This window comes from Mercenaria mercenaria, chromosome 11 (assembly GCF_021730395.1).
Source record: "Mercenaria mercenaria strain notata chromosome 11, MADL_Memer_1, whole genome shotgun sequence".
Taxonomy (NCBI): Eukaryota; Metazoa; Mollusca; class Bivalvia; order Venerida; family Veneridae; genus Mercenaria; species Mercenaria mercenaria.
Window position 1 is genome coordinate 6,763,449 of NC_069371.1, and position 288,358 is coordinate 7,051,806.

General features: G+C 36.4%; 6 protein-coding genes and 4 long non-coding RNA genes across 12 annotated transcripts; 7 read left to right on the top strand and 3 right to left on the bottom strand.

Moving 5' to 3' along the window:
• Positions 1 to 6,592: 6,592 nt before the first annotated feature.
• On the bottom strand, positions 6,593 to 7,690 carry LOC128546951 (E3 ubiquitin-protein ligase TRIM33-like). Its single transcript, XM_053518380.1, has one exon. It carries the CDS (start codon positions 7,688 to 7,690, stop codon positions 6,593 to 6,595), a length of 1,098 nt encoding a protein of 365 aa, XP_053374355.1.
• An 8,959-nt stretch (positions 7,691 to 16,649) lies between these two features.
• LOC128546995 (PAT complex subunit CCDC47-like) lies at positions 16,650 to 40,615 on the bottom strand. The gene is made up of 13 exons (XM_053518469.1): positions 40,526 to 40,615; positions 37,275 to 37,407; positions 36,260 to 36,387; positions 35,037 to 35,156; positions 30,407 to 30,581; positions 29,236 to 29,420; positions 28,462 to 28,560; positions 23,065 to 23,169; positions 21,444 to 21,529; positions 18,434 to 18,489; positions 18,068 to 18,177; positions 17,468 to 17,635; positions 16,650 to 17,041 (listed from the first exon to the last, which is right to left on the bottom strand). Exons 2-13 carry the CDS (start codon positions 37,396 to 37,398, stop codon positions 16,970 to 16,972), a joined length of 1,428 nt encoding a protein of 475 aa, XP_053374444.1. The 5' UTR covers positions 37,399 to 37,407; positions 40,526 to 40,615; the 3' UTR covers positions 16,650 to 16,969.
• On the top strand, positions 40,609 to 63,903 carry LOC128546997 (probable proline iminopeptidase). 2 transcript variants are annotated; one of them, XM_053518471.1, is made up of 8 exons: positions 40,609 to 40,712; positions 52,549 to 52,702; positions 54,817 to 54,940; positions 55,677 to 55,852; positions 58,270 to 58,354; positions 60,950 to 61,137; positions 62,410 to 62,554; positions 63,085 to 63,903. In XM_053518471.1, the coding sequence occupies exons 1-8, from the start codon at positions 40,661 to 40,663 to the stop codon at positions 63,193 to 63,195; spliced, it is 1,035 nt and encodes a 344-aa protein (XP_053374446.1). In that variant the 5' UTR covers positions 40,609 to 40,660; the 3' UTR covers positions 63,196 to 63,903. The 2 variants fall into 2 exon arrangements, with proteins under 2 accessions (XP_053374446.1, XP_053374445.1); XM_053518470.1 differs by lacking the exon at positions 58,270 to 58,354 and adding an exon at positions 60,113 to 60,197.
• An 8,715-nt stretch (positions 63,904 to 72,618) lies between these two features.
• LOC128546998 (uncharacterized) lies at positions 72,619 to 123,464 on the bottom strand. Of its 2 annotated transcripts, XR_008366251.1 has the most exons (9): positions 123,401 to 123,464; positions 118,469 to 118,633; positions 110,805 to 110,893; positions 100,334 to 100,516; positions 96,238 to 96,327; positions 93,263 to 93,420; positions 83,767 to 83,869; positions 82,284 to 82,390; positions 72,619 to 77,572 (listed from the first exon to the last, which is right to left on the bottom strand). It is a non-coding gene; the product is annotated as an uncharacterized LOC128546998 (long non-coding RNA). The 2 variants fall into 2 exon arrangements; XR_008366250.1 differs by lacking the exon at positions 96,238 to 96,327.
• A 17,432-nt stretch (positions 123,465 to 140,896) lies between these two features.
• On the top strand, positions 140,897 to 146,772 carry LOC128546999 (uncharacterized). The gene is made up of 3 exons (XR_008366252.1): positions 140,897 to 141,523; positions 144,362 to 144,490; positions 146,671 to 146,772. It is a non-coding gene; the product is annotated as an uncharacterized LOC128546999 (long non-coding RNA).
• A 1,961-nt stretch (positions 146,773 to 148,733) lies between these two features.
• Positions 148,734 to 156,605, top strand: LOC128547000 (uncharacterized). Its single transcript, XR_008366253.1, has 3 exons — positions 148,734 to 148,807; positions 151,667 to 151,811; positions 156,434 to 156,605. It is a non-coding gene; the product is annotated as an uncharacterized LOC128547000 (long non-coding RNA).
• Positions 156,606 to 161,626: 5,021 nt separating this feature from the next.
• LOC128547001 (cytoplasmic dynein 2 heavy chain 1-like) lies at positions 161,627 to 171,977 on the top strand. The gene is made up of 4 exons (XM_053518473.1): positions 161,627 to 161,761; positions 162,908 to 163,016; positions 165,788 to 165,936; positions 171,675 to 171,977. The coding sequence occupies exons 2-4, from the start codon at positions 162,941 to 162,943 to the stop codon at positions 171,852 to 171,854; spliced, it is 405 nt and encodes a 134-aa protein (XP_053374448.1). The 5' UTR covers positions 161,627 to 161,761; positions 162,908 to 162,940; the 3' UTR covers positions 171,855 to 171,977.
• A 4,988-nt stretch (positions 171,978 to 176,965) lies between these two features.
• Positions 176,966 to 194,983, top strand: LOC128547002 (cytoplasmic dynein 2 heavy chain 1-like). Its single transcript, XM_053518474.1, has 6 exons — positions 176,966 to 177,081; positions 179,478 to 179,740; positions 182,135 to 182,342; positions 183,008 to 183,137; positions 191,341 to 191,496; positions 194,780 to 194,983. Exons 2-6 carry the CDS (start codon positions 179,623 to 179,625, stop codon positions 194,792 to 194,794), a joined length of 627 nt encoding a protein of 208 aa, XP_053374449.1. The 5' UTR covers positions 176,966 to 177,081; positions 179,478 to 179,622; the 3' UTR covers positions 194,795 to 194,983.
• A 57,450-nt stretch (positions 194,984 to 252,433) lies between these two features.
• Positions 252,434 to 260,942, top strand: LOC128546952 (baculoviral IAP repeat-containing protein 6-like). The gene is made up of 6 exons (XM_053518381.1): positions 252,434 to 252,458; positions 256,877 to 257,077; positions 257,608 to 257,884; positions 258,474 to 258,719; positions 259,943 to 260,048; positions 260,723 to 260,942. Exons 1-4 carry the CDS (start codon positions 252,434 to 252,436, stop codon positions 258,682 to 258,684), a joined length of 714 nt encoding a protein of 237 aa, XP_053374356.1. The 3' UTR covers positions 258,685 to 258,719; positions 259,943 to 260,048; positions 260,723 to 260,942.
• A 3,127-nt stretch (positions 260,943 to 264,069) lies between these two features.
• Positions 264,070 to 265,766, top strand: LOC123531277 (uncharacterized). Its single transcript, XR_006682385.2, has 3 exons — positions 264,070 to 264,250; positions 264,727 to 264,874; positions 265,545 to 265,766. It is a non-coding gene; the product is annotated as an uncharacterized LOC123531277 (long non-coding RNA).
• The last annotated feature ends 22,592 nt before the right edge of the window (positions 265,767 to 288,358 follow it).

Here is a 288,358-nt window from a genome sequence, read left to right on the forward strand (position 1 = left end):
TATGCAATAAATCGAAATTGAATTGAACTGAATGTACGCACAGCTAATCTCAAGAAGGTATAGCACGCGCTAAAAGATATGAAAAATCTGTAATCCCCTGTTCATATAGTAAAAATATTCGTGATAGTTATTATGAATAACCTTTACACTACATTAGTGTCACTTTATCCTAAATCTTTTCTAAAAGACTTTTTCCTATGGCGTGCTTGTTTTATTCTTAGGTTTTCCACTTTTTATTTTAAAAATCTGACATTTATTAAATCAGCCAGTCAGTCCCTTTTGAGAAACCTTGAGAAGTCATAATTCGCACATACTTTATTACACAATGACTGGCTCGGGGGCAAATAGGTCACACTTCCAATTAACAGCCTCTGGTGTCATAAAAAGATACCTTTTACATTGTCAAGTATGTTTGCTAGTTTGTTTTTCTGTCCATTTTTCATCAGTGTGTGACAATATGTTTTTGAAATGTTCATTACATAGCAAAATTAATTTTAACAAGTTAAATAAGATTAATAATAATAATGAAAAACGCATTTTTACATCTATTTATAATAACTGAAAATGAAATTGTCAAGTTTGTAAGCACTTTTAAAAAATATATTTTTTTCCTGCTTTCTATTTTTTAAGATAATAGTAGTTTCATGTACATGTATGTTATGCTCGCCTAATATACATGATTTTGTGTATTTATATTTGTTTTTATGTCTCAGTTTCTTTAATGTAAAATATAAAGAAGATAATATAGTGTTGATCATATTTTCATATACTATGCCAAAGAAGTATAAAACACTTTTTTATAGCTCTTTGACTATGCAAAATAAAAGAATAAATAACGTAGTGTCTTCTTTTTTTCCGTTCCGTATTTTACATTATTGAAAAACAGAATTAAACCAAGTTGATGACTATATTTGCTGTTGTTGTTTTACTTAAAATTGGTGAAAAATAAATCACCCTTCCCACTACGTGTTTACAGGAGATCTCTAATCTATAATCCTTGTTTTTTTATGATCGGCACCTCCCGTGATACGATAAGCGGAGATAGCCGAATCATAACGATCTAAAAATATCCGATAGTGATCGATATTTAGCTAGACGGTCGAAGGGAGACAACAAGGTATAGCGTTGATCTCAATAAACAAGGAAAGATAATAGAATCGATTTTTGCCCAATTCTTCAGTATGGATAAATGTAATAATAACTTAAACGGTTTATTTTATAATTTTAAGAATTTGCATAAGAATTCTTTGATTGTTAACAGCCAACTTTTTTATGACAACGTAATATTTGAATCTATTCAGAACAGATTCGTTCTGTTTCTTGTTATGAATTAAAGTTACATACAAACTTATTTATGTACATATTTAGAGCTATCAGTAACGCTCCTGATTTTTGTTTGTTTGTTTCCTTATACACAATATCCAAGTGTGTTTGTTGAAACTGAATAGAATGTTTTAATTTTATTCATAAAAAGTAATTCACGTACATACTTTGTGTAACACAGTTATAAGAATTGAGCTCCTGCATGTATCTCTTACATATGGTCTTAGGTACATGTGTACTATACTGGACTTCTTGGGAACCAGACACTGGTCATACATGATTACTTAGGAGGTGCTTGATTGGAAATTGAAAGATGATAAACATAGAACTTTTATCGAGTGTATATTACTATTCCATCAAAACAGAAGGTGTGAACGAAATCTTAATACATCGAGCTTAAGAAAAGCAGGATTAAACATAGAACATGTACATGAATTTCAAGTTATCAACGTACAAAATGATAACGTACTCACCTAATTGTCACAAATCTTTAAAATTAATATAACCAAACTTTAAGATTACAATTATGAAAGAAGAAAAATGAATATATAAAATTAACCACAAAAAAAACAAAAAAAACAAAAATAAAACAAGATATCCGGGAATGTTTATAAATTGTATTTTGATACTTCGACAAACAAATGTTGAGTTTTTCTCAACTCGGAGCTAGAGGCCGTGGACGGTAGGGTCATGTTTTTCGTGTTGGGCAACCTTTGGAATTTCCACCTTTTCTATTTATAAGTACAAAAAGTGTCTTATTGCTGATAGAACTAAGATATTTGTTACTTACCTACTTACTTATCTAATAATAATTAGATGATGTCCTATATATCCGACAGTTTATCACGTGAATCGTAAGAAAATAATTTTCTGATATAGAAAGGGCCATAACTATAACAGAATGCTTGAAAGAGTTGTAGTTCAAAACTTCTTACTCACATCATGAAGGTAAATATTTAAGGTTTAAACGAAACGCTGTTGATGTTATAATAATCAAGAAATGTTGACCTAAGATAACTGTAGCCAAGAAATGCTAATTGTTTATGTACAAAAATACCATGCATTGCATGTTTTCGTTTAGAATTGTTGATACAACAGGGAGTTTGTTTGTTTGTATTGAGTTTAACGCCGTTTTTCAACAATATTTCAGTTATGTAACGGCGGGCAGTTAACCTAACCAGTGTTCCTGGATTCTGTATCAGTACAAACCTGTTCTCTGCAAGTAACTGCCAACTTCCCCACATGAATCAGAGGTGGAGGACGAATGATTTCAGACTCGATGTCTTTTATCAAATCGTCACGGAGAACATACGCCTCGCCCAGGGCTCGAACTCACGACTCCGTGATCCGTAGATCTGCGCTCTCCCACAACAGGGATTGAACAGATTAAAACAGTCAAATTTAACATGTCCAAACATATCATTCAAAAAGCTTTAAAAGTACCAAAAGTGCACGCCTTCTAATCTGGAATCCTTTATCAGCCATTGGCATCTACACCATACATGGAAATTTAGCTTGCAAATAAACCATTGTATCTTGAAAATCGAATTTTTATGAATAGTTGTTCAACTTTGGTGTCTGCTTTTTGTTAACAAACCGGTTTCTGTTTATTATCATTGGGAATTAAGTTAAAAAACGAATACCTATCTATCTATTAGGTCTGTCTGTCTGTCTGTCTGTCTGTCTGTCTATATGCCTTGTAGAAACATTACTATGTTCAGTTGTTTTTTCATTGCTTTTTGTTGTAGTATGTGGAGACGGGGAGGGAGAAATGGTCGTGTATCGAGAAAATAGTGATTTCCTGAACATATAAAGAAAAACCTCTAAAACAGATTTTAAAATAATCTGCAAAGAAAACATCAGAGAAAAATTTCTGTGTTTTTCATATTCGAGAAGCAAGAGCTAATTGCTTAAAGCTTGTCAGATAGACATATAGATCTGGAGTCATATATCTGTATATCAAATTGTTCTGATTTATGAACAAATATAGACTTATGATCACATGCTTTTTGCGACATGGAAACCTGATGACGGTGAATAGTAAAGCATTAGGTAGTACTAGTATTATTATTGATCAATGCAATTGAAACTGCACGTTGACCATTTAGAATGTGTTTTGCCTTCAATTAAGATTGTTTACTAACATATCACAAATACTGTTATACTTGCCTGTGAATCCTGTTTATAGGCACAACTTGAAATATTGTAATTGCAATGATTACAAATTGCTTGCAAAACTTAATTAATCTTTTAAGTAAAAAAGAGCCGTAATTTGAATATATTTCATGCAAGGTATCTCTAAGTAAGAAGGATGCATTGTATGAATAAAATCTGTGAGAAGATCCTTCCGAAGCATAGAACGCAAATGAGCAACATATTAGCACAATCGGTTTGATTCAGTCTGTTCATGACAAGTAATGTGTGTGTGTGTGTGTGTGTGCGTGTGCGTGTGCGTGTGCGTATGCGTGTGCGTGTGCGTGAGCGTGAGCGTGTGCGTGTGCGTGTGCGTGTGCGTGTTCGGGTTTAACGTCTTTTTCAACAATTTTTCAGTCATATAAACGACGGTGTCTACTTGCAGCAGTGAGCACAATGCCCAACTTTATAGTGCTGCCTCACTGATATTTCACGCCGTAGACACGTGGCATGATACCCCACCTAGTCACATTATACTGACACCGGGCTGACAAGTCCTAGCACTATCCTCTTAATGCTGAGCGCCAAGCGAGGAAGGTACTAGTACCATTTTTTACGTCTTTGGTATGACGCGGCCGGGGATTGAACCCACGACCTACCGCACTCAAAGCGGACGCTCTACCACTAGGCTACCGAAGCGGTAAAGAAATGTGCAACACGCCCCCTAACAACGACCAAAGTAGGATTCTATTACATAGATATTGAATGCACGCCACAATTTCAAAGGACCAGAAAAATATCACAACACTGAGTCCAAGTATGGGGATACATTTTACAGCCGTCACACGGTACTATACTGATGTTGTGATAATTGATAAAGTCTGTAAAAAGTTTCTTTGCCAGCATAGAACGCAACCAAACAACATAATGGCAGACTTGGTTTGAATGAGTCTGTGTTAATGAGAGGTCATGACCCCTTAGCACCGGCCCATGTGGAAGTTTCAATATTTACAGAGATGGAGCTTGATAGTTAGTTGCAAGCAAAACTTTTACTAAATTTTCTAAGTCTAAAAAGGGTGATATTTTACATTATACCCAAGCAAAAGTTATCTGACCTGAATGCTTCAGCAGCTTTGATGACCGTAAAGCATTGTGTGAAGTTCCAATCCAGTATATATAGTGGTTACTGAGATACAGCTTCATAGGTAGTTGAACGCACAGCTTTAACCGAATTTTCCAAGTTAACAAATTGGTCATAATTTGCATTAAATTCAACCAAGAGTTATCTTACTTGGTTATCTGAGTAGGTTTAATGACTGGGAAGCACTTAAGTCTATCTTAAGCTCATAGAAATATGTCCTAATATTGGTAAAATAAAAAAAATAAAAAAAATAAAAAAACACCCAAGGTATGCGTTCAATTCTAAAGAAAAAAGTAATATCACACACATTTTTTTCAAATATTAACTATTAAAAATGCGCCACAGAATAACTGCATTCTTTTCTATTATTAAACATGATTTGCATGAAACAGTGAGAATTATGCGTATCTACTAACAAACTGACTGTGATGTATAATATGCAAAGACAATATGTTTAAAGTCTAAATATTTTATTGAATGAATGCAGTATTATGAGTTTTCACCAGACTTCTTTCTATAGGGTACGATAGTTATATATAGATTCTATGTTTTTAAACCTACACTAAAAACAACTGACAGAATAAGTTTGCAGATGAAGTTATAAAAGCACACATTATTTCAGGAAGGGCTTCAATTGTCCACCTGCCATCATGCAAAATAGCTGTCTATCTTAACCTCAGCGAAATATGTTTTCATATTTCTAAAATGAAAAAATAACTAAGGTATGCGTACGTATGAATTCAATTCTAAAGAAAAAAGTAATGTCACACACATTTCTTCAAATATCTATTAAAAACGCGCCACAGAAGAGCTGTATTCTTTTGTATTTCTATGAAGGTAATTAAACATGATTTTGCATAAAAAATTGAGAAATATGCATATCTACTAATAAATTGACTGTGATGTATAATATGCCAAGACAATGTGTTTAAAGCCTAAAAAGGTCAGAATACTAAGTAACTGATAACACAAAATATGAAATGTATTTGATTCGCCTTTTATTTTAAGATATTTACACTGTCAGATATGACATTCAAATATGTATGGTATCAGTCATAAAACTATTTTGCCATCACCGAATGTTTTGATCTTGACACATTTTCTCTCCTGAGTTTAGATTTAAACATTTATCATTGTTGATTTTCTATTACAATTGCTGACATTGTTTCTTTTTGCTTAAAATATAGTCTGTGTTTTGTTATAAGAAAAGAAGAACAGGCAATATATTCAAAACAAGAATAACATCCTGTGATAAATTATAATCAATATTATATGATAGATGACTTTACTATTACAACTGTGATCTGGGAAATACTGTGATAATTTATTATGCTAAGTAACTTGTATTGACATGAAGTGCACAAATAAAATTATTATCATTATTATAATGTTTTAGCATCTGCTGCACAAAAAACCCAGGCAGTCTTAAACTATTGTGCTAACTTGGAATAAACTGATACATATGCAAGCAAATGACTTATTCATTATTTTAAGTCAAATATTTTTACGAAACTAGCTCCATTTGTGTCTTTACGTTCACTAATATACATTTTACTTTGTTCTTCACAAATAAGAACACTCATTGTTAAGTTTTCCTGCATGAGAGGCAGCATTTCACTTGTACCAGGTACGATCATGTTCACCCTCTCTTTACCACAAACAACAACAGTTCCGGTTGTTGTCACTGCTAGTCCTGATGGATATGTCAAGCTCTCGCCTTTTATTTTAGCTTTAAGTTCCCCGTCTATTCCGAGTTCATACACTGCATGGTTATCAATGTCTGACACAAACATACTCCTATCATCACTCAGGGAGATATATTGTGGACACTTAAACATGCTTGTATCACTGACTTCATGAAGAATATGCCCTTCCATGTCTAGTACCTGAACAGCAGGAGGCTTATAGAATGACACTGCGATTTTACTACTATGATAATCAATTCCAATGCACCCTTTCCGGACTTTCAGACTGTGACTCTCAGACAGCCCATTGTTAAGTGTTCACAAACAGGATTTTCCCTTCCTTTGGTAAAGTTGTAGCAGCCTTTTCAGAATTGATTACAGTTACATCATATGGTTTTCCTGGCGGTTTAAACCTTGACGTGACCTTACCATTGCTCACATTTAGAATTTTCAGAGAACTGTTCTCGCAATCTGCAAGCAAAATGTCGTCACATGAAACCATTGCCATTCCCGTAATCCAACATTTTCCTTCCTTTGCAGCTTGAACGTTCGTCTTCCCAACCAAGTTTGCTTCCATTTCAACGATACTCCTCCTACTCCGACCAGGAAATTTCTTGATAATTGTACCAATGTTTCCCAGAGGAGAGTGGTTCGTTTTAAGAGCCATCATTTCTTTGGATGGTTCAAATCTGCAAATATTTATTTGACTTCCAGAAGCAATATTTTGATTTACTTCCAGCCAGTGTTTCAACCTTTTCTGTATACGTTTAGATGTAGCAAACAACTGATTAACCTTCTCTGAATATTGATCTAGTTTACTTTGAAACTGTCCTAATTCATTTTCTAAGGATTCACATTCTTCTTGAAGTTTTTTTTGTAGCGAAACATCTTTAGCAGTGAGTTCTTCAACCTCTTCTATAAGGTCAGTCTCCACTTGGTCCAGGTAAATGTTCATCTCTTTGCGGAAGATTTTAATTTCCTTAATTACTTTGGCCTTCATTTCATCTACGGCTTCAAGACTGCACTTTATTTCATGTTTGCAAGAAGCAAGGTTTTTCTTCAGATGATCAATTTTATGTCTAATTCTAATTAGCTCTTCACTCTTGCCATAGTTACTGGATACATTAGCAATCAACTGAACCTTGCAGGATTTATGTTCCAGAACCATGCAGTCTCCACAGCCTACACAATCATGTTCCTCACAATAAAACTTCACTATTTCAGTCTTATGATCAGCACATATTTCGATACATGGGTCGCTTCGAGTCAGAACTGTCGGCATTTCATCCTTGGATTTGATAACATGATTCTTCGTCACGGCCAACTTCCGGTGAGCTTTAATGCAGGAAGCTAGTACAAATAAATTCATTTCAAGTCTCACAGTAACCCTCTGCTGGTACCGTGTCATCGTCGCCCTGGCATGGCTGGCATAAAATAAAAGCTTGATTAGTCCCATTTTTGGAAGATTCTGTACGTCCAGGAACTTCCATTATTAAGAGTGTTTAGTTTAGATTGTGTCATTAATTTTAAACAATAATTTAAACAGTTAGGTATTTAATCCGTAACAGTTAATATGTATTCTTTAATTGTACGTAACACTGTCTCATGTTTCCGCAGATAATGAGTGGCATCCATATAAACTGTAAAATATTTTTGTTTGTATTTTCAGAAAACTTATCACCGGGAAGTTATAGGTCATAAAATGATACGTGACCAAAGGGAGGTAATACATTTAATAATTTAATAGACTGGTGCCCGTGTTTTACTCTCTACGTTTCATCGTACAGCCGTAGTTTCACAACCAGTCGGGAACCAGGCAAATCATTTAATATCATAAAGGATTCAATGACTGTTATGATAAAATGTTATGATTAAAATGGTTTATTTCATACAAGAATTTGCATTCGAATTTTATGATTTTTGTGACCTGACTTTTCTATCACGGCATAATACTTGAATTAAAAAAAAAATACATACTCATTTTTTTCGGAAATACCTGTGTATATAGCCCCTTATTTTAATCTAACACTAATAGGACAGACTTGTTCAATTTCTTGGTTTGAATTAAACTAAGTTACACACAAACCAATTTCTGTACAAATGTAAAACTATTGATAATGCTTCTTACGTTTTGTTGCAGCGGAGTTGAATATTTTGGTTCTATTTGTTTTATAAAAAGCAAATTTACGTACACTACACTTAGGTGTGCTCGACAGGTAGGACAGAGAGACCTCTTATTGAGTGTCTGTAACTGTTCTGACCGTTCCATCAAAACAGGTCTTAGTGTTCGTTTATGGAGCGAGGACTAAACATAGAAAATGTTCACGAAATACAAATTTTCAACGAACAAAATTGCCAAAAATAAATATGCTAACGTACTCGCCTAATTATTATATAACTTAAAAACCAAGTTTCTAGATTACAGCTATGATAAAAGAAAAATGAACTTAAAAAAAATTAACCAAGAAAACATCTGTGGATGTCTCTAAATTGTATGATTATTATATGTTTATTCACATGTCTGTATGCGCGGAATTGCTCAACACACAGGGACCGCGGATCATATTTTTTTTTTGGGGGGGGGGGGGGGGGGGCTTTAATATACATTGTATTATAGAATATATAGGTCATTCCCCACCCATCCTAAAAACGAGAAAATGTTGGTAAAACTGATGGATGCTCTCCGAGGTATGATCATTGCATGTTAAAAGCACAGAAGCGTAATTCATCGACTGAGTACATTCCTATCTTAGTAGTGAAGCTTCTAAAGAAGTTTCTTAGAACTCAGCAATTAGGTGGTGAATAAACTCAGTTGAACACGGTGAATAAAACATCGGACTGGAACAGAAAGATAATACGCGCATCTCCTATTAGGAGTGAAACGTCCTATGAAGTTTCTCTGAATTCCAGCGATTGGTTGCTGAGGAACACTCGGGACAAGAAATGGCTGGCGCTATACTGTTATTAAATAATCAAAATGCAAAAACTCAGTAAACAAGCCAATGCTCGACTATTCAAATTGTTGTCCCAGAAGCAGCATTATTACCCTAAATGTTAATATATATAGAGTTTAAATCCAGTATCTGCATTAGTTTTGGAGGCAAAGCTTTAACCAGGATTTTCTATGTCCAAAAGGGGGCATTATTTGGCCAAAATAAGTGTCAGAGTTATGGGACTTGATGTTATTACCTAGTGTTATGACCCCGAAGACACATGTGAAGTTTCAAATGAATATCTGCATCCTTATTTTTTGGAGATAGTAACTTGCATGCAAAGCTTTAACCAGGATTTTCTAAGTCTAAAAGGGGGCATAATTTGGCCAAAATGCATGTCAGAGTTATGGCACTTGACCCAGTGAGGTTGGCAATTGGCCTAGAAAAAGGAAACATAAGTTTCAAAGATATATGCGTTTAAATGATCCGTACTTGCATGCAAACAGTAGCCATAGTATGACGCCGATGCCAGGGTGAGTAAAACAGCTCGGACAATTCTTCGAATAGTCGAGCTAAAAATCATCCGACCGGAACCACGGCCTGTAAACACTGGCTCCATCTCTTTATGGAGTTGAGTTAAAAAAAGAATCAATGATACGTCCACTGTCTGTTTGAACCGGTCCTTTTTCACAACTTTCAATCCCCACATCAAGAAATGCTTTCGCGCGGCAAATCCACCTGCATACATAACAAGAGGGCCAAGATGGCCCTAGGTCGCTCACCTGAGTAGCACACAATAACAGTGTAAGCATGTTTGACCTAGTGACCCAGTTTTTGACGCCACATGAACCAGTTTCAAACTCGACCGAGTTTTCAAGGAGATAAACATTCTGACTAAGTTTCATGAAGATTGGAGCAAAAAATGTGGCCTCTACAAAGTGTAAACAAGAATTTTCTTCGATTTGGCCTAGTGACCTAGTTTTTACCCCAACCTGACCCAATTCTTAACCCGTCTGAGATTTAATGGAGACAAATATTCTGACCAATATTCATTAAGACTGGACCAAAAATGTGGCCTCTTGAGTGTAAACAAGCATTTTCTTTGATTTGACCTAGTGACCTAGTTTTTGACCCAGATTAGAACTCGTCCAAGATTTCATGGAGACAAACATTTCATGAGGATCCGGTGAAAAATGCAGCCCCTATTGCATACATAAGATTTTTCTTTGATATGACCAGGTGACCTAGCTTTTGATGCCAGATGATCCATATTCAACCTTGACCTAGATTTCATCAAATCAAACATTCTGATCAAATTTCATGAAGATCCATTGTAAAATGCAGCCCCTATTGCATATACAATGTTTTTCTTTGATCTGACCGGGTGACCTAGTTTTTGACCCCACATGACCCAGATTCTAACTTGACCTAGAGGTCAAGACAAACATTCCGACCAATTCTCATGAGTTTCAAACTTAAAACTGTGGACTCTTAGAGTATTAACAAGATTTTTCTTTGACCTGGCCTACTGACCTAGTTTTTTACCCCACATGACTCAGTTTTCAAACTTGACCTAGAGATCAAGACAAACATTCTGTCCAAGTTTCATAAAGATTGGGTCAAAACTGTGGCCTCTAGAGTGTTAACAAGGCAAATGTTGACAGACGCCGCAGGACAATGACCGATCACAATAGCTCACCTTGAGCACAAAAAAGTATAACCATTTCTGAGTGGAACTACATTGCTCGTTGTTTGAAATAAGGTTCTAAATTTCTTACAGAAAGCAAAAAAATCAATTACCCTCTTTCTTTGTTAACATTTCTCTAGTTCCGGTCATTAGCGCCATCCCGTAAGTATCATTGGCTCTTTTTTCAACTTATCTCCATGTGCACACCCTCTTCGGAATGAAGCTTCCTATGCAGTTTCGCTGAATTTCAGCGAGTGTTTGCTGAGGATTACTCTAAATAAAGATGGCGCTATAGTATATTAAAGTTGAATAATGAAAGGGTAATAACGCGGTGAAAAAACACCCAACCAGAACAAGAAGATAATATGCGCATCTCCTCTTGGAAGTGAAGCTTCGTATGAAGTTTCATTGAATTTCACCGAGAGGTTGCTGCAGAACACTCCGGACCAGAAATAGTGAAAATGATCTGACTGGAATAGAACGAAAATATGCACATCTCCTCTTGGGTGTGAAGCTTCCTATGAAGTTTTGCCGAGTTCCAGCCAGTGGTTGCTGAGAAATACTCTGAACAAGAATTGCAGGAAGAACGGATGAAGCAGCGGCTATATGCTTCCCCATTTGGGAAGCTTAGAGTTTATTACCAGCCCTGTGGCTCAACAGGCATTTCCATGAGGGCATTTCCGGACGATGTAATTTTTCAAAACAAGACTATTCTTCATATTATGCTACATAACATCTCAATAGTTAGTCTATTTTTTGGGATAAGCAGATGTGTTAGTTAAAGGTAAAACTGAAAAATAGATAAAGACAAGCTTTACTTTATGTTACATATAAAATCAACAGACAGCACGACAGCAACCAACAAGGTATCCATACTTTCTCGGTTAGTTAATATGTACAAATGCTATATAGAACTGAAAATGATCTCTGGAGATATATTTATATAAAACATAGTATAATATATATACTAATTCATTTCCTACATATATATAGAAGAAAAGAAAGCCCTGCGGTCTAAGGTTATTTTTCGTTAGTTTTAACACAAAGCTTGTTTCCCATGATTAACTGGAACAAAATTCCAGACAATAGGAATTCCATTTAAAAATATGCTGATTTTTGTACACCCATTTTGAAAGTATCCTCTTTCAGCCTTTTGTTTATTGCAGTTTCTATGTTTCAGTTTTTTATTCTCCTCCTCCCCAACAAGTAATTGCAGGCAACTCGTTTTCAATGCCCCCTTTTACTGCTTGTCCGATTCTGCTTGCGAACAGGAATATTATGCCCTGTTAGGCGGAGCTCTTAAGAAAATAAATTGAAAAGAATGTGTACTGTTTTTCTTCAGCCCAGCTGAGCAGACAAGTTAACATTATTTTCAATGGTATTTCAACCCTTTAGTTCGTAGTCAAGAGTTCTATCTTTTAAGCTAACAAGGCTTCAAGTAAATAATTATTCAAATGTGTACAAAGCTTGCAAATAAACAAAAAATGTCTTTTTTCAAAACTTTATTACAATACAAAGGAATTAACATGTGCATGTTATAAAAAAGTAATAAGGTTGATTGAAATGTACATGATAAAATCAAATCTGGACAATAAAAGCCCAATCCTGGGTAATATACAATTCTATTGCATGATTATATAAACTCGCTCACAATGCAAACACTGCCCTGGCATTCTAAAATTCATTAATGTCATCTCTCTGACAAATGAAACTATGTTACATGTATAATATTATGATAGGTGTTTAGATGAATTATTTTATAGTCTCTCAATATATTTTTGGCATCTTGAGTTTATCCTTTAAACAGTGATTGCAAATATTTAACATGTATTATATAATATATAAATAATTTCACTTAGGACAACATTCCAAATCACTAAGAATTACATGTATCATTTGAACATGTTGCCCTTTACATTCAATTTGTATCAATAAACTAAACTTACTGTTCTATCTTTGTACAGTACAGGATATTGATGTAATGTAAGCAATGCTTACATCTAGATCAACAGAAACAATAGTTATGACCATAAATATTGTGACCAGGTCTGGTGAACATTTGGTCTACTTCTAGACTATTGAATAATTTGATTCATTATAAATAGCTTCCAGAATAACTATTCAGCTACATACCAAGATAAATCTATCCTAACTAGAAAATAATTAACTACAATCTAAAAATACTCTGACCACTGTCAGAAATACCGATGTATGGAAACACTAGTATCTGAAATAGAAACTAATTCAATACTATCCAAAAACACTTGGAATATGCTCAAAATACAGACATAGTATTGATTTAGATAAAAAGCACCTGCTAAATATGTTACTGTAAATCATTGTTAAAACTTTCACCTAAAAGTGGAAGTTCAGCCCATTTTTCTTTTGTTATCTGTAAATAACTGGAGTAAATTAATATTCATAATTTCACAGGTATGTCAGATGTGTACATATATCTATAAAAACAATGACAAGCCAACAGTGGTGTCTATTTATCCAAATTATGTCTAAACTTTGAAAGTAGTATTCAGGCATCAGTGATCACCTACATATAATGATTTATTTTATCTATTTTGTTGGGTTTAACGTTGCACCAACACAATTATAGGTCATATGGCAACTTTCCAGCTTTGGTGGTGGGAGAAGACCCCAAGTGCCCCTCCGTACATTATTTCATTACGAGCGGTAGAACCACCGACATTCCGTGAGCCAGCTAGATGGCTTTCTCACATGAAGAATTCAATGCATATAAAATTTCATGATGTGATATAGTAAAAACTGACATATATTACATATTATATACATGCAATAAAAACAAGTTTAGAGGAAGCAAATAACAAAAACTTTACATGACAAGGAATAATGGAAAAATGGAATGGGTGGTAAATCAAAGTTTCTTCATACAAACTTCAAACAAATTTGGACATTCAAACAATACTACTTTAATCATTAACTTGACAGTGAAACATAAAAATATTATTAGTACATTTGTATTACTATATTATGCTTTCAAATGGCATTTTGATTCCTTAATAACTGTTGAGTATAGTTTTTTATGCATATTAATGAATACTAAGTTGCAATATGTTTCTAATTGGACCAAACTTCTTAAAAGTTGACATTTTCATATAAAAACTTTAAATCATAAAGATAAGATCTATTGCTACCTTATAAAGAGACAAATTTTGCTAAGATCTCCAAAAAATACAAAAATAATTAATGAAGCAAAGCGAGTTGAATATTACAAGTATAACACACTGAATCATGGAAGGCAATAACTGTTTACTAGAAAAAGCATAACACAGAGCAAGTGCCCTAATTTGAAAAAAAAGCTGAGATTTAATGAATATCTGCCAGAAAAATTCATTTAAAGATATTTAAAGATATTTTCATTTTTACCTCTAATGGCCTCGTGAAGTGACCAAGTCCCCCTATCTGAAGAAATTTAACGGGACTTTCTAAGACTGATACAAAACAAGCATAATTTTTCTTCAATTCAGAGTAAAGCTTGGCCTTCAATACTTCCAAAGTTTCTTAATTATTTGTAACTTGGGAATCTAATTATTAACATGATACATAACGGTAGGTAAAGTTTTTATTCAGCTATTTAAAATGATTTACTTACCCTTCTATATACCTTACTATAAATGTATATGATAAAAGGTCAATAAACAGCTAGGGGTGCCTTCTGCCTTGTTTTACCTATCCCCTGAACCTTCCCTATCAAAGAGGATAGGTAAATGGATAAATATGAACAGACTCTTGCATACCATTTAACATTTCCAAATAAACAGGTCCTGATTAATACATCTGACTACTGAATTAACCACATCTTCCATCCGTCTTCCTAACTACCTCAACATTTTCAACAGTAACATCAAGTCTTTTCTAAACTACCAGGTAAACTACACCAATTTACAATTGATTTCAAACAACTGAAAATGTAGTCCTTTTGTATTTAAAATTTCTTAGAATTTCTATAAACACACACAAATTTCAAAACTTTACAAAACAAAACTGACATGATAGAAAGAAAATGAAACTTGAGCTGCCATGTTGAAAACAATTAAATACATACAAGGACTCCATTTTAAACTGTTTACTGGCGGTTTCAGAATGTAAAAGATGCGCAAAAAGTTATAATAATTTGCTAAAACAAAATTCATTATTACACATGCGCAGAAAGTTATAATAATTTGCTAAAACAAAATTCATTATTACACAAACAATATACACTTTATACTACAATATGACAAGTAGAGGAAATATGACATTTAATCAATAAATCTTAAATAAATATTTCATAGTATATTCTGGGTAGAAATAGAAGCAAAATATAATTTACAAAAACTAAACAACTAAAATATAAAAAGAGAAACTATTTAAGCCTTGTATCTAAAGTCAAACCTGTATTAATCAGCCAGCCAAGGGAGTGACATAATGTGGAAATGTGTTGAACAACTGCTTAAATGCCTAGTTACTACAGGTGACTTCTAAGGCATCTCAACCTTATACATGTGTCAATAGTAATAATGAGTGGAAAATCCTCGTCAAACATTTACATCTATTGTTAGAGGACTTCTTATTTTCCATTATTCAGTTGTGTGTAACATTTTCTGCAGGTTGCGACTAGATTTTGATATAATGAGAAACAAGTCAAAAAGTTACAACATGAAATGAGCCGTGCCATGAGAAAACCATGCTGTTCGCTTTCAAAGCCTATTGCAATTATAGAAACCGTTAGTGAACAGCATGGATCCTGACCAGATTGCGCGGATGCGCAGGCTGGTCTGGATCAATGCTGGTCGCAAACCCACTATGTTGGTTTTCTCATGGCGCAGCTCAAATAATTAACAACTAAAGCAGGGCTTGAACACACAAAGGTGATTAGTAAGTGATTTAAAAGTACTAACCTTAATTACTAGGTCACTAAATTGAAGGTCAGTTTTTTTTCATTTGTACGTAATTAGAAGCAAAAAGTAAAAACAAAATGGTTCAGTGAGTTTTACAGAGTATTATCTATTGATAAAAACATATCTGTTGTATAAAATGCAATCTGTATCAAGCAGTCAAAGGGAGTAACACAATGTGACTGCTTAAGACAGGATGAAACAAAAAAAGTAAAGTTGGGAAGACAGCTGACTGGCTGCATAGGACAAGTGGCTGTTTAATACAGGTGGTCACTAAAACAGGTTTAACTGTATGTAGAAAAGCTGTCAGAAGTTTTGAGACAAATGGCAAAATATGACATAGCAAAAATTCAGTTGTGTAATAAAATATTTTCTTGCATACCAGACGGGGATTTCTGCTATTTTTACCGGTGCTGGAAAAAATCCATCTTACACCAGGGTGTAAGATGGCTCTCGTGCTGTAATGACGTATTACGAACTACATATATGTAGTAATTTACATTTTATTTCATAAAACGGAATAAAAATCCAATACCTAGACAGTTCCTCTTTGTTCCTGATAGTATATTTCTCGATTCAAAAAAACGTTATTTTATCAAAAAATCATAAAGTTACGCTGCAAATAATATTGATTCATAATGTTTCATTCTCTACAAACTTATTTCAAGTTTTCAAAATACTGATATCTGATGTTAATTTAGAGGCTTGGAAGACAGGGACATAATCAACCTGTACAAGGAAAAGGCAAACTATTAAAAGTGAACATTTCTGCTAAATTCCAATGACATAACTATTTATCACATGTAATGAAGATACTTTCCCTTTTTAAAAAAAAATAATATAATTTTTAACAGATTTCTTTTTCTTTGCCCAACATTGCCATAAATAATATCAACATAAAACATTTCTCAATCAAAGTCAAGGCAACTAAATAAAATGTAAGGTCCTTCCATAAACATGTATTCCATCAACAAGCTATCTCTCATACAAGCTTTGTAAAAAAGACTAAAGTTTTACCTAGCATTCTTAAACACAATTTCACTCATTCTCACTGAAAATTAAATCTAGCTTGGTGTAATTCCATTATTGTTTGGTTTTCTGTATACTGTAGTCATAAAACAGGGGAGATGATCCACTAATGCATCAATTTCTCCAAATTACATGCCCTTGACCTTCATCATTTTTGTTTTCGGTTGCTTCCTCTTCATATCTTGCTTGTTCTGTCTCTCCTGAAAACCAAACAAAAAAATACAACTTAGAATTGCTTAATTTACAAAATATTCATAAATTGCAGATTTATTAATAGCGAGACCCAGAAATGTTGTACAACATTACATAAATCCCCAGTAGGATCTTTTTGCATTATAAAGATGTACTGGTCATCTACAGGTCCTACTTCATCATCAAGTCATAGACCATTCAGTTATCTAGATATTGATCAGAAACTGTTTGCAGTCTAAAAGTCATTGCAACTATAACTTTTTACCCTAAGACCCCTAAAACATTAATAGAGGTTATCTGCAACCATCCTATGACCTACAGGTCCAACCATCCTGTTGATACTGATCAGAAATGAAATGGTCTGCCCTACCAACAGAGAACAGAAGTAAAGAAAGCAAACAGTAGAGAATTTACTGAATGACGAAATGAACTACCTCCCATTTCCTGGCTTTATCTGGGTCCTCCTCATTCATGATCCTCTCTTTCTCTGCTCTACGTTTCTCCTCACGTCTCAGTTGGGCAGCCTCCTGACGCTGAGCATGCGCTGACTTCAGGAACACCTCCTCCGCCTTCTGACGATTCTTCTCTGCCTTCTGCTTACCCTGTCAATGACAACAATAATACCTTAAATGTAACAATTATCTAAAAATATTTCCAGCATGTTCGACAAACAAACCTTATAAGCCTACCAGAGAGCAATAAGCAACTGTTTAACTTATGACTTAAATACAATATCAAATATTTGCTTTTCACACTAGTAGATGGTTAAGGCTGCAATTCATCACTGGTAAAAGCCTAGTTTTTGTTGGGTCACACTAACACAACCTTGACTAATACATCAGAGCAGACCATCAACCTTCCATAAGCCAGTTTGATAGTTTCCTCACATCAAAAAATTTACTTCCAAAGCATGGATTCAAACAGACAGAGGTGAGGAGCAAGTGATAAAAAGTTTAACAAAACAACCCCAAGGCTATAGACCCCTCTCTTCTATAATAAAGAATCAAACCTATATAAAGACCCAGATTACAAACCTCTTTACTGAGTGAGATCCTGGCCACTTTATCAATACAGTAGAAGACAAGCTGCATCAATGGTTTCATGTTCTCCATATCAGATGTCTTTGTCTTCCCCTTACCAGCAACTGAAAACAGCAAAGCATAATGTAAACATTCATTTTCCTTAAAAACATTTGAGTCATAGGACCCTTAGGCATGGCCAAACACTGAGTCATAGGACCCTTAGGCATTAAGTTTAATGACAACTACCTGACTCGAGACAATCACAAAAGCTCATCTCTGAGCCTTAAGATCAGGTAAGCTAAGAACAGAAGGTCTTCTACAACTTCAGTGCAGTATCCTTTCTCTATCAAATTTCAAAATAATATCAGAAAATCTTACCATTAAAACAGAAGACAATAGTTGGTTTCACTTCTGGCATCTTCGTCTGGCTGTCACTGCAATTTAAATTGATTGAGTTATTTGGAGGTCACTGGCAATTGTGTACAACCTCTCTTAAAGAAAACTTAGAAAAACAAATAACTTCTTAACGACACATATTTTCTTTTTCATTAGATAAAATTCTCATCAAATCAACTTCTTAAGGCAACAGCCTGTGCAAAACAAACTCATCCTAGCCTTTTCAGCAGTGATGATCCAGAGATGTTGCACGGGTGTTGGGAAAACAGTTAAAGAACTGTTTTCTGGAGGTAGCTAGGGTAACCTTTAAGCTGTTTCCAACAGCAGAATAGCCGAAGACTTTAGTTCTTAATATTGTATACTGAGAGTTAATAATTTTGACTGATCACCCAATAAAACAAGAGCTGTACATAAGACAGCACGCTTGACTTTTCACAGTGCTTAGTATATACAGTACATTCGCGATCCTACGAAAAGCCAAGGGACCGTCCGATTTTTTCGTAATATCGCATTTTCGTTCAAGCGTAGCATAGGAAATTTCGCTATATAGCACCTTAATATCTATATACGTAACCCGTGATATTTAAACATGTGATTTTCGTATCGAAGTACATGTATACCAATTTTATATGTACATCTGGGTTTACTACAAATCTTATTTGAATCTGAACTCAGATCGCATGTAGAATGTAGAACGGGTTGTTTTTTTCTTCACTTTTTATTCACTGTATATAAAACATATACAGGGTACATTGTTGCACGAGGAAACATCGCAACTGCATATTCCGATACCCTCAGCTACCCTTTACCAATTGTTTGGTATAATAAAACGACAATATACAGACAATATACAGACAATCAGGACTTAAATATTGTTTTAGTTTCTTTATGCAGTGATTGTTTGAGACGTATAGATATCGAAGCAAGTGTGACTTGTATGCCATCCGATCAGATAGTTATAGGAGAAAAAAATTTAATTACTAATTTCTTACGTTTTAATCACTGTTTACGCCCAGCTAAATGATAGTGACACTTTTCTTTCTAAAGCATTTTCACGCCGTTATGGAAGGTGTGTAAACTTAGACGATACATTCGTAAAATCGCAACTAAAACAAATTGAAAACAGGCTTTAAGGGCATAACAATACATTCGTAGGAGCGCATTTTTCGTAAAATCGCATTTTCGTAAAACCGCGACTTTGTTACATAGAAATAAGAAGGAAAGCAGCCGGGACCACAATATCTTTTCGTAGTATACCGGTATTTCTTTAAATTGCGATTCGTAGCATCGCGAATGCACTGTACTAATTTTGTTTTAGCTCGATTGTGATGAAAGCTTCAAGCTTATTGGAAACAATCTCAAGTCCACTTCCTGGAAAAACCAGTACTGGTGTCATATGAGAAGTCACGATCGTGACCTAAGTGGGGCTCGAACCCATGACCCCTGGATTGAGCGGCCAATGCCTTTTCCACTGTAAGTCATTGTTACTTAAGGACTTAAATGACTTTGAATATTCATGATTTTTACTGGTTACCACAGTCAAACTTTTCTAACTCTGAATCTATTAATTGTACATAAACTGTAGTGAAAGTTCACTTAGATGTTTTTAAATATATTAGATTAAAACATCATCAACAAAACATCACTATTTCTATATCTTCACTTCTAACAAATTCAATGACATATAAGTATTCTTAAAACTGTATGAAAAAATTGTAGTAAACAAGAGCTGTCACTAATGGTGACAAATGCCCCCGCAGCACCTTGACCTTTGACCTGGTGACCCAAAAGTCAGTAGGAGTGGTGTACTCAATAAGTATTATCAGCATGTGAAGTTTGAAGGTCCTTGGTGAAGTGGTTTGCATGTAAAGTGCCTTCATGCAAAAAGTTAACGTTGGCCCCTGTGACCTTGACCTTTGACCTGGTGACCCCAAAGTCAGTAGGGTTGGTGTACTCATAAAGTAATATCAGCATGTAAAGTTTGAAGGTCCTGGGTGAAGTGGTTCGCGAGTAAAGTGCCTTCATGCAAAAAGTTAACGTTGGCCCCTGTGACCTTGACCTTTGACCTGGTGACCCCAAAGTCAGTAGGAGTGGTGTACTCAATAAGTACTATCAGCATGTGAAGTCTGAAGGTCCTTGGTGAAGTGGTTCGCATGTAAAGTGCCTTCATGCAAAAAGTTAACGTTGGCCCCTGTGACCTGGTGACCCCAAAGTCAGCAGGGGTGGTGTACTCTATAAGTACTATCAGCATGTGAAGTTTGAAGGTCCTGGGTGCAGTGGTTCGCGAGTAAAGTGCCTTCATGCAAAAAGTTAACGTTGGCCTCTGTGACCTTGACCTTTGACCTGGTGACCACAAAGTCAGTAGGGGTGGTGTACTCAATAAGTACTATCAGCATGTGAAGTTTGAAGGTCCTGGGTGCAGTGGTTCGCGAGTAAAGTGCCTTCATGCAAAAAGTTAAGGTTGGCCCCTGTGACCTTGACCTTTGACCTGGTGACCCCAAAGTCAGTAGGGGTGGTGTACTCAATAAGTACTATCAGCAAGTGAAGTTTGAAAGTCCTGGGTGCAGTGGTTCGCAAGTAAAAGGCCTTTATGCAAAAAGTTAACGTTGGCCTCTGTGACCTTGACCTTTGACCTGGTGATCCCAAAGTGAGTAGGGGTGGTTTACTCAATAAGTACTATCAGCACGTACTATCAGCATGTGGAGTTTGAAGGTCCTGGGTGCAGTGGTTTGCGAGTAAAGTGCCTTCATGCAAAAAGTTAACGTTGTGACGAACGAACTAACAAACGAATGAATGAACACACGAACGAACAGACGGACAGTTGAAAACTAATATGCCTCCCTTCGGGGGCATAAAAATATTGCAATGCAGGTAGCAAAATTTCCACCTTTTTAATTTTTAAAAGTTATGAGAAGACATTTTTGGTTTAGATCATATTATATCTAAAAGTATCTTTAATATAGATCTTATATATAAATCCATTTCTACTTACTCATACTGGTTCTTGGCTCCGGAGTACTGGTCTGAGATGTGAATGTACTCAATCTGGTTCTCGTAACGATCAAACGCTTGACAAACCTAGTAAATATGATGACAGGATTCAATGGCAAGTTCAGTAAGACAATAATTCAGTTATATACAGAAGACATTTAATTTAATCAGTATTGCTGAATTCTTAACCAGTATTAATTGACAACTCCCCCCCCCCTACAACGTATTAATCAGAAAGGGACAATGAATGACTTTAGACAAATTATCTAGAGACCGTACCATAGCTCTTCGCATTCTTCGATTTTTCAAAAAAAGTGGTTTTTACAAGAGCACCGGTTACGATTAAAAATGTAAACAACGGACTCTATCTATAAATTATTTGAATGAATGAATGATGATCGATCTTAGTCATAATACTGATTGACAGTGAATGCTAATGACTCCATGTGTTGCAGAAAGGTACTTAGTTTGTTACTGTAATTTCATATCAATTGATATCCTCTTGAAACTGGTAAAGTAATTGCTTATATTTGGACAAAGCCCACTGTCTTTGCCATTCGCCAGCTGCTAAAAAGGCAAATATATAAAATTCAGTGTAAGTAATATTTCACTGGTACTACCAGTTAGTAAGTTCGTACTCTAAAAAACATGTCAGAGAAATTTGGGTAGTTTTGACCGATTAAAATGTTTGCAGCATTAGATTATATTTTTTCTTTACACGAAAATTGCCGTTACGCAACAAAGCGAATACGCCGATAATCCGGAGTAGGCTGATTATGTGTTATTGCCACAAAACTGTTCCAGTTCACATAATGTAATCGGTGCACTTAAACTGCCTAGCTATAGCTACTGTTATAGGGAAGTGGTAGAGTGTCTGCCTTAGGTGTGAGAGGTCCTGGGTTCGAGTCCCAGTTAGAGCTTAACAATTTTTAATCTGCTACAGTATCTTTTTGCAGTTAAAGGACTGTTCCAGTTGTTCTATATTTTTAGCACAAGTATTATGGATCATTATTTAGAAATCCAGATCACAGTTGAATGTTAAATCAAATGCATCAAAGTAGAAAATATTTGCTATATTATGTCCCTTTGATGTTTCTGCTCTCCAGGTCCAAGAAGAGTTACATTTCCTTGATCACAAAATTTTCTTTTACATGAAAATATTAAATGCTCAAAACTCTACGCTTCTGGTTAAAATATTGTTAATATATCTATTTTTGAGAAATATATATACATTTGTCTTCATTTCAAAGCTTTTTAACTTCATACCTATGATTTGAAAAACTTAGGTACTATCTCTAAATTATCAGTAAGAACATATGCCTCACTCAGGACCACATTTTGTTTCTACACGGTAAGGTAGTTATTTATCTATGTTTTTAAAACTAAAATACAAAGAGATTGACTGAACAAGTTTGCACAGATGAAGTTGTGAAAACAAGTTAATTCAGGAAGGGCCTAAATGGTCCACCTGTCATCATGTAGAACTGCTTTACAATTTTCGAATTATCTGAATGATTTTCACAAAGTTCACTGGGGAGGAAAAAATAGGTTATGGTGGGTCTTTAAAATATTTCTCCATCAAACCACTAGTAATGCCATCAAGGGAAAAAAATATGATTCACCTTTTTATCTAGCACCATTGCAGTTGCCTCCCCTATCTCACTGAGCAGCTGGAAGCTTGATGGGATGCTGTATTTATCTAAGTTTTTCTTCTCAGTAAACTGGCTCTGTAACAAAAATTACCTTTTGCATGATAGTTATCAAAATTTTCAATGGGATACTGTCCGCCTTCAAGACAAAGTACTTATGTATGAAACCAGTGCTACATGTATAAATGTGGTACAGGGCAGCAATACTTGCAGGAGCATCAGTGACTCAGGACTAGGGCTAACTAGGGTAATTCATGCAATCCTGCAGTCATCTTCCTTATTTAATCTATGTTTGGATTGTTCAAAACCTTGGATAACTGAAGAATTTTGCTCATCTGCTTGCAACTTTGAGAAAACATTGTTTTACTTTATAATGATATTAAAAGACAATACTGTCACAAATAGCTTTCCTCTTCTTGTAAACAGTAGTTAAGTGTGTACATTAATACACAATATGTATACATGGGGGGTATGGGAGTCACCCCAGAAAATTTTGTGTTACTACAACTCATTTTGGTGCATTCTGGTGCATTTCAGAGTGAAAAACATAGTGGTATTTTCAGTGATTAATAAGCATCATTTACATGTACAACAAGAAAAGATATTAGGTCATAAAAATCCTATGGAGTTATTTGCTGAATGACAATTAAAAGTTCATCAATTTTAAGTTGCTAAAAATGTTCATTTACTATTTATTGTACATAAAACAACACAATTTTAGCACTGCACACAGATCTATTTGTATTTTAAAGTTTATGTCTTCTATTTCTGCGGAGTTTATTTGCTGAAAACTTATCCATTTTAAGTTTTTGAAAATGTCAACTGTTTGTTGTACATACATGTAAAACACACAATCTGAGACTGTCATCCAGGGAAACGCTGGTTTCCATTTTGGATCAATGCCCGATTTCCTTTGGCCATTTGGCGTGGCTGGGAGGGATTCTGAAATTGTGACCGGGGCCTCTGTGGCCGAGTGGTTAAGGTCGCTGGCTTCTAATCACTTGCCCCTCATCGATGTGGGTTCGAGCCTCACTAGGGGCGTTGAATTCTTCATGTGAGGAAGCCATCCAGCTGGCTTACGGAAGGTCGGTGGTTCTACCAAAGTGTCCGTTCGTGATGAAATAATGCATGGAGGGTATTTCAAACTTTTCTCTACAAGTTTTATTTTGAAAGTGACGACAGAAAACATTAATTCTTGCATTTTCTTTTCGATATTCCGCCCGAGAAAACACATTTCATACATGTGAAAAACATTAATATTACGGCGATAATTGTTCAAAAGCATTTTACCGTGTTGAACAATTTTTGACTTAATTCCTTACATTGTCTTTCCTTGATTGCGAAAAACATTCGGACGATAATTGTTGAATCATCTGTCATTATATCTAATGACATGTTTAATCTTAAAACTTGCGAAAACAGTCACTTTCATGTACACATCACAAGATACCGCCTGTCAAAGGATTTAAAGGCGGAGCTAAGATGAAATTTACGTCACACGTTCCACATATAGGAAGCTGTCATTGGTTTATTGGTTATCTTAACTGGCATCGCTTTACCTAAACTATCGGGTAGCACGTGGAAGCTTTTCGAATACACTATCGAATTAATCGGGGTGTTTATTGGGATGATTTTATGACATGTCGCTTCGGCAATTGAGGGATGACGGGGGAAATAAGGGATGTCAAATATACAACTCAAAGTCAGAAGGCATGTCGCACGCGACAGGCGATAATAGCCTGGCGAGAACCCTGCAATGCAAAACACTTCAAATTCTGTTAACTTTTGATTAACAATAGCAATTCAACTCAGTCATTATAATTCTATAATTAACTTGAACTGTCAGCTTTTGTGTGAACTAAATAATACCGCTGTAACAGCACCTTCTTGTGAACTTTTATAAACAAAAACTGTCAAAAAGGGGCTTTAATTCCACCCAAAACTGCGGACATGTTCCACCAAAAACTGCAGACATGTTGAATATGTAGTCAAAACGGGGCCAAAACTGTGCCAAAAAATGGTGCATTGTAATTGAAATCCAACTTCACCTGCATTTTATAATATTGTACATGTCTACCAAAAATGAATTTAACCCATTCATCCTATCAAAAATTATACAAGTCGCTCACCTGAGTAACACACAATAACAGTGTAAACATGTTTTACCTAGTGATTTCATGGAGACAAATATTCTGACAAATTTTCATTAAGATTGGACCAAAACACATGGCCTCTTGAGTGTAAACAAGCTTATTCTTTGATTTGACCTGGTGACCTAGTTTTTGACCCTACATGACCCAGATAAAAATCCATGTGATATTTCATGCACACAAACATTCTGACCAAGTTTCATGCATATCAAATGAACAAGAGTGTTAACAAACTATTCCTTTGATTTGAACGGGTGACCTAGTTTTTGATCCTATATGACACAGTTTCGCACTTGGTCTAAGAATCATCAAGATAAACATTCTGACCAAGTTTCATGAAAATAGGGTCATAAATGTGGCCTCAAGAGTGTTAACAAGCTCTTCCTTTGATTAAACTGGTTGACCTAGTTTTTGACCCTAAATGACCCAGTTTAAAATTTGGCCTAGAAATCATCAAGATAAACATTCTGACCTAGTTTCATGAAGATAGGGTTTTAAATGTGGCCTATAGGTTGTTAACAAGCTTTTCCTTTGATTTGACCTGATGACCTAGTTTTCGACCCGACATGACTCAATTTCGATCCAGGCCTAGAAATCATCAAGATAATCATTCTGTGCAAGTCTGTATCAAATCAAATCATAAATGAAACTTCTGTATGGCTGAAAGGGCCAAAATAGAAAATTTGGGCAGTAACTCCAGAACCCATAATGGAATCTAGCCAGTTTTCGAAAGGAACTGAGATCTTATTGTGACTTAAGTTGTGTGTAAGTGTGGTTAAAATCAAATATAAAATGTCACTTCAGTCTACCGTGTTCACAAGGTAAAAATTAACAAATTTTGGCTCTTTCAGGGGCCAATCAGGGGCCGTAACTCCAGAACCTATGATTGGATTTGACAGATTCATCATGGAATCCAAGATTTATTGTTGTTGCAAGTTTGTATCAAATCAAACCATAAATGAAGTTTCTATATGGCTGCAAAAGCCAAAATAGCAAATTTTGGTCCTTTAAGGGGCCATAACTCTGGAACTTATGATGGGATCTGGCCAGTTTTTGAAAGGAACTGAGATATTATGCCAATACAAGTTGTGTGCAAGTTTGATTAAAGTTGACTGCAAAATGTGGTCTCTATCATGTTCACAAGCCAAAAATAGCAAATTTTGGCCCTTTAAGGGGCCATAACTCTGAAACCCATGACAGGATCTGGCCAGTTTCGAAAGGAACCAAGATCTTGTGCCAATACAAGTTGCGTGCAAGTTTGATTAAAGTTGATTGCAAAATGTGGTCTCTTTTGTGTTCACAAGCCAAAAATAGTAAATTTTGGCCCTTTAAGGGGCCATAACTCTGGAACACATGATGGGATCTGGCCAGTTTTCGAAAGGAACTGAGACATTATGCTAATACAAGTTGTGTGCAAGTTTGATTAAAGTTGATTGCAAAATGTGGTCTCTATCGTGTTCACAAGCCAAAAAGAGCAAATTCTGGCCCTTTATGGAACCCATGATGGGATCTGGCCAGTTTTCGAAAGGAATCGAGATCTTATGCCAATACAAGTTGTGTGCAAGTTTGATTAAAATTGATAGCAAAATGTGGTCTCTATCGTGTTCACAAGAAAATGTGAACGGACGACGGACAAAATGCGATCACAAAAGCTCACCCTGTCACTCTGTGACAGGTGAGTTAAAAATGGACAACGATCTTCTGCTGATTTTCAAGTTGAAAATGGGCCACAACTCAGCCAAACATTTGTGGATTTTAACTAAAATCAAACACTTTATTATCATTTTTGTACCTGTCTACCAAAAATAAATCAAATACATTCATCCTTTCAAGAGTTATCGAACAGATACCCAAATTTTGAGTTGAAAAGAGTCTTAACTCCACTAAAATTTGGTGGATTGCAACCAGGACTGACTTGGCCTGTATTTTATAATCATGTACCTGTCTAGAAAAAAAAATTCAAATCTATTCATTCTTTCAAGAATTATCATACAGGCATCCACACTTTGCTAAATCTTTTAAAAAGTAAAAAGGGGGCCATTACTATCACAATCAAAGCCTTGAAATGTCTGATGGTTGCGGGTTTTTGGTAGATTTATTTTCTGTTTAAATGCCAGTCTATGAAAATACATGAATGAGAAACAAATACAAATTTAATGTGTCTCATATCTAAGACGAACTCTGCCTGACCCAGCTTGTGATGTAACCATGGGCTGGAATACCTTATCATTGATAGATCTTATATAATCTAAATGGTCAGTGTGAGTGGATACAGGTTGAATAAGAACTGCTTGTTCATTGATAATTCATTCGCACTGTTCATGAATGGGACTATTTTGTGTAGCACATGAACATCCTTTGGATGTGATTTGGAATCAAATAAAGATGCTATGATTGTCAGAAATACACTTTAACTTTGGTAGTGGGATAAACCCGCAACCAAAAATTTGTGTACTGTAATGAAAATCACCCGATCTGGATCTTATAATTCTATACCAGTGTAGCAGAAATGAACTCAATCCACCCATCCTTTCAGGAGTTACCACAGATGCAGAGACACATGCATGCACAGAGTCACCAACATGGTGACTGTAATATACCACCTCCTAAACTTCATTTGTGTAGGTATAACAAGGTATCAAATATAAATCACAACTAGAAGATGCTTTTGTAGAAAAGCACATGTCTCCCCCAATGCATAGTAGTAATAGGCAAGAAGTCAATAGGGGACAGGAACGAAAGTCAAAGAGACACTGATGGTTGGCTGCAATAGGGCGTCATCTACTTAGCATGTCCAATCATCCCACTAAGTTTCAACATTCTGGGCCTATTGGTTCTTAAGTTATGAATTGGAAACAGTTTTCCATTATCTGGCCCCTGTGACCTTGACCTTTGATGAAGTGGCCCCTAAAACAATAGGGGTCCATAATAAATCTTTTGTTTTACTGGGTTTAAGGTCACACCAATAAAACTGATGCCAAAATATTTTTTCAGCCATGTAATAAATAAGACACATGCACCTGTATAAAACAAACTACCTCCACCAAGCCAGCTGTATGACTTCATCAAATGACCACACTAGCAAGGCTCAAGCCCATAGAACTGGTTCACAATCCTTAACCACTCAGCCAAAAAGGTCCCATATCAACTTGCTGGGATGATAATGTTTCAAATACCTCACAACCATTGACACTCTCCTTGAAACTATACTGGTACTTACAAGATCTTGATATTCCTTCTGCATTTTGGCTGCCACTTTCTTCTGAGCGATACAGAAACAGAATTTCTCCATTGCAGGGTCCATACTGACCTTCACAACCTGAAAAAAAACATACAAGATGAAATTGCAGTAAATTGGCCCTTTTACGATCTTTCTGTCTCAGGCACTATTTTCCTATAAAGAAAAGACAGAAAACTTTTAATCACAAGGACATACATATAAAGCAACGAAGAATCTATCTTGCTGGGTGCATTAAATGAAAATATCTCTCTGACTGAAGTCTTTAACTTTTCCTAAACATATTACAGAAATAGTGGATCTATACAATGAAGAACCGGTGTATTCTAGATATGTATTACTTGCGGAACTTTACTTCTTCGTTGGGATTAAATTTCGTGGATTGACTAATCCACGAAATCCACGAAAATTACTTTTAGTCCCCCACGAATATTAATAATTTTACAGTATATCAGTCACAGTGTGGCACATAAATTCAAACATTCCTGAATATTAAGCACTATTACCTCAAATAGAATAATCAGCTATGCAGCACAAATTCTTACAAAAAGAATAGGTCTGTTGTGTTTAAAAGTGCCATGTGAAAATACAATAATAGGTAAAACAATGATCACAAGGTTGAAAGACAATGAACAAAATGCTCCAGTTACCGTAATCCAGACTTTTGAGTGATTCACACATAAAAAAATATTGCTGGAGACAGAGCAGGTGATCCAGCCATCTATGTTTAAGTGATTTATGTTTCACAATACTTACAATCTGGTCAGCAGCTGGTTTAAGCATGGTAGACATGACATTGATGAGATCCTGTCGTTTGATCAGTTTAAGTTCTACGAGCATTCCTTCCACACACATTCTACCGCTGCACCATAAGGCATATACGTTTTCTGATTCCTTCATCAGTGTACCTGATGTGACCTCTTTAGATGTGCCATCATCACCTTGTAAAAAACAAACACCTGTTTGTTAGGTAATTGGACTAACTGACTAATCAGAAGTTATTTGGTGGACTTTTTAGTGATAGTGTCAGAGTGAATTATCAACTAGAATTTTTTTTTTTTTAAACTTTCTAAGAATTCCTAATCCAGACCAAACGAAATATTGAGGGCTTATTTTAAGGCATAGCTGTCAAGTTTTTTTTGTTTGTTTTATACATATTTAACAAAGAAATGCATTGGACAACATTAAGAAAGTTAGTTTGATATAAAAATGTCTACACATTTCTTTATAAGAATTGTTAAATATGCAGAATGGACAATATTCGCTCAATAAAAAAAGTTCTGTTAGTAACTTACTTATATTATGTTAAGACTAAATTTCAAAATGAGACTAAAAATGTTAGACATTTCTGAATACTCTGGTAGTTTTGCAAAGGTACAATTTTAGAGCATGCAATAAACTGAAAATAAATGTGGTGACAAATACCTTTTACTGGTTACTTTTAATTCATTTGTCAGAGTCAACAAAATGAGCAAAATTTCATAAAAGTCTGTGTATTAAAAGGAAACTGTTTGAAATGCCTTTGAAATTATTATAACAGTTAATATTAAAATATTTTCAAGATATTTGCTAAAAACACTTACTTTAAGAGAGTTCTTCATTTTCCCAAGTCTTGGGAAAAAAACTTTAAAAACCACACATGTTTTGAAACATGTTTTCCTAGCCATATGTTTGTTATAAAATTTAATATTAAAGTCTAGCTTTTTTCAGCAGTATAATGAGTTCTGTATAGTACTCACATGATAACAGCAATAACCCTTTTGAATTTCTAGTCCTTAGCTATCAAAGACAAAATAACAACGACTATACATTACAAGTCTACTAAAGTTCAAATTTCTTCATATAAATTTCTTCATATTGTTCAAAATAAATACAGACAACCAGGCAAATATATGTGAACATCTAAATGAAATAAAACGAGACTCACCAACAATAGTAAAGTTATCTTCCAGTAGTTGTTTGTGTGAAGTAAGCCACGCCTGAGCCAGTTTACTGTTCTTTGTTTTACCCGCCAGGAAGTTGAGGAAATAAACACCCAGGCCAGCCAGCATTAACATCTCCAGATAAAAACTGTCCCAGTTTGTTCTTAGATGAATTGGAACCTAATAAAATAGTTTGGGTGGTTATGTCTGTATGTCTGTACAGTATGATATTTAAAACATTCAGTCTAAAACAGGTCTCAGGTACATCAATATTCATTTTGTCTCTTTTTGTTGGATTAAACAACATTTTAACAATATCTCATTCATGTACACAATGTAGCATTGTTCCTAACAAGTGGTTCTAAATGTACATTTACTAACATGTTTTCTGCCAGCAAATGACACAGAAAATGGAAGTCTTGTGAAAAAAATATGTAGACTACTAGTCAGAAAATATTCCTTTACAAGAGCTGTCTGTAAGACAGCGCACTTGACTTTTCTCAGTGCTTGACTCTGAATTAGAGCTTTGCCAGTAAAAACATTCTAAGTTAAAAAGGGACATAACTCTGTCAAAATTCAATCAGAGTTATGGGAATTGTGTCTCCTGGTGTAGACTTTGATAGTAAATAACTATTTTGAGTTTCAAGTCAAAAGCTTTAACAGTAACAGAGATATTGGACTTTTAACAAAAAATTCTAAGTTAAAAAGGGGCATAATTCTGTCAAAATTCAAATCAGAGTTATGGATATTGTTTCTCCTGGTGTAGACTTTGATGGTAAATAAGTATTTTAAGTTTCAAGTCAAAAGCTTTGATAGTAACAGAGATATTTGACTTTATCAAAAACTTTAACCAAAAATTCTAAGTTAACAAGGGGCATAATTCTGACAAAATTCAAACCAGAGTTATGGGAATTGTGTCTCTTGGTGCAGACTTTGATTGTATATAACTATTTTGAGTTTCGAGTCAAAAGCTTTAATAGTAACGGAGATATTTGACTTCATCAAATTTTTTTTTAAAAATCTACGTTAAAAATGGGCATAATTCTGTCAAAATTCAAATCAGAGTAATGGGGATTGTTCCTTCTGGTGTAGACTTTGATGGTAAATAGCCATTTTAAGTTTCAAGTCAATAGCTTTGATAGTAACAGAGATATTTGACTTTATCAAAAACTTTAACCAACGGCGACGGCGACGCCGGGGCGAGTGCAATAGCTCTACTTTTTCTTCGAAAAGTCGAGCTAAAAATGAAAAGTTATATTCTGTACATACAAGTATGATACTTTTTTCATAACAAGAGCTGTCAGAGGACAGCAACGCTCGACTATTCAACAGCCTTGTCGATTGAATGAATAAGAAAGTCGAAAAAGGGGCATAATTTAGTAAAAAAAAAGCAAAATAGGGTTATGGAACCTGCATAGTGCTTATCAGCTCATGACAGTGGACAAGGTGTGAAGTTTCAATCCATTTCCATAAGTGGGTACTGAGATAACAGCTTACTTATAAGAATTTAACCAAAAACTCTTAAGTTGAAAAAGGGGCATAATTTTGTAAAATGCTAAGTTGAGTTATTGACCCTTTGCACTGCATGTCATATCATGACCAGGGTTCATACAGACAAGGCCATGTCAAATTCAAGGACTTTTCAAGCACTAGTCTTATAGTTTTCAAGGACTTATTTATAAATAATACTTACACAGATTTGTAACGAATTGACGCCATTTTAGTCAGGGGAGACAACGCTAAAAGAAAGTACGAAACATTCGTACCCAAACTTCGCTTTCGTCCCGAACACATTCGACCTTTTTTATTACGGCGTTTTCGTAGCTCTGCCCATTGCTCGAAACTTGCCGATTTTATTCTAAAAGATTTACTTTTGATTTTCAGGGAGATTTTAATTGTCTAGCATACGAGAAAATAAGAAATTCAAGTACTTTTCAAGGTCTTTGGGCAATTTTCAAGCACTTTTCAAGACAAATTTTGTTTTCAAGGACTTTTCAAGACTGCCCTTCATTTTCAAGTACTTTTCAAGCCTGTGCGAACCCTGATGACAGTGAACAAGTGTGTGAAGTTTCAATCCTTTCCCTTTAGTGGATACTGAGATACCAGCTTATATACAAAAACTTAACCAAAAATTTCTATGTTAAACAAGAGGGCCAAGATGGCCCTTGGTCGCTCACCTAAGAAACACACCATAACAGTGTAAAACATGTTTGACCTAGTGATTTCGTGGAAACAAATATTCTGACCAATTTTCATTAAGATTGGACCAAAAAATTGGTCTCCTGAGATTAAACAAGCATTTTCTTAGATATGACCTAGTGACCTAGTTTTTGAACCTAGATGACCCATGTTCAAATTCGACCTAGATTTTATCAAGGCAATCATTCTGACCAAAATTCATGAAGATCAATTGAAAAATACAGCCTCTATCACATACACAAGTTTTTTCTTTGATTTGACCAAGTGACCTAGTTTCTGACCCCAGATGACCCATATTCAAAGTCGACCTAGATTTCATTAAGGCAATCATCCTGACCATATTTCATAAAAATCAATTGAAAAATACAGTCTCTATCGCATACACAAGATTTTTCTTTAATTTGACCTAGTGACCTAGTTTTTGACCCTAGATGACCCACGTTCAAACTGGACCTAGATTTTATCAAGGCAATCATTCTGACCAAAACTAATGAAGATCAATTGAAAAATACAGTCTCTATCGCATACACAAGGTTTTTCTTTAATTTGACCTAGTGACCTAGTTTTTGATCCTAGATGACCCATTTTCAAACTTGGCCTAGATTTCATAAAGGCAATCATTTCGACCAAAATTCATGAAGATCAATTGAAAAATACAGCCTCTATCACATACACAAGTTTTTTCTTTGATTTGACCTAGTGACCTAGTTTTTGACCCCAGTTGACCCATATTCAAAACTGATGTAGATTTCATCAAGGCAAACATCCTGACCAAATTTCATAAAAATCAACTGAAAAACACAGCCTCTATCGCATACACAAGTTTTTTCTTTAATTTGACCTAGTGACCTAGTTTTTGATCTCAAATAAACCATATTCAAGCTCGACCTAGATTTCATCAAGGCAATCACTCTGGCCAAATTTCATGAAGATCAATTGAAAAATACAGCCTCTATTGCATACACAATATTTTTCTTCGATTTGACCTAGTGACCTAGTTTTTGAACCTAGATGACCAATTTTCGAACTCTGCCTACATTTTATCAATGTAATCATTCTGACTAAATTTCATGAAGATCAGTTCAAAAATACAGCCTCTTTCGCATACAAAAGGTTTCTCTTTGATTTGACCTAGTGACCTAGTTTTTGACCCCAGATGACCCATTTTCGAACTCGGCCTAGATTTCATCAAGGTAATCATTCTGACCAAAATTCATGAAGATCACTTGAAAAATACAGCCTCTATCGCATACACAAGGTATTTCCTTGATTTGACCTAGTGACCTAGGTTTTGACCCCAGATGACCCATATTCAAACTCGGCCTAGATTTCATCAAGGTTATCATTCTGACCAAAATTCATGAAGATCACTTGAAAAATACAGCCTCTATCGCATACACAAGGTTTTTCCTTGATTTGAACTAGTGACCTAGTTTTTGACCCCAGATGACCCATTTTCGAACTCGGCCTAGATTTCATCAAGGTAATCGTTCTGACAAAATTTCATGAAGATCAGTTGAAAAATACAGCCTCTAACGCACACACAAGGTTTTTCCTTGATTTGACCTAGTGACCTAGTTTTTGACCCCAGATGACCCATTTTCGAACTCGGCCTAGATTTCATCAAGGTAATCATTCTGACCAAAATTCATGAGGTTCAATTGAAAAATACAGCCTCTATCGCATACACAAGGTTTTTCCTTGATTTGACCTAGTGACCTAGTTTTTGACCCCAGATCACCCAATTTCGAACTCGGCCTAGATTTCATCAAGGTAATGATTCTGACCAAATTTCATGAAGATCAGTTGAAAAATACAGCCTCTATCGCATACACAAGCTAAATGTTGACGGACGACAGACGACAGACGCCGGACATCGAGCGATCAGAAAAACTCACCTGAGCATTGGTGAGCTAAAAAAAGGACATAATTTTGTAAAAAAGCAAAATTGACTTATGGGACCTACTTTGTGCATGTCAGATCATGACAGTGAACAAGTGTGTGAAGTTTCAATCCATTCCCATTAGTGAGAACTGAGATACCAGTTTACATACAAAACCTTAACCAAAAATTTCTAAGTCAAAAAAAGGGCATAATGCTGTAAAAAAGCAAATCAAGAGTTATGGAACCTGTGCAATGTAAGTCAGTTTATCACATTGAATAAGTGTGTGAAGTTTCAATCCATTCCCACAAGTGGTTACTGAGATACCAGCTTGCATACAAAAACTTAACCAAATCGGGATGCGGACGCCGACACCAACACATGGGCGAGTCCAATAGCTCTACTATTCTATGAATAGTCGAGCTAAAAATGGAAATGAACAGGAAATAAGTTCTAAATATAAGTGCTAAAATCATTTTATTTAAACACAAAATATTATTTCTCTTGACATTTTATACTTATATTAAAATTTTTTTATGAAAACTGTGGTTTACCTTGGCTATTTTCAGGTCAGGGACCTCGTTTGATTTCCCTTTACCAGGACGGATGTCTTTGTCAAAGCCTTCAAACTCATCTTCATCTGTGAAATGATCAAACTCATCATCCTCATCAGTCTGAAATACAAAACCAAGATCAGCTTGCATTTCTTTACTGCATGACACTTCTACACAAACTGAATTAAAGTATATGCATGGAGAGCTTTTATAAAATAGTACACCTCTGACTTAATAGATATACCCAAGAACATGTTATTAATTCAATATAAGGTTTAGAGTTAGAACTACTGACTGTTATTATTACCTTCATATAACAACTTTTTATTCAAAAGGACTAACAATGTACACAAACTCTTTACTCCATATAAATGAAGTTTAAGTTTTCTGACATGGAATTTATTACTTGTACATCATACATATAAATCCTGTTAATATATTATACATCTTATATATATACAACTCAGTAATACTTGAATATGAGGGCTGTATTCTTAATGTAGACCTATGTCATACTCTTTGCCAGATAATTATAAAATTATGCCCACTGTCATTTTCAGATACCAGAGCAGGGTTATCCCTCAGGAAAATTTTGATTAAGGGTCATTCTGACCACTTTGTGACTGACTTTGGTGTGTCATAATTGTTATTAACTGGCTAAATAGAGTACTGTAAAAGCTCAAAATTTTTCGCGAACATTTATCCTCGCTCCTAAATGTTTCAGCCACATTTGCAAAAATTGGTGTTTAGTGTTTCCATAATAACCTTAGGATAGTACAATTTTAAGAGGAATAGAACAAACCACAAAACTGTTTAATTTAGAGTGATATGATGACATTTGTGTTTGCAGTGTGTTTAATTAAAAAAACATGGACATAATCTGCTCCTGTATTTAGATTACATGTAAAGCAGTGTTTGTTACAGTAACTGTTATAGAGTTGTCAAGGTGTGCAGGTAATTAGAGGTGTTTAAACATCCATATAAAGTTATCTATCTTTACAGCAGACAGTCTAAGTCAGTCTTAAAGTATCTGTCCATCCGACTTACTAAAAAGCAAAAACAAGCAGATTAATGTTTTTTTACAATTTCGCAAAAATACAATAGCGAGCATACTCAATATTTCAAATCTGCGAAATTTTGAAACCAGCGAAAATATGTGCATTTACGTAAAAAGAAATAAATACAAATAAACAGGCATTTTAAAAGAGATTTTTTTCTTTAACCTCTACTGTTCCTTCATCATCATCTTCCTCATCTTGGGCATCTTGTGTGACTCGTTGCGACTGTTGCTGTGGGGTGTCATCTGATTCTGATGGAAAATCTGCATCATCTTCTACTACAACATCAGCATCTGTATATAACAAACATACGTGGTTAATTAATCATAAAATTACAAGTCTTTAAACCCGTTAAAGTCTACGATTTTAATTTATTTTTTGCAATTTTCTTCAAGAGAAAATTGCCTTCAAAATGCATTTATTAAAGGGGAATATTCAACAATTGACAATGAATGTGTCTTTAGAAAGTCTAATGAATAAATAGATATTGTGAAAAAATTATGAAAATTGGTCTACAAACAAAAAAGTCATTCTCATTGTTCTTTCCTTATTTAGGCATTACCAAATACTGTAAATTTAAACTATACACTTTTACACATACATTAAGGTTCATATTATATTATGACCCACAAAATATGATTCTCTTCGTTGTTATTCTCTGATTTTCCAAATATGGTAATGCCCATATAGTGGAAGAATGATGATGTCACTGTGCCCCAAATGGCTGCCGTTTAATTACATAGGTGACAACTTTTTTTTTTTGTTGTCCGATTTTGATACATTTTTCATCGGTGTTAATGTTCACCTAGTTCTTTCTAATAACAAAAAATGTTGCCAAATGTTGCATATTCTCCTTTAAAACACTTAAAAAGGCAACACTGCAAACTATATCTTGTTCTGTTTAAAGCTTAATGGTAGATAATCCTACCAGATTCTGACTCAAAATAAATCTATATGACAACAAGAAATATCATGAGCTAGCACACAAAACTCTTAATTGATGACATACAAGTTATTCAATAACAGCTATTGTCCAAAGTTTATTCTATCTCCAAGTCCTATTACATACATTCTGATTGATGATAAAAAACAGTTAATTTAACGTCTTTGCAAATTATGTGGTGAAAAATTTTTTCCATCTGATTGCAAACAATCTGTTTTTAATTTCATAAAAAATTACCATCATCATCTTCGAATTCAGCAAACTCATTATCATCAAAATCGACATCTCTTTGAGACCGTTTTCCTACTGACTGGTAACTCAACAGAAGCAGACCAAGAAGTGTAAGGTATATGAGCTTCATTTTCTGCACCTGAAATGTAAGTTATTGATATGTTTCAATGGTTTTTGCTCCAAATATAGCTGTGGGGCACACCTTCTTTCTATCACTTAAAGGACTTAAGTTGACAATTAACTTTTGAAGAAGCTGGAAAGCAGACCAATTTGATTGTGACAGACTTGAGTAAAGCCTATCTTATTACATAGTATAGACTGGTTTCCAGTGTATACTGACCCTGAAATGTACCCGATAATAAATCTTTGGCCGCAGTCCACATTACAAATTCATACTGATGCATGAACAGTGCTTACTTAACTAGACTCAGTCTGAACTTTTAACTAAAGTACCACTGATAAACACTGATAACACTGATTGTCTATATATACACACTACATAGACAATACCTAGTGTTTATGAAATCTGACCATGAGAATACTTTTCGTCTAAATTCATTCTTTACAATAAACCAGATTTGACGTTGCAAAAGTGAGTAGATGTAAATTTCACTTTCAAAGCGCGGACAGATCTTTGGTGCTTTCAGTTTTTAAAGACAATTATGTTCAATGGATGTGTAAATGAGTTTCTTTGTTTGTTGTTCCATAATAACTGTAGGATAGTTAAAAATGCAAACAAAATATGAATAACAAATTAAATAAATTGATTACAGAACAGCTAGAAAAACCCTAGCGGATAGGCCTAGTGTAAGATTACTGGACACTGTCACAGCTAGACATTTCGTTATTTACAGGACTACATTAAAGCTAGACGAAGGTCTTTGACGATGATCATGAGCATTACATTTCATCGTCAAAGCCAGTTGTTCTTTGAAAGTCAACAGGTTAGAGGTGCGCGGTATTACCGGTAACCGTGGTACCATCTTCCCGTGGTACGATACCGCGGTACCATCGGGGAATACCGGTATCTTATCAACATTATGCCTACTTCTGTTTATTTTTAATTTACATTGTCTATGTAGCCTACCGTAACAGCAATTGACACCATGCATGATTTTCCGATTTATATCTCTGGAATTCCCATGCTACTATTATTAGTTTCCAAAAATAACCACCCAATGGTTCAATTGAACATGTATGATCGGCCGCGTGATCCCCAATCAAAACCTACGAAAACCTCCAGATTATTCCATATATATGGATGACGTCATGGGCGCACTTGTTTTTACTTTGAGTCTGGTAAATTTGGCGAGTCCTGACTTCTTGTTTAAATCATGATAGTTTAAAATATCCCGGTATGTATTTGCATGCATTCAAAAAGAAATAAATAGTATGGAAAATGTTGAGTAGAAATTTATTATTTTTTGTTTGAAAATGATTTGATGAAGCCTTCATATTATTTGTAAACATTACTGGTTTATCAAACGGGTGCATGAATCGAATCTAACTTCAAACAAGCGCGACCTATATACTGTATACAGTGCTTCCCTAGAGACAATATGGCGTCTTCTGATGAATACACGCTGGTAAAAAATACTAAGGGTCATTAATCTAATTAGTCATTAGTCAAGTTAATATTCCAGCGTATTTTTTTCTTTAATTCTAGTGAAGTAACTAATCTTTGTTGTTGTTCATAATAAATTAAGTATTTCTGAGAGTTTTCATTATTTTTATGACCACTACCATATTTGTAAGTCTTACGATAAAAATGGTATATATACCGCGGTTATTAGGAAAAAAACCGTGGTATACCGCGGTATTTTTTTCAAGGCGGTACCCAGCGCTACAACAGGTGTCCAACACCAAAGTTACCGCGTTAGTTTTATTATTAAACGCAGGTTTTGAACAAATTAATTATTGGTATCCCATCAATTGGACCACATTCTATCAGCATACACTTACTGTACGTTCTCGCATATAAGGCACACTTGCTTATAAGACGCATCCCGACACGAGATGCAATCTGGGGTCTTTTCCACTAACCCTCGTATAAGACGCGGTCATTTTTAGATATCAACAATGTCAAATATTTGTAGAAATGCATTATTTTTCGAACATTCTGTGTTTTGGGAAAAATAAAAAGGTAGAAATCGCCAATTTTTTTGGGGGGAAAAAATGCAAACTTCAGTTATTAAATGTTAAAATATATAATCTGCTTATATACAATTATTTTTCTGTGATAAACACACTGAAATGAATTAGAAACCGAGAACTTGTGTCTACAAAACAGCCGAAATTTTGACGATATTTGCCGATGTTACAAAATGAAATAAAATAAAGTATTTTATATTTTTGTGTATAATAAAATGCATATGAAAAACCAAGATATGGCGAAAATACGTCTAGAAAAGACTGGCGTTATTCACCAAGATTATTCGATACTTTGCAGACTTGTTTAATAAAACGTAAATCATTTTTTGTATGTAATAAAATACATTTTCAGGTCTAGGAAAGTGGAGTATTTACAGATTATCTGTAAATTTGTAAATTTACAGATTTTTCAATCTGTAAATTTACTGATTGTGTGTATGAAAACTGATGAAATTACATTTATCCTCAAAACCGCAGCTTGGAATTAATTGGTTTATTTACAACATGCATAAATTAAGGTCATTTGTGGGTTTCAGCCATTTTTGTTGACTTTCAGTTTTTGGCATTTTAAGAAAAATCAAAGTCAACAAAAATGACTGAAACCCACAAATGACCTTTATTTATACATACCATAAGTAAATCAATTAATTTCAAGCTGCAATTTTGTGTCTAAATATAATTTTAGCAGTTTTCAAACACTTGATCTGTAAATTTACAGATTGAAAAATCTGTAAATTTATAGATTATCTGTAAATTTACAGATAATCTGTAAATACTCCACTTTCCTAGACCTGATTTTAGCTCCTAGGAAACGGCGAAATTCCGTCTACAAATCGACCGAAATTTTGACGATATTTGCCGATGTTACTCAATGAAATAAAATAAAGTATTTTAAAATGTATATTTATGTATGATAAAATGCATTTCAATAACCAAGGTTCGACGAAAATTTACTGTCCGTGTTTCTTTGTCCAAAATTTTACGTATCCGATTTATACGTAAATGTAGAGGTCGTATTATCGAACATTCGCCACCAAATGAGGTCAATTACGAAATGCAAATATTAAAATAAAACTTAGAAGTACAAGAAAACAAACAATATTTACCAAGAAAACATGTACTTTCTTTGAATTTTTTATTTAAAAGCCGGAAATTTCCACGTCTAGATTTTATCTAACGGTGTCCGTAATTTTGACACGTCGTAATTTTTTCTATTTTGAACTTTGGCATATGCCAAATTTATGATATTAAAACTCGTGAACAGAGCTCTTCAAAATTATAACGTACGAAAAGGTATACATGGTTCTTTGTACAAAACACTGTTAGTTAAGGCGGAAGGCCGGAAAAAGTTTTAGGCCAACTGCAAGGTTGTTAAAACCACTTGCCTGCTGGGCTATCTGTAAAAAAGATCCTTTGAAAGTATAGAATGGATCTCAATGCTTCATGATTTATATTTTTCAAGATTGAAAAATCAATTTCATAAAAATCTTAATTAGATAATTAAAAAGTGTGTTTGTCAATTCCATATATTTTATATATCGAGGGATAATAGTGTAGTAAAATACCACAGACTCTACCGGGGATCGAACCCCGGACCTCGTGATCTGAAGGCGGACACTCTAACCACGTCGCTAAAGGGTTAACCCAACAGCAAGGCTGTTGGAAGTGGCCTTATATACCTACAACCACTACACTCCTCTCCTCTCTAACATTGAAGGACCAGGCATCAACTGAACCGCCTATCAATTTCTAGCCTGAGGCATCAACAGAACCTCCTATCAGTTTCTAGCCTGAGGCATCAACTGAACCTCCTATCAGTTTCTAGCCTCATCCAAATGCATGAATCCGTCAAACATCCTCGTCGCCATTGTAGTAAAATACCACAGACTCTACCGGGGATCGAACCCCGGACCTCGTGATCTGAAGGCGGACACTCTAACCACGTCGCTAAAGGGTTAACCCAACAGCAAGGCTGTTGGAAGTGGCCTTATATACCTACAACCACTACAATAGTACAGTAAACTCGCCAATAGAGAATCACTGCCAATAGAGGGTCACTTGAAAATAAAATGTGAATCTCTCTTATACACATCAGAGTATACAATGTTTAAGTATCCAGTAATATAAACTTATCACTTAGCAATTGTTGCACAAAAGAAGATGGACCTAATCTAATATGTTTGAGTTCCATGAGTAGATAACTCTTGCAACCATGTTTTCTGACTTGGATTTTAGCAGTCTTGAATTCTTCAAAGAAGAATATTTTTGAGCATACCTCACAGTCTCTTACATAAAACCACACAAATTTGGTACCATTTTGAAGAGTGAAATACACACTTTCATAGGAATGATATGATTATGAATTTTACACTGACTTTGACGAAAAAAAGTGCCATCAAGCAGAGGCAGCCATATAGCCAATAAAGGGTCACCCATATCAGGGATAATCAAAAGATTGTTTATTCTGCTTAAAAATACAAATCAGTGATTGAAATGATGTAATAATGGTTTGAACTGGCAAATTTAGATGAATGAATAAGGTTCTGTGCATCAATATTTGTTTTAGTTTTAGATATAGTTGGTGCTAATTATGCTTAGAAATACAACTGTGAAAACTAGCGCTATATTCCTTTTACCTAGTATCTCCCTTTTGAAATGTAAACATACTGATACTCATTATATTCTGCCTTGAAATGTGTATTTCCAATACTACAGTCATGTTTTGTCAGACAAAAAGACTATTTTAATGGATAGAAAATATGATAAACTAGGTGACCCCCTATTGGCAAAAGTGACCCCCTATTGGTGAATCGGACAGGTTTAAATATTTCATCATAACTTCAGACATAAAAGACAGATTCAAATAAATCAAACATTTAAATGAATGTGAGAAATAGTTTTAAATGTTAGTAAGTTTAGATATCATGAAAGTCTAAACATTCTTCACCACATGCTAAAAGTGTTGATAGTGACCCGCTATTGGCGAGTTATCTGTATCAGGTGGCCTCGGTAGCTCAATTGGAAGAGGTCACTAGAGCATTTACACGGTATAGACAAGCTGGGATCCAGACATTTGTCCCCCAGGACATTTGCCCCCCAATGAAAAAGTGGACTGCTGGACATTTGCCCCCCAGTTGAAATGGTAGATAGGACATTTGCCCCCCAGTGCTTATTTCTGAAATGGACATTAATAATTTTGCCCCCCAATATTTTTGTCCCCCAGTGATTTTTTAGGATCTTGGTACAAGAGATTGATCATATTTTAGTTGGTTGGTTGTAATTTTTTTTATACTCGCTGCCGGGAGTCCCATATGAGCGAGAATATTCGCGCCTTCACTGTCCATCATAGAGCGTCAGCGGGCGTCTTGTCATGCTGTCCCTCGTAGTCCTTGCGGAGTACCAATCTCAGCGTTTGTGGAAGATGACAATACAAAGCTGAGGTGGTAGACGATCCTTCTTAGGGCCACAGTCCTCGCTCTTAGTTGTGACTCTACCGGCTGTCCTCAATATAATTATGATCACTTCAGGTAGAGCCGCATGCCTGCTCCGCGACGTGCACGCGGCGAGAGCTTGGAGCAGTCACATTTTAGGGGACAATATCTTTGTTTTATACAATTTTTTAGTAGATAATTGCCAAATTAACAAGTTTGAGTGTTAAAAACATTGCACTAATTAAGAAATTATAACGCTGTTATGAGCACTTTTATTACTCAATAATATGCTATTATTTACCTTAACACCTAAAAGTAATTAACAAAGGCCTATTCATCAAATTATTATCAATAAAACGTTGTTTTTTTTACTGAAAATTGCGTTTTAGAGTAATTTGGATAATAAAATAACAAAAAATACAGTTATATATTATAACTGGCATATAGGACAAAAATATTGGGGGGCAAATGTCCATTCCAAAAATAAGCCATGGGGGGCAAATGTACTATCTGCCATTTCAAATGGGGGACAAATGTCCAGCAGTTCATTTTTTCATTGCCAGGGGGCAAATGTCCTACAACCAGACAAGCTTACTGTTGCTGAGTGGCTGCTTTTTAATTTCTGACATTTGCAGCCATAAGGGAAAGGTGATGTTTTCTCAGTCTTGAGTTTTTCAGGATGCTGCAGTCTTTCCTATACCATTGTTTGTGTCCATAGTATCTGATGCAGGGAAGCGTTAGATTTGGTCTGGCAGCAAATGGGGATCAACAATGGTAAGTAACTGAATAATTGCTCCTTAACCATTACCCTGCTAAATTTCTAAAATGGACAAGTCCATCATTCAATATGTGCAGTACCATTTATTTTTTGAGGGGTGTTCACTGAAAATTTACCAACTGAATAGCGAGCAGTGCAGACTATGATCAGCCTGCATGGATGTTCAGGCTGATCTTGGTGCAGGCTGATCTTGGTCTGCACTGGTCGCAAAGGCAAAACCACTTGCCACCAGCAGGCTAAAGTTTAATTGCCCAATGAAGGTATCTTAGAACATATACATTGCTCATGGTTATCCAGTTGCAGCAGAACATTACCTTAGTACAACATTATTGTTTACAAGTTGATTTCCATCACACTTTGGTCAATTCAACTAACATGTTAGAAACTCTCACATACTGATTTTTTTGTATATATTTCTGTAAAGTTATGTTGTACGTGAGCTGATGATAGTGTTTCTGTGGTTGCTCTATAACTAAAAGGACTGGTGGAAAAAAGAAAAGAAAAATCACAGAAAGTCTTGAAAAAAAAGAAGAGGCAGTTCTGATATTATTAATTAAAGTTCTTTACAAGCTGAAAATCATTATCATAAAATGTTTGAAATTTATATACTCCTCACTGGTTAATATTAATGCAAAAAGAACAATTGTCAGAGTTCTTAAAAGAAGGTGTATATATGATAGTTTTACTTCCATAGTACTTTGAAAATATTTTATAAGTCTAAAAAGATATATTTTCAACTACTTACTCTAAAAATAAGACTCACACTCATTTTTATTTGTATATTTTTGACAAGTGTTCTTTTTGGGCAGATGAGTACAAATGTATATAATTCTAACATTTATGTTGATTACTAGTAGTTTTCAAGTCATATATATATCTTAAAGACATCAAATACATTCCAGAATTTCCAGTACATTCTGTATTAAAAAAATTTCAGATATGCTATGAATAGATACAAGATACAAATTTTATTTAAAGCCAGTGTTAATATACAGACAATATTAGCAATATATAGATTGTAATCCTATTACTGTTTTAAATGTTCTCTGGGCAAATGATTTATTATTGAAAGTTGAATGCACAGTTATGTGTAAGATCTACATTTATGACCCAGCTTGATTTGCTAGAATTAGCATTTTTAAAAAAATACTTGTGCTTATTGATTTTTCCATTCATTGTGTAATTAACAACATGTTTTTGTACTGGTAATAATTAAGAAATAATATATCTCATCCAGTGATTTGTCGTTGAATAAATCATTGTTTGGAGTTCAGATGCGAAGAAATTATAGCCCTCGTGATATAATAATACGCATCTGAACGACAAACAATGATTTATTCAAGAGCAAATCACTAAATGAGATATATTATTTCGATTCTAACACGTTACCAAGGACTTTAAAGTACATCCTTGATGGCATTTATTAAATATTTGCCCGTTTTCAGTTGGTTTCTTTTCCAGCGCGCCGCTATATGCCGTTTAACGCTATGACGTAATATTGTGACGTCAGAACAGTGAATTGTCTTATAATAATTCACTGTTTACAGTCTTCTTTGTTTAACAGGAAAATGAATCGGATCGTGTTAGAATGGTTCATATTTTGTCCTGTGAATTGTTAATCCCCCGCCACAAGTGGTGGGGGGTTATAGGAATGGTCTCCGTCCATCCTTCCGTCCTTCCGTAACATTTTGTGTCGGCTCTGTATCTCCTAAGTCAGTCATGTCGGTTCAAGGTCAAGGTCACAACTCAAGGTCAAAGGTTTGAGCCTTCCATTTAGTGTCCGCTCTGTATCTCTTAAACCCCTTGAAGGATAATCATGAAACTTGAATCAAATGATCACCTCATCAAGACGATGTGCAGAACCCATGAGTCAGCCATGTCGGTTCAAAGTCAAGGTCACAACTCAAAGTCAAAGGTTTGAGCCTACCATTTCGTGTCCACTCTGTATCTCTTAAACCTCTTGAAGGATAATTATGAAACTTGGATTAAATGATCACCTCATCAAGACGATATGCAGAACTCATGAGTCAGCCATGTCGGCACAAGGTCAAGGTGTCACAACTTAAGGTCAAAGGTTTGAGCCTTCCATTTCGTGTCCGCTCTATATCTCCTAAACCCCTTGAAGGATTTTCATCAAACTTGGGTCAAATGATCACCTCATCAAGAGAATGTGCAGAACCCATGAGTCAGCCACGCCGGCTCAAGGTCAAGGTCACAACTGAGGGTCAAAGGTTTGAGCCTTCCATTTTGTGTCCACTCTGTATCTCCTAAACCCCTTGAAGGATTTTCATCAAACATTGGTCAAATGATCACCTCATCAAGAGCTCATGAGTCAGCTATTTCAACTCAAGGTCAAGGTCACAACTCAAGTCAAAGGTTTTAGCTCTGTATCTCCTAAACCCCTTGAAGGATTTTCATGAAACTGGTGTCAAATGATCACCTCATCAAGACGTGCAGAATTTATGAGTCAGCCATATCAGTTCAAGGTCAAAGTCACAGCTAAAAGTCAAAAGTTTACCCTTTCACTATCCATAACAGTGGCGGGGGATTAGCTGTCTTGCAGACTGCCTTGTTTGTATTGAACACAGAATTGTATAACTGGCTCAGCATTTTTGTAAAAAATCCAATTTTGTAGATTGTCAGAAACAACATTTGTCAGATTTTATTCTACTATATGGGAAAAAAAAAAGAAATTCTGTGATTGTATGTCAAATTTTCTTCTTCACTGTCTGTAATATATTTTGTAAACAGATTCTAAAGGTGCTTTTTACTTTAACCCTTAGTCATCTAAGTCTGAGAAAAAAACTAAAACAAATAAAAATTTCAGGTGTTGGAGAGATGCAGCATTCCTGTGACTTGAGGCAATGTGACTCCTTAGTACAATAGAAGACAAAAGGGTTGGATTGTTTAGAAGATGCAAGTATTAAAGCAGCAGGGAAGAAGATAAGATACCCAGTATTTAATCTTTAGTTTTGCCCCAAATTGCCCAAGATAATCTTTATTTTTGTAAAAACAACTTTTAGAAGAAGAACTTTATTTTCATTATAACCTGCAGGGGTGCCTTTGTATATGTTACAGAGATGAGATGCTTTATAATTGATTAAAGTATCCTGTCTTGTATGTAACCTACCAAAATTAAAAAAAAAAAACGAGTATAAGAAAATGATATTTATGTTTCAGACTTCAGTATTAAAGTTTATTTTTTTTAGTTTTCATACTTATAAAATATAAAATGTCCATCTTTCACTAAAATACTTCATCTTTAGATATTTACTTTACATGTAGAAAATCCTCATCAAAAGTATTTAACTTTACTAAAGTATAAAGTATTTGTGTGTATTGAGCTACTTTCATAGGACGGATTACACCAAACCGGAAATGACTACTCAGTGTTACATGTGAAGTAGTCCAAAATGTAGTTCCATGCTATGGAAGAAATCTGGTATAATGAGTGACATGAGGAGGTGACAGTTAAATTTTTGGCTTATGTTTATTGCTTATAGTACTGAGAATAGATCTAGACCATTTTCATTGTAAATTTCTTGGAATAAGTTTTATTCTTTGCGAAAAATGTCTACCTACGCGTAACTGCTAAACGGCTGTTTTCATGGGGGCATTTTTAGAGGGTGATGTTTCTCAGAACAGATTATTTTTCTTATATTCAACATAACATGTCAATATTTTTCTATTTTTGATAAGAAGACATGTTATACTAAATGACCATATATGGTTTTCATATCATTGAAATGCTCTAAAGTGCTGAAAATGAGGTCTGAATGTTTTGTTATTAATATGAAATAAATAAGGACTTGAATTGGTAGAGTGTAACCTATAAGTTGTTCAGGGGTAAAAATTTAAACTTGTTTAGATGTGGCTGTAAACAGGCTAGTTTGGCCAGATTATGATAGAAGATGACAATTTCAGTGCAATTTAGCAGAGAAAAAGAAGAAAAACTAAAAATATTTCAAAATCACTGTTTTGGGTATATTTTTTTCAAAAAATGCATATTTATTGACTAAATATTGGTATGTTTTAGGTGTCAGTGGTGAGTTTGGGTATATTTTACAGTAACAGTGTGTGATTTGAGTGCAGTTTATGGTAAAACTTGATAAAATATGGCAAAAATAAGCTCATGCAAGGAAAAGTGGTCAAAAATGATGTCGCGACAGCTTTTTTCCAGGAAATTTGGCACGCTAGCATACGTTACTGAAAAAGCCATAAAACCTTGAAAATTGATTGTATCAAACTGAAACTGGTATTTTTTTCATGCATTTAGGTTACTGGTACAATTTAAGTGAAAATAACACATTTTGAGTATGAAAAATGTTTCTTTAATAAAGGACGGATTACACCAAACCGGAAATGACTATTCAGTGTTACATGTGAAGTAGTCCAAAATGTAGTTCCATGCTATGGAAGAAATCTGGTATAATGAGTGACATGAGGAGGTGACAGTTAAATTTTTGGCTTATGTTTATTGCTTATAGTACTGAGAATAGATCTAGACCATTTTCATTGTAAATTTCTTGGAATAAGTTTTATTCTTTGCGAAAAATGTCTACCTACGCGTAACTGCTAAACGGCTGTTTTCATGGGGGCATTTTTAGAGGGTGATGTTTCTCAGAACAGATTATTTTTCTTATATTCAACATAGCATGTCAATATTTTTCTATTTTTGATAAGAAGACATGTTATACTAAATGACCATATATGGTTTTCATATCATTGAAATGCTCTAAAGTGCTGAAAATGAGGTCTGAATGTTTTGTTATTAATATGAAATAAATAAGGACTTGAATTGGTAGAGTGTAACCTATAATAGTTAAATGTCATGCAGTAACAGTTGTTTATTAAAAATACTTCCAGTTGTTTAGCCGGTAGTACACATTTATGCTGTGTGTAGCTACAATCAAGTACATTGTATATACTATTCCTTTCTAAACAAAACTTAATACATGCTGCCATTAATGCATATTAACTTGTTTATTTTAATGTTTGCGGAAACTACATGTAGCAGTTGTGCATATTTCAGAATATGAAATTTGGTTCATGTTTACCTACTAATAACAATCAGAAATATTCATATGGTCTGCAAATACTTGTTATTAATTAAAACGTTCCAATTATTTGAACATTGATATTTTAATTCTGTGCATTTAGTTTAAATTACACAGTATTACACTGTTTAGGGTATGTGTATAGGATATTTATAGGAAGGCTTGTAATTCAGTGTGTAGCTTGTGGAAATAGCTATGGGGAATCAGAACAAGTCTGAAATACTTCAGATATACTTGAGGTTTGGTGAGAATGCATGCTCTGTTTATTCGTATACAATAAAAGTGTTATACAGTAAAATCAAAGGAATTAATATTCACTATCCTGGGATACTTTAGTGCTTTTCTTATTGCATGAAAATAATTCCTTGTAAAATCTTAGATTTAGTTTTATCTGATATTGCTGTGTCCAAGGATGTAGCTGACTTAAGTTGGCCAGTGCTTAATGACTCAGATATAATGTTATATGAAAGGAAAACCTTTTTATGCCCCCGGCATCTACTGATGCGGGAGGCATATAGTGATTGTCCTGTCCGTCCGTCCAAGGTTAACCAAATGGGACTGTTTCATATAGCATAAATACCCCTTACTAGAATGACTTGATACTAATGCAGATGTAACCTGTGACCATTCCTCATCGTCAGACATCACCTGACCTCAGTTTGACCTTGACCTCATTTTGGACTTAGGTTGTTTTATATGAGCCATCTCTTGGTTAACCAAATGGGACCGTTTCGTCTAGCATCAATACCGCTTACAAGAATGAATTGATACTAATACAGATGTTACCTGTGACCATTCCTCATCTTCAAACATCACCTGACCTCAGTTTGACCTTGACCTCATTTTGGACTTAGGTTGCTTTGTATCGACAAGGATGCCACCAGGGGCATCAAGCGTTTATTGAATGCAGCTCCTTGTTTTTGTCAGTAATGAGTTACTAAAGGCTACGAATATAGGCTATATTTAAAACTTTGTAAAAGGAATAACGCTTAATAGGGACACATGGGATATATGGTGAGTGAACCAGTTTCACTCATTCTCATTGATTGTTGAATTATCCATGATGACAATAAAATTGTTCACCTGTGTATTGCCATAAATATTTTGAATAACATAACAAGAAAAATTTGAAGAAACAATTTAAAAAAATAGTTTTCATCAAAATTTTAAAAGTAATGTATAGTTTGCTGAGTCATTTCTATGAAACATAGAGCAAGGTTTGTTTTTTTCAGGGAATTATAGCAAAGACCAGTTATAGTGTTCGAATTTTCAGTTATTTGAATTTTCTGTCATCAGATTAACAAGAGATATATTACATGGCAAATGTCAACAATATTGTACATTAATTGCCTTACAAGAGCTTACAAGATCAGTATCAGAATCCATTTACCTATGATAAGTGATATATAAATAGGAGTTAGCACAAGGTTGACATCACTTTGCCGGCGTCCACAGACTTTGTCCGGAGCATATCTTCTTTATGCATGGAGGGATTTTGATGAAACTTGGCACAGTTGTTCACCATCATGAGACGGAGTGTCATGCGCAAGAACCAGGTCCCTAAGTCAAAGGTCAAGGTCACACTTTGATGTCAAAGGTCAAATTCAAGAATGACTTTGTCCGGAGCATATCTTCTTCATGCATGGAGGGATTTTGATGAAACTTGGCACAATTGTTCACCATCATGAGACGGAGTGTCATGCGCAAGAACCAGGTCCCTAGGTCTAAGATCAAGGTCACACTTAGAGATCAAAGGTCAAATTCAAGAATGACTTTGTCCGGAGCATATCTTCTTCATGCATGGAGGGATTTTGATGAAACTTGGCACAGTAGTTCACCATCATGAGACGGAGTGTCATGCGCAAGAACCAGGTCCCTAGGTCTAATGTCAAGTTCACACTTAGAGATCAAAGGTCAAATTCAAGAATGACTTTGTCCAGAGCATATCTTCTTCATGCATGGAGGTATTTTGATGTAACTTGGCACAATTGTTCACCTTCATGGGACGGAGTGTCTTGAGCAAGAACCAGGTCCCTAGGTCTAAGGTCAAGGTCACACTTAGAGGTCAAAGTATACAAGAATGAAAACTTTGTCCGGAGCATTTCTTCTTCATGCATGGAGGGATTTTGATATAACTTGGCACAAATGTTCACCACCACGAGATGGAGTGTCTTACGCAAGAACCAGGTCCCTAGGTCTAAGGTCAAGGTCACAGAGGCCAAAGGTCAGATACAAGAATGACTTTGTCCGAAGCATTTCTTCTTCATGCATGGAAGGATTTTGATGTAACTTGGCACAATTGTACACCATCATGAGACAAAGTGTCATGCGCAAGTCCTTTAGAATTACTTCCCTTTGTTGTTACTATAAATAGCTTATATTGCAACTTTTTCATTACTAGTTGTAGGGAAAAATCAAGACCACTTTTCTGTAGTACAACATGCATATTACATCCAATGTTGAGGTGTATTTTGACCTATCTCTACAGGGTAAGGAGTTTTGTGTGGACTTAAAAAAAAATTTTGGATTTTTTTTTTTTAACTTCCCTTAGTTGTTACTATAAATAACCTATACTGTTACCTTTTTTTAATTGACTGTAGGAAAAAACCAAGGTCACTTTTCTGTGGTACAACATAGATGTTACTTTCAAATTTTAGGTGTATTTTAAGGTATCTCTACTTGGTAAGGAGTTTTTTTTGTGGACATAGAAAAACAAAAGAATTACAATAATTACTAAACAACCACAAAGTTAAGATTCCATTTGCAAACACAGCTGCTATTTGCTAATTTGCTGCGACGGGCATATATTGTGACATTCTTGCACTCTTGTTCATTTTGTTTTTATTATTCCATGGAAATGCTTGATTTTTTCTGTGCTAATTTTGCTTATTGTCTATCATGTGTATATGGAATATAAGGTTGGCTGATCCCTAACCTTTGGGACAATGCGTTTTACTGTAGCTCACCAAAATGTCATTATATGGCATATTAACATTTTGTAATAGATTATGTAATAAATAATTATTTGGTAATTTAAATTTGAATTAAAAGTACACCTGAAGAAATGAATATCTATCATGTTAGATTATCTTATTCATTAAAGGCAATCTGACTTCATACGTTTTTTGTCATGATAAGTTGAATACTCTCCAGTTAGTAGCATTTGTCCAAATAAGAATTATATTGTTTAGTGATGCCCCAATGATGGATTATAATCGAGAATTGGTCGAAAATGTCTAAAGTTGGCGACAACAGATCATAGTTTTGAGTAATCGATTGTCACTCGAACAAGTGTGCTACTAAGCAGAACACACATGCTTTTTCTGTTCTTTTTCTCTGTGACTTACTTTTTTGTTTGTACTGTTTCTCAAAAAAGAAAGACCTCCTGTCAAGACTTATCTTGATTTGCAGGTCATCACTGGTTTGCCAGTTATGTCGGGAAACCTACGTTAATAATGGTTCACCTTTTTCGTCTTTTCACAGACGAAATGGTATTTATTCATAAATATATGTAGCTGTCACATTAAGAAGCAGTAATTATTGCATAACTTTTAATTTCACGTTATAAAGAAATAGTTTGATTAATAATCGAAAATTGATTGACAACCTCTGTCCGATTATTTTCGATGATCGCTCATGACAGTGGACCAATTAAGCATCCCTAATATTGTTAGTTAAGGTAAACGTAGAATAAAGCCTGGATTCGGCATACGGAAGTAACTCCTAAGAGTGCATATGTAACAATGATTTGACTTCTGACTAAATCCCTCAAGTATTTGAGTTTAATCAGAATCATTCCAAAGTGGGAACTTAAAAGTGTAATTAAATAGCTTTGTATTTTAGATTATTTGTATATGTTGCAGTTATACTAAGAACAATGGCAGTAGAAACAAGTACAGCCAGGGCGATGTATCCAGAGATTGAACCTTATGACACAGGGATGCTGAAGGTTTCTGACATACATCAAGTCTATTATGAACAGTCTGGCAACAAAACTGGAAACCCTGTCATCTTCCTGTATGTGTACATTAAATATATATAAATTTAGAAAAATGTACCCCACCAATATTTTTTTTTGAGAAGGTGCACTTGGATTTACCCTTATCCATATATCTGCCCATACACTCAAATTTGTGTTGTGAATCTCTCAAAAAGTATCTGACCCAGGATCATCAAACATCATAGGATTGTTATCCAGCATGTGAAGTTGTGCATCTGGAGTGACAGTTTGGATTTCACATAGTAAGACCAGAGGTATGGCCCTTGACTAAGCCCAAAAGCCCATCCCTCCGTTTGAGCAAATTTGTGTGATGTATATCACAATTAGTTATCACCAAACATGATTTACATCTAAAGGTTGTTATCATGTACAGTTGTGCATCTGGTGTTTTTTGAGTTCAAATTTTACTCTGGAAAACCAGAGTTATGGCCCTTCATTCAGTCAAAAATGTAAAGTTAAAGAGTTTTATTTGGGATTTGCCCACCTTAATCCCACATTCTACAGCTAGTCTGTCCCCCACCACCCTCACCACCAGTTTTATTTACTCTTTCGAATTCTGTTACCTTGCATCGATTTTGTTTGAAGTATCCCTAGCCTCTAAAGGTAATATGGTAGTACTTATATATTTTTAGCAAGTATTTTATGACCATATAGTGACAGTAAAAAGGGGCTTCACTGTTCAATAGACACACATCTAGTGCTTCTGTGGTTGCAAACAAAAGATCCTTCGTCACACAGCTCTTGGTATTTTTCAGGCCTGCTTGTTAAAAGTTTATTAGTTTTTACCTCATACTTTCATTGTTTTTATCTGTTTTCCAACACTGAAGGAATTTCATAATTTAAGTTTTTATATAAAACAAAACAAATATCATATATCCTTTGGTCAATTTCAAGATTTTGCTCGGAAATTAGCAGGCAGACTCAGGGTTCAAAGTTGGAGATCCGTGTCGGAAATTAGCAGACAGATTCAGGGTCAAAGTTTGGAGATCAGTGTCGGAAATTAGCAGTCAGATTCAAGGTCCAAGGTTGGAGATCTGAGTCGGAAATTAGCAGACAGATTCAGGGTCCAAGGTTGAAGATCTGTGTCGGAAATTAGCAGACAGATTCATGGTCCAAGGTTGGAGATCAGTGTCGGTAATTAGCAGTCATATTCAGGGTCCAAAGTTTGAGATCAGTGTCGGAAATTAGCAGTCATATTCAGGGTCCAAAGTTTGAGATCAGTATCGGAAATTAGCAGTCATATTCAGGGTCCAAGTTTAGAGATCAGTGTCGGAAAGTAGCAGTCATATTCAGGGTCCAAGGTTGGAGATCTGTGTCGGAAAGTAGCAGTCATATTCAGGGTCCAAGGTTGGAGATCTGTGTCGGAAATTAGCAGTCATATTCAGGGTCCAAGGTTGGAGATCAGTGTCGGAAATTAGCAGTCATATTCAGGGTCCAGGGTTGGAGATCAGTGTCGGTAATTAGCAGTCATATTCAGGGTCCAAAGTTTGAGATCAGTGTCAGAAATTAGCAGTCATATTCAGGGTCCAAGTTTAGAGATCAGTGTTGGAAATTAGCAGTCATATTCAGGGTCCAAGGTTGGAGATATGTGTCGGAAATTAGCAGTCATATTCAGGGTCCAAGGTTGGAGATCAGTGTCAGAAATTAGCAGTCATATTCAGGGTCCAAGGTTGGAGATCAGTGTCGGAAATTAGCAGTCATATTCAGGGTCCAAGGTTGGAGATCTGTGTCGGAAATTAGCAGTCATATTCAGGGTCCAAGTTTGAGATCAGTGTCGGAAATTAGCAGTCATATTCAGGGTCCAAGGTTGGAGATCAGTGTCGGAAATTAGCAGTCATATTCAGGGTCCAAGTTTGAGATCAGTGTCAAAAATCTGACATCTGATTGGCTGTTTCTGAGCACATTTATGAAATTGGCCAATAGCAAAGCAGTGTTCTTAGACCGGTTTCCAATTTCAGTTTTATAACGTTGGATCTGGAGTTTCACGCTTGGTAGCATTCAGGTCATTTTATTGTCTGTATTATTAAGTTTATCTGTCGAAAGTTAAGTGACTTGAGTAAAAAGTATGTTTGTTTGAACTAGTGACCCTCACAGAATTTAGAGATTTTTACAATATGATTTATGATTTCAGACATGGTGGTCCAGGAGGAGGTACATCACCTAGAGACAGGACATTTTTTGACCCAGAGGCTTACAGAATTGTACTTATGGACCAGAGAGGGGCAGGAAAATCTACACCACCAGCAGAACTCAGGGTTTGACTTTTTATTCTATAAGAACTACAGCTTTGAAACTTTGCACATTTGTTTATCATCATTAGATGAGTAAGTAGACCAAGAACCACTACTCTAACCTGCATTTTGTCAGAATAATAGTCCTTTTTGTACTAAGAAAATCTGAACTATAACTCTTTTCTTACATACTGACCAGCACTTGCAGACGAGCAATGGCACCTGCAGACGGTGCTCTTGTTTTTTTGACATTCAGAAAGTTCTTTTTCCATTAGATTAATTGAAGTCAAGGTTATTTGGTGAGTTTTATATGATATTTTATGAAAATGTACCTGTAGACTAATATATAAGTATATTTGGAAGCTCTGAAGCAGTAGGCATGCAGTGAAAATGTAATGCAGCACATATGTTTAGTTTTAGTTATTCTTAATAGTATACTCATATAGTATCAACTTAGATATGAAAAAATCACTAATAGTGGGGACTAATTTTCATACATTTTATGGTTGAATATATCCACAAAAGTAAATCCCAATTAACAAGTAAAATACCCATTCTTTCTATTTTTTAAAGTTCATGTACCAAAGAAAGAGCTATTTTGGACAAAAAAACACTATAAAATTTCATGCCATCTAAATTAAATGATTTCACAGTAATTCTGATTCATGATTTTAAATCCTCTGCTTGGTTTGTATATGTTAAGCTAAAGAATAAACCATAAACTTTTCTAATCTAAAAACATAAGCATGCTATTTCACAGGAGAACACTACATGGGACTTGGTAGCTGATATAGAGAAGCTAAGAGAAAAGCTTGGTATAGAGAAGTGGGTGGTATTTGGAGGTAGCTGGGGCTCTACTCTTTCTCTGGCTTATGCTGAGACGCACCCTAAGAGAGTGAAAGCTCTTGTCTTACGCGGAATCTTTACACTCAGAAGGTAAACATGATAGTTAGTTATAATGAAATTCTCATATGTTTACCTTGAAGGCATTAGTACAGGTCTGTTGAAATCCAGCTGTAGTTTTTAGCTCGACTTTTCAAAGAAAATGTAGAGTTATTGCACTCGCCCCGGCGTCGGTGTCAGATATCTCTGTTACTATCAAAGCTATTGACTTGAAACTTAACATCGTTATTTACTATTACAGTCTACACCAGGAGAAACAATCCCCATAACTCTGTTTGAATTTTGACAGATTTATGCCCCTTTTTAACTTAGACTTTTTTTGGTTAAAGTTTTTGATAAAGTCAAATATCTCTGTTACTATCAAAGCTTTTGGCTTGAAACTTAAAGTAGTTATTTACTATCAAAGTCTGCACCAGGAGAAACAATCCCCATAACTCTGGTTTGAATTTTGACAGATTTATGCCCCTTTTTAACTTAGAATTTTTTGGTAAAAGTTTTTGATAAAGTCAAATATCTCAGTTATTATCAAAGCTATTGGCTTGAAACTTAAAACTCAAAGACTACCCCATAAGTAACAATCCCCATAACTCTAATTAGAATTTTGACAGATTTATGCCCCTTTTACTTGCAAAGCTCTAATTCAGAGTCAAGCACTGAGAAAAGTCAAGCGTGCTGACTTACGGACAGCTCTTGTTTTATACATGGTTTCTATATGTCTAGATGAAAATGAATTGCGTGTGTGAGAATTACGAGGTTTAACAACTGTTACAGTATTAAGCATATCTGAGGCCCACCAACAATGATACAGTACATCAAAAAGGGCCATTCATATCAATGATTATATTCAGTTTATAATGTTTCAATATATGCCTATAGGAAAATATGTCATTCTAGGGTCTTTAAATACTTGTAGGAACTTGTAATAACCTATAACTTGGTTTCTGACCCAAAGTTGTGAGGGGCTACCCCAATAAAGTTACATTGCAGGCTTTTGTATCTTTCCTTTTTAATTTTAAAAAGAAGAAATATTTCTGACAACACAAATCAGTATTCATGAAAGATACACATGAAAATCTACAGCAACATTGAAAACCTACAATAACATTGACAAATATTACATCAATACTAAGTTGATTTGACATCACTAAAACACCAAGTTATAGGTTATTACAAGTTCCTACAAGTATTTAAAGACCTTAGAATGACATATTTTCGTATTGTTTTTCTTTTCACTGATAAATAAATTGTCGGTCTGTCAGTTATTTCTTTCAGGAAGCATATCTTCATAACCTTTTAACAAATTTTCAAATAACAACACATAAATGTTCACCTTCATAATTTACAAAGAAATACACACAAAACCCAGATCATTAAATCTAAGGTCATAGTCACATTTGGAGGACAGGTAGCTTTTATTTCATGCTTGCCCAATAATTTCTAAACCTCTTCAAACTAGCATGAATTGTTTACCTCATTAAGCTTAGTTTAGTCAGTGTTTAGCTTAAAAATAGGTCCAAAGATATGATCATTTCCACTAATGAAATAACGTTACAGTGTAACCTGTGTTAATGACACCGCTATAGAGTGAACCCCTCTCTACAAAAAGATCTATTATCTTTGCTACCTCCGGAAATTCTCATTGAATTAACCGCCCAAGAGCATCAATCTCTATACAGGTAACACATTCTAAATCTTCACCGTGGTGTTCTCTCTAGAGAGGTTGAACTGCAAGCTAATCCAAATTGATAATTTCTGTTGTATCTCAGACTGTTACCACTATTTAATCGCCCGCCACGTGTGGTGGGGGGTTATAGGAATGGTCTCCTTCCACCCTTCCTTCCGTCCGTAACATTTTGTGTCCACTGTATCTCCTAAACCTCTTGAAGGATTTTCATGAAACTTGGGTCAAATGATCACCTCATCAAGACAATATGCAGAACTCATGAGTCAGCCATATCGGCTCAAGGTCAAGGTCACAACACAAAGTCAAAGGTTTGAGCTTTCAATTTTGTGTCCGCTCTGTATCTCCTAAACCCCTTCAAGGATTTTCATGAAACTTGAGTCAAATGATCACCTCATCAAGACAATGTGCAGAACTCATGAGTCAGCCATATTGGCTCAAGGTCAAGGTCACAGCTCAAGGTCAAAGGTTTGAGCTTTCAATTTTGTGTCCGCTCTGTATCTCCTAAACCCCTTGAAGGATTTTAATATGACTTGGCTGTAATATTCCCCTTATCAAGACGATGTGCAGAACTCAAAATTCACCCATGCCAGCTCAAGGTCAAGGTCACAACTCAAATATTTAATGCTTCCACCCAATACCATCTACCCTTTAACTATCCATAACAGCGGCGGGGGATATAGCTGTCTTTCAGACTGCCTTGTCATGCTTGTCCTGGCAGGTAGTCATAAATACATGCCCTTCTTTCCTTACCTATATGATTTTACAGAAGTGAAGTTTTATGGTTCAATCAAGAAGGGGCAAACTTCATTTTGCCAGATATTTTCGAAGAGTACATAAAACCAATTCCGCAGGTAGGATTGCTGCAGTAGAAAATGACATGTGATTTTGTCAGATCCTGTCAGAAACGGCTGGTCCCATTTTAATATAATTTCACACAAATGGTCCTTGTGTGACCTTCTGCCAACTTGAAAGTTGTTCAAATTATTTTGATTTGTCATAAAATATGGCAATGAGGGGTATTTTTCACGTTTTCTTTATATGTATATATTGGAAACTTTAAAAATGTTCTTGCCAGACATAGCAGGCCAAAGTTTAAAACAATTTTACACAGAAAGTTTATTGGAAAATATGATGCTAGGTTTGACTGTCTACTGTAATTGTTCAAATTATTGCCCTAGGTTCAAAAATGGCCATGCCCATGTGTGTGATATGTATATGATACAGGCTAATATAAAGGAAACTTTGAACATCTTCTCTGAATCCAGAATAGCTAGAGCCTTGATAATTATATACTTGTACCATTATGTTATACAAACACACTTGAAGCCTATTACAATCGTGAGCGATTTAGGGTCAATGACCCCCTTATCATATGTAAGATATTGACTTCAAACTTTGCATGCAGGTAGGCTGCGACAAGATGATATGCATAGCACATGAATCAGGTCTGTAGGTCAAGGGTCAAGGTCACAAATTGAGCTTAAAGGTCATATCTGTCCATCAAATTTCGTGTCCAGAGCATAACAATTTATTAACCATTCAAGGTATTGACTTTAAACTTGGCATGTAGGTAGGTGATGATGAGACGATGTGCAGAGAAGATGAGCTTGGTCTACAGGTTTTAAGCTCAGGGTGAGAAATTGAGTTCAAAGGTCAAATCTGTGCCTGATATTTAGTGTCCCGAGCATAACTTATTAACCATTCAAGGTTTTGACATAAAACTTTGGGTGTAGGTAAGTGGTGATAAGACAATGTGCAGAGTTCATGAACAAGGGTGGTAGGTCAAAGGTCAAGGTCACAGCTTTTATCTTGGATTTCTTGGTTGATTCAATCCACAAAATTAAATTCCAACACACAAAGAATATTCCCATTCATTTTATCATCAAAAGTTTAAATACATGAATTTCTATCCCCATCAAACACTAGTAGCTGTTTTTGGCAAAACCACAAAATTTTTGTTGAGGAAATTTAATGATTTTGCAATAATCCCAAACAAATACTTGCATCATTATACGAAATAGCAGAAGCAATGTTTAGAACCACAAGATCTGATGAAATGACATGCAACTAAAGCTAGTTTTGTATGTGTACTTATATGTGATATTTGCCTTTTCAGATGGTCTGATTTTTTAAAAAAAATATTAAGGTATTGAAACTGTTGGTTCACATTGATTAAAAAATTGATTAAGTGAGAGCATTACTATATACACTAAATTACTTCGCTTGCCTTTAATCAACAAATATTGCAGCAGCTGTTTATAGCTTATTAAATTCTACCTCAGACAAATATTTACCAGCATTTACTTTTTTTATACGCCCGTCTCACAAAAAGTTTTAACACCAGTCATAAACCGAGATAATTCTTAAAAAGCAAAAGAAATTTTATAAAACAACTATTGTCCATTTCTTATGCAAATTCTATGCACCCTTTTATACTAACATGTATTCCTAATCTTTTAGACTAAATTGTATATTAAGTGTACTCAGACTTTAATTGTCAGCTTTATATACTACCCTATACTTATAATGAGTTCACAGTGTATTGTATATGTTTCATTTATCTGGAAGTTGCCAGGAAATTACATTTTATTGTATTCCTGGTATTACAGAAGAGAACTATTATGGTTTTACCAAGACGGTGCCAGCTTCATTTTCCCAGATGCATTTGAAGATTACGTTAAACCTATTCCCAAGGTATAAGCTTCAAAACTTTTCCTGCTTGAATTATTATACCCACAGAGAAGCTGTATTGGAGTCATGAGCATCTGTCTGTCTGTCATTTCTTTCTGGAGGCATATCAGTAAAACTGTATAATGGGTTAACTGTTAGATACACCTGAATGCTCATTATCATAATGCAACAATATAGACACAAGACTCTGGTCACTAGGTTGAGGGTCAAGGTCACTCCTGGAGTCAAATAGCTGTGTTTTGTATCCACTTCATAACTTCAAAATACTTTTAGGGGCTTCCATAAAAGTGGCCTTACTTTTTTCCTCATCAAGACCAGGTGCAGAGTGCATGACCCATGTCACTAATGATAAAGTCTCAGTTGGAGGTTTAACTCTGTCTCAAGTCTGCTAGCACAGCTCTCAGCATCCCTGTACCTGATTCAGACTAACTATCTTTTAATGTTGATATATTTTTTGTGTTGTATTGTGTGTCCATATCATTCTGTGATATGTGGTTTGTATAGCGCTTTTGAACGTTTATTTTATAGATGAAAAGAGTGCTATAAAATTCGGGTAAATAATAATAATAATAAAGCAGCCTATAGTGGTATTCATAATTTTCAGTGATAGCTTTACTTATAATTTTTTTTTAATGTTTGATGCAACTAAATAAATGTCTTAAGTAATTTTACAATTTGGAAGAATACTTGTTATTTCAATAGTAAATTCATGTGTGTATTAAAATGATAAAGTGTTACACCATGTAAATCTGCAGGTAGAAAGATGTGATCTTATTGGAGCATTTTATCGGCGACTGACAAGTGGTGACGAGAAAGTTCAGCTAGAATGTGCGAAAGCTTGGAGTAAGTGGGAGATGGCTACATCAAGATTGTACCTAGACCCACAGTATATGGCCAGAGCTGAAGCTGATACCTGGGCCCTACAGTTTGCTAGAATTGAGTGGTAAGCTTGATCATTATACTAAAATTGAGTGATAAGTTTGATTAGTGTACTAGAATTGAGTGGTAAGTTTGATCAGTAGACTAAAATTGAGTGATAAGTTTGATTAGTGTACTAGAATTGAGTGGTAGGATTGATTAGTATACTAGAATTGAGTGGTAAGTTTGATCAGTAGACTAAAATTGAGTGGTAACATGGATCAATAAACTATAATTGAGTGGGAAGTTCTGTGAATATGCTTGCCCCGAGTGGTAAGAATGATCAGTAGACTACAATTGTGTGATTGTAAGTTTTATGAGGATGTTACAATTAAGTGGTAAGATTGATCATCACTATGCTAGAATTGAGTGGGAAGTTTTATCAGTATACTAGAACTGAGTAGTAAGGTTGATCGGTATGTGTGGTGAAATTGATCAGTATGATCAGTATGCCAGAATTGAGCATTAAGTTTTTATCAGTATACTAGAATTGAATGGTAAGTTTGATAAGTGTACTAAAATTGAATGGCAACTTTGATAAGCATGCTACAATTGAGTAGCATGTTTGTTCAGTATGCCAGGATTGAGTGGTTTTAATCAGTTTTGCTAGAATTGAGTGGTAAGTGTTATCAGTATAATAGAATTGAGTGGTAACATTGATCATTATGCTAGAATTAGTGGTAAGTGTATATCTGTATACTAGAATTTAGTGGTACATTTTATCTGTTTGATGGAATAGGGTGGAAAGTGTTATCAGTATGCCAGCATTGAATTGATAAGTATTATCAATATTCTTTAATTGAGTGGTAACTATTATCGATAAATTTAGATTGAGTGGTAAGTTTTATCAGTATGCTAGAACTAAGTGGTAAATGCATTGGTAAATTATGTCAATTTTTGTATTGCTAAAAGGTGAATTGTTTGTGTCTAATAGCTTTGGGTAAATGGGACACAGCTATATTAAAGTTGTAGATAAACTTATAGAATATTATCAAATCTGATACTGATATCTCAGCCCTGTAGTTTGCTAATCTTACTTCATGCTTTATCACTTTCCTTAAATTTGGTTACAAATTATGACGTTTGCTTGAACTGTATGCTAAGTTTTGACATTTTTATAGAAATTAGTGACTAGTTTGGTTGTATATAAGTCAAAATTTCATTTGATTTAACTTGGTTCTAAACCAGGTGAGGGTGGCGAGTGCCAATACTAATGTACACAAGTTTCGTGACTTTTTGCTCTTAGTGGTCTAGCATTGTGACAGATAATAATTACCATAATTTTTACAACTTCCAGTCATTATTTTGTGAACGGAGGGTTCTTTGAGGAGGATGACCAACTGTTAGCAAATGTAGATAAAATACGACACATTCCTACAACTATTGTCCAGGGAAGATATGATCTAGTTTGTCCCATGGATACAGCATGGAAACTGCATAAGGTAAATGTGGACAGTGTCTGTATAGAATAAAGCATTCTTGTTAAATACAATTCTGGGTGATATAACCTCTCCAGAGAATCATCTCATTCTCTTGTATAAGATACATCTGTAGCTCTAGCAAGTTTGCAGTGTGTAATTCTATTGTGCAATATCCTAGACAAATAGAACCAGCATTAGGCACCTTCACAAGACTGTTTTAAGGTTGGGAACTTTTCAGCACTGTTTTGTGAAAACCATCTTCAGGGAATTACTATACTACCTAGCGTATATCAAACAGGCAAAATGGGTTCAAGTCAAAATGCATTGTCTGGAAGAAATTGTCTCAGTCATCACTTTGTAAGGTCAAGCAAGTCAAATTCTAAGTAATTTCTGGTCATAATATATGGAAAAAATATATACTCTTTGATTCCTTTACATGCATATCAGTTGAAAAAAAAATTTTTTTCAAGCAATTTCTGAAGCTTATTTTTAGTTTGCCCTTTTTTGTCAAGTATTTCCAAGAGCTGACTTGATTTTGGTCTTTTTTTCAGGCATTTCCAGAAGCTGATTTTCATATTGTCCCAGATGCTGGACACAGTAACAAGGAGCCCGGCACACAGTCAAAACTTCTTGATGCCTGTGATAAATACAAAAATCTGTGATAACATTTTTGATAAATGTGCAGAAGTGAAATGGTACATTATGCTCATGTGCATCATTTACTATATGTTGTTTATTTAAACTTAAAATTAAGAAAAATATTTGTTTTAAAGTAAATTAGGTTTTGAAATTGCACACACTAAATACATGAATAGCTAAACACAGTATAGATGTGTACTACCACTAAAAAACTGGCAGTTTTATAAGCAGTCTATTTTTAGTGCATGACATTTAATTATAAGTGTAGCTGTGCAGGCACAATTAATTTATGTATTTAGTAAAGTTGAATACATTTTTTAAGGATTTTTAACATTTGAAATTAATACCTAAAGATGAAATATTTAAGTGAAAGATGGGTATTAGATATCTTTAAGTACTCATTACTTTTCGTTCATAGTTACACGTAAGTTCAGTGGAAATAGATTTTTTTCCTGTTTCAACATTTGGAAAAGATTAGTTTAAGGTGTCCTTTCACTTGCTGTTGATTAGCATATTGTCTGATATCACTCTGTTCAAAAAGCATACTCTTGTTTTTGATGCCTTATTTACTATACTGGTGTACACCAGTTATATTGCAAGGACCATAACATAATATACATGTATAAAACATTCACTAGTGTATTATTTATAGAGAAATGTATACATAGATATTTATATACTCAATATAATTTTAAAATACACTAGCCTAATAAATATTTTACATCATTATATCACTGTGTCAGTTGTTATTGGTATAATTTTTATGCCCCCCTTTGATGAAGGAGGGGTGTATTGTTTTGCAGATGTGGGTTTGTTGGTTGGTCTGTCTGTCTGTCTGTCTGTCCGTAGACCAATCGGTTTCCGGATGATAAATTGAGAAGGCATTGGCCTAGGATCATGAAAGTTGATAGGGAGATTGTTCATTACCAGCAGATGACATCTATTGATTTTGAGGTCAGTAGGTCAAAGGTCGAGGTCACAGTGACCCTGAACAGTTAAACGGTTTCCAGATGATAACTCAAGAATGCTTGGACCCAGAATAATGACAGTTGATAGGGAGGTTGGTCGTGACCAGCAGATGACCCCTATTGACTATGAGGTCAGTAGGTCAAAGGTCAAGGTCAGTGACCCAAAACAGTTAAACCGTTTCCGGAATGCTTTGGTCTAGAATCACGAAACTTAATAGCGGGGTTGATCATGACCAGCAGATGACCCCTTTTGTTTTTGAGGTTAGTAGGTCAAAGGCCAAGTTCACAATGACTTGGAATAGTTAAACTGTTTCCAGACGATAACTTGAGAATGATTGGGCCTAGGATCTCGAAACTTAATAGGGAGGTTGATCATGACCAGCAGATGACCCCTATTGAATTTGAGGTCAATAGGTCAAAGATCAAGGTCACATTGACCCAGAACAGTAGAACTTTTTTTGCCAAATAACTAGAGAATGCTTTGGTCTAAGATCACATTTTATATGGAGGTCATTTATGACTGGTAAGTGATCCATAATTATTGATTTTAGGTCAGAACATCAAATGTCCAGTGCACAGTGACCAAATAATTTATGTTTCTTGTGCAGTTACTGAATGATGCATCAAAGGGGACATTTCGTGTTCTACGAGCTCTTGTTTTCTGATATTTGATATGATGGTAAGTTTAAATTCACTAGAAAATGAGATACAAATTAAACCATTTCTGTTAAGGAATGATTTCAATGTACTGTGAATAAACAAAAGTCTAAGAGAAAAAGGAATGTCAGTCTTAATACTTACTTCTGGATTTGGCGTTTGAAAAAAATGTTTGAAATATACTTTTTGCCATACTTTATTATATCTTCACTTACATAAATGTAGACAAGATGTGAGATCATATACATCCTGTTCTTGATAGAATAAAATATGTGTTTGGTGTATTTAGAATCTAACTTTTCCTTTTAGTGTATGGAAATATTGAATGACATGTTGTACAGTTAAGATGTTAAGAGTGACATCAAAGTTTTATATACCCATGGAACAGAACATTATGGGATTATGTGGGGGTGGGTGGGTGGCAGGTGGCACCCACAAGATTTGTCTGTTCTCTAGCATCAGCAGTTCTTATCCTTCTTATCCATTGTTCACCAAACTTTATCACAATAGTTATATAGGCCAAATTTGATAGCAAGTTGGATCCTCCAAGTTTCTTTGGAGTTACATTTCTTGAATTACTAGAAGTTGTGAAAATCGACAAGTGTTCACTCTCTAACTTGATCAGTTCTAATCCAATGTTCACCAGACTTGATCAAAATATTCATGTGCATAATATTTCATGAAAGTTCCATAATCAGCTGGATAGTCCCAATCACTATAGAGTTATGACCCTTGAATTTCTCAAAATTGACAGTGTCCGCTTAACAACTTATGCAGTTTTAATTAAATATTCACCAAACTTAGAATGCATGTGTGCATATTAACTTAGCAAGCTAAATTGTCTGTGCTGTACTGCAGTTATGGCCCTTGAATTAGTTGAAATTGAACATGTAACGCATTTTAAAAGTCAGAAGTAATTTCCTGTGAGAGACTTTTATGTGACAGTTTGCCAGTCTGTTTTATTTTTTTTTTTTGTTTTATTCAATCTGCTTATTTGTCTGCACTTGAGGTCATCATATTAAACTGGTGTGACACCAAACACGCCTCCTTAGTAACTTGTATTTCCAACGATTTTTGCTGAAATTTAAGCTGTCATGATGTTGGAACAACTGTGCAAATTAATGTGCTTTTATATTTCCAAATATCGAACACTGAGGAGCTGTCCGTGAGCTCTGAAAGGTTCAATGATAAATGGTATCAAAGTTTTGTTCATTTGTAACCTTACTTATAGTCACCACCTGCATAGATGCCTCAACCAGAATACTGTTAATATTTCATTTGTGCTTTAGTTCCAGAAGCTTCTTTACCATGCCAGGTGTAAAGCACCCATACATTGGCCTCCTATCCCATGTTATTTATTATGCCCTCCTTCGAAGGAGGGATATATTGTTTTGCAGATGTCGGTCGGTCGGTCTGTATGTAGACCAATCCGTTTCCGGATGATAACTCGGGAACGCTTGGGCCTAGGATCATGAAAGTTGATATGAAGGTTGGTCATAACCTGCAGATGACCCCTATTGATTTTGAGATCTGTAAGTAAAAGGTCAAGGTCACAGTGACCCTGAACAGTTAAACGGTTTCCGGGTGATAACTCAAGATTGCTTGGGCCTAGGATCGTGAAAATTGATAGGGAGGTTGGTCATCATGACCAGCAGATGACCCCTATTGGTTTTGAGATCTGTATGTCAAAGGTCAAGGTCACAGTGACCCTGAACAGTTAAAACGGTTTCCGGACGATAACTCGAGAACGCTTTGGCCTAAGATCATGAAAGATGATAGGGAGGTTGATCATGACCTGCAGATGACCCCTATTGATTTTGAGGTCAGTATGTTAAAGTTCAAGGTCACAGTGACCCGGAACAGTTAAATGGTTTGCGGATGATAGTTTTGGAGATAGAAAATTCTGGTGAAAGCTTTTATGTAAAACTTTCACCAGAATTTTCTAAGTCCAAAAGGTGGCATAATTTGCTCAAAGTACATGTCAGAGTTATGGAACTTGACCCAGTGAGGTTGATAATTGACCTAGAAAAAGAAAAAATACGTTTCAAAGCTATATGCCTTTAAATGATAGCTGTATGTACTTGCATGCAAAAACTTAACCAAGATGTGACGCCGACGGCAACGCCGACACCAGGGTGAGTAGAATAGCTAGACTATTCTTTGAATAGTTGAGCTAAAAAAATACCTTAAGGACCCTTTTTGCTTCATGGGGCTTAATATGTTCTGTATATGTATATTGTCACAAAAAAGGAAGGAATGAAATATGTTTAAATCAAACAATGTTATTGATATGTACATGCCATTTACCATCTTGACAGAGTCATTCCTACATGTTTATGATGATCAACGAAATTAAGGGGAGTAAACTATATTTTCAGAGGTAAGAGAGGGTAGTCTTTTAGAAGATAATAAACAAGAGCTGTCTGTAAGACAGCCAAGCTCAACTATTGGAAATATTGTCCCAGAAGCAGGAAAATATTACCAAAAAAAGGTTAAATATCAGGAGTTTTAAGTTCAAAAGGGGACATAATTTGATCAAAATGCATATCAGAGTTATGGGACTTGCTGCTATCAACTAGTTTTATAACCCCGAAGGCACATGTGAAGTTTCAATACAATCTGTAGTTTTGGAGATAGTAACTTGCATGTAAAACTTAAGTCCAAATGGGGGCACAATTTGGCCAAAATGAAGGTCAGAGTTATGGGACTTAGTGCTATCAACTAGTTTTTTAATCCCGAAGACACATGTGAAGTTTCAATTCAATATCTGCATTAGTTTTGGAGATAGTAACTTGCATGTAAAACTTTAACCAGAATTTTCTAAGTCCAAAAGGGAGCATAATTTGCTCAAAATACATGTCAGAGTTATGGGACTTGACCCAGTGAGGTTGGTAATTGACCTAGAAAAAGAAAAAATAAGTTTCAAATCTAACTGCCTTTAAATGATAGCTTATGTACTTGCACGCAAAACTTTAACCAGAATTTTCCACGCCCAAAAGGGGGGATAATTTGGCCAAAATGAAGGTCAGAGTTATGGGACTTGGTGCTATCAACTAGTTTTATAACCCAGAAGACACGTGAAGTTTCAATTCAATATCTGCCTTAGTTTTGGAGATAGTAACTTGCATGTAAAACTTTAACCAGAATTTTCTAAGTCCAAATGAGGGCATAATTTGCTCAAAATACATGTCAGAGTTATGGAACTTGACCCAGTGAGGTTGGTAATTGACTTAGAAAAAGAAAAAAATAAGTTTCAAAGCGATATGCCTTTAAATGATAGCTGTATGTACTTGCATGCAAAAACTTAACCAAGGTGTGATGCCGACGCCAGGGTGTGTAGAATAGCTAGACTATTCTTTGAATAGTCGAGCTAAAAAAAACAAAAAAACATCGTTTCAGTTTTTGACGAGTTGAACTTAAGAAGCCATTGTTTGGCCCATGAGGAATTTTTATGTCGGTAGTAGATACCGTAAGGGAACTATTACCCACAAATAATCAATAACTAGAAAATGCTTTTGTAAAAAAGCGCATGTCTCCCCCAATGCAAAGTCCTATAGGCAATAGTCAATAGGGGTCAGGAGCGAAAGTCAAAGAGACACTGATGGTTGGCTGCAATAGGGATCATCTACTTGGCATGTCCAGTCATCCCGCTAAATTTCAACACTCGTGGCCTAGTGGTTCTCAAGTTACTGTTCAGGCTCCTGTGACCCTGACCTTTGATCAAGTGACCTCAAAATAAATAGGGGTCATGTACTCTGCATGTCCAATCATCCTATTAAGTTTCAACATTGTAGGTCAAGTGGTTCTCAAGTTATTTCCAAAAAATGATTTTACATGAACAGGCCACCGTGACCTTGACCTTTAATAGACTGACCCCAAAATCAATAGGGGTCATCTACTCTGCATGTTCAATCATCCTATGAAGTTTCAACATTCTGGGTCAAGTGGTTCTCGAGTTATTGATCGGAACTGGTTATCAATGTTCAGGCCCCTGTGACCTTGACCTTTAACAGAGTGACCCCAAAAACAATAAGGGTCATTTACTCTGCATGAACAATCATCCTATGAAGTTTCAACATTCTGGGTTGAGAGGTTCTCAAGTTATTGATTGGAAATGGTTTTCCATGTGCGGGCCCCTGTGACCTTGACCTTTAACAGAGTGACCCCAAAATCGTTAGGGGTCATCTACTCTTTATGTCCAATCATCCTATTAAGTTTCAACATTCTGGGTCAAGTGGTTCTCTAGTTATTGATCAGAAATGGTTTTCAATGTTCAGGCCCCTGTGGCCTTGACCTTTGACGGAGTGATCCCATAATCAATAAGGGTCATCTACTCTTTATGACCAATCATCCTATCAAGTTTCAACATTCTGGGTCAGGTGGTTCTCTAGTTATTGATTGGAAATGGTTTTCAATGTTCAGGCCCCTGTGACCTTGACCTTAGACGGAGTGACCCCAAAATCAATAGGGGTCATCTACTCTTCATGACCAATCATCCTATGAAGTTTCAACATTCTGGGTCAAGTGGTTCTCTAGTTATTGATCGGAAATGGTTTTCAATGTTCAGGCCCCTGTGACCTTGACCTTTGACGGAGTGACCCCAAAATCAATTGGGGTCATCTACTCTTCATGACCAATCATCCTATGAAGTTTCAACATTCTGGGTCAAGTGGTTCTCTAGTTATTGATCGGAAATGGTTTTCAATGTTCAGGCCCCTGTGACCTTGACCTTTGATGGAGTGACCCCAAAAACAATAGGGGTCGTCTACTCCAGCAGCCCTACAACCCTATGAAGTTTGAAGGTTCTAGGTCAAATGGTTCTCCAGTTATTGCTCGGAAATGAAGTGTGACGTACGGACGGATGGACGGACGGAAGGACGGACAGGGCAAAAACAATATGTCTCCTGGGGGAGACATAATAAATAAAGAGAAATAATTCGGCAATATAATTTCAGAATTAAAAAGAATAAAAAACCGAGCACTGACCTTGGGGTACATCGGCTGTTTATATTTACACTTTTTGTATAAGGAAAGGATTGTCCGACGAAAATTCTTTGATGGTCTTTTAAGTAGCTAAATATTAATCTTAGATAATACCCAAAATGCCATATTGTCTAAGTTTGAATGATAAACCCTTATGCCAAACCTTGTATGTGTGACCCTCTACCAAGATTGTTTAAATTATTTTGATTTGTCAAAAAAAACATGTCCGCCAGAGGGCGTGGTCACTTTTCCCTATATGTATATTGTTGAAACTTTAAAAATCTTCTTGTTTGAAACTGCAAGCCCGATTTTAAAATAATTTTACACAAATTCTTATGTGACCTTCTACCAAGATCGTTCAAAGTATTCCGATTCATCAAAAACAAGGCTGCCAGTAGGTGTGGTCACTTCTTCTCTGAATCAGTAATAGCTAGAGCATTGGTATTTGGCATGTGATATCAGATTTGTAATGTCTACCATAATTGTTACCACTCGTGTAGATGATGATGATAAAGATACATTTCAAGTCTTTATCTTATATTGTACTAAAGTAACATCAAGAAAGCAAAGATTGCCAGAAAATTTTAAGTATGAAAGGCGCATAATTCTGTCAAAAATGCAATCAGAGTTATGGGGATTGTAACACATTATAAAGAAATATTTTTAATTTCAAGTTATTATCTTTTAAAGAACCAAAGATATGTCTAAAAACAAAGCTTTCAAAAAAAATTTAACATGGAAATAATTCAAAATATAACAAATTTGTGACCTTGACCTTGGGTATAAAGGTCCCAGCCCCTTCACATACTTTGTTTGTATGCTGGACAATGTTAATGTGAACTTACAGTAAGATATAAGCAATAGTAACAAAGATATGACACAAAAACAAAGGTTGCCGAAAAACTTTAACCTTAAAAATAACCAAAGTATAACACCTTGGTGACCTTGACCTTGGGTATAATGGGCCCAGCCCCTGCATATACTTTTATGCTGGACAATGTTTATGTGAAGTTACATTAAGATATAAGCAATAGTAACAAAGATATGACAGAAAAACAAAGGATGCCGAAAAACTATCAAGAAAGCTCACGCCGATGCTGGAAGAGTAGAATACGCTCCCTATTCTCCAAATATAGGAGCTAAAAAGTGAGTCGGTATTTCATGTGTTCTCTATAGGACAGTTTATTTAGCCAAAGACGGTCAGTTAGGAAACTGAAAACCTGTTAGTTATGTAATGTATCTTATGCATTATAAGGCAGATTATTATAGATAAACACATAATCTATACATGTAATTTTTAATTTCAAATTAGGAAAATGTAGGTAAATAAACTTTTCTATTGTAGATCTAGACAAAACATAAGCTAAAAAGACATGTTTTTCTCTATTGAGTATGCTGAACAAGGCCAGTTATGTAACGTATCTTAGGAAAATCGTAACTGTTAATCAAGGTGTGATGCAAACGCCAAGAGTAGGATGACTCTTATTCTTTGAATAGTCAAGCTAAAACGTTCTGTAGACGGAGTATATTGTACAGTCTGAATGCCAGCATACATGCGAATGTGACTCAGAGATTGTAGATATTTTTTTGTCTCTTGTGGGAAATGTAAGCAACTACTAACCAATCCAAAACTAGAGCTATCACTAAAGGTGAATAATGTACCCGCTGCATGCACTGACACAGTACATTGCAATTTGACGCAACCAAGATTGCATAATTATGTGGACTGTATGTATACAGTATAGTAACAAAATACATAGTCCCATAACTACTGTGAAATCATTTAATTTCGTCAGCACGAAATTTCGCGGTTTTGACCAAAACGGCTGTTTCATGGGGACGTAAATTCGTGGATTTTCAATTTTTGAAAAATCAAAAATCAAAAAGAAATAATTTCCACAGGAATAGATCTACTAGTACTTCTGTCCTTACATGAGAAACCTACACGTGTCAAACAGCGCTACCATGGTTACCGAATTTGCAATCAATGCCGCGGGAGATTAGCGAGTGATCATGTGCCAATTAACGACTGCGTTATCTATAGTTATACGAACCCTAATTTGTAAAACTTTTTAGAACCGTGAAATATTCAATGAGAAAAGTCGGCGCCAATTAAAAAGTGTCAAAACCGTAGCACCTTGCACAATTACCATTCATAATTGAAACAAATATAAAGTTGATCATTTGATCGTGTTTTAAACAAGAACTATTTATTTTACCGCAAATTAAAACATACTATTAAAGATTTCAAGAATGTAGTGCTAGTATAACCATAATAATTCTTACATAAACTATTATAAACTGGTCCGACTTTTTTTTTGGCAAAAGGAATGCGCGTCTGCATCTAAAATTACAAGCTGTTGAACTTGTGCATGTGTTATTTCCTGCCGAGAAATGTGTAATCTGAATTAGGTATAAATGCATGGGATACAAGTCTTACAATTAATATGTAATATTTAATACTTCCAAAGTCGTAGTATTTTACTACATGTCATTAAAATAAAGGTTAGTGTAAAAACATTGCATAGCAGGCCGTAAAAAATCATATAATAGCCGTATTATAGTGTAGTTGGCACGTGACGCTACGTCAAACTTCTTTATTTAGTATCTACTTTCACTTCGACAAACATATCATAAACAAACCAAGGGTACATTTCTAAATGAAATAGTCGGTTTTGTTTCCACGCATACTTATGTTTATCGTTGATGGAGATTCCATAAACTACACGAAAGCTGCAGGTTAGTACTGCCGCATGCATATAACTACGGATCAGATCGAACGGCTATGGTGTCAATTTTGGCGACTTTGCGTAAAATTAAAAATTATCGTGGGCATAATTTGTTCCTTGGGACTTAAATTCGTGGTTGAGCTCAACCACGAAATCCACGAAAATTAATCCCCCACGAATAATAATGATTTCACAGTATGCAGAATATTTATCTAATGGAACGTAACATGCACCATGCACAACTAGGGATAGTACTGATCCCTTGTGTGAAGTTTCATTAAATTGTGTGCAAGGGTTCGGGTGATTAGGCGCGCACAAGATTGCATATGCAGACTGCATGTACATAGTATGTTAACAAGAAACAAAGTCCCATAACTCTGCAATTTTTGTTGTTGAAAGAACCTAACATGCCCCATGCACAACAACAGTTCACTTGTGTAAAGTTTCATTAAATTGTGTCAATGGGATGAGGAGAGATGGTGTGCACAAGATTGTGTCTATGTATATAGTATAGTAAGGCCTAAAAAAAGAAGTTGTTTGTTTCCAGTGACATGGCCAAAAAAAATAGGGTAGGTAGGTAGGCATTTTTTTTTTTTTTTTTTTTTAAACCTAACACCATCATAGTTTCAAACAGGGAGATTATAAACCTTATAAACATGCATCCTATAGTTATGTTTGATTTACACCTGAATGTACAATGACTTTGATGATGTTTTAGCAATATAAAATGCCATTTGTTTGTGTATTTAAATATTATGAAATAAATATTTGCTTTACGTTTGTGTTTTGTTGTTGTTGTTTTTTCATTTCCAGAGTAGCCAATCCGATTAGCTCAATAGGTACAGCAGTCGATCTACGGATCAAGTGGTCATAGGATCGTTGTGTCCTATATCATTCATTCTCCACCGCTAATTCATCTGGAGAAGTTGGCAATTACTTGCGGAGAACATGGTTTATATTTGATTAAACATGAAACTTGAATGAAATCTTGTTGTGGATTCTCTCTTTAAATAATAATGTTAATATTGAATATTATTCAACAACCAACATTTATATTTCAAACTAAAACCAAGTAAAAGCACACTGGCCAGGAATATGATTTGCATCTTTGATCTGCATTGAGATTAATACCATCACCCCCTACTCCAGTCTAAAATTCTGGATTAACTGGAAATGCTAGACAATGGAGTTTTGACTGGTGTATGCCCAAATTGTGAATTAATAAAGCTGCAAGTGGTTGTTCAACATCTTACTACTATAAATCCAGGGTTTTCCCTACGAAATTTATGTCCCCCTAAATTTATTTTTCTGGAAAAAAAGGGACTATTTTGGGGGACATGTTTGGATTTGCTTGAATACTTTGATACTCTTTTGGGCTTTTAATAGTTTAAATTGATCAACTTTTAATTAATTTGAAAAATTGTTTTTTGGGGAAAACTCATGCCCCCCTTTGCTAAGAAAAGGGGGACCTCAAAAAGTGGTAAATTTACCACCTTTTTTGGGGCTAGGGAAAACCCTGTAAATCCCATCTAAAACCTGACTTTTCAAGACTCTGCAGGCCTCGACCTTAACTTTTTTCAGCAGGTCCACCAACTGCTGAAATCTAGTAGACTTGCTCAGACTTTAGTGGACCTCCAATTCTATCACATAAATTTGATGTTGTAGACGTCATAACTTCATATGGCTCAAAGAAACAGGACTTATTTCTAAAATAATTAAAAATGAAGACTGTAGCAATCTGTTATCCCGAAAAATAATTATTTTGAAAAGTGTCCCAAAATATGGACACAATAATCATCATCCACCCGACGTCGACCCGTGTTGAAAATGAAAAAAAAAATTAACAATTATCAGTAATTATTCTGATGATAAACTAAGTAATTAGCCTTGTTTTCACCATCAATTAACACCCACTCAAAGAGCTAAAAGAAGTGTGTCAGTTATTATGGCATCTGGAGTGGAGATCAAAGCGGTATAGTTGCCCGAGATTGTCATGGCATTACGTCATGTTTTCGCGCCATGTGACACATCACTGTCTGATCGTACTTTCTCGATTCCTTAAATTGTTGAGAAGAAATCAATAAAAAAGTTTTTTATCTTTTTTTAAAAGCGAATGTGCAATATCCCGAATAAACTGACATGTAAATGTGTCGTGAACGATGATAGTGGATAGCCTACCTCTGTGACCTATTTGCCCTCAAGGAATTTACATTTATTGTTTGAAAAGAATATCTAACAAAGTGTTGTGTCAAAAAATACATGTACTATGAATAATTTAAAACTTATTAAAATCCGTAACAACATCATACTGCTTTATTTTAAAACCACATTTCTATTTACGTTCACGAGGTCACGTAACCTATTCTGCCGTGCTAACAAATCTGTTTGCCAAAACTCGTTTTACGCCATGTATTTAAATTGCTGCCGCTTTTTCATTAAGATTTTTTAATTGTGTTTTTTGTACATTCTGGTCAAGAGTCTGAATTTTATTACCATAGTATGTACCGTTTATTTACTTTAAGAAAGAAGTAAATAATCAAGATCGCGCTGTTTGAAATTTTACAAAACATTATATGAAAATCTGATCGTTTTTAAAGAATTTTGCCTGCATTCCTGTCGATATCTTATTAAAATTGTTATAGAACTCAAACTGCATTAGTTCTCAAGCGGTGTTGAAAATTTGAAGCGATTACATTGAAAAATGAATGCACCACACGCGTTTATTGTGTCAAAAGTAACCGCGATGTAAATAAGATATTACGATAGGGCGCACGTGTTTGTGGAATGGAAAATTACCAGCATGACGTTTTGATATTTTTACGATTCGCCGGTAAATTCCAGTCAATCCAGGTAATTTTGCCTGATGTATTAATTTCTCAATTTGGTAAAGTTACCACGTACAAAACCACTCGCCCGATCGGTGGAGTAGTCCATTCGTGCAAAGAGCTATAAAAATAATAATATACTTATTTGCAAAAATATGCGGCCCGATTTTACTGCTAAAAAAGTTTAGGGTCGGCGGTAAAAAAATAGGGTAGGTCGGGCCACCGGAAACAAACAACTTTTTTTTTTACGCCTAACAAACAAGAGCTGTCTCCATAGGATGACACATGCCCCCGATGGCAATTTGAATAAATAGTTATGGCCGATGTTAGAGTTTAGGACCTTTGACCTATGGACCTGGGTCTTGCGCGCGACACGTCGTCTTACTGTGGTACACATTCATGCCCAATAATTTTAAAATCCATGCATGAATGACAAAGATATGGACCGGACACACCCATCAATGCACTATCATGAAATAAGACCTTTAACGTCTAAGTGTGACCTTGACCTTTGAGCTACAGACCTGGGTCTTGCGCGTGACACGTCGTCTTACTGTGGTACACATTCATGCCAAGTTATTTGAAAATCCATCCATGGATGACAAAGATATGGACCGGACACGAATGCACTATCATGAAAAATGACATTTAACGTCTAAGTGTGACCTTGACCTTTGAGCTACGGACCTGGTCTTGGGCGGGACACGCCGTCTTACTGTGGTACACATTCATGCCAAGTTATTTGAAAATCCATCCATGGATGACAAAGATATGGACCGGACACGAAAATTGCGGACAGACCGACAGACTGTTCAAAAACTATATGCCTCCCTTCAGGGGCATAAAAAACAAAGTCCTGTAACTCTGCAATTTTCTTTCTGAAAGAAGCTAACATGCCCCGTGCACAACTACTGTTGTTACTGATCACTTGTGTGAAGTTTCATTAAATTGTGTCAAGAAGGGGATGAGGAGAGATGATGCACACAAGATTGTGTCCATGGACAGACAGACAACCTTAAACCAGTATACCCTCCCCTGCCCCACACCCACTTACAACTTTGTTGTCCGGGGGGGGGGGGGGTTACACTGATCAAAAATGTTGGTCTAGTTTGTTTCTTTAGGTAACTGTTTCAACAAAATGATATAAATACATTGGAACAATCAGTTACACTTTATTATTTGACATTATCAATCAAAACACATATTATCCACATTTTACTGTACCTATTGTCACTTTTAAACATTATTTTAATATCTTATCTTATAGATTTTTACTAGTAAGTATAACTGTCTTTCTTTCAGTCATTTGAACTTTGATGTTACATTCAGGGATTTTCACTACCACCTTTGAACATTACTTGAATGATACTTAAAATAATTCTGTCTACATCTCACACTCACATTTGAAAATATTTTGCACTAATGTCACACAGAGTGAGTGGCATGTTTATCTCCGCTTTTCTTCCAGTGTTCAGCAGAGTCCAGCCTTCAGTATCATGAGAGTTAACTTAAACAGATAATAAAAAGTTTATTGCGCCTATTTGACAGGTAACTTCAGTTATCTGTCTGAATTTTCCATAGAAAAGCTACACTTTGGTGTCATTATAACAGTATGGAAGAACATCCTAAGTTAATGTTACTGTTTGATTTTCCTGTGTGGACTTCTCTGGTCAGTGTAACTACATGGAAACTCTTAATAGCAATGTTCTAGTCCACATTACTGTGTGGTAGAATCAGTAGCAAGATTCTGGGTCAGTGTCACTGTGTGGTAGACTCGTTAGCAATGTTCTGAATCAAAGTTACTGTAAAGAAGACACAGAAGCAAAGCTCTGGGTTCGTGTTACTGTGTGGTAGACTCAATAGCAATTTTCTAGTCAGCATTACTGTGTGGTAGAATCAGTAGCAAGATTCTGGGTCAGTGTCAGTGTGGTAGACTAGGTAGCAATGTTCTGAATCAGAGTTACTGTAAAGAAGACATAGAAGCAAAGCTCTGGGTTCGTGTTACTGTGTGGTAGACAATAGCAATTTTCTAGTCAGCATTACTGTGTGGTAGACTCAGTAGCAATGTTCTGGGTTAGAGTTATTAAATGGTAGATTTTCCTGATGGTAGTCTCAGCTCTTTTAAATTCCAGCCAGTTAAGATAAAGCGATTTCATCTGATCAGATCTGTATCCTACTACCTGGTTGATCATCAATGACTCCCTGTGAAGCAGATCCAACTTCTTAGCTAAGATGCAACTGAAATAATGCAACAATATTAATCAGTAAGATAAACAACAGCTCTTAGCTAGACAGCGAATAATACATTATGTATAGGACACCAGAGCTATTACTGGAATAAGCAATACCCCTAAAATACTTCTTTACCTAAGAAACAGCATGTAAAGTGTAAAGTTTCTGTACTGACAAGTATATTTCAAACTGGAGCTATCACTAAAGGAATTTCATACACTCAGACACAGCTACAGAGAAAGTGAAATCATGACCTTTGACCATCAAATGAGATCTTCACCTAGGACTTAGTAACCTTGATTATGCACTTTGCATGTCATCTGGATGATGTTAAAAACTGATGCTACTTTTATGAAGTTTATTCTAGTGGTTTGAAAATACTGACTGGACACAAGTTGAAGATATATGATCATTTGAGTTCTGTGACCTTGACCTTGGAACTAGTACCCTTGGTTGTGTGCTATGTAAGATATCTTGATGAGGCAAATAACTGATGCTACTTTTATAAAAATCTTCCCGACAGTTTAGAAGATATGGAGCAGACATGAAGTTAAGCTACTTGACCTTTTACCTTAAACTGTGACCTTGATATTTGACATAGTGAAACGGTTTATGTACTCTGTACCTTGTCTTGATGAGGTAAAAAACTGATGTTAGTTTTGTGAAAATCTTCCAAGCAGTTAGGAAGATATGGAACTAACATGAATTATAGATGGAGGGACATGGGAAACTCTATTTTGCGTTAGGGGGTAGTAGGGAAATGTGCGAGCGATGAGGGGGTGGGGGAGGGGGAAGGAATTGCTCTGATTGGATCCCGAAACAGTTTCTAGGGTGAGTGGAGGGTTGGAAGTGAGCAGATGGCAGATTGTTGGAGGATTTGTTTATTTATTTTGGGGTTTTCAACATTATTTCATTATAAGCTGTGGGCAGTTAACCTAACCAGTGTTCCTAGGTTCTGTACCAGTACAAACCTATTCTCCACAGGTAACTACCAACTTCCTTACATGAATCAGAGGTGGAGGACAAATGATTTCAGACACCATGAAGAACAAAAGGGCCATGATGACCCTGGATCAATCACCTGAGTAATATGGGCTACATATATCAAATGTCAAACTGATGCTAAAATATTAAGAAAGTAGGTCAGTAGGTCTTATTCATTGTCATTGAAAGTCAGTTTTAAGATCAGTGTGCAAAACTGTACATGTCACCCAAATTTAGGGCTGTATCTTAAAAAAACAAGAAAGTAGGTCAGGCAGGGTCTCTTTTCACCCCAGGGGCATAATTCAAACAATCTTGTTAGAAATCAACTAGGCAATGACACATATCAAATATCAAAGGCCTTTGGCCTAATTTTTTTAAATTTTTTTTTTATGTTTTTCCTATATAAGTCTGTTGGAACACCTTGGGTGGGGCCTCTTTTCAAGTAAGGGGCATAATTTGAATAATCTTGGTATAGAGGACCATTAGGCAATGCGACATACCAAATATTAAAAGCCTAGGCCTTCCAGTTTCATACAAGATTTTTTAAAGTTTTTCCTAATAGTATATGAATATAATGTAAAACTATGGACCCCCCATGGAAGGGCCTCTTTTCACCCCAGGGTAATAATTTGAACAATCTTGGTAGAGGACCATAAGAAATGCTACATACAAAACATCAAAGGCCTAGGTCTTATGGTTTCAGACAAGAAGATTTTATATACAAGTCTAGTTAAACCATGTGACCCCAGCCTGAGCTAGTGGGGTAAAATTGAAGACACTTGGTAAAAGTACCAATAGAGGATGCTACATACCAAATATCAAAGCCCTATGCTCTGCGGTTTTGGACAAGAAGATTTTCAAAGTTTTTCTATATATAAGTTTATAGTAACCATGTGACCCCTGGGGCGGGGCCATATTTGACCCTAGGGGGATACTTTGAACAAACTTTGTAGAGAACTATTTGATGATGTTACATACCAAATACCAAAGCCCTAGGCCCTATGGTTTTGGATGAGGATTTTCAAAGTTTTTCCCTATATAAGTCTATATAAACCATTAATTTGACCCCAGGGTGGGCCATATTTAACCCTAGGGGGATAATTTGAACAATCTCAGTAGAGGACCACTAGATGATGTTACATAAACAAGGAGCTGCGTTCAATAAAGGCTTGATGCCCCCCCAGTGGCATCCTTGTCGATAGATTTTGCATCCAAGTCCAAAACAAGGTCAAGGTAAAGGTCAAACTGAGGTCAGTAAATGTTTGAAGATGAGGAATGGTCACAGTTTACATCTGTATTAGTATCAATTATTTCTTGTAAGGGTTATTGATGCTAGACGAAATGGTATCATTTGGTTAACCAAGAGATGGCCCATATAAAGCAACCAAAGTCCAAAATGACGTCAAGGTCAAAGTCAAACTGAGGTCAGGTGATGTCTGAAGATGAGGAATGGTCACAGGTAACATCTGCATTAGTATCAAGTCATTCTAGTAAGGGGTATTGATGTTGGACGAAACGGTCCCATTTGGTTAACCTCGTACGGACGAATGAACGAACAGATGGACAGGACAATCACTATATGCCTCCCACATCAGTAGATGCTGGGGGCATAAAAATATTAAAGCCCTAAGCCCTGTGGTTTTGGACAAGAAGATTTTCAAAGATTTTCCTATATAAGTCTATATAAACCATAATTATGACCCCCCAGGGCGGGGCCATATTTGACCCTAGGGGGATAATTTGAACTAACTTGTTTGAGGACCATTAGATGAGGCCACATACCAAATGTCAAAGCCCTAGCTACTGTGGTTTTGGACAAGATTTTTTAAGTTTTTCCTTTCGGTTGCCATGGCAACCAGAGTTCTGCATGGATTTCAATTCTTTGGGCAATTTCGATAGGGGGCACCCAAGGATCATTTCTGTGAAGCTTAGTGAAAATCTGCCCAGTTGTTTTGAAGAAGATTTTTGAAATTTACAATGTAGCCATATAGAGAGAATAAGCCCTGCCCCACTGGTGGCCATGTTTTTCACCGAAACAATATGGCTTAGGCAATTTTGGTAGAAGGTCACCGAGAGATAATTTCTACAAAATATTTTTGAAATCCGGCTAACAGTTTCTGACAAGACCATTTTCAAAGTTTTTCCTTTCTGCATGGAATTAAATTCTTTGGGCAATTTCGAAAGGGGGCCACCCAAGGATCATTCCTGTGAAGTATGGTGTAAATCTGCACATGGTTCTGAAGAAGAAGATTTTTTTTACAAATTGTTGACACACAATGAATGATGGACATCAAGCAGTCACAAAGCTCACCTTGTCACTACATGACAGGTGAGCTAACAAAATGCTGAAGGAGATTCTTTTGATTAACACCTAAAATTTGAAGTCAATATGCATGAAGACAGGCTGCGTACTTTAACCTTTAGCCTGCTGGCAGCAGGTGTTTCTGCCTTTGCAGTCTGATCATGGTCTACACTGTTCGCTATTCAGTCAGTAAATTTTTGGTAAACAGCTCTTCAAATCATAAACGGTACTGCCCAAATTGAATGATGGACCAGTTCATTATAAAAATTTAGCAGGCTAAATTTGTTTGTTTGTTTTGGGTTTAACGCCGTTTTTCGACAGTATTTCAGTCATGTAACGGCGGGCAGTTAACCTAACCAGTTTTCCTGGATTCTGTACCAGTACAAAACCTGTTCTCCGCAAGTAACTGCCAACTTCCCCACATGAATCAGAGGTGGAGGACTAATGATTTCAGACACAATAACGTTTATCAAATAGTCACGGAGAACATACGCCCCGCCCGAGGATCGAACTCACGACCCCGAGACCCGTAGACCAGCGCTCTTACCTACTGAGCTAAGCGGGCTAGCTTTAGCAGGCTAAAGGTTAAAACTATTAAATAGGAATTAGCAATTACAAGCAGTAATTTTTTACGATCTGATTGTGCTGATCTCTCCGTGTATCACATGGAATTCAACATCTTTGTGTTAAATTGTGATTTTCATTTCCACTGTTGGGTCTCTTTACAAATGCACAAATGTGATTGTGTTATTTCTTTTTTTTTTTTGTTGGATTTAACGTCGCTCCAACATATGATAGGTCATATGGCGACTTTCCAGCTTTAATGGTGGAAGACCCCAGATGCCCCTCCATGCATTATTTCATCACGAGCGGGCACCTGGGTAGAACCACCGACCTTCCGTAAGCCTGCTGGATGGCTTCCTCACATGAAGAATTCAACACCCTGAGTGAGGCTCGAACCCACATCGATAAGGGGCAAGTGATTTGAAGCCCAGCTACCTTAACCACTCGGCCACAGAGACCCCTCTATTATGTTATTTCATCTTTATGAAATCTGACACATGACAGAATTACAGATAGTGCTAGATCTATTGAAACAAGTGCTTCAAACAGGAATTTTTGAGAATAACATGTGCTTTTTTGAAGTATTTCAGCATAGTTAGGTGATATATGCCAGACTATAAATACTAAAGCTTGTTTGAAAGCTTATATGAGCCGTGCCATGAGAAAACCAACCGAGCATTTGTGACCAGCATGGATCCAGACCAGCCTGCGCATCCACGCAGTCTGGTCAGGATCGTCTGGAACCATGCTGGTGGCAAATGCACTATGTTGGTTTTCTCATGGTGCGGCTCATATATATATATAATCAAAAAGATGTTTAAGATATACAGATTTGGAGAAATTTCTCATATACATAATTATACTCACTTGAAGAATAAAGATACTCCTACGTATGGAATGTCTGGGCTTTTACAAATGTACTTCCTGGCTCACATTCTGTCTGCACCACCAACAACCATGGGGATTTTCAGGAGCTGTAATTTTCATCAGATTCTGATCAGATTTGGTTGAAAGTTAAACAAAATTAATGGTCATTAACACTTATTTGTGTGTTTACTGACTGCATAATACATGTCGAAATTCCACTGTAGGTATTTTGAAAATTTGATTTTCCTATCCTAGCAACCAGGATAGTTATTTTAGCACGAGTATAAAATTTAGTAAAGATACTTCACATAAATATGAGAACTTCTGTATTATGTTTGTCAAATATTTACATTAATTTAACAAATATATATCTAGCCAAGGTTCATGACAAATTCAATTTGTAACATTCTTATTACCTCCCTTTACTTATCTTTGCTGCACAAACAGGATATGTTGGAAATGAATGAATCCAAAGCTATAGACTGTTTTAAAACTTTCCTGTTTAAGATTGTTGACATATATATGAATATCAAACACAAATGTAAATCTAGAAATTACATTTAAATCAAAAGCAATAGTCCTCTTAATCCCCCACCACTGCTTCAAGTATAATAAAAATAATTAAAAAAAAGTTTATTGGAACCACTCGCAAGTCCACTTCCCAGAAAAACCAGTACTGGTGTAGTATGAGGTCATGGTGGTGACCCCAGTGGGGCTCGAGCCCACGACCCCTGGACTGAGTGGCCGATACCTTGTCAACTAGAACACCACTCCCCTAAAATTATACACAGTGGTGTGGGAGATGTATTGATTTACTCCAGTCTCTGTGTGTGTGTATGTGTGTCTGTCTGTCACAAATCTTGTACACACTCTAAGCCAAACATTTCTCATCCAATCTTCACCAAACTTGAACAAAATGTGTTTGACCATAAGACCTCGGCCAAGTTCGATCATTAGCCAAATCTGCCCGGGTATTTGAATTATGGCCGTTGAGTTACTGATGGGAACCATTCATCTGAACTATCCAGGCAAACTAGACATTAATGATAGGAACCACTCATCCAAACCATCCAGACCTCCAATACATTACTGATCAGAACCATTCATCCACACCCACACCGCTTCGAATCACTAAAGGATTAGGCAGTTGTGGGAGACATGCGCTTTTCTCAAAAGCGCTTTAGTTGAGTTTAACAACATTGAAAGGGCAACACACTGGATTTTTGGCCTATACCATATCAAAAGTCTAGTGCAAAGGCAGTCTAAAGGGCAATACAACAGTGAACCTGCTACAGAGAATAAAACAAATTAATTTTATTTCCATATTGTCAATTTAGCTTGCTGCTTGAGCCTTTTTGCCAGGAAATATTTCAATTTTGTTCATGCAGTTATACAGTAAAGTAAGGTGACAGCCATGTGTCTTAAGTCGGACAACTGATTTAGCTAAACCCTGTCTAAGTAAGTTCTGTAACACAATACTCACTTTAAATTGGAGGTATACACCTGGTTGATCTATGCATGGATGTCTTCCACACAAGGCCAGGTGATTTCATGCTTACAGCCATTGGAACACAACCACTCTCATTCTGAAATTATTGATAAAAAGAAAAGAAAAAGCTGCCAAAAGAATGGAAGAACATGGCCTAAAATATTTGCATCTAGCAGATATCAAGTTAAGAGATACTGTCAAAAGTTTTATATTTATAAAATATCAATTTTCACAGAATCAGCAAATAGAGACATTTTTAGGAACTGGCTATTAAATAAAGAAACAAAAGTTTAAATATTTTCTACTATGATACTGGCTTACTTCAAAGAAAATTCAGATGCTATTAACTGTCACAATTTTGACCATTTCATTGATCTAAACTATTTGACCTATGTGTCGGTATAAAGAATTATATTCAAGAGGAGAGTACAACAAAACTTAACCCTTGGTCATAAGTATTTTTTGTAATTATGAAAGTGCATGTGAACTTGTTCAGCATGAGCAGCTACACCAAGGCCTTATCATGTCCAATAAACTTATAAGTGCTTACTTTATAACACTTCTTAAAAGAAATTAAGACTGAATACAAAAAAATGAAAAAATATTTGACAGTACTTGGTAAAAATTCAGATGGCTTACAAAACAATTGTCATATTATTTTGCCTATGAAAAATATATTTTGGAAAGTCCTTGTCCTAGAAAAAGAAGTTAGATGTCATGTGTATATTGCCAACAAGTTAAACAGATATCAGCAATTGCTGGCAGATTAAGACCTAGTACAGTGACAAATCTTGAAAATCCTTGATTGCACCTCTCTCAACACAGGAACAACAGTCGTCTAGCAAACCGCTGGCCCAGAAATGTAGATCTGTTGCTCCCAAACGACTCCACGCTGTGGATATATTGTCACCAGAATCCTTAACGGTACCGTTAGTAGTCTTGATTGGCAGTCAAAAGGATCAAAGAATTTATTACAGATAGACCTTTGAAATATGGAAAAGAAACAAATGCTGAAAATGGAAGGCGAAAAGAACCTGACAATTTCCTATTCCCATCTCTCTCAACACTGGAGAAACCATCATCTAAACACTGCCGGCCCAATATTGTAGACTAGCATCTCCAACACGACTCCACGCTGCGGATATATTGTCACCGGGATCCTAAATGGCATCGATAGCTGTGTGGATCAACAGTAAAGGGATCTGTCAGGCCTCAACATCAGTAAAAAAAAGAAAAAAAAAGCTTGGCCAGAAAACAGCACCAATGGAAACCTATCATATCAGAACTTTATTTACCAAAGTTAACAATTTTAATAATTTACTGCTAAATCTTAAAGACCATAACAAAATTTAATGAAGCAAAAAATATAATTTTAAAGACATGTTAAAAAAATCACCAAGGTGTAGCAAACTCATGACTATCTACTGGCACTACATCATGCACTGCTATCATTTCAGCTTCATACTTTTTAACCTTTACCTGAACAAAGACTGCAAAGATGACTAATTAAAAGAAAACTTAGCAAAAATGAAAGCTAGCCAAGCCTCATCAGATACAAGACCAATATTATACTGAATAAAAAAAAAAGCTAACCATGTATTGCTACTTTGCCACTGTTTTGAAAAATTAACGTTTGAAAGATAAATCCTAAAGTTGATACTGGCTACATGTAATTCATTTAAAAATGTACTTTTCTATACTTGAACTTGTATCTCAATAAAAAAACTTACTTTGTAGTAAAACGGAGGCTGATTATGTGAGTGACTTGAAATCAGCTCAACAGAGTAACCAAACTTTCACTTCATTGCAGAAAAAATTGGCTACTGTACAACCATTCTATACTATATGAAATACAAGGTTTTTGCCACTGATTTACTTGAATAATACTAAATCCTATTTTACCTTTGAGTGGCATTCTATTGAAAGATAAAAATGCAAATGTACTCGAGTTTGTGCATTATCCACTGTAACTTGAAAACTCTATTAGAAATTAAATCCACTTAGAAATATTTTGCCAGAGTGATACAAAAATTAAATCAACTTTAACCTTGCAACTGTGTTTTACAAATTAAACTAGAGTTGTCGCAGGAGTGACGAATTATACCCCCACAGAACTTGTCACAGAAGAAGCCAAAGTCAAATCTGAACTTGCTTGACCTTTACCCTATTGACCTCAAGATCAACAGAGGTCATCTGCTGGTCATGATCAACCTCCCTATAAAGTTTCATGATCCTCCACCCAAGCATTCTCAAGTTATTGTCCAGAAAATGCTTAAATAACCTTTGACCTTTGGAACCAAAAATAGATATGGGTCATCTGCTGGTCATGACCAACCTCCCTATTAAAATTTTGTGATCCTAGTCCCAAGCGTTGTGAACTTGTTGTCTGAAAACCGTTTAAGTGTTCTGGGTCACTGTGACCTTGACCTGTGACCTGCTGACCTCAAAATCATTAGGGGTCAACTGCTGGTCATAACATACCTCGCTATCAATTTTCATGATCCTAGGCCCAAACGTTCTAAAGTTATCATCCGGAAACCATTTAACTGTTCCAAGTCACTGACCTTGACCTTTGACCTACAGACCCCAGATTCAAAACTGACCTGTATTTCATGATGTTACAACTGTGTACCAAAATATATGATCATAGGCCCAAGCGTTCTCAAGTTATCATCCGGAAACCGTTTAACTGTTCTGGGTAACTGTGACCTTGACCTTTGACCTATTGACCCCAAATTCAAACTTCGACCTGTATTTTTTATGTTACACCCGTGTACCAAAAAGTATTCAAATCAGTCAAGCCTTTCATGAGTTATCATCCGGAAACCACAAAAACCAACGGACTGACGCAAGCTCACTCCTATATACCCCCCACCCCACAACCAATCTTCGTTTTGTTGGGGTATAATAAACTCAAAAGTTCTTACCACTTTAGAAAACAAAAAATTACTAATATGCCATGCCACTGTCTCTTTAACAGAATAACCTAACTCTGCCACTGCTTTACAAAACCATTAGTTCTACTGTCTGGTTATTGTGTTTTAAAATACAATTTACTTTAAACATTTTGATTTTGATATTCACTCGCACAATTTTACAATATAATTCATTTAACATTTATTCACTGCACTTTCTTTCACTGCATTATACAATGTAATTCTTTGACAGTCATTCAATGCACAAAAGCATTACATTGCACCTTATTCTAGTAACTATTTTCATTTAACATTCACTTCATGATAAATGTTTTTGTTTTTTTTCCCAAAAGATTTCTTTTGAACAAGCATTCTAAAGCCAATCTTTTTCTTTATTGTACCTACCATCCCTATTTCTTGAAATTTACTCCAAAAATACACAATATTCCTAATTAAATTTAAACCGCTGAAGTTACTGATAAAAGAGATTTCATTAATAGAACTAAACAGCATTCAATTAAGCTAATACCAGCTTAGGATTTTCTCTGAACTGGCTACAGTTACAGGATTGAGCAATAATGATATGGTACTCTAGTATCTTTGGACTGTCAAGTTTGGCAGTGGCTATAAAACAGTACAGTCGGCAGTACAGTCCTCAGTACAGTCCAGGAGATAAGTTAACCTCACAGAAGTATCTCCTCAGCAGTCAGAATGATAAGCAACACAATCATACAGCTCAAACACACATAAATAATGAATAAAAAATGTCTGTAGGAAGACCACAACCAAACATATTTGACTTAACCTTCAACTCTAAATAATATCTTACTACTTAAGTATCACGATTGTCTTTGAAATGGAAAACTAGAAACTCAGTTGACAAAATGCTGCCATTCCTAAACAGATGTGCAGGCAGTATGTAGAGGAAAAATCTTGGAGCAGTGTCTAGCACATGAAGAATTTTGAACAGAACAAAAGCATATATTATATCTGAAGACATAGTACAAGTAATTTTCAAGTTTTATACAATTATACACATTGTGAAAATGATGGAAATGATTACAGGCCCAAGGATTTTAAGTAAAATTGGCATTTAGGCTACAGGTTGCTGGACTGCCTTAAACTAAACAAACACCTCAATATTTTCTGTTACAATGAAATGATGACTTGGTATCTACAAGACTATTCCAAAACACTTGTTACTAAATTAAGTTATTATGCCAATCAATATGCAGAACTAAATATGTACTAAACAGAAATGCTGATGAAAATGTTCTTCTATTATTATGCTTCTACAACTAGACAGTAATTCAGTGTATTGACTAACTGACTGTAAATAGAAATTTTACTTTGTTTAGTAACATGTAATTATTTCAATTTCTTTTAACAATTCCAGCTTAGAAAACCAAAAATAAATTCCTTGCTACCTGGCCCTTGATATTACATAAAGTATCAGATCTAAACACAAGCTGTTTTTCTCCCATCTACCACTGCTCATCTATCCTCATGGCAACAGTAATGGCAAGCTGGCTTGGTGGAATTCTTCCTCAATAGCTGTACCGGACAGAGGGATTACTAGAATCCTTCCAAATAGTTGTACAGGACTGGTTGCTCTTCTCCCGCAATACATGGTTGAGACAGATGGCTTGGTGGAATTCCTCCTCAACAGTTGGTTGGGACCTTTAGAAGCTGTTTTGACAGCCTACTTGGCCATAAGTATAGGACATTAGATGGCTTGGTGGAATTTCTCCAAAACAGCTGTTGGGACAGCTGGCCAGGAAGAAGCTGGCTTGGAAGACTTCCTCACCAACAGCAGGTTGGGGCAGGTGGCTTGGTAGAATCCTCCTTCTGAAGCTGTCTTGACAACTAATTTTGACATATGTATAGGACATTATCAGGTGGTTTGGTGGAATTCTTCCTGCAATAGCTGGATGGGACAGCAGGCGTGGTAGAATTCCTCCTTTTGAAGTTGTCTCGACAGCTAATTTGGAAAGAAGTATAGGACATTTAGGGTGCTTGGTGGAATTCCTCCCGCAATAGCTGGATGGGACAGCTGGCTTGGTAGAATTCCACCTTCTGAAGTTGTCACAACAGCTTATTTGGACAGAAATATAGGACTTTATTGGACAATAAATGGCAGGTGTATGGAGGTTTGCTGGCTTGTGGAATATTGTCCTCAGCAGCTGAGAGAGAGCTGGCTCGATTGAATTCTACAAGGCAGCAGTTTTGGCCACAGCCAACTGGTCTGAATTTCCACTCTTAGAAGAATTGGACAGCTATTTGTGGGAGAAGTATGGGACAGCTACCATGGTTGAATACCACCCAGACAACAGAACTCGACAATTGCTTTTGAGCAAATGGCCATGAGGACAGTAAAAGCAAGTAAGTAGAAAAGAGACTTTGACTTTTATTCTATGATAACAGACTTGATTCCATCCCACAGTTCTTTCAACAATTTAAATCAATGAGTCAGTTAGTAATACCTAATTCAAAAGAGAATGTTCAGATTTCCTTGAAGGTAGAATTACTCTAAACTAATAATAACTAATAATCATAAATAAAACCTTTGAACTATGAAATTATGGACAGTTATTGACCTCTATTTTCTCAAAATAATATCTTGAAGAGAATCAAGAATCCAGCCATTAACCTGATGCCTAATTTCTGTACCAGTATATACTGTTGAAATACTCTGTCGACAGTAGTAGTTTTAAGGTTAAGCTCCCTTTATCAATCTTTAGAACAGGTCTCCCATCTTTTATTTAAATGTATAGGTAAAGACATTTGAGTATGGGTGTAATACTAAGAAAAACACAATGTGTTCATTATTTATCTTGCAATGCAGATATTTATATCATACAGCTTCAGAAAGAAGAGAATGGCTGGTGATCTTCCTACATTCTACCATATCATCCCTATTCACTGAAATTTTGTCCAAAAATATATGACGGCCAATTTTACATTGCCCTTACAATGTGTTGATATGGCAGTTTTCATACAAAACCAGTAGCCAGAATTGAACCTTTGCCTTATTCTACCATATCCCTAACAGCTACAGGATTTAATCATTAAGAAATTATCGAATAGGCAAGAAGTAGTTTAGTTCAAATTTTAACCAGAAGCCAGTTTTTCTTTGGCTTTTATAACCAGTACCAGAGTCCTAGCAATGAAATTCTGTGTTCTCCCTGAGATTCTGTGATGTATGATTATTTCAATTTTGGACAAGTTTTGGATGAATCCCATTGTTTATAATACTGCTGATCAGAAATATAACATTACAGTAACCTTCACTTTTGAATTAACGCCTAATACACCCTCAAAGACATTTCAATAATTCCAAAAAACACACTATGATAAGTGAGTTATGACTTAAACGAATGTTCAGGTAGAACACTGAAATCATATACAAATAAAAAATTAATGGCAAAAAATGTCCTACAAATGCAAAAAAAAAAATATGACCAGCAACCCTCAGATTTTGATGTGTGGATTTTCACTAAACCAAGTAAATTTATGGCCTGGCTACAACTGATGCAAACACTGTATGATATGGTAGTACCTATTACCTTGTTATTTTGAGGGCTGACTTAAACACTACCATACAGTACTCTTCCACACTAACAGTGGCAGAAAAACAACTTATTCTACCTTATCATCCCTATCCAATGAAATTTCGTCCAAAAATAAAACCCTTAAGATGCAGTGATATGGTAGTTTCTAGAAACCTTTAGCCAGTATGTCTTTGTCTTATCCTACCATATCCCTATCAGATTATTTTTAAATGTAGAAAGTCGTAGCTTTTCAGGTTTAATTGTAGTCAGTTATATTACCTGGCCTCTGCTTGACTTTGTTTAAACCGGCCTGGCTATATCTATAAGAGTTGACAAAGTAAATGATAAGGTAGTATCTTAAACGGTATTTAATTGTGGGGCATAAAGCATATTGGCAGGCATCTTTCCTAAAACACTACTGTGATTACTGCATTTAATCTAGAACATTATCAATGCCTGCATTTAATTAATATTATATGCTTTATTCAACCTAACCAGCTCTAACTTAATTAATGTGGTGATATGATATAACAACTACAGTCAACATTATTACAGTGACTTAATTTTGACCTTCCCTAATGCAATGGCTGGCACCTTCCTCCTAACAGTCTGACACTTCAAAAATACGAATTAAATTTACTTGCTAAAAACATTACAGTGGTTGTAACTTTTCTTAAAATATTTTTATTCTTTATGTGGTTAATGATTAACTAATGTAATATGAAAATTACATCCAGTATTGAACCCATTGGTTGAAAATAAATGTACTTCATGAAATATGAGCATGAAACTCAACCTGCATAATACTATAATAGCAGTTCAGTAGTCAAACATTTCTGCAGTAATAATTAAGTTAATTCTTATAAAATGTAGCAAGTACTTCATGACAAAGTTTATAACAATAAAAGGTAACCACAAAGTTAATACTTATATGTAGCCAGTACTTAATGACAAAGTTTGTTACAATAAAGGGTAACCATCAAGTTAATACTTACAAAATGACTAGCCAGTACCTTTTAATAAAGTTTCTAACAATAAAGGGTAACCATCAAGTCAATAGTTATAAAAAAATGTAGCCAGTGCCTAATGACAATTTAAGTTGATAACAATAAAGGGTAACCATTTAGTTAATTCTTATAAATTCTTATAAAATGTAGCCAGTACCTAAAGGGTATGCTTAATTGGCAATATTCCTACATCTCTTTGTCTGCCTTAATCAGTCGTAAAAACATTTAACAATAATGAATAGTCAGTACCTTAATCATTCAAGTATTTGAAAAAGAGCAGCCAGTATATTTGAATCAGACATGAATTTATTAAATTAATGATTCATTATAAAAATGCCTGAATAATGATTAATCATCTTGAAAAACAGCCATTAATTCTAGCTAAAATATACCAAAAAAAAATCCATTTTGGACAATAATATAATTCCAGTATTCCAATTTGTAACACAATGGCTAGGAATTGTTAGTACATATTTACTTTAATGCAGTCATACAATTACCTGCACTGATGGTGGGTATTTTACAAAGAGGAGCCAGTTTATTTATCTCTTTGCCTTATTCTGTCATTATAATTACAAATAACCAGTAACCAGAACATTGAATGGCAGTTTTGATCATTAAATATATGAATTTTATGGAACTTTCCATTTTGTCTATTCTACATTAAATAAGAGAAAGTAAGATTACTTTCATGATGATCTTAAATGAAATGAATGGTGGATGATGACCTAGTGGCCAAGTGTGTGACACTTCCCTACTTTGGGACTACTGGTTAGAGCCCAATAACACCAGTATACCTCCAGATTGCAGATAATGGACTGACAAACACCGCATACTAAAACTCTGCTTGTTTACTTAATTTAAATAATTATGAGAAACTAGACAAATCTTCACTCCCAATTTAGGCATACTTATTTCTCCAACACTTCAACTTGGAATTTCCACTGAGAAAGCAGCAAACATGCAAAGTGCAGTGCAAGGGAGGGTGGTGTACAGTGCAAGGGAGGAATGCATGCCACCTTCTCAAATGAATGTTCCTTGTCAAAGATCAGAGAAATAAATGACTGCGAAAATGTTTTTAAAGTATTTATGTAAGAAAAGCTCAAAAATAAACTTTGTAGATTAAGCAAAGCAAGCTTGAATTCAGTACTTGGTGAAAGACAATACAGACCTTTCTGGAGTTACCAAGATGGAATTCTCCATGATTATATTCTCAAGACCTAACCAGATCATATCTGTACATTCAGTAACATAGTGCCAGTCACTACATATAGCACATTAATTTGGACTTTAGAACATCCTTCTTTGTATTAATTTATCAACACTGCTGATCAATGCCGTAACTCTTAGAGATCTGCTCTGGAGTTATATTGTTTATAAATTCAAGGGACATATCTCTGAAGTAACTTCTCTAAACTGGCATTTTTATCAATCTTGACCTAAATTTTTGCAGAAATAGGTAAGACCAATATCAAAGAAAATATACAAAAGTTGTATTAAGTGCATACACAATTTTCTGAACATTCAGTTATTCAAGGGCAGTAACTCTGAAAATCCTTGCATTTTACAGAGAATCCTATCATGTATTGCCATAGCCAAGATTAATAAACCTATCCTTTTACTGACTCCTATTCACATTCAATTTTAACAAAATCACAAGTCATTCAGTACAATAATAGCTGAACGTGACAAACCTTCACTAAAATTTCTATGTGATAATAAGGCAGGACTTTGTCAAAATTTCCAAACAGCTATACTTTTGCTTAAGATTTTGCTGGAAGTTGACACAAAGTTCCTAAAGGCTGCTTAAAATTCTACACTATTAAATGTAATAATAACAAATCCACAGGATGCCTACAGATAAACTGGCAGGAAGTAATGAATGGCAATAACAAAGGCATTGTTTTTAAATTTTAGTGGTTGCCACTCAAGCAGTATCAAACTGTTTTAGAGAATCTGTATTGTAAACAAAAAATCAAGCCAAAGTCATGATATTCTCAAAAGAAAAAAACCTTACCTGTCCAGATGCACAGCTTCCGCCTCGACACACTGTCGCTTTCTTAGAAAAACATACATGCTGGCATTACACTGTACAGCAATTGCTATGTGGGAATCTCTATTCAACCGTAACCATGGTGAAGACTGCAGAATATTTCCTCAGTGTCATCACAGTTCCTATAAGATACATCAAACAAGAGGAATCAGATACAACTAGAATGTGTCTGTAGGACACAGGGTGTGCCCCCCACTGGTACATTTGTCACAAATAAGGGGAAATCATTAAAATGTTTGCAGTCTTAATGGGGTATAGCCTCAAAAAAAATAATTATGAAATGGATTCATTATTCTATACCATATACTTTTTGAGCTATGAGCATCACAAACAAAAACTCCACTATTTTGGCTATTTCAAGGGCCATAACTCTGTAATAAATGCTAAAATTCTCCAGAAGAATGCCAAGTGTGCAAGGTCACATTATGATAAAGACTCAAGCACTAAATACTTTTTGAGTGCGGCACATAATTAGGTGAAAATGTGCATTATTTTACTATTTCAGGGGCCATAACTCAAGAAATAGGGGGCAGACCCAGATGTAAAATAGGAGGTGCGCAAGTTCATATCATGATTAAGACTCATGCAAGGTTTCATGAATCTATATCAAATACTTTTTGAGCTAGGTTTGTCACAAGGTAAAAAATGTGCATTTTTGACTATTTCAGGGGCCATAACTCTAAAAATAGGAGGCAGATACAATAACAGAATTTAATATTAGTAATATTATCTAATTTCAAAGTCCAACAACAAATACACATATTAACCTTAACCTTTAGCCTGCTGGCAGCAAGTGACAGTGCCTTTGCAGCCAATGCAGACCAAGATCAGCTTACACATCCTTGCAGGCTGATCAAGGTCTGCACTGTTCACTATTCAGTCAGTAAATTTTCAGTTAACATCCCTTCGATAAACAAGTGAATGAAGTATTGCCATGCAATACAAAGTACCCTACTGGAGGGCAACTAATTTTCTCTACCGCAGTATAACATAATGAACTGATATCTGTCAATAATGTATAAACAATATTGTACTATATATACAATATGTTATAATGAAACACTTGGATTAAAATTTGTATGTATAAAAACCTATTGTTTGGCCTATTACCAAAAAGGTATCTTGTAAGTAATTTATAGTAAAACAAAAATATCAAAAATAAACAAACAAAAAAAAAACAACAAGAGGGCCATTATGGCCCTATATCGCTCACCTGTTATCACTGCACTTGAGGACAAGAAGGTCCTCAGAAAAAATATCTAAGTCCAAAGGACAGGAACAACAAAGCGAAGAAATTTAACCAAAAAGAAAAAAAATTCTTACAAGGTATAGATATGTCAAAATACACCTAAAAATTGGAGGTACCATCCATGTTGTACCACCGAAAAGTGGTCTCAGTTTTTCCCTACGGCCAATAATAAAAAAGTTACTAAAAATAAGCTATTTATAGTAACGTAAAAGGGAAGTAATTAAAAAAATAGAAATTGTAAGTGAACAAAAGAAGGATCTGCCAAATAAATCTGTTGACATAAATGGAATTTCAGATCAGTATCTTCATTAGTTATGGAGATATACCCATTTTAATTTGAAATAAAGGGAGGTAATTTGACATAAAATCAGTTCATAGTTATCTACCCTGATTGTCTCAGTCCAACTAATAACAATAATGAAATTTCAAATAAGTCCTATAAGTACTAACTGATATAAATCAATTTTGATTACAATCAGGGGAGGTAATCAGATATAAAATAACTCTGGAACCTATGATTGGATCAGATTTGTCACGGAATCCAAGACTTATTGCTGTTGAAGATATTTTAAAAGTTTGTATCAAATAAAACCATAAATGAAGTCTCTATATGGCTGCAAAAGCCAAATTAGCCAATTTTGGCCCTTTAAGGGGCCATAACTCCGGAACCCATGACAGAATCTGGCCAGTTGAAGAAAGGAAGCAAGATCTTGTGGTGATACAAGTTGTGTGCAACTTTGGTTAAAATCAAATCATAAATGAAGCTGCTATTGTGCAGACAAGGTCATAATAGCTAATTCTGGCCCTTTCAGGGGCCATAACTCTGGAACCCATTATGGGATCTGGCCGGTTCAAAAAAGTAACTGAGATCTTATGGTGACACAAGTTTTGTGCAAGTTTGATTAAATTCAAATCATAAATGAAGCTGCTATTGTGCAGACAAGGTCAAAACAGCTAATTCTGGCCTTTTCAGGGGCCATGACTCTAGAACCCATAATGGAATCTGGCCAGTTCAAGAAAGGAACCAAGATCTTATGGTGATACAAGTTGTGTGCCAGTTTGGTAAAAATCAAATCATAAATAAAGCTGCTATTGTGCAGACAAGGTCAAAATAGCTAATTTTGGCCCTTTCAGGGGCCATAACTCTGGAACCCATAATGGGATCTGGCCAGTTCAAGAAAGGAACCGTGATCTTATGGTGATACAAGTTGTGTGCAAGTTTGGTTAAAATAAAATCATAAATGAAACCACTATCGTGCAGACACTAAATTGTTGACGCACGCACGCAAAGACAGACTGACGACGGACGAAGGGTGATCACAAAAGCTCACCTTGTCACTATGTGACAGGTGAGCTAAAAACAAGAGTGCCGGAATGTCACAATGTAAGCCCGTCATAGCAAATTTCTTTACATTAGCATTCTATTTGCAAATGGAATTTTAATTCTGTGGTTGTGTAGTAATTATTGTAATTCTTTGTTTTTCTGAATCCACAAAAAACTTCTTACCAGGCAGAGATACCTTAAAATATACCTTAAGTTGAAAGTAACATTATGTTGTACCACAGAAAAGTGATCTTGGTTTTTCCCTATGTTCAATTATAAAAAAGTTACAATATAAGATATTTATATTAACAACTAAGGAAAGTTAATCTTAAAAAAAAAAATCTAAGTCCACATAAAAATCCTTACCTGAGGTAGAGATAGGTCAAAATACACCTCAAAATTGGATGTAACATACATGTTGTACTACAGAAAAGTGGTCTTGATTTTTCCCAATGACTAGTAATGAAAGAGTTACAATATAAGCCATTCATAGTAATAACAAAGGGAAGTAATTCTAAAGGGACCTGCACATGACACTCTGTCTCATGATCGTATACAATTATGCCAAGTTAAATCAAAATCCCTCCATGCATGAAGAAGAAATGCTCCGAACAAAGTCATTCTTGAATTTGGCATTTGACCTCTAAGTGTGACCTTGACCTTAGACCTTGGGACCTGAATCTTGCGCACAACAATCTGTCTCATGTTAGTGAACATTTTTGCCAAGTTACATCAAAACCCCTCCATGAAAAAAGAAGGAATGTTCCAGACAGTCATTCTTGTAACTGAACTTTGGCCTCTATGTGTGACCCTGACCTTTGACCTAGGGATCAGGTTCTTGCGCAAGACAACCCGTCTCATAGTGGTGAACATTTATGCCAAGTAATATTCAAATCCTGTTTGACATGACAAAGTTATACACAGGACAGGAAAAAAGCCCTGCTGACCTTTGACCTCCAATTGTGACCTTGACCTTTGAGCCAGGGGTCCGGGGATTTTCACATGACATGTTGTCTCATCATGGGAAACATTTGTGCCAAATGATACTAAAATCCCTTAATGAAGGACAGAGTTATGGACCGGACACGAAACAGACCCTGTTCATGCCATGTTAACATCTGACTACCAAATTTGACCTTGACCTTTGAGTAGTGGTCTGAAAGTTTTGCATGACACATCATCTTATTCTTGCACACCAGACTGGTGTTTACGGAGATTTTACCCATGCCGGAAAAACCCATCTGACACCCCACACGACTCTCGTACTGTTAATGACAACTAGTGGTTCATGCACTGATAATATATTAGGCCAAAAAAAAAAAGTTACTTGTTTCCGCTAATGGCTGTGTAAACTAGAGCTATCACTAAAGGTGATGAATGTACCCCCCGCATGCACTGACACAGTACATTGCAATTTGACGCACACAAGATTGCATAATTATGTGGACTGTATGTATATAGACTGTATGTACACAGTATAGTAACAAAAAACAAAGTCCCATAAGATAACTATACAGAATATTTATCTAAAAGAATGTAACATGCACCATGCACAACTTGTACTGATCACTTGTGTGAAGTTTCATTAAATTGTGTGCAAGGGTTTGGTAGATTAGGCACGCACAAGATTGCATATGCAGACTGTATGTACATAGTATGTTAACAAGAAACAAAGATCCATTACTCTGCAATTTTTGTCGCTGAAAGAACCTAACATGTCCTATGCACAACTACTGTTGTTACTGATCACTTGTGTGAAGTTTCATTAAATTGTGTCAAGAGGATAAGGAGAGATGGTGTGCACAAGATTGTGTCTATGTATAGAGTATAGTAACAAAAAAAAAAAACAAAGTCCCATAACTCTGCAATTTTTTTTCTGAAACAACCTAACATGCCCCATGCACAACTACTGTTGGTACTGATCACTTGTGTGAAGTTTCATTAAATTGTGTCAAGGGGATGAGGAGAGATGGTGCGCACAAGATTGTGTCTATGTATATAGTATAGTAACAAAAAAACAAAGTCCCATAACTCTGCAAAACAATTTTCTAAAAGAACCTTACATGCCCCATGCACAACTACTGTTGGTGGTGATCACTTGTGTGAAGTTTCATTAAATTCTGTCAAGGGGATAAGGAGAGATGGTGCGCACAGGACTGTGTCTATGTAAATAGTATAGTAACAAAAAAACAAAGTCCCATAACTCTGCAAAAATTTTTCTAAAAGAACCTAACATGCCCCATGCACCACTACTGTTGGTACTTATCACTTGTGTGAAGTTTCATTAAATTCTGTCAAGGGGATGAGGAGAGATGGTGCGCACAAGATTGTGTCTATGTATATAGTATAGTAACAAAAAAACAAAGTCCCATAACTCTGCAAATTTTTTTTCTTAAAGAACCTGACATGCCCCATGCACAACTACTGTTGGTACTGATCACTTGTGTGAAGTTTCATTAAATTCTGTCAAGGGGATGAGGAGAGATGGTGCGCACAAGATTGTGTCTATGTATATAGTATAGTAACAAAAAAACAAAGTCCCATAACTCTGCAAATTTTTTTTCTAAAAGAACCTAACATGCCCCATGCACAACTACTGTTGGTACTGATCACTTGTGTGAAGTTTCATTAAATTCTGTCAAGGGGATAAGGAGAGAAGGTGCGCACAAGATTGCGTCTACGGACAGACGGCCAGACGGACAGACAGACAGACAGACAACCTGAAACCAGTATACCCCCCCTTACAACTTTGTTGTTGGGGGGTACAAAAATAGGGTTGGTAGGTAGGCAAACTTTCATGGGTGTTAGCAAAATAAAACAGAAATCCTATAAAAAGGTTCAATTCCCTTCCCGAGCTGTACGCTGCAAAGCAGACAGTTCTTTTCTGGCAGAGATTTATCACTTTGGATACACATAGAAATATTAATGTTTGGAACTTGTAAATTTAGTACATGTTACTATTATTGTAAAGAAATCATCTCAAAAAAGTATTTGTATATAGTGAGTAAATGCATTAATACAAATCTATGAATTGATATTTCTATTAAGAAGAACAGAACTGAATTGTTGTTGAAGTTTTCTTGATTTTTAATCAATACCGCCAAAACTTTTGATCATTACGATTGCATGGATTGGCTACTTGATAAAGCGCGTTTCTCCGGTACGTAAAAAAAGAATTACCCAGGCAAACCATTTTTTCAAACTTAAGTTTTGTTATTTCTTCAATAAAGTTTCAGCCAATTTTAAGAGTTTCCTCCTATAAATCCTTTGTATATACGCTGTGGGGATTGATAGTTTTTTCACTATTTTTATGTATGTTTATCCTTTTTGTGAATTTCTTCAGCATCAGCAGGTATATATAAAAACAAAATAAAAATTCATATTTTCGAAAAAGAAACAACACTATTTTTGTGTGAATGCCAAAGTTATTAAATATATCATGCATTCTTATACAGAGCTAAAAACATTTTTTTCTCCATTGTACGAAAGTGATGAACACTTCTAAAATGTTGTCAAGAAAATATAAGAATTAGATTAAACTTAGAAAGTTTGCTAAAACTGACCCAAGTCACATTTTTTTCCTAAATCATTAAAATAGTTCAGTGCCATTATTTTCTTAAATTTAGCATTTCATACACATATCTATAACTATTTGCTGAACAAAAGGTAATTGAACATTGCATTATTATTACATAATAAATAAAGTACAAATTTGCTCGATTGAAAAAATCTTTAACGACTAAATTCATAACCGAAATTTACCTTTCCGAAACTCGTAAATTTATCAGGTGCACGATCGTAACGCTGCGCAAATTTTCATACATGTTTTGATTCTCTGGCTTTAATAATATCTGATTCTTGCATCAACTTGTTCAGATCCATATATTTAATTGATTATTTATTAATCTTTTCGAAAGCAGTACCAATTTTGTAGATATTGGTGATCTTTTTAAGATATTTTGTACTGGAAATATCTGTCCTGAGGGCACCTGCGCATTGGGCAGTAATGAAATATCCGTCCCGAGGGCACTCGGGACAGATTTGTAAACACATGACAGATATCATTATTATGAGGTATATTGGTGCCAAATAATATTAAAATCCCTTCATAAATGGCAGAGTTATAGACCGAACAGGAAAAAAACCCTGTTGACCTTTGACCTCCAATTGTGACATTGACCTTTAAGCTAAGGGTCCGGGGTTTGTGCATAACAGGTTGTCTCATCATGAGGAACACTTGTGGCAAGTAATATTAAAATCCCTTCATAGATAACAGAGTTATGGACTGGACAGGAAATTGCAGATGGACGGAATGATGGACGGAAAAGCGCATTCCTATAGTCCCTGAAACTGGTTTTTAACCAGTAGGGGACTAATAAATGGTATTGCCCAAACTGAATGATGGACAAGTCCGTTTTTAGAAAATTGTTGAATACAGTAGATTTAAAGAAGATATACTTACCAGTACTAATTGAAGATACAGAAGATCCATGCAGTAGTGGTTTAGTAGAGTGAAGGCAGAAGACATAAACAGCACTTTGCACCATTTCACATCACCTTGGGAACAGTGTCTAGATCTCTACACAAGGACCATCATCATTTCAGTTTCCATGCATGGAAATAATGAAAGTATCTGCTCTCAAGCCTGAAAATAAATAAGCCGAAACAGGAAAAAAAATGCAAAATTATTTTATGTTAAGTTTGCTTAAATAAGGAAAGAATTCAATATTGCAGAAGTGAGCTACATGAAAACAATTCGGACAGACTGGCCTGTCCTGGTAGAGGAAGGCAAACATTCACAGAAATCTGAAAGAGAGAAAATCCTGCCCAGTCCTGGCAGGCCTTGAACCTGAAAAAAATACAAAACCTGCCCAATGTATGTTCCGTCCAAGTAAAACATGCATTAGAAGACATAGGCAGGGTATTGACCTGAAATGAATAAGAAATCCTTGCAATCCCCAATTTCCGTCTCACTCAACAAAGGAACAACTATCATCTAGCAACCCGCCGGCAAAGATTGCAGATCAGTCACCCCCACACGCTTATATCTTGCGGACATATAGGCACCGGGTCCTCGATAGTCACGATAGCAGTCTTGATCAACAGTTAAGGGATCTGCAAGGCCTTGAAACCTGAAAGAAATATTCCGCTGCTTCTGTATCTTCTGCAGTCTTAGGCAGACCTTGGACCTGGAAAAGATGAAATCCTGCCCACCTCGTAAAGGTTATCCTAGGCAGGTCTTGACACTGAAAGAAAATCCTGCCGACTGTATGTATGGACGGGACATAAAGTCAGTTGTCATTGGCAGGCTTTGTACCTGAAAGAAATTAAAATCCTCACAATCCCTGATTCCCATCTCTCAAAACACAGGAATAACCTTCATCTAAACACTGCCGGTACAGAACTGTAGAACAAGCTACTCCAACGTAAAAATCTTGCGGACATATAGGCACCGGATTGTCCTCGATGGTCACGCTAGCATGTCTTGATCAATAGTAAAGGGATCTGTCAGGCCTTGGCAGCTGTAACAAAATGCAACTCTGCCAATCTTTTGAAGCAGCATCTCCTCAGCAGTCTGGAAGATTGGCAGAAAAATAAAACAAAAGGAAACAAGAGGGCCATGAAGGCCCTGTATCGCTCACCTGACCTATTAACCTAAAGATCATCAAGATTAACATTCTGACCAAGTTTCTTAAGATATGGTCATAAATGTGGCCTCTAAAGTCTTAAATAGCTTTTCCTTTGATTTGACCCAGTGACCTAAGTTTTGGCCCCACCTGACCCAGATTTAAACTTGACCTATAGATCATCAATATTAACATTCTGACCAGGTTTCATTAAGATATGGTCATAAATGTGGCCTTTACAGTGTAAACTAGCTTTTCCTTTGATTTGACCTGGTGACCTAGTTTTTGATCCTACATGACCCAGATTCAAACTTGACCTCAAGATTGACATTCTGACCCAGTTTCATGAAGATACAGTCATAAAAGTGGCCTCTACAGTGTTAACAAACTTTTCCTTTGATTTGACCTGGTTACCTAGTTCTTGACCCCAGATGACCCAATATCAAACTCATCCAAGACTTTATTGATGGTAACATTCTGACCAAGTTTCATGCAGATTGGGCCAAAATTGTGACCTCTAGAGTGTTAACAAGCTTTTCCTTTGATTTGACCTGGTGACCTAGTTTTTGACCCCACATGACCCAATATCAAACTGTACAAGATTTTGTTGATGGTAACATTCTGACCAAGTTTCATTAAGATTGGGCCAAATGTGACCTCTAGAGTGATAACAAGCTTTTCCTTTCATTTGACCTGGTGACCCAGTTTTAGACCCCAGATGACCAAATATCGAACTCGTCCAAGATTTTATTGAAGGTAACATTCTGACCAAGATTCATTAAGATTAGGCCAAAATTTTGACCACTAGAGTGTTAACAGTCAAATTGTAGACGACGGACGGACGGACAACAACGGACACAGGGCGATCACAAAAGCTCACCCCTACAGTCTTAAAGTAAAAAAAAATGTCCTTACGCTATCAAACCATAACTAATGCAACATCAAGTTTAAAATTATTCAAACTGAAACTTACACCAAAATTGCTTAAAACTTCTGATTAAATTTACAAAACCTAAGTGGATCACAATAGTGCTAGACTGCCTGACCATGCTTCACATCTAAAAGGTAATATAACTAGAGTGTAACCAAGGGTTTTTTCTGTGATCTAGTTTTTGACCTCATATGGTTTAGTTTCCAACTGAACCTTCCACTTTACATAATACCTGGTGACTTTAAACACAAAAGTTGAACATTAATTCAGTTCCAAAAATAACCAAGTTTCTATTTTGACCTTTAGACGGTATAAAGTATCTCTACTATAATTGCATTTACATGGGATTTCTATCCAATACCAATTTTTAAGTTGTTTTTTTTCCCTAAGATAACCAAGCTTGTATATTGACTTCATTTCTGACAGGCTTTCTGCAAGATAGGTAGAAGATGTCTCCTCTATGGTGCTAAATGGATTTTTACAAATTGCCTAGTTTATAGCTGGTGACAAAGTAAATACACTGCACTCTGTATCTGCTTCTTTAAAAAAATAATTTGATTTGGTTTTCTATTAATAGGACAGGAAAACAATATGAAATTACACTATCAAGACATTACTCAAGAGCCAGTGACTCATAGGTTATTGGATCAGTCTTGCCAATTATTGTCTTGCAACAATTTGTACTCTGTATTATGTTCTATAAGATTGTTCAAGGTCCATAACTCTGGTTTTACAAAAATGATCTTGCCAAAAATCTTATCACAAACATTCTAGGATATGTAATATGTAACCTTGGTGAGTTTTTGAACAATTTTGTGTACTAATGAACTTGAACAAAATACTTTATATTATCTAATTACAAATATTTTTAGTTAAAATTTTGATTGGCTTTACAAATAGTTGCCCATAGGATTAAATGCTGAAGAAAGTTAAGATCAAGTCTTGCATCTATTCATCTCATTCACCTTGCCACTTAACTTTCCATATTATATCAACTTTAGACTTTGCCAATTTACCTTAGAAAATTATTCCTCAGACATTGCGAATGCCAATGAATTTAAAATCATAATTCATTTCAGTAAATTTGATTCATATTTAAAAGGAAACTATTACCAATTAAAGCCTTGATACAGCGACTTTCTATCTTATTAATTTTTTTCTTGGCCTAGTAACACCAGTAACCTAGTCAGTATTAAATGAAATGCACCATGCCTTGCTTGCTTTTAAACATCAGCCACTGAGAATAGTACAAAATTAATACTAAGAAATAGCAACCAACACTTCACTTAAGTGAATCTTGTCAAACAATGCCAGAGATACCAAGAGTGTAAAAGTCACAATATATACCCTTCAAATTAATTCATATTTTCTATAATACTCTTCTTTAACCCTTACCCTGCTAAATATCTAAAATGGATCGGTCCATCATTCAATTTGGGCCATACCACTTATTATTCAAAGGGGTGTTCACTGAAAAATTACTGACAGAATAGCGAACAGTGCAGACCATGATCAGACTGCACGGATGTGCAGGCTGATCTTGGTCTGCACTGGTCGCAAAGGCAGAATCACTTGCCGCCAGCAGGCTAAGGGTTAAATAATACATTTAAATTTTGCAATTTTGATTTATTCAAGGGCAATTAATTACTCTAGAAAACTGGTCCTGACTAGCAAATTATCAGAAATGACCTAGAAATATCCAGCATGCATGAGATGAAAGAACAAGAGATGTCCCTAAGACATTAATGCTCTACTATTTGAAGCGGGAATATTTTAATATTTTTTAAATTTTTAAAATACCTACAGAGTTGAATGCAAAATTTTAACCAGGATTTTCTTAGTGCAAAAGGGGGGGGGGGAGCATAATTTGGCAATTTGGCTAAAATGAATGTCAGAGTTATGGGATTTGATGCTATCATCTATTTTTTTTAACCCTATAATGTAACCATTTGTAAAGTTTCATTATTAAAATAACTGAAAATAATGCTCTAGCTCATACAAGTTTTAGAAAACAACCATTATGATGCAGATTTTAAAAGCTTCAAGTTTTGCTTTCTTTCATTTACTAAAAAAGGATCCTCTATCAAACATGGAAAAACCATACAAGCTTAACTGTTTTGAATTACTTTCTGTGGCAGGCTTAAATTGTAAGTTACTTTAATATTAACTTGATAGGTCCCATATTTGCATAATGATTAACTTATAATCTTCTAGTTCAATTATGCAATCAGAAGTTGCTAAATACTGAAAGACTGAAAGACTTTGGTCAAGAGCAACAGGTAGAAGACTAGAAGTTATACAGCCTGTAAGAAGAAAAGAAAGCTAGCTTGCTGTATACAACCATGCAAGGTAGCAGCTTTGGCTAGCCTGATGGATGAAATATACAGCCTGGTAGCACACAGGAGAGCTAGATAGATGGATGTAATGTATAGACCATAATGAAATATACTACCAAAAGGACCCTATAGGATAGATGAGCTTATAGGAATATATAGGGTAGGCTATAAGAAGCAAAGAATGGTAAATGCTCCCTAGAAGAAACATGGGCTGGCTGGCAGTATGCAACACCTCTCTCGGTAGCAGCTTCGGCTAGCTTGGTGGATGAAATATACAACCTGGCAGCACATGTGAGAGCTAGATGGATATAATATGGGTCCTAATGGTAGTTACAAGGAAGAAATATATACCATATTAGCATCATGGAGGGACACCATGAGATAGCTAGTTAGAGTTATGTGGATATAATAATTAGCTTGAAGACATATACCCTAGTAGCATCATGGAGGCAGCACCATGGGATAGCTGGCTAGAGTTAGGTGGATATGATAGTTAGCAGGAAGAAATATATACCCTAGTAGCATCATGGGGGAACACCATGGGATAGCTAGCTAGTTAGCTGGATATCATAGTGAAATAGGATAGGAAAAGAAGTTAGATGGGAAAGTTTGCTAAATGCAGATACAAGCACAGCGAATAAGCTGCATTAATAGAAAAGCAACAGAGTAGAATAAAGAAAATTGATCTTATCTTTCAGTCTTTAAATGCAGAGCTTTTTTCAAAATAGTACAATCAATAATTCATGTGATCAATAGATATTTCACTCAAATTCAACATAATATATGAAAAACTACTTACAGTAACCAGTGCTTATGCTTATGCTAAGGGGGCATGAGAGGTATAGCACATTTCATTACCTCTCAAAACTTATCTCATTCATACCAAGCAAGTATGCTAGTAGGTTTCCACAGGATATTCTTATACATTTTTTCCAATTTTAAAGCTTATTCATTTTAAAGACTTAAGCTGTTGCTGTTTGATACAAAATTGACCTCTCATGTATTTTCTTTATGTTGTAAAGTATTTTAAATCTGCACTAAAATGGTTATTCTCATATCATAATATTATCTTGTATCAAGACAACCTACAATGTTTAAGCTAAATTCAATCCTTTTCTGTGATTTTTCACCACATACACTAAGTCTTTTCATTAATTTATTGTTGGTCTCTATTTCATAATACAAATTAAACCACATTGATGAATATTGCCCAAGTTAGCAGACGAAGATGTAACATTGAGAGAAGATAAGACCTGAGCATTTGCTTTGCTTATGTCAGTGCAGGACTTGGCTATAATTTTGCTCAGTGCATTTTCAGTTTTCAAAAGATGTTAAGATTTTAATTTTTCATAGATTTTCAAACAAACACTTTCACTGCAAAGACAGAAATGCTCTAATCAAAACTGTTCTAAATCAAAAATCCTTCAGTTGTTGCCGACAGGAATCTGCCTTACAAATATATGCTTTGAATTTTTATAATTATATGCTTTGAATTTCATAAAAATAAAAATCATGAATAAAAGATGTAATTGTATCAATTTATTTTTTTATCTGTTAAATTATCAAAAAGTAGTTCTAAAGAAAAGTCTTCATGACCTACAAATTCAAGAATCATGCAATGTCTGTGAAATAAATACCATTCAAAATAAAGTAAGTTCTTAAAGTAAGCATTAACAAAAATATGCCTTTTCTCCTTATCATCCCCTTTGCGTAAAACTGTATACATCCTAAAATTTTAACTAGTACTTCCTGAATATCTAATAACAAACAAGTATAAGGTAGATGGTAGACAGGACAGATTTTTTTCTAACTTGTTTGAAAACTATCTTGAATAAATATAGGATACATTTGTATGTGGTAAATAGGGTTGGCAAGCCAATGGTAAACAGACCATCTCTTAATCCTGAAATACAGTAATTCAATATTAGTCTGGCAGTAGCCAATATTTCTTAACCCAGTCCTATGATATTCCAAACAGATAAGCTTCACATCAAAATTGTTTGACACTTAAACTGTTCTGACATTAATCCATAGCAAGCTATTATAACCAGCTGCAAGTATTTTTGAAAGATGATCAACACCATAAGAATGTTTGACTCAATTCAGGAAAAATATGGCTTTTTTAAATTGTGTTTATCAGCTGAAAAATGACCTGTAATACAGCTCACATCTTGACATAGAAAAGAATGAAGGTGTCTTTAAATGCAGTTACATGAACCAGCAGCCATTCCACTTATTTCCCTTGTCAATGATTTTTTTCAGTGCTTTTGAAAGATTGGTGGCATTTTGATCAAAACTGTATTGCTTTTCTATTTAACTTCTAATACTGATAACAAAAAATACATTATCTAACATACACATGTTTCTTTACAATTTCCCCATACCAGCTATAAAAGCAGTTGAAATATTAGAAATGCCACCGAAATGATATTGTCACTAAATGCAATTTAAACCTGAATCAGAAGCGCTTCCTCGCAACTGATGTAAAAATGTATGTAAAGAAATTTGACAAAAAGTATTTAATACTCTGACACCACTAGAGCCCTTTCATGTTATATGAAGAATCCAGTCCCTTTTAAATGATATTCTTGCCAAAAGTAAATGATTCTGACACCATGGTTTATTCATAGATCTTTAACCAGTACCTCTTTGCCAGTTTATCTTGGGTAATTATTGACCAGAAACTGTTTTCTACTCTTAGTACCAGTGACCTGACTCCAGTAGCCTTTAATACAAACTGTATAAGCTTATAAACTTGCTATACACTAAGTTTGGTGACAACAGCTGTTTAGTAATGGTGACCTTGACCTCATTTGGCCTGGAGACCCCCTAGTCTTAAGCCTTTTCTCCTCAAAAGTCTTCTATCAAGTTCCATTGCAATATCTAATCCATAATTTCAAACTTGCTACACACCATGTTTGGTGACAACTAAATTATTGACCTGAAACCCCATTTGATGCGGTTAAACTAGCGCCCCACTGTTTTAACCAAATTCAATTATCACAACTGGCAGAAAACTGTATTCAGTGACCCCAACTGCCTCAATACAATCCCAAGCTAGGGCTAAACTTAAGTTTAGTGAATAAATATCAATTTTAACTACAACCCAGATTGACCATGCTTGTCAGCCCAAACTTGGTAACCAGGATTTTCAAAATTGGACCATGTGATAATGATTCGTTGAAATCCCTTGAAATCTTAAAAGTTATTTCTGAATGAACAATCTGGAGGAAAAGTGCCATTGTCTGTGACCTAATCTTTGAGGGACAGAATTGACTCTCAACATAGCATCTCATTATGCTTAACTTTTGATAAAAGTTTCATAGAAATCCACTGGATAGTTTAAAAGTTTAAATATAGCTGAGACACAAAATAAGTATTACAGTCCTTTTAATGTGTAATACTGGTGACCTTGACATTTGATGTACTGACCTCAGACTGACTGTTTTCCATAACATAACATCATGCTGAACATTTCATTTAAATTACACTAAATGTTTTGGAGATATTAACAGTGCGATTATATGAGACCATGAAAATAGTCAAAATCTGATGGTACATTATACTAAATTTGACTTGGAACTTTATGAGGAAGTGGCAAGCATAGTGCAAGGTGCATGCTGGGATGCTGAACAATGCAGGAGAACAGTGCAAGGGAAGGATGCAAAGGGAAGGAAGAACATAAAGTCCCAGGTCAAAATTGTAGTATAATGAACTTAGAAAATTGTGAAACCATAAAAAGATAATGTAACAGCAGACGTACATTATGCAAAAAGCCTGCCTCAAATTTTACTAAGTTGTTGAATTTTTTACAAAATATTATTTTTATTTAAGCTAAACAGAATAAGAGCAATTTAATTAGGCTTAAATGTGCTATAAAGTGTTTTAATACAGAAAGATTAATGCCAAAACATACCAGTTGCAGAGAGCCAATCAATCTTCTTCAAATCATGACAATGGCTTTTTAGAACTGGAACCCAAAAATCTGTTCCCAGTTAAGACAATGTTGTTCAAAGGAAATTAACTTGTTCAGAGCCCTACCATGCAAGTAAATGATTTCAATAGTGATATTGGCTGGCTCCGAGCCTGACATACTTTTCCCAATTAACTTAGCAAATATAGTGTAAACCAACTTGACTATTGAGAGGACATTGGTTAAGACCTGACATGGTTTCCCCAATTAACTTTTAAAGGATACTGGTTCAAATCTATTGTAAACCAAGTTGTCTAATGAGAGAATAGTGGTTGAGACCCGACATGGTTTTCCCAATTAACTTTTAGGGGATACTGGTTCAAATCTATTGTAAACCAAGTTGACTATTGGGAGCATACTGGTTTAGACCTGATACATTTTCCCAATTAACTTTTAGAGGATACTTGTTCAAATATAGTGTAAACCATCTTGAATATTGAGAGGACATTGGTCAAGACCTGACATGGTTTCCCCAATTGACTTTTGGAGGATACTGGTTCAAATCTATTGTAAACCAAGTTGAATACTGAGAGAGTACTTGTTTAGACCTGATGTGGTTTCCCCAATTAAGTTTTGGAGGATACTAGTTCAGATCTAGTGCAAATCAAAATAACATCTAAATCTATTAAGATATTTGTTCAACAACATTCAAATGTTTTTCCAAAATTAATATTTCAAAGTACACTGGTTCAGGTCAATTGCAAATCAAGACAACGACTATTTAGAGTACACTGGTTTAAAGCACTGATATGTTTTCCCCAATTAATTTATTGTGAGGATACTGGTTCATTTCTCTGGCAAATTAAAAATTTTGCAATTTGCTTTCCAGATAACCCATTTCATGACCTCACCCAAACAAATCAAAACTTATTTATCAACAAACTTGAGCATATAATCAGCATATACATGTGCTATGTAAAAATAACTGAGTTATGGCCCTTTTAATGGTTACCACATCCAAATGTATCAATATTAATAGTAAACCAAACCGTTTTATGTATTATATTTCTTGACAATCTTCAAAATATATAGCCTACATAAACTACTACTTGCAAATTGAAATATTAAAACAGCAAAACCATACAAATCAATGACCACCTTTTTTATGTGACAAATAGAATGATGGTCCATAGTGCAAAGACCATGAACCATAACTGAATTTTAGGGTATGTACAGTTTCATCTCCCCTTTGTGTGATGGCAATTTTAATGTACTAAACATAACTCAAATTACACTGAATATATTGACAGATGGCAATGAGAAGAAATGCAATATGCAAGAACCATAACTCTGAATTGATTATTTACAAGTTTATCTTCTCCTCTTATATTTTTTATTTTTTTATGAACTCTTATTTAATTCATACAATTCTTTAATGTAAGTACTGGTATCTAGGATGAAACTAGAATTTTCAAGCCAAAAGGGCACACTATTTATTTGTTGAGACAAAAATATTACACCAATTTAAAAAAAAAGACTGCTCCTTGCATGTCAAAGTTACAGCTCAGAAAAGATTTAACATGACCTTTGACCGCTTTATTAATGAAACCTTGACCTTTGAGATAGAAGCCTGCATCTTACTCCAAACACATTTTCACTGTGGCAAACAGTTATGGCCCTGAGAAGACCTTACATGGACTTTAACCCTTAAATGTGACCTTGACTTTTAAGAAATAATATGAAGACTGATCCATGCATGTCAATGTTGCAGTTTGGACATGCTGTATTCCCTTTGATACCCTAAAGTGTGACCATAACCTTTGAATTAGGAGCCTGCAGCTTGTGCTCTATAGGCAAATAAATCTGTCAAATATAAAGAAATATTGCTCATGCATGTCAAAGCTATCACCCACATGAAATTAGATAGACATACGACCTAGCAAATAACCATAGATTTTACAGAAAACTGGTTCAAGCTTTACACAACATGACCACTGCACTTTATCAGAAAAATTACTTATCGGCAAATCTCTCTGAAGAAAATCTAGAAAAAACAATCTGAACAACAAATACAAGTCTAAAAAAGCAAAACTCTATTTAAACATTCTTTTTTTAAATTATTTTACCTTCCTTCCTTGCTTTGTGTTCGTTTTTTTGGTCCTTTACCAACAGTCTATGCACTCTGAACAAGTGTCACATGATTAGCATTGGTTAGCTGTAGAATAAAGGTATACAGTAGTAAGTAAATTTACAATAATGTTCTATACAAAATTAGCAATGCAACAGTCATTAATTCATAAAATATTGGTGCAAGAGTTATGCACCTTGTGCCGTATGGTGTGGGTGATGTTGTAGAACAACTACGTCAAGTTTTAATCAAATCTATTTAGTAATAACTAATAACTATAATATAGCGAAAATGCATCAAAATTAACCTTAATGCGAAGTAAAAGGGGACATAATTCATTAACAAGAGCTGTTGGCGGGCAGCAATGCTCAAATATTCAACAGCCTTGTCAATTGAATAAATACAAAAGTCAACAAGAGCTATCCGTAAGACAGAGCGCTCAACTTTTCTCAGTGCTTGACTCTGAATTAGAGCTTTGCCAGTAAAAAATAAATTCCAAGTTAAAAAGAGACATAAATCTGTCAAAATTCAAATCAAAGTAATGGTGATTGTTCCTGGTGTAGACTTTGATAGTAAATAACTATTTCAAGTTTCTAGTCAAAAACTTTAATAGAGATATTTGACTTTATCAAAAATTTTATCAAAAAATTCTAAGTTAAACAAGAGCTGTCGGAGGACAGCAACGCTCGACTATTCAACAGCCTTGTCAATTGAATGAATACAAAAGTCGATAAAAGGGGCACAATTTTGTTAAAATGGGGAAAAGGGTTATGGAACCTTCACAGAGCTTATCAGCTCATAAAGTGAACAAGTGCATGAAGTTTCAATCCTTTCCCATAAGTGGCTACTGAAATACCAGCTTACATACAAAACGTTAACCAAAAACTGCTAAGTCGAAAAGGGGGCATAATTTTGACAAAAATGCAAAGTAGAGTTATGGGACCTACACAGAGCAAGTCAGATCATGACAGTGAACAAGTGTGTGAAGTTTCAATCCATTCCCATTAGTGGGTACTGAGATACCAGCTTACATACAAAACCTTAACCAAATCGGGACGCGGACGCCGACACATGGGTGAGTCCAATAGCTCTACTATTATTTGAATAGTTGAGCTAAAAAGGGCATAATTCTGTCAAAATTCAATCAGAGTAAAAATGTAAAACAGGGTTATGGAACCTGCACAGTGCTTATCAGCTTGTGATAGTGGACAAGTGCGTAAAGTTAAAATCCATTTCTTTTAGTGGGTACTAAGATACCATCTTACATCTAAAAATCTAACTAAACAAGAGGGCCAAGATGGCCCTAGGTAACTCACCTGTGTTACACACCATAACAGTATAAACATGTTTTACCTAGTGATTACACAGAGACAAATATTATGACCAATTTTCAATAAGACTGAACCAAAAAACATGGCCTCTTGAGTGTAAACAAGCATTTTCTTTGATTTGACCTATTGACCTATTTTTTACCCCATGTGACTTAGATAAGATCTTGTCCAAGACTTCATGATAAACACTCTGACTAAAATTTATGAAGACAGAATAAAAAATGTGCCCCCTACTTGCTCTCTGATTTGACCCGATGACCTAGTTTCTGACCCCACATGACCCAGATAAAAATTTCATAACAACAAAGGGAAGAAATTAAAAATAAATCTAAGTCCTCCAAAAAAATATCCAAGTCCAAAGGACAGGAACAACAAAGGGAACATTTAACAAGACATTTAACCAAAAAGAACAAAAAAAATCTTACAAGGTACAGATAGTGTTAAAATACACCTAAAAATTGGATGTACCATGCATGATGTACCACAGAAAAAGTCGTCTCGATTTTTCCCTACGGCCAGTAATAAAAAAGTTACAATATTATCTATTTATAGTAACAACAAAGCGACGTAATTCAAAAAAAAAGTGTGCCTCATGGTGGTGAACATTTGTGCCAAGTTACATAAAAAAATCCCTCCATGCATGAAGAAGAAATTTTTGAATTTGAACTTTGACCTCTAAGTATGACCTTGACTTTAGACCTAGGGATCTAGTTCTGGCGCATAACAATTCTTCTCACGGTTATGCCAAGTTACATTAAAATCCCTCCATGCATAAAGGAGAAATGCCCCAGACAATTTCATTCTTGAATTTGACCTTTGACCACTAAGTATGACCTTGACCTTAGACCTAGGGCCAGGGCTTTGCGCACAACATGTTGTCTCATCCAGGGGAATGTTTGTGCCAACTGATATTTAAATCCTTTTTGCATATTAAAGTTATAGACCGAACAGGAAAAAAATCCTATTGACCTTTGATCTCAAAGCATGACCTTGACCTTTAAGCTAGGGTTCTGGGTGTTGCGCATGACACGTTGTCTCATAATGGGGAACATTTATGCCAAGTAATATTGTAATCCCTTCATGGATAACAGAGTTCTGGACCGGACAGTAAACAAGAGCTGTCGGAGGACAGCAACGCTCGACTATTCAACAGCCTTGTCAATTGAATGAATACAAAAGTTGAAAAAGGGGCATAATTTTGTAAAATGCAAAGTAGAGGTATTGAACCTCTGTACTGCATGTCATATCATGACAGTGAACAAGTGTGTGAAGTTTCAATCCTTTCCAATTTGTGGATACTGAGATACCAGCTTACATACAAAAACTTAACAAAAAACTGCTAAGTCAAAGGGGCATAATTTTGTAAAAATGCCAAGTAGAGTTATGGAACCTTCACAGTGCATGTTAGATCATGACAGTGAACAAGTGTGTGAAGTTTCAATCCATTCCAATTAGTGGATACTGAGATATCAGATTACATACAAAATTTAACCAAAAACTGCTAAGTCGAAAAAGGGGCATAATTTTGAAAAAAAAGAGAGTAGAGTTATGGGACTTGCTTAGTGCATGTCAGATCATGATAGTGAACAAGTATGTGAAGTTTCAATCCATTCCCATTAGTAAGTACTGAGATACCAGCTTAAATACAAAACCTTAACCAAAAATTTCTAAGTCGAAAAAGGGGCATAATTTTGTAAAAAAGCAAAATAGAGTTATGGAACCTTTGCAATGTAGATCAGTTCATCACAGTGAATAAGTGTGTGAAGTTTCAATCCATTCCCACAAGTGGTTACTGAGTTACCAGCTTACATACAAAACCTTAACCAAAAATTTCTAAGTCGAAAAAGGGGCATAATTTTGTAATAAAGCAAAATAGAGTTATGGAACCTGTGCAATGTAAGTCAGTTTGTCACAGTGAATAAGTGTGTGAAGTTTCAATCCGTTCCCACAAGTGGTTACTGAGATACCAGCTTACATACAAAACCTTAACCAAAATCGGGACACGGACGCGGACGCCGACGCCGACGCATGGGCGAGTGCAATAGCTCACTATTCTATGAATAGTCGAGCTAAAAATCCCTATTGATCTTTGGCTTCCAATTGTGACCTTGACCTATGAGCTAAGGGTCTGGGTTTTAAGCATGACATGTTTTCTCATCATGGGGAACATCTGTGCCAAGCAATATTGAAATCCCTTCATGGATGTAAGAGTTATGGACCAGACACGAAACAGACCCTGTTCATGCCATGTTAACATTTGACTGCTAAGTGTGACCTTGACCTTTGAGCTAGGGGTCTGAAAGTTCTGCATGACACATCGTCTTATTATGAGGTACAATTGTGCCAAGTGATATTAAAATCCCTTCATGGATGGGAGAGTTATGGACCGGACAGGCAAAAAAGCCCTGTTGACATTTGACCTCCAACTGTGACCTTGACCTTTAAGCTAGGGGTCCGTGTTTTGCACATGACATGTTGTCTCATCATGGAGAACATTTGTGCCAAGTAATATTAAAATTCCTTCATGGATAAAGGAGTTATGGCCCGGACACGAAATTACGGACAGACGGAATGACAGAATGACGGAAAAGCGCATTCCTATAGTCCTCGAAACTGGTTTTCAACCAGTAGGGGACTAATAAAATAATAAATGAAACTGCTTTTGTGCAGACAAGGTAAAAATAGCTGATTCTGGCCCTTTCAGGGGCCATAACTCTGGAACCTTTCTGGTGATACAAGTTCTGTGCAAGTCTGGTTAAATTAAAATCATAAATGAAACCAATCTCGTGCAGACAAGAAATTGTTGACGCACGCATGCAAAAAAATTTCTGGTCCTTTAAAGGGCAATAACTCTAGAAACCATGATGGAATCTGGCCAGTTTTCAAAAGGAACTGAGATATCATGCCAATACATGTTTTGTACAAGTTTGATCAAAATTGCTTGCAAAATGTGGTCTCTATAGTGTTCACAAGAAATTGTGAACGGACGGACAGACAACGGGCAATCACAAAAATCACGACAGTGAACAAATGTGTGAAGTTTCAATCCATTCCCATTAGTGAGTACTGAGATATCAGCTTACATACAATACCTTAACCAAACATTTCTAAGTCGAAAAAGGGGCATTATTTTGTAAAGAAGCAAAATAGAGTTATGGAACCTGTGCAATGTAAATCAGTTTATTACAGTAACTATGTGTGTGAAGTTTCAATCCATTCCCACAAGCGGTTACTGAGATACCAGCTTACATACAAGAACTTAACCAAATCGGGAAGCCACACACAGGTGAGTCCAATAGTTCCATTATTCTTTGAATAGTTGAGCTAAAAATTGGTGCCAGAGTTATGCACCTTGTGTCATATGATGTGGGTGATGATGTTGAAAAAATGTTTCAAGTTTGAATCAAATCCATTCAGTAATAAAGATAGAGTGAAAGTGCACCAAAACTTTAACCTGAAATTCTATGAAGAAAGGGGCATAATTCATAAAAAAATTGTGCCAAAGTTATGAACCTCAAGTCATACGAGTTGGTTGATGATATGGAAGAAATATTTCAAGTCTGAATCAAATCTGTTTAGTCATAACTGAGATAGAGAGAAAGTGCACTAAAACTTTTAACCCGCTCACCTGAGTACCATTCAAGTTTGGACATAGAGCACATAGGCATACACATTAAATATCATCAGGATAAACATTTTCTAGTAACAGTCCCTTTTGACCTAGTCAGGGCCAATTTCCATATCAGTTTAAGGGTCCTAGGCTCAAATGCTGCATTTTTGTACTAACATTGAATAACATTTAAAACCAATCTCATTAGATGCTGCTGATATACATTCGTTCACATAAAATAAAGGGAGGTAATTCGTCATAAATTCAGTCAAAAGTTATCTACCCTGATTGTCCAAGTCCATCTGATAGCACAATGACATTTCAAATCAGTATCTTCATTGGTTACTGAGATACACCCACTTTAATTCGAAATAAAGTGAGTTAATTCGACATAAAATTATTCCATACTATCTACCCTGATTGCCTCAGTCCAACTAAAGACAGTAATGAAATTTCAAATGAGTTCTATAAACATTTACCGAGATAAATCCATTTTTATTAAAATCAGGGCAGGTAATCATGCATTGGTATATTCATGTAGAAGATACTAAGTATAAGCCTATACAACAATATATTAGTAAAGTATTCATATCGAAAACTGTTCAGTTAAGAGTTATCTAATATGACTATTTCTTACCATGAAAGACATAAATAATATTTCAAACCAATCACTTTAGAAGCTGCGTAGGTGTATGAATTCATTTAGATAAAAAAATAAAGGGAGGTAATTTGTCATAAATTCAGTCAATGTGTATCTTCACTGATTGTCCAAGTCCATCTGTGGACATAAATGAAATTTCAGATAAGTATCTTCATTAGTTACGGATATATACCCATTTAAATTTGAAATAAAGGGAGATAATTTGACATAAAATCAGTCCATAGTTATCTACCCTGATTGTCTCAGTCCAATTAATGACAATACTGAAATTTCAAATAAGTCCTATAAGTTATATAAATCCATTTTGATTACAATCAGGGGAGGTAATCAGATATAAAATAACTCTGGAACCTACGACTGGAGCTGGCAGATTTGTCATGGAATCAAAGATTTATTGTTGTTGAAGACATTTTGGAAGTTTGTATCAAATCAAACCATAAATGAAGTCTCTATTTGGTTGCAAAAGCCAAAATAGCAAATTTTGGACCTTCAAGGGGCCATAACTCTGGAACCCATGATGGAATCTGGCCAGTTCAAGAAAGGAACCAAGATCTTGTGGTGATACAAGTTGTGTGCAAGTTTGGTTAAAATAAAATCATAAATGAAGCTGCTGTTGTACAGACAAGGTCAAAATAGCTAATTTTGGGCCTTTCAGGGGCCATAACTCTTGAGCCCATTACGGGATCTGGCCGGTTCAAGAAAGGAAATGAGATCTTATGGTGACACAAGTTTTTTGCAAGTTTGATTAAATTCAAATCATAAATGAAGCTGCTATTGTGCAGACAAGGTCAAAATAGCTAATTCTGGCCCTTTCAGGGGCCATCACTCTGGAACCCAAAATGGAATCTGGCCAGTTCAAGAAAGGAACCAAGATCTTAAGGTGATACAAGTTGTGTGCAAGTTTGGTTAAAATAAAATCATAAATGAAGCTGCTATTGTGCAGACAAGGTCAAAATAGCTAATTCTGACCCTTTCAGGGGCCATCACTCTGGAACCCATAATGGAATCTGGCCAGTTCAAGAAAGGAACCAAGATCTTATGATGATACAAGTTGTGTGCAAGTTTGGTAAAAATCAAATCATAAATGAAGCGGCTATTGTGCAGACAAGGTCAAAATAGCTAGTTTTGGCCCTTTCAGGGGCCATAACTCTGGAACCCATTACGGGATCTGGCCAATTCAAGAAAGGAACCAAGATCTTATGGTGATACAAGTTGTGTGCAAGTTTGGTTAAAATAAAATCATAAATGAAACCTCTATCGTGCAGACAAGAAATTGTTGACGGACTGACGGACGCACAGACGACTGACGAAGGGTGATCACAAAAGCTCACCTTGTCACTATGTGACATAGTGACAGGTGAGCTAAAAAGGGGGCTTAATTCATGAAAAATCGGTGCCAGAGCTGTGCACCTTGTGTCATATGATGTGGCTGATGATGTGGCACAACTATTTTGAATTTGAATCAAATCTGTAGTGTGATAACTCGGAGAGAGTGAAAGTGCACCAAAACTTTAACCTGAAATTCTAAGTAAAAAGGAGGGATAAATCATGAAATATTGGTGTGTTATGGCTCTTATGCCAGATGATGTGGGTGTTGGTGAGGAATAACTATTTTAAATTTAAAGCAAATCCATCAAGTAATTAGAGAGATAAGGTGAAAAAAAGAGAAAGTGTGAAAGAAACTTTAAACAAGGTGGGGACGTGGAAAGACGCAGACACTGACACAGGGGTGAGTAGGATAGCTCTCCTTATACTCCCAATAGTTGAGCTATAAATTAAGGATTCTCCTTCCGCTATATCCAACCAGCCTGAAACTGCTGCTTGATTACATATTTAGTACTATTGTACAAATACAGGGGCTGTCATGTTTGTAGAAGCTCATTTTTTAAATATCAAATAGAAGAAAAACAAATATATCTAGGAAACTGGTGCATTTAGATTGTTTAAACTTAGCTATCATTTTAGACTGAAAAAAAAAATTGTGAAGACATTCGACTTTTTTACATACCATCGCTAAAAAAGCATACAGATTCTGTCCAAACTAATCTACATGTACTCACTTAAACAATGAAAATGTTTTGGCTTTCACTGAGGTAATTGTTCTGGTTCCCATTCTGACAGCTGTTATAAAGTTCACCACTGTGTGAGTCAGCTGGAATGATGGCAGACATCAGAACAAACTTTGGTTATGAAGAAGGTGTAGATCACCAAACAGACTCGTCAGCCTGAAATAAATTGTTTATTGTTCTCAACATTGCTTAGATATTGTACTAGAGATTAATCAGCGACACAAATAATCCTACCTTGCATCTATGTATACACCTGTATGAGCAAGAATGAAATACCTAGACAGTTAAAAACTTAGTGTTTAATCATTTCATTCTATTGCATGTCAATTTTCACAGTAAATACTAGAGTTTTTCTTGGTTTTATATACAATGTGCAATATTCTAGAAATAACATTGTACATGTATCTAAATTTAAGCTTAAAACAAGAAACGCAGCAATGCCACGAAACCAGGTTTTTCAACACTTTTCATAAGAATAAAAAAGTATACTGAATCACAGTGCACCACTTTAAAGCACAACCCAAACCCTAACCCTATTTTTAGTAACAATGACCTTGACCTTGATCCCAGAAACCCCAAAATCAATCCCAAGCTACAACTTTATATAAGTTTTCTAAACACCAAGTTTCATCATGATAGCTCATTCCTAAGTTAAGTTATTGACCCGAAACCCTTTTTCTATTTTAAGTAACAGTGACCTTGACCTTGACCCCAGAAACCCCAAAATCAATCCCAGCCTTTGTCTTGATATAAGCTACATACACACCAAGTTTTATTCAAATATCTTCACCTAAACAAAAGTTATTGACTGGAAACCCTTTTTCTATTTTAAGTAACAGTGACCTTGACCTTGACCCAAGAAACCCCAAAATCAATCCCAGCCTTTGTCTTGATATAAGCTACATACATACCAATTTTTATTCAAATATCTTTACCGAAATAAAAGTTATTGACCGGAAACCCTTTTTCTATTTTAAGTAACAGTGACCGTGACCTTGACCTTGAACCCAGAAACCCCAAAATCAATCCCAGCCTTTGTCTTGATATAAGCTACATACATACCAAGTTTTATTCAAATATCTTTACCGAAACAAAAGTTATTGACCGGAAACACCAGAGAATCTGAATTTATTTTATTACACTTTTATTACATTTTCTTATGTCATACAATATGCATGTATTTGACGACTTTTTTTGCATTGACATAAGTATGTTCTTCCAGTAATAAGCAAGTTATAACTGAGGATTAAATATCTATCAATGACTTTAATGGTAGAACTATCTGCAGCACCAAGTACATGGAACTTAAGAAAATCTTAAACAAGAGCACGTGTAGGTAAGGCAGCCAATGCTCAACTATTCGAACTGTAGTCCCAGAAGCAAAAATATTACCTTTAATGTTGAGATATCTAGACTTTTAAATCAATATCTGCATTATTACCTGTATATAAACAGGTGATATTATAGGACATTGTGTATAGGTTTACCTGGCTAGCTGTGGTCAGTAATGCATGTACAAACAACATTTTAAATTAAATTTGCATGGGGTTGTCTTTTTGTGTCTAATGCAATAACCAGGAATAATTTTGACAAAATTTCGTAAGAGTTTGCAGTATACATATTGTACTTTAAAATGAACTAAATTTTTTCTTTGTAATATTTTTTATATTGGAGTTTGGCTGCATGTAAGATTTCAATATAAAACTTTCTGTCCAAACAAGACTCAAACATTTCATAAGCGGCATATGTACTATAAATCATCATATGCTTCTATGTTGATGATAATTTGACCAACTGTTAAGGCTTTAGTGCAATTTAAATGAAAAATACTTTGCCTGAAAATATGAACTGATATTGAGTTGTGACTGTGGCGATGCCTTAAATAATTTATAAAACTTATTAAAAAAAAACTTGATCAAACACTTTGCTAATTAAAATATTTTCTCCCAAAACCACCTCCGCCACCATCAACCTTCACCTCATGTAACTGGTTCAAGAGCTTAGGAACTGGGGCGGCACCTGCCGCCCCAATATTTTGAGGAGCGGCAAAATGCCGAACTCGTTTTTTTTAAAGGCTAGAAAATATAATTGGCGACTGATACATCTACATCTACATCTACATTGTTACAACCAACAATCGATTTCCGATTATGACTGGTCGGCGCTGTCAGAGAAACAGTTGTTAAAGAAATTTAGTATATTACAGTATTAAAAGTAAAAGATAAAAGGACAGTATGCTACAGTTAAAATAGGACAGAATGGAAGAATTACATAGTGACCGCCGCCAGCCTCTCTGTAAAGATACTGAGGCTGGGGCTAGCTTTGACTGATGTGGGGAGGGAGTTCCAGAGACGGATGGTTCTAGGGAAATAAGAGTTAGCAAAGTATTGAGTGCTGGAATAAGGGATCAAGTAGTTCAGGTTTCTAATGGGGGACAAGTAACCTTGGTCAATAGCAACGGTCTGGGTCCTTACTTTGTAAAACAAAAGTAATGAACAGTTTAACCTACGGTACTGGAGAGTTTTCCATTCTAAGGATTTCAACATTTCAGTTACACTGCTTGTATAGTTGTAATCATTCATAACATACCTAGCTGCTGACCTTTGGACTCGTTCAAGTTTATGGATGAGGGTTTTCTGCCAGGGATGCCACACAGTTGAACAGTATTCTAGCTGTGGGCGGACATAGGTGGTGCATGCAGCTTCTTTGACCTTTATGTTATCTGTCTTGACATTTCTCTGAATAAATCGAAGGGAAGAGGTTGCCTTAGAAGTTATGTTTTCTATGTGTTGTGACCAGTTCAAGTCATTGGAGATAGTTACTCCTAGGTATTTAGCTGATGAGGTGGACTTTAACTCTGTATTATGTAACCTGTAGGGATATATAAAGGGATTTCTCTTCCTACTTACTCTAAGGACTTCACATTTGTCGGGGTTAAATTCCATTTGCCAGACTCTTTCCCATGTTTCTAATTTATGGAGATCTTCTTGAAGGGCTATGCTATCATTATTTGATTTGACAGTGAGGTAAACGATGGTGTCATCTGCAAACATACGGGTTTTACATTTGACTGAGTCAGGCAGGTCGTTAATGTATACAAGGAAAAGGCAAGGCCCAAGGACAGACCCCTGTGGAACTCCAGACAGGACTGGAAGTTCGCTGGACAGGTGACCTTCAACTGCGACCTTCCGGGTACGATTAGAGAGGAAGGATTTGACCCAATTAGTTATTTGGGGACTAACACCTAGGGATTGTAACTTGTAAATTAGCCTCAAATGGTCAACTTTGTCAAATGCCTTAGAAAAATCCATTACGATGACGTCAGTTTGTTGGCCTTGTTCTAAATTACTATAAAGTTCCTGGGTAAAATTAATAAGCTGAGTTTCGCAACTATGACCCGACCCGAAACCATGCTGGAACTGGCTGATAATATTGTGTTTGTCAAAGAAGGACATAAGATTTGAAACCACGATGTGCTCAAGGAGTTTGGACGCAATACAGGTCAGAGAGATTGGTCGATAGTTGCTAGGTTTTGATTTGAGACCTTTTTTAAAGACTGGTGCAACTGTTGCCTTTTTCCAGTCTTGAGGGACAATGCCTGTATTTAGGGATAAATTGAAGATGTGGCAAAGGACGGGGGCGATTTCTTGATGAAGTTCCTTGAGAACACGGGGGGATAATTCGTCTGGCCACAGAATTTTACACAGAATTCTGTACACAGAATTTTGTCATATCGCTGACACCTTGCTAGATCACTTTGGTGACAGGGTGTTGTACAAAATCGATAATCCGCAACGACCAAGGTTGCTGTATTTTCACGCCCTGCAGACTCGGACTCGCCCTCCAAACTTGCAATTTATTAATGTTGTGTCTCAAATTCTGCCGACAAAGGAAAGTATCTTGAGTAAAACACAAATTGGGATCTTTAGATGTCTTTATATAAAATATATTAAATTAAATATTTTTGACACTTAAACATTTTGTTTGAAAATCAAAGGCACCGATCACAGTGATTAAATTCAACGTATAAAATGTAGAAAAATACTCATAGATTTTACAGATCTAGTTAAATTAACAAGTATTACAGCTTCTATGTAAAAATATAAAAAGCCAATCATCCTCGCAAGTTTGCATTTCCAAATCAATCATTTGGTAAAAAGAAACCTGAAGTCCGTTCATTCAACCCTCAATGGTTCAAAGAAAACAATGAAATGCGTTTAACCTTTATAATGCCATTTAATGACTAAAATGCTATAAGGATTAGATTACCCACTTTAGTCAGGGTCTTGTGCTCGATCCCCTACTTAGACATTACTGGTTTTACACTGGCAAGACACGATCTGTATCTAACAACAGACTAACATCTTACCGCCATCATAGTGTTTAAACATAGTAAACTGTAATTAGGGGTGAAAACTCGAGAAAAAAAACGAGTATGTTCAACAGATACTGAGCAGCCCAAGAAGTCGCCAGATTGTACCATTTACTCTAGCTGTATGCGAAATTTTCCCGGGGCCACCCCGGAACCCGTTCATAGGAGGGGGACACCCCCTCCGCTGCCCCAATGCTCAAATCGTCCCTACACCCCTGTGGTCAAGCCTAACACATCATCAGAAAAAAAAATGTTCCCGCCAAATCACTCTCGAGGAAATCTTGAAGTGATGCATATTTAAAAAAAAAAAATCTGAATATCAAATAAAAGTCTAACAAGATATTGCCCACATAGAAGACAAGACGAGAAAGGCCAACACACTAGGCTTTCTCCGCAGAAACCTGATGCAGCGGTGACTGCAAAAGTCAGAAATTAAAAAGCAGCCACGCTAGTAAGCTTGTCTACAGTTACATTGCGATGATGCTCCAGAGAGGGCCCAGCAGAGGAAGAAGCGAAACTGTAGTTAAACATTTCTTTTTTAATATATTTACCTTTCTTCCCCGCTTTGTGTCCTTCCTCGCTGCTTCGCTTTGCGTCCTTCCTCGTGCTTTACTGACTGCCTACTGAATGAACACGAGTTCACTCCCAACAAATGTCACGTGATTCGCACTTGCTTAGCTTTAGACTATACTTTCACTAGCCGTTACCTGCTACACTAGGATAACAATTCGACCGAACGTGCGGTGTTATACGGTGATACTTCTTCAAAATAGCTTCATGCAATAATTAACAGCACTTTTCTTACTTACTTACTTAGTCGTTGAGGCCGGAACATCCTCTTCTGGATGCTAAGCTATTTAGCTTCTTAGGCCCTTCTGGCAATTGTTTTCCCATATTGGCATAATATTCAGTTTTCATTTTTTGTTGTTTTATCTCTTATTTAGTAATTCACTCACTTTTATTCTTTTTCAGTCAATTATTCACAGTACATTTATTTACACAACACAGTTAAAATTTAAAATTATTCACACTGATGAATGATTAGCTTCTTATAGCTTTCCTGATCTGTAAAACACTTGTCTGTCACTTGTATCATGATAAAACACCTATCACTTCACATTTAATTTTAGTACGGGTTGTAACATTTGGCATGAAACTTATAATCGCCTGTCCAGTGACTATTTAACCTAGCCTTAAATGTATTTAGAGTTTGTGCTTCAATGACACTATTGGGAAGCGAGTTCCAACTGTCCACAACACGATGCGTAAAAGCATTTCTTCTAATATTTACTCGCGCTCTAGGTTTAAATATTTTCTGATTGTGGCCTCTTGTATTTGTTTCATCCCTGACAGTTAACATGTTAGTGGCTGTTATGTCAAGTTTGTGCATAAGTTTGTAAACCTCAATGACATCTGCCCTAGATCTCCTATATTCTAGCGTTGGTATTCCTAATCGTATCAACCTATCACTGTACTCTAACCCATGAACGTCTTTCAGCATTCTTGTTGCTCTTCTCTGTACGTTCTCAATTAAAATAGCTTGTTTTTTTTAAATCTTGGTGTCCAGATAACTGAAGCATATTCGAGATGGGGGCGCACAAGTGACTTATAAAGTTGCAAAAACATCTCTTTATTCATGAAGGTAAAGTTTTTGAATATCAATCCTAGGTTCCTATTGGCAATATTGACCTTGGTATTTATATGTTTATCAAATGTCATCATGTCGTCAAAAATTACTCCTAGGTCTTTTTCCTCTTTCACTTGTTTAACTTTCACTATTTTGTTTTCATTATCCTTCATAAAGTATTCATTGCATGGTTTATTGCCGACGTGCATCATTTTACATTTTTTTTGCATTAAACAACATTTACCACTTCGAGGCCCATTCACATGCATTGAAGATATTATCTTGTAGTCTTTCTTCATCATCAAAACTTTTTATGACTGAATACAGTTTGGTGTCATCAGCAAAAAGTTTGAACGCACAGTTTAGAACTTCAGGTAGGTCATTGATAAATATTAGAAACAGCACTGGTCCTAACACGCTTCCCTGAGGAACTCCACTTGTAACCTTCTGCCATTTGGAACTGGAACCATTAACTTTAACCCTTTGTTGCCTATTGTCCAGAAAGTCTTTAATCCAATTATACAGATTCCCCCTAATACCAATACTCCAGATTTTTTTCAACAGTCTCTTATGCGGAACCTTATCGAAGGCCGCTTTAAAATCTAAGTAAATGATATCAACGTTATACTTCTCATCAATTGCAGTAGTCCAATCTTCAATACATTCCAATAATTGAGTGGTGCATGACCTGCATTTCCTGAATCCATGTTGGTGATTTGACAGTTGATCACTATTTTCAATATGTTGAACTATGGCATTACGAATGATCTTTTCCATTATTCTACAACAGATTGATGTGACACTAATTGGTCGATAGTTTTCAACGTTAGTTTTATTCCCACTCTTATGTATTGCTGCGACGTTGGCATCTTTCCATTGTTTAGGCAGTTTTCCTTCACTTAAAGATTTTCTAAATATTCTTATTAAGATTCCGCAAATTGTATCTTTACATTCATATATAATTTTAGGGTGTATCTCATCTGGTCCTTGTGATTTTGCTGGGTTAACTTCTTGGATCATCTTCATAGTAATTTGGCTATTTATTTCTATATCAAAGATGGCTTCATTTACTATATTATCTGGTTCTGGTATGGGTTCGGTTTCTAAGGTAAACACCGATGTGAAGTGACTATTGAATTCTTCAGCTATTTCAAGGTCATCAGTGCTTTTTACTCCATTAATTTTAATTGTGTTTATCCCTGATGTTGACTTTGAATTTGTTCTGACATATTTCCAGAATTTTTTGGGATTGGATTTTATGCTATCTGCAATGTTCTTTTCATATTTATATTTTACGGCGCGGCATCTGTCAGTTTCAAAACGGGAGAGGAAGTGTTACACGAAGGATGGAGTTCTTCTGATAACCTGTCATGTTTTCTTCTGATAACTGTTACGGAGTTCCTGGAAAACGTTACAGAGTTCTTCTGATATCTGTATGTCAAAACAAGGGATCGGTCGACAAAATGGTAATAATTTATCTTTAGAAAGAGAGAATGGGGGTAAAACTAAAGTGTGATGATCAAGGTTGTCTAATGTTTTATGTTATGCATTAGAAAAGGCTGTTTAGTCTAATAATCAGCGCCACTTCTTTGAAATCAAGACATTTTGAGTAAAATATCGAAATTGTTTGCTTATTCATACATATTAATCTACTCATTCACGTTCTTCATCCTCACCACGCGCGATAGCCTGATTTTAGTACAAAGTTACAAACATGAACCACTATCTAACAATTTTATGTCTGACTTTTCAAATGTTACGGAGTTCAGGTGATAACTCTGAAGATGTCACAGAGTTCTTAGGATAATTCTTTTATTACTGCCAGGGTGTTTCTTGAGCTATGTTAAGGTACTTTTTAGCTAATTTTATTATTTAGAAAGGGTGTTAATCATGTTCTAATGTAAGGTGTTTATCCACGGCACAGTATTTTGGTTATATAATGTATGATATGAGACTTCCGTAAGGTTTAAAACTATGTGCAATATAATGACATATATATAGTAAAATATGAATAGGTAACAAATGCAGTAAATTGTATTGTTCGTTCTATTAATGGGTGTGCCAATGTTCGTGAACAACGGTTTAGTGGAATCCGTTTGGATTGATCACTGAATTAAAATCAAACCCTTTATCTTTATTTAGAGTACATCTAAATGCTGATTTTGCAGAAGCTGTTTATTTTTCTGAAGTGGTTTATTTGCATTACTATGTATTACTGCTGTTGTCATCTCATGCGATTCAATTGCTTATCTAGTTATATGATTCTATAGCGTATTTACCACAGACTCAAGGTAGATGACCGACATGATCGTCTTTGGTGAATTTAAATTTGACTGGCGTAAATACTGCGATAAAACTTAATTGGTATTGTCATTACATCTTACAGAATGCATATAATTTTCAATGCGCTGAATACTGCGTACCAAAAAGGGGGTTGTCATCCTCATACATGCATATACTATTTGTCTTAAAGAATATCATAATGCGTGAATAATGTGAGTTTTAAAGTGCTATCTATATCAATCCTTCACCAGAAACTACCTTTGCATTTGCCAAAATGCTATGATATGAATAAAAGGGCATTTTGAGTTTAGTTGGAAATATTGTTAAGTAAGAGGATTCTGCACTTTCTTACAATAGAATGCACAATGTAATTTCCAAGCAAATTAAATGAAACAAAGAATATACTTCTGTAACTGTTTGACACTTTACATCATTTATGTACAATCTGTATTTCAAATATTCAACATAGTTAGCTAGATCATCATTATGAGCATACACATTTCCTTTCAAAGTAACATCTAGTTAGGAAAAGAAATATAACAATAAAAGTTATCATTGGAACTCAGAAACACACATACCATACATTATATAACCACAATACTGTGCCTTGGATGAATATCTTACGTAAGCACATGATTAACACCCTTTCTAAATAATAAAATTAGCTAAAAAGTTTGTTAACATAGCTCCAGAAACACCCTGGCAGTAATAAAAGTTATCCTAAGAATTCTGTGACATCTTCAGAGTTATCACCTGAATTCCGTAACATTTGAAAAATCGGGAATAAAATTGTTAGATAGTGGTTTATGTTTGCAATTTTGCACTAATATTAGGCTATTGCGCGTGGTGAGGATGAAAAACGTGAATAAGTAGATTAATATGTATGAATAAGCAAACGATTTCGATATCTTGATTTCAAAGAAGTGGCGCTGATTATTAGATTAAACAGTTTTTTTTTCTGACGCATAATAAAAACAATAGGCAACCTTGATCATCAAACTTTAGTTTTACACCCCATTCTCTCTTTTTAAAGATAAATAATTGTCATTTTGTCGACCGATTCCTTGTTTTGTCATACAAATATCAAAAGAATTCTGTAACGTTTTCCAGGAACTCCGTAACAGTTATCAGAAGAAAACATGACAGGTTATCAGAAGAACTCCATCCTCCGTGTAACACTTTCTCCCCCGTGAGATAAATGCCAGCGTTGTCTCGTTGTGCAAAAGGGGTGCAAAATTATGACGAAACCCCATAGGAGAGATCGCCCTGACGTCACGCATCAACACCTGTTTATCTGGTGGTGGGTAAAACAAAATATTTTTACATCGTTTGTGTATGGGATCGGAATTTTCAATTTTTAATAACTTCTTCGTTCATTTATGGATTTTAAAAATTCAAAAAGTTTTGAAATACTTACGATGTTCAAATTTTCTTATTTAAATATCTTTTGAAAAAGATTAAACGTTTTAAATGACATATGATTTTAATAGCGGCGTAGCGATGCTCCAAACTTTTAGAAAAAACACTGTAAGTTAAGCGTTCATAATTAATCCATTTTATTTCGAAATAATGATTAAAAGTTATCAATAAATTGCTTGTTTTATATCCTTTCCATTGACCAAAAAATTATTGATATCATTTTTATTTTAAGAAAGTTTAAGCCGTTAGAAAAACATCACTGTTAACAAAAAAATATGGACACTCGGCGTCTGCCCACCCGATCTTTGTCTTATCAGTTCTAAAAATAGAATATACAACGGATTTGTGTACAAACACGATCTCTCCTATTCCGACCCTCCAAAACGTCAGTGAACATAGCCTACTGGTACCGTTATGTGTACCCATTTGCACGGAGGTGTTTATGGCTATTCATTCCTGGGGATCTGCTACGTGAAAATGATACGGTTTGCATGTGACAAACTATAATGTGGTCTATCAGAATGACATGTACAACACCATTGCAACATGACAAGCAAACAATGATTCTTGGTCCAGGCAGAAATACGCACCTTTTTACGTATTTTAAAAACAATGAAAAATGCTGTTAGTCTTTTCTAGAAATGCGGTTTTGAAAAATGTGGAACCTCGAGCAGTTTTTATTATTGGAGTCCAGAAATAAGAGCTTTGAGTAACAGCTTTCACATTATTTTCAGTGTAATATCTCTATAACCAACCATATACCAGTAGGCGTGGCTTAAATATAATGCATGCATGCCACTGAGCAGAGTTGGTTCAATGACAGCCTCATCGGATGTAAAAGTGTTGAGGGTAAAAACATCACATCGATTAAACGAACCAAACACATATTTAGCTATTCTTGTGTACAGCAGTTACCAAGGGTGGATGTGTAACCTCCCCGCTTTGTGGAGCAAATGTGTGAACACGTGATCATTGCTTTATATGTGTATTGGAGCAGACAGGTGACATAATTATTGTTGAAACTTCGAGTTACATTTTTAATGCTTTCTACATATCGAAATTTCGGCCTGGCTTGTATAATCGGCGGTATTCATGGGGGAAATGTTACTATGTTTGTATAGACTATGTTTTGATTAGGTATTCCCGCCAGGTTTGTATGAACTGATGATGATATGATTTTGAGTAGATCCGGATCTATAAGTTCGTTTATTACTAGGTACAGAAGAGGCTCCAGTTCCAGAAAGCTTCCCAAGTTCTGCAGCATGCCAGGTGTGGAGTGTTAGTAATTATGTCTCCCACACAGTGGTGTGGGAGACATATTGATTTACATCTGTCTGTGCGTGTACAAATCTTTTGTATGTCTGTCTGTCACAAATCTTGTCGGCACTCAGTCAGACATTTCTCATACGATCATCACCAAACTTGAACAAAATGTGTTTGCAGGGCTTTTCATCAGGAAATTGGGAAGAGGCCTTGACCTTTCAAATTGGGAAATTTATGTGCGATAATTGTCCATTTTGGGAAAAATAATCAACCGAAAGTAAACACCAAAAGACGAATCAAATTTAACTCCCCTGAAACACAGACTTAAATAGGCCATAGAACATAACATAATAGACTGGTAATGCGTCACACATGGTTTCTGTGTGCTGTTAGGCTATAGTGTGACAAAAAACCGATACCAGACAAACACTTCCTCTGAAAAAACTAAAATGTAAACAAAGTCTTAACCATCTGTTGCATGCATTTTGGGAAATATCTCTGCCACAGTTGGAAAAAAATAGTATATTTTTGGATTGGGAAGAGGCCTTTTATAGGCCTCTGTTAAATAAGGATGAAAAGCCCTGGTTTGACCATAAGCCCTCGGCCAAGTTCGATAACCAACCATGAGCCAAAGAATTGTTTTCCATAAAAATCTATGTCAAGTTTAATGCACTTGTTGCGGTGGGCTTGACATAAACTTTTTTATTACATAAGCAGCTACACTTAAAATTATTAGATCTATATAATGATCCAATTTTGTACTTCAGCCGTAGGTAGAAACAAGTGAATGGTCACAAGCATTTAAAAATGTGTTAACCCTCACCTTGCTGGCCAAAAATCTCTCTGTATATGTATCTCCTCAATATATGAGCAAACCTCACCCTCTTGCCCAAGCTTATCTAACCCTTTCTCCACTCCTGCACACCACTGAACACCCTGCAACACACCAGTCAACCTATACCCTTGTCCACCCATGCACCAGCCGCAACCCATGCACACAGCAATGACCAGCCCATTATACATTATAGCAAACGTCCTCAAAATTTGTACATGTGTCCCCTCAGTCGCTATTGTTTTGACTACCTTGTAGCCTAGTAGTATAGTGCTCACTTTGAGTGTGGGAGGTTGTGGGTTCGCTCCCTGGCTGCATCATACCGGTACCAAAAACTTAATACATGTATATGGTACTTTTAGCTTATTGGAGGGGCCTCCATGGCCGAGGTTAAGGTCGCTGACTTCAAATCACTTGCCCCTTATCGATGTTGGAATGAGCCTTACACGGGGGCTTTGAATTTTTTATGTGAGGATGTCATCCAGCTGGCTTACGTAAGGTCGGTGCTTCTACCCAGGTGCCTGCTCGTGAAATAATGCATGGTGGGCACCTGGGGTCTTCCTCCACAGTCAAAGCTGGAAAGTCGCTATATGACCTATAATTGTGTTGGTGCGACGTTAAACCCAACAAAATAAATAAATAAATAAATAGCTTATTGGCTTGGCCCAGTGTCAGTATAATTTGACTGGGTGGGATATCATGTCACATGTCAATGGCATGATATTCTAGTTAGATATCACAGTAAAACTGAGGTTTGTGCTCATTGCTACATGTCAACACCATCATTTACATGACTGATAAATTGTTGAAAAGATGCTAAAACACTGAACACACACACACATTTGGAAGTCTTTAAGTTCAAAGGTTAAGGTCGGTCAAATTGATGTATCTGTAAACAGTTTATGCTCTGTAACTGGGAAAAGAGTGATATTTTTTCTGCAGTTTTGTGTCCCCCTCTCCCCCCCACAACCCCAACAATTTTTTTGGGGGCACTCAAAATTGCTCTTGTCTGGCCATCCAACTTTGTGTTGTTCATATCTCAAAAAACATTTGAACATGTCATCAAATAGTGAAACCTCTAAGGATTGTTATAGCATTGGAAATTGTGCACCAGCAATTTTAATTTGGATCAGACAGTCACAGAGCTGGTCCGTAGTTATGGCCCTTGTATTAGTAAAAAAAATAGGCATATTAAGGGCCTAAGCTTGTGTCTCTTGAATCTCGAAAAGTATTTTACCCCATATTAGGAAACATTACAGGAACATTATTCAGCATTTGAAATTGTGCATCTAGGGTTTTGTTTGAGATATAACCATTCAACCAGGCCAGTTATTGTCCTTGACTTAGTAAAAATGTGCATATAAAGGCACATATCTCAAAAAGTATTTGATACAGATAAATGAAACTTGATAGTACTGGTGTAAGCCACTGCAATAACAGTTTAAGGAAAGGTGTAAGCCACTGCAATAACATTTTAAGGAAAGATGTAAGCCCCTGCAATAGCATTTTAAGGAAAGGTGTAAGCCCATGCAATTGCATTTTAAGGAAGGTGTAAGCCCCTGCAATAGCATTTTAGGGAAGAGGTAAGCCACTGCAAAAACATTTTAAGGAAAAGTGTAAGCCCCTGCAATAGCATTTTAAGGAAGATGTAAGCCCCTGCAATAGCATTTTAAGAAAGTTATAAGCCACAGCAATAACATTCTAAGAAAAGGTGTCAGCCACTGCAAAAGCATTTTAAGAAAGGTATAAGCCACAACAGTAACATTTTAAGGAATGTGTAAGCCACAGCAATAGAATTTTAAGGAAGATTTAAGCCCCTGCAATAGCATTTTAAGCAATGTGTAATGCCCCTGCAATAGCATTTTAAGAAAGGTTTTAGCCATTGCAATAGCATTTTTAAGGAAAGGTGTAAGCCCCTGCAGTAGCATTTTAAGGAAGATGTAAACCCCTGCAGTAGCATTTTAAGAAGAGTGTAAGCCACTGCGATAGCATTTTAAGAAAGGTATAAGCCACTGCACTAACATTTTAAGGAAAGATGTAAGCCGCTGTAATAGCATTTTAAGATGGGTGTAAGCCCCTGCAGTAGCATTTTAAGAAAAGTGTAAGCCACTGCAATAGCATTTCAGGAAAGGTGTAAGCCCCTGCAATAGCATTTTAAGAAAGGTATACGCCACTGCAATAACATTTTAAGGAAAATTTTAATTCACTGCAATAGCATTTTAAGAAAGGTGTAAGCCACTGCAGTAGCATTTAAGGAAAGGTGTAAGCCCCTGAAATAGCATTTTAGTGAAGATGTAAGCCCCTGCAGTAGCATCTTAAGAAAGGTGTAAGCCACTGCAATAGCATTTTAAGAAAGGTATAAGCAACTGCAGTAACATTTTCAGAAAGGTGTAAGCCACTGCAATAGCATTTTAAGGAAATGTGTAAGTCACTGCAATAGAATTTTAAGGAAGGTGTAAGCCCCTGCAGTATAATTTTAAGAAAAGTGTAAGCCTCTGCAATAGCATTTTTAGAAAGTTGTAAGCCACTGCAATAACATTTTAAGGAAAGGAGTAAACCACTGCAATAGAATTTTAAGAAAGGTGTAAGCCACTGCAATAGGATTTTAAGAAAGTTATAAGCCGCTGCAATAACATTTTAAGGATTGTGTAAGCCACTGCAATAACATTTTAAGGAAGGTGTTAGCCCCTGTTGTAGCATTTTAAGAAAGGTGTAAGTCCCTGCATTAGCATTTTAAGGAATGTGTAAGCCACTGCAGTAGCATTTTAAGGAAGGTGTAAGCCCATGCATTAGCATTTTAAGGAATGTGTAAGCCACTGCATTAGCATTTTAAGGAATGTGTAAGCCACTGCATTAGCATTTTAAGGAAGGTGTAAGCCCCAGCAAACGCATTTTAAGGAAGTTGCCACTGTTATCACACTTTAATGATGATGTAACAGTAAGCCACTGCAGTAGCATTTAAAGGAAGGTGTAAGCCCCAGCAAACGCATTATAAGTAAAGTGCCACTGCAATCACACTTTAATGATGATGTAACAGTAAGCCACTGCAATCGCATTTTAAGGAAGGTGTAATCCCCAGCAAACGCATTATAAGGAAAGTGCCACTGCAATCACACTTTAATGATGATGTAACAGTAAGCCACTGCAGTAGCATTTTAAGGAAGGTGTAAGCCCCAGCAAACGCATTATAAGGAAAGTGCCACTGCAATCACACTTTAATGATGATGTAACAGTAAGCCACTGCAATCGCATTTTAAGGAAGATGTAAGCCCCAGCAAACGCATTATAAGAAAAGTGCCACTGCAATCACACTTTAATGATGATGTAACAATAAGCCACTTCAATCGCATTTTAAGGAAGGTGTAAGCCCCAGCAAACGCATTATAAGGAAAGTGCCACTGCAATCACACTTTAATGATGGTGTAACAATAAGCCACTTCAATCGCATTTTAAGGAAGGTGTAAGCCCCAGCAAACGCATTATAAGGAAAGTGCCACTGCAATCACACTTTAATGATGATGTAACAATAAGCCACTGCAGTAGCATTTTAAGGAAAGTGTCAGCCCCAGCAAATGCATTATAAGGAAAGTGCCACTGCAATCACACTTTAATGATGATGTAACAGTAAGCCACTGCAATCGCATTTTAAGGAAGGTGTAAGCCCCAGCAAACGCATTATAAGGAAAGTGCCACTGCAATCACACTTTAATGATGATGTAACAGTAAGCCACTTCAATCGCATTTTAAGGAAGGTGTAAGCCCCAGCAAACGCATTATAAGGAAAGTGCCACTGCAATCACACTTTAATGATGATGTAACAGTAAGCCACTGCAATCGCATTTTAAGGAAGGTGTAAGCCCCAGCAAACGCATTATAAGGAAAGTGCCACTGCAATCACACTTTAATGATGATGTAACAGTAAGCCACTGCAATCGCATTTTAAGGAAGGTGTAAGCCCCAGCAAACGCATTATAAGGAAAGTGCCACTGCAATCACACTTTAATGATGGTTTAACAATAAGCCACTTCAATCGCATTTTAAGGAAGGTGTAAGCCCCAGCAAACGCATTATAAGGAAAGTGCCACTGCAATCACACTTTAATGATGATGTAACAGTAAGCCACTGCAATCGCATTTTAAGGAAGGTGTAAGCCCCAGCAAACGCATTATAAGAAAAGTGCCACTGCAATCACACTTTAATGATGATGTAACAATAAGCCACTTCAATCGCATTTTATGGAAGGTGTAAGGCCCAGCAATCACATTTTAAGGAAGTTGCCACTGCAATCACACTTTAATGATTGTGTAACAGTAAGCCACTGCAATAGCATTTTAAAGAAGGTGTAAGCCACTGTTACTACACTTAAGGAATGAGTCAGCCACTGATGCATTATAAGGAAGTGTCAGTCAATGCTTATATGCCTTCATCACCATATGTTTAAAGGAAATACTTGACAAAAACTAAAATTCCATATTTACTACACAGCTAGGGATGATGGCTAGAGTTTTTCCCAAACTTATCTGTATGAATGTGGGCACCAAGTAGATAATACAGTTGTTTTAAGAAAGGTGTCTGCAAGTAAGTTTTTTTGTCTCTAAATAACAAAATACAGGTACAACCTTATCATTTATTTGGTCAACTCTTGCAGCCAGGCGGTTTAAACAAAACCCAGTTTAAACAAAATCTGCAGTTGGTCAGTTAATGTATCTGACAACTGATTCCAGGTTAAAAGTTAGTTATCACTTATTGCATTTAGAATATATCTCCTCTGTTAGGGATATGGTAGGATAAGGCAAAGAAGTACTGGCTGAAGGTTTCAAAAAACTACCGTATCACCGCATTTTAAGGACAGTTTCGGCCAAGGGGCTCATGTATTTTTGGACTAAATTTCATTTGGATAGGGATGATAAGGTTGGGTAAGATAGGATTTTTCTGCCACTGTTAGTGTGTGAAAGTGTACTGTATGATAGTGTTTTTAAACAGTCAACCCTCGAAACAAGATATCTTTAGGTACTACCATATCATTTAATGTGATCAACTACTGTAGCCAGGCCGTTTACTTATACGCTAACATAAAAAAATTGAGGGTTGCAATTGGTTACATCATTTAGGAGATTAGATGGTTTTCAGTCATTGATTTTTGACAAAATATCAGGGTTCTCCCCAGAATATCATGCAGATAGTGTGTGCTAGTTAGGTGACTTTTACCTACCAAGATATTTGATTATTTACAAATAATTTTGGTCAGCAGTGTTACTGGCAAAGAGGTTATAGTAAACAGGTGTTGCATCTGTCTTAGACAACATATTTATAGGAATATAACTGTTGAAGTTCCATAATGGTTTAAATTTTTTGTTAAAAACAGATTACTTAGGCAGCTGTCCAAAAAGATGATTGCATTCAAAAATGGTGATTTTAATAAAAGTTTATGTTATAAATACATTTGGCCAATATTTGAAAAAAACAATGACCAAAAATGGGATTTAACAAGAAGTTACTGTATTTTGATATATGTTCGGATAGATCATAAACAAAGACTTTATGAATCTTCAGACCATACTACAACCAGAAAATTTAATTCTAGGTATATAATAATATATATTGCTACCAGGTTGGTTATTCCATTAAATTTAGGAACCTGGGGAGAACAATATTATTGCTAGGGTTATGCTACTAGTAATTAAAGCCAATTATTTAAATAGGGTAATTGGCTGCAGGTTAAGATTGAAATTGAACTATCACTTGCTGCATTTATTATCCCCTATTGAAGGTGGATGAATATAGACTTGGTGTTGTCTGTCTGGCTATTTGTTCATTCATCCGTCTGTCCTTGTGTGTGTGCCTCCGAAGTTCGATTAGTATTTTTAAATTAGCTAGAATCAACAAAACCTCAAATAGATATTGATTAGCTAATAATAGTATTATCCCCATTCACCCAGTGAAATGCAGAGATTTTCCCCTTAATTTAGTAAAGTGGTAGGGCTTTAATTTTGATTGAGTAACCTATCGATATTTTTCATGAAATTTTACACATTAGTGTAGTTTATGATATGGCAGGGTACATGCACAACTTACATTAGGATGACTTTAGTAACTTCAGAGTGATTGCCCATTACTTGTATTACAGTCTGTTAATTCCCACATAACAAAGTAATCCATTGGTGGATCTTTATTAAATTTAATACACTATAGGGTAGTTGTGCATAAACATCTTTTGTAAAGTAAATGCAGAGTTATTGTCCTTTAATTGTTTTGAAATTCCCACAAAACAGAGTAACACAGTCATCATTGTTGGATCTTCATGAAACTTAATACTATATAGATCACTGATAAGGTGGTGATGCATACACAGATTTGGTCAGGATTTCTTCAATATTGAATTGTTTTATATTTCAAAGTATAGTCCTGTTATTCACAAAACAACCCATTTGGTGGGGGATATAAATTTGCTTCTTTTGTTAGGGATATGGTAGAATAAGGCAAATGTTTTAATTCTGGCTACTGGTTTTATAAAAGCTACCATATCACCACATCTTAAGGGCAGTTTCGGCCACATGCATGTATTTTTGGACAAAATTTCAACATGATATGGTAGATTTGTTAGGAAGATGCCTCAGTTAATGACAACTTTTTTCAGAGTATTTCTTCTCCATGCATGGAGGGATTTTAATGTGTCTTGGCACAATTGTTCACTGTCATGAGACAAAGTTTCATGTGCAAGAACCAGGTCTGTAGGTCTAAAGTCATGGTCAGGTATGAAAATGAAATTTTCTTGTATGGCCTTTGATGAATGCTTCTACCTTATATCCAGGTCACCCATGAGGCTTATTTTAGGTCAAGGTCAATAGGTCAAATGTCAAGCTACTGTCATGATATTTGAATGGCATGTGCAGTTCTGTAACAAAAACTTTTCTTCTAATAAGCTCTCTCTATGGGTGTATTTTGAGATTATGACACCCTTTTCACTAATAAATATTTTTTACTGTCAAACAAATTGAAAATCATAAAGATATATAACATTTTGTATATGATTATTGGGTTTGTACCAATGATGGTGTTTATCAATGGTCTACAGACTGGTACCAGTATATAGATTTATGGGATGCCATTAAAGGGGGAAATATTTTTTATTACATTTGAACATGTTGGTATGTTTGAACACATTGGTAGAGTTCCTACATTAAGATATATTTTTGGCTCTTCCTACATTTTTTTATGTGTGAATGAGATTGGATGAGTGAATTCCTACCTGCAGAGAAGAGGATGCTGCTGTGAAAGAGAAACTTGGTAGAGGGTTTGACATTGACTGTACAATTGAGGGCTTCAAGATATCTGTTTAAGCCCAACTGTCAAACTTGACTGTTCAAAGATACCACCATATCATATTTTCTGTCTACAGTTTAGCCAATGGAGCCATTCAAGTTTGGAGAAAATCCTCAACTCAGAAGTTTAATGGAAAACAAATTTACTTGTGGTTATGATATTCTTCTGCATATAAGGTATAGGTTCAAATCATTGTAGTTTTTTCATATATTAGTTGTTAGGACTGTAGTGGTGTAGGTCAGTTAATTTAGAACTGGCTGATGGTTAAAATGGAAATTAAACTATCAGTTCTTGCAGATTTAAAAGAGTGACATGGTAGATAAGCAAAGTGGCTACAGGTTTCAGAACTACCTTGTTACCATATTTTAAGGACAGTTTTGGCCAGGTCATCCGTAGTACAATTTTCTTATTCTGTGCTCCAGCCAACACATCAATTTGTTACTATCCAAGTTTTTCATTTGACATGATAATGAAAGTGACAGATATATTTTCTTGTACAAATTTCAATCTCTTTAGTTGATACATCCAATTTTAGTTTGGAAAGTTTAAAAAACAAACAAGTAAGAATTACTTACTGATATGCATAGGAGCACAGAGAGTGTAAAAAATTTTGAAGGATGGCTATATGTATTTTTGAACTAAATTTCAAGAGATAAGGTTGATATGGTGGAATAAAATAAGGTGTCAGCCAATGATCGTTTTTAAAATGGCAGTTTGTGTCAATTTATATGTAAAAGAGTTGTAATGAAATTTATGTTAAATTCTTTTTCACTTCTAAAGCACTAGGTCAGAATTTGTCTTGTAAGACATGTATGAAATATCTTGTAAAGAACAGTGATTGAATGTTAATGAATTATCTGTAATTAATTGTAAAGCCTAGTGTTTGAAATACTCCAGCACCAACTGTCAAACTTGACTGTTCAAAGATAACTACCATATCATGTTTCAGTCTCTAGTGTAGCCGCCCCATGTGGTTCTGGGACGTTCTGTGTATGAAAAGAATTGGAACCACTGTCTTACCCTTGCATGATTGTAAGAGGGTCTGAATACTTGGTTTTGCTGTAACTCTGTGATTCCAGTAGGTATAAAAGTTTTGATTTAATATCTCATGTTTTTATTTTTATGTAAATGAGATGTGAAACCAAAATGTTTAGTCCTGTAATCTGTACTGTGTTGGTGCACTAACATGAGAAATTCAAGTTTAAAGAAAATCCTCAACTCAGAAGTTTAATGGAAAACAATGTGGTTATGACATTATTCTGCATATAAGATAAAGGTTCAAATCTTTGTACTTTTTTCATATATATTTGTTGTTAGGACTGTGGTAGTGTAGGTCAGTTATCAGAACTGGCTGATGGTTAAAACTGAAGTTAATCTACCACTTCTTGCAGATTTAAAAGAGTGATGTGATAAGATAAGCGAAATGGCTACAGGTTTCAGAATTGCCACATCACCATATTTTAAGGATAGTTTTGGCATGGCTATCCTTAAAACAATTTTTCTTTTCTGTGCTCCAGCCAACCCATCATTTTGTCACTACCCTCAATATTGTTTTGGACATAATGAAAGTGACAGAATTTTGTTTTGTACAAATTTCAAATTTAAGTCCTTATCTGTTTAGCTCATATAATTATGCTAAAGTTTTGACTGAATAAAAAACACAAGTAAGAGTTACTTACTGACCCGCCTAGGAGCACAGCAAACAAACAATTTCTTAAGGATAGCCTCTCATGTATTTTTGGACAAAATTTCAAGTAATAAGGATGATATGGTAGAGTAAAATAAGGTGTCAGCCATTGATTTTTGTTTAAATGGCAATTTGTACATACAGTTTTAATAACTTTATGTTAAATGATACAAGATTAATATAATGACATTAGCAATGTATATTGTATAAATTGTTTTGTAACACACAGTAAATGTACAACTGTACATTAATGAATTATTTGTAAAACACAGCAAATGGATGTGAAATGAGTATGATTATTGTAAAACAGAGTGAATGAATGTCAGATGAATTATTTTGTAAAACAGAGTGACTGAATGTGTAATTAGCAATCAGTTGTACTTCACTGTATGAATTTATTTGCCATTTTTGAAATATCATTTAAAATGAACTGTTTTTAAACACAATGACAGGACTGTAATATTAGTAATTTTGTAAAACAGTGGTCAGATTATTTCTTAAAATTGGTAACTTTGTAACATACAGTGACAAGGTTTCATTTTTGACATGAAGTGGCAAGGTTTTTCTATTAGATCTTTTATATGAGTAACTTTGTAACACACAATGACAAAGTTAAATGTGTAACATAAACAAAGTGGCAAGGTCTTCGGTATGATATTTAAATGAGTAACTTTGTAACACACAGTAGCAAGATTTGCTTTGTAACATGAAGTGGCAAGGTCTTTCAAATAGATTTTTTATATGAGTAAACTAAGTGGCAAAGTCTTTCAGTATGTTTTTTAAATTCGTAATTTTGTAACACACAATGACAAGATTTAATTTGTAACATCAAGTGACAAGGTCTTATCAATCAGATTTTTATATGACTAGCTTTGTAACACACATGAAAAGGTTTAAATTCAGTAACAATGCCTTTCAGTCATTTTTTTTCATATGACTAACTGTAACTCACAGTAGCAAGGTTTAATCTGTAACACAAAGTGGCAAAGTATTTCGTATGAGTAAGTTTGTAACACACAGTAGCAAGGTTTAATGTGTAACATAAAGTGGCAAGGTCTCTAAGTCAGATATTTAGCTCACACACTCCTTCTCTGTGATAATATCAATAGAATGAAATTTCAGTCTTTTCTTCTCCACAATACCAGCTGGTTGAAACCCTGCACTCTTCTTTCCCATGATAATACCAGCTTAATGAAACCTCACACATTCCTTTCCCACAATAATACCAGCTGAATGAAACCCTGCACATTCCTTTCCCAAGATAATACCAGCTGATTAAAACCCTGCACATTCCTTTCCTGTGATGATACAAACTGATTGAAACCCTGCACATTCCTTTCCCACAATAATACCAGCTGAATGAAACCTCACACATTGCTTTCCCATGATAATACCAGCTGAATGAAACCTCACACATTCCTTTCCCATGATAATAACAGCTGAATGAAACCACACACATTCCTTTCCCAAGATAATACTAGCTGATTGAAACCCTGCACATTCCTTTCCCAAGATAATACCAGCTGATTGAAACCCTGCACATTCCTTTCACGTGATAATACCAACTGATTGAAACCACACATTTCTTTCCCAGTCATAAAAACAAGGCCCATCATACTTGAATTAAATATATTTATTACAATTTTAGGTACACAAAACACAGCAGACATTCCAAAGGTAAGAACCTCTAGCTATGGCAGCAGTACCTTGTTTCACAGCGACCAATTTTTGTTGGAACTCCCTGCCACAACATTTTAGGAAAGAAACCAATTTCAGTTCAGAGTTTGATCAATACCTGGAGCAGAGAGGGCTGCACATGCACTGCCTGTTCTAGCTACTGATTTGCTGCTTTATGCTATTTTGCTTGTTTTCTGTGTGCTTGGTTGCTCTATGCTCTAATGCTTTCTTTTATATGTGCTTATTTCATAATTATGCTTATTTCTTTTTTTCTTGTTTTATATGTGTGTGCATATATATGCATTGCTTTCATGTGTGCTTTTGTATTGCCTGAAGGTTACAAGCTGCTTCCAGAAATTATCTTTTATTTTATGTCTTTTTGTGTTGCTTTAACATGTTGTCATATTGCAAGTTAATTTATTCATGTCTAAACCAGTGTTTTAGTTGCTTTCTGTTTTTGTTGTTATTTATAACTTCAGGTTTAATTTTGATGAATGTGAGCATGTAATAGTGGAGTTGTGTCTAACAGTCAGCTTGAATTAATTACATGTACTCCCAAATAAGTAAGTATAGTGTTTCTGAAATAGACTTAAGACTCACAAAGTCATTGTCTTTCACTTAACAGAGTTACCCAATTTATGAACAAACTGAGTTTGTTTACTTACATTTCATATCTGTAGCATTAGACTGAAATATTAAAATTTTCTGAAATTCAGTGTCTTTTAATTTCTAGTTCCAGGCGAGCTGTTGTGATTGGCCTTTGTAATCGATAGTGCTTTGTCAGCAATTTGATTTGTAGACCATCAGAATCATATATAATTTATTGTCAAATCTTACTTAAACATGGTCACAATGTTTGACCTTAGATTGGTGTGATGATTGGCTGTCAGGAGTCAAAATGTAGGTCACGAAGGGAAATCTTTGAAGGGTTCCAGATTTTTAACCTGATGTTCTTGTAACTGTCAGGAAAGCAGGTCAAGTTTGAAACTTGGATATTTAAAGTAAAAAAACAAGGTCAAGGTCGCAGGCTCAAAAAGTAAAAAATAAAAAAGGCCAAATTTTCTTCTTTATCTTTCTGGACAATGGTCAGAATGTTTTGTTGTTTTTAGCTCCCATGAACTTTGTTCAGGGTGAGCTGTCAGTAAAGGTGGATACTCTAGTATCTGTTGTCCATTGTACTTCCTCCTGTGTCAACATTTTTACTTAAACGTCTTAACCTCTGAAACTTCAAAATTACACCAAACTTGGTCAGTAACATTCTTGCATGGACTTCTTTTTTTGTTCAAACAGTTCACCTTGGCCACTTTCCAGAGGTAAAAATGGAAAAATACCTTTAAAGAACTTCTTTTCATGAACCCCTTGATGGATCTTCATCAACCTTGGTCTGTTGCATCGTTATAAGGTCCTCCCCCAAATTTGTTAAAATCAAGGATGTTACTACCATTACACACTATCTACATGTGCATATAATATTTTGTCAATCACCCTATCACCAGTGGGATGCACACTGCCTCTAACACCCACCCCATTTCCCATGCCTATGATTCATATCACCCTGGGTACGCCCTTGTGAATAGGGGCACTTAGCCCCTGTGAATAAGGGTCACTAGTACTGAAATTAGAAATACCTCTTCTCATAAACTGCTTTATAGATCTTCATTAAACTTGGTCTGTAGCATCATTATAATATCCTCTCCTAGGTTTGTTCAGATTAAGCCACTAGAGCTAAAATAGAAAAAACCTTTAAAGACTTCTCAGGAACAGCCCAAAGGATCTTCATCAGACTTTGTCTGCAGCATCGTTATAAGGTCCTCTACCAATTTTATACATATGGGGTCCCTTTTAGGGCCACTACAGCTTAAGTTACATATACCTTTAAACAGTCATTTAAATAACTTCTCATGAACTGGATGGATTGTAACACTATTATAAGGTCTTCTTCTAATTTGTTCAAATGGAGATGATTGGCCCCTTTTAGGGACTACCAGAGCTAAAATTACAAATGCCTTTTAAATGACTCCCATGATGAACCACTTGATTGATCTTCATCAAACTTGATTTTTAGCATCATTATGAGGTCATTCACCAACAGTGTTCAGTTGGGACACTCTTGAACCTTTTACTTGGGTGAGTGCTTTAGAGTCGATGACCCTGTTGTAGAATTTTTTATGTCTTTGAAAATTAACAAAAATGACAATTTCTCAAAACCGTTTACATGTATTGCTTTGAAACCTTGTAGGATAGTTCAAAAACTCATTTTACACACAATGTTGGGTACTCGCCTCCTAGTGAACTTAACCTTGAAGAAATTAGGATTTTTTTGATTCTTTGACGCTTTTGAAAATTCACAAAAATAACAGCTTTTCAAAAAATTGTTACAGATATAGCTTTTAAACTTTGTAAGATGGTTTTAATTGATTTTAATTTTGCACCTATTTCATGAGTCAAAGCTCCTGAGTGTGAGACAGGCAGTGATTTTGTATTTCTTTACAAATGACATTCATTTTCAGAATATTAACGTATCCATCATATGTAATGGCATATAAGGCAGAATATGTAATGGTCATATAAACTGTTGGTAAAGTATTGTCCTGTAATCAGATATTGTGTTTTGATGATATTCTCCTTAACTCTAAGATATAGATGGGTTAACTTGCACAGGATTATTGCATGTAGCTGATTCAAATTGTCTTCAAGGTCAGTAGATTTAAGGTCGAGATCACACAGACTGAAAACCACTTTCACCTCAATAATTGGAGAAGGCCTGAAATATTGCGGAAATCAAACTTTATGGGATGATTGCCTGTGGTCAGTGGTCAATAGATGATCCCTGTTTTTCATGAGGTCAGCAGTGAATTTCTTACTGAAAATGTTTTCCTCTTCATAATTAGGGAAGGCTTGGGCCTACTGTGATCAAACTATGTAGGGTAATTGTCTGCATCCTGAAGGTGATCCCTAATATTTTGGGTGCTATGTAAGTCAAAGGTCAAGGTTACATTGATCTTTAAACTTAATCAGTAAATGGATAAGACTTAGGACTGTAGAGGTCAAATATTTAAGGATATTTGCCTGTACATGGATTCAGTAGATGACTCCTTGAGATCAGGGTGGATTTGAGACTGAAAACAGTTTTTAAGAGTGCTTTGTCTTATAGGGTCAAAGAATGGTTGCCTGCGGTCAGTAGTTGCCATTTAGGTCAAAGATCCAGAAATCTTTCACTTTGAGGGGGAAAATAATTCCGAGTTAATAAGTGTAGATAGCTAATGGTTGTCAATGTAACACACCTATGACAGGCCATCATGGGAGCATTTTTACCAACACCTCTTGTATTTATTAAAACTATTTATTTTTTGTTTATTCAAATTATTGCCATAATTTATTATCTTCAGTCTCCTTTACAGGAAGTGGCTATGTAAAGGACACTGATATAAAGACATTGCTGGATGTATTTCCTGGTGGCAACTTCAGACCAACAGAAGTGTTTGGGGTAGCAGTATTTACCACTATTGACCTGGAAACTACTAACCTAAGTAAGTTGTTGCTTACAGTTACAATTGTTTGTGGGGGTCTCAGTAGCTGAGTGGTTAAGGTTCCTGACTTCAAATCACTTGCTCCTCATCGATGTGGGTTCGAGCCTCACTCTGGGCATGTGAGGAAGCCATTCATTCTCTTTATGTATACTATACTTGAAGTTATCCAAATTATTGCCCTAAGGTAAGAAAAATTAGCCAGGCCCCTGTATCTGACAGTTACACACTGTAGGCTTTTATATTAGAAACTTTGAAAATCTTCTTCTCTAAATCAGTAATAGAGCCTTGATATATGGGTGTGTGATATCAGATTTGTAATGTGTACCATAAGTGTTCAAATTATTGCTCTAGGTTCAAAAGTGTGTGCGACATGTATATAATATAGTATAACAGAGAAAAAACCTAACTCTGTACTAATACAAACACACTTGAAGCCTTGTACACAGGTGAGCGCTATAGGGTCAATGACCCTCTTGTTTAAATGTACATTGTAACACTTTCAACTCCCGGACTACCTGGAGAAATATGTTAGACATACAATATTCATAAAAGTAAAAACAAAATGTCTTCTACAAAATAGAATGTGAACAGGCAAAGTTCATGTAATATAGGAAAAATTGTACTGTTCAATTAAGAATTACCTGTCTTGAAAGTTTTTTAGCTCGACTATTCGAAGAATAGTCTAGCTATTCTACTCACCCTGGCGTCGGCGTCGGCGTCGGCGTCGGCGTCGGCGTCGGCGTCACACCTTGGTTAAGTTTTTGCATGCAAGTACATACAGCTATCATTTAAAGGCATATAGCTTTGAAACTTATTTATTCTTTTTCTAGGTCAATTACCAACCTCACTGGGTCAAGTTCCATAACTCTAACATGTATTTTGAGCAAATTATGCCCCCTTTTGGACTTAGAAAATTCTGGTTAAAGTTTTACATGCAAGTTACTATCTCCAAAACTAATGCAGATATTGAATGGAAACTTCACATGTGTCTTCGGGGTTATAAAACTAGTTGATAGCACCAAGTCCCATAAATCTGACCTTCATTTTGGCCGAAATTATGCCCCCTTTTGGACTTAGAAAATTCTGGTTAATGTTTTGCGTGCAAGTACATACAGCTATTACTAAAAGGCATATAGATTTGAAACTTATTTTTTCTTTTCTAGATCAATTACCTACCTCACTGGGTCAAGTCCCATAACTCTGGCATGTATTTTGGCCAAATTATGCCCCCTTTTGGACTTAGAAAATTCTGGTTAAGTTTTGCGTGCAAGTACATACAGCTATTACTAAAAGGCATATAGATTTGAAACTTATTTTTTCTTTTTCTAGATCAATTACCTACCTCACTGGGTCAAGTCCCATAACTCTGGCATGTATTTTGGCCAAATTATGCCCCCTTTTGGACTTAGAAAATTCTGGTTAAAGTTTTGCGTTGCAAGTACATACAGCTATTACCAAAAGGCATATAGCTTTGAAACTTATTTTTTCTTTTTCTAGATCAATTACCTACCTCACTGGGTCAAGTCCCATAACTCTGGCATGTATTTTGGCCAAATTATGCCCCCTTTTGGACTTAGAAAATTCTGGTTAAAGTTTTGCGTGCAAGTACATACAGCTATTACTAAAAGGCATATAGATTTGGAACTTATTTATTCTTTTTCTAGATCAATTACCTACCTCACTGGGTCAAGTTCCATAACTCTTAACATGTATTTTGAGCAAATTATGCCCCCTTTTGGACTTAGAAAATTCTGGTTAAAGTTTTACATGCAAGTTACTATCCCCAAAACTAATGCAGATATTGAATTGAAACTTAACATGTTTCTTCGGGGTTATAAAACTAGTTGATAGCATCAAGTCCCATAACTCTGATATGTCCCCTTTTGAACTTAAAACTCTTTTGATATTTAACATTTTGGGTAATAATTTCCAGCTTCTGTGACAATATTTCGAATAGTCGAGCTTGGCTGTCTTATGGACAGCTCTTGTTTCTATTTATTATGAACAGTTTGGTGTATTCTTTATGATAAACCAAGGTATATGTGGTGTAAAAAAATTAAAACAAAAATTTAACCAAGGGGTGGTTTCAGAGGGCTTATTATATGCGTATTGCCTTAATTGCACTATGAATTACAATATAAACCCACAATGGTGTGCTAATATTTTCATTGTACTTTTAGGAGACATCTTTGTTTTTTCTCCGACATCAGATGTGAAAGCTGCCAGTTGAAAAGTTGACACAGTCCCTGCAGAGTTACAGACAGCTATATGGAATCTGAAAGGTAATGCAGGTCTAGTTAGGAATAAATCACTGAATACATCTAGTTATTGATTCACATTAATAACATTCTTTTGGTGGACATGCACATGAGCTGTTCCAACCAGATTATAGCTAGTCAGATCATTCTTATGAATAAAGGGAATCAGCTCTCAGTATTGAAACAAAACAAATTACAGCTCAAAAAATTAGGGCTGGGACGATTTCAAAATTTTGAAACCGGTTAATTGTATGTATGAAATCGAATTGAACCGGTTAATCGACCGCCATGTTGTTTTCTTTCTTGACGACCACATATCTCCGGCAAATGACTTCATTAGGAACATGTGAACATTTATCGTTTGCAAGCAGTGTGATGATTAATTAGTCATATTTCGGTGTACTTTTTAAGTAAATCAACAACAGGCAAATCATGGACTATTGATTATGTTGATGTGTTTTAGAGGAAATATACTGCGGGTCTAAGTTGCTGTCAAGGTTGTAATGTGAAGTAGAGCTAATATACATTTTACTCGGGTTGTGGATTGTTTATTGTTTGAGAGCGATTAACGGTTTTGCAAGATTGAAACCGGTTTCACCTTGTAATCGAATCGGATCCGATTAATCGAGTAAACGTCCCAGTCCTACAAAAAATGAGAATATTGAACAACAACCGCTTAATATTGAATTGTCTGATTGGAAATATAATGGAACCCTAGTGTACCACTGGAATGCAAGAATGCAGGTGTGAAGTGCTAAAACTTTGAAATACTGAATAACTCTACAATGTATACCTTTATTCCATCTCTAGCTGATAATGATTAATTTTGATAAATCTAATGTTATGGGAAGATGAACTGAAACATTGAGTAAATGAATTCCAGCACACTTCTGAAAATGTTGAATTGAAAACAAGCTAAAAATCTTTAAATTTTTAAATATTCCAAGAAGAAACAATATAAAAGGAAAGTAGAAAGACATATTTTTAGCTTTAAGTACTTCTGGGGAATTTGGTTTATTTTCTTCCTAACAAGTGCTACAAGCTGATATAACTTAAATTTGTTTTAAATTTACAGATTCTTGAGTTATGTATTGTACATGACCAGCAGCTGAGGTTGATGGCATCCCAGGAGCAGAAAGAATTGAGAGTAGATGATGCTTTCACACCATTTATGGGATGGGCCTCAACCCTCTGCAGTACAACCCCTGTACTGCCCCACTGTGGGCAGCGGCTGTCAGTCAGTATGAGAGAAGTATGGCACCAACAGAACAGAAGACTGTGGCCAAACTGAGGGGTCAGTTTAGACAACTTGAGGGGAATCCCCAACAAGTATGGCATATTTCCAACTCAAATTTTTCATTTGAAATTAATAAAAATATAGTGGATTTAAGTTTTCCGCTTGATGATTTAATAGGCTTTCATCTTATTGGTCCTTTATTTTCAGCTCTGGTGGAGTATCTTTCTAAACTATCTGATTAAATTTGATTTTGTTCTACTTCATCTAATACGTACTGTGAAATCATTAATATTCGTGGGGGACTAATTTTCATGGATTTCTTGGTTGAGTCAATCCACGAAATTTAATCCCAACGAACAAGTAAAATTCCCATTCATTTTATGTTTCAAAGTTAAAATCCTCGAATTCATATCCCCACGAAATTGCCTTTTTGACCAGAACCACGAAATTTTATGCCCACGAAATTAAATGATTTTACAGTATATAGTTTTTCCTGGTATGTAGTTAATTGAATGTTTCATAACACATCTATATAAGAAGATTTTAAGGAATTCCTAGATATTATGTACCTGAATAGAGTTCTTGAAAAGTAACATAGCTCTTATATTAAGATATATATAATGCATCAACTGATGATCTTGATGTCTGAGTTTTTCAACATACTTTGCATCAATAAAACAAGAATCTGTTTTAAGGCAGTTGGTAAATTTGATTTTTAAAAGATAAATGTACAATTGTTTTGACACAGTTGCTGAGAAAATTCCAGAGATATACATCCCTCATCAAGAGTCCTGGTATCAGTAAAGAAATGGTTGGAGAAAGGTAATTTTAGATTGACTATACAAAGTATATGGAGAGCTATCCTACTAGACCTGGCATTGGCATTCTTCTGGGTCCATACCTTGGTTAGAGTTTTGATGCACTTTCTCTTTATCTCTGTAATTTGTTCCCTGTCAATTGAACACTGAACAGTACACTGTTTTTTTAGCTCATCTGATTTTTTGAAAAAAAAAATTATGAGTTATTGTCATCACTTGATCGGTGTCAGCATCGGCGTTGCCTGGTTAAGTTTTTAAGTTATGTTTAGGTCAGCTTTACTCCTAAACTATCAAAGATATTGCTTTGAAACTTGCAACACTTGTTCACCATCAATAGCTGACCCTGTGCAAAAAGAAACATAACTCCATCCTGCTTTTTGCAAGAATTATGGCCCCTTTTGGACTTAGAAAATATCCGATTTCTTGGTTAAGTTTTATGTTTAGGTCAACTTTTCTCATAAACTATCAAAGCTGTGCTTTAAAACTTGCAACGCTTGTTCACTGTCATAAGCTGACCCTGTACATCAAGAAACATAACTCTATCCTGCTTTTTGCAAGAATTATTGCCCCTTTTGGACTTAGCAAATCAGATTTCGTGGTTAAGTTTTATGTTTAGGTCAGCTTTTCTCATAAACTATCAAAGCTTTTGCTTTGAAACTTGCAACACTTGTTCACTATCATAAACTGACTCTGTACAATAAGAAACATAACTCCATCCTGCTTTTTTAATCCCCCGCCATGGCGGAGGGATTATAGGAATGGTCTGCGTCCATCCTTCCGTCCGTAACAAATTCGTGTCCGGTCCATATCTCCTAAACCCCTTGAAGGATTTTCATGAAACTTGGGTCAAATGATCACCTCATCAAGACGATGTGCAGAACCCATGAGTCAGCCTTGTCGGTTCAAGGTCAAGGTCACAACTCAAGGTCAAAGGTTTGAGCCTGCCATTTTGTGTCCGCTCTATATCTCCTAAACCCCTTGAAGGAATTTTATAAAACTTGGGTCAAATGATCACCTCATCAAGACGATGTGCAGAAACCATGAGTCAGCCATGCCGGCTCAAGGTCAAGGTCACAACTCAAGGTCAACGGTTTGAGCCTTCCATTTTGTGTCCGCTCTATATCTCTTAACCCCCTTGAAGGAATTTTATAAAACTTGGGTCAAATGATCACCTCATCAAGACGATGTGCAGAACCCATGAGTCAGTCATGCCGGCATCAAGGTCAAGGTCACAACTTAGGGTCAAAGGTTTGAACCTTCATTTTGTGTCCGCTCTATATCTCCTAACCCTTGAAGGATTTTCATCAAGCTTGGGTCAAACGATCACCTCATCAAGGCGATGTGCAGAACTTATGAGTCAGCCATGTCAGCTCAAGGTCAAGGTCACAACTGAAGGTCAAAGGTTGTGAGCCTTCCATTTCGTGTCCACTCTATATCTCCTAAACCCCTTGAAGGAATTTTATAAAACCTGGGTCAAATGATTACCTCATCAAGACGATGTGCAGAATTTGAGTCACCATGCCAGTCAAGGTCAAGGTCACAACTAAGGGTCGAAGGTTTGAGCCTTCCATTTGGTGTCCACTCTGTATCTCCTTAACCCCTTGAAGGATTTTCATCAAACTTTGGTCAAATGATCACCTCATCAAGAACTCATGAGACAGCCATGTCAACTCAAGGTCAAGGTCACAACTGAAGGTCAAAGGTTTCAGCTCTGTATCTCCTAAACCCCTTGAAGGATTTTCATGAAACTTTGGTCAAATGATCACCTCATCAAGACGTTGTGCAGAATTCATGAGTCAGCTGTGTCAGTTCAAGGTCAAGGTCACAGCTAAAATCAAAGGTTTTACCCTTTCACTATCCATAGCAGTGGCGGGGGATTTAGCTGTCTTTCAGACTGCCTTGTTCAAGAATTATTGCCCCTTTTGGACTTTGAAAATCAGATTTCTTGGTTAAGTTTTATGTTTAGGTCAGCTTTTCTCATAAACTATCAAAGCTATTGCTTTAAAACTTGCAACACTTGTTCACCATCATAAGCTGATCATGTACAGCAAGAAACATAACTCCATCCTGCTTTTTTCAAGAATTATTGTCCCTTTTGGACTTAGAAAATCAGATTTCGTTGTTAAGTTTTATGTTTAGGTAAACTTTTCTCCTAAACTATCAAAGCTATTGCTTTGAAACTTGCAACAGTTGTTCACCATCATAAGCTGACTCTGTACATCAAGAAACAACATAAACATCATCCTGCTTTTTGCAAGAATTATGGCCTTTTTGGACTTAGAAAATCATGGGTAGGAAAATTTTTCTATTATACAAAAAAATCAGATGAGCGTTGGCACCCGCAAAGCGGTGCTCTTGTATTTCTTTCTAATTTGTCAGAGAAGTCTCATAGTTGTGTAGACGCAGAACATCATTGTTGAACATTGCTGTTCTAAATGGATTCTGACAGCAGTTCTCATATTCTCTGTCTTCACTGACTGCTGATCTGAAATCTAGGAGGAATTATAAAGTGTAGTTTTAGGTCTTTTACAAATTGATGAACATCAGTTTGATAATAGTTAATTCAGAATTTCCAAACTGAATTGAATGTGAAACCAGGACATTAATCAGGTTAATTGAACTTAGCATTTCAAAATGTACATTTAATAGGTCTCATTTTACTACATAAATTATGAGTATGTCAATTATAACTATGAATGAAACACTTCTTCCACAATGAAGATATCAGAAGTCTCAGTTTTGAGAAAATATTTCTATGAGCATAGAAACAATAGTGCACTTTTACTTAAGTAGGGAAAACTTCCTGTTGCTGTACAACTTTCAGGAATGGTTCTTCACTTTGATGACTTTGTGTTTATTACAGAGAGACATTGCTTGGCCAGCTGACTGTACATCAAAAGTCATTGCAACAGAACTTCAGTGACGTTAGTGGCGGGAGAGCACCTAAGGGAAAGAACTTGCCTGAGTTTGTCAACACTATTGTATATGTGAGACAGATAGAAGCTAAGGTATTGACAAGTAGACTTATCTCTCTTTGTAAGCTGTTAATACTGTTATGCAGTAAACATTAGGTTTCGAACAAGTGTAGCTAAACTAGAGTTAAAGTAATTCTGCACGTTTGATATGCCGGAAGTGATGGCGTAACGTCATTTATCCGGAAAATGTAGAATAAAGCCTGGATTTGACGTACGGAAATGAAAATCATTTTATGAATTAATGACAACTTGTGAGTAAATTTATTAAAATGGATCTGTAACTATATTTCTAAAGTCAAAATATGATATTAAAACATATGACATGTTAAAGTTATAATACTGGCCAGATAAGATTAGGTAGCGAAAGTTATAGGAAGGTCATTTTTCTACAGCAACGCATAAAACATCCGTTCACGAAGACATTGGCTGGATAAATTTACTTGTAAATTGATAGATTCCACCGATGGAGACGGATATAAAAATGTTACTTTCGGTTTCAGTGACACAACCGCCATCATTCGGATACGTCCTTGACTACGCTAAAGGAAGTGGCTAATCGTACGGTCCCGTATGAATAGTGAAATAAACCGTAGGTGGTTATTCGTGCGGCAGTTTTGTATTACATTGTACTGAAGTCATTCAACCGATATGTTTTCAACCGATTTATTTACTTTTCTTTGATTTTCAGTCGCACATAAACAGGAAATGATTTCAAATATAGAAAAAGGCTAATTTTATGTCTGCATGCAATATTGTTGTCATTGTATGACACATATGCAATGAGTGTGAATAATAAAAATGTCATCTATAGAAGTTCACATCATCGTTTGAATATCATGTTATATGCTTACTTTTTCTTTCATATTTCGGTTGATAAGACTGGAACTAATTATTGAAAATAATAAATCCACTCTCTCTCCCCCACACTAAAAACTATAGAGACGCTGCTAAATATCTGAGCGTCACACTAAGTAAATACATGTATCTCATTTGGTCAGAATATATAACATCACATCAAAAGCAAAGAATTCACTTAGATTCATCAAAAGGGGAATAAACAAAAAAAAGGAAAGTAAAAGAAACAGCTTACAACACAATGTCCGCCCACAGCTTAAAAACTGCTCCTCTATAAAAATGAGACTAACATTTACATGTCTTCACTTGGTACCACCAGTGTTCCACAAGATTGGAGTACGGCTATCGTTGTCCCTGTATACATAAAGGGCCCACGAAGCAAAGCCAGCAATCACAAACCTATTCTCTTACTTGCAATTGCCTCCAACTGATGGGGCATGTTTTAGTATCAAATATTATTAATCATCTACATGTAGATTATAAAATTTGCTTAATTCCTCCCAACATGGCTTCCGCTCAAAGCACAGTTGTGAATCTCAATTATTAAATTTTAGTCAAGAATTTTTGATTACCTTGAAGCTAGTAAATAGACAGACCTAATAGTAATGGACTTTATCAAATCGTTTGACAAAGTCGATCACAATCGTCTGGTCTACAAGCTATTTCAATTAGGTATATATAGAAAAACATCCATGTGGATTAAGTATGTCCTTTAAATACAATATGAACACAAAAGGTCTTCAATCAGATATGCCACATTTGGTATCAAGGGTACCACAAGCCTATGTCCTGAGGCCTTGTCTTTTCTTAACATGTCCGTCACCTGCCAGGCTCACTTAAAACACTGTAAGACTCGTTGTTGATGATACAGTAGTTTATCTCACTATAAAAATCATGCATGATTGTGAGACTCTCTAGAAGTACCTCCATAAATTAAGGCTTTGAAAAAAGACCCGGTCAAAGGAGTTGAATTCCGATAATGCGAAGTGATTAGGGTATATAAAAAGAAATAAAAGACATTGCTTTTCGCTATAAGCTATTGTCCGATTTATTTGACCTGTCAAAAAATGGACCCGGGTTCATTATATTCTGTTCGAGCCTATATGAAGATTAACATGAAAGCCGGGAACATGTTTTGACAGGTCAGTTAAATTGGACAATACATATTCATGAATTTAAAACTATAAAAATGCTTAATATTTAGGCGAAACAGCAGTGTTAGATCACAAAAAAGACAAACAAGACCCTAAAATACATGAAAAGAAATGATCAAACAAATGAAAAATGTACAAATTTAAGAAACTCCGTATAAATATATATTGCTAAACTGTTTGGCATTCAACAGTCTCTAACATATGGAATTGAAAGAGTACGAAAGGCTGCCGCCAGATATGTTCAAATCAACTATGTCTGTAGATGAAGCATCACAGAAATGTTAACTGTACTGGCAAACGTTAGAAACAAGGAGAAATTTCACATCCTTACATCCCTGATTCTTTTATATAAAATCCGTCATTCCATTGTTTTTTGTTGTTGTTTTTTTGTAGATCACCAGCACCGGCTAGACTCTCAGGACCTTCACTTTTATATTCCTTCCTTTCGCACCCATTATCACAAGAACTCATTTTCCCCCAAGAACCATTAGACTCTGAAACAGCCTACCACATCATGTTAAATCTAGTGCTACTCTTAATGAGTTCAGGAGTGGCCTAGATTGTTCAAACCTGAAATATCTGTTTTATCATCTTTTAGCCTGTAACTTGTAATATAATAGTGCTGATTTTAATATTGCACTAATTTGTGTTTTCAATGAATGCTTAATCATCAGTGTCGACCAGACAGTCGTCTCCCAGTCACAGTCAGTAATTGATAATCTAGTTCTGGCTAACGTAACTTAACTGACACTGTTTTTATTTTTTGATGGTCGCATTCATTTAGTTATGGTGAAACCTGAAACCTTATTTGTTTAACTTACCAGTATCAAACCGCAACATCTCACACAGTCTCTCGTGAGAAACTCATGATGTCATGCAACAGTTCAGAGCACGTGGTGATTCTTGAAAATCAGTATCAGAATTTTACCTATTTATGAATCTAATTTAATCACATTAAATTTATAAAACAACATACAATTTCTAAGAAAATGTCAATAAATAAAAATTCTCTACAGCCTATTGGTTTTTCAAAATGAAGAGTACCCTGATCAGGTGACAACTGCAATGACGGACAAAATATTACAGACAGGGGTACCAATTTGGAACTTGTGTTTAAATTATGTTGCATGGATTATTTATGCCAGATCAAAAGGAAAATTTATTAGAAATATTGTATAGTAAAAGGTGAGTCCATTGCAATTGATAAAATTATAGCGTGACAGACTTCTGGAACGATTCCTGGTTAGGTGTCAGTACAGGATTCATTTTAGCTCAGAGATCCGTAACAGCATATTTATATAAACATCTCTGACCTGAACTTTTAGCTAGGGACTACTGTGCAGATGTAGACAAATTGATTGTAAAACGTACGGGATCGTAATACGAGCCACGCTAAATGATTTTTCGTACGGGACCGTACAAAGAGCCACGCTAATCTATTTTAAGAAACAAAACAACAACAAGTCTAGCACATTCGTATCGCATTTTCTGGTAAACTGCCTTTCCTTTTATTTAACAACAGGCTTAATTTTATAACATTAATGCATTGTTTGTACAAATGGCATCTAAAAGCAAAATATTTGTAAATTTCTGCATTTATCCACCTTCTTTACACAAAATCCTATCACGGCCGATCAGCCATTGTTATTTTCGACGTATTCAAATTTTTGTCACGTGACACTGTCTTCGTTGGTTTACGGAATTTGTCGAAGCCTGGCGAGTGAATTAGTGACTAGCTGGTCATTAAATATTTCATGGTTTTATATCCATTCGTATCTCAGCAATATTTGGTCATCCAAGTCTAACTAACGGGCGAATTTGTTCATTAGACTGTTTTCTACAAATCTACAAAGTTATTTGCTTTATTTTAGCAGTGATTTTTAACAGTATTATAACTTTAAATAATTCAAATAATGTCTTAAAAGTAGCATGAAATATTCGGTTCACTTTAATCATGGTCAAATATTTTGTCAAATATCTCAAAAATAAGCACACAAACCTATACATTTTATTTCACTATATTATAGGCCATATGTTTATTTACAACTGTGGGAAGTTTCATCAAAATCTACATTGTAGAAAAAAATCTATTCACGAAAATGATTTGAAAGTTATGATTTTCCTATAGACTCCCATTATGAAAACTTGCGTGAGGTCAAAATTTTTCAAATCAGTCTAGCAAAAAATCAAGCACAAGACCCTATCCTTTTTATTTGCTGAATTATTTAGGTATATTCTGAAGTTTTGAAAAATCTGAGTTTAATCAAACTCTACATTGTAGAAAAAGTTTTGATCCAAACGTGCAGAACTACCTTAAGGAATCTGAGATTTGCATTTTTGAGTCAGATGAAGGTGATATAATTATACTAATTGAGAAGTTTAACTAAACTCAGTATTCAGGCTCAGTGAATTTTGTGATTTTAGACTAAATTTTTATCAAACATAAAAATGCTCATTGTTGCATAATACACTGCAGTGTAACATCTTTTTATTCAGTTCATGCATATTTCATTTAGAACAATGTTTTTTCCTGTAATGTTTAACTGAGCCAAGATTGCAACTTACAATTTCCTCTTTAGGTGAGCAATTTAACCCCAAACACGCCTTATACTTTCATGAAACTGCATGTATTATTCTATATTACAGCTAGAAGAGAACATAAAGACTGCAGAATGTTTACTCAGTGATCTGAGCGGATTCTAGAGATTTAGAAACTTTAAGGATGCTACAGAGTTCCTTGATGAGATGGTCAACTGGAGACAGGAGGCTTTTGACGAGTGTTCACGTGACATACAGGCGCTCATTGATGACACAAAAAAAAACTCTTAGGTACCAGTGTGTTTTAGCTCATCTGAGCAATGCTCAGGTGAGTTTTTCTGATCGCTCAATGTCCGGCGTCTGGCGTCTTGTCTGTCGTCCGTCAACATTTAGCTTGTATATGCGATAGAGGCTGTATTTTTCAACTGATCTTCATGAAATTTGGTCAGAATGATAACCTTGATGAATTCTAGGCCGATTTCGAAAATGGGTCATCTGGGGTCAAAAACTAGGTCACTAGGTCAAATTAAGTAAAAACCTTGTGTATGCGATAGAGGCTGTATTTTTAGCTCGACTATTATTCTACTCACCCTGGAGTTGGCGTCGGCGTCACACCTTGGTTAAGTTTTTGCATGCAAGTACATACAGCTATCCTTTAAAGGCATATAGCTTTGAAACTTATTTATTCTTTTTCTAGGTCAATTACCAACCTCACTGGGTCAAGTTCCATAACTCTAACATGTATTTTGAGCAAATTATGCCCCCTTTTGGACTTAGAAAATTCTGGTTAAAGTTTTACATGCAAGTTACTATCTCCAAAACTAATGCAGATATTGAATTGAAACTTCACATGTGTCTTCGGGGTTATAAAACTAGTTGATAGCACCAAGTCCCATAACTCTGACCTTCATTGTGGCCAAATTATGCCCCCTTTTGGACTTAGAAAATTCTGGTTAAAGTTTTGCGTGCACGTACATACAGCTATTACTAAAAGGCATATAGATTTGAAACTTATTTTTTCTTTTTCTAGATCAATTACCTACCTCACTGGGTCAAGTCCCATAACTCTGACATGTATTTTGGCCAAATTATACCCCCTTTTGGACTTAGAAAATTCTGGTTAAAGTTTTGCATGCAAGTACATACAGCTATTACTAAAAGGCATATAGATTTGAAACTTATTTTTTCTTTTTCTAGATCAATTACCTACCTCACTGGGTCAAGTCCCATAACTCTGACATGTATTTTGGGCAAATTATGCCCCCTTTTGGACTTAGAAAATCCTGGTTAAAGTTTTACATGCAAGTAACTATCTCCAAAACTACAACAGATACTAAATTGAAACTTCACATGTGTCTTCAGGGTTATAAAACTAGTTGATAGCACCAAGTCCCATAACTCTGACATGTATTTTGGGCAAAATATGCCCCCTTTTGGACTTTTGGAAAATCCTGGTTAAAGTTTTGCGTGCAAGTACATACAGCTATTACCAAAAGGCATATAGCTTTGAAACTTATTTATTCTTTTTCTAGGTCAATTACCAACCTCACTGGGTCAAGTTCCATAACTCTTAACATGTATTTTGAGCAAATTATGCCCCCTTTTGGACTTAGAAAATTCTGGTTAAAGTTTTACATGCAAGTTACTATCCCCAAAACTAATGCAGATATTGAATAGAAACTTAACATGTTTCTTCGGGGTTAGAAAACTAGTTGATAACATCAAGTCCCATAACTCTGATATGTATTTTGGTCAGATTTTGTCCCCTTTCAAACTTAAAACTCTTGATATTTAACATTTCGGGTAATAATTTCCTGCTTCTGTGACAATATTTCGAATAGTCGAGCTTGGCTGTCTTACGGACAGCTCTTGTTCAATTGATCTTCATGAATTTTGGTCAGAATGATTTATCTTGATGAAATCTAGGCCAAGTTTGAAAATGGGTCATCAGGGTTAAAAAAACTAGGTCACTAGGTCAAATCAAAGAAAAACCTTGTGTATGCGATAGAGGCTGTATTTTTCAATTGATCTTCATGAAAATTGGTCAGAATGATTACCTTGATGAAATCTAAGCTGAGTTCGAAAATGGGTCAAATTGGGTCAAAAACTAGGTCATTAGGTCAGATCAAGGAAAAACCTTGTGTATGCGATAGAGGCTGTATTTTTCAGATGATCTTCATGAATTTAGGTCGGAATGATTACCTTGATGAAATCTAGGTCAAGTTTGAAAATGGGTCATCTGGGGTCAAAAACTAGGTCACTAGGTCAAATCAAAGGAAAACTTTGTGTATGCGATAGAAGCTGTATTTTTCAACTGATCTTCATGACTTAAGGTCAGAATGATTGCCATGATGATATCTAGTTCAGGTTCGAATATGGATCATCTTGGGTCAAAAACTAGGTCACTAGGTCACATCAAAGAAAAAACAATGTGTATGCGATAGAGGCTGTATTTTTCAGTTGATCTTCATGAAATTTGGTCAGAATGATTGCCTTGATGAAATCTAGGTGGAGTTTGAATATGGGTCATCTTGGGTCAAAAACTAGGTCACTAGGTCAAATCAAAGAAAAACGTTGTGATGCGATACAGGCTGTGTTTTTCAATTGATCTTCTTGAAATTTGGTCAGAATGTTTGCCTTGATAAAATCTAGTTCGAGTTTGAATGTTGATTATCTGGGATCAAAAACTAGGTCACTAGATCAAATCAAAGAAAAAACAATGTGTATGCGATAGAGGCTGTATTTTTCAGTTGATCTTCATGGAATTCGGTTAGAATGATTGCCTTGATGAAATCTAGGTTGAGTTCGAATATGGGTCATTTTGGGTCAAAAACTAGGTCACTAGGTCAAATCAAAGAAAAACCTTGTGTATGCGATAGAGGCTGTATTTTTCAACTGATCCTCATGAGATTTGGTCAGAATGACTGCCTTGATGAAACCTAGGTGGAGTTCGAATATGGGTCATCTGGGTCAAAATGTAGGTCATTAGGTCATATCAAAGAAAATATTTGTTTAAACTTGAGACCACATTTTTTGTCCAATCCTAATGAAAATTTACACTGTTATGGTGTGTTTCTCGGGTGAGCGACTTGTTGTTTAGTCAGGCTGGATTCATGTAAACATTGATTACAACCCGAGAATTTTTTTTATTATAAACATTTAATTGTCCTTTTAGAGAGTTAAAGAAGCTGCATTCTATTCATTGTCTTTTGTACACTTGCACAAATGATTCCTGTTTTGTAGCCTGTTTGTCAAAACTGACTTAATTAAATTTATGTTATATATAGGCAACAATTGATCTATTTTCATTTTGTTTTACTGATTTTACCTAAACTGTGAAGTCATTTGATTCAGTGGGTAAGGAATTTCGTATTTTTTAGCTCACCTTGTCACTTTTGTGACCGTCCGTCCGTAAACTTTTGCTTGTGACCACTCTAGAGGTCACATTTTTCATGGGACATTTATGAAAGCTAGTCAGAATGTTCATCTTGATGATATCTAGGTCAAGTTCGAAACTGGGTCACGTGCGGTCCAAAACTAGGTCAGTAGGTCTAAAAATAGAAGAACCTTGTGACCTCTCTAGAGGTCATACTTTTCAATGGCTCTTCATGAAAATTGGTCAGAATGTTTATCTTGATGATATCTAGGTCCAGTTTGAAACTGGGTCACGTGCCATCAAAAACTAGGTCAGTAGTTCAAATAATAGAAAAACCTTGTGACCTCTCTAGAAGCCATATTTTTATGGGATCTGTATGAAAATTGGTTTGAATGTTTATCTTGATGATATCTAGGTCAAGTTTGAAACTGGGTCAACTGCGGTTGAAAACTAGGTCAGTAGGTCTAAAAATAGAAAAACCTTGTGACCTCTCTAGCAGCCATACTTTTCAATGGACCTTCATGAAACTTAGTCACAATGTTCACCTTAATGATATCTAGGTCAGGTTCAAAACTGGGTTATGTGCCCTCAAAAACTAGGTCAGTAGATCAAATAGTAGAAAAACCTTGTGACCTCTCTAGAGGCCATATTTTTCATGGGATCTGTATGAAAGTTGGTCTGAATGTTCATCTTGTTGATATCTAGGTCAAATTTGAAACTGGGTCAACTGCGGTCAAAAACTAGGTCAGTAGATTTAAAAATAGAAAAACCTTGTGACCTCTCTAGAGGCCATACTTTTCAATGGATCTTCATGAAAATTGGTCAGAATGTTCATCTTGATGATATCTAGGTCAAGTTTGAAACTGTGTCACGTGCCATCAAAAACTAGGTCAGTAGGTCAGATAATAAAAAAACCTTGTGACCTCTCTAGAGGCCATATTTTTCATGGAATCTGTATGAAAGTTGGTCTGAATGTTCACCTTGATGATATCTAGACCAAGTTCAAAACTTGGTCAACTGCGGTCAAAAACTAGGTCAGTAGGTCTAAAAATAGAAAAGCCTTTTGACCACTCTAGAGGCCATATTTGTCAATGGATCTTCATGAAAATTGGTCTGAATGTTCACCTTGATGATATCTAGATAAAATTTGAAACTGGGTCACATGTGGTCAAAACTAGGTCAGTAGGTATAAAAATAGAAAAACCTTGTGACCTCTCTAGAGGCCATTCTCTTCATGAGATCTTCATGAAAATTGGTGAGAATGTTCACCTTCGTGATATCTAGGTCAAGTTCAAAACTGGGTCATTAGGTCAAATAATAGAAAAACCTTGTGACCTCTCTAGAAGCCATATTTTTCAATGGATATTCATGAAAATTGGGTCATGCGGGGACAGGTGAGCGATTCAGGACCATCAAGGTCCTCTTGTTTCCAAAAGGCTATCTCATGGGGATAGGAATTCATGGATTTTAAATTTTGAATATAAATTGAAATTTTTTTTACCTGTTTGTTGGGATTAAACTTTGTGAATTGGCTGAACCAGGTAGTCCCCCATGAATAGTAATGATTTAACACTTGTCCTGCTAAATTTCTGTAATGAACTTGTCCATCTTTCACTTGGACAGTACCATGAATTGTTAAAAGGTGTGCTTACCAAAAAGTTACTGACTGAATGGGGAACAATGCAGATCTTGATCAGACTGTATGGATGTGCAGGTTGATCATGATCTATACTAGTTGCAAAGGCAGAATCAATCGTGTCTAGAATGAGAAGGGTTAAAAGGATAGATAAATGTGTTATTATTTAAAGGTTTGTTATTTGTTGTGTATTTGAATTTTATTTAATGGGAATTTGGTTCTATATTTACAGTTCGGAGACAAATGGTAGATCGATGGAGTTGGACACAAAGAGTGGAGAATTGCGAGTGAATTATGGTGACAGACTGGTCACACTGATGAGAGAAGTGAGACAGTTATCTGCCCTTGGTTTTGCTGTTTCTGCCAAGATACATATTGCATCCACAGCACAGAAATTCTAAGGCACAGATGCATTTTGAAGCAGGTACGTCAATGTAATCTCAGTTAATGATTTTTATGCCCCCCGGCATCTACTGATGCGGGAGGCATATAGTGATTGTCCTGTCCGTCCGTACGAGGTTAACCAAATGGGACCGTTTCGTCCAGCATCAATACCCCTTACTAGAATGACTTGATACTAATGCAGATGTAACCTGTGATCATTCCTCATCTTCAGACATCACCTGACCTCAGTTTGACCTTGACCGTGACCTCATTTTGGACTTAGGTTGCTTTATATGGGCCATCTCTTTGTTAACCAAATGGGACTGTTTCGTCTAGCATCAATACCGCTTACAAGAATGAATTGATACTAATACAGATGTAACCTGTGACCATTCCTCATCTTCAAACATCACATGACCTCAGTTTGACCTTGACCTTGACCTCATTTTGGACTTAGGTTGCTTTATATGGGCCATCTCTTGGTTAACCAAATGGGACCGTTTCATCTAGCATCAATACCGCTTACAAGAATGAATTGATATTAATACAGATGTAACCTGTGACCATTCCTCATCTTCAAACATTACCTGATCTCAGTTTGACCTTGAACTCGTTTTGGACTTACGTTGCTTTGTATCGACAAGGATGCCACCGGAGGCATCAAGCGTTTATTGAACACAGCTCCTTGTTCAATACTGCTGTGTATAGTTTTAAGTTAAATCTCAGGAATGATAAACTGTAGGTTGGTTATTGTTTGCTTTCTTTTTAAAGGCAACAGTCATATTTATCATGGAGTGTAGATAAAAATATCGCTTGATATTCATGACTTTTTGTAAAATTGAATAGGTTGCAGATATTAATACAGGTAGATATCATACAATGTGCAAGAAGTTATAACTGCCAACAGTAAGGAATGTCAGATGGGAAACTATAAAAAGAGTCTTGTGATAGATCCATTTTTAGTGTAAAAATCCCAGAAATTTAAAAATATTCATGGGTCACTCTGCCATTCTCCACTTTAGTCATTTGCTACTAATGCATGAAAAAACCTTAAAAATTTATCATGTGATCTTAAACTGAAGTTATTTTCTTACAAATTGTGTGTAAAGTTATGTTACGTTTGAAAAGAAAGTGACGCAAACAAGTTTGGAAGCTGTGTGACATCTGAATGTATTTGATATTTCAGGTTGCTCATTTCTATAACACGATTGATCAGCAGATGATTCCCAGTCAGAAAACAATGATGTTAGAGGCTGCCCTACAGTTTGAAAAACTGGCAAAAAATCCCAAAACTGGTAAGATTGGTTACATGCTTAACCTAATGGTGGATATAAAATATTAAAATTTTACCAGTTAAGTTTTTATAAACAGATAGGGTGACGTCAATCTCATTTTTAGCTAACATGTCACAAAGCGACAAGGTGAGCTTTTGTGATCGCGCAGAGTCTGTCGTCCGTCCGTCCGTCCATACGTAAACTTTTGCTTGTGACTTCTCTAGAGGTCACATTTTTCATGGGATGTGTATGAAAGTTGGTCAGAATGTTCATCTTGATGATATCTAGGGCAAGTTTGAAACGGGGTCATGTGTGGTCCAAAACTAGGTCAGTAATTCTAAAAATAGAAAAACTTCGTGACCTCAAAAACTAGGTCAGTAGGTCAGATAATATAAAATCCTTGTGAACTCTCTAGCAGCCATATTTTTCATGGGATCCGTATGAAAGTTGGTTTGAATGTTTATCTTGATGATATCTAGGTCAAGTTTGAAACAGCTGCAGTCAAAAACTAGTTCAGTAGGTCTAAAAATAGAAAAACCTTGTGACCTCTCTAGCAGCCATAGTTTTCAAGGTCAAATTTGAAACTGGGTCACTTGCCTTCAAAAACTAGGTCAGTAGGTCAGGTAATAAAAAAAACGTGTGACCTCTCTAGAGGCCATATTTTTTATGGGATCTATATGAAAGTTGGTCTGACTGTTTATCTTGATGATATCTAGGTCAAGTATGAAACTGGGTCAGCTGCAGTCAAAAACTAGGTCAGTAGGTCTAAAAATAGAAAAACCTTGTGACCTCTCTAGAGGCCATACTTTTGAAAGGATCTTCATATAAATTGGTCAGAATGTTTACCTTGATGATATCTAGGTCGAGTTTGAAACTGGGTCACATGCCATCAATAACTAGGTCAGTAGGTCAAATAATGAAAAAACCTTGTGACCTCTCTAGAGGCCATATTTTTCATGGGATCTGTATGAAAGTTGGTTTGAATGTTCATCTTGATGATATCTAGGTCAAGTTTGAAACTGGGTCAACTGCGGTCAAAAACTAGGTCAGTAGGTATAAAAATAGAAAAATCTTTTGACCTTTCTAGAGGCCATATTTTTCAATGGATTTTCATGAAAATTGGTCAATGTTCACCTTGATGATATCTAGGTCAGATTTTAAACTGGGTCATGTGCAGTCAAAAAGTAGGTCAGTAGGTATAAAAATAGAAAAACATTGTGACCTCTCTAGTGGCCATATTTTTCATGAGATCTTCATGAAAATTGGTGAGAATGTTTACCTTGATGATATCTAGGTCAGGTTCAAAACTGGGTCACATGCCTTCTAAATCTAGGTCATTAGGTCAAATAATAGAAAACCTTGTGACCTCACTAGAGGCCATATTTTTCAATGGATCTTCATGAAAATCGGTCAGAATTTTTATCTTGATATTTAGGTCAAGTTCAAAACTGGGTCACATGAGCTCTAAAACTAGGTCATTATGTCAAATAATAGAAAAAACGATGTCATACTCAGTTCAAAACTGGGTCATGTGGGGACAGGTGAGCAATTCAGGACCGTCATGGTCCTCTTGTTCACTGTTTGATCATTGAGGTCATAAAATCTGAAAAGAATCTTCCTTTATATTAAACTCATTTGATACATGGCTAAATTAAATTGTGTTTTGTTATTTTGGGGTGTCTAGTTTCCAGTACAAAATTTATTCTCAGAAAGCATCCCTCACATTCCCTACAGAAAACAAATGTTTAAGACACTTGGCCTTAGATATAGGTTTTATTGTTATGATAAAATTGTCTCAGAGAATGAGTTTGAATTATTCTCCTGGACATCTGGTTTCAATAAAAATTCACTTCTAGCTGAGCTTTTTTGATGAGAAATTGTTTTGCATGTATAACTGATGTACATTTTTATACTTTTGTAAAATATACATGACTTGTATACAGTGGAACCTGTCTAATCCGAACATGCTCGGACCAGAAAAAATGTTCGGATTAGAGGGGTTTTCGGATTAGAAAGGTTTCTATTTTAGAATGAAACATTATGCTGTTTGTGACACATGAAGTGTAAATTTATTGTGTACAGACTAATAAAAATTATCAAATTATAAGCAGCATGAAGATTGCTTTAGTGTAATGTAAATTTCATGTTAATTCAACTTCTCAATATCACTTGTAAACATTTTTTCACCACTCCTACATTCCCAGAAAATGTAATGATCGGATTTGGTACCACTTTCAGTGTTTAAATGAACAAACTGCACAAAATTTTTTGAGGAAGGTACGGATTGATAAGGATCTATACATTGGCAGTACTTATTGCACCTATGTCTATTCTTACAAATTTCTGTTCAGACAAACTATGTGAACTTAATGCTTCTTTCACATCTGTGCTTATTGCATGGATCCACAAAGCAAAACTCTGACAATGACATGACTTTTGATTGGGGTCTATTGATGTTGACACCATTATAAAGAGTAATAGCTAAAATTGTAAAGTGACTGAAAAATGTCAAAAGTGGGCAAGATTTACATCAGATACATTGACTAAGGTTCGGATTAGAAAGGTAGATTCTAATGTAATTAGATATAAAAATCGCAAAAGTTTGTTCGGTTTTCAGAGTAGAGAGGTTTCGGATTACAAGGGTATTTTTACAATAGAGAATGAATAAGAAAAAATGGGACCAAATAATTCGTTCAGTTTACAAAGGTTTTCGGATTAGAGGGGTTGGATTAGGGAGGTTCCACTTCATGATGTTAATAATAAAATGTAATAATTCATTATGATATTCATAGGAGCAAAGGTGAAAGGAGAGGATGTATTGATGACCTGGGACAACCCAGAGGAGTTAGAGATCTACATCAGGAAACTGCAAACTGCTGCAGAGAAACTTACAACTATGAATAGAATACTGCAGAAATCTCACTTTGATATAAATGACAAGGTAATTTTATTTTAACGATTTTGCCTTTGTGACCAGTGCAGACCAAAATCAGCCTGCACAACTCAGTCAGTAAATTTGTAAGTGAACACCCCTTTGCGTAATAAGTGGTACTGCCCAAATGGAATGATGGATCAGTCCATTTTAGAAATTTAGCAGAGTAAACGTTAAGGGAAAGGCAGTCTTGTTTTATGTTCATTTTGTCTGCTAGGTTTTGGCAGGGAAAGCATTTTAAAAAAGACTTAAAAATGAGAAAGTTATGAACTTTCCAATATTTATCCAATTAGCAGCCACTTTGTTTCTATGGCAGTGTGAAACAAATGGTGAATTTGTTTGCTTTTAGCTTGTCTGATTTTTGAAAAAAATCTATGAGGTATTGTCGTCACTTGATCGTCTGTGTTGGCATGGGCGTTGGCTAAAATTTTTGTTTAGGTCTGCCTTTTCTCAGAAACTATAAGAGCTAAAGCTTTGAAACTTTGCACACTTGTTTATCATCATTAGATGACTATGTAGGCCAAGAATCATAACTGAACTTTGCATTTGGTCAGAATTATGCCCTTTTTGTACTTAGAAAATCTTAACTATAACTCTTCTTACATATTATCCAGCACTTGCAGACGAGCGATGGCACCTGCAGGCAGTGCTCTAGTTTTAGCTCACCTGTGCACAAAGTGCTTATGTGGAGCTGTAAGGATCGTTTAATGACCATCATCCAGCTGTTATCTGTCTCTAGTCCACAATTCCTTTGAAGAACATCTCTTAAACAACTATGCCTATTCCAGCCAAACTTCATAGGATTGCTCCTTGTTGATGGTTCTATTTCAGATTCCACAAATCTTGGCTGCCATGTTGAATTCTGGTTGCCATGGTAACCAAAAGGAAAAACTTTAAAACTCTCAGAATCTGCTTGCCTGATTTGAAATACCAATAATTTCACAAAAATGTCCCTTGGGTGACACTCTATCAAATTCCTTCAAAATCATTCTGTCTCTTTGAAAAACAAAACTGCCAGGAGTGGGGCTAATTTTTCCCACATGGCTATATCATCACCTTTGAAAGCTTTGTCTCAGTTTAAATTTAAGTTGACTACAATATTCCTTGGGTGACACTCTAACAAATTACTTCAAGTCATTTCCCTTTGTTTGAAAACATGGACGCCAGAGGGTGGTACTAATTTTCTCTATATGGCTTTATAGGAAATAGTGTGACAGCATTGTCCATTCAGTGACCTTTTACTGAATTCCTTCAGATCATTCTATTTCGTTTAAAGATGTGGTTGCCAGAGAGCAGGGATTGTTTTCCTCGTTACAATATGGCCTATATGAAAAATAAAATCTGTAAAAAGATCCTTTGGAAGCAAAGAATGCAATCAAGCAGACTATCACAGACTGGGTTTGATTGAGTCTGTTTTTGAGAGGTAATGAAATGTGCAACACCCCTCACGCCCACTAGCACCGGCTTAAGCAAAACTCTATTACACATTTATTGAATGGACTCCATGATTCCAAAGGACCAGAAAATAATACAATACTGAATCCAACAGCTTTAAAAAAAACTTCTTATCTGAAACCATTAGCCCAATATCAAAATAATTGCATAGCAGTGGTCCTTTGGTGGCCCTCTACCAAAGTCATCCAAATGATTCTGTTTCCTTAAAAGACGGCTTATAGTGGATGGAGCTGATTTTCACTAAATGGCTATTTTGAAAACTTAACTCAAAATTGCTAGTCCAATTGTAAAATAACTCCAGAGCAACATGCTGTAAGTGAAGAATAGAATGATTGCCAGATAGCCCTAATTTAGTTGCCCAAGATTATAAAAACAGGGACTGAAAACCAGCCTCATTATTAACGCTTCTGATTAATTATGCCCCCCTTTGAAAAAGGAGGGGTATATTGTTTTGCAGATGTCGGTCGGTCTGTCGGTCGGTCGGTCGGTCGGTCGGTCGGAATGTAGACCTATCCGTTTCCGGATGATAACTCAAGAACGCTTTGGCCTAGGATCATGAAAGTTGATAGGGAGGTTAGTCATGACCAGCAGATGACCCCTATTGATTTTGAGGTCAGTTTGTTAAAGGTCAAGGTCACAGTGACCCTGAACAGTAAAAACGGTTTTCCGGATGATAACTCAAGAACCTTAGGCCTAGGATCATGAAAGTTGATAGGGAGGTTGGTAATGCCAGCAGATGACCCCTATTGATTTTGAGGTCAGTAGTTAAAGGTCAAGTCACAGTGACCCTGAGCGTAAAACAGTTTCCGGGTGATAACTCGAGAACGCTTAGGCCCAGGGGCACGAAAGTTTATAGGGAGGTTTGGTCCATGGACCAGCAGTGTGACCCCTATTGATTTTGAGGTCAGTATGTCAAAGGTCAAGGTCACAGTGGGCCCTGAACATAAAACAGTTTCTGGATGATAATCAAGAACGCTTAGGCCTTAGGGTCACGAAAAGTTGATAGGGAGGTTGGTCATGACCACAGGTGACCCCTATTGATTTTGAGATCAGTATGTCAAAGGTCAAGGTCACAGTGACCAGGAACAGTAAAATGGTTTCAGGCAATAACTCAAGAACGCTTGGGCTTAGTGTAGGAAATTGATAGTTAGGTTGGCCATGACCAGCAGATGACCCCTATTGATTTTGAGATCATTAGGTCGAAGGTCAAGGTCACATTGGCCAGGAACAGTTAATGGTTTCTGATCTTCTTGTCCAAACCATAGGGCCCAGGGGTTTGATATTTGGTATGTAGCAAATCTAGTGGTCCCCTACCAAGATTGTTCAGATTATTTCCCTGGGGTCAAATATGGCCCCACCCTAGGGTCACATGGTTTATATAGACTTATAAGGAAAAATTTTTGAAAAACCCCTTGTCCAAAACCACAGGCCTAGGGCTTTGATATTTTGTATATGACATCATCTAGCGATCCTCTACTAAGATTATTCAAAATTATTCCCCTAGGGTCAAATATGGCTCCGCCCTGGGGGTCACTTGGATTACATATCTATATATAGGGAAAAACTTTGAAAATCTTTCTTGTCCAAACCGCAAAAGTTTATGGCTTGGTATTTTGTAATGTAGCATCATTTAGTGGTTCTCTACAAGTTTGTTCAAGTTATCCCTCTCGGGTCAAATATGGCCCCGCCTCAGAGGTCAAATGGTTCATATAGACTTATATAGGGAAAAAAACTTAGAATCTTCATGTCCATAACTTACATCATTCAAATTTGGGTCACATGTATAGTTTTGAGTGCAAGATGAACCTTGACATGAGTTGACCTTGATCTTGACCTAGTGACCTACTTTCACATTTCTGTACCTACAGCCTTCAAATTTGGACCACATACATAGGTTTGTGTACTGAAAAAGACTTTGACCTTGTTATTGACCTAGGTCAGTCGGTCGGTCGGTCGGTCGGTTGGAATGTAGACCTATCCGTTTCCGGATGATAACTCAAGAACGCTTTGGCCTAGGATCATGAAAGTTGATAGGGAGGTTAGTCATGACCAGCAGATGACCCCTATTGATTTTGAGGTCAGTTTGTTAAAGGTCAAGGTCACAGTGACCCAGAACAGTAAAACGGTTTCCGGATGATAACTCAAGAACACTTAGGCCTAGGATCATGAAAAATTGATGGGAGGTTGGTAATGACCAGCAGATGACCCCTATTGATTTTGAGGTCAGTATGTTAAAGGTCAAGGTCACAGTGACCCTGAGCAGTAAACAGTTTCCGGATGATAACTCGAGAACGCTTGGCCTAGGTCACGAAAGTTGATAGGGAGGTTGGTCATGACCAGCAGGTGACCCCTATTGATTTTGAGATCAGATGTCAAAGGTCAAGGGCACAGTGACCCGGAAAAGTAAAATGGGTTTTCCCGGCAATAACTCAAAAAACGCTTGGGCTTTGTGTCAGGAAAATTGATAGTTTTGGTTGGCCCATGACCAGCAGATGACCCCTATTGATTTTGAGATCATTTTGGTCGAAGGTCAAGGTCACATTGGCCAGGAACAGTTAAATGGTTTTGATCTTCTTGTCCAAAACCATAGGGCCTAGGGCTTTGATATTTGGTATGTAGCAAAATCTAGTGGTCCTCTACCCAAAATTGTTCGGATTATTTCCCTGGGGTCAAATATGGCCCCACCCCTAGGGTCACATGGTTTATATAGACTTATATAGGAAAATTTTTGAAAAACCTCTTGTCCAAAACCACAGGGCCTAGGGCTTTGATATTTTGTATATGACATCATCTAGCGATCCTCTACTAAGATTATTTTAAATTATTCCCTAGGGGCAAATTATGGCTCCGCCCTGGGGGTCACATGGTTTTTCATATACTTATATAGGGAAAAACTTTGAAAATCTCTTGTCCAAACCGCAAGTTTATGGCTTTGGTATTTTGTAATGTAGCCCTCATTTAGTGGTTCTCTACCAATTTGTTCAAATTATCCCCCTCGGGTCAAATATGGCCCTGCCTCAGAGGTCAAATGGTTATATAGACTTATATAGGGGAAAAAATTAGAATCTTCATGTCCATAACTTACATCATTCAAATTTGGGCCACATGTATAGTTTTGAGTGGCAAGATGAACCTTTACATGAGTTGACCTTGATCTTGACCTAGTGACCACTTTCACATTTCTGTACCCACAGCCTTCAAATTTGGACCCCATACATAGTTTTGTGTACTGAAAAAGACTTTTACCTTGTTATTGACCTAGGACCTACTTTTACATTTTTGAAGGTACAGGTCTCAAATTTGGACCACATGCATAGTTTTTTTTTCCTAAAAAAAAATTTGACCTTGATTTTGACCTAGTGAACCTAGTTTCACATTTCTCAAGCTACAGCCTTCAAATTTGAACCACAAGCATACTTTTGTGTACTGAAATGAACTTTGATCTTGAGATTGACCTAGTGACCCTACTTTCACATTTCTGAAGTACAGGCTTCAATTTGACCACTTGCATAGTTAAGTGTTCCGAAATAAAATTTGACCTTGATTTTTACCTAGTGACCTACTTTCACATTTCTCAAGCTACAGCCTTCAAATTTGAACCACATGCATAGTTTTTTTTGTACGAAATGAACTTTGATCTTAAGATTGACCCTAGTGACCTACTTTCACATTTTTGAAGGTACAGGCTTCAAATTTGGACTGCCTGCATATTTTTGTGTTCTGAATTGAAATTTTACATTGATTTTTATCTATTACCTAATTTCACATTTTCAAGCTACAGCCTCCAAATTTGTAGCACATGCATAGTTCTGTTTACCGAAATGAACTTTACCTGAAATTGATCTAGTGACCTGCTTTCACATTTCTCAAGCCACCGCTTTCAAATTTGGACCACATACACATTGTTTTGTACCTAAATGAAATTTGACTTTGATTTTTACCTTGAGCTAGTCTTGAAAATTTTGGGAAAATCAAAAATGGCTCGTGGATGGCGCCAAGATCAATCTGTAATCTCTTGTTAGGTTAATAGGTTAAAGGTCAAGGTCAATTAAACCAGAATGGTAGTACTTTTGTTTTCAGTAAGCATATAATTTTTGTTCCTTGTGCAGTTACTAAATGCATCAAGGGGGGCATTTCGTGTTCGACGAGCTCTTGTTAATATTTTGCTTCATATTTCTATTTTTTTTTTAAAACCTTAAATCCAGACCTGCTTATTACCTTTGAACAAACCATGCTAAAATAGGTTTAACAGGTATTTTATATTAACCATGTGGCATCCTTCTGTTTAACAGGTTCAGCAGTGGATGAGTGTAGACTTATTTAGGCAGGACAAGAAGTGGAAGGAGATATTGACAGACATTAGGTACCCTATGACTGAAATCACAGCAAAGGTAAAAAAACTTTATCTCTTACGTGAGTTTACAAACTTTGAATTTCATTGTCATCTTCAGAAGAAACAGGTCACTTGTTAGAATAAAACTATTAGAATTTCAAATTTCATGGCAATATGGTGGAACTATACTGATGTGGTCATGCTAAATCTTGCTGTTTATACAAAGAATGCATTTTCTTTTCATTTTTAAGACCGTAGTGGTAAAAAATAATGTAGTATTAGTATAATAGATACCAGCATCTGCCTCTTAACATGATGGAAACTGTTCCTTATTTTTTAGCTCGACTTTTCCAAGAAAAAGTAGAGCTATTGCACTCGCCCCGGCGTCGGTGTCGACATCGCCGTTGGTTAAAGTTTTTGATAAAGTCAAATATCTCTGTTACTATCAAAGCTATTGACTTGAAACTTTAAACAGTTACTTACTATCAAAGCTACATCAGGAGGAACAATCCCCATAACTCTGATTTGAATTTTGACAGAATTATGCCCCTTTTTAACTTAGAAATTTTGGTTAAAGTTTTTGATAAAATCAAATATCTCTATTACTATCAAAGCTATTGACTTGAACCTTAAAATACTTATTTACCATCAAAGTCTACACCAGAAGAAACAACCCCATAACTCTGATTTGAATTTTGACAGAATTATGCCCCTTTTTAACTTAGAATTTTAAATTTTTTTTTTGATAAAGTCAAATATCTCTGTTACTATTTAAGCTTTGGACTTGAAACTCAAAATAGTTATATACAATCAAAATCTGCATCAAGAGACACAATTCCCCTAACTCTGGTTTGAATTTTGACAGAATTATGCTTCTTTTAACTTAGGGAATTTTTGGTTAAAGTTTTTTTATAAAGTCAAATATCCTGTTACGTCAAAGTTTTTGACTTGAAACTTATAATACTTATTTCCATCAAAATCTACACCAGGGAAGAAATAATATCCATAACACTGATTGAATGTTGACAGAATTATGCCTCTTTTTAGCTCACCAGAGCACAAAGTGCTCAGGGTGAGCTATTGTGATGGCTGACCGTCCGGCGTCCGTCCGTTTGTCTGTCCGTCCGCACTTTCCTTTAAACAACATCTCCTCCTAACCAACAGGCCAATTTTGATGAAACTTGACAGGGATGTTCCTTGGATGGTCTTCTTTAAAAATTATTCAAAGAATTGAATTCCATGCAGAACTCTGGTTGCCATGGCAACAGAAAGGAAAAACTTTAAAAATCTTCTTCTCAAAAACCAGAAGCCCTAGAGCTTAGATATTTGGTGTGGACCTCTACCAATTTTGTTCAAATCATGACCCCGGGGTCAAAATTGACCCCGCCCTAGGGGTCACTTGATTTTACATAGGAAAATCTTAAAAAATCTTCTTCTCAAAAACCAGAAGCCCTAGAGCTTAGATATTTTACATGTAGCATTGCCTAGAGGACCTCTACTAAAGATGTTCAAATCATGACCCCGGGGTCAAAATTGACCCCGCCCCAGGGCTCACTTGATTTTACATAGGAAAATCTTCAAAAACTTTCTAAAAATAAACAGAAGGCCTAGAGCTTAGATATTTCACGTGTAGCATTGCCTAGTGGACCTCTACAAATTTGGTTCAATCATGACCACCAGGGGCAAATTGACCCGCCCAGGGTCACTTGATTTTTCATAGGAAAATCTTCAAAAAATTTCTAAAAATAAACCAGAAGGCCTACAGCTTAGATATTTCACATGTAGCAATTGCCTAGTGGAAACCCCTACAAAAAACCCGTTCAAATCATGACCCCCATGGTCAAAATTGACCCCGGCCCAGGGGTCACTTGATTTTAAAATAGGAAAAACTTCAAAAATTTTCTAAAAAAAAAAACCAAAAGGCCTAGATCTTAGATATTTGACGTGTAGCATTGCCTAGTAGACTTCTACAAAAAATTTCAAATCGTGACCCCCGGGGTCAAATTTACCCAGCCCCATGGGGTCACTTGATTTTACATAGGAAAATCTTCAAAAAATTTCTAAAAATCAACCAGAAGGCCTAGAGCTTAGATATTTCACGTGTAGCATTGCCTAGTGGACCTCTACAAAATTTGTTCAAATCATGACCACCAGGGTCAAAATTGACCCCGGCCCAGGGGTCACTTGATTTTACATAGGAAAATCTTCAAAAAATTTCTAAAAATAAACCAGAAGGCCTACAGCTTAGATATTTCACATGTAGCATTGCCTAGTGGACCTCTACAAAACCTGTTCAAATCATGACCCCCATGGTCAAAATTGACCCCGGCCCAGGGGTCACTTGATTTTACATAGGAAAATCTTTAAAATTTTTCTGAAAATAAACCAAAAGGCCTAGATCTTAGATATTTGACGTGTACCATTGCCTAATAGACTTCTACAAAAAAAATTCAAATCTGGACCCCCCAGGGTCAAATTTACCCAGCCCCATGGGGTCACTTGATTTTACATAGGAAAATCTTCAAAAAATTTCTAAAAATCAACCAGAAGGCCTAGATCTTAAAATATTTGACGTGTACCCATTGCCTAGTAGACTTCTACAAAAAAAATTCAAATCTGGACCCCCCCGGGCAAATTTTCCCAGCCCCGGGGCTTGCCCCCCCCCCCCCCCCCCCCCCCCTCCCCCCCCGGGTTACTGATTTGTTCATCAGAAAAATCTTCCAAAAAAATTCTAAAAATCATCAGTTTGACATTTGAAAAAATGTAGCTTATATTACTCTGGTGAGCGATCCAGGGCCATCATGACCCTAACTTAGAATTTTTTGTTAAAAGTCAAATATCTCTGTTACTATTAAAACTTTTGACTTGAAACTCAAAATAATTATTTACTATCAAAGTCTACACCAGGAGACACAATTCCCATAACTCTGATTTGAATTTTGACCGAGTTATGTCCCTTTTTAGCTCACCTGAGCAATGCTCAGGTGAGTTTTTCTGATCGCTCGATGTCCGGCGTCCGTCGTCCGTCGTCTGTCGTCTGTCGTCTGTCGTCCGTCGTCTGTCAACATTTAGCTTGTGTATGCGATAGAGGCTGTATTTTTCAATTAATCTTCATGAATATTGGTCAGAATGATAACCTTGATGAAATCTAGGCAGAGTTCGAAAATGGGTCATCTCGGGTCAAAAACTAGGTCACTAGGTCAAATCAAAGAAAAACCTTGTGTATGCGATAGAGGCTGTATTTTTCATTTAATCCCTTCATGAATATTGGTCAGAATGATAACTTTGATGAAATCTAGGCCGAGTTCGAAAATGGGTCATCTCGGGTCAAAAACTAGGTCACTAGGTCAAATCAAAGAAAAACCTTGTGTATGCGATAGAGGTGGTATTTTTCAATTAATCTTCATGAATATTGGTCAGAATGATAACCTTGATGAAATCTAAGCCGAGTTCGAAAATGGGTCATCTCGGGTCAAAAACTAGGTCACTAGGTCAAATCAAAGAAAAACCTTGTGTATGCAATAGAGGCTGTATTTTTCAATTCTTCTTCATGAATATTGGTCAGAATGATAACCTTGATGAAATCTAGGCCGAGTTCGAAAATGGGTCATCTCGGGTCAAAAACTAGGTCACTAGGTCAAATCAAAGAAAAACCTTGTGTATGCGATAGAGGTGGTATTTTTCAATTAATCTTCATGAATATTGGTCAGAATGATAACCTTGATGAAATCTAAGCCGAGTTCGAAAATGGGTCATCTCGGGTCCAAAACTAGGTCACTAGGTCAAATCAAAGAAAAACCTTGTGTATGCAATAGAGGCTGTATTTTTCAATTCTTCTTCATGAATATTGGTCAGAATGATAACCTTGATGAAATCTAGGCCGAGTTCGAAAATGGGTCATCTCGGGTCAAAAACTAGGTCACTAGGTCAAATCAAAGAAAAACCTTGTGTATGCGATAGAGGCTGTATTTTTCAATTGATCTTCATGAATTTTGGTCAGAATGATTGCCTTGATGAAATCTAGGCCGAGTTCGAAAATGGGTCATCTCGGGTCAAAAACTAGGTCACTAGTTCAAATCAAAGAAAAACCTTGTGTATGCGATAGAGGCGGTATTTTTCAATTGATCTTCATGAATTTTGGTCAGAATGATTGCCTTGATGAAATTTAGGCCGAGTTCGAAAATGGGTCATCTGGGGTCAAAAACTAGGTCACTAGGTCGTATCACGTAAAAAACCTTGTGTATGCGATAGAGGCTGTATTTTTCAATTGATCTTCATGAATTTTGGTCAGAATGATTGCCTTGATGAAATTTAGACCAAGTTCGAAAATGGGTCATCTGGGTTCAAAAACTAGGTCACTAGGTCAAATCAAAGAAAACCTTGTGTATGCAATAGAGGCTGTATTTTTCAACTGATCTTCATGAAATTTAGCCAGAATGATTACCTTGATAAAATCTAGGCTGATTTCGAAAATGGGTCATCTGGGGTCAAAAACTAGGTCACTAGGTCAAATCGAAGAAAAACATTGTGTATGCAATAGAGGATGTATTTTTCAATTGATCTTCATGAAATTTGGTCAGAGTGATTGCCTTGATGAAAACTAGGTCGGTTTTGAATATGGATTATCTGAGGTCAAAAGCTAGGTCACTAGGTCAAATTAAAGAAAAATCTTGTGTATGCGATAGAGACTGTTTTTTTCAGTTGATATTTATGAAATTTGGTCAGGTTGATTGCCTTAATGAAATCTAGGTTGAATTTGAATATGGGTCATCTAGGGTCAAAAACTAGGTCATATCTAAGAAAATGTTTGTTTTATCGCAAGAGACCAATTTTTTTGTCCAATCTTAATGAAAATTGGTCAGAATATTTGTTTCCATGAAATCACTAAGTCAAACATGTTTTACACTGTTATGGAGTGTTTCTTAGGTGAGCGACCTAGGGCCATCTTGGCCCTCTTGTTAACTTAGAATGTTTTTTACTGGCAAATCTCTAAATCAGTGTCAAGCACTGAGAAAAGTCGAGCGCGCTGTCTTACAGACAGCTCTTGTTCATGAATGTTCCTTCTCACAAGATACCAGTACTGTTATTCAAGGAAGACCCAAACAAGTTTGAAGACTTCTTAAAAATTAGCTTAAATTAATTACATTTTAGTATAAACCGATGTTAAAAGGCAACTATACTTATATCCTCTGGAAAGTTTACTCGATCTTTTTTTTTCTTCAGCAAAACATGCCCCCGGAGCACATGGCTCCATGGAAATCTCACTGGGACAGACAGCTGTACAAGGCCGTGGAGTTCCAGTATAAGATGGGGCTTGAATTCCTTAATGAAAACCTGCCTGAGATCAGAGTGGATCTTAGATACAGGTAATCAAAGCTTCTAATACACAGAGCATACATGCCATAATTTTTCCAGACCTTTAAAGTTAAAATTTCCGGGATTTTTACCCTTTGTCCGGGACATACACCGTGACATTAGTATTCGTCTGTTTCATGCAAAAATTAGGGTTAATTTTCAAGGATCGGCCGGCAAAGGCATTCAATAGTCAAAAGTTTAATTTAGAATATGTGTGACAATCAACCTTTTAAAATAATTATTGTTTAATTGACCGTTATCAGCCATTTCTTCCAGTCAAGGCTACATGTAGCTTCACTGCCTATGTGCTAACAACAACGAGATTTTTGGCTATTGTTTCTAATATCAAAGAGCTATGAAAATAAGTATTTTATACTTCTTTGCTAATATTAAATTATCGTAAAACTGTTATTGATTGCACAATTTTGTCAATTCATAATCAGGGTCATCAAAATAGCTGACTGTAAATTAATCTGAGTCATCAAAAGATCGCAGTGCGCAATACGAGTGGTGATCGGAGCAAGCTTAATCAACATGTGTCCCGCTCGAGGGCATGAAACTGATTATCGGATAATTAGGAATAAACAATGTGACACCGGTGACTGTTTATTGTGTTTTATTCATGTAAAATTGAACAATTTATAGGCCAAAAAACTAGTTTTTTTGGGGGGTTATTTTTGTTTTTCTATATTTTTAATTTTCCGGGACATTTCAACACTGTCCGGGACACCGGGACGAGTGTGTGATTTCCGGGACAATCCTGGACAATCCCGGACGTATGACATTAATTTTATGACACAGAGACTGTATGTGCTGTTTTCCATAGGACAATGCAGAAAGTAGTTGCAATTCATGATTGATTCTAACACGACCAGCAAATAACCTACATACATGTAGAGCAAAATGTATGTCGGGTTATTCTGCAATAAACCACTCGTGTGCAATGCCGTCATCCGATCCAGATGCGTAGCACGGTCGTAAAAAGTAGTTACCAATTTTTCTAACACCGTTGTACTAGTATGTCGTGTTAGAATCGAAACAAGTTCCCAAGTGTGTTTTATCGTAGAATAACCCGAGTTTTTTGTTCTTATGCGGAAAAAATCTATCACTCAGGCCCCATGTTCACAAAACATTTTCAGTCTCGGCTGAGTTTGATAATGAAACTTTGTCATTTATATTTAAATAGCATGTTTAAAACTAAATTTTAAGTTATTAACTACTTTTAAGTGGCTATTCAGTATTGCTGGTCAGTCACAGTTGGAATTTAACCTTGAAGTTTTAATAAAAGTGATATGAAAATTTCAAACTCAAACTCAGCTGAGACCGATAAATGTTTTGTGAACACGGGCCTAGGCCTATGGCCTTCGTGATATATTCTTACGCATAAGAACTCAAAACTCGGGTTATTCTGTGATAAACCACGTTTGGGAACTTATTATTTTATAAATAGAGTTTCTAATGGTAAAAGGGAGCTATATATTAGTAAGAACATTATTTTTCCATGTAATGTAGTAGAACTGTCTAGCAGTATTTCATCTACAAATAGAGGAATTCCATGACCAAGTGGTTAAGGTTACTGACTTTGAATAACTTGCCCCTCACCTTTGTGGGTTGGAAACCTCACTTGGCATTAGATTCCTTTCATGTGGGGAAGCCAGCCAGCTGGCTTATGAAAGGTTGGTTGTTAATCCCCCGCCATGGCGGAGGGATTATAGGAATGGTCTGCGTCCGTCCGTACGAGGTTAACCAAATTGGACACGTTTCGTCTATCATCAATACCCCTAACCAGAATGACTTGATACTAATGCAGATGTATCCTGTGACCATTCCTCATCTTCAGACATCACCTGACCTCAGTTTGACCTTGACCTTGAACTTGACCTCATTTTGGACTTAAGCTACCGGGGGCATCAAGCGTTTATTGAACACAGCTCCTTGTTCTCGTACATTTTGATATTATTTGGTTTCCATGACGTTATTTTTGCTTAAAAATCAATTAACAGAACTGTAGACTGTCGATAACTGTAGACTGTCGATAATACATGCACCTGCTCTAATTGTTTTTCCACTTTTACACACAGAAGAGTATATCATTTTCAATTATGTATTCAGTTTGGTCACTGTGCATACTAAATGGAAAATTTCTCATTAAAAAAATGTTACAATTCAGTCTGGGATGTAGATAAGGTTTGAAATAAAGAACAATGTGAAATGACAAATCCACAAATTTTTATTCCCATAAAACAACTAAATTTTAAGCCTGGTAAAATTGAAACATTTCAGAGTTTCCTAAGATTTTTACAGTGGTTTTTGTTAAAGGCTTTCTTTACTGTATTTAAGTTGTTTTAGTTACTGTTTAAAAAGATAATGCATTGCTAGAAATCTTCATGTATGTTTTATGTTGCAGATCAAGAAGGCATTAGAGCTGTATGTGCAACTGTGACAGAAGACTGGTGTGGTGGTTGTTGGTCCTAGCGGTTCTGGCAAGTCCACCTTGTGGCACATTTTGAAGCTCGGACTTCACAAATTGAATAAGACGGTTAAGCACTACCATGAACCCCAGGGCAATGCCAAGGACTCAGTTGCTAGGTCAGATTGACATGGACACGAGAGAGTGGACCGATGGTGTACTGACATACAGTACCAGACAGGTGGTGAAAGAACCTCAGGGTATGTATGATACTTTTATAGATATTGAGAACTTACTGTATCAACATACAAGTATATGATACTTCAGAGAGGCATACAGTACTCCTCATTGTCCATCAGAGGTCGGAGAAAGTCCCTAGGAAAACGTTCAGGGGAAATGTTATGCCAGTAAACTTCAAGTATATGATAATGAAGACATAGGAACATGATTATATTGGCATCTTCAGTAAGTTTCAATTACTTAATTCCTAAGTTGTTCCTGATGAAGAGTGTCTGGCTGCATCAGCATGTCACCAACAAATAAATTAGATTGACTGTACAAAGTACATGGAGAGCTATCCTACTAGACCTGGCATTGGCATTCTTCTGGGTCCATACCTTGGTTAGAGTTTTGATGCACTTTCTCTTTATCTCTGTAATTTGTTCCCTGTTAATTGATCACTGAACAGTACACTGTTTTATTAGCTCATCTGATTTTTTGAAAAAAAAAATTATGAGTTACATGTATTGTCATCACTTGATCGGTGTCAGCATGGGCGTTGCCTGGTTAAGTTTTTATACGCCCGAAGGGACGTATTATGTTATGACGCTGGTGTCCGTCTGTCCGTCCGTCTGTCCGTCCGTCTGTCTGTCTGTCCGTTAGCAATTTCGTGTCCGCTCTGTAACTCTTGAACCCCTTGAAGGATTTCAAGGAAACTTGACACCAAGACGACGTGCAGAGCGCATGTTCCGGATGACTTGCTTCAAGGTCAAGGTCACACTTAGGGGTCAAAAGTCATATCAGTTTGTTTCGTGTCCGCTCTGCAACTCTTGAACTGCTGGAAGGATTTCAAAGAAACTTGGCAGAAATGTTCACCACATTGCAACGATGTGCAGAGCGCATATTCCGGATGACTCACTACAAGGTCAAGGTCACACTTAAGGGTCAAAGGTCATTTTTGACTTTGCTTTGTGTATATTGCTCTGCATTGCAGTGCTCTTGTTTTTATTTGGCAGATCTCTTTTTTTGTACCTACAATAATTTTTTTTTGAATTACTTCCCTTTTATGTTACTATAAATAGCTTATTTTGAAACTTTTTTATTATTGGCCGTAGGGAAAAACCGAGACCACTTTTCTGTGGTACAACATGGATGGTACCTCCAATTTTAAGGTGTATTTTTACATACCTGTACCTGATAAAGATTTTTTTGTAGACTTTGAATTTTTTTTTTGTGGACTTAGATTTGTTTTTTGAAGTTTTCCTTTTGTTGTTCCAGTCCTTTGGGGCTTCAACAGTCAAGTTCTTAAAATTTTGCTCCTATCCTATGATGTAAGCCTTCGGGCGTATATTGCCCCGCTTGGCGGCGCTCTTGTTAAGTTATGTTTAGGTCAGCTTTACTCCTAAACTATCAAAGATATTGCTTTGAAACTTGCAACACTTGTTCACCATCAATAGCTGACCCTGTGCAAAAAGAAACATAACTCCATCCTGCTTTTTGCAAGAATTATGGCCTTTTGGACTTAGAAAATATCCGATTTCTTGGTTAAGTTTTATGTTTAGGTCAACTTTTTCCCCTAAACTATCAAAGCTATTTCTTTGAAACTTACAACACTTGTTCACTATCATAAGCTGACCCAGTACATCAAGAAACATAACTCCATCCTGCTTTTTGCAAGAATTATTGCCCCTTTTGGACTTAGAAAATCAGTTTTCTTGGTTAAGTTTTATGTTTAGGTCAGCTTTTCTCCTAAACTATCAAAGCTATTGCTTTAAAACTTGCAACAGTTTTTCACCATCATAAGCTGACCATGTACAGCAAGAAACATAACTCCATCCTGCTTTTTGCAAGATTTATGGCCCCTTTTGGACTTAGAAAATATCAGATTTCTTGGTTAAGTTTTATGTTTAGGTCAACCTTTTCTCTTAAACTATCAAAGCTATTGCTTTGAAACTTGCAACACTTGTTCACCATCATAAGCTGACCCTGTACAGCAAGAAACATAACTCCATCCTGCTTTTTGCAATAATTATTGCCCCTTTTTAACTTAGAAAATCAGTTTTCTTGGTTGAGTATTATGTTTAAGTCAGCTTTTCTCATAAACTATCAAAGCTATTGCTTTAAAACTTTCAACAGTTTTTCACCATCATAAGCGGACGCTGTACATCAAGAAACATAACTCTGTCCTGCTTTTTGCAAGAATGATGGCCCTTTTTAGACTTAGAAAATCATGGGTAGGACAATATTTGTTATACAAAAAAATCAGATGAGCGTCAGCACCAGCAAGGCGGTGCTCTTGTTTTAAACAAAGATTTGTCAAAATTTGTCTTGGGTAGCTTTACATTCTCTGTAACAAAAGTTGCTATAGTAGATATATATTTGGTAGTAAAGTCTTTATACATTTTTCAAGTCATAGCTCTCTTAACTCTTTGTAGAGGTTCAGTCTTGGATTATTTGTGATGGAGACATCGATCCTGAATGGATCGAGTCCCTGAACTCTGTCCTTGATGACAACTGTCTTCTCACCATGCCATCAGGAGAGCATATCCAGTTTGGACCGGATGTCACATTCCTGTTCGAGACACACGATCTGAGCTGCGTGTCCCCGGCTACAATCTCCAGAATGGGTATGATCTTCCTGAGGTAAAAACCTTTCACATATTATGAAAATTTACAATAATTCTGTTTAGATGAAAAATATGGAGGACTGACATTTAATTAAAACAGTGTCTGAAAGTTGTTTAAAGCTTTTTTGACAACTATAAGTCTGGAATAAAACATTTTGCATGCTTTTCATTGGTACAAAGACCTCAGTACTGTCTTTGCTGATTTATAGATGAATATGATGCGAATATGAGAATTATCATGTAAATGGAAAAACACTCACACCCAAGGTTACCTTGTCATTCAACCTTTTCCCAGCTAAATTTCTATAGTGAACTTGCCCATCTTTTAGTTTGGACAGTACCATTAACTGTTAAAAGGGGTACTTACCAAAACGATACTGACTGAATGGCGAACAGTTCAGATCTTTGTCAGACTGCACCAATGTGCAGACTCATCATGATCTGCACTGGTTGCAAAGGCAGAATCAGTTGTGTTCAACATGATAAGAGTTGATGAATGCTTTATTCAAATGTCATTGACTTTGACTTTTACAACTTACATTTCTTACAAGTCATTAATTTGGTATTTAATATCTCCCTTTCACTGTAGATAAATTTTTAGATGAACTTAAAACTTTATCAAAGTGAAAGAATTTTGAATGTTTGAAAAGAGAAAATCATTTTAAATGTTCTTTTACTCAGTGATGAGGATACAGATGTGAAGGCATTGATACATTCATGGATCAGTGAGGTACCGGAGTCAGAGCAGCAAGTCCTGGCTGGTTATATCGAGGACTACTTCTACAAGGCGCTTGACTGGGTCTTTAAACAGGTATACGTACATTCTGATTTTTATACGCCCGAAGGGACGTATTATGTTATGACGCTTCTGTCCGTCTGTCCGTCCGTCCGTCTGTCCGTTAGCAATTTCGTGTCCGCTCTGTCACTCTTGAACCCCTTGCAGGATTTCAAGGAAACTTGACACAAATGTTCACCACACCCAGATGACGTGCAGAGCGCATGTTCCGGATGTCTCGCTTCAAGGTCAAGGTCACACTTAGGAGTCAAAAGTCATATCAGTTTGTTTCGTGTCCGCTCTGTAACTCTTGAACCCCTTGAAGGATTTCAAAGAAACTTGACAAAAATGTTCACCACACCAAGAAGACGTGCAGAGCGCATGTTCTGGATGACTTGCTTCAAGGTCAAGGTCACACTTAGGGGTCAAAAGTCATATCAGTTTGTTTCGTGTCCACTCTGTAACTCTTGAACCCCTTGAAGGATTTCAAGGAAACTTGACACAAATGTTCACCACACCCAGACGACGTGCAGAGCGCATGTTCCGGATGTCTCGCTTCAAGGTCAAGGTCACACTTAGGAGTCAAAGGTCATATCAGTTTGTTTCGTGTCCGCTCTGTAACTCTTGAACCCCTTGAAGGATTTCAAAGAAACTTGACACAAATGTTCACCACACCAAGACGACGTGCAGAGCGCATGTTCCGGATGACTTGCTTCAAGGTCAAGGTCACACTTAGGGGTCAAAAGTCATATCAGTTTGTTTCATGTCCGCTCTGTAACTCTTGAACTGCTGGAAGGATTTCAAAGAAACTTGGCAGAAATGTTCACCACATTGCAACGATGTGCAGAGCGCATGTTCCGGATGACTCGCTACAAGGTCAAGGTCACACTTAAGGGTCAAAGGTCATATATGACTTTGCTTTGTGTATATTGCTCTGCATTGCAGTGCTCTTGTTTTTATTTGGCAGATCTCTTTTTTTGTACTTAAAATAATTTTTTTTGAATTACTTCCCTTTTATGTTACTATAAATAGCTTATTTTGAAACTTTTTTATTATTGGCCGTAGGGAAAAACCGAGACCACTTTTCTGTGGTACAACATGGATGGTACCTCCAATTTTAAGGTGTATTTTTACATACCTGTACCTGATAAAGATTTTTTTGTAGACTTTGAATTTTTTTTTTGTGGACTTAGATTTGTTTTTTGAAGTTTTCCTTTTGTTGTTCCAGTCCTTTGGGGCTTCAACAGTCATGTTCTTAAAATTTTGCTCCTATCCTATGATGTAAGCCTTTGGGCGTATATTGCCCCGCTTGGCGGCGCTCTTGTTACTTTATTACTTAGGGGTCCTCTGCGGCTAAGTGGTTAAGGTCATTGGCTTGGAGGCACTTGCCCCTCACCACTGAGTTTGAAACCTCACTTGTGGTGTAGAATTCTGTAATGTTAGGAAGCCATTCAGCTGGCTTACGGAAGGTTGGTGGTTCTTACCTAGGTGCCCTCCATTGATGAAATATTGCCAGGAATGGCACCTGGACACTTCCTCCAAAAGTCGCTGTATGATCTATATTTGTGTCAGTGTAATGTTAAACCTAGTTAGTATATTACCAAATGATTGACAGAAGATTATAGGAGATGTATCTGAGACATATTTTTTTTAAGTTCTTTTTTAAAAAAGAGTATTTTTATGTTTTTCTTTCAATTTCGTTTTACCTAAGGGTATTTCTTTAAGTAAGCACAAGTTAAGACAGTGTTTTAAGCTTTTTTTTTATTTACCTGAATAATATATTGCATTTCTGTTCCTTAAGAAAAGTAAAGTAAGGAGTGATTTGAGTTTATTTCTTAGCTTGCAAAAACAAATGATGCTTTGTATGACTTTTGGTTTAAATAGACTGTAGCAGCTATCTTAAGTTTTAACATGAAAGTATAACTTAACATTTTTGAGATCATTTGTTATACAGTGGTGGGTGGGGATGGGGACACTTGGTGTCACAAAGTGGTTTAGGTCACTAACTTAAAATCACTACCCCCTCTTGGTTACACTCTACCAATTCAAGTCCTTATTTATTTCATATTAATAACAAAACATTCAGACCTCATTTTCAGCACTTTAGAGCATTTCAATGATATGAAAACCATATATGGTCATTTAGTATAACATGTCTTCTTATCAAAAATAGAAAAATATTGACATGTTATGTTGAATATAAGAAAAATAATCTGTTCTGAGAAACATCACCCTCTAAAAATGCCCCCATGAAAACAGCCGTTTAGCAGTTACGCGTAGGTAGACATTTTTCGCAAAGAATAAAACTTATTCCAAGAAATTTACAATGAAAATGGTCTAGATCTATTCTCAATACTATAAGCAATAAACATAAGCCAAAAATTTAACTGTCACCTCCTCATGTCACTCATTATACCAGATTTCATCCATAGCATGGAACTACATTTTGGACTACTTCACATGTAACACTGAGTAGTCACTTCCGGTTTGGTGTAATCCGTCCTCTTGAGAGCTTCAGCCCGTCCGATATGATATAATCATTTGAAGTAAGTTTGGAAGGGTTATGGTCCTTTTCAGGTGTCCGAAGTAAAGCCTAGGCGTGACTAGTGTCTTTCTTCACCAGTAAAAGCTAAAGTAAAGTAAAACTGTGTCTTTGTGACCTGAAAATTTTAAACCAAAATCATACAAAGTGAATGCTTTTTCTCCATATAGCTTTCTTTTCTTTTCTAACAATTCCATAAAGAGTGAAACCTAATTGAATTATCATTCAGAAAGTTGTGTGTTTTCAGTTTGATATTGCTGTGCTGATGCCGTCCTTTGTGAAGTTGTTCTTAGTATTTGTGCTGAGATTTTTGTGATTGTTCAACTAGAAATGTTTGATTGTTTATTGGAATTTTTGTACGCTTTAGTTAGGGCCTTATAGAGACATTTTTAACATAATTACTTCAAAAAGAGATTAATTTGTTCAGCAGAAATTTCCCTAGTTAATTTACTGATGTGAATGGTAATTTACTAAAACCTAAAATTAGTGTCCCAGTACAATCTCCCGAGACTAGTCACAATGTAATGCATCGGCCTTCAGTGTAAGAGTTATGGGTCAGTGAACATATTTCTTGTAATAATTCAACAAATTTTTGTATTTGAAGGTAATTTTCTTATCTCTGTTTTCTATAAGGACTTTGTGAACCTAGAGTTTGATCAAAAAAGCAACATATGTTACTTATTCCTTTAGATTTCATGTATTAGAATTCTATCTTTTCTAAAGAGGTATGTAAAAAGGCAAAGTTTACTTTTTTAAATGTGCTATAATATTTACTTGATTATCTTAAATTTCTACTTTTCTGCTGTAAGATGTTTGAAAATGTACAATGTACTGTTTATGTAGATGATGTTGTTTTGAATAACTCTCTTTAGGTTGATTTTGTCTTATATATAAAGCCGTCCTTTTTCTTGTTTACTGAAGACATTGGTGAGATATAAGTCTACAAAATAGTCACATATTAAGAGGTTAAAGGTCACTAATTCAGATCTTTTCAATTTATACAATAAGTGACAACTTCAGATCTGATTATGTATCTTTAGCAAACATCAATTTTTCCGGCACCTATTTTTAATGGAAGTTTTACTACAAATTGTCAAAAACATAAAAGATAGGTACTTGGAATAATTTCTGATGGTCTACTACCTGAAAAAAAATGCATATTTGCTGAGTAAACCACTACTTTCGGTTTGCATCTGCAAAACCTGCCATCATTGGAAAAAATAAAATATAACAAACAAATACAAATATGAGAGCCATCTCATTTTGTGCAGAATGCATTATAGTAGCCAAAAAGTGTGGTGAAATGAAAAAAATACACAATTAAAAAAAACAGAAAAAAAAACAACATTTATTTGGAGTATGTTCAACTACACCATGGCAGTGTATTTTTTAACTGAATTACTGACCTTGTTCGAAAGAACAAATTTTAAATGAAGGGCTTGTTAGTTTTGCATGGATATGTTAATTACAGGAAGGACTTAAAAATATTAGTACAATCACATCACTTTTTGAAGAAGAAAAAATCAATATCTATCATCACAAATTATAGCTCTTAATCACATTGCATATTTAGCAAGTATATTTTATGACATTACATTTTGTATTTTACAGCCTAGAATAATGCATAGTCTCATATCTTTGTTTTTGCATGAAGTCTGTTTGCATATAAACAACTTAAGACATTTTTAGCTCACCTGAGCACGAAGCGCTCAAAGGTGAGCTTTTGTGATCGCCCTGTGTCCGTCGTCCGTCCGTCCCTCGGAGTCAGCGTCGTCAATAATTTGACTGTTAACACTCGAGTAGAGGTCACAATTTTGGCCCAATCTTAATGAAACTTGGTCAGAATGTCTCTCTCAATAAAATCTTGGACGAGTTATGTCTCCCCCAGGAGACATATTGTTTTTGCCCTGTCTGTCCTTCCGTCCGTCAGTCCGTCCGTATGTCACACTTCATTTCCGAGCAATAACTGGAGAACCATTTGACCTAGAACCTTCAAACTTCATAGGGTTGTAGGGCTGCTGGAGTAGACGACCCCTATTGTTTTTGGGGTCACTCCGTCAAAGGTCAAGGTCACAGGGGCCTGAACATTGAAAACCATTTCCGATCAATAACTAGAGAACCACTTGACCCAGAATGTTGAAACTTCATAGGATGATTGGTCATGAAGAGTAGACGACCCCTATTGATTTTGGGGTCACTCCGTCAAAGGTCAAGGTCACGGGCCTGAACATTGAAAACCATTTCCGATCAATAACTAGAGAACCACTTGACCCAGAAGTTGAAACTTAATAGGATGATTGGTCATGAAGAGTAGACGACCCCTATTGATTTTGGGGTCACTCCGTCAAAGGTCAAGGTCACAGGGGCCTGAACATTGAAAACCATTTCCGATCAATAACTAGAGAACCACTTGACCCAGAATGTTGAAACTTCATAGGATGATTGGTCATGAAGAGTAGATGACCCCTATTGATTTTGGGGTCACTCATTCAAAGGTCAAGGTCAGAGGGGCCTGAACATTGAAAACCATTTCCGATCAATAACTAGAGAACCACTTGACCCAGAATGTTGAAACTTCATAGGATGATTGGTCATAAAGAGTAGATGACCCCTATTGATTTTGGGGTCACTCCATCAAAGGTCAAGGTCACAGGGGCCTAAACATGGAAAACCATTTCCGATCAATAACTAGAGAACCACTTGACCCAGAATGTTGAAACTTCATAGGATGATTGTACATGCAAAGTAGATGACCCCTATCGATTTTGGGGTCACTCCATTAAAGGTCAAGGTCACGGGCCTGAACATTGAAAACCATTTCCGGTCAGTAACTTGAGAACCACTTGACCCAGAATGTTGAAACTTAACAGGATGATTGATCATGCAGAGTAGCTGACCCCTAACGCTTTTGGGGTCACTCTGTGAAAGGTCAAGGTCAGAGTGGCCTGAACATTGAAAACCATTTCCGGTCAGTAACTTGAGAACCACTTGACCCAGAATGATGAAACTTCATAGGATGATTGGTCATGCAGAGTAGATGACCCCTAAAGATTTTAGGGTCACTCTGTTAAAGGTCAAGGCCATAGGGGCCTGAACATAGAAAACCATTTCCAATCAATAACTTGAGAACCTCTCGACCCAGAATGTTGAAACTTCATAGGATGATTGTTCATGCAGAGTAAATGACCCTTATTGTTTTTGGGGTCACTCTGTTAAAGGTCAAGGTCACAGGGGCCTGAACACTGATAACCAGTTCCGATCAATAACTTGAGAACCACTTGACCCAGAATGTTGAAACTTCATAGGATGATTGAACATGCAGAGTAGATGACCCCTATTGATTTTGGGGTCAATCTATTAAAGGTCAAGGTCACAGTGGCCTGTTCACGTAAAATCATTTTTTGGAAATAACTTGAGAACCACTTGACCTACAATGTTGAAACTTAATAGGATGATTGGACATGCAGAGTAGATGACCCCTATTTATTTTGAGGTCACTTGATCAAAGGTCACAGGAGCCTGAACAGTGACTTGAGAACCACTAGGCCAAGAGTGTTGAAATTTAGCGGGATGACTGGGCATGCCAAGTAGATGATCCCTATTGCAGCTAACCATCAGTGTCTCTTTGACTTTCGCTCCTGACCCCTATTGACTTCTTGCCTATAGGACTTTGCATTGGGGGAGAAATGCACTTTTTTACAAAAGCATTTTCTAGTTTGATATTGGGTCATCTGGGGTCAAAAACTAGGTCACCAGGTCAAATCAAAGGAAAAGCTTGTTAACACTCTAGAGGTCACAATTTTGGCCCAATCTTAATGAAACTTGGTCAGAATGTTACCCTCAATAAAATCTTGGACGAGTTTGATATTGGGTCATCTGGGGTCAAAAACTAGGTCACCAGGTCAGATCAAAGGAAAAGCTTGTTAACACTCTAAGAGGTCACATTTTTGGCCCAATCTTAACGAAACTTGGTCAGAATGTTACCCAAATAAAATCCTGGATGAATTTGATATTGGTTCATCTGGGGTTAAAAACTAGGTCACCAGGTCAAGTCAAAGGGAAAGATTGTTAACAGTTTAGAGGTCACAATTTTGGCCCAATCTTAATGAAACTTGATCAGAGTGTTATCCTCAATAAAGTCTTGGACGAGTTTGATATTGGGTCATGTGGGGTCAAAAACTAGGTTAACACGCCAGAGGCCACATTTATGACTCTGTCTTCATGAAACTTAGTCAGAATGTTAAACTTGATGATCTTTAGGTCAAATTTGAATCTGGGTCATGTCGGGTCAAAAACTAGGTCACAGGGTGAAATCAAAGGAATAGCTAGTTAACACTTTAGATGCCACATTTATGACCATATCTTAATGAAACTTGGTCAGAATGTTAATCTTGATGATCTTTAGGTCAATAGATCAGGTCAGCGATACAGGGCCTTCTTGGCCCTCTTGTTTTTCATTCTTCTTACATCACATTCCTTACCTGAAATGGTTTAGCTGTAAATGCTCTGACTTGCCTTTAGTTTTCATAAAAGGTGTACTTGATCTGGACTTTTAAATTTCCAAAATATACTTGTCCAAGTTTGCTGAAGATTTTATTAAGAATTACTTAGTTGGTTGTTAAATTTTAAAAGAAATATTACACAACCTTTTTAGCTCACCTGAGCACAAAGTGCTCAAGGTGAGCTTTTGTGATCGCCCTGTGTCCGTTGTCAGTCGTCCGTCGTCAACAATTTGACTGTTAACACTCTAGAGGTCACAATTTTGGCCTAATCTTAATGAAACTTGGTCAGAGTGTTGCCCTCTTAAAAATCTTGGGCAGTTCGATTTTGGGTCATCTGGGGTCAAAAACTAGGTCACCAGGTCAAATCAAAGGAAAAGCTTGTTAACACTCGAGAGGTCGCAATTTTGGCCCAATCTTAATGAAACTTGGTCAGAATGTTACCCTCAATAAAATCTTGGATGATTTTGATATTGGGTCATCTGGGGTCAAAAACTAGGTCACCGGGTCAAATCAAAGGAAAGCTTGTTAACACTCTAGAGGTCACAATTTTGGCCCAATCTTAATGAAACATGGTCAGAATGTTACCCTTAATAAAATCTTGGATGAGTTTGATATTGGGTCATCTGGGATCAAAAAGTCAGTCCGAATCTGGGTCATGTTGGGTCAAAAACTAGGTCACTGGGTCAAATCCAAGGAAAATCTTGTTAACACTCTAGAGGCCACATTTATGACTGTATCTTCATGAAACATAGTCAGAATGTTAATCTTGATGATCTTTAGGTCAAGTTCGATTCTTGGTCATATGGGGTCAAAAACTAGGTCACCAGGTCAGGTCAGTGGAAAAGTTAGTTAACACTTTAGAGGCCACATTTATGACCATATCTTAATGAAACTGTCTTGATGATCTTTAGGTCAATAGGTCAGGTGAGCAATACAGGGCCTTCATGGCCCTCTTGTTTTAAAGTGTAGTTGGCATCAGAAAGAAAAGTAAGTATCTAAATGCTGTCTGAAAAAATACCAAAAAATATTTTTGACATTAGAAATTGTTGTCTGCCAAAATATAAGCAAACAAAAATTGATACAGTTGGAAAACTGAAATGTGTAGAATTTATTACTTACAATGCATATCAGTATTGACTCAGTCCAAAGTACTAGATAGCCATTTATATATATTGTCATTGCTCTTTCATGATAGAATGACTTTGTTGTGGAGACAAGCCTGGTTGGTGTGGTACTCAATGGACTGTCACATCTCAGTCATGTGCGTAACAAGTCGCACTTTGCCATCTGTCTTATCAGAGGTCTGGGAGGAAACCTGAATGAAGCATCGAGGGAAAACTTTGCTAAGGAGGTAACTTTTTTTTTTTACTTTAACCTTAAGCCTGCTGGCCTGCATGTGATTCTGCCTTTGCGTCCAGTGCAGAATAAAATCAGCCTGCACCGATCTTGTTCTGTACTGTTTGCTATTCAGTCAGTACATTTACATTGAACACCCCTTTGAAGAATAAATAGTACTGCCTTAAACGAATGATGGACCAGTCCATTTTAGAAATTAACAGGCTAAAGGTTAACACGTTGTTGAATTTCATACAGCTGGAAGCTTGAAATATTTTGATTAAAATGATAGAAATTATGTTAACTCTGAAGACATTGACATGACATCTCATTTCTGACATGGCAGAATCTCTGTGGCCCAGTGGACAAGGTTATTTACTTGAAATTACTTGCCCCCCTTTGTTGTGGGCTCAAAAAAGTTCTGTCATTCATCTGGCTTCGGAGTGTTTGTGTTTCTGCCTTAATGGTCCCTATATGTGGTGGAAATAATGCCCAGAGGGCCATACTAGGTCCTCCTCCATCATTAAGAAATGGGAAGTTGGCATATTATCTAAGATTGTGCAAGCATGACATAAAACAAAAGAAAAACAACATTTGAGCCACGCCATGAGAAAACCAACATAGTGGCTTTGCAACTAGCATGGATCCAGACCAGCCTGGTTGTCCGCGCAGCCTGGTCTGGATCAGTGCTGTTCACTAACGGTTTCTCTAATTGTAATAGGCTTTGAAAGCGAACAGCATTGATCCTGACCAGACTGCGCAAATGCGCAGGCTGGTCTGGATCCGTGCTGGTTGCAAACTTAGCGAACTTGCTTTCATCGATTTCTGCAATCTTACCTACTCCACCTATCTGCTCTGAAAACCTCTCCAAGATTTCAACACAAACCTCACTAGCAAAATTGTTCCAATTGACAATAGTGTGCTCTGCATTCTCTAGTTCATGGCACACAAAACTTTGTTCAGTTTTATATACCCAAAAATATGTGATCAACATTATCTTTTCTAGAGTTAAATTATAAATTACTGTTTGAAAACCAAGATTCATGTTTAATGGATACTTCTTTATTACAAGATTTATTGGAGCACCTTCAATAGCACCCATCAGTGCTGAAAGATGAATCTTTCCTAAGACTGAATTGTCCAATTTTACAAAATGCACACAGTTTACCACCTAGATTTAGGAGTAATCCTAATGAAAAATAACCAGGATATTAATTTTTCAATACTTTCACAAACTGAATACAAAAATTTCAGCTTTATTTTTATTATTTTATGTTTGACAGCGGTTTGTTTACATTTTCAACACACCTGAATGAATTCACGTGGTTTCTACACTACAGGTCATGTGACATCAATATTTAACGAATCAAAAATGGCGGCAATTGGAAAAATTAATGGAAACTTTTGCATTTCCTTTAAATTTGTTAAAATATTTTCACAAATATTAATGTAATAAAGCATGACTGCTTAGGTTATTTTTGCATTTTATTGCGTATTTTTGAAGTTCGGCTCGCTGTTGCGAGCCTCCTTGTATAAAGCACACCTGACCGTAGCAACTGTGCGCTGAGCGCGCATCTTACTATTATTTCCAGGGACCGCTAAACTGCAAGTGTTCCCATTAATAATAATAATGAGTAACTTAACAGCGTAAAAGTAAGGTATTTGTGGAGATAGTAAACTTCAAATCAGGTACTGGTCTTAACTTCACCAGTGTGCAGACAGACAGTATTAATCCAGTGATATTGTGTTCTTGGATTATAAATTATTTGTAGTTCAGCAAAAAAAGTAATAACGATTTATTAATTCTTAGTTAACGACTGTTTTTAATCCAACGAAATGAAAAACAAAAAATACTTTTGCTTGCTTAAGTCTTATGGCACGCTATGCATACTGCCATACTAATGTCCAGAGTTTGGGATGATGGTTTTCTCAGCTTAATTTTGTAAAAGCCATGTATTTTCCAAAATCTGGGTGATCATAGATGACCTCGAGTTCTTCTGTGACGTTGGCGGAAACCATTTTTTGCAGGCGAGTAGTTTCCCTTGGCGTAATTGACCCCAAAGAACCGTAAATACCAGAAAATTAATAAAAAGATCAGAAACAACTAAATTATTTGTTAAGGGTGCCAAGTAAATAATCTGTCAGGGAAAAGTAAAGTCGGAGATCGTTCTCATGAATGCAAGGCCAACGATTATCTGATTGTTGCCGATTGTCGGCCCATCACTACCAAAGGGACGTATTGTGTTATGCCCCCGGTGTCCATCTGTCTGTCCATGTGTCCGTTAGTAATTTTGTGTCTGCTCTGTAACTCTTGAACCCCTTGAAGGATATCAACCAAACTTGACACAAAATTATATGTTCACCACATAGACACAACATGCAGAGTGCATGTTTCGGAGGCTTGCTTCAAGGTCAAGGTCACACTTAGGGTTCAAAGATCATATGGCTTTGTTTCGTGTCAAACAACTTGACACAAATATTCACCACATCGAGATGATGTGCAGTGCGCATGTTTTTGATGGCTAAGTCAGTGCAAAAAGCTCACTAGAGCTTGTATTTCTTGTTATTATTCTCCGACTATTTAAATAGATATTACTTGACTTGACCATTTCATAGCTGTCAGCATCTTAGTCACATCAGTTTTGCATGTGAGCTGGTTTTCTAAAACTACAAGGCATAATGTATTCAAACTTCACATTAATTTTGTATTTTGGATCATGAGATGACTTCACAGGACAAGTTAACTCACTCAAGCTTCTACATTTTCAAAATTCTGCACCTTTTTACTTTAATGTTTTGCATGCAAAAAAGTTTTTCAAAAACAACCAGGTGAAATGCGTTCAAAACACATCTTTTGCATCATGAGAAGACCAGGGCCCAGTTGTTCGAAACTTTAACAGGCGATTAAGCTAATGGTTGATTAACTTTTAGGGTTTATTTTTCGACATTTTAGAAGACTTAGAAAAACAATTGTATGAGTTAAGAATTATGAACTTTGAAAAATCTTTATGATAAAATCAAAACATCATACTTGTTTCTCCCATCAAGACTAGTGCTTTGAATCAAAATTTAACCAGCGGTTATTTTAACGGCCTGTTAAAGTTTTGAACAACTGGGCCGTGGTCATAGGCAAAGTTACATAACTCTAGCTTATATTTTGTCAAAATTCTATCTTTTTTAACTTAGGCTTTTAACCTGGGGCCTTCACCTCTGTAGGAAAGCGTCTTAGCCTGCTTGACCTATGCATCAACATATATATATATAGCTTAAAAGGATTTTGTCGTAATCTGTTTTGACAGGAGGAAGACAGGTAAATGAGAACATAGCTGTAATTCCTCAGATGATGTTTGATGTGCAGCAGCATGGTCTCAAGATTGTCAACAAGAACAGACCCCTCACCAGCTGTATGGAGGAATACAAAGAGAAAATATATCAGTGTATGGACAGCTCAAGAGAAACAGATATTTAAGGAGAAATACCTGCAGCATCAGAAAAACTTTCAATCTTACTGCTTCATTTCTTTAGAAAAAGGTAAATTTTGACTTTCATGAACATCATTTTAGCCCGCCCGCTTAGCTCAGTAGGTAAGAGCGTTGGTCTACGGATCGCGGGGTCGCGAGTTCGATCCTCGGGCGGGGCACATGTTCTCCGTGACTATTTGATAAACGACATTGTGTCTGAAATCATTAGTCCTCCACCTCTGATTCATGTGGGGAAGTTGGCAGTTACTTGCGGAGAACAGGTTTGTACTGGTACAGAATCCAGGAACACTGGTTAGGTTAACTGCCCGCCGTTACATGACTGAAATACTGTTGAAAAACGGCGTTAAACCCAAAACAAACAAACAAATGAACATCATTTTATATTAGTTTCGTGATTGTACATTTTAATATATCTGTTATGTTCAACAGTATATAGTTGTGTATTTCACTAACATAAGCAAAATTATTTTTAGTTTACAATCTGAAAATGTGACTACTGAAATAATTAATTTTTAGAATTTGTTGGTAAAATATTCAGTATGTAAGCCTGTTGTAGGTGCATTTAGGTCACTAAAATTGGAACATCCAGTTGCACCTGAAGTCACTTTTATCTCTCCCTTTAGGAAATACAATGTAGTTTGATATTTGCAGAAAAAATAAATTTACACCAAAGCAAATTCCTGTTACCTGATATAATCTGTTGGCACCTTGTTGGAGAGGTTTTGTTGAATAAAAAAGGAATCTGACAATCTAGCCAACTTCATAGAGAACTTTAGAACATGTTTAGGCATAGTAATAACATTGATTTTGTATAGCAAAACAAAGAAAACATGGTCATTTTTTGCTGTTGCTATATTAAACAATTATTGCCTTTTGGTGAGGTTGATAATGTGGATTTATTGACCTGTTAAAAGCGATATTGCCTGAGGGCACAGCTCGAGGTTGATATTGCTTTTACCAGGTCAATAAATCCACATCAACTGAACCTAAAAGGCAACAATTGTTTTAATATTAAATCCAGCCTACTTATAAGTATAAAAATTGAATACAAATAGCTGCAGCCTTTGTTCATTTTTAGCTCAACTTTTCGAAGAAAAGGTAGAGCTATTGCACTCGCCCCGGCGTCAGCGTCGCCGTTGTTTAAAGTTTTTGATAAAGTCAAATATCTCTGTTACTATCAAAGCTATTGACTTGAAACTTAAAATAGTTATTTACTATCAAAGTCAACACCAGGAGAAACAATCCCCTTAACTCTGCTTTGAATTTTGGCAGAATTATGCCTCTTTGTAACTTAGAAATTTTGGTTAAAGTTTTTGATAAAGTCAAATATCTCTGTTACTATCAAAGCTATTGACTTGAAACTTAAAATACTTATTTACCATCAAAGTCTACACCAGGCCCCGTGTTCACAAAACATTTTTCGGTCTCAGTTGAGTTTGAGTTTGAAATTTTAATATCAGTTTTACTAAAACTTCAAGGTTAAATTCCAACTGAGACTGACCATCATTACTGAAAATTGTTTAAAAATCGTTATGAACTTAAAATTTAGTTTTAATCATGCTATTTAGATATAAATGACAAATAAAGTTTCATTATCAAACTCAGCTGAGACTGAAAATGTTTTGTGAACACGGGGAGAAATAATCCCCATAACTCTGATTTGAATTTTGACAGAATTATGCCCCTTTTTAACTTGGAATTTTTTGTTAAAAGTCAAATATTTCTGTTACTATTAAAGCTTTTGACTTGAAACTCTAAATAGTTATTTACTATCAAAGTCTACACCAGGAGAGACAATTCCCATAAATCTGATTATAGTTTTGAAAGAGTTATGCCCCTTTTTAACTTGGAATTTTTTTACTGGCAAAGCTCTAATTCAGAGTCAAGCACTGAGAAAAGTGGAGCGCGCTGTCTTACGGACAGCTCTTGTTCATTGTAAAATGTGTACAACATTGCGTTATTTTGACGTAAAACGATGAAGACGTCACAGCTGGCAGTCAGTGCGTGTTTTTGGCTCCGCCTTCGAGTCAGTATGATGTTTTATGTTTGATCATGACACCACATTTAGACCAGTGGAAAGGACTATAAATATACATTTAACAAGTGAATGAAGTATTGCCCACCTAATTGTTTGTACTGCAGTATAACATAATGAATTGATATCTGTCAATGATGTATAAACAATAACGTACTATATATACAATGTGTAATAACAAAACACTTGGATTAAAATTTGCTTACATAAAAACCTACAGTTGTTTTCATATGGATTTATTTTGGCCAATTATAAAAAAGTTATCATATAAGTTATCTATAGTAACAACAAAGGGAAATTAATAAAAAAAAAAAGCTATTAGAAAAAAATATATTACGAGTCCATACAAAACTTTTTACCAGGTAGAGAGAGGTCAAAATACATCTAAAAATTCAATGTAACATGCATGTTGTACCACAGAAAAGTGGTCTCGATTTTTCCCTACGGCCAGTAATAAAAAAGTAACAATATAATCTATTTGTAGTAACAACAAAGGGAGGTTATATTTAAAACAAGGGTGCCTCATGGCAATGAACATTTTTGCCAAGTTACATCAAAGTCCCTGCAAGCATGGAGAAGAAATGCTCTGGACAAAGTCATTCTTAAATTTAACCTCTAAGGATGACCTTGACCTTAGTCCTAGAGACCTGGTTCTTGCACATGACAATCCGTCTCATAGTGGTGAACATTTGTGCCAAGTTTCATCAAAATCCCTCCATACATGAAGAAGAAATGCTCCTGGCAAAGTCATTTTCAGCTTGACTATTCGAAGAATAAGTAGAGCTATCCTACTCACCACGGCGTTGGCGTCACACCATGGTTAAGTTTTTCATACCAGTACACATTTTGACAAAGTCTTTTGAGATAAAGCTTTGAAATTTTCATCACTTGTTTACCATCACCATGTCCAGTTATAGGCAAGAGTACATAACTCTATCAAGCATTTTGGTTGAATTATGGCCCCTTTTTGACTTAGAAATCTTGATTAAGTTTTTCGTACCAGTCTATATTTTGACAAAGTCTTTTGAGATAAAGCTTTGAAACTTTCAACACTTGTTTACCATCACCATGTTCAGTTATAGGCAAGAGTACATAACTCCATCAAACATTTTGGCTGAATTATGGCCTCTTTTGACTTAGAAATCTTGGTTAAGTTTTTCGTACCAGTTTATATTTTGTGTAAAGTGTTTGACATATGGCTTTGAAACTTTTTATAACTTGTTCAGTATAATAGTCTCTATCAATAGGCAATAGTACATAACTCTGTCAACTTTTTTGGCTGAATTATGGCCTTTTTTGAACTCGGAAGTTGGTTCTGTTTTCGTATATGTCCATGTTTTGTCAAGACTATTTGACATATGGCTTTTAAACTTTAAACACATGTTTATCATCATGATTTCCATCTGTAGGCAAGAGTACATAACTCTGACAACTATTTTTGCTGAATTATGGCCCATTTTGGACTTTGAAATTTGTTCAGTTTTTCTTACAAGTCAGCGTTTTGTCAAAACTATTTGAACTGTGGCTTTGAAACTTATAACACTAGTTTATCAACATGATTTCCATCTGTAGGCAAGAGTACATAACTCTGTCAACTGTTTTGACTGAATTATGGCCCTTTTTGGACTTTGAAATTAGTTAGATTTTTCATACAAGTCCATATTTTGCCTAACATATAACATAACCCATTTAGTGCAAGACTAATCGAAATCCACAAATGCAGGAACAATTTTTAGCTCACCAGAGCACAAAGTGCTCAAGGTGAGCTTTTGTGACCAGTCATTGTCAGGCGTGCGTCGGCATGCGGTGTCTGTCGTCCGTCAACATTTGCCTTGTGGACACCCTAGAGGCCACATTTGTGGCCTAATCTTTATGAAACTTAGTGAGAATGTTAGTCTTGATGATCTCTAGGTCAGGTTTTAAACTGGGTCATGTTGGGTCAAAAACTAGGTCAGTAGGTATGATCAAAGGAAGAGCTTGTGAACACTATAGAGGCCACATTTGTGACCCAATCTTTATGAAACTTGGTCAGAATGTTTGTCTTGATGACCTCTAGGTCAGGTTCGAAACTGGGTTATGTGGAATAAAAAACTGGGTCAGTAGGTTAGATCAAAGGAAAAGCTATAAATATTGTTTACAGACAATAAATGAATATTGAATCTGATTTCACAAAAAGTATGTTTAACTTAAAATTACCTGTTGTGCAAGCTTTGAATTTTCAGTTCAGTTTTGCTAAAATCTACTGGTTACCATTCAAGATACTGCTGTGATATGTCATAAGATGGTGAAATATGATTACTGAATGCAAAAGGCAAGCACATGTGTTCCTACATCAAAAGTAAAGTTCACATATTTGGTTAAATGTCAAACTTTGTGTACATTTGTACACTGGAAAATGTTCCCCTGATATCTACACAGTGTGTACAATCTGTGTTGTTCAGAGACAATCGATCCTCCAGTACTTTCAGTGCTTTGATAAAATACTTCTGTACTATACTAAAACGTGTATTTTCATGATGGAATTTCTAGGTTCATGAGTTATCTTCTTCTTCTTGTCGTTCGCGTCTACACTGTCAGACCAGTGGCCTCGATGAAACTTGTGGTTTGCCGAAGATCCTCAATGCCTCCATACAGTTTCTGGTGGATTGAGGTATCTATCAGCCAAGTCGCAGCTCGCTCCTGGTCATGCCTTTTACATCTCTGAAGTATATGCTCCGCAGTCTGATCTTCTTCACCACATGGACAAGTTGGCGATGATGTCAGTCTGTATTTCTTGTACATGTGAGCATTGAGCTTGTTGTGCCCTGAGCGGAGCCTGACCATCATCACTAAGTCTTGTTCAGACCGATCAAGGAGATGAAAAGCATCTTCCTCCATCCTTGGTCTCATTAATGCCTTGATGATGGTGACTTTCTCCTTGTAACTCACAGGTTCTGTTGGTTGTTCTGACTGAGCTCCTAGCTTAGCCAGTTTGTCTGCCTCTTCATTGCCTGCAAGTCCACAATGGGATGGAATCCACTGAAGTGGTACTTTGCAGGTTATACTCAGGCTCTGCATTCTCCTGGCTAGCTGCGGAGCTTTATTGTTGATCAGAGCTTCCATGACAGACAGTGCATCTGTGAGAATGACGACTGAGGAGCTTTCTTCTGCCGAGTCTTCAACCATTGGACGGCCTTCATGAGTGCTTCAGTCTCTGCCTTGTAATTGCTGCAGTGTTTTCCTGTGGCTGCATGTAGTGTTTCTCTCTTGCCAGATGAGTATTGAATGAAAACTCCTGCTCCTCCTTCTTTGACGGCGCATGTGGCTGATCCGTCTGTATAGACATGAGTCCATAATTCCGGAGGATAGTCTTCATTGATCATAGCAAGTGTGAGGCTCTTCCGAATGCCTTCATCCTCTTGCTTCCCACGGTCAAGACGAGGAACAGCAAGTCTCACAGTCACTGAGGACAGATCATTCTCTAGTGGGTTTATGATGTCTTCACTACCTAGGGGAGTCGTTGGTATGCTCAGCTCAGTTTTGAACTCTCGATTGAGTTTCTTTGCCTCATGTACGAAGCTGCTATGTTTGAGCCGATTCTTTGTGTAGCCATCTAGCTTGGCTTTCATGGGATGGTCTTGAAAAGATCTGAACTTCTCTGCTTGAAGCAGAACCTTTGCATGTCTTCTGTCTTGTAACGGCTGTGCGCCTGTTAGCTTCTCCATGAAGGAGATTGGTGTAGACTTTGTAGCACCTGTCATGATCTGCAATGCTTGGTTCTGAACCTTGTCTAAAGCTTGTTGGTTAGTTTTGGCAGTAGTGGACCAGGCAGTTGAGCTATACTCTAAATGGGGTCTCACTGTTCCCTGATATACTGTCTTGAGTATTTGCTCATTTGCTCCTCACGTTGTTCCAGCAAGTTTGCGCATCATGGCAAGCTTCCTACAGGCCTTCCCTTCTGCTTGACTAATGTGGGGCTTCCAGGTTAGCCGTTTGTCAAAGGTCACTCCAAGGTATTTTGCCTCGTCTGCTTCTATCAGCGAAGTATTTCCCATCTTAATTTTACCCGCCCTCTGCTTTGACGACAGGGAGAATAGTGTTGTGGACGATTTCTCTGTATTGATCGATACACACCAATCTTCAGCCCAAGCTGAAAGCTTGTTGATGGCTTCTTGCATCCTGTATGTGGCTGTAATGGCATGTTCTTCCTTACACCATAACACCAGATCGTCAGCGTAGAGAGCAGCCTTAACTCCTTTCGGTAGTTCAGACACCAGATCATTGATGAAAAGCAAGAAGAGTGTAGGGGATAAGACTCCTCCATGTGGGACACCATGACGCAACAGGAACTTCCTACTGCTGGCATGTTCTAAACTGACTCTTGCTCTCCTGTTGTGGAGGTATGACTTAATCCACCTCAGCATGTGACCTCCTACTCCAGTCCTCATCAGCTTGACGAGGAGTTCATCAGTCCAGACTTTGTCAAACGCCCTCTGCAGATCAATCCATGCTGTAGGCACGACTTTCTGCTCTTGGAAGGCGTCCTCTATCTCTTGCGATAGATAAGTGGTCTGGTCCTCAGTGGAGCGGAATTGTCTGAAGCCAGCTTGTTGCGTTGCAAATAGGTTGTTAGTCTCCATGCACCACTTCAGGCGTGCATTCACAATCCTCTCCATGGTCTTTCCAACACAGCTGGTTAGGCTGATTGGACGGTAGCTTGCAGCCTTCTTTGGATCCTTCCCTTTTTTGTGGATGGGGATCATGACTGCCTCTTTCCATATCTGTGGAAGCAGTCCTTGTGTCCAGCTGTAGTTGTAAATTTCCAGGAGTTTGCAAATTGCTTCAGTGCCTAGATGGGTTAGCATTTCATTTGTGACTCCATCTGGTCCAGGAGACTTCTTTGTCTTCAACTGCCTAAGAGCTGTCTGTAGCTCATGCAGTTTAAGACCCTGCTTCATGCATTCTGGTGTCACTTGGCTTGTCTGCCTTTCCCTATTTTCTCTTCGGGCTTCCCTTTGCCATTCCCTGTTGATGGGGATGTTGGAAACATCTTTGTAGTTAGAGGCAAAAGTGTTTGCCGCTTGTTTACCCGTCAACAGTTCACCATTCTCTTCCAAAGTTACTTAGCCTCTTCCTGTTTCTTCATCGTTCAGCTGTCTCGTCAATCTCCACAGCTTTTGGCCATCTCGCTCTAGGTTGAGCGAGGCTGTTTTGTTTCTCCAGCTCTTCCTCTGTGCTTCCCGTTTGTGCCTGAGGAATTTGGCCTTGGCTTGCTGTAGAGAGAGGTTATTTTCTTGTGAGGGATTGTTTTCTGCTTCCTCCCTGGCTTCTGATAACTTTGCCTGTAGATTCTCCAACTCATCACTCCAGTATGGCTTATAGTCCTTTCTTGCTCCCCTTGGAATGGCACTGTAAGCAGCCTTAAGTATACTGGCGTTGAAGTCTTTGACAACCCGGTTGATGTCTCTACCTTCCACTCTGATGTCTTTACAGAGCTCATCACTCAGACTTCGGTAAAAGGTCCACTTGGCCTTCTTGTAGTTCCATCTGGGGATGTTAGGTGAAGTAGAGGTTATACGGTCCATAGTAAGTTAGACTGGGCGATGGTCGCTACCTCCTAGTTGTTCATTGACTTCCCGCTTGACATGTCCATGTATGTCATCATGAGTTATGTATGTAGTAATGTTGCAAATCATTTAGCAGGTATATCTGTTGACTGCCAGTAAAGAGAATTCAAAGAGGAAATGTTCCCCTAAGTATTACATAGAATGAAGTATTTTAGACTCCACCTCTTATTCATGTTTGGAAATTGTCTGTGACTCTTAGATGCTCAATGAATGCAGAACACTTGGCAGGTTATCTGACATAACTGAATAACTCGTGGGTCCATATTGATCAAAATTAGAATTAAAGATTAAAATGCTAAATTTCCATTTTGCTCTGGCATCATCAAATACTCATAAATTGCAATGAAACTTTGCAGGAATGTGCAACTAATGATGGCTCATAAAATATGCTGTAGACATTGCATTGGCAAATGAAATATTTGCCATTTTTATATATAAATCAAAGTTTCAGCGCTGGTGTTGCTAGATGTGTTTTTCAAAGCACAGTTAAAAAGAGAACTAAGAAATACCTTTGTATAGTTATCACTCTTATACTTGCCAGACATGAAAATAAAATTTCTAAAATTTCCCAGCCGTTCAGTTGATATTGACTTTTGGTTTTGTTTTTCAATGTGCATGATTCTGTCTTTTGTGACCAGTGTAGATCATTATCAGCCTGCACATCCATGCAGCCTGATCAAGATCTGCATTGTTAGCCATTCAGTCAGTATCTTTTTGGTGAGCATCCCTTTTAACAGTTAATGATACCATCCAAACTGAAAGAGGGACAAGTCCATTATAGAAATTTAGCAGGGTAAGGGTTAAATACTGGTATGCTTGAGGACTGCTATGTATCATTGACCAGTGCTTAGTGGAAAATTGTGAAAGCTGGGGTCAAATCTCTTACCAAGGAAAGTGTGGAAAATAATGTTCTCTCCTTGATAATGAAACCAGTAGTCATTTTGATATTCCTGTAACTAACTTTAAGTTTGGATGATTTACAGGTACAGGACAGACTATACACACTGGAAAGTCCAGTCCCTGGTTGTGAAATGTTTGCTGAATTATTTCAAGTAAGTAAAAAAACTATATGGTCAGATGATAGTAACAAGATGTGTCCTTAAATGTTTGTAACATACTGAATACTCAATGTATGCCAAAATGTTCATATAAAAATGTTTGCTAAAACGCTCAAGACAAATTGTATGCTAGGGTCTTGTCTTGATGCAAGCAGTAATTTCAGTTGACAATCTGTTGTGGTAGAATTTTTATATTAAAATATTAAGTAACAAAGTATGTTTAGAAGTGTTAAGAAACATACTTTGTCACTTGATATTTTAATATCAAAAAGTTTATATAAAGTAAAATCATTTATTATATACCTATATAAATTCTGTAAAAAATCGACTTGTATTTCACTAGTGAATATGAACAAGCAGGAAAACAATATGTATTATATCTTTTGTATTGTATGTTGCCGGACTATTTTCATTTTAAATATGCAGTTCTATAAAAAGCACACATAAAAACTTCACTAAGTTCCATTTTAACATCGATAAACATTTAAGATTTTGTTCAGTAACAACAAACAAAAAGATGGAGGTATATAATAAAAGATTCATTATAACATAGCTAGATCTGGGATTTTGTATTCGGCTCTCGTGGATTTTGCAAAATCTGATTTGGCAAAAATCTTAGCCAAATACAGCATCCCAGATCAAGCTACTGTTATAATAACCCTATTATATTAATTGGGAACTAATTCATATGGATTTCATGAATGTTTCAGTTTACAGAATTAAATCTTAACAAATAAGTAAAATATTAATTCATGAAATGTTTACAATTTGAAATCCACAAAGGCAGGCAGCTGCTTCAGACAAGTTGAAATTTAAACAATTGGTTTTGGAAGTAAGCTAACTGCCTGCTTAAGACAAGTAGCTGTTTAATACAGGTAGCCACTAAGGCAGAGTTAACTTATTTTATTTTCAGGCATAATGTGAATGAGATAGAGCTGCTGTTTCATATACTGAGATGTTTCACATAAAGACATGTTCAACTGAACCAGTTTGTGAAGGACTCCCTGGATAACACTGTTGCTGCAGTGAGTATTTCAAAACGTTTTGAAAACTTGTCTTTGAATAATCCTGTCAGCACATAGCATTGTAATATTTTACAAACTTTTCAAACTTGTACTTAGTAGTCAGCCAAGGGAGCAGCTAGTAGTCGGCCAAGGGAGCAGCTAGTAGTCAGCCAAGGGAGCAGCTGACTACTAGCCAAGGGAGCAGCTAGTAGTCAGCCAAGGGAGCAGCAGTTTTGCTGCTGAGGTCAGGTGTTTGCTTAAGATAGGTAGCAGTTAAATGGAAAGCCGGTCCTGCAGGTCAGCTGACAGATGGCTAAAATGAATGGCTGTGACTGCTTAGGTGGATTCATGTGTATTTTTATGACTTCTTTGAGAAAAATGCCAGTTAAATAGCTGTAGATTTGCTAGAGGGTATATCAACATGATGTTGTTTGTTTTATCGTAGTAATACAAATTATTGAATAGAGGAACACACAGAAGTGACTTATTCATGATAGGCTATGAAGTTTGGGATGGGGAGGGGTATATAGAAGTGAACTTTTCGGTTGGTCCATTGGTTTTCATGGTTTCCGGACAATAACTCTTGAAGGGCTTGACAGATTTAGATAATTTTTGCTACACAGGTGTAACATCCTAAAATACTGGTCAAGACCTACTTTGAGGTCAGTTACTAAGGTCATAGGTCAAGATCACAATGACCCGGAACAGTTAAATGGCTTCTGGATGATAACTTGAGAACTCTTGGGCCTAGGATCACGAAACTTAATAGGGAGGTTGATCTTGACTAGCAAATGACCCCTATTGATTTTTAGGTCAGTAGGTCAAAGGTCAAGGTCATCTTGTTCTTCATAAAACTTTGTCAGAACGTTTGTCTCTATGAATAAAGGTTGAAGTCTAAACTGGGTTATTTGATAGCTTAAACTAGGTCACTAGGTCATATCATTTTTAGCTCACCTGTCACATAGTGACAAGGTGAGCTTTTGTGATCACCCTTCGTCCGTCGTGCGTCCGTGCGTCCCTCAGCAATTTCTTGTCTGCACGATAGTGGTTTCATTTATGATTTTATTTTAACCAAACTTGCACACAACTTGTATCACCATAAGATCTCAGTTCCTTTCTTGAACTGGCCAGATTTCATTATGCAGGCTGTCAACTGATTCCTATATTCCTATATTTTCCTATATTTTGGATCAAAATCCTATATTCTGAAAAACCTCCTATATTTCCTATATTTTCCTATATTTTGAAAAATATTCCTATATTTTTTAGTAAAGTTCTTGCCGATGAATAAGAGAGTTAATCTTGGTTTGAAACTGCTTTTGGATTCTTTATTTTATAGATAAGAAAATTCCCATGTCTGCCACAGCATCACCATCCTTAAGATAATGTTGTTTTGCTCTTCTTCATCATCTGTATGGTCACTTTGCAAGGCAGTGAAACAGGACATGGGTCTTTCAGGTAAATCAAAGTCTCATTCAGAGGTTTTCTTTCAGATTATCCCCAATGATGAAATACAAGGCAAATCTCTGATATCTCTGATATCAAAAAAGTATAGTAAAGATGACAAACTGGTGCAGAAGTACCATGTCTGTTTTAAATATACAGTTCATGCAGTTTTACCAAAATTCAAAGTCTTCATTTACTGAATTGTCAACAGGAAGATTTTCTCAGAGACTTACCTACATACTGAGGGGACCATGCATGCTCTTCCAAACTGGAATCGAAGCACATAGGCAGACTGTTTGTGCTATTAAGGTATTAGGCCCATAATAGAGTACCTCCTTTTTGAAGAGTATTCAATTCCTACCATAAACCTACTTTGACAGCAATTTTCAGGGGGGGCGTAGGTTCAAGCCCTACTGGGACCAAATTTTTTTCCCCTTGTTTTCCTTTTTTTCTAGTAAGTTTTTACTTTTTCAAGACTTGTTATTGATTTATTGTACAAAAATGGGGAAAAAATCATTTGATATGCGATTTCTTGCTGTTAAAAGTGAATTTACCTCTAAAACAGAAGGGGTAGAGTTAGACATCTTTAAAAAATACTGAGTTACATGCGGTAAAAGTTCTCTATTTTGCCTTCATTCTTTAGATTACATATTGTGGAAGAAATGTAGGTAGGTTTTACTTCTGCCCCAAGGTTATTTTTGAATGAAGTTAGCAAAATTCAAAACAGACCCGCAGGATTCGACCATAATTTTTCAATATTGGAGTTGAAATTCTGTCTGATTAAATCCGTTTACTCGAGGTACCCTAGAAAAAATGATATTGACAGTTTTTATTTTAAGTTTTATGATTGTTTACCAATAGTTTGATGTTTCTTTCATAAAAAATAATGGAATAATAAATTCTCTGAAAACGTTTTGGATAAAGACCACCACTTTGAAATTTGTCTCTACTTGAGCTTTAGAAAATACCATAAATTACACAAAATTTATAAAAAACGGCACGGTAAAAGTTTTTAAAAATTTGCATATCAGTGCGAAGGACGGTCAACTGTAAGAATATACCAAGCAAATGCCATTTTTTAAACATTACTATTAGGGGCCTAATACCTTAAAACAATTGTTATTTTTAACAGCACATGTAGTCTGTTGACATGGTAAGATAAATATTTTCAACATTTAAGTTTTGCAGGTGTGCCATAAGACAACCATGTTGAAAAAAACATTCAGCCTGTGAGTGTGACTACCTTGTAATAGTAAGACAATGCCTGGAGGAAAGACACATTGGAATGACAAGTGGCTTGATTTAGAGGACGACAATGGTTTTAAATTGTTTAAATGGTATAAACCTGTAAAAGGAAATACTGAAGTTGCTTACTGCATTTTATGCTGTCAGCAATTTTCTGTAAGCAACAGTGGTTTCACTTAGGTTAAACAGCACTGTAAATCAACAAAACACAAACAGATATCAGATACTCGTTTTGGTAAAAACAGTGCCCAAAAAGTGTTGACCAAGGGTGACGGTAAAACAGTGACTGCTACAGCCTCTGGAGCATCTAATAAACCAGCTACTGTAGGTTCAAGCGATATTGAGCAGAGGCAAATACAACATGTATTCACAAGTCACCCTTTGAAACATCAAGTCACAGAATCTGAGCTGTTGTGCTGTTTTAAAGTAGCAGCTGCTGATTTTTCATTCAGATCATGTGATGGCCTTGACAAAGTGTTTCAGAAGATGTTCAAGTGTGATATTGCTGATCGGTTTTCTCTGTCAAGGACAAAAGCATCATACATAGTTTCAGAAGCCATAAGACCTTTTTTGACAGAAACAATTGTGAAGGAAGTGATAGATGGAAATTTAGGGTATGTTCTTATGTTTGATGAGACTACTACAGCACAGCAATGTAGACAAATGGACATAATGATAAGTCTTCTGTCTTGTCTGGATTGTGATGCTGTTGAAGAGAATGGTTGACATTCTAGACATTGATTAATTTAGAAACATTAAGACAGTAAGTGTACAGGTAAGAGTTGATAGTAAATGTACCAGTAAATGAAAATATATGTTGTTGAAAACTCCTATATTTTGCCTCAAAACTATCCAAAAACTCCTATATTTGTTGTGAAAATATTCCTATATTCTTCCTATATTTTGGAGAAGACCTGGTTGACAGCCTGCATTATGGGTTCCAGAGTAATGGCCCCTGAAAGGGCCAAAATCAGCTATTTTGACCTTGACTGCACAATAGCAGCTTTATTTATGATTTGATTTTTACCAAACTGGCACACAACTTGTATCACCATAAGATCTTGGTTCCTTTCTTGAACTGGCCAGATCCCATAATGGGTTCCAGAGTTATGGCCCCTGAAAGGCCAGAATTAGCTATTTTGACCTTGTCTGCACAATAGCAGCCTCATTTATGATTTGATTTTAACCAAACTTGCACACAACTTGTATCGCTATAAGATCTTGGTTCCTTTCTTGAACTGGCTAGATTCCATTATGGGTTCCAGAGTTATGGCCCCTGAAAGGGCCAGAATTAGCTATTTTGACCTTGTCTGCACAATAGCAGCTTCATTTATTATTTGAATTTAATCAAACTTGCACAAAACTTGTGTTGCCATAAGATCTCGGTTCCTTTGTTGAACCAGCCAGATCCCTTAATGGGTTCCAGAGTTATGGCCCCTGAAAGGGCCAAAATTAGCTATTTTGACCTTGTCTGCACAATAGCAACTTCATTTATGATTTGATTTTAACCAAACTTGCACCACAAGATCTTGGTTCCTTTTTTGAACTGGCCAGATTCCATCATGGGTTCCAGAGTTATGGCCCCTTAAAGGTCCAAAATTGGCTATTTTGGCTTTTGCAGCCATATAGAGACTTCATTTATGGTTTTATTTGATACAAACTTCCAAAATATCTTCAACAACAATAAATCTTGGATTCCATGACAAATCAGATCCAATCGTAGGTTCCAGAGTTATTTTATATCTGATTACCTCCCCTGATTGTAGTCAAAATGGATTTATATCAGTAAGTACTTATAGGACTTATTTGAAATTTCATTATTATCATTAGTTGGACTGAGTCAATCAGGGTAGATAACTATGGACTGATTTTATGTCATATTACCTCCCTTTATTTCAAATCAAAATGGGTATATCTCCGTAACTAATGAAGATACTGATCTGAAATATTATTTATGTCAACAGATTTATTTGGCAGATCCTTCTTTTGTTCACTTACAATAATTTTCTTTTTAATTACTTCCCTTTTACGTTAATATAAATAGCTTATTTTTAGTAACTTTTTTATTATTGGCCATAGGGAAAAACCGAGACCACTTTTCTGTGGTACAACATGGATGGTACCTCCAATCTTTAGGTGTATTTTGACATATCTGTACCTTGTAAGAATTTTTTTTTCTTTTTGGTTAAATTTCTTTTCTTTGTTGTTCCTGTCCTTTGGACTTAGATATTTTTTCTGAGGACCTTCTTGTCCTCAAGTGCAATGATTAGAGGTGAGCGATATAGGGCCATCATGGCCCTCTTGTTATCTCCATTAAATCTAGATGAAGTTCAGAATTGTTCAAAAAACTAGGCATAAACAAACTTCCTGTGGTGAAAATAAGCACAAATTTTGAATTTTTAAGCATTGAACACAGATTTTAGGATCAGTGTTATTCATGTTTTTCAGATTATATACAGCATATACTCCTACCTTGCTTCAAACAGCTGTTTGGTTGCATCAGGGGATAGTAAGAAATTGATCGGTGAACCAGCTCAACCGGACCAGGATAATCCCGGTAATATTTTAAGTGTGTTTATAAACAAGGTTATAGATCCAGAAAATCCATTCTGAAATTCTAATGCTGTTTGGATTTTGTTACTTCAGTTTTCATCACTTTTAGTGGAACAAGCTGCTCCACATTTTCATTATGCTGCCAATAAGTAAGTTATCAAATAAACTTACTTTTGAATTTTCAAGCTAGTTAACTTGTCACAAATAATGCTAGCAAGCAAGATGACATAAAACACGTTTTTATGATGTAGTTAATAAGTAAGTTAAGAAGGCACACATTCAGGAGTTTGTTTGCTACTAGACTTGGCGTAAACTGTTTTAGCAAGTAAGATAGTTTTAAACAAAAGTTATGATGCTGCTTACAAATAAGCTGACATGAAATCCAATTATTCTGATGCCATTAACATTCAGAAACAAAATTCTGTCCACAAAAAAAGTTAAATCTTTCTTTAGACATTTTAGAAAGCAGAAATATTCATAATTAGAGTCAATGTTGCCAGATACATATTTTTGTAAAATAAGATACTGCTTCAGTTTTGAAATTTAATGCTTATTTTGTAATATCTTAATTGTTACACTAAAATGCAAGAAGTTTGGGAATTCCTTTCCTGTTTTATTTTTGGGGAAACTTTTAATTTTCAGCTCGACTATTCGAAGAATAGGGGAGCTATCCTACTCGCCTCGGCGTGAGTGTAAGCTTGAGCTTCACACAAATGTTAAAGTGTGCATACCACCCCAAATATTTTAAAAGTCCATTGAGATATTGCTTTCATATTTTGCACACCTGTGTACCATCATGACCCCAGTCAGTAAAAAGGAGGAGGCAACTCTATCAAGCATTTTGACTGAATTATGGCCCCTTTTCGACTTAGAATAAATGTTAAAGTTTGCATACCACCCCAAATATTTTCAAAGTCCATTGAGATATTGCTTTGATATTTTGCATACTTGTTTACCATCATGACTCCAGTCTGTAAAAAGGAGGAGGCAACTCTGTCAAGCATTTTGACTGAATTATGGACCCTTTTCGACTTAGAATAGATGTTAAAGTTTGCATACCACCCCAAATATTTTCAAAGTTCATTGAGATATTGCTTTCATATTTTGCATACTTGTTTACCATCATGACCCCAGTCTGTAAAAAGGAGGAGGCAACTCTGTCAAGCATTTTGACTGAACTATGGCCGCTTTTCGACTTAGAATAAATGTTAAAGTTTGCGTACTACCCCAAATATTTTCAAAGTCCATTGAGATATTGCTTTGATATTTTGCATACTTGTTTACCATCATGACCCCAGTCTGTAAAAAGGAGGAGGCAACACTATCAAGCATTTTGACTGAATTATGGCCCCTCTTCGACTTAGAATATGCTTATTGTAATGTCAAAGTTTTACTCATTGCTTATATTATACTATCAAGCACTGAGAATAGTCGAGCGCCCTGTCCACTGACAGCTCTTGTTAATCCCCCGCCGTGGCGGAGGGATTATAGGAATGGTCTGCGTCCGTCCGTCCATCCTTCCGTCCGTAACAAAATCGTGTCCGGTCCATATCTCCTAAACCCCTTGAAGGATTTTCATGAAACTTGGGTCAAATGATCACCTCATCAAGACGATGTGCAGAACCCATGAGTCAACCTTGTCTTTTCAAGTTCAAGGTCACAACTCAAGGTCAAAGGTTTGAGCCTGCCATTTTGTGTCCGCTCTATATCTCCTAAACCCCTTGAAGGAATTTTATAAAACTTGGGTCAAATGATCACCTCATCAAGACGATGTGCAGAACCCATGAGTCAGCCATGCCGGCTCAAGGTCAAGGTCATAACTTAGGGTCGAAGGTTTGACAGGGTTCGCACAGGCCTTGAAAAGTCCTTGAATTAGATGGTAGTCCTTGAAAACTCCTTGAAAATGACAAAACTCCTAAAAAACCTGGAAAAGTACTTGAATTTTGAAAAAAACTCCTTGAATTTGACCTTTCACTCCTTGAAAATATTCTTTCTGTAACTTTGCTTTGCAAAAAGAATTTAAGGCTTAAAATAAATCGGAGAAAATGAAAATAAATTCGTCAAATTGCAGGATCGGGTCACTCGTATGCTATTATAGTGGTCTACGGCCACACTTTATCGATATTTACAGAGTGCTATTTCTACTGTATCACCGTTTGCATGTTTCCGTTTAAAAAAGTACGGGGAATAATAACTCGCAATTTTTAGCTATTTGCGAGTGTTTCCAGTGAATTAAAATGAGTAAGAAAAATAAACATGTTTACTCAAGTAAGCGGGAGACAAAAGACGAATATAAACAGTGGCTGAAGCCCTATAGAGCAGACAGAACGAAGTGTATTTGTACGTCGTGTGACAAAATTTTGAGGTATAATTAGTAGGAGTGTGCTAAAAAATCACAAGAATAGTGATAAACCTCAGCAAAATAGTGAATTACATCAATCTAATAATCGAATTACGTCATTTTCAAAGGTGTGACAAGTGATGGTTGTTTTATTTTTGCATTACATAATAAAAGTTTTTCAGATTAGGTCGTGGTTTTGAAAAAAAATAGTGCTTGAAAAATTGTAAAAAGTCCTTGAAAAGTCCTTGAAAAGTACTTGAATTTTGTCTCTGATATTCTGTATGAACCATGTTTGAGCCTTCCATTTTGTGTCCGCTCTATATCTCTTAAACCCCTTGAAGGAATTTTATAAAACTTGGGTCAAATGATCACCTCATCAAGACAATGTGCAGAACCCATGAGTCAGTCATGCCGGCTCAAGGTCAAGGTCACAACTTAGGGTCAAAGGTTTGAGCCTTCCATTTTGTGTCCGCTCTATATCTCCTAAACCCCTTGCAGGATTTTCATCAAACTTGGGTCAAACGATCACCTCATCAAAACGATGTGCAGAACTTATGAGTCAGCCATGTCGGCTCAAGGTCAAGGTCACAACTGAAGGTCAAAGGTTTGAGCCTTCCATTTCATGTCCGCTCTATATCTCCTAAACCCCTTGAAGGAATTTTATAAAACTTGGGTCAAATGATTACCTCATCAAATCGATGTGCAGAAATTATGAGTCAAACATGCCAGCTCAAGGTCAAGGTCACAACTAAGGGTCGAAGGTTTGAGCCTTCCATTTGGTGTCCACTCTGTATCTCCTTAACCCCTTGAAGGATTTTCATCAAACTTGGGTCAAATGATCACCTCATCAAGAACTCACGAGTCAGCCATGTCAACTCAAGGTCAAGGTCACAACTGAAGGTCAAAGGTTTCAGCTCTGTATCTCCTAAACCCCTTGAAGGATTTTCATGAAACTTTGGTCAAATGATCACCTCATCAAGACGTTGTGCAGAATTCATGAGTCAGCCATGTCAGTTCAAGGTCAAGGTCACAGCTAAAATCAAAGGTTTACCCTTTCACTATCCATAGCAGTGGTGGGGGATTTAGCTGTCCTTCAGATTGCCTTGTTTAAAATTATGTTTCTGTTTCAAGGAAATTATGTCTCCCCCATAGGTGGGGGAAACGTGTTGTTAGCTAACCTGAACCAAAGGCTCATGGTGAGCTTTTGTGACTGCTCAATGTCTGTTGTCAGTCGTGCGTCGTCCGTTCGTCAACATTTCTAAATAAATCTTCTTCTTGAAAACCACTGGGCAGAATTACACCAAACTTCACAGGAATGATCCTTAGGTGGCCCCCTTTCAAAATTATTCAAAGAATTAAATTTCATGCAGAACTCTGGTTGCCATGGCAACCGAAAGGAAAAACTTTAAAAGTCTTCTTGTCCAAAACCACAAGGCATAGAGCCTTGATATTTGGCATGTGACATCATCTAATGGTCCTCTATGAAGATTCTTCAAATTGTGCCCCTGGGGTTACACCCCGGGGGTCACAAGCTTTACATAGACTTATATAGGAGAAAACTTTAAAAATCTTCTTGTCTATAACCACAAGACCTAGGCCTTTGATAATTGGTATGTAGCATTGCTTTGTGGTCCTTTATTAAAAGTTTTTAGATTATAATCCTGGGGTGAAAAGAGGCCCTGCCCCACGGGGTCTCAAGCTTTTCATATACTTAAATATGGAAAAACTTTAAAAATCTTCTTGTCTGAAACTGCAAGGCCTAGGCTTTTGATATTTGGTATGTTGCATTGCCTTGTGGTCCTCTACCAAAATTTTTCAAATTATGCCTTTAGGGTGAAAAGAGGCCCTGCCCAGGGGGGTCTCAAATTTTACATAGACTTAATATATAGGAAAAAACTTTAAAAATCTACTTGCCTGAAACTGCAAAGCATAGGCTTTTGATATTTGTTATGTTGCCTTGCCTTGTGTTCCTCTACCAAAATTGTTCAAATAATGCCCCTGGGGTGAAAAGAGGCTCTTCCCTTGGGGTCCCAGATTTATATTAAGATAGACATATCTATAGGGGAAAAATCTTCTTGTCTGACTGAAAGTTCAAGGCCTAGGCCTTTGATATTGGGTATGTAGAATTGCCTAGTGGATCTCTTACAAGATTGCCCAAATATGCCCCTAGGGTGAAAAGAGGCCCTGCCCTTGGGGTCACTTGTTATATGAGTTATATAGGAATAGGTACTTCAAAAATTATCAGATCATATTTCCTAGACTGCTTGATTATAATAACCTGATGACCCCAAGTGATTTGAGGGTATCTTGACTGTGACCTAGACATACTGACCTACTGACAAGGTGAGCTATTGTGACCGCTTGATGTCCGTCATCAGTCGTGCGTCGTCCGTAAACAATTTCTAAAAAAATCTTCTTCTTGAAAACCACTGGGCAGAATTACACCAAGCTTCACAGGAATGATCCTTGGGTGGCCCCCCTTTCAAAATTGTTCCAAGAATTGAATACCATGCAGAACTTTAAAAATCTTCTTGTCCAAAACCACAGGGCCTAGGGGTTTGATATCTGGTGTGTAGCATCATCTAGTGGTTCTCTACCAGAATTGTTCAAATTATCACCCTAGGATCAAATATGGCCCCGTCCCGGGGGTCACATGGTTTATATAGACTTATATAGGGAAAACTTTGAAAATGTTCTTGTACAAAACCACATGGTCTAGGGCGTTGATATTTGGTATGTAGTATGTGATCGCGCGGTGTCCGTCGTCCGTGCGTCCGTGCGTGCGTGCGTCCGTCCGTGCGTGCGTGCGTAAACTTTTCCTTGTGACATCTCTAGAGGTCACATTTTTCATGGGATCCTTATGAAAATGGGTCAGAATGTTCATCTTGGTAAATTCTAGGTCAAGTTCGAAACTGGGTCACGTGCCTTCAAAAACTAGGTCAGTAGGTCTAAAAATAGAAAAACCTTGTGACCTCTCTAGAGGCCATAATTTTCAATGGATCTTCATGAAAATTGGTCAGAATGTTCACCTTGATGATATCTAGGTCAAGTTCGAAACTGGGTCACGTGCGGTCAAAAACTAGGTCAGTAGGTCTAAAAATAGAAAAACCTTGTGACCTCTCTAGAGGCCATATATTTCACAAGATCTTCATGAAAGTTGGTCAGAACGTTCACCTTGATGATATCTAGGTCAAGTTCGAAACTGGGTCACGTGCCATCAAAAACTAGGTCAGTAGGTCAAATAATAGAAAAACCTTGTGACCTCTCTAAAGGCCATATTTTTCATGGGATCTGTATGAAAGTTGGTCTGAATGTTCATCTTGATGATATCTAGGTCAAGTTCGAAACTGGGTCACGTGCGGTCAAAAACTAGGTCAGTAGGTCTAAAAATAGAAAAACCTTGTGACCTTTCTAGAGGCCATATATTTCACAAGATCTTCATGAAAATTGGTCAGAATGTTCACCTTGATGATATCTAGGTCAAGTTTGAAACTGGGTCACGTGCCATCAAAAACTAGGTCAGTAGGTCAAATAATAGAAAAACCTTGTGACCTCTCTAAAGGCCATATTTTTCATGGGATCTGTATGAAAGTTGGTCTGAATGTTCATCTTGATGATATCTAGGTCAAGTTAGAAACTGGGTCACGTGCCTTCAAAAACTAGGTCAGTAGGTCTAAAAATAGAAAAACCCTGTGACCTCTCTAGAGGCCATATATTTCATGAAATCTTCATGAAAATTGGTCAGAATGTTCACCTTGATGATATCTAAGTCAAGTTCGAAACTGGGTCACGTGCCGTCAAAAACTAGGTCAGTAGGTCAAATAATAGAAAAACATTGTGACCTCTCTAGAGGCCATATTTTCCATGGGATCTGTATGAAAGTTGGTCTGAATGTTCATCTTGATGATATCTAGGTCAAGTTTGAAAGTGGGTCACGTGCCATCAAAAACTAGGTCAGTAGGTCAAATAATAGAAAAACCTTGTGACCTCTCTAAAGGCCATATTTTTCAATGGATCTTCATGAAAGTTGGTCTGAATGTTCATCTTGACGATATCTAGGTCAAGTTCGAAACAGGGTCATGTGCGGTCAAAAACTAGGTCAGTAGGTCTAAAAATAGAAAAACCTTGTGACCTCTCTAGAGGCCATACTTGTGAATGGATCTCCATAAAAATTGGTCAGAATGGTCATCTTGATGATATCTAGGTCAAGTTTGAAAGTGGGTCACATGCCATCAAAAACTAGGTCAGTAGGTCAAATAATAGAAAAACCTTGTGACCTCTCTAGAGACCATATTTTTCAATGGATCTTCTTGAAAATTGGTCAGAATTTTTATCTTGATAATATCTAGGTCAAGTTCAAAACTGGGTCACATGAGCTCAAAAACTAGGTCACTATGTCAAATAATAGAAAAAACGACGTCATACTCAAAACTGGATCATGTGGGAAGAGGTGAGCGATTCAGGACCATCATGGTCCTCTTGTTGCTTTTGCCGTCTGTCTGTCTGTCTGCATTAAGCTTGTCCGGCTTTCACAGGTGAAATTGCTGGCCAGATTTCAACAAAACTTCAAAGGAGTGATCAGTACCAAGCCTAGATGTACATATTGCCAGCAAGTTCCACTGCTGCACAAAATGCCTGCAAGAGCTAAAGATAGAATAATCTTGTCCGGCTTTCACAGGTCAAACTGATGGCTTGATTTCGACAAAAGTTCACAGAAGTAATCAGTACCAACTCTGGTTGTTCATTTTGCTGGCATGTTCTGTTTCGCTGCACAAAACAGCCACCAGAGCTAAAAATAGAAAATCTTGTCCGGCTTTCAAAGGTCAAACTGCTGGACAGATTGCGAAGAAACTTCACAGGAGTGATCAATACCTAGCCTAGTTGTGCATATCATTGACACATTCAGCTTCACTGCACAAAATGGCCACCAGAGCTGAAGGTATACATAGGGGGGAGACATATGTTTTTGTGACAAAAACACCTTCTAGTTAGCTCACCTGAGCACAAAGTGCTCAAGGGTGAGTTTTTGTGGTCAGTGATTGTCCGGCGTCCCTCAACACCTCCCAGCCTAAACCACCAGTCCAATTTTGATGAAACTTCACAGGAATGTTCCCTGCATGATCCTCATTAAAAATAGCCAAAGAAATGGATTCCATACAGAACTCTGGTTGCCATGGCAACCGAAAGGAAAAACTTAAAAAATCTTCTTGTCCAAAACCACAGTAGTTAGGGCTTAGATATGTGGCAAAATCTAATGGTCCTCTATCAAGTTTGTTCAAATTATCCCCCTAGGGTGAAATATGGCCCTGCCCTGGGGACAGGGGCTACATGGTTCACATACATTTATGTAGGGAAAAACTTTGAAAATCTACTTGTCCAAAATCACAGGGCCTAGGGCTTTGACATTTAGTATGTAGCATCATCTAGTGGGCCTCGACAAAGATTGTTCAAATTCTCCCCCTAGGGTCAAATATGACCCCGCCATGGGGGTCACATGGTTTATATAGAATTATATAGGGAAAAACTTTGAAAATCTTCTTGTCCAAAACCATAAGGCCTAGGGCTTTGATATTTTTATGCCCCCGAAGGGAGGCATATAGTTTTTGAACCGTCTGTCGGTCTGTCAGTCTGTCGGTCTGTCAGTCTGTCCGCAATTTTCGTGTCCGTTCCATATCTTTGTCAATGATGGATAGATTTTCAAATAACTTGGCATGAATGTGTACCACAGTAAGACGACGTGTCATGTGCAAGACCCAGGTTCGTAGCTCAAAGGTCAAGGTCACACTTAGACGTTAAATGATAGTGCATTGATGGGCGTGTCCGGTCCATATCTTTGTCATCCATGGATGGATTTTCAAATAACATGGCATGAATGTGTACCACAGTAAGACGACGTGTCGCGTGCAAGACTCAGGTCCATAGCTCAAAGGTCAAGGTCACATTTAGACATTAAAGTATAGTGCATTGATGGGCATGTCCGGTCCATATCTTTGTCATCCGTGGATGGATTTTCAAATAACTTGGCATGAATGTGTACCACAGTAAGACGACGTGTCGCGCGCAAAACCCAGCTCCGTAGGTCAAAGGTCTTAAACTCTAACATCGGCCATAACTATTCATTCAAAGTGCCATCGGGGGCATGTGTCATCCTATGGAGACAGCTCTTGTTTATTTAGCATCATGTAGTGGGCCTGTACCAAGATTGTGCAAATGATCCCCCTAGGATGAAATATGGTCCCGCCCTGGGGGTCATATGGTTTAAATTGACTTGTATAGGAAAGAAACTTTAAAAATCTTCTTATCTGAAACCACAAGAGCTAGGCTTTTGATATTTGATATGTAGCATTGCCTTGTGGTCCTCTACCAAGATTGTTCAAATTATTCCCCTGGGGTGAAAAGAGGCCCTGCCATGGGGTTTTCTAGTTTTACATAGACATATATAGGAAAAAACTTTAAAAATCTTCTTGCCTGAAACTGCTAGGCATATGCTTTTGATATTTGGTATGTTGCATTGCCTAGTGGACTACTACCAAAATTGTTAAAATTTGGCCCCTAGGGTGAAAGAGGCCCTGCCCTGGGGGTCCTTAATTTCACATAGACTTGTATAGGAAAAAGTCTTTAAAAAGTCTTCTTGTCTGAAAGTTCACGGCCTATGCCTTTGATATTTTGTATAAATCATTGCCTAGTTGATCTCTAATAAGTTTGTTCGAATTATGCCCTTGGGTGAAAAGAGGCCCAGGGGTCACTTGATATATAAGTTATATAGGAAAAAATACTTCAAAAATTATCAGATCATATTTCCTGAACTGTTTAATTATAATTACTTGATGACCCCAAGTGATAAGGGTCACCAGACTGTGACCTTGACCTACTAACCTACTTTCTTATTTTTAGCTCACCTGAGCACGAATTGCTCAAGGTGAGCTTTTGTGATCGCCCTGTGTCAGTCGTCTGTCGTCCGTCATCAACAATTTGACTATTAACTCTCCAGAGGTCACAATTTTGGCCTAATCTTAATGAAACTTGGTCAGAATGTTACCCTCATAAAAATCTTGGACGAGTTGGTATTAGGTCATCTGGGGTCAAAAACTAGGTCACCAGGTCAAATCAAAGGAAACGCTTGTTAACAGTCTAGAGGTCACAATTTTTGGCCTGATCTTAATGAAACTTGGTCAGAATGTTACCCTCAATAAAATCTTGGACGAGTTTGATATTGGGTCATCTGGGGTTAAAAACTAGGTCACCAGGTCAAATCAAAGGAAAAGCTTGTTAACACTCTAGAGGTCACAATTTTGGCCCAATCTTAATGAAACCTGGTCAGAATGTTACCCACAATAAAATCTTGGATGAGTTTGATATTGGGTTATCTGGGATCAAAAACTAGGTCACCAGGTCAAATCAATGGAAAAGCTTGTTAACACTGTAGAGGCCACATTTATGACTGTATCTTCATGAAACTTGGTCAGAATCTTGATCATAATGATCTCAAAGTCCAGTTTGAATTTGGGTCATGTAGGCTCAAAAACTAGGTCACCAGGTCAAATCAAAGGAAAAGCTTGTTAACACTCTAGAGGCCACATTTATGATTGTATCTTCATGAAACTTTGTCAGAATGTTAATCTTGACGATCTTTAGGTCAAGTTCAAATCTGGGTCATGTGGGGTCAAAAACTAGGTCACCAGTTCAAATCAAAGGAAAAGCTTGTTAACACTCTAGAGGCCACATTTATGACTGTATCTTCATGAAACTTAGTCAGAATGTTAATCTTGATGATCTTTAGGTCAAGTTCAAACCTGGGTCATGTGGGGTTAAAAACTAGGTCACCAGGTCAAATCAAAGGAAACGCTTGTTAACAGTCTAGAGGTCACAATTTTTGGCCCGATCTTAATGAAACTTAGTCAGAATGTTACCCTCAATAAAATCTTGGACGAGTTTGATATTGGGTCATCTGGGATTAAAAACTAGGTCACCAGGTCAAATCAAAGGAAAAGCTTGTTAACACTCTAGAGGTCACAATTTTGGCCCAATCTTAATGAAATCTGGTCAGAATGTTACCCACAATAAAATCTTGGATGAGTTTGATATTGGGTTATCTGGGATCAAAAACTAGGTCACCAGGTCAAATCAATGGAAAAGCTTGTTAACACTGTAGAGGCCACATTTATGACTGTATCTTCATGAAACTTGGTCATGAAAAGCTTGTTAACACTCTAGAGGCCACATTTATGACTGTATCTTCATGAAACTTAGTCAGAATGTTAATCTTGATGATTTTTAGGTCAAGTTCAAATCTGGGTCATGCGGGGTCAAAAACTAGGTCACCAGTTCAAATCAAAGGAAAAGCTTGTTAACACTCTAGAGGCCACATTTATGACTGTATCTTCATGAAACTTAGTCAGAATGGTAATCTTGATGATCTTTAGGTCAATTTCTAATCTGAGTTATATGGGGTCAAAAACTAGGTCACTAGGTCAAATCAAAAGAAAAGTTAGTTAACACTTTAGAGGCCACATTTATGACCATATCTGAATGAAACTATCTTGATGATCTTTAGGTCAATAGGTCAGGTAAGCGATACAGGGCCTTCATGGCCCTCTTGTTAAGATACAGCCTTGAAATTTTGATGACATACACAGTTTTGCACACCAATCATAAAACTGAATTTCATTGACCATGAATGTAACCTACTGACTTTCTTAATATTTTATCATCAGTTTGATCTTTGAAACATGTAGCTCATATTACTCAGGTGAGCGATCCAGGGTCATCATGACTCTCTTGTGTAACTTAGAAGGAAGGTTGAATATCTCTGAATAGGGAGATTGTAAGTTCTGTCTCGGAGAAACATGAATGTTCTAAGACTGAAGATTTTCACCTGCGATTCATGCCGGGTATTATCAGATTCATGCGGTATTGGCACAAAATCCAGGAACACTGATTATTATACGCCCGTTTGAAAAACGGGACGTATTATGGGAACGCCCCTGGCGGGCGGGCGGGCGGGCGGGCGGCGTCCACAGACCTTGTCCGGAGCATATCTTCTACATGCATGAAGGGATTTTGATGAAACTTGGCACAGTTGTTCACCATCATGAGACGGAGTGTCATGTGCAAGAACCAGGTCCCTAGGTCTAAGGTCAAGGTCACACTTGGAGGTCAAAGGTCAAATTCAAGAATGACTTTGTCCGGAGCATATCTTCTTCATGCATAGAGGGATTTTGATGAAAGTTTGCACAATTGTTCATCATCATGAGAAGGAGTGTCATGCGCAAGAACCAGGTCCCTAGGTCTAAGGTCAAGGTCACACTTAGAGGTCAAAGGATACAAGAATGAAAACTTTGTCCGGAGCATTTCTTCTTCATGCATAGAGGGATTTTGATATAACTTAGCACAAATGTTCACCACCATGAGGCGGAGTGTCATGCGCAAGAACCAGGTCTCTAGGTCTAAGGTCAAGGTCACACTTAGAGGTCAAAGGATACAAGAATGAAAACCTTGTCCGGAGCATTTCTTCTTCATGCATAGAGGGATTTTGATATAACTTGGCACAAATGTTCACCACCACAAGACGTAGTGTCATGCACAAGAACCAGGTCCCTAGGTCTAAGGTCAAGGTCACACTTAGAGGTCAAAGGATACAAGAATGAAAACCTTGTCCGGAGCATTTCTTCTTCATGCATAGAGGGATTTTGATATAACTTGGCACAAATGTTCACCACCACAAGACGTAGTGTCGTGCGCAAGAACCAGGTCCCTAGGTCTAAGGTCAAGGTCACACTTAAAGGCCAAAGGTCAGATACAAGAATGACTTTGTCCGAAGCATTTCTTCTTCATGCATGGAGGGATTTTGATGTAACTTGACACAATTATACACCATCATGAGACGAAGTGTCATGCGCAGTTCCCTTCTTTAGAATTACTTCCCTTTATTGTTACTATAAATAGCTTATATTGTAACTTTTTCATTACTAGTCATAGGGAAAAATCGAGACCACTTTTCTGTAGTACAACATGCATGCTACATCCAATTTTGAGGTGTATTTTGACCAGTCTCTACCTGGTAAAGATTTTTGTGTGGACTTACAATTTTTTTTTTGATTTTTTTTTTTTTTTTTTTTTTTTTTTTTTTAAGATTAACTTCCCTTAGTTGTTGCTATAAATAACTTATATTGTAACTTTTTTATAATTGACCGTAGGGAAAAACCAAGACCACTTTTCTGTGGTACAACATAGATGTTACTTTCCAATTTTAGGTGTATTTTAAGGTATCTCTACCTGGTAAGGAGTTTTTTTGTGGACTTAGAAAAACAAAACACTTAGTTATTACTAAACAACGACAAAATTAAAATTCCATTTGCAAATACAGGTGCTAGAGTAAAGAAATTTGCTGTGACGGGCGTATATTGTGACATTCTTGCACTCTTGTGTTAATTCAACAAAATACAATGGAAAAATTGGGTTAACCTTGTATCAAACAAAAAAGTTAAGAACTCTCCATATTAAATATAAAAATTCTGAAAATGTTACGTATTGTATGAATATTTTTAATTTGCTTAGTAGTGAACACATAAGTTACTAAGAACTTACAAATTCATTTGTCAGTATTTGCAGATTTGTTCATTAACCCTTAGCCTGCTGGCAGCAAGTGATTCTACCTTTGCGACCAGCACAGACCAAGATCAGCCGCACATCCATGCAGTCTGATCATGGTCTGCACTGTTCGCTAATCAGTCAGTAAATTTTCAGTGAGCACCACCTCGAATGATAAATGGTACTGCCCAAATTGAATGATAGAGCAGTCCATTTTAGAAATATAGGAGGGTAAAGGTTAAATAAAGAGATTGTCACTAACAGTAATTATTGCTTATAGGTTTAATAATTCATGTAAAGTTGCTTATATATGGCTTGCTTATATATGGCCTGTCTTACATGATGTTTTTGCATTTTCAGGGTGTTCATTTTACTGACCGCAATGGGTCAGAGGTCGTTACAAGGTCCTTGTTCTGTAAGCATAATGGAAAGTTTGCTGTCAATGCTGGCTAGAGTTCTCTCCCCAATTCATAATAATACATCTGGAGTAATGTCCCCTACTGGGCAACTGGATCTTACACTAATTGGCTGGATTTTATTGTTCATGTGTCGTAACCTTGATAACACCATAGCAACAAATGGTAATGGGGAGGAAGAAGGAGCAACAGCCAAAAAAGTTAACGGTCAGTTTAATGATTAACTCATCCATTGTGACTTTTTACAGAGTTTCTATTATCTTTGTAAATTTAGCTGTTAAATAGAATGTGATACTTAAAGTAAATTAGACTCTTATCAAAACAATTTCACACCACAATGATTTCATGTAGTATTCCATGCAAGTGACTTAGTCTGAATGCAGAGAACTCTTTCTACTTAACCAAAAGATTGTGGTTATATGAAATACTTCCTGACCTTATATCTGCATTGACATTTTAAGGTCCAGTTATTCTCGACTTTAATCTCCAGTAATGTTAAAAGATCCAGACATCCATTTTATATTCTGTGATAATCCTGTAAAGTTGTATTCTGCCTGTTGGTCTGTCAGTATGATTTAACAATTTTTCATTTTCTGTAGAAGTATACATATATAGAGACCTTTTAGTTCAGCATTTCTATAGAGATATAAGATGAAAAAATATTTTCAATCCAGGTTCAAACTTGTCAAACAGATGGAATTTTATAGCTGACAATGGCAATGTGAAATCACAGATGAACAAGAGCCAGTCCGTGAAGATGTATTGTAAATCCCATTACAAACGTCTCCTGCATCATAAACAGAAATTGCTAGATATAGATCACATGAAGAAATATTTTATGGCCCAGGAACAGTCTAGCAGTAATACTTTGTTAAAACATGAAGGAAAACAGTTTTGGAAGGAGTTAACTCAGTTTGCCTCTAAGGTAAGTTTTTTGGGGGGCCATTCTATGGTAAATCATATAACTTTATGAACAATGTGAAATCATCAGTATTCATGGGAGATTAACTGTCATGGATTTTGAGATTGGGTTGACCCATGATATTAAATCTCAACATTTAAAATTTGCATTTATTTTATCTTCAGAAATAAAAGTCCATGAATTCAGCTGTTTTGGCCAAAACCTGGAAATTTGTTGCAGACAAAATTAAATGATTTCTCATTATTATGTTATCAGTAAAATGTATAAGCAGAAGATACTAAGATATTTCTCTTTGTAAAAACAAGTCATGGATTATTTAGCTTAGAAAACTGTGATTTTAGAGACATTTTTAAAAGATAATATCTAGAAGACAAAGATGTAACAGTCCTAGAATGATATTATTTTTTACATCATTCACTGTGTAGTTTTAAAGGATATGTCTTGCTATAAGTGATACCTATAGATTGAAATGTTATATTGCATAGATACTGCATCTTGCATTAGACAATAAAATGGCTATAGACATTTGAAATATAGTAAATGAGAATACAGTGTAAATGCATGCACTTGGATCATGTTGTTCCGTGCATGCATTACCTGCAGAAAGTCTGTTAGGCATCTTTTTCTTGTCTCAGCATTTGAAGGACATTATCCAGATTCGCAAGACCTATGCTGAAGTGTTACGCAAGCTGCCACGAGATGAGCGCCTGGCTGAAGAAAAAGAATCGCTGCACTACGAGCAAGACTCGGTGCTCATTCTTCCAAAAGAGAAATGTCTGCCAGTGGTTCATGGTTTGATGGCTCTGTTGTTGGGGATGGACTTTACTTGTAATGTAGATCTCTTCCTCATCACATGTAAGGTAAGATTTATGTTGAATATTTTTGTTCAGATTGGAAATATTTATGTCTCTCACCACACAGTGGTGTGGGAGACATATTGATTTACTCCAGGACCTGTCTGTGTGTGTGTGTCTGTCTGTCACAAATCTTGTCCACACAGTTCTCATCCAATCTTCACCAAACTTGAACAAAATGTGTTTGACAATAAGTCCTCGGCCAAGTTTGATAAATAGTCAAATCAGTCCAGGCACTTAGGAATTATGGCCCTGGAATTACCGAAAATACTGATGCCAGTGATACAGGTCTTGGTGCATTGTTGACTCAGATACATAATGAAAGGTCATTTACTCCAAAACTTACTCCAAAACTATCAAAGGTATATTTTTTCTGTGAGTAAACAGTAAAGACAGACTTACTATTCAGATAAGGCAGTTGTGGGAGACATGCGCTTTTCTCAAAAGCAGCTCTAGTTGTACCCCCCGACAACAAAGTTGTAAGGGGGGGTATACTGGTTTCAGGTTGTCTGTCTGTCTGTCTGTCCGTCTGTCCGTAGACGCAATCTTGTGCGCACCATCTCTCCTTATCCCCTTGACAGAATTTAATGAAACTTCACACAAGTGATCAGTACCAACAGTAGTTGTGCATGGGGCATGTTAGATTCTTTCACAAAAAAAATTTGCAGAGTTATGGGACTTTGTTTTTTTGTTACTATACTATATACATAGACACAATCTTGTGCGCACCATCTCTCCTCATCCCCTTGACACAATTTAATGAAACTTCACACAAGTGATCAGTACCAAAAGTAGTTGTGCATGGGGCATGTTAGGTTCTTTTAGAAAAAAAATTTGCAGAGTTATGGGACTTTGTTTTTTGTACTATACTATATACATAGACACAATCTTGTGCGCACCATCTCTCCTCATCCCCTTGACACAATTTAATGAAACTTCACACAAGTGATCAGTAACAACAGTAGTTGTGCATGGGGCATGTTAGGTTCTTTCAGCGACAAAAATTACAGAGTTATGGGACTTTGTTTCTTGTTAACATACTATGTACATACAGTCTGCATATGCAATCTTGTGCGTGCCTAATCTACCAAACCCTTACACACAATTTAATGAAACTTCACACAAGTGATCAGTACCAACCCTAGTTGTGCATGGTGCATGTTACATTCTTTTAGATAAATATTCTGCATAGTTATGGGACTTTGTTTTTGTTACTATAAATGTATACATACAGTCTATATTTCATACAGTCCACATAATTATGCAATCTTGTGTGCGTCAAATTGCAATGTACTGTGTCAGTGCATGTGGGGGGTACATTCATCACCTTTAGTGATAGCTCTAGTTTGACATGTTACACCAGAAAGGAGATATTGCACATTGGCACTATAATCATTTTAAAGGTAAGTTTCTTCTTTAAGCGATATCTTTAACTTAATAGATTACCAAATGTTCACGCTTTACTTAATACCCCCCACCCTGCACCCTTTTCAGAGACGAGGGCATAGGATGATTGTCTTTGGTCAGCATACAACCCCTGTTGTTTTTGGGTAAATTGGTTAGAGATTAAGGCCACAGTGACCTTGACACTGAAAATAGTTTCTGCTCAATAACTTAAGAAACATTTGCCAAGCTGCCTTCAGACTTATTAGGATTATTGCATGTGGTCAGTGAATGACCCATTTTGTTTTATAAGTCTGTAGGGCAAGGTCACATTAACCTCCAGACTGAAAACAGTTTCTGCTTAAAACTAAAGAATATGTGTACCTTCTGCTTATTTAGCTAGCCTGTCTATGAATTAGGAGGACTAGTGCAGTAACCCTGGTGTTAGCAGCACTATCACTGGTCAAAGTTTTATGACTAGCTTCTCAACTTCACTGTATTTTCATAACTACTGCCTGCATTATCATCAGACCATGAATTTTTCTACTGTATTTACTGTTTTGTCATTTTAACCTCCCTGTTAGCAAACATTACCGAATAGTCAAAGATGCTGACTTTCCAGTAGCTCGTGCTAACTGCATATACTTATTGCATATGGTCAACAGATGACCCCTAATGTTTTGGGATATGATAGATCAAAGGTCAAGGTTACAGTGGACATGAAGCTGTCAGAAAATGGTTTCCAATCATTATCTTGATCAGTTTTGGGCTTGTTGCTGTCAAATTTCATATGATTGCTTATGACCAGGAGATGACAGTGTCACAGTGACCTGGAAGTTTAAAATGGGTTCCGATCAATTACTGGAGAACACTTGGGTTTATGGCCTTCAGACTTCATAGAATGATTGCCAGTTACCATGAGATGACTCCATTAGTTTTTAGCTCACCTGTCACATAGTGACAAGGTGAGCTTTTGTGATCACCCTTTGTCCGTCGTCAGTCCGTCCGTCCGTCAACAATTTCTTGTCTGCACGATAGTGGTTTCATTTATGATTTTATTTTAACCAAACTTGCACACAACTTGTATCACCATAAGATCTTGGTTCCTTTCTTGAACTGGCCAGATCCCATTATGGGTTCCAGAGTTATGGCCCCTGAAAGGGCCAAAATTAGCTATTTTGACCTTGTCTGCACAATAGCAGCTTTATTGTACCCCCCGACAACAAAGTTGTAAGGGGGGGTATACTGGTTTCAGGTTGTCTGTCTGTCCGTCTGTCCGTCTGTCCGTAGACGCAATCTTATGCGCACCATCTCTCCTTATCCCCTTGACAGAATTTAATGAAACTTCGCACAAGTGATCAGTACCATCTTTTAGAAAAAAAATTTGCAGAGTTATGGGACTTTGTTTTTTAGTTACTATACTGTATACATAGACACAATCTTGTGCGCACCATCTCTCCTCATCCCCTTGACACAATTTAATGAAACTTCACACAAGTGATCAGTACCAACAATAGTTGTGCATGGGGCATGTTAGGTTCTTTTAGATAAAAAATTTGCAGAGTTATGGGACTTTGTTTTTTTGTTACTATACTATATACATAGACACAGTCTTGTGCATCTCTCCTCATCCCCTTGACACAATTTAATGAAACTTCACACAAGTGATCAGTAACAACAGTAATTGTGCATGGATTTTATTTTAACCAAACTTGCACACAATTTGTATCACCATAAGATCATGGTTCCTTTCTTGAACTGGCAAGATTCCATTATGGGTTACAGAGTGATGGCCCCTGAAAGGGCCAGAATTAGATATTTTGACCTTGTCTGCACAATAGCAGCTTCATTTATGATTTGAAGTTAATCAAACTTGCATATCACTTGTGTCACCATAAGATCTTGGTTCTTTTGTTGAACCGGCCAGATCCCAAATGGGGTTCCCCTGAAAGGGCCAGAATTAGCTATTGAGTCGGCTAAAGGCTGAAAGCCTTTTGACGAGTCCTTGCTATCCACCGATTCTCTAAATGGACCGAATAACACGTGAAGGGATGTAGTTCCATTAGATTTCTCAAATTTCAAACAGTTCACTGCATGAATGAAGTTAAGTTGTGTCAATTCCCTTTGCTATGACCAATATACGATGTAATCTGTCATATTTATAACTTGTAATTGTGCAATAGTCGAATGTAACTCATTATGCACAAATGTGCATTTTAAGAATTGCGCAGGCTTACAAAGCTTGCGTAACATCCAGCGAAAGACAAAAAATAGTTCCACAGGGCTCCAGATAAGATGCGTATTAGCGTAAATTATGTATAGAAATAATGCAAATACGCATGTCTAATAATTTCTAAGCGTATAAAAACGTATATAAAATTACAGAAACGCACACAATGCTTTTTTAAAAACAAAATCTGAATCGTCTGGATGCGTTAGGTAACATAGCCGATCAGCCTTAATTCTCCCACATTGAACGTATACACGCATCATATGATTTCTATAAACTTTGCGTGGGTTGAATTTTGTAGTCAGTAAACGGATAAATTATCGGAAGAAGAAGCTCTTACTGGTTTGTTAAGTTACTACTGATATTAAAAATGATTTTAATTCTTATTTTTCGAGAAATAAACAAATCGGCGAAACATTAAATTGTATTTTCTTGTAGTTTTTGAAATCGAAAGTAGATCGTCTATGTTTGGCTGCTTTCACGAAACGAAACAACTTTTTTATGAAAAGATTTAAATAAGAGGTAATTTAACCGTAAACTTCAATGTCAGATACTGCCAACTGCTGCTAAATGTCTCCGTATCATCACAATTTGTAAAATATATTGTTGACACTGGAGAAAAGTGTAATCGTATCCGGATATAATATTTTGGGTAAATATCGAGCTGTGTTATGAAATTTTAAGAAAAAAACTAAAAACAAACTGAAACTGGTAGACAATACTGTCAGTACATCAATCATTAGCCGACTCAGGCCCTTCAGGCCTTTGATTTTTACCTTGTCTGCACAATAGCAATTTCATTTATGATTTGATTTTAACCAAACTTGCACACAACTTGTATCACCACAGGATCTTGGTTCCTTTCTTGAACTGGCCAGATTCCATCATGGGTTCCAGAGTTATGGCCCCTTAAAGGTTCAAAATTGGCTATTTTGGTTTTTGCAGCCATATAGAGACTTCATTTATGGTTTTATTTGATACAAACTTCCAAAATATCTTCAACAACAATAAATCTTGGATTCCATGACAAATCAGATCCAATCGTAGGTTCCAGAGTTATTTTATATCTGATTACCTCCCCTGATTGTAATCAAAATGGATTTATATCAGTTAGTACTTATAGGACTTATTTGAAATTTCATTATTGTCATTAGTTGGACTGAGCCAATCAGGGTAGATAACTATGGACTAATTTTATGTCAAATTACCTCCCATTATTTCAAATTAAAATGGGTATATCTCCGTACCTAATGAAGATACTGATCTGAAATTTCATTTATGTCAACATATTTATTTGGCAGATCCTTCTTTTGTTCACTTACAATAATTTTTTTTTTTTTTAATTACTTCCCTTTTACATTGCTATAAATAGCATATTTTTAGTAACTTTTTTATTATTAGCCGCAGGGAAAAACCGAGACCACTTTTCTGTGCTACAATATGGATGGTACCTCCAATTTGTAGGTGTATTTTGACATATCTGTACCTTGTAAGATTTTTTTTTCTTTTCGGTTAAATTTCTTCCCTTTGTTGTTACTGTCCTTTGGACTTAGATATTTTTTCTGAGGACCTTCTTGCCCTCAAGTGCAATGATAACAGGTGAGCGATATAGGGCCATCATGGCCCTCTTGTTAAGGTTACAGTATACAAAATAACGTACCCAGTTTCCTTGTACAGACTATCATAGGAGGCATATTTGTTTTATAAACAGCTCTTGTTGGTTTTTTTTTCAGCATCTGGAAATAGCCTTCATTGCCATTAAATTTTATTTGAAGTTTAGTTAAAAGAAGAATATAATATAAACCTTCCAAAATTGGTCAGTAATATTTTTGAGTAGATGATTTGAAACTAGGCGTGATATTTTTAGCTCACCTGTCACAAAGTGACAAGGTGAGCTTTTGTGATCGCGCAGCGTCCGTCCGTCCGTGCGTAAACTTTTGCTTGTGACCACTCTAGAGGTCACATTTTTCATGGGATCTTTATGAAAATTGGTCAGAATGTTCACCTTGATGATATCTAGGTCAAGTTTGAAACTGGGTCACGTGCGGTCAAAAACTAGGCCAGTAGGTATAAAAATAGAAAAACCTTGTGACCTCTCTAGAGGCCATATTTTTCGTGAGATCTTCATGAAAATTAGTGAGAATGTTCACCTTGATGATATCTAGGCCAGGTTCAAAACAGGGTCACGTACCTTTGAAAACTAGGTCAGTAGATCAAATAATAGAAAAACCTTGTGACCACTCTAGAGGTCACATTTTTCATGGGGTCTTTATGAAAATTGGTCAGAATGTTCACCTTGATAATATCTAGGTCAAGTTCGAAACTGGGTCACGTGCGGTCAAAAACTAGGTCAGTAGGTCTAAAAATAGAAAAACCTTATGACCTCTCTAGAGGCCATATATTTCACAAGATCTTCATGAAAATTGGTCAGAATGTTCACCTTGATGATATCTAGGTCAAGTTCGAAACTGGGTTACGTGCCATTAAAAACTAGGTCAGTAGGTCAAATAATAGAAAAACCTTGTGACCACTTTAGAGGTCGCATTTTTCTTGGGGTCTTTATGAAAATTGGTCAGAATGTTCACCTTGATGATATCTAGGTCAAGTTCAAAACTGGGTTACGTGCGGTCAAAAACTAGGTCAGTAGGTCTAAAAATAGAAGAACCTTGTGACCTCTCTAGAGGCTATATATTTCAAAGATCTTCATGAAAATTGGTCAGAATGTTCACCTTGATGATATCTAGGTCAAGTTCGAAACTAGGTCACGTGCCATCAAAAGCTAAGTCAGTAGGTCAAATAATAGAAAAACCTTGTGACCTCTCTAAAGGCCATATTTTTCATGGGATCTGTATGAAAGTTGGTCTGAATGTTCACCTTGATGATATCTAGGTCAAGTTTGAAACTGGGTCACGTGCGGTCAAAAACTAGGTCAGTAGGTCTAAAAATAGAAAAACATTGTGACCTCTTTAGAGGCCATACTTTTGAATGGATCTTCATAAAAATTGGTCAGAATGTTCATCCTGATGATATCTAGGTCAAATTTGGAACTGGGTCACGTGCCTTCAAAAACTAGGCCAGTAGGTATAAAAATAGAAAAACCTTGTGACCTCTCTAGAGGCCATATTTTTCATGAGATCTTCATGAAAATTAGTGAGAATGTTCACCTTGATGATATCTAGGCCAAGTTCAAAACAGGGTCACGTACCTTTGAAAACTAGGTCAATAGGTCAAGTAATAGAAAAACCTTTTGACCTCTCTAGAGGCCATATTTTTCAATGGATCTTCATGAAAATTGGTCAGAATTTTTATCTTGATGATATCTAGATCAAATTCAAAACTGGGTCACATGAGCTCAAAAACTAGGTCACTATATCAAATAATAGAAAAAACGACGTCATTCTCGAAACTGGGTCATGTGGGAACAGGTGAGCGATTCAGGACCATCATGGTCCTCTTGTTAGCTCACCTGTCACATAGTGACAAGGTGAGCTTTTGTGATCAAGCATCGTCCGTCGTCCGTCCGTCCGTGCGTGCGTTCGTGCGTGCGTAAACTTTTGCTTGTGACCACTCTAGAGGTCAAATTTTTCGTGAGATCATGAAAATTAGTGAGAATGTTCACCTTGATGATATCTAGGCCAAGTTCAAAACAGGGTCACATACCTTTGAAAACTAGGTCAGTAGATCAAATAATAGATAAACCTTGTGACCACTCTAGAGGTCACATTTTTCATGGGGTCTTTATGAAAATTGGTCAGAATGTTCACCTTGATAATATCTAGGACAAGTTCGAAACTGGGTCAGGTGCGGTCAAAAACTAGGTCAGTAGGTCTAAAAATAGAAAAACCTTGTGACCTCTCTAGAGGCCATATAATTCACAAGATCTTCATGAAAATTGGTCAGAATGTTTAACTTGATGATATCTAGGTCAAGTTCGAAACTGGGTCACGTGCCATCAAAAACTAGGTCAGTAGGTCTAAAAATAGAAAAACCTTGTGACCTCTCTAGAGGCCATATATTACACAAGATCTTCATGAAAATTGGTCAGAATGTTCACCTTGATGATATCTAGCTCAAGTTCGAAACTGGGTCACGTGCCATCAAAAACTAGGTCAGTAGGTCAAATAATAGAAAAACCTTGTGACCTCTCTAAAGGCCATATTTTTCATGGGATCTGTATGAAAGTTGGTCTGAATGTTCATCTTGATGATATCTAGGTCAAGTTCGAAAGTGGGTCACGTGCCTTCGAAAACTAGGTCAGTAGGTCAAATAATAGAAAAACCTTGTGACCTCTCTAAAGGCCATATTTTTCATGGGATCTGTATTAAAGTTGGTCTGAATGTTCATCTTGATGATATCTAGGTCAAGTTTGAAACAGGGTCATGTGCGGTCAAAAACTAGGTCAGTAGGTCTAAAAATAGAAAAACCTTGTGACCTCTCTAGAGGCCATACTTGTGAATGGATCTCCATAAAAATTGGTCAGAATGTTCATCTTGATAATATCTAGGTCAAGTTTGAAAGTGGGTCACGTGCCATCAAAAAGTAGGTCAGTAGGTCAAATAATGAAAAAACGTTGTGACCTCTCTAGAGGCCATATTTTTCATGGGATCTGTATGAAAGTTGGTCTGAATGTTTATCTTGATGATATATAGGTCAAGTTTGAAACTCGGTCAATTGCGATCAAAAACTAGGTCAGTAGGTCTTAAAATAGAAAAACCTTGTGTCCTCTCTAGAGGCCATACCCTTGAATGGATCTAAATAAAAATTGATCAGAATGTTCAACTTGATGATATCTAGGTCAGGTTTGAAACTGGGTCAGGTGCCTTAAAAAACTAGGTCAGTAGGTCAAATAATAAAAAAAACCTTGTGACCTCTAGAAGGCCATACCTTTCATGGGATCTGTATGAAAGTTGGTCTGAATGTTCATCTTGATGATATCTAGGTCAAGTTTGAAACTGGGTCAACTGCGGTCAAAAACTAGGTCAGTAGGTTTAGAATTAGAAAAATCTTTTGACCTCTCTAGAGGCCATATTTTTCAATGGATCTTCATGAAAATTGATCTGAATGTTCACCTTGATGATATCTAGGTCAGTTTCGAAACTGGGTCACGTGCGGACAAAAACTAGGCCAGTAGGCATAAAAATAGAAAAACCTTGTGACCTCTCTAGAGGCCATATTTTACATGAGATCTTCATGAAAATTAGTGAGAAAATTCACCTTGATGATATCTAGATAAAGTTCAAAACAGGGTCACGTACCTTCGAAAACTAGGTCAATAGGTCAAATAATAGAAAAACCTTGTTACCTCTCTAGAGACCATATTTTTCAATGGATCTTCATGAAAATTGGTCAGAATTTTTATCTTGATAATATCTAGGTCAAGTTCAAAACTGGGTCACATGAGCTCAAAAACTAGGTCACTATGTCAAATAATAGAAAAAACGACATCATACTCAAAACTGGGTCATGTGGGAAGAGGTGAGCGATTCAGGACCATCATGGTCCTCTTGTTTTATTATTGGCCGTAGGGAAAAGCCGAGGCCACATTCATTAACATAGATGGTACCTCCAATTTTTAGGTGTATTTTGACATATCTGTACCTTGTAAGATTTTTTTTTCTTTTTGGTTAAATTTCTTCCCTTTGTTGTACCCCCCGACAACAAAGTTGTAAGGGGGTGTGTACTGGTTTCAGGTTGTCTGTCCGTCCATCTGTCTGTCCGTCTGTCCATAGACACAATCTTGTGCGCACCATCTCTCCTCATCCCCATGACACAATTTAATGAAACTTCACACATGTGATCAGTATCAACAGTAGTTGTGCATGGGGCATGTTAGGTTCTTTTAACAACAAGAATTGCAGAGTTATGGGACCTTGTTTCTTGTTAACATACTATGTACATACAGTCTGCATATTATGCAATCTTGTGCGCGCCTAATCTTCCGAACCCTTGCACACAATTTAATGAAACTTCACACAAGTGATCAGTACCAACTCTAGTTGTGCATGGTGCATGTTACGTTCTTTTAGATAAATATTCTGCATAGTTATGGGACTTTGTTTTTTGTTACTATACTGTATACATACAGTCTATATACATACAGTCCACATTATTATGCAGTCTTGTGTGCGTCAAATTGCAATGTACTGTGTCAGTCATGCGGGGGGTACATTCATCACCTTTAGTGATAGCTCTAGTTGTTCCTGTCCTTTGGGCTTCATCAGTCAAAATTTTGCTCCTATCCTCCTCTGAAGTAATCCTTCGGGCATGAAACTACTGGCCTGATTTGAAAATAATTTTATTTGAAGTAAATTTAAGAAAATTTCAACTATATTTTCTCATAATTCTTTTGATTGATCTTGATTATGATTTTTTGAACAGCTTGTCCTTAAGTGCAATGATAACAGATGAGCGATATAGGGCCATTATGGCCCTCTTGTTTAAATGTAATCGCTGCCCTGCTTAAAATAGAGGTTATAATCATATGTAGCTAGGGTAATACCCAGACTTTAGGTTATTAGTTACATCAGTAATGATCACTAGGTTTGATAATATGTAGGTTTAAAACTTTTGATTTTTTGTTTATTAGGTGATGGCTAGAGTGTGTATATCAACACGTCCTGCTATTAAATTGACCGAGGCAATGAGTCAAGAACAGCTTGAGAGATTGATCATGCTGGCAGCTAGTCTGGAGTTTAACCATGGTAACATCAGCTGGGGTGGACCCTGGGCAGGCCACTCCTTTACATGTCTGCTTCAAGACATACTAGAAGGTAGGTTTACACAGCCTCTTACAAAAAGGTTTGACATTATATAATAATGCTAAATGTAGCTTAAATATATTGAAGTTACATTTGACTCCTGCAAACAGTTTAAAGATTTTTTTTCAGTTGAATAATAACAAGGAAATTTTAGCTTGATGAAAATCTTGCTGTATGTGGTTTTTCTCTCTTATTTTTAAGCTCACCTGTCACGAAGTGACAAGGTGAGCTATTGTGACCGCTTGATGTCCGTCGTCCATCAACAATTTGTAAAAAAATCTTCTTCTTGAAAACCACTGGGCAGAATTACACCAAACTTCACAGGAATGATCCTTGGGTGGCCCCCTTTCAAAATTTTTTAAAGAATTGAATTCCATGGAGAACTCTGGTTGCCATGGCAACCGAAAAGAAAAACTTTAAAAATCTTCTTCTCAAAAACCAGAAGCCCTAGAGCTTAGATATTTGGTGTGAAGCATTGCCTAGTGGACCTCTACCAAATTTATTCTTATCATGACCCCGCCCCAGGGGTCACTTGATTTTACATAGGAAAATCTTAAAAAATCTTCTTCTCAAAAAGCATAAGCCCTGGAGCTTAGATATTTGACATGTAGCATTGCCTAGTGGACCTCTACTTAAGTTGTTCAGATCATGACCTCTGGTTCAAAATTGACCCCGCCCCAGGGGTCACTTGATTTTACATATGAAAATCTTCAAAAAATCTTCTTCTCAAAAAGCAGAAGCCCTGGAGCTTAGATGTTTGACATGTAGCATTGCCTAGTGGACCTCTACTAAAATTGTTCAAATCATGACCTCCGGGTAAAAATTGACCCAGTCCCAGGGGTCACTTGATTTTACATATGAAAATCTTCAAAAAATTTCTAAAAATAAACCAGAAGGCCTAGAGCTTAGATATTTGACATGTAGCATTACCTAATGGATCTTTACAAAATTTGTTTAAACATGACCCCCGGGGTCAAAATTGACCCCGCCCCAAGGGTCACTTGATTTTACATAGGAAAATCTGAAAAAATCTTCTCAAAAACCAGAAGCCCTAGAGCTTAGATATATGGTGTGAAGCATTGTCTAGTGGACCTCTACCAAGTTTGTTCAAATCATGACCCCGGGGTCAAAATTGACCCCGCCCCAGGGGTTACTTGATTGTACATAGGAAAATCTTAAAAAATTTTCTTCTCAAAAAGCATAAGCCCTGGAGCTTAGATATTTGACATGTAGCATTGCCTAGTGGACCTCTACTAAAGTTATTCAAATCATGACCTCCGGTTCAAAATTGACCCCGCCCCAGGGGTCACTTGATTTTACATATGAAAATCTTCAAAAAAATTCTAAAAATAAACCAGAAGGCCTAGAGCTTAGATAGTTCACGTGTAGCGTTGCCTAGTGGATCTTTACAAAATTTGTTTAAATCATGACTTTCGGGGTCAAAATTGGCCCCTCCGCTGGGGTCACTTGATTTTACATAGGAAAATCTTAAAAAATCTTCTTCTCAAAAACCAGAAGACTAGACCTTAGATATTTGACATGTAGCATTGCCTAGTGGACCTCTACTAAAGTTGTTCAAATCATGACCCCGGTGACCCCGCCGTAGGGGTCACTTGATTTTACATATGAAAATCTTCAAAAATTTTCTAAAAATAAACCAGAAGGCCTAGAGCTTAGATATTTCACATGTAGCATGGCCTAGTAGACCTCTACAACATTTGTTCAAATCATGACCCCCCCGGGGTCAAAATTGACCCCGCCCCAGGTGTCACTTGATTTTACATATGAAAATCTTCAAAAATTTTCTAAAAATAAACCAGAAGGTCTAGATCTTAGATATTTGACTTGTAGCATTGCCTAGTAGACTTCTACAAAATTTGTTCAAATCATGACCCCCGGGGTCAAATTGGCCCCGCCCCATGGGGTTACTTGATTGACATAGAAAAATCTTCAAAATTTCTAAAAAAAACCCAGAAGGCCTAGAGCTTAGATATTTGACATGTAGCATTGCCTAGTGGACCTCTACAAAATTTGTTCAAATCTTGACCCAGCCGCAGGGTTATTTGATTGTGCATAGGGAAATCTTCATAAATTTGCTAAAAATAAACCAGAAGGCCTAGATCTTAAAGCTTTAGCTAAGAAATTTGTTCAAGCAAGCAACTGTACTCAGTTGAGCGATATAGGGCCATCATGGCCCTCTTGTTTTGTATTTTATAAATTGATATTAGTTCAGAATATGAATAAAAACATCTGCTGTTTTGTATGTTGTAGGTGAACGTGTATTCCCCAGTAACCAGTTTGAAGGTATAACAGATGATGAGATATCGAGCCAGGTGACAGATGATTCTCTACAAGGTAGTGTAAACATCAATACACTGGATCTAACAGCAGAGACACAGGATAGTTCAGGTAGTGTAAACTTGAATACACATAATCTAAGAGCACAAACAGGATAGTTCAGGTACTGTAAACTTGAAAACACATGATCTAAGAGCACAAACAGGATAGTTTAGGTAGTGTAAACTTGAAAACACATGATATAAGAGCACAAACGGGATAGTTCAGGTAGTGATAACTTGAAAACACATGATCTAAGAGCACAGACAGGATAGTTCAGATAGTGTGAACTTGGATACACATGATCTAAGAGCACAAACAGTGTAGTTCAGATAGTGTGAACTTGGATACACATGATCTAAGAGCACAAACAGTGTAGTTCAGATAATGTAAACTTGAATACACATGATCTAAGAGCACAAACAGGATAGTTCTAATTGTGTAAACTTGAATACACATGATATAAGAGCACAAACAGGATAGTTCTGATTGTGTAAACTTGAATACACATTATCTAAGAGCACAAACAGGATAGTTCTGATTGTGTAAACTTGAATACACATGATCTAAGAGCACAAACAGGATAGTTCAGATAGTGTAAACTTGAATACACATGATCTAAGAGCACAAACAGGATAGTTCTGATTGTGTAAACTTGAATACACATGATCTAAGAGCACAAACAGGATAGTTCTGATTGTGTAAACTTGAATACACATGATCTAAGAGCACAAACAGGATAGTTCTGATTGTGTAAACTTGAATACAAAGGATCTAAGAGCACAAACAGGATATTACAGCAAAAATACTGGATAGTTCAGGTATTGCAGCTCTTACTACATTAGAAGTTAGTTAGTATTCATTACTTTAGTCTTTGATACATGTTCTCTAATTTTTTGTCTGCGATTGAATTTTGAGGTAGTTTAGCTTGTACGACACAACATCCTAGACAGTCCACAGTACTTTAGTCTTGGATACTCTGAATCTGTGTTGATACTCCTATAATAGTTCAAGTATTATGATAGTGTCAGAGGCTGATTATTTTAACTGAGGAACATTAAGATATCTTTTGGCTCCCTACATTATACTACAGACAGTCCGTTAGAAAATCAGGGTTTGTTATCACATTTATTTTGTTTCCTTTCAATGTATTATACTCAACACCATCCCCCATTTGAATTTTAATCAAAGAAAGTTGTTAGTACTCGGCTTTGACAAACTGATTCAAAGCAATTCTGTGAAGGAGGTTTTGCCATTATATATATTCAAGAATAGTTATTGACTATATTAATATGTTTATTGTAGGGAACGAAAGTTTGTCATTGTCAACTATAGGAGGAGCAGGCAATTCCGATCTACAAGACACTTCCGTTACTGAGCAAGGTGAGGTCATTGTTCCAAGTATACATGTAAATAAATTATCCTCTAACAAGTTTTTTTTCATGTGAGGAAGCTCTAACCTATAAAGCAAGAAGAAAATGTGGTTGACTAAATACAGTCTGCATGCTTAAAATTCATATAAAAAAGGCATTAAGAGCTTATGATCGAAGAGAAATGAAGAAATTTGACATTTTTCTTATAATAGCAGCTGAAATTAAGGTTAATGAAAGAATTTTTATAAGTGTGAAGATATATTTGATTTATATTACAGATACATCTGTCAACCAGAGTAAAGATGAAGGGACAAGCTTTGAGAATGAGTCATCAATGATGGTAGATATGTTGCTAGATGATGATGACGATATGCCAGAAAAACTTCACGCTTATGTCACTGGTGAAAACATCCAGCCACCTAGTACTACAGTCAGCAATGCCATGTAGGTGACACTGAATCAGCACTTACTGTTTTATTCACACATGCAGTCCAATATTTTGGAGATTGTCCTACTGGTAATATGCTGATTGCATCCTGCAGGTACCTCAGTTAATGTGAGGAAATTATTCCTTGACAGAGTGTCAAGTTCATAACTCATAAATGCATTGCATACGGAGGACTTCATTACATTGTAAGTGTCAGCTTACTTAGTACCGTATTTTACCTAAGTCTTGGGACAGCATAAAATAATTATTTTTATTCACTGTCCCAAGACTTATTTCCCGAAAAATAATTATTCTGAAAAGTGTCCCAAAAATATGGACACAATAATCGTCATCGGGTAACATCCCCCACCCACCCGTGTTGAAAGCGAAAAAAAAAACAACGATTATCGGTAATTATTCTGTTGATAAACAAAGTAATTGGCCTTGTTTTCATCATCAATTAACACCCCCTCAAAGAGCTAAAAGAAGTTTGTCGGTATCATGACATTAGAAGTGGAGATCAAAGCGGTATAGTTTCCCCGAGATTTTCATAGCATTACGTCATGTTTTCGCGCCATGTTGCACATCACTGTTTGATCGTACCGCTGAGAAGTAGATCTAGTGTTGTAACGATCAATAAAAAAAAAGCTTCTTTTTAATTTGTTAAAGCGAATGTGCAATATCCCGTATAAACTGACAGGTAAACGTGTCAAACTATAATAGCAGATATCTTACCTCTGTGACCTATTTGCCTTCAAGGAAATTACAAAATGGTTTGAGAAGAATATCTTATTATAAAGTGTCGTGTCAAAAAATACATGTACATGTACAAAGATTCATTCAAAACTTATTAAAAATACGCAACAACATCATTATTGTTTTTCTTTTTTAACCGCATTTTATATTTACATTCACAAAGTCACGTAACAGAAATCTGTTTGCCAAAAATCGTTTTACTTCATATTTTTAAATTGCTGCTGCCTTTTCATTTTTTAAGATTTTTCTATTCTGTTTTTTGTACTTTCTGGTCAAAAGTCTGAATTTTATGCCCATAGTTTGTATCGTTTATTATGCCCCCCTTCGAAGAAGGAGGGGTATATTGTTTTGCAGATGTCAGTCGGTAGGTAGGTCTGTCGGTCGGTCGGTAGGTCAGTCGGTCAGAATGTAGACCAATCCGTTTCTGGATGATAACTCAAGAACGCTTAGGCCTAGGATCATGAAAGTTGATAGGGAGGTTGATCATGACCAGCAGATGACCCCTATTGATTTTGAGGTCTGTATGTCAAAGGTCAAGGTCACAGTGACCCTGAATAGTAAAACGGTTTCCGGATGATAACTCAAGAACACTTGGGCCTAGGATCATGAAAATTGATAGTGAGGTCGGTAATGACCAGCAGATGACCCGTATTGATTTTGAGGTCAGTATGTTAAAGGTCAAGGTCACAGTGACCCTGAACAGTAAAACGGTTTCCGGATGATAACTCAAGAACGCTTAGGCCTAGGGTCACGGAAGTTGATAGGGAGGTTGGTCATGACCAGCAGATGACCCCTATTGATTTTGAGGTCAGTATGTCAAAGGTCAAGGTCACAGTGACCAGGAACAGTAAAATGGTTTCCAGGCAATAACTCTAGAACGCTTGGGCCTAGTGTCAGGAAAATTGATAGTTAGGTTGGCCATGACCAGCAGATGACCGCTATTGATTTTGAGGTCATTAGGTCAAAGGTCAAGGTCACATTGGCCAGGAACAGTTAAACGGTTTCTGATCTTCTTGTCCAAAACCATAGGGCCTAGGGCTTTGATATTTGGTTTGTATCAAAATCTAGTGGACCTCTACCAAGATTGTTCAGATTATTTCCCTGGAGTCAAATATGGCCCCATCCCGGGGGTCACATGGTTTATATAGACATATATAGGAAAAAACTTTGAAAAACCTCTTGTCCAAAACCACAGGGTCTAGGGCTTTGATATTTTGTATATGACATCATCTTGTGGTCCTCTACTAAGATTATTCAAATTATTCCCATAGGGTCAAATATTGCTCCGTCCTGGGGGTCACATGGTTTACATAGACTTATATAGGGAAAATATTCTTGTCCAAACCACAAAGACTATGGCTTTGATATTTTATAATGTAGCATCATTTAGTGGTTCTCTACCAAGTTTGTTCAAATTATCCCTCTAGGGTCAAATGTGGCCCCGCCCCAGGGGTCATATGGTTCATATAGACTTATATAGGGAAAAACTTAGAATCTTCATGTCCATAACTTACATCATTCAAATTTGGACCACATGTAAAGTTTTGAGTGGCAAGATGAACCTTGACATGAGTTGACCTTGATCTTGACCTAGTGACCTACTTTCACATTTCTGTAGCTACAGCCTTCAAATTTGGACCACATGCATAGGTTTGTGTATTGAAAAAAACTTTGACCTTGTTATTGACCTAGTGACCTACTTTCACATTTTTGAAGGTACAGGCTTCAAATTTGGACCACATGCATAGTTTTTTGTTCCAAAATAAAATTTGACCTTGATTTTGACCTAGTGACCTACTTTCACATTTCTCAAGCTACAGCCTACAAATTTGAACCAAAGCATAGTTTTGTGTACTGAAATGAACTTTGATCTTGAGTTTGACCTAGTGACCTACTTTCACATTTCTGAAGGTACAGGCTTCAAATTTGGACCACTTGTATAGTTTTGTGTTCTGAAATAAAATTTGACCTTGATTTTGACCTAGTGACTTCAAATTTGGACCGCATGCATATTTTTATGTTCTGAATTGAAATTTGACATTGATTTTTACCTATTACCTACTTTTACATTTCTCAAGCTACAGCCTCCAAATTTGAAGCACATGCATAGTTCTGTCTACCGAAATGAACTTTGACCTTGAAATTGGTCTAGTGACCTGCTTTCACATTTCTCAAGTCACAGTTTTCAAAGGAGAAGGTTCACTTTTGCACCAAAATGGCCTAAAAACAGAAAGTCTGTAAATTTAATAAAGAACATGTTTTCTTTCATCAAGTAGTATTGTTTTATCAAACTGCACAAAATATTTTACAATAAATTCATTATAGAAGAAAATATCAGACATACCTCCAAATAATTTTAACATTATGGGTATGGGAAACCTTCAGTTTTTAATCTAATTTTCAAACATATCTGAAATTTTCGCTATGAGCACAGCTGTCGACCACAATAAAAAAATAACCATAAATTCTGTGAAATAAGGTGGACCAATGGTCAAAATATTTTTGTGGTCCTTGAGTGTGCTCACTACTAAAAACATTCCCATATGACCTAAATTTGGTAAAAATTGCCAGTTTTCCCAAAATTCTGCGATTTCAGCAATATTCATTGACATGTTGTGAACAAAATAATAAATTTATTTATAAAAACTAAATTCCTTATAGTAGATAGACATTTTGGTAGCAAACAATATATAGTTCTTGCAAATTACAGCCAATTTGAAAATTTTCAAAATTGCATAGGCCATATAAGGCTTAAGTGAACTTTGTCCTTTGGACCACATACACATTGTTTTGTACCGAAATGAAATTTGACCTTGATTTTGACCTTGAGCTAGTCTTGAAATTTGGAACATTCAAAAATGGCTCAGTGGATGGCGCCAAGATCACTCTGTAATCTCTTGTTAGGTTAATAGGTTAAAGGTCAAAGTCAGATTAAACCAGAACGGTAGAACTTTTGTTTACATTGAGAATATAATTTCTGTTCCTTGTGCAATTACTGAATGCATCAAGGGGGGCATTTCGTGTTCGACGAGCTCTTGTTTATTTTAGAAAGAAATAAGTATTTAGGATCGCGCTGTTTGAAATTTTGCAAGTAATTTTATGAAAATTTGACCGTTTTTATAGAATTTTGCCAACATTTCTGTCAATACCTTTTTAAAATCGTTATAGAATTCAAACTATATTATTTCTCAATCGGTGTTGAAAATCTGAAGCGATAAAATCAAAAAATGAATGCGTGACACGCGTTTTTTGTATACGTGTCGATGAACAAAAGTAACGGCGTTGTAAGTTAGACATTACGATAGGTCGCACGTGCTCGTGGAATGGAAAATTACTGGCATGGCGTTTTGATATCTGTACGATTCGCGGGTAAATTCCAGTCAGTGGTAAATAAAAATAAATAAATAACGGAAAATGGACTTCCTGGCTGCAGCAAAAAAAAAAAAAAAAAAAAAAAAAAAATACAACACTTAACTGGTATGGTAAAAAAAAGCACTTTACTGGTAAAAACACGACACGAAAATGTTTAGAAAAAAATAGTCTTTGGTTCTTATAATTATTTGATATTTTGATCGATACAACACCATACAATGTATAATAACGGTTTTTAGGTTACATCTTGAATCAGTACACAACCATAGTCCCAACACTTGGGGACGAAAAATGCGCTGAGAAAATACATGTCCAAAAACTTAGGGTCAAGAGAAAAATAATTATTTTTCCACATTTTAGGGGTGTCCCAAGATTTAGGGTGTCCCAAGACTTAGGTAAAATAAGGTAATAATATTTGAGCAGTAAACTCCAAATAACTTGAATACAGTTGTAGAAAGGACAAATAAAAAAAAAACACCTTTAAACAGCTATTAATTTAAAAAATATATATGGCCATGTTTAATTGTAAATACTTACTTTTCAGGCCGGTGTCTGAGTTAGATGATAAATACAAGCCAGGTAAGGAAGGATTGGCAGTTAAGGCCATTAAAGCAGTGTTCGGTTCTACTAGCTACCCTAAACCACCCAAAGTAGACACCAAACAGACCCAGAACAACACCAACACCAGTACTGCTGCACTGGGACAGGGTCTGTCCACAGCACTTTATTCCAGATTAGAGCTCGGGCTGGAGACTCAGAGTGAGCTCAGACTGCGCATGATGCTGTCACTACAATCAGACACATTACAGAATGCTTTCACTTCACCTCTGCCCCTCCCTCCTCTAGAGGCCCGCAGTGGTTCCCAGTCTTGATCGTCACCTGCTGATGTAGATATGATGGAGACCAGTTCAGGCATGCCTCAGGTACACACTATTTGTAAAAAAAGTCTAGATTTTCTGATATTTATCTACAACCAAACATCAAACATGCCGATGCTGAAAGGCTTCAGAAAAGTTATGGCCATGAAACTATCTTCCGATTTAATGTTCATAGTGAAATCTTTGCCTTGAGTGATTAAATTTTTATGCCCCCAGCATCTACTGATGCGGGAGGCATATAGTGATTGTCCTGTCCGTCTGTCCGTCCGAGCCCACGAATGAACATCTGTTGGGTACAGAGAACAATAGGTAACGGTAAATTCTATTCATTATGAGTGTTTATTGGGTACTTTCTGTCGCATATTGGGTACTTTTTAACAAAAGAAATACCCAATAAATGTCCATCTGTGGGAACTTCCGTCCGTTCGTCCATCTGTACGAGGTTAACCAAATGGGACCTTTTCGTCTAGCATCAATACCCCTAATTAGAATGACTTGATACTCATGCAGATGTAACCTGTGACCATTCCTCATCTTCAAACATCACCTGACCTCAGTTTGACCTTGACCTTGACCTCGTTTTGGACTTTGGATGCTTTGTATGGGCCATTTCTTGGTTAACCAAATGGGACCGTTTCGTCTAGCATCAATACCCCTTACTAGAATGACTTGATACTAATGCAGATGTAACCTGTGACCATTCCTCATCTTCAGACATCACCTGACCTCAGTTTGACCTTGACCTTGACATCGTTTTGGACTTAGGTTGCTTTGTATGGGCCATCTCTTGGTTAACCAAATGGGACCGTTTCCTCTAGCATCAATACCCCTTACTAGAATGACTTGATACTAATGCAGATGTAACCTGTGACCATTCCTCATCTTCAAACATCACCTGACCTCAGTTTGACCTTGACCTCGTTTTGGACTTAGGTTGCTTTGTATCGACAAGGATGCCAACGGGGGCATCAAGCGTTTATTGAACGCATCTTCTTGTTTTTAACTTTCTTTTCCTTTTATCTCAGAGCATGCAGATTTTCTAGTTACTTTCTGTATGTTATATATAATGGTCAGCATTTTTGGAATACATTGCTGTTGAAAAGCAACCGATTTTAATAGTAAAGGTAGAAGTAATGCTTTATCTTACAATTTGTTTTATTTCAGACTACATCATTTGAGATGTTGAGCAGTGCGTATGATGATTTATTTAGCCAACTGTTATTGCAGCGAGTCAACATGGACTCGTTACTTCAGCTGTGGCTTACTCTCAATGAGGAGTCACCTTATGATGCCAGCGACACAACTCAGTCACAGTTTGAGGCGAGTCGCTCACCAGTGATCCTGCTTAGTGTAACCTCCGTCACTAATCTCCTAGCTTGTGTTGCTATGCAACCCTCGTTGCCAGTTCGAACATGGGTGCTGGTTTTTCAGAGCTTGACAATGCTGGCAAACCTGAGAATTGGATCGGATGAGCAGAGGTCCATGGTGGTGGCTATGATGGGGGACAGTAACCTAGTGGCAATTATTACCAAGTTCCTGTCCGGCACCTCCATGAGTGCTCCAGCATCTTCATTTGATTCTAACTCTCAGGTTAGTCTATAAGCCTTAATTATGGTTGGTAAGTGGTTCAAAAGTATTACTTTGTCCAGCTACAAATATTAAATTTTTGTGTCCGTGTTATATCAAGGTTTTTTAAAGAAGCATATTGCTAATTGTATTAAAATATTCATTAGGTGGCCTCTGTAGCTGAGTGGTTAAGGTTGCTGACTTAGAATCACTTGCTCCTCACCAGTGTGGGTTCGAGCTTCACTCAGGGTGTTGAATTGTTCATGTGAGGAAGCCATCTAGCTGGCTTATGGAAAGTCGTCGGTTCTACCCAGTTGCTTGCCCATGATGAAATAATGCACAGAGGGTCACCTGGGGTCTTCCTCCACCAGTAAAGCTGTAAAGTTGCCATATAACCTGTAATTCTGTTGGTGCGACGTTAAACCCAACAAAAACAAAAAAAAGAATCATCATAGCATTTTATTCTTTCTATCCGAAGGACTAGGTAGAGATGCACATCTTTGGCATTTGCTGTTTCTCCATCTACATTTTCCACAAATTGTGTCTATATTACTATTAAATTACAGTTAAATTTGTCAAGGATTCTCCTCAGTTATCAGGGATTCAAAAGCTACAAATTGTGGCATTGATCTCCTTTGAATGAAAGGGGCAAGTCACTTTGGTGTGATGAATCATTTGGCTTTACACATTCTTCCCCTCCTGAACATGAAATTGGTGAAATTCTAAATTTGACTTTAACTACTCCATCGATGTAGGGACTGGAAAATAACACAAATAATGGTTCAGACAAGCTTCTAGCCAGAAAACCTTGCTCTCACAGTGCTTTAAGTCATTCAGCTTCAAAGTTACTTAATAGAACCATTTTGGCTGGAAGCATCTTTTTTAATTAAGTATTTAAAGTAGTACAATTAATGGCTCGGACCGTTTCGTAATATTTGTATTATGTTTGGTATTGTTCAGGTTGGACCCTCAGCAGTAAAGGCATTCCATCTGTTTCTACAGCAACTTAGAGTGTGCAATGTGGGGAAGATGATAAACATAACTTGAAGAGATAATGTTAAAACTGGTATACACATTGACTGCTGAAAGGTAAATATCTGTGTAAATATAATGACAAGTATCACTGTACTAGGTCTTCTAGAAAGTAAACTGTTTAGATGAGATTTGCTTTACAGTAAAGTTCATTTGTTCATGCAGAATTTAAGGTATTAGGCCCCTAATAGTAATGTTTAAAAAATGGCATTTGCTTGGTATATTCTTACAGTTGACCGTGCTTTGCACTTATATGCAAAATTTTAAGAACTTTTACCGTGCCGTTTTTTTTATAAATTTTGTGTAATTTATGGTATTTCCTAAAGCTCAAGTTGAGACAAATTTCAAAGTGGTGGCCTTTATCTAAAACGTTTTCAGAGAATTCATTATTCCATTATTTTTTATGAAAGAAACAATCATAACACTTAAAATAAAAACAGTCAATGTCATTTTTTCTTGGGTGCCTCGAATAAACGGATTTAATCAGACAGAATTCCAACTCCAATATTGAAAAATTATGGTCGAATCCTGTGGGTCTGTTTTGGATTTTGCTCACTTCATTCAAAAATAACCTTGGGGCAGAAGTAAAACCTACCTACATTTCTTCCACAATATGTTATCTAAAGAATGAAGGCCAAATAGAGAACTTTTACCGCATGTAACTCAGTATTTTTAAAGATGTCTAACTCTACCCCTTCTGCTTTAGAGGTAAATTCACTTTGAACAGCAAGAAATTGCATATCAAATGATTTTTTTCCCACTTTTGTACAATAAGTCAATAACAAGTCTTGAAAGAAGTAAAAACTTACTAGAAAAAAAGGAAAATAAGAAAAAAAACAATTGGTCCCAGTAGGGCTTGAACCTACGCACCCCTGAAAATTGCTGTCAAAGTAGGTTTATGGTAGGAATTGAATACTCTTCAAAAAGGAGGTACTCTATTATGGGCCTGATACCTTAATTAAATCTTTAAAAAATGTGGTATAAAACAAGTTTTGTCTTTATGTTCCTTATTTTATTCACAAGTTTTGGGGGGTATATAGGAGTGAGCTTGGTGGTCGGCCGGTCCGTTGGTTTTTGTGGTTTCTGGATGATAACTCATGAAAGGCTTGACCGATCTGAATAATTTTTGGTACACAGGTGTAACATCAGAAATTTTACAGGGTTCCCACAGTCAGGGAAAAGTCAGGGAAAAAAGTATTTTTTTCAAGGTCTGGGAAAAGTCAGGGAATTTTGTAATTGGTCAGGGAAATTTGGAAATTTAGCAAAAGTCAGGGAAATTTTGAATCAGAAGTCAAAAGCAGGAGAATATTTAAGTTGTGAAAAAGTAAAAAGAATGAAAATAAAAGGCAAAGGCAGTTTCTTTTCTTTTGGCGAAACCAAACATTTAAAAAAAATACAGTCTGTTAAATAAAATTATTTTTAACTTTTAACAGAATTAAGACTGTATGAATGCTATGAACTGTGTAGTCCTGCATAGTTGCAAATTTATTTCATCATTTTACCATATAAAGCAATAATAAAACTTTTCTGTTATTTATGTTTGTATGGAAAAGTTACTTAAGAAAGCTTATTACATACCATTCTTACATGTTTACTATTTTCTTTACTCAAAATTACTGCTTACAGATTGTAATGTGCAGAATATTGCTATTTTGATTTATTTTATATTTAAATAGACTTTAGTCTTTTGGTCAACTCTGCTTAGTAAAGATCAAAACTAGTTTTCAAGTGCAAAAGTGTTTATGGAAGTTCAGTGTTTAGTAAGTTTGAATGGTTATTAGTGGTGGATTTTGTTAGAAGTAAAAGACTATTTTAACAGAATTCTTTGCATCATCTTAATTTTACCCTGTAATATTTTAGAATTCAGCTAACAGAGAAAGACTGAAAGATTAAGAGATGTAGAAAAGATGCAAACAAACTGCATACTTAGGGTGGATATTAGGACTTATTTGGCATCATAGAAAAACAATTAAAAATGGAAGTTAAACAAAAAAGAAATCAAACACTAATACCATTGTACATATAAAGGGTGTAAGTAAAGTTTACTACAGCTTGAAAAGTAAATCAGCATGATACAAATGTGTGAAGTAAGATTTGTTTAGTCATTAAATACTGATATGTTGAGGCATTTAAGCTGAATAGTATTTATTGTATTGAATTTTCAACTTTTGAAAATAAACAGGCATTTCTGCTTTTAATGATTCTATGTCAATCTTTAATCATTATTTGTAGAATGCAAACACAAATACTGAAATGTAAAAAGAAACAAACAACTTCTAAATATATTGTAACATACATTATGCTATTAAGTCTACAAATAGACTACCCCTATTAATTATGTGAAAAATGCCATTTTCTACAAAAATATAGTTATGAATAAAGGCAAATTTTCATAGAATGTTGTACATTTGTCTGAACAGACACAGTACAAAAATCCAAAACTTGATCATAGGTGGTCTTTTAGTGAATAGTATGGACCTTTCTTGTTGTCTGTTACATCACACTAAAATAATATAGCGATCTGTTAAAACTAGAACAAACTATCTTTACACCCTTTAGTTATCAATATAACAAGAAACATGGTAAGGGTTGGCTGATGGGGGGGAATGGAGGCCACATTTACCAATAGATGACCAGGTAAGCGTCCCAGAACGCGAAAGTTTTGGTCAGGGAAAATTGGAGTTTGGTCAGTGAAAAGTCAGGGATAAGTCAGGGAATTTCGCTTTCTCTGCTTTGTGGGAACCCTGGAAAATACATGTGTAACATCAGGAAATACAGGTCAGGTTCGACTTTGGGGTCTGTAGGTCAAAGGTCAAGGTCACAGTGACTCGGAACAGTTAAGTGGTTCCGGATGATAACTTGAGAACGCTTGGGCCTAGGATCATAATTTTAAGTACACAGATGTAACATCATGAAGTACAGGTCAAGTTTGACTTTGAGGTCTGTAGGTCAAAGGTCAAGGTCAAAGTGACTCGGAACAGTTAAACGGTTTCCAGATGATAACTTGAGAACGCTTGGGTCTAGGATCTTAAATTTTTGTATACTGGTGTAACATGATTAAATACAGGTCATGTTCGACTTTGAGGTTAGTAGGTCAAAGGTCAAGGTCAGAATAACACGAAACAGTTAAATGGTTTCCAGATGATAACTTGAGAACGTTTGGGCCTAGGATCATGAAAATTGATATGAGGTTGGTTATGACCAGCAGATGACCCCTAATGATTTTGAGGTTAGCAGGTCACAGGTCAAGGTTACAGTGACCCGGAACACTTAAACGGTTTTCGGACAATAACTTCACAACGCTTGGGACTAGATCACGAAATTTAATAGGGAGGTTGGTCATGACCAGCAGATGACCCATAATTATTTTGGGTTCCAAAGGTCAAAGGTCATTTAAACATTTTCCGGACAATAACTTGAGAACGCTTGGGCCGAGGATCATGAAACTTCATAGGGAGGTTGATCATGACCAGCAGATGACCTCTATTGATTTTGAGGTCAGTAGGTCAAAGGTCAAGCAAGTTCAGCTTTGACATTGGCTTAGTTCTGTGACAAGGCCATATTGTAGGGGTATAATTCATCACTCCTGTGACAACTCTAGTTCTATCTTCAAAAAGTGAGATCTTTGAATTTATATCCCTATAAAAAAGCTATTGTGGCCGATACCATGGTATTTCATGCCTATTAAATCATTTCTCACCTTCGAGTGCGGGAGGTCGTGGGTTCGATCCCCGGCCGCGTCATACCAAAGACGTAAAAAATGGTACTAGCAGCTTCCTCGCTTGGCGCTCAGCATTAAGGGGATAGTGCTATGACTGGTCAGCCTGGTGTCAGTATTATGTGACTGGGTGGGGTATCATGCCACGTGTCTACGGCGTGATATTCCAGTGAGGCAGCACTATAAAGTTGGGCATTGTGCTCACTGCTACAAGTAGACACCGTCGTTTATATGACTGAAAAATTGTTGAAAAAGACGTTAAACCCAAACACACACACACACACACACACACACACACACAGTATATGTAACTATGGAGCAAAAAAGGAGTAATCTTCATAGCATAAGAGTAAATGTATTAATTAAGTTACATGGGTAAAAGGATTGCGCCACATATTAAGGGTAATTTTATGGGCAAGTAGGTTTAATATTTTTGTGGAATTTTATATTTACTGTGTATGCCGTCATCAAGATACCAGTAAGGTACGTTTCCTAAAACAAAGGTCTTTATATTCTGTCATTGAAATTTTTAATTTTCTCTCCAATTATGTTGTGAAAATAATGAAAACAGTTGCACCATTTAGATGTTAACACAGATAATGTTCTGATACAAAGACGTATCTTTTTCAGGGGTGCTTTCCATGCAAGTCTTGGATGACTGGATGCACAGTGCAAGTTTCTAGAGTTTATTCTGGAGTTGACATATGAACAAGTGGATATAAACAATGCAATAAGTGTAATAGAATCAGTCAGCATTCTGGTACACAGACATATATTGTGTCAGGAGAGAGTGTATTGTTGTAGCACATCAGACAATGGTGTAAATGCCAGGTCTTGCTTTGGAGGTCTGTTTGCAAGTTTACTGAGAGGTAGTGATGGTTTATCCAGGAATGGAGACTCTAGCCGAGATTCTTTGATGTGCAGTTTGTTAAAACTTGTTAATAAATTACTTCAAGTGAATTTTCCAGCACAATTTGGGCGGAGAGTGTCACTAAGTGCTGATAATCTTGGTTGAAGGCCATTCACCAGGTTTATCTGAACCAGTTACCGACTCCACCAAGTTGTCACAGGCTCTGGCAAGTGCTTCAGCACCACATGCTATAAGTTTAGTTGGACAATCAGATGAGGAGAAGGTTGGTCAGGCAACAGAACGTAGTGAAACTGCACAGACAGACGAACAAAAAACTGAAAGTGCTCAACAAGACCGAGCCAGTTCGGAACCACAGGGCATTAACCTGGCAGACATTATTCTTAATCGAAGAGCTATAATGTGTAATTTTATACAAGCTTTGAGCTACTGTAACAGTAGCACAATGGCAATGTTACTTGGCAGTAGTGGAATGCCAAGCAATATGCAGGACTCGTTCACAGGGGGAGATCCCCTGTCTGTAGGGGATGGTATATACCAGATACTAGTTATGTTGTCTCGGCAGTGTAGTGATAGTCGACATCTGATGGAAGCATTGTTCCTATACCTGTCTGGGGGATTTATGTCACATGGTGCTCCCTCATTGTGCTGACTGTCAGAGCCTTTACTCTGGTTCATACTCAAGGTGCTGGATTCCCAAAAAATGTTGAAACTCTTCCTCGATAAAGGTGAGAATTGTAGAACATCTCTTGGGCACAGATTTAATAGCATTTGAATTGTAAATTTGGCTAAACATGTATGTTAAAGTTCTAAACATTCTATTAACTGTAGATTGTTAGAATAACAGCATATTTAAATAAATCTAGCATAAGGAGAGTCTCCAAAACTAAGAAATATAGTGCAAGAGTTCAGCTGGCCTTATGATTAATAAATAATGTCCTTGCAAATTGTATTTTTACATGTTATTCTAACCTGCAGAAAGAAAATGGGCTCTAGTTCTTGCATTTGATACAATAATTTTCAGTACAGAATGGCGTGCTAGAGTGTTATATTAAGGTTAACTGGAATGTAAAGCAGCACTTCATTAATTTCAATAGGTTGTAGAGAGCTATATTAAGGTATTAACAGGACTTTTTCCCTTCTATAGTAGTGGCCTTCTGAAAAGATCTTTCTGACAGAAAATGTCTTTCAGATTATATAATTTTTCTCTTAAAGATTTTTATTTGCCTTCATCCAGATACAGAGCTGTTTTGCCCAAAATAACAGGCACAGGTCCCTTCTCTTAGTGAAAACTGCCTGTAGTAATTCATATTTTAAGAAAGTACTGAAAATTTATATTTGTTCAGGTGGGGTTGAAGTTGTATGCTGTAACTTTGTGAACTGTAACAGTCGTATAATCAGCACGAGTCCAAGCCTGATATCAACCATCATGCAGAACATGAATGGACAGGGCAGCACTGACAAGAAAAAGAAGTGAGAGTCTGAGAACCCTGAGGGAATTCAAAACTTTGCTCCTCTAGGTAGGTACTCTTTTTAGCTCACCTGAGCCAATGTCCATTGTGCGGCGTGAGTCGTGCGTCGTCCGTCCGTCAGCATTTCCTAAAAAAATCTTCTTCTTGAAAACCACTGGGCAGAATTACCCCAAACTTCACAGGAATGATCCTTGGGTGGCCCCCTTTCAAAATTGTTCAAAAAATTGAATTCCATGCAGAACTCTTGTTGCCATGGCAACCGAAAGGAAAAATTAAAAAAATCTTCTTGTCCAAAACCACAGGGCCTAGGGCTTTGATATCTGGTGTGTAGCATCATCTAATGGTCCTCTACCAAAATTGTTCAAATTATCTCCCTAGGGTTAACTATGGCCCCGCCCCGGGGGTCACATGGTTTATATAGACTTATATAGGGAAAACTTTGAAAATCTTCTTGTACAAAACCACATGGCCTAGGGCTTTGATATTTAGCATGTAGCATAATCTAGTGGTCCTCTACCAAGATTGTTCAAACTATCCCACTAGGGTCAAATATGGCCCTGCCCCGGGGGTCACATGGTTTATATAGACTTATATAGGGAAAACTTTGAAAATCTTCATGTACAAAACCACATGGCCTAGGGCTTTGATATTTGGTATGTAGCATCATCTAGTGGTCCTCTACCAAGATTGTTCAAAAATATCCCACTAGGGTCAAATATGGCCACGCCCCAGGGGTCACAAGTTTTACATAGACTTACATAGGAAAAAAAGTTAAAAAATCTTCTTGTCTGAAACCACAACACTTAGACCTTTGATATTTGGTTTGTAGCATTGTCTTATGGTCCTCTACCAAAGTTGTTCAGATTGTACCCCTTAGGTGAAAAGAGGCCCTGCCCTGGGGGTCCCAAGTTTTATATAGACTTATATAGGAAAAACTGTGAAAATCTTCTTGTACAAAACCACATGGCCTAGGGCTTTGATATTTGGTATGTAGCATCATCTAGTGGTCCTCTACCAAGATTGTTCAAATTATCCCCCTAGGGTCAAATATGGCCCCGCCCCGGGGGTCACATGGTTTATATAGACTTATATAGGGAAAACTTTGAAAATCTTCTTGTACAAAACCACATGGCCTAGGGCTTTGATATTTGGTATGTAGCATCATCTAGTGGTCCTCTACCAAAACTTGTTCAGATTGTACCCCTTAGGTGAAAAGAGGCCCTGCCCTGGGGGTCCCAAGTTTTATATAGGAAAAAGCTTTAAAAATTTTCTTGTCAGAAACCATACGACCTAGGCTTTTGATATTTGGTATGATGCATTGTCTAGTAGTCCTCTACCAAAATTGTTCAAATTATGCCCCTGTGTTTAAAAGAGGCCCCGCCCTGGGGTCACTTAGTTTTTTTTGTGAGTTGTATAGGAAAAATACTTAAAAAACATCTGATCCTATTTCCAAGACTATTTAATTATAATTACCTGATGACCCCAAGTAATATGATGTCACTTGACTCTGACCTTGACCTACTGACCTGCTTTCTTGTTTTTTTAAGATACAGCCTTGAAATTTTGATGACATACACAGTTTTGCACACAAATCGTAAAACTGAATTTCATTGACCATGAATATGACCTAGTGACTTTCTTAATATTTTATCATCAGTTTGACATTTGAAACATGTAGCTCATATTATTCAGGTGAGCGATCCAGGGTCATCATGACCCTCTTGTTTTTGTGTGTGTGTCATTGTTTGATGTTTTTCAAACTATTCTCGTCTTAAGGTATTAGATCACTAATAGAGAACCTCCTTTTTGAAGAGTATTCAATTCCTACCATAAACCTACTTTTACTGCAGTTCTTAGGGGGGCGTAGGTTCAAGCCCTACTGGGACCAATTTTATTTTTTCTTATTTTCCTTTTTTTCTAGGAAGTTTTTACTTCTTTCAAGACTTATTATTGATTTCTTGTACAAAAGTGGAAAAAGATGGATCTTATAAGCGATTTCTTGGTGTTCAAAGTGAATCTACTACTTAAACAGAAGGGGTAGAGTTACACATCTTTAAAAATATTGAGTTACATGCGGTGAAAGTTCTCTATTTTGCTTTCACTCTTAGATTATATATTGTGGAAGAAATTTAGGTAGGTTTTACGTCTGCCCTAAGGTTATTTTTAAATGGAGTAAGCAAAATTCAAAACAGAAATATAGCATTCGACCTTATTTTTTCAATGTTGAAGTATGAATTCTGTCTCATTAAATCCGTTTACTTGAGGCACCATAGAAAAAATGATAGTGACATTTTTATGCCCCCAAAGGGAGGCATATTAGTTTTCAACTGTCCGTCCGTTAGTTAGTTCGTTAGTCACAGTGTTAACTTTTTGCATGAAGGCACTTTACTCGCAAACCAGGACCTTCAAACTTCACATGCTGATAGTGCTTATTGAGTACACCACCCCTACTGACTTTGGGGTCACAAGGTCAAAGGTCAAGGTCACAGGGACAAAGTTAACTTTTTGTATGAAGGCACTTTACTCGCGAACCACTGCACCAAGGACCTTCAAACTTCACATGCTGATAGTACTTATTGATTACACCACCCCTACTGACTTTGGGGTCACCAGGTCAAAGGTCAAGATCACAGGGGCCAACGTTAACTTTTTGCATGAAGGCACTTTACTCGCGAACCACTGCACCCAGGACCTTCAAACTTCACATGCTGATAGTACTTATTGAGTACACCACCCCTACTGACTTTGGGGTCAAAGGTCAAGGTCACAGGGGCCAACGTTAACTTTTTGCATGAAGGCATTTTACTCGCAAACCACTGCACCCAGGACCTTCAAACTTCACATGCTGATAGTACTTATTGATTACACCACCCCTACTGACTTTGGGGTCACCAGGTCAAAGGTCAAGGTCACAGGGGCCAACGTTAACTTTTTGCATGAAGGCACTTTACTCGCGAACCACTGCACCCAGGACCTTCAAACTTTACATGCTGATAGTACTTTATGAGTACACCACCCCTACTGACTTTGGGGTCACCAGGTCAAAGGTCATGGTCACAGGGGCCAACATTAACTTTTTGCATGAAGGCACTTTACATGCAAACCACTTTATTCAGGACCTTCAAACTTCACATGCTAATAGTACTTATTGAGTACACCACCCCTACTGACATTGGGGTCAGCAGGTCAAAGGTCAAGGTGCTGCGGGTGCATTTGTCACCATTAGTGACAGCGCTTGTTATTTTGTGTTTTATAATTGTTTACCATTAGTTTGATGTTTCTTTTATTAAAATTAATGGTAAAATAAGTTCTCTGCAAACGTTTTGGATAGTGGCTATCACTTTGAAATCTGTCTCTACTTGAGCTTGAGGAGATACCATAAGTTACACAAAATTTATAAGAAACGGCATGGTAAAAGTTGTTTAAAAAATGCAAAATAGTGCAAAACACGGTTGCCTTTCAGAATATACCAAGCAAAGGCCATTTTGTAAACATTACTATTAGTGACCTAATACCTTAATTTATTTCACACTATTTTGGAACAGCATTTCATTTTGGTAATGACTCAATTTTATGTTGTGTTAAGAAGACAGATGTCTTTAAAGTTTATATTGAAATAGCTGCAAGTTGGATAGTTTTTCCTTTTGTTTACCAAGAGAATTATATATTAACAGGGACCATAGTGTCATGTAGTCCTACAGCATCTCCAGCAGAGGTTCTTATTGTGTCTACACCACAGCAGAGGAGGGCACGATCTGCACCATGGTTGTATCATTTCTATCCTGACGAGGCTTGGGTTGATCACAAGATCACGCTGCCATTTGCTATACTCTTGAAAGAAGTGCAGATTCAACCTCACAGTCCAGCTCTTTCAAGTAGGTGATTTTTTTTAAATGGACAGATTTCAAAACATCAATCAGACTTAAGGTAGTGGACATGAAATGATATTTGGCAAAGGTCCAATTACATATTCTCATATCCTTCTTTAGCATTCTTCAGCTGTTGTTTTATCTCAGACTTGCATGAATTTCCTAACTTACTGGTGAATACTGAAATCACATATGGACCACACATAATTGAATGAAAATACATGTCCGAAGTATTTTGTGACATCAATTTTTGGCAACTCAGTTTGTTTTTTTCTGTCACTTTTCAATGTTCAGGTCTGCACAATTAATTTTAGTTGCTTACAACCATTACTAGACTGCTGTTAAATCTGATAGTCTAAAAAAAATCTGATAATTATAAACAAGCTTGAAGGTGAATATTCGCTGTGATATTATTAAATTATTTTTTAAGTTGAAAGTTGAAAAATGCATTTTAAGGAAAATGAATTACCCATCCTTAGATGAAAGTGTTCACTGTTATACTTAGTTTAATACAAGGAATTATTTCTGGTTTGCAGCCTGTCCAGCATATGTATCTTTAGAGGCAAGCCAAGATGGTGTGACTACATTCCCTCTTTGTGCACCTATGAACACCAGCAGTCTTGTTTTCATTAAGTTACAGCTACAGAGATCAGAGGTGGTTACTTCAGTAACAATAAGGTTACATCGGGCACATGACTCCATGACAATAGGGCTGTCACAGATACTTCTGATGGGATATAGTGCATTTGGAGAAGTGGTTTACAAAACAAACAATCTGTTCTTACCAACAGAAGATTTCGTCTCGAGATCTAGGTAAGCTTCGAAGAGCTGTCTTTGATTAAAATCTTTGTTAGACAGATATATGAGCCGCGCCATGAGAAAATCAACATAGTGGGTTTGCGACCAGCATAGATCCATACCAGCCTGCGCATCCGCGCAGTCTGATCAGGATCCATGCTGTTCGTTAACAGTTTCTCTAATTGCAATAGACTTTAAAAGCGAACAGCATGGATCCTGACCAGACTGCGCGGATGCGCAGGCTGGTCTGGATCCATGCTGGTCGCAAACCCACTATGTTGGTTTTCTCATGACGCGGCTCATATTATCGTGGAACATCTTTAGCTGTACAGTTTTGGAAAGACTAAAATATATTGTTAAGAGAGGTTGAATGTCACATTTGAAATGAAATATTTATATTAAGGATTTCAACCTTAAGAGGTTCACTGTATTAGAGCCTCTCAGATTATATGGTGTACATTCATGAGCAGAGTTTGCATAAGAAACTTGCAATACAAGGTATTGAGACATTTCTTATAGAAATATTATCTGCAAGATATACATACATGTAATTGTATTTCCCTGTAAAAGCTATGTGCACTGACATATACATTCTGTATTTCAGTGTTGGTTGGATAAGGTTATTGCACCACTGCCTGGTGTCTCAAAAGGAGATGGAAAAAATGGTTGCTGAAGCAGCGGCCCCTACAAGAGGTTTACTAAATACATGTACAGCCCAACTAGTGTCTCTCCACAGTATACTCACCTACCATAGAGGCTGTTCTGCAGAAACTTGGACTCCATTCAGGAGAGCTGGGTCTAGCTTTGATAGATAATATACTGAGAAGTAATACGTCAGTTTCTGACGATGGTGAGTGTCTGAATCAAAATTTCATTGTTTTGATACTGAAATAGAACAGTCATGAGTTTGCTCCGTTTGTATGTTTGAACTTCCCAACAAGGTACTTTAACAAGTCTCTTTACAAAATGTATGTTAGTGTCCTACATATTTTAGCTTTTACAACAAAAATCAGTATAATGCACTCAGTTTTTGTTTTAAATAACTGAAATCCTTTCTTCTATTAGTAAACACTGTAGCTAATCAAGAATTTTGATAAAGTTATATTTGGATATGTATGTATGAGGGGTGTTCAATGAAAATTGCTCTAATATGGGTGGACAGATAGCTCAGTGGTTTGTACACTGGCCTTCCAATCCAGAGGTCGGGGGTTCGATCCCTGGCAGCTACTTGGGAATTTTCAGAAACGCTTTTCAGTGTTTCCCACCCAACTAGAGGTGTACTGGTCAGGAACCCAGGCAATCCTTATATGTATCAGTGCTATACACTGGGCACGTTAAAGAACCAGGCTGTCTATTCGCAACGAGCTAGGCTAAGTTAGCCGGACAAGCCTGTATCTGATTTCTGATGTCTCTGTCGTGGGGGCTTTGTCTCACTCTGTCCCTCTGGTCAGATCGCTCTGTGACTATACTAGTAGAGGATGAATTATGCGCCCTGTGTGGCTGCATTTGAACTATGTAAAGCGCCTTTGAACGTGAAATTGATCATGAAAAGGGTGCTATATAAATCTGGTATAATAATATCTTGATATCTGGTCCTATCTATTTTACTAGAATTTGAAAATATGATTGATCAGAACATATAAAATGTGAAAATTTAAATAATGTTCACATAAGTTTTTCATTTTCTCTATGGCAATGTCACTAACTCTATTCTGTCAACTTGAAAAATAGGTAAATGGCAAGTATGTTTGGTGAATACAAAAGAGAATAAGACATAAAATTTGGATGGATGACGTCACATAATGTTGCCAAGAGGACTAGCATTTACTTATCAATTGTCCACAGAAAATATGATTTTGACATACCAACTAAGTAGTCCCTTATCTACGTTATTTGACAGTTTCATTGATTTTTGTCAGCACTTTTCCAGGTATTAATGGAACACCCCTCATATATATCAACTTATAGGCACTATCTGCACTTTACCAGAATGCTTTATTGCAAGCCCATCAACCTTATTATATAGCATGTGTGTAACATAAGGATAAATTTTCAGTTTTCTTGCATTTTCAGAATTAGCCTCACAGTACCTGGGTAAAATGGGAGGTATTGCTAATGAGTCCATTATAGAGATCCTGTACCAGCTAGGAACTGTACAAGACAGATGGACAGCTGACAGGTAACTTAAATAGTTTCCTTTTCACTTTAAAATATTTTATTTTCTGTAAAAGTGTGGATTTCTAAAGTGCTGTATTCTATTAAAAATTTAGAAACTGTTTACTCTTGAAATGGGCCAGACTTTGACCAGTGCCATTTGTTCTTAAATAAGTTGTGAATAGGCATTCATAGAACAGTCAAGTTTTTCAAGTTCTTTTAAATAACATTAATATACATTTAGGTGGGCCGGTGGTCTAGTGGTAACACGCTTGACTGTCAATCCAGAGGTCCGGGGTTCGAATCCCGGTCCAGGCATTGGAAATTTCTGAGATGCTCTCGAGTGTCTCCCACCTAACTAGAGGCCTGTACTGGTTCTTCCCAGGTAAGACGGCTTCGCGTGTATCGGTGCTATACACCGGACACGTTAAAGAACCAGACTGTCTATACGAAAAAGCTAGGCTAAGTTAGCCGGACACGTCTGTACCTGAAAAGTTCTCTCTGTCTGTTCTGGGGGCTTTATCTCACTCTGTCCCTCTGGTCAGATCGCTCTGTGTCTGTACTAGTAGAGGACGATTTCGCGCCCTGTGTGGCTGCAATATATGTAAAGCGCCTTTGAACGTGTTTATCATGAAAAGGGCGCTATATAAATCTGGTATAATATTAATAATAACATTAATATCAGTTACACTTTTACAGGTTAAAAGCCATGTTGCAGTGGTTAGGAGATAGTGCTCGTGTAGCATTACAAAGGAAAGCTGTGTTCTCTGATGAAGGGTTTAGACATATTCCCTACGAGGTTACCAGCATGACCCTGCCCGGCCCCGCCCGTTCTCATGTTCACTGTATAGCAGCTGTGCTGTGGCACAGTAATGAAATGAGAGTGGACTACAACCTTAGTCATCTTGTCACCAAAGACCTAGTCAGGTAAGTTCTATAGTATATTTCATTGAAATCTCCTTAGTGTCCATAGTCCTCAAAGTTTTAAATCAAAATATTGGATTAATAAGCCTAGAAATACTGAATATCAAGGGTTGAGCACAATACTGCCATAGCTCCTATTAAATAAAGGAGTTATGGCAGTATTGCACTCAACCCTCGATATGCATACAGTGACAACTCCCAAGAGCCTCTGAGAATATGGAAAATTAATGCGTTTGTTGTTCCGAGGTTTTTGCTCTGGAGAGATTAATTTACTAAGATTTGCCTGAATGGGAGAGAATATGAATGCAGTTGTAGAGAGGTATTTTGCTGTTTGAAAGTGCCATGAACAGAGGTTATTTTACCAAGAGAACACAGAAACCACAGAAAGCAAAAAAAGTAAACAAATATACATAGCACAACTAACAACCATACTGGTATATCTCGCAAATACAGTTTACTGTTTTCTTAATTGTATGACATGCAAATTGATAGAAGATATAAGTTATTTTGAATTTTGGAATGATTTGTATTTATTTACATTAATTTTTAGCTCATCTGATTTTTTGAAAAAAAATGATGAGTTATTGTCATCACTTGAGCGGTTGTCGGCGTCGGCGTCGGCGTCTGCGTCGGCGTCTGCGTCGGCGTTGCCCGGTTAAGTTTTATGTTTAGGTCAGCTTTTCTCCTAAACTATCAAAGCTATTGCTTTGAAACTTGGAATACTTGTTCACCATCATAAGCTGACCCTGTATAGCAAGAAACATAACTCCATCTTGCTTTTTGCAAGATTTATGGCCCCTTTTGTACTTAGAAAATATCAGATTTCTTGGTTAAGTTTTATGTTTAGGTCAACTTTTCTCCTAAACTATCAAAGCTTTTGCTTTAAAACTTGGAATACTTGTTCACCATCATAAGCAGACCCTGTACATCAAGAAACATAACTCCATCTTGCTTTTTGCAAGAATTATTGCCCCTTTTGGACTTAGAAAATCAGTTTTCTTGGTTAAGTTTTATGTTTAGGTCAGCTTTTATCCTAAAATATCAAAGCTATTCCTTTAAAACTTGCAACACTTGTTCACCATCATAAGCTGACCCTGTACAGCAAGAAACATAACTCCATCCTGCTTTTTGCAAGATTTATGGCCCCTTTTGGACTTAGAAAATATCAGATTTCTTGGTTAAGTTTTATGTTTAGGTCAACTTTTTCTCTTAAACTATCAAAGCTATTGCTTTAAAACTTGCAACTCTTGTTCACCATCATAAGCTGACCCTGTACAGCAAGCAACATAACTCCATCCTGCTTTTTGCAATAATTATTGCCCCTTTTGGACTTAGAAAAATCATTTTCTTGGTTGAATATTATGTTTAAGTCAACTTTTCTCATAAACTATCAAAGCTATTGCTTTAAAACTTGCAACAGTTTTTCACCATCATAAGTGGACACTGTACATCAAGAAACATAACTCTATCCTGCTTTTTGCAAGAGTGATGGCCCTTTTTAGACTTAGAAAATCATGGGTAGGACAATATTTCTATTATAAAAAAAATCAGATGAGCGTCAGCACCCGCAAGGCGGTGCTCTTGTTTTATCTTTCGGCAGTGATTTAGCACAGTGTATTGTATAACCTTAATTAACTTGCAGTGAATCGTAACTCAAAATTTGTTATTAAAAGTGGATATGTTACGTTCTGACCCAAAAATGTCTCACAGTCTGCCCCAAAAAAGCCTTTGTAAACAAAATGAATACTGTCACCGTACAAGTATAGGTCGAATTCGTGTATAAGACGCAGTGACAAATATCTACAGATTTCTGGAAAAATGCTTATACCTGTGTATTGCTTGCAGAAAAAAAGGAATCTCAAAAATATGTAAATTTGTAATGAAATGCGATTTTTCCAGCATCGGTCGGCCATTGTTATGGCAACCGTAATTTTAACAAAGTTGTGAAAACAACTTATTAAAATCGCAAGGTGTGATACTACTAAATTGACAGTTCCAATGGAATTTATTTCGAAAACATGGGTATTTAAAGTTTTGTCTAAATCATCACCTTCTCAAACATCTAATTATTGACTCATGTGTTGCGACAACTTGTAATTATGGTTGGTTTGATGTACTTGCAAATGTGTGAAAACACTTTGGGAAAGTTTTACGCAGGTTTTGCTAAAAACTTAATGATAAGTTATAGAAATGCGTTGTAAAATATATTTAATAAAACACAGCATTTCTTTAAAGCTTTTGTGGGAGCTCCTAATTTTATGTTTTATACAAAATTCAGTTAAGACGTCTTAGACTAAGTCCCGATACCAGATTTTACCTATGCCCAGGTCATAGGTAGTTACTCACCTTGAATTCTCTTCAATGTAAAGGTATGCGGTGTAAACAAAGATCGATTTCTTAATTTTTTTGAGCCAGGGAAAAATGTGGTCTTGTCCTATACCCATATATAGGTCGCAACGGTCCTTCCTGACCAGAATCTTGGTAAGGAAGTTCTATACTCTTACGATGACAGTTTAAAATTTGAAATTGCTGTTTATTCTGTTAAACTGAAAAACTTGCTTTCAGAATTTAAAGTGCACATACTTGTTTCTCATTACAGTGTATCTGCACAGTTAATTTGGGCTCTGTGAAAATAATTTTGCTTTAACCTATTGCAATATTCAGTTCCATTCCATTATATACATGAGTAAGTGTATACTTACTGAGTTGCTTGTCAGTCAAAAGTCAACATTATTACATTCTGTTATTATATCTTTATATAAATTGCAGATCCGTGGTTAGTGCTTTTGATTTGTCAATAGTTCAGAAAAGGTCTTCAGATATGAAGTCAGAGACTGAGAAAAAAAAAAAAGAACTTTATTTCTAATGACATGTAATAAAGCTTTTACTGAATGAATGCTGGTCAGTAGTCAAAACTATTGGCTTGAGGTCCAAAATAAGTTGATACTATTAACTCACGGTCGGAATGTTTTATCACACAACATTAGGAATGAATTTCAAAGTCTTTTCCAGTGCTTAAACCAAGCAAACAAGTCAATAACAGGACCACAGACTGGAGATTTAAATAAGAAGTCATGTAATAATGAACTGTTATTGTATGTTGCTTGTATAGGTATGACAGTAACAGCGGACATGGTATCTGCAGTATTAAACTTCTTCTCTGAGATCTCATCCCTTCCTGCTATGAAGGACTGGCTCGGTGGTGCTGATGGTAACATATTCTGGCCAGTAGTTCTCACTATGTTGTGAAATACACCTTTACACAGTCCAATATCTGTGACAGCATTTCCACAGAAGTTTGAGGTAACTATTTCTCCTTCTGTCTAAGTATTTAAATTCAGTATTCCTTGTAGTTGACTTAACACATTTCTGTAGGTTATGATAAAGTTGTTGATAGTAATTTCACAATTTGTTTCAGATTTTCAGACTGATATCTGCTGTTAAAACCTGTTCAAAGTTCTAAACCATGCATATGACAAGAACCTGACTTTAGAATTGACATTTTGGGGAATTTGTCCCATCCCATCTTACAATGGAATAGTACAAATCTTCTTGAGACTAAAGAGTCTCTATTCTTGTCTTATGTAATTCAAAGATGATATAATGTCACACAAGAGGAATGAAGAAGCAAAATCCAAGTACAAAATATAAATATACATAAAAATATGAGTAAAATATGGGTTTATTGTTATAATACATGATGGTTGTTTCCCAGTTGAAACATCAAATATTGGAGGCACTTTGATATTAATTTAGCGTCTACCTTAATTTTTTTACAGTTAATATCAGCAGAAGAGAGAGCGTGTATAGAGACAGCTTCTGTGAAGTTTTTCCGCAGTGTGATATCTTGTCATGTACCCAATCAGATGTTGTTTGCTAAAGTTCTTTATGATGTCATCAAAGAACAGGGCTCAGCTAATAAAGCTGGTAAGTTAAAATACAGACTTTGGTTAAAGTTTAGTAAATATTTAAAACTAAGAGTTTAAATAAATGTTTTAAGACTGTAGTTGTCCAAAAGACGGGTAAACATACAAAAAGGAGATGGGCATTAAAAGAGTGTAAACATTCACAAATGTTGTTTGTATAAGTCATTTATTAAAACAATTTCCAGTTAATTATGTCTCCCACTACACAGTGGTGTGGGAGACATATTGATTTACTCCAGTCTGTGTGTCTGTCTGTCAGTCTGTCACAAAGCTTATCCGCACTCTAAGTCGAACATTTCTCATCCGGTCTTCACCAAACTTGAACAAAATGTGTTTCACCATAAGACCTCAGCCAAGTTTGATAACTAGCCAAATTCGCTCAGGCACTTTTGAATATTGGCCCTTGAATTACTGATTGGATCCACTCGCGCTTTTCTCAAAAGCATCTCTAGTTCAGTGCTTGAACTTATTTTTTACTGTGCTTAGCTATTCATGTGTACATTGTGTACTGTTTTACACCTAATACACAGTACAGTTAATACAAACATGTTAATTTCATATTTACGTAGATACTATGAAGTAATTGTTCATATTACTACTAAATTTATAGGAAATTGTTTTGTCTAATTTATGCTTTGTCTAGATGACAGGAGATATAATTTCTTATTCAGCTGGTTTAGGTATCTGCCCATTGTCTGGGTTTACAAGAGGACTTTTCCTTCAAGTTCTGCTGGAAGATGAGAACATTCTAGTTGCATTCCGGGCTGCACCCAAACAGTATCACATCCATGTGCCCACATCTCAGTGTTGTTTGCAGCACCCACAGTTTGGGGCTGGACGAAGGTTTAGGACAATGCTAGTCAATATGCATGTAACTGTTGGGGAACTTATCAACAAAGTTTCAGGTTTACATTTAATTACTTTATTTGATAACTTGTATAGCAATTAAAGATCGATAAAACAAAACACAAAACTATTGTTTGTAGTCCTGATGCACAACAGAAAAGGAAAGCTAAACCATTATACGCTAGCAAGAATAAACTCCCTTTCCTAGAAGGTGCTTCATGTTCCGAAAACAGTCAAACTGCATAAAGTTTATGCTTACAAAAGTAGAAATTATGTCTTTTTAGCTCACCTGTCACGTAGTGACAAGGTGAGCTTTTGTGATCACCCTTCGTCCATTGTCAGTCCATCCGTCCATCCGTCTGTGCATCAACAATTTCTTGTCTGCACGATAGGGGTTTCATTTATGATTTTATTTTAGCCAAACTTGCACACAACTTGCATCACCATAAGATCTCGGTAGCCTAGTAGTAGAGCATCCGTTTCAAGTGCGGGAGGCCATGGGTTCGATCCCCGGCTGCGTCATACCAAAGATGTAAAACATGGTACTAGTAGCTTCCTCGCTTGGCGCTCAGCATTAAGAGGGTAGTGCTAGGACTGGTCAGCCCGGTGTCAGTATAATATGACTGGGTGGGGTATCATGTCACGTATCTACGGCGTGATATTCCAGTGAGGCAGCACTATAAAGTTGGGCATTGTGCTCACTGCTGCAAGTAGACACCGTCGTTTATATGACTGAAAAATTGTTGAAAAAGACATTAAACCCGAACACACACACACCTTTCTTGAACTGGCCAGATCCCATTATGGGTTCTAGAGTTATGGCCCCTGAAATCAGCTATTTTGACCTTGTCTGCACAATAGCAGCTTTATTTATGATTTGATTTTTACCAAACTTGCACACAACTTGTATCACCATAAGATCTTGGTTCCTTTCTTGAACTGGCCAGATTCCTTTATGGGTTCCAGAGTTATGGCCCCTGATAGGGCTAGAATTAGCTGTTTTGACGTAATGTCTGCACAATAGCAGCTTCATTTATGATTTGGATTAAATCAAACTTGCATACAACTTGTGTCACCCTAAGATCTTGGTTCCTTTCTTTAACTGGCCAGACCCCATTATGGGTTCCAGAGTTATGGCCCCTTAAAGGTCCAAAATTTGCTATTTTGGCTTTTGTAGCCATATAAAGACTTCATTTATGGTTTGATTTAATACAAACTTCCAAAATGTTATTTTATATCTGATTACCTCCCCTGATTGTAATAAAAATGGATTTATATGAGTAAGTACTTATAGGACTTATTTGAAATTTCATTATTGTTATTAGTTGGACTGAGACAATCAAGGTAGATAACTATGGACTGATTTTATGTCAAATTACCTCCCTTTATTTCAAATTAAAATGGGTATTTCTCTGTAACTAATGACGATACTGATTTGAAATTTCATTAATGTCAACAGATGGACTTGGACAATCAGTGAAGATACATGTTGACTGAATTTATAACAAATTACCTCCCTTTAGTTTTTATCTAAATGAATACACCTTAGCAGCTTCTAATGAGATTGGTTTGAAATGTTATTTATGTCTTCCATGGTAAGAAATAGTTATATTAGATAACTCTTGATTGAACATTTATCGATATGAATACTTTACTAATATATTGTTGTATAGGCTTGTACTCTGTATCTTCTACATGCATATGCCAATGCATGATTACCTCCCCTGATTTTAATAAAAATGGACTTTTGTTGGTAAATATTATAGAACTCATTTGAAATTTCATTATTGTCTTTAGTTGGACTGAGGCAATCAGGGTAGATAGCTATGGACTGATTTTATGTCAAATTACCTCCCTTTGTTTCAAATTAAAATGGGTGTATCTTAGTAACCAATGAAGATACTGATTTGAAATGTCATTTGTGCCATCAGATGGACTCAGACAGTCAGGGTAGGTAACTTTTGACTGAATTTATGACAAATTTATTTATCATTTATTTTATGTAAACGAATATATATCAGCAGCATCTAATGAGATTGGTTTTAAATGTTATTTAAGTCTTCTAGGATAAGGAATAGTCATTTTAGTACAAAAAAAGCATTTGAGCCTAGGACCCTCAAACTTGGTATTTTGTAGTCCTGTTTGGCGCCATATAACCTGTACTGTGTTGGTGCTCCGTAAAACCCAAATAAATAAAAATAAATAAATCAATCAAACTTGGTATGGAAATTTGCCCCGACTAGGTCAAAAGGGACTGTTACAAGAAAATGTTTATCCTGATGATATTTAATGTGTATGGCAAAACTTGATCATATCATTTTGAGCAATGGTACTCAGGTGAGCGATACAGGGCCATCATGGCCCTCTTGTTTAAGATACAACATTGAAATTTGGATGACATGTATAGTTTTGCACACCGAACAGCGATTTGAAAACTGACTTTCAGTGACCATGAATATGACCTACTGACCTACTTTCTTGTTTTTTAAGCTTTAGCAAAAAAATTTGTTCAAGCAAGCAACTTATCTCAGGTGAGCGATATAGGGCCATTATGGCCCTCTTGTTGAAGTTACAGTATAGAAATTTAGACTACTTGTATAATTTTTGTGCCCCCCACCCCCACCCCCCGGCCCATGAGTGGTGGTGGCATATAGATTTGCTCTTGTCCATGCGTCCTTCTGTCCGTCCGTCCGTCCGAAGTTCGTGACACGCCTAGCTCAAAAAGTGTTTGATGTAAATTAATGAAACCTTGCATGACTCCTTATTATGATATGAACTTGCGCACCTTCTATTTTTCGTCTGGCTCCGCCCCCTAATTTTAGAGTTAGTCAAAAATACACATTTTCACCTTGTGACACGCCTAGCTCAAAAAGTATTTGTTATAGATTCATGAAACCTTGCATGAGTCTTAATCATGATATGAACTTGCGCACCTCTTATTTTTCGTCAGGCTCCGCCCCCAATTTTTAGAGTTATGGCCCCTGAAATAGTCAAAAATGCACATTTTCACCTTGTGACACGTATAGCTAAAAAAGTATTTGATATAGATTCATGAAACCTTGCATGAGTCTTATTCCTGATATGAACTTGCGTACCTCCTATTTTTTTTTTATCTGGGTCTGCCCCCTATTTCTAGAGTTATGGCCCCTGAAATAGTCAAAAATGCACATTTTCACCTTGTGACACACCTAGCTCAAAAAGTATTTGATATAAATTGATGAAACCTTGCATTAATCTTAATCATGATATGAACTTGCACACCTCCTATTTTTCATCTGGGTCCGCCCCCTATTTCCAGAGTTATGGTCCCTGAAATAGTTAAAAAATGCACATTTTCAACTAATTATGTGCCTCACACAAGAAGAATTTAATGTAAATTCATGAAACCTTGCTTGAGTCTTTATCATAATGTGACCTTGCACACTTGGCATTCTTCTTGAGAATTTTAGCGGTTATTACAGAGTTATGGCCCTTGAAATAGCAAAAATAGTGGATTTTTTGTTTGTGATGCTCATAGCTGAAAAAGTGTATGGTATAGAATAATGAATCCTTTTCATAATTTTTTAGCTCGACTATTCATAGAATAGTAGAGCTATTGGACTCGCCCATGCGTCGGCGTCGGCGTCTGCGTCCGCGTCCGCGTCCCGATTTGGTTAAGTTTTGTATGTAAGCTGGTATCTCAGCAACCACATGTGGGAATGGATTGAAACTTCACACACTTATTCACTGTGATAAACTGACTTACACTGCACAGGTCCCATAACTCTATTTTGCTTTTTTACAAAATTATGCCCCTTGTTTGACTTACAAATTTTTGGTTAAGGTTTTGTATGTAAGCTGGTATCTCAGTAACCACTTGTGGGAATGGATTGAAACTTTACACACTTATTCACTGTGATAAACTGACTTACATTGCACAGGTCCATAACTCTATTTTGCTTTTTTACAAAATTATGCCCCTTTTTCGACTTAGAATTTTTTGGTTAAGGTTTTGTATGTAAACTGGTATCTCAGTATCCACTAATGGGAAAGGATTGAAACTTCACACACTTGTTCACTGTCATGATATGACATGCAGTGCAAAGGGTCAATAACTCAACTTTGCATTTTACAAAATTATGCACCTTTTTAAACTTAGGAGTTTTGGGTTAAATTCTTATATGTAAGCTGGTATCTCAGTACCCTCTAATGGGAATGGATTGAAACTTCACACACTTGTCCACTGTCATGAGCTGATAAGCACTATGCAGGTTCCATAACCCTATTTTGCTTTTTTTAAATTATGCCCCTTTTTCGACTTTCGTATTCATTCAATCGACAAGGCTGTTGAATAGTCGAGTGTTGCTGTCCTCCGACAGCTCTTGTTTTTTGAGGCTATACCCCATTAAGACTGCAAACATTTGAATGATTTCCCGTTATTTGTGACAAATGTACCAGTGGCGGCACACCCTGTGTCCTACAGACACATTCTAGTTTTTATACAGATTTCAATACTCATCTTGAATAATCTATGTCATGACCTTCTGACCTACTTCCTTGTTAGCTCACATGTCACAAAGTGACAAGGTGAGCTTTTGTGATCGTGTAGCATCCGTTCGTGCGTCTGTGCGTAAACTTTTGCTTGTGACCACTCTAGAGGTCACATTTTTCATGGGATCTTTATGAAAGTTTGTCTGAATGTTCATCTTGATGATATCTAGGTCAAGTTCGAAATTGGGTCACATGCGGTCCAAAACTAGGTCAGTAGGTCTAAAAATCTTGTGACCTCTCTAGAGGCCATACTTTTCAGTGGATCTTCATGAAAATTAGTCAGAATGTTTACCTTGATGATATCTAGGTCAAGTTTGAAACTGGGTCATGTGCGGTCAAAAACTAGGTCAGTAGGTCAAGTAATGAAAAAACCTTGTGACCTCTCTAGAGGCCATATTTTTCATGGGATCTTTATGAAAGTTGGTCTGAATGTTTATCTTGATGATATCTTGGTCAAGTTCCAAACTGGGTCAACTGCGGTCAAAAACTAGGTCAGTAGATTTAAAAATAGAAAAACCTTGTGACCTCTCTAGAGGCCATACTTGTGAATGAATCTTCATGAAAATTGGTCAGAATGTTCATCTTGGTGATATCTAGGTCAAGTTCAAAACTGGGTCATGTGCCTTCAATATCTAGGTCAGTAGGTCAAATAATAAAAAAACCTTTTGACCTCTCTAGAGGCCATATATTTCATGGGATCTGTATGAAAGTTAGTCTGAATGTTCATCTTGATGATATCTAGGTCAGGTTCGAAACTGGGTCAACTGCGGTCAAAAACCAGGTCAGTAGGTCTAAAAATAGAAAAACCTTTTGACCTCTCTAGGGCCATATTTTTCAATGGATCTTCATGAAAATGGTCTGAATGTTCACCTTGATGATATCTAGGTAAAGTTAGAAACTGGGTCACTTTTGGTCAAAAACTAGGTCAGTAAATATAAAAATAGAAAAACCTTGTGACCTCTCTAGAGGCCATATTTTTCATGAGATCTTCATGAAAATTGGTGAGAATGTTCACCTTGATGATATCTAGTTCAGATTTAAAACTGGGTCATTTTTGGTCAAAAACTAGGTCAGTAAATCTAAAAATAGAAAAACCTTGTGACCTCTCTAGAGGCCATATTTTTCATGAGATCTTCATGAAAATTGGTGAGAATGTTCACCTTGATGATATCTAGTTCAGATTTAAAACCGGGTCACCTGTTTTCAAAAACTAGATCATTAGGTCAAATAATAGAAAAACCCTGTGACCTCACTAGAGGCCATATTTTTCATGGGATCTGTATGAAAACTGGTCTGAATGTTCATCTTATTGATATCTAGGTCAAGTTCAAAACTGGGTCACATGAGCTCAAAAACTAGGTCACTGTGTCAAATAATAGAAAAAACGACGTCATACTCAGTTCAAAACTGGGTCATGTGGTGACAGGTGAGCGATTCAGGACCATCATTTTCCTCTTGTTTTTGAAGATACAGCATGGAAATTTGGACCACATTTAGAACTTTTAATTCCGATTTTTCAGTACTCATCTAAGATATTATTTACCCTGACCTATTGACCTACTTTCTTGGTTTTTAGCTCACCTGAGCAATGCTGCTCAGGTGAGTATTTGTGATCGCTCAAGTCCGGCGATTGTCTGTCGTCTGTCAACATTTAGCTTGTGTATGCGATAGAGGCTGTATTTTTCAACTGATCTTCATGAAATTATGTCAGAATGATTACCTTGATGAAATCAAGGTCAAGTTTGAAAATGGGATCTGGGCTCAAAAACTAGGTCACTAGTTCAAATCAAAGAAAAACCTTGTGTGTGTGATAGAGGCAGTATTGTTCAACTGATCTTCATGAATTTTGGTCAGAATGATAACCTTGATGAAATCTAGGTCAAGTTTAAAAATGGGTCATCTGGAATCAAAAACTAGGTCACTAGGTCAAATCAAAGGAAAACCTTGTGTATGCGATAGAGGCAGTATTTTTCAATTGATCTTCATGAATTTTGGCCAGAATGATTACCTTGATGAAGTCTAGGCCAAGTTTGAAAATGGGTTATCTGTGGTCAAAAACTAGGTCACTAGGTCAAATCAAAGAAAAACATTGTGTATACAATAGGAGCTGTATTTTTCAATTGATATTCATGAATTTTAGTCAGAATGATTGCTTTGGTGAAATCTAGATAATTTCTGAATATGGGTCATCTTGGTTCAAAGACTAGGTCACTAGGTCATATCAAAGAAAAAGCTTTTGTATGCAATAGTGACTGCTTTTTACACTGAATCTTCATGAAATTTGATCAGAAAGTTTGTCTGGATGAAATCTAGGTCAAGTTTGAATATGGGTCATCTGGGGTCAAAAACTTGGTCACCAGGTCAAATTAAAGAAAAACCTTGTGTAAGCAATAGGGGCTGCATATTACACTGGATATTTATAAAATTTAGTCAGAATGATTGCCTTAATAAAATCCTGGAGGATTTCTAATATGGGTCATCTGGGATCAAAATCTAGGTCACTAGGTCAAATCAAAGAAAAACTTCATGTATTACATAGAGGCTGCATTTTTCAATTGATCCTCATGAATTTTGTTCAAAATGATTTCCTTGATGAAATCTAGGTAATGTTAGAATGTGGGTCATCTTTGGTAAAAAACTAGGTCACTAGGTCAAATCAAAGATAAAGCTTGTATATGCAGTAGGGACTGCATTTTACACTGGATCTTCATGACAATTGATCAGAGTATTTGTTTGGATAAAATCAAGGTTCAAATATGGGTCATCTAGGTTCAAAAATTAGTCAGAATGATTGCCTTAATAAAATCCTGGAGGATTTCTAATATGGGTCATCTGGGATCAAAATCTAGGTCACTAGGTCAAATCAAAGAAAAACTTCATGTATTACATAGAGGCTGCATTTTTCAATTGATCCTCATGAATTTTGTTCAAAATGATTTCCTTGATGAAATCTAGGTAATGTTAGAATGTGGGTCATCTTTGGTAAAAAACTAGGTCACTAGGTCAAATCAAAGATAAAGCTTGTATATGCAGTAGGGACTGCATTTTACACTGGATCTTCATGACAATTGATCAGAGTATTTGTTTGGATAAAATCAAGGTTCAAATATGGGTCATCTAGGTTCAAAAATTAGGTCACCGGTCAAATTAAAGAAAAACCTTGTGTATGCAGTTGGGGCTGCATTTTACACTATATATTCATAAAATTTAGTTAGAATGATTGCCTTGATGAAATCTAGGCCATGTTCAAATATGGGTCATCTGGGAGACATGTTTACACTGTTATGATATGTTTCTCAGGTGAGCGACCTAGAGCCAATTTGGCCCTCTTGTGAAGCTACATCAAAGAGATTTGGACCATCTGTATAATTTTTGAACAGATTTCAGTACTTAACTGGAAGAATCTTTACCACGACCTTCTTTTTTTAATCCCCACGAGTGGTGGGAGGTTATTATGCCCCCCTTCGAAGAAGGAGGGGTATATTGTTTTGCAGATGGTCGGTCAGTCGGAATGTAGACCAATCCGTTTCCGGATGATAACTCAAGAACACTTGGGCCTAGGATCATGAAAGTTAATAGGGAGGTTGATCATCACCAGCAGATGACCCCCATTGATTTTGAGGTCTGTATGTCAAAGGTCAAGGTCACAGTGATCCTGAATAGTAAAACATTTTCCGGATGATAACTCAAGAACACTTGGGCCTAGGATCATGAAAGTTGATAGGGAGGTTTGTCATGACCAGCAGATGACCCTTATTGATTTTTAGGTCAGTATGTCAAAGGTCAAGGTCACAGTGACCCTGAACAGTAAAACGGTTTGGGGATGATAACTCAAGAACGCTTAGGCCTAGGGTCATGAAAGTTAATAGGGAGTTTGGTCATGACCAGCAGATGACCCCTATTGATTTTGAGGTCAGTATGTCAAAGGTTAAGGTCACAGTGACCAGGAACAGTAAAATGGTTTCCAGACAAGAACTCAAGAACGTTTGGGCCTAGTGTCAGGAAAATTTATAGTTAGGTTGGCCATGACCAGCAGATGACCCCTATTGATTTTGAGGTCATTATGTCAAAGATCAAGGTCGCATTGGCCAGGAACAGTAAAACAGTTTCTGATCTTCTTGTCCAAAACCATAGGGCCTAGGGCTTTGATATTTGGTATGTAGCAAAATCTAGTGATCCTCTACCAAGATTGTTCAGATGTTTTCCCTGGGGTCAAATATGGACTCTCCTTGGGGGTCACATGATTTATATAGACTTGTATAGGAAAGAAATTTAAAAAACCTCTTGTCTCAAAACACAGGGCCTAGGGCTTTGATATTTTGTATATGACATCATCTAGTGGTCGTCAACTGAGAATATTCAAATTATTCCCCTAGGGTCAAATATGGCTCCGCCCTGGAGGTCACATGGTTTACATAGACTTATATAGGGAAAAACTTTGAAAATCTTCTTGTCCAAACCACAAAGACTATGGCTTTGATATTTTGCAGTGTAGCATCATTTAGTGGTTCTCTAAGTTTGTTCAAATTATCCCTCTAGGGTCAAATATGGCTCTGCCCTAGGGGTCAAATGGTTCATATAGACTTGTATAGGGAAAAACTTAGAATCTTCATGTCCATAACTTACATCATTCAAATTTGGACCACATGTATAGTTTGAGTGGCAAGATGAACCTTGACATGAGTTGACCTTGATCTTGACCTAGTGACCTACTTTCACATTTCTGTAGCTGCAGCCTTCAAATTTGGACCACATGCACAGCTTTGTGTACCGAAAAAAACTTTGACCTTGTTATTGACCTAGTGACCTACTTTCACATTTTTGAAGGTACAGGCTTCAAATTTAGACCACATGCATAGTTTTTTGTTCCAAAATAAAATTTGACCTTGATTTTGACCTAGTGACCTACTTTCACATTTCTCAAGCTACATTTTTCAAATTCGAACCACAAGCATAGTTTTGTGTACTAAAATGAACTTTGATATTGAGATTGACCAAGTGGCCTACTTTCACATTTCTCAAGCTACAGCCTTCAAATTTGAACCACATGCATAGTTTTGTGTACCGAAATGAAATTTGATCTTGAGATTGACCTAGTGACCTACTTTCACATTTCTCAAGCTACAGGCTTCAAATTTGGACCACCTGCATATTTTTGTGTTCTGAATTGAGATTTGACATTGATTTTTTACCTGTTACCTACTTTCACATTTCTCAAGCTACAGCCTCCAAATTTGAAGCACATGCATAGTTCTGTCTACCTAAATTAACTTTGACCTTGAAATTGATCTAGTGACCTGCTTTCACATTTCTCAAGCCACAGCTTTCAAATTTGGACCACATACACATTGTTTTGTACCGAAATGAAATTTGACCTTGATTTTGACTTTGAGCTAGTCTTGAAATTTGGAACATTCGAAAATGGCTCAGTGGATGGCACCAAGATCACTCTGTAATCTCTTGTTAGGTTAATAGGTTAAAGGTCAAGGTCAGATTAAACCAGAATGGTAGAACTTTTGTTTACAGTGAGCATATAATTTCTGTTCCTTGTGCAATTACTGAATGCATCAAGAGGGGCATTTCATGTTTGATGCGCTTTTGTTGGAATGGTCTCCGTCTGCCCTTCTGTCCATAACACATCGTGTCCGCTCCATATCACCTAAACTCCTTGAAGGATTTTCATGAACATGGGTGATATGATCACCGCATCAAGATGATGTGCAGATGTGCAGAACTCATGATTCAGCCGCCTCATGTGGTTCTGGGTCGATCTGTGTGTGAAAAGAATTGGAACCACTGCCTTACCCTTGCATGATTGTAAGAGGCGACTAATAGGGTCTTAACACTTGGTTTTGCAGTAACTCTGTGATTCCAGCAGGTATGCAAATTTTGATTCCATACCTCATGTTTTTATTTCGATGTAAATGAGATGTGGAACCAAAATTTTGTAGTCCTGTTTGGCGCCATATAACCTGTACTGTGTTGGTGGGCCATAAAACCCAAATAAATAAATAAAAAAACATGATTCAGCCTTATTGGCTCAAGGTCAAGGTCACAGCTCCAGATCAAAGGTTTTAGCCTTCCATTTTGTGTCCACTCTGTATCTTCTAAACCCCTTGAAGGATTTTCATCAAACTTGGGCTAAATGATCACCTCATCAGGGCAATGTGCAGAACTTATGAGTCAGCCATGTTGGCTCAAGGTCAAGGTCACAATTTGGGGTCAAAGGTTTGAGTCTTCCATTTTGGGTCCGCTCTGTATCTCCTAATCCCCTTAAAGGATTCATATGAAACTTTGGTCAAATGATCACCTCATCAAGGCAATGTGCAGAACTTATGAGTCAGCCATGCTGGCTCAAGGTCAAGGTCACAACTTGGTGTCAAAGGTTTGAGCCTTCCATTTTTTGTCCACTCTGTATCTCCTAAACCCCTTGAAGGATTTTCATCAAACTTGGGTCAAAAGGTCACCTTATCAAGAACTCTGAGTCAGCCATGTCAACTCAATGTCAAAGGTTTGAGCAGTGTATCCCCCAAACCCCTTGAAGGATTTTCATGAAACTAGGGTCAAATGATCACCTCATCAAGAGGATGTGCAGAACTTATGAGTCAGCCATGTTGGGTCAAGGTCAAGGTCACAACTCTGGGTCAAAGGTATGAGTCTTCCATTTTGTGTCCGCTCTTTATCTCCTAATCATCTTGAAGGATTCATGTGAAACCTGGGTCAAGTGATCACCTCATGAAGACGATGTGCAGAACTCATGAGTCAGCCATGCAGGCTTAAGGTCAAGGTCACACCTTAGGGTCCAAGGTTTGAGCCTTCAATTTGTGTCCACTCTGTATCTCCTAAAACCCTTCAAGGATTTTCATCTAACTTTGGTCTCATGATCACCTCATCAACAACCCATGAGTCGTCCATGTCAACTCAAGGTCAGGGTCACAACTCGAGGTTAAAGGTTTGAGCTCTGTATCTTCTCAACCCCTTGAAGGATTTTCATGAAACTTGGGCCAAATACTCACCTCATCAAGACAATGTGCATATTTCATGAGTCAGCCATGTCAGTTCAAGGTCAAGGTCATAGCTCAGGGTGAAGGTTTACCCTTTCACCATCCATAACAGTGGCGGGCATTTAGCTGTCATTCAGACTGCCTTGTGAAAACTTAGATCCTACTTGGTGGAAAGCTCCAGAATATTTATAAGGAAAAGTCAATAAAAGTTGTTTCAGACAGAAGCTAGGATTCTCTGAGTAAGTCGGATATTTAACCTAAAACATTTCAAGTGGCTGAGTGTAAGTAGAATTTTAGAGCCGACAAATGTTGTATAAGGATAATCAAGTATAATATTGTAATGAAATTTCTTAATCAGGTCTTGTTAAAATTTTCAGCGAATGTTGACCCACTGGACTAAGAAGATTATAGTAGAAGATGGCCCTTCTGTTGTCCAGTTGGTAAATATACTACAGCTGGTAGTCGGACATTTCAGGGTGTATTACCTCATCAGGCATTATCTTATACAGCACATGGTGAACTCCTTGCAGAGACTGGGCTTTACACAGAGTGTAAGTGTATTCTTTCTTTCATACATTGTCTTAACTGGCTTAAGGTCAAGAAGGTGTAATTCAGCACCATGTAGCGTAACATCAAACATTATGCTTAACGACACCGCATCTTTGCGTTCTAAGCGTTGACGATAAACAGCGTGTATGCTGAAGATTTCATTTCGCATCCAGCTTTTCATCATATTTCAACAACTTAATATCTACTTATAGTTCAGAAAAGGAGTGGATACAACTACTGCTTACTTTGAATATATTTTATGCTCACCTGTCAGGTAGTGACAGGGTGAGCTTTTGTGATCGCCTGTTGTCCGTCTGTCCACAATTTCGTTGTGAACACGATAGAGACCACATTTCGTATTTGATTTTAATCAGGCTTGCACACAACTTGTATGGACAAAATATCTCGTTTTTTCTTTTTTTTGCAAACTGGCTAGATCCTTTCATGTGTTGCAGAGTTATGGCCCCTTAAAGGGCCAAAATTTGCTATTTTTGGCTTGTGAACATGATAGAGACAACATTTTGCAATCAACTTTAATTTAACTTGCACACAACTTGTATTGGCATTATGTCTCGGTTCCTTTCGAAAACAAGCCAGATCCCGTCATGGGTTGCAGAGTTATGGCCCCTTACAGGTCCTACATTGCGGGGGTCATAAACTAGGTCACTAGGTCAAATCATAGGAAAAGCTTGTATACACTAGTGGCCACTTTTTTTTGCTCCAATCTTCCCGAAACTTTGTCAGGATGTTTTTCATGAAATTTTGGACTATTTTGAATATGGGTCATGTCAGCATTTGACCATATTCATATCTAACACTCAGATAAAATCTTCCACCGTTTTTATCAGTAAGTGCTTTTTTTCCAAACTTGAATGACATAATTATTTTAGCCAGATAGAGCTGCTAAATCCCTGTCATTTTCAACTTAGTTTGAAACAAAACCATGTGATATGAATGAACTGAAGTATAAAATATGAAAGATAGGTGTTGTTTCCAAACTTTTACACAAAAGTTTAGAACTCGGGTCCCTCGAAGTATGATTGCTCAGTGTCTGTTTTAAAACAGCACTTTAAACAAAAAAATAATAATAATAATAAAAAAAAAATAAATGAGAAATTGACAACTTTCCCTCTTCATGGAATGCTGTAGCTAGTCTGGCTCGAACTAACATCTGTAAAATTGTATTTCACTATTTCTAAAACATTTGATATGAATTGAAACCAGTTAAAATGCACAAGCTGTTAAAATAAAGGCTGCAATAAACCCCTGAATCAAGGTTAATTTGGTTGAAAACAGGGGAAAAAAATCCCAATTTTATAGCACGTATTTGAAAAAAAACTAGATAGTAAGGAGTTTTTTTTTTTTAATTTTTAATTTTTATTCAAAAACTTTCCGGAACTTTTTCAAAAATTAAAAAAAAAATGGGGGAAGGGGGAAACAAGCTGTAAAATTTTTAATAAAAGTAGTTTTTTCGTACACTTTCTTGGAACAGCATTCAGTATACATATGTTACAAAAAAAAAATGGGAAAAAATCAAAAAAATAGTTTACAAAATAAGAATACCTTTAAAAAATGAAATTTTGTTGTTGTAAATTTTTTTTTCCCCGAGCATGAATTTCCAACAGGCTTTTGTATTGCCCCGTGCCGTCATCGTCCCTCCATCCTTCAACAATTGACGTTTAAAACACTTAGAGGTCACATTTTTGGCCCATCTTAAAAATTCAAATTTTTCCCCCATTATTTTAAGAATATTGGGTCAATAATAAAAAATTACCAGGTCAAATTAAAAAAAACTTGAAACTTGGAAAATTTCCCAAATTTTAAAAAACGGGGAAAGTTTTTTTCCCCCAAAAAAAGAAAAGGGGTATTTTAGGGAAAACTGTACCCTAATCAAAAAATTTTAACATTAAGGTCCAAAATTTTTTTCTTTTTTTTTGGGGAAAAATTTTTTTCTAAAAACTTGATCAAAATTGGCACAATCAAATAGAAAATAAAATAGAAAACTTTTACATTTTTAAGCCAATTTTGATGTATCTTTAAAAACTTGAAAATGTTTATTTTTGGTCAACAAATCGGGAGTGGGGGGAAAAAAGGCCCAGGTCAACAAAAAAATTTAAAATAAAAATTTCTCTTTTTTTCTTTTTTTTTTTTTTTTTGTCTTTTTTAATTTTGGGGTTTTTTTTTTTTGGTTTTTTTTTTTAAAAATTTTTTAAACCTCCCCTTTTTTTTTTTTTTTTTTAAAATTTTTTTTTTTTTTTTTTTTAATTTTTCTCCATTTTTCCCCTCCTTTTAAAAAATTTTTTTTCCCTTTTTTTTAAAAAATTTTCAATAAACCCCTTTTTTTTCCTCTTTCAAAAATCAAAATTTTTTTTTTATTTTTTGTAATTTTTTTTTTTTTTTTTTAAAAAATTACCCTCCCAAAAAAAAATTTTTTTTTTTTTGGGTTATTTTTTTTTTTTAAAATTTTATTTTATTTTTTTTTTTTTGTTTATTTTTCAAAATTTTTTTTTGGGGTTAAAATTTTTTTTTTAAAAATCTTTTTTTTTTTCTTTCTTTTCTTTTTTTTTTTCCCTTATCTCTCTTTTTTTTTTTTTCTTTTTTTTTAAATTTAAAAAGTTTCCCTTAAAATTTTTTGTCAAAAACTGGGGGGAAAAGGGGAGGGGGTTTAAATTTTCCCAAACGGTCACCGGTCAATCAAAGGAAAGTTTTTAACACCATAGAGGCCACAATTCTGACTGCATCTTCATGAAACTTAGTCAAATTTTAAATGTTGATAGTCTTTAGGTCAAGTTTGAATCTGAGTCATTTGGGTTCAAAAACTAGGTCACCAGGTCAAATCAAAGGAAAAGCTTATTAACACCATAGAGGCCACACTTATGGCTGTATCTTCATGAAACAAAGTCAGAATGTTAATGCTGATTATCTTTAGGTCAAGTTCGAATCGGAGTCATGTGGGGTCAAAAACTAGGTCACCAGGTCAAATCAAAGGAAAAGCTTGTTAACACTATAGAGGCCACATTCAAATCAAAGGAAAAGCTTGTTAACACCATAGAGGCCACAATTATGCCTGCATCTTCGTGAAACTTAGTCAGAATGTTAATATTCATAGTCTTCAGGTCAAGTTTGAATCTGAGTCATTTGGGGTCAAAAACTAGGTCACCAGGTCAAATCAAAGAAAAAGCTTATTGACACCATAGAGGCCACACTTATGACTGTATCTTCATGAAACATTGCCAGAATTATAATGCTGATGATCTTTAGGTCAAATTCGAATCTGGGTCAGGTGGGGTCAAAAACTAGGTCAATAGGTCAGATCAAAAGTAAAATTTGTTAACAATCTAGAAGCCACATTTATGACCATATCTTAATGAAACTTGGTCAGGATGTTAATCTTGATGATCTGTAGGTCAATAGGTCAGGTGAGCAATACTGGGCCTTTATGTTGTGATTAACTTATTTTTCCTTAAAGTGCAAACAGTTCCTTAAATTTTGATGTACAAAATCTGCGGGTGAAAATAGGGGTAGGGGAATATTTGACAGTAAAGCGAAAACGAAGTCGAAGACCCCTGTATTTTTAGCTCACATGTCAAAAAGTGACAATGTGAGCTTTTGTGATCGCGCAGCGTCCGTCATCCGTCCGTGCGTCAGTAAACTTTTGCTTGTGACCACTCTAGAGGTCACATTTTTCATGGGATCTTTATGAAAGTAGGTCAGAATGTTTATCTTGATGATATCTAGGTCAAGTTCGAAACTGGGTCAACTGCAATCAAAAAATAGGTCAGTAGATCTAAAAATAGAAAAACATTGTGACCTCTCTAGAGGCCATACTTTTCAATGGATCTTCATGAAAGTTATTCAGAATGTTCACCTTGATGATATCTAGGTCAAGTTCGAAATCTGGTCACGTGCCCTCAAAAACTAGGTCAGTAGGTCAAATGATAAAAATACCTTGTGACCTCTCTAGAGGCTATATTTTTCATGGGATCTACATGAAAATTGGTTAGAATGTTCATCTTGATGATGTCTAGGTCAAGTTCGAAACTGGGTCAACTGCGGTCAAAAACTAGGTCAGTAGTTCTAAAAATAGAAAAACCTTGTGAACTCTCTAGAGGCCATAATTGTGAATGGATCTTCATGAAAATTGGTCAGAATGTTCACCTTGATGATATCTAGGTAAAGTTCGAAATTGGGTCACGTGCGGTCAAAAACTAGGTCAGTAGGTCAAATCATATAAAAACCTTGTGACCTCTCTGGAGGCTATATTTTTCATGGGATCTGTATGAAAATTGGTTAGAATTTTTATCTTAATGATATCTAGGTCAGATTCGAAACTAGATCAACTGCGGTCAAAAACTAGGTCAGTAGGTCTAAAAATAGAAAAACCTTGTGACCTCTCTAGAGGCCATACTTTTCAATGGATCTTCATGAAAATAAGTGAGAATGTTCACATTGATGATATCTAGGTCAAGTTCGAAACTAGGTTACGTGTTTTCAATAACAAGGTTAGTAGGTCAAATAATAAAAAAAACCTTGTGACCTCTCTAGAGGCCATATTTTTCATGGGATCTGTATGAAAGTTGGTCTGAATGTTCATCTTGATGATATCTAGATCAAATTCGAAACTGGGTCAACTGCATTCAAAAACTAGGTCAGTAGGTCTAAAAATAGAAAAAAATGTGACCTCTCTAGAGGCCATACTTTTAAATGGATCTTCATGAAAATTGGTCAGAATGTTCACCTTAATGATATCTAGGCCAAGTTCAAAACTGGGCCACATGCCATCAATAACTAGGTCAGTAGGTCAAATAAGAAAAAATCTTGTGACCTCTCTAGAGGCCATATTTTTCAGTGTATCTTCATGAAAGTTGGTTAGAATGTTCATCTTGATGATATCTAGGTCAAGTTCGAAACTGGGTCAACTGCGGTCAAAAACTAGGTCAGTAGGTCTAAAAATAGAAAAACCTTGTGACCTCTCTAGAGGCCATACTTATGAATGGATCTTCATGAATATTGGTCAGAATGTTCACCTTGATGATATCTAGGTCAAGTTTGAAACTGTGTCATATTCGAAACTGGGTCACGTGCCATCAATAACTAGGTCAGTAGGTCAAATAACATAAAAACCATGTGACCTCTCTAGATGCCATATTTTTCATGGGATCTGTATGAAAATTGGTTAGAATTTTTATCTTAATGATATCTAGGTCAAATTCGAAACTGGATCAACTGCGGTCAAAATCTAGGTCAGTAGGTCTAAAAATAGAAAAACCTTGTGACCTCTCTAGAGGCCATACTTTTCAATGGATCTTCATGAAAATAAGTGAGAATGTTCACCTTGATGATATCTAGGTCAAGTTCGAAAGTGGGTCACTATTCTCATTAACTAGGTCAGTAGGTCAAATAATAAGGAAACCTTGTGACCTCTCTAGAGGCCATATTTTTCATGGGATCTGTATGAAAGTTGGTCTGAATGTTCATCTTGATGATATCTAGATCAAGTTCGAAACTGGGTCAACTGCAGTCAAAAACTACGTCAGTAGGTCTAAAAATAGAAAAAAAAATGTGACCTCTCTAGAGGCCATACTTTTAAATGGATCTTCATGAAAATTGGTCAGAATGTTCACCTTAATGATATCTAGGCCAAGTTCAAAACTGGGTCACATGCCATCAATAACTAGGTCAGTAGGTCAAATAAGAAAAAATCTTGTGACCTCTCTAGAGGCCATATTTTTCAGTGGATCTTCATGAAAGTTGGTTAGAATGTTCATCTTGATGATATCTAGGTCAAGTTCGAAACTGGGTCAACTGCTGTCAAAAACTAGGTCAGTAGGTCTAAAAATAGAAAAACCTTGTGACCTCTCTAGAGGCCATACTTTTCAATGGATCTTCATGAAAATAAGTCAGAATGTTCACCTTGATGATATCTAGGTCAAGTTCAAAACTTGGTCACGTGTTATCAATAACTAGGTCAGTAGGTTAAATAATAAGAAAACCTTGTGACCTCTCTAGAGGCCATATTTTTCATGGGATCTGTATGAAAGTTGGTCTGAATGTTCATCTTGATGATATCTAGATCAAGTTCGAAACTGGGTCAACTGCAGTCAAAAACTAGGTCAGTAGGTCTAAAAATAGAAAAAAAATGTGACCTCTCTAGAGGCCATACTTTTAAATGGATCTTCATGAAAATTGGTCAGAATGTTCACCTTGATGATATCTAGGTCAAGGTTGAAACTGGGTCACATGCCATCAAAAACTAGGTCAGTAGGTCAAATAGTAAAAAATCTTGTGACCTCTCTAGAGGCCATATTTTTCAATGGATCTTCATGAAAATTGGTTAGAATTTTTATATTGATGATATCTAGGTCAGATTGAACACTGGGTCACATGAGCTCAAAAACTAGGTCACAATGTCAAATAATAGAAAAAAACGACATCATACTCTGTTTAAAACTGGGTCATGTGGGGACAGGTGAGCGATTCAGGACCATCATGGTCCTCTTGTTTTCGCTTATTTTACAGTAAAATAAATTTATATGAAAATTTTAAACTTTAGTTACTTTTTTTGTTGAACGGGGCATATGGATGCCTCGAAACTAAATAAATCATAAAAATGGCAATTATCACAACTATTTAAGGCTGGGCTAAAACAGGATTATGGATGCCATTTGCGTAAAATTTGTGCATTCGACCTTTTTGATATTTTACATCGGGTGTGGATCAGCTTTTGCTATATATTATTTAAACATGTTATCAAGGATGCAGCTTGTTTTTTTGAAATTCCAACTCATTACGCCTTCTTTACTTTAAGGAAGTATAACTAGGGTCCTGTGACTGAGTGGCTAAGATATCTGGCTTTGAATCACTTAACTAGGTTGATGTAGATTTGAGATCTGGCTTTGTGTGTAGAATATTTATATGTGAAGAAGCCATCTAGCTGGCTTAAGAAAGGTTGATGGTTCTACCCAGGTGCCTGTCCATGCTTGACACAATGTCTAGAGGGGCACTGGGGTCACTCTCCAGCATCCAAAGCTGGAAAGTCACCATATGACCTACGCTGTGCCATTGTGACTTTGAACCCAATAGAAAATGGAATAAAGATAAATAAAGCAAAGAAAGTTTCAAGTGCAATAGGGAAAGCTTCAGATCTGCAATAAAGGTGTAATGAGATTGGATTCTCCCTAAGTGTCCCTTGGTGGTACCTAGGGAGTAATTCTGTGGCATTCCCCTACAATTATAGTGAACAAGTTACCAGATAAACTAAAATTGTATGTGTATAACTCAAAATCCATTAGAATGAACAAGCAGTCTTGATTCTGTGGGAAGGTTTGAACTGAAGTCATTTGTTCATAGCTTGCCAGGGTCATGTATTTCATATGAGGAAACCAACTGACTTGATTGTGGATGCTGGTTGAATTTTGCCAACAAGTCATAATGCATTGGGCTGCCTCTTCTTTGAATTCTTTCACAACTCCCAGAACCCTGGCTTAAAGGTCAAGGTCACACATGGAAATCAAAGGTCAATAGGACTTTTTTGCTGTTTGGCATATTATAAGCTGTATGATGATATGGGGGTTAAAGCTCTTCCATCCATAAAGAGATTTTGAAATGACTTGGCATGTTCACCATAATGAGATGAGGTATCTTGTGCAAGATCCAGACCCCTAGCTCCAAGGTCAAGGTCACACTTACAAGTCAAAGGTTAATAGGGTATGTTTCGTGTCCAGTCCATAACTGTGCCATTCATTAAGGGATTTTGAAATTACTTGACATAAATGTTCCTCATAATGAGACGACATGTCGTGAGCAAGGTTCAGACCCCAAGCTCCAAGGTCAAGGTCACGCTTAGAGGTCAGAAGTTAACATGGTCTGTTTCTTGTCTGGTCCATAACTCTGCCATTGATGAAGGGATTTTGAAATTACTTGGCATAAATGTTCCCTTTAATGAGATGAGGTGTCAAATGCAAGACCCAGACCCCTTGCTCCAAGGTCAAGGTCACACTTAGAAGTCAAAGGTGTTTCTTGTCTGGTCCATAACTCTGCCATTTATCAAGGGATTTGAAAATAATATGACACAAATGTTAACCATATTGAGAAGATGTGTCACACTTATGACTGAGGCCTCTTAGGTCAAGGTCACAAAATGATATGTGATTTTTTTGCGCATATAACTTTTGCATTCTTGGACCTACTTCGGGGGCATTTGTCACCAATAGTGACAGCTCTTGTTTTAATGACTGGTGTCAAATATCTAGAATCCACTTGATGTCTTAAGCTATTTGAGTTCAAAGAAACTAAACATATGACCTACTGAAGTTGAAAACCATTGTTTTTTTAGCTTTTGAGCTTTTGTGACCTCTCAGTGTCTGTTGTCCATCATGTGTCGTCCGTCTTGTATCCATCAACTTTTTCTAAAAAAATCTTCTTGAAAACCACTGGGCAGAATTACACCAAACCTCACAGGAATGATCCTTTGGTGGCCCCCTTTCAAAATTGTTCAAAGAATTGAATTCCATGCAGAACTCTAGTTGCCATGACAACCGAAATGTAAAACTTTAAAAATCTTCCTGTCCAAAACCGCAAGGCATGGTGTCTTGATATTTGGCATGTGATGTGCCTTGATATTTGGCATGTGACATCATCTAATGGTTCTCTATTTAGTTTGTTCAAATTGTGCCCCTGGGGTGAAAAGAGGCCCCGCCCTGGGGGATCCCAAGTTTTACTGGAAGCTATACAAGGTGTGTATTTTACGGTACAAGAAACGGTATGGCATCAACTAAAATCCTGTATTAATTACCGAAATGGCCAGAAGTAGAAAATAGCAATAAAAACTCTTAAACCCCAGGGGTCACTTGATTTTACATATGAAAATCTGAAAAAATCTTCTTCTCAAAAACCAGAAGCCCAAGAGCTTAGATATTTGACATTTAGCATTGCCTAATGGACCTCTACTTTGATTGTTCAAATCATGACCCTGGGGTCAAAATTGACCCCGCCCCAGGGGTCACTTGATTTTACATAGGAAAATCTTGAAAAATTTTCTGCTCAAAAACCAGAAGCCCTAGAGCTTAGATATTTGACATGTAGCATTGCCTAGTGGACCTCAACTAAAATTATCCAAATCATGACCCCGGGGTCAAAATTTACCCCGCCCCAGGGGTCACTTGATTTTACATAGGAAAATCTTCTTCTCAAAAACCAGAAGCCCTAGAGCTTAGGTATTTGACATGTAGCATTGCCTAGTAGACCTCTACTAAAGTTGTTCAAATCATGATCCAGGGGTCAAAATTGACCCCACCCTAGGGGTCACTTGATTAATCCCCCGCCGTGGCGGAGGGATTATAGGAATGGTCTGCGTCCGTCCTTCCGTCCTTCCGTCCGTCCTTCTGTCCTTCCGTACTTCCGTCCTTCCGTCCTTCCGTCCGTAACAAATTCGTGTCCGGTCCATATCTCCTAAACCCCTTGAAGGATTTTCATGAAACTTGGGTCAAATGATCACCTCATCAAGACGATGTGCAGAACCCATGAGTCAGCCTTGTCGGTTCAAGGTCAAGGTCACAACTCAAGGTCAAAGGTTTGAGCCTGCCATTTTGTGTCCGCTCTATATCTCCTAAACCCCTTGAAGGAATTTTATAAAACTTGGGTCAAATGATCACCTCATCAAGACGATGTGCAGAACCCATGAGTCAGCCATGCCGGCTCAAGGTCAAGGTCAAAACTCAAGGTCAAAGGTTTGAGCCTTCCATTTATTGTCCGCTCTATATCTCTTAAACCCCTTGAAGGAATTTTATAAAACTTGGGTCAAATGATCACCTCATCAAGACGATGTGCAGAACCCATGAGTCAGTCATGCCGGCTCAAGGTCAAGGTCAAAACTTAGGGTCAAAGGTTTGAACCTTCCATTTTGTGTCCGCTCTATATCTCCTAAACCCCTTGAAGGATTTTCATCAAACTTGGGTCAAACGATCACCTCATCAAGGCGATGTGCAGAACTTATGAGTCAGCCATGTCAGCTCAAGGTCAAGGTCACAACTGAAGGTCAAAGGTTTGAGCCTTCCATTTCGTGTCCACTCTATATCTCCTAAACCCCTTGAAGGAATTTTATAAAACCTGGGTCAAATGATTACCTCATCAAGACGATGTGCAGAAATTATGAGTCAACCATGCCAGCTCAAGGTCAGGGTCACAACTAAGGGTCAAAGGTTTGAGCCTTCCATTTGGTGTCCACTCTGTATCTCCTTAACCCCTTGAAGGATTTTCATCAAACTTTGGTCAAATGATCACCTCATCAAGAACTCATGAGACAGCCATGTCAACTCAAGGTCAAGGTCAAAACTGAAGGTCAAAGGTTTCAGCTCTGTATCTCCTAAACCCCTTGAAGGATTTTCATGAAACTTTGGTCAAATGATCACCTCATCAAGACGTTGTGCAAGATTCATGAGTCAGCCGTGTCAGTTCAAGGTCAAGGTCACAGCTAAAATAAAAAATTTTACCCTTTCACTATCCATAGCAGTGGCTGGGGATTTAGCTGTCTTTCAGACTGCCTTGTTTTACATAGG

Bases quoted from the DNA above. Each gene is read 5' to 3' on its own strand.
- LOC128547001 (XM_053518473.1), top strand. From the start codon at position 162,941: ATGATTCCCAGTCAGAAAACAATGATGTTAGAGGCTGCCCTACAGTTT. The intron at 163,017-165,787 runs GTAAGATTGGTT...TGATATTCATAG, and splicing joins GGCAAAAAATCCCAAAACTG to GAGCAAAGGTGAAAGGAGAG. The intron at 165,937-171,674 runs GTAATTTTATTT...TCTGTTTAACAG, and splicing joins ACTTTGATATAAATGACAAG to GTTCAGCAGTGGATGAGTGT.
- LOC128546951 (XM_053518380.1), bottom strand. From the start codon at position 7,690: ATGACACGGTACCAGCAGAGGGTTACTGTGAGACTTGAAATGAATTTA.
- LOC128546997 (XM_053518471.1), top strand. From the start codon at position 40,661: ATGATATTAAAACTCGTGAACAGAGCTCTTCAAAATTATAACGTACGA. The intron at 54,941-55,676 runs GTTTGACTTTTT...GCTATTTCACAG, and splicing joins CACCACCAGCAGAACTCAGG to GAGAACACTACATGGGACTT. The intron at 61,138-62,409 runs GTAAGCTTGATC...TACAACTTCCAG, and splicing joins CAGTTTGCTAGAATTGAGTG to TCATTATTTTGTGAACGGAG.
- LOC128547002 (XM_053518474.1), top strand. From the start codon at position 179,623: ATGAACCCCAGGGCAATGCCAAGGACTCAGTTGCTAGGTCAGATTGAC. The intron at 182,343-183,007 runs GTAAAAACCTTT...TCTTTTACTCAG, and splicing joins ATGGGTATGATCTTCCTGAG to TGATGAGGATACAGATGTGA. The intron at 183,138-191,340 runs GTATACGTACAT...CTTTCATGATAG, and splicing joins TTGACTGGGTCTTTAAACAG to AATGACTTTGTTGTGGAGAC.
- LOC128546952 (XM_053518381.1), top strand. From the start codon at position 252,434: ATGTTGAAACTCTTCCTCGATAAAG. The intron at 257,078-257,607 runs GTAGGTGATTTT...TCTGGTTTGCAG, and splicing joins TCACAGTCCAGCTCTTTCAA to CCTGTCCAGCATATGTATCT. The intron at 257,885-258,473 runs GTAAGCTTCGAA...TCTGTATTTCAG, and splicing joins GATTTCGTCTCGAGATCTAG to TGTTGGTTGGATAAGGTTAT.
- LOC128546995 (XM_053518469.1), bottom strand. From the start codon at position 37,398: ATGAAGCTCATATACCTTACACTTCTTGGTCTGCTTCTGTTGAGTTAC. The intron at 28,561-29,235 runs GTAAGTATTGTG...GTTTTTTTTCAG, and splicing joins AACCAGCTGCTGACCAGATT to GTTGTGAAGGTCAGTATGGA. The intron at 18,178-18,433 runs GTAAGATTTTCT...TGCTGTTTTCAG, and splicing joins TATTGTCTTCTGTTTTAATG to TTGCTGGTAAGGGGAAGACA.